Source organism: Dipodomys merriami, unplaced genomic scaffold, assembly GCF_024711535.1.
Source record: "Dipodomys merriami isolate MVZ:Mamm:240054 unplaced genomic scaffold, mDipMer1.0.p SCAF_1, whole genome shotgun sequence".
NCBI classification, from domain to species: domain Eukaryota; kingdom Metazoa; phylum Chordata; class Mammalia; order Rodentia; family Heteromyidae; genus Dipodomys; species Dipodomys merriami.
The window spans coordinates 90698852-90981959 of NW_027202270.1; the positions used below are offsets into that span (position 1 = coordinate 90698852).

Below are 283108 nucleotides of genomic sequence, written 5' to 3' on the forward strand. Positions count from 1 at the left end.
CTAAGGAATTTTCATTTCTGCAGATATCACTTGGACTTATAAAAGTCCAATTATGTTTTCTTCTTACTGATTGTGTGTGTGTGTATGTGTGTGTGTGTGTGTGTGTACATGCATGCTTGAACTCAAGGTCTTGAACTCTTGTTTGGCTTTTTCACACAAAGTTGGTGCTCTATCACGTTAGCCACAGCTTTACTTTGAATTTTTCACTGATTAATTATATCTAAGACTCTCACAGATGTTTGTACCCAAGGCTAGCTTTGAACCACAGTCCTCAGATCTTAGCCTCCTGAGTAGCTAGGATTACAGGAGTGAGCTGCTGGCACCTGCCTCATTTCTCTTTATTAATCCAAATACTAGTGAAAGGCATCCATGCTTTAAGCAATTTTTTTTATCATTAATTGATTGTCCTTTAAATTCTCCCTTTCAAATAATATTTTGAAGGGAAAGAACAAATAATAATCTTTCCGCTAATAATTTATAGTTATTTTTAGATCTAACATTGAAGAAAACATGAACACTTGATTTAAAGACAATAATGGAAAAAAAGGGCCAAACTCTAAATTCAACAGCTCTGTTGTATAGAAAACATAGCTTTTAGTAATATGACTCTGGAAGTCTTTGTTTCTTGAAATTTCAGATTTTTTCTCAGCATGATTTCATTGTTATGGAGAATATGATTTCAGTTCTTCATCTCATCAAGAAATAAATGCACTGAAAAGTTACATACATTATTCTACATAAAGTCTATAATTAAATACTTGGGTACTACAGGCACACATTAATTTCAAGGTTCATGACTGATAGTAATTATAGGTATGTTTTATTGAAGTATTTAAAGAACTCTGGGACTTTCTTTTTTTTAATTTTCTTTTGTCAGTTGTGGGGTTTAAACTCTGGGCTTGGATTCTGCATTCTTCAGCTCAAGGTGAGCACTCTACCACTTGAGCCATAGCGCCACTTCTGGTTTTCTTTTGGTTAATTGGAGACAAGAGTCTCACCAACTTTCCTGCCGGGGCTAGCTTTGAACTGTGATTCTCAGATCTCAGCCTCCTGAGTAGGTAGGATTACTTTTAATGTTTTGATATGAAAACTTAACTGAATACCAATAAACAAGTGCTTATTTAAAAAGAATTCTCCTAAAAAACACTCTTGAATGCAGTTTGTTTTTGTTTTGTATCAGTACTGGGGTTCAAACAAAGGGCATAGAACTCTTGTTTAAGTTTTTGCTGAAAGCTGGCCCTCTACTACTTAAGCCACACCTCAACTTCCAGCTTTTTGCTGGTTAATTGGAGATAAGAACCTCTTGGATTTTCCTACGAGGTGTCATTTGAACAGAGAGTCTCAGATCTCAGCCTCCTAAGTAGCTAGCGTTATAGGAATGAGTCACCAGTTCTTGGCTTCTGAATGCATTCTATTGTATTTTGTTTTTAGTGATGTAGTGTTATAGGATAGGAATGAGTGAATCTCCATCTTTTCTGTGAGATGCTTAGACCTCTGTCTCAGCATAAGATAGGGGAAGAAAATATATGTAATTGTTCTATGGAAGAAACAAAGTGTCAACATGTTTCAAAAAGAAAATTAAGCCAGGCACTAGTAACTCACACCTACAATTCTAGCTTCTTGGGAAGCTGAGATCTGAAAACTAGTTCAAAGCCAGCTTGGGCAGGAAAGTCTGTGAGACTCTTATCTCCATTTAACTACCAAGTAGCAGAGTGCCAGCCTTGAGCTGAAAAGCCAAGTAAGTACACAGGGCCTTAAGTTCAAGTCCCAATACTGTTTCACAAAAAAAATTAAGTCTGATCAGAAAGAGTGTGTAAAGGACATACAAGTTGGGGTGGTCCTTAAAGGTCTAGTGGAATTTCAATGAGTGGTTAAAGCATTCCTGGATGAGAGAATAGTGACAACAAAGGTACAAAAGAAAAGAAAAAAAAAAGAGACAGAGCTGTAAAGAACTTGGGGACTTGAAAGAGCAATAATGAAAAGATAGACTGAGGCTGAAGTTGGGCCCTAAGTCTTTTTTTTTTTTTTTTTTTTTGGTCCAGTCGTGGGCCTGAACTCTGGGCCTGGACACTGTCCCTCAGCTCTTCAGCTCAAGGCTAGCACTCTACCACTTGAGCCACAGCGCCACTTCCGGCTTTTTTCTTTTTTGCTTATGTGGTGCTGAGGAATCGAACTCAGGGCCTCAGGCATGCAAGGCAAGCGCTCTACCACTGAGCCACCTTCCCAGCCCCGGGCCCTAAGTCTTAAAGACTTTGGTTGACATTTGAAGCTTCACTGTTTTAGTGAATCTGTATTGTAATTTGGGTAATCTTGAAAGAGTAATACCCTCAAGAATGAGCTATTTATGGATAAGTCACAATATGACAGAAAAGATATATTGTTTAAAAAACAGTGTTGGGGGACTGGGAAGGTGGCTCAGTAGTAGAGTGCTTGCCTTGCATGCCTGAGGACCTGGGTTCAATTCCTCAGCACCACATAAGCAAAAAGAAAAAAGCCGGAAGTGGTGCTGTGGCTCAAGTGGTAGAGCACTAGCCTTGAGCTGAAGAGCTGAGGGACAGTGCCCAGGCCCAGAGTTCAAGCCCCATGACCGGACCAAAACAACAAAACAAAACAAAACAAAAAAAAAAACAGTGTTGAAGGCAGATTAGATTGCCAGGAACAAAAGGAATTTGTTGAAAAATAGGAATAAATATTTTAGCTCAGAAAAATAAGACAATTTTTTTTCTTAATCCTGAACCTTATTGTACCCTTTCCTTTAACATACAGATAGATACCAAACACAAAACTGGCATGCCCAAAGGCTCTGTAAATAATCTGAGTGGTCAGCAATGGGAAGTTAACTCCTTAGAAATAAAGAATTCTTCAGTACAAAGTGTGACTTTCATTCCTTTTTCCTTTCACCTCCAGGTTGTCCTCAAATGCTCAAAACTTCACAACTGCTGATGCTAAATACCTTTGTTCAGCCATGGCAGCCAAGATCAGAGAAGCCATGGGGAACCAGACCACTGTCACTGAGTTTGTCCTGCTGGGGCTCTCAGATGCCTGTGAGCTGCAGATGCTCATCTTCCTGGGGTTCCTCTTGACCTATCTCCTCACACTATTGGGGAACTTCCTTGTTGTGGTCATCACCCTCATGGACATCCGCTTCCATACCCCCATGTACTACTTCCTGCGCAACTTTGCCATCCTGGAGATCTGGTTCACCTCTGTCATCTTCCCCAAGACGCTAACCAACATCCTCACAGGATGTAAGACCATCTCCCTAGTAGGATGTTTCCTCCAGGTATTCCTCTATTTCTTTCTGGGTACCACAGAGTTCTTCCTGCTGGCAGTGATGTCCTTTGACAGATATGTAGCCATCTGTAAGCCTCTTCATTATGCCACCATCATGAGCAAACGGGTCTGTGTCCAACTTGTGCTCTGCTCATGGATGACAGGACTGCTTCTCATCTTTGTCCCAACCTTCATCACATTTCAGCAGCCATTCTGTGGTCCCAACATTGTGAACCATTTCTTCTGTGACAACTTTCCACTCCTGGAACTTATCTGTGCAGACACAAGTCTACTCGAGTTGCTGGGTTTTGTCATTGCCAACTTTAGCCTCCTGGGCACTCTGGCTGTGACAGCCACCTGCTATGGCAATATCCTCCACACAATCCTGCACATTCCCTCAGCCAAGGAGAGGAAGAAAGCCTTTTCAACCTGCTCCTCCCACATCATTGTTGTGTCTCTCTTCTATGGCAGCTGCATTTTCATGTATGTCCGGTCTGGAAAGAGTGGGCATGGGGAGGACCAGAACAAAGCAGTGTCATTACTCAACACTGTAGTGACACCGATGCTCAATCCCTTCATCTACACCCTGAGGAACAAACAAGTGAAACAGATATTTAGGGAGAAAATGAGCAAGTTTCTCTCATAAAGCTGTAGAATAAAAAGGCTGAGGCTTAGCCAGGTCCGGGTGGCTCATGCTTATAATCTGAGCTAATTAGGAGATAGATTTGAGGATTACAGTTCAAAGCCAGCCCAGGCAGACAAATTCATAAGACTCTTACTTCTATTTCTAAGCCAAAAGCCAGAAGTGGACCTATGGCTCAAGTGGTAGAGTTTACAAATACATTTAACCATTTATATGTACAATGTGTCTTGATCAACGCCACCCCTTCCATCATGTTCCTCCATTTCTTCCAGCCCAGCCCCTCAAGTTATCTGGTTTCACGTTCACATATGTAAATTGAATTTAATGGCTGTATTTTCCCCCTTCCAATCCTCTCTCCATTTGTCTGCCCTTCAAGCCCCACTCCCCAACAAAACATGATTCAACTTCCTGGTATTCATTTACACAATGAATTCGTGTCAGCCTTAAAAACAATGAAATTATGCCACATATTGGAAAACAAGAACCTCAAAGATACAATGCTACATGAAATAAGTCAGTCTCAGAAGGAATGCTAGATCCTGACTCCACTGTCATGAGGTACTAGGACAAGTCAATTTCACAAGATGGAATATAAAGTCATGGTTTCAGGAGCCAATGGAGATGTAATGAGGAATTATTTTTTAGTAGATCTTGTTTCAATTTAGGATGACTTTTTAAAAATGTAGAACCAAATAATGGTGGTAATTCCACAACAATACAAATCTACTTAGTGTTACTGAACTAAAAAAAAAACAAATTTAAATGATGTCTATGTTCTATGTATTTTACCACAATAAAAAGTACTGATCACCTGTGGCTCACTCCTATAATCCTATAATCTTCAAGAGGCTGATATCTGAGGATTAAGGTTCAAAACCAGCCGAACAGGAAAGTCCATGAGACTCTTATCTCCGATAATCACCAAAAAGCCAGAAGTAGAGCTGTGGCTCAAGTGGTACAGTGATAACCTTGAGCACAACAGCTTAGTGAACAGCTCTAGACCCTAAGTCCAAGCTCCAGGATTGGTACCAGAGAGAGAGAGAGAGAGAGAGAGAAAATAATTTGAATCCTAGAAAGAAATGTATCAGTTATCTATTGTTATATGACAAATTACATTAGCACCTTAAAATTCCAGGCATTTATTACCTAGATGTGACTAACTGGATGCTTTAGCCTCAGAGTCTCTCACAAAACTGTAATTAAGGAGTGAGGCTGGACTGTAGTCATCTCACTGATTATCTGCTTCCAAGCTCATTCATGTGGCTGTTGATGGGCCTCAGGTCCTCATTAGCTAATAAACAAGGGTATCTGTTCATAGCTTGTGAGCTTATCTATAAGTAAGCAAACATTGCAATAACTGGCATCCTCAAAATGAGAGATACATATATACATTGAGGGAAGGAAGTACATGGAAGCACTGGTACCAAAGGTGAGAACCACGGAGGCTTCTTACAAGAACTATGTTGGTCTGTGACACCAAATACAAATGACATTTGACAACCCATTAAATATTTCAGTTATTCTCTAATAGCACAAAGATTGTATTATAATTTGTTCATATCATTTTTTCTGTGCCAGTTCTGGGGCTTGAACTCAGAGCCTAGGAACTGTCCCTGAGCTTTTTTGTTCAAGGGTAGCATTCTATCACTTGATCCATACATGCACTTTCAATTCTTTGGGCTTGGGCTGGGAAGGTGGCTCAGTGGTAGAGTGCTTGCCTTGCATGCCTGAGGCCCTGGGTTCGATTCCTCAGCACCACATAAGCAAAAGGAAAAAAGCCAGAAGTGGCGCTATAGCTCAAATGGTAGAGCGCTAGCCTTGAGCTAAAGAGCTGAGGGACAGCGCCCAGGCCCAGAGTTCAGGCCCCACGCCGGACCCTCCCCCCCCCCAAAAAAAAATCAATTCTTTGGGCTTGGTGAGTTTTGGTGGAGGGGGGTAAGTGAACATAAAAGTTTCATATACTTTCTCGCCAAGTCTGGCTTCAAATCACAATCTTCAGATCTCAGCCTCCTGAGTAGGTAGGATTATAGGCATGAGCCACTGGTGCTCAGCTCATCTGTCCATATTTTGATGGCTAAAAACAAACATATTCTTACCTGTGTCCCAAAGAGACCACAGTATAATTTAACTATGTGATAATCATTTTCTTAGCTTTTCATTGCTGCAACAAAAGAACTAAGCTCAACAACTTAAAGGTGAGGTGTGGTACATATGCTCTAAGCTTACTATATACAATCCAACATATACTAGAGAGAAACTATAAATTCAATGATTGTGGGAAAACCTTCAATATTCTCTCATACATTACCAGACATAAGAGAGAAGAGAAATTAATTGAAGAAGAGAAATTAATTGAATGAAGCTACTGTGGAAAATTATTAAGTAATCAGAAATCTTTCTAAATGCACCTGAGAACCAGGCTCCAGTAAGATGATGCTTGTAATCAGGAAGCCAGTCTGGGCAGAAATGTCCATGAGATTCTTCACTTAACCACCAAAAATCTAGAAGTAGAGCTGTGACTCAAGTGGTAGAACACTAAACTTGAGCAGATAAAGCTGACAATGTCCAAACCTTGACTTCAAGCCTCAATACTGGCACGCGCACATGCGCGCGCGCACACACACACACCACAAAATGCACCTGAAAAATACATACTAGAAGAAAAGAATCTTTCAAGTGTGATTACTCTAGGAAAACTTTTAGAATAAACTCTAATGTTTTATGTGCACCAAAAAAAAAATCATACAGCAGAGGAAATGTCTAAACACAATCACTATGAGAAAGCCTTCAGGTACATTCAAGTCTTAAGTAACATTAGAGTTATTCATGATGGGGGGAAAGCCCCTTACATGTAAACAATGTGGGAAAGCCACCCAGTGTAAATATTCCCTCTTTTTTTTTTTTTTTTTTTTTTGCCAGTCCTGGGGCATGAACTCAGGGCCTGGGCACTGTCCCTGAGCTTCTTTTGCTCAAGGCTAGTACTCTACCACTGGAGCCACAATGTCACTTCTTGAGTTTTTCTGTTTATGTGGTACTGAGGAATTGAAGCCGGGACTTCATCAGGACTTCATGAATACTAGGAAAGCACTCTACCATTAAGCCACATTCCCAGCCAAATATTTGTGTTTTTTTGTTATTGGTCTTGTGGATTTTTTGCCAGGCCTGGCGCTTGAACTCAGGGCCTGGGCTCTTCCTTGAGGCTGTCTGTGCTCAAGGCTAGTGCTCTACCACTTGAGCCACTTCCAGCTTTTTCTGTTTATGTAGCACTGAGGAATTGAACCCAAGGCAACATGCATGCTAGGCAAGCACTCTGCCACTAAGCCACATTCCCAGCTCTAATTCCCTCAATTTTTACAGAAAAAAAAAAAAACATGCCAGAGAATGAAATAATATGAGTGTACTGAATGTGGGAGTCTTTGGGGATCTGTTAACTTTTGGGAAACATGCGAAATCTCACACCAGGGAAAAGAAGGCTTTTAAATGTAGTGAGTGTAGCAAAACCTTTATTAAGAGTGTACTCTTTATAGCATACATGTAAATTCATACTGGACAGAAACCAAATGAGAATAATCAGTGTGTGGAAATGTTCTGTGTACAGGGTACTCTTACTGCTGTGAGAAATCCTTCAAACTTTACCACAGTCTTAAAGATGCTTAAGAAATCACACAGGTGAAAAGCCCTTTAAGTGTGATTGATGTGGGAAAGCCTTCATAGTGAAATCTTACCTCATATCCTAATAAATTCCACAGAATAATGAAACAATGTGAATGTAAGAAATGTGGGAAAAAGCCGGGCGCTGGTGGCTCACGCCTGTAATCCTAGCTACTCAGGAGGCTGAGATCTGAGGATCGCGGTTCAAAGCCAGCCCGGGCAGGAGAGACGAGGCCGTGAGATTCCTATCTCAAATAAACCACCAGAAAACCGGAAGTGGTGCTGTAGCTCAAGTGGTAGAGCGCTCGCCTTGAGCTGAAGAGCTGAAGGACAGCGCCCAGGCCCAGAGTTCAAGCCCCACGACCGACAAAAAAAAAAAAAAAAAAAGAAATGTGGGAAAATTTTCCAATGGACTTTTAGGCAGTAGAAGACATATGAAAACTCATCTAACTCAAGCATCCTCTCAAATATAGTGAGTGTAACAAAGCTGTTAGTAAGGGTTCATACCTCACAGAAAACAAAAGAAATCAACCTGGAGAGAAGCCATGAATGTGATCAGTGTGGAAGTTGCAGTACAACTAGAATCATACTGGGCACCTGAGAACACATGTTACAGAGAAACATGCACAAAGTCTGTGTGAAAGGTTTTAGTAAACCCCTTTCCCTTAGGAATTATGAGGGTTTCTTTATTTGCTTGTTTGTCTGTTTTTGTGCTGGAACTGGGGCTTGAACTCAGGGCTTGGGCAATGCTGCTTGGCTTTTTTGCTAAAGGCTAGCATTCTAGCTATGGAGCCACACCTCCCCTATCAGAAGGAGAGTGATAATGGATAAAAGCCCTTTCTGGTGACATAACTTAACCTTCAGGGAATCCTTAATTTTCCTACCATGTACATGCAAATGCTAGCCAATAAGAAAAATAATATGTGAGGCCAGAGGCTGGTGGCTCACGCCTGTAATCTTAGCTATTCTGGAGGCTGAGATATGAGAATCATAGTTCAAAGCCAGCCTGAGCAGGAAAGTATGTGAGACTTTTATCTCCAATTAACCACCTGAAAACCAGAAGTGGCTCAAAATGGTAGAATGCCAGCCTTGAGCACAAAAGCTCAGGGACAGCACCCAGTCCTGAGTTTGAAAGAAAGGAAGAAAAGAAAGAAAGGGGGAGGGAGGGAGGAAGAAAGGAAGGAAGAGCAGGAAGAGAGGGAAGAAGGGAGGAAGGAAGGAAAAAAGGAAGGAAGGAAGGGAGAGGAGGAGGAGGGAGGGAGGAAAGGAGTGAGGGAAGGAAGGAAGGAAGGAGGGAAGGAAGAAATGATATGTGAAAAGAATATGAGGGACTGGGAATGTGGCTTAGTGGTAGAGTGCTTGCCTAACATGCATGAAGCCCTGGGTTCAATTCCTCAGTACCACATAAACAGAAAGGGCCAGAAGTGGATCAAGTGGTAGAATGTCAGCCTTGAGCAAAAGAAGCTCAGGGTTAGTGCCCAAGCCTTGAGTTCATGCCCCAGAACTGGCAAAAAAAAAAAAAAAAAGAATATGAAAGGATATTGGGATGAGAAATATACTTCTTTTTTTTTTTCTTTTTTTGTCGGTCATGGGGCTTGAACTCTGGGCCTGGGCGCTGTCCCTCAGCTCTTCAGCTCAAGGTGAGCGCTCTACCACTTGAGCTACAGCGCCACTTCCGGTTTTCTGGTGGTTTATTGGAGATAGGAGTCTCAAGGTCTCTCCTGCCCGGGCTGGCTTTGAACCGCGATCCTCAGATCTCAGCCTCCTGAGTAGCTAGGATTACAGGCGTGAGCCACCAGCGCCCGGCAAGAAATATACTTCTAAGAAAGAAACTCTATATAGTCTTCACTTCTGAGAAGATATGTGACAACTCACCTGACTACGCTAGAAAAGTAAGCACCTAGTTTTAAGTCACAAATGTTTTAATGTGTATGCTGAAGAAAGAGAAGTCTTTTTTTCTACAATGTACTGCAATCAATAGTCAATGTACTTCAGACAAGATCAGTTTTTTAAATTTTATATATGCTAGGTAAGTTGAATAAAAGTTGGATAATATACGTATGTAGAAAAAGCTTTTACAATATCATATTTTACTTATTCCAAGTGTGTTCTTCAGTATATATTTCAAGAATACCTACATGCCATATTTATTATGGTACTCACAATAGTTAAAATAAGGTGCCCATCATCAGAAAAGTGGTATGTAAATTCAATGGAGTGTTATTCAGTTGTTAAGAAGAATGAGATCTTCAGTAGAGCACTTACCTTGCAAGTATGAGGCTCTGAGTTCAAACCCCAATAGTGCCAAAAAAAATTGTCTTGTCATTTGTAGGAAAATGGATAGAACTGGAGGGCAGACATTATGGTCAACAAAATAAACAAGACACAGAAAGTCAAGCATAACATTCTGGCAATCATAGCAGAAATAAAACCAATAAAAAAGATGACTTTTTAAAAAATTATTGTTGGGCTGGGAAGGTGGCTCAGTGGTAGACTGCTTGCCTTGCATGCATGAGGCCCTGGGTTCGATTCCTTAGCACCACATAAGCAAAAAGAAAAACGCCTGAAATGGCGCTGTGGCTCAAGTGGTAGAGCTCTAGCCTTGAGCTGAAGAGCTGAGGGACAGTGCCCAGGCCTAGAGTTCAGGCCCATGACCAGACCCCCCCCAAAAAAATTATTGTTATTATAGGGGTAATGTACAGAGGGGTTACTGTTACTTAAGTCAGATAAAGAGGGCATTTCTTTTTATTAAAAAAGATGACTTAAGGAAGAAAAATGAACTCTGTTGATAGGTGGGGACTAGTGAGAAGTCTAGGCTAACAAGGAGGGTGAAAGAGATTGAATATGTTCAAAATACTTTTTACTTGACACTATGACAGTAGAATAGTGAAATCTGCTGAAATTGTTTTGGGGAGGAAAACAAACAGAATAATACAGGAAGGGAAGTTGTAACAATTAAACTCCTCATGTATGACTAGTATATGCTAGTTTTTAAACAGGGAGGAGTTGGAGGGATGGCTCAGGTGGTAGAGTACCAGCCAATGAGCAAAAGCATCAGATACTGAGTTTCAGTACATGTCTCAAACAAAAGAAGGGGGGAGGGAAAGGGAGAGGGGAAGGAAGGAAGGAAGGAAGGAAGGAAGGAAGGAAGGAAGGAAGGAAGGAAGGAAGGAAGGAAGGGAGAGAAGAAAAGAAGAAAGAAAGAATGACTGCCAGGCACCCATGGGTCATTCCTGTAATATAATCCTAACTACTCAGGCAGCTGAGATCTGAGGGTTACAGTTCAAAGCCAGCCCAGGAAGGAAAGTCAGGAGACTCATTTCTACTTAACTATCAAAAAAAAGAGCCAGAAATGGAGCTGTGGCTCAAGTGGTAGAGAACTAGCTTTAAGCACAAAATCTCAGGGACAGCACTCAGGCTTTGAGTTCAAGCCCCAGTTCCAACACCAAAAAATAAAAATAAAAAGAATGACTTAAAAGTAGAAGAGCAGAAGAGCTGGACATGAAAGTTTAAGTCTGTAATTCTAACTACTTGTGAGGCAACGATCGGGGAACCCAGGTTCAAGGTCTGGCAGAAGGGTTTATAATACTCTACTTCATTCAGTGGCTGGGCATGGTGATGTACTCCTGTTATCCTGACTACAGGGAAATCATAATGGCTTCTCAAGAGATAGAGATTTGGAGAAGCTTCCAGGCTTTCCCAGACAAAAAGTTAGCAAGACCCCATCATAACAAACAAGCTGGGTATGGTACTGTTCACCTTTGATCCCAGCTACCCGGGGAGGAGGCTGTAGTTAAGAGAATTGCTGATTGGGACCAGCCCTGGGCAAAACGTGAGATTCTACCTGAGAAATAAAGCAAGAAAGGAGCTGGCTCAAGTGGAAGAATGCCTGCCTAGCAAGTGTGAGGACCTGAGTTCAAACTCTAGTAACACCAAAATACCAAAGAAAACAGGAGGAGGAGGAAGAGGAGGAGGAGGAGGAGGAGGAGGAGGAGGAGGAGGAGGAGGAGGAGGAGGAGGAGGAGGAGGAGGAGGAGGAGGAGGAGGAGGAGGAGGAGGAGGAGGAGGAGGAGGGGGGGGGGGGGGGAGGAAGAAGAAGAAGAAGAAGGGAAAGTGGTATGTGCCTGTCATCCCCATTAACTCAGGGAAATAAAAGTAGTTGGAAGCCGGGCGCTGGTGGCTCACGCCTGTAATCCTAGCTACTCAGGAGGCTGAGATCTGAGGATCGCGGTTCAAAGCCAGCCCGGGCAGGAGAGACCGTGAGACTCTTATCTCCAATAAACCACCAGAAAACCGGAAGTGGCGCTGTAGCTCAAGTGGTTGAGCGCTCGCCTTGAGCTGAAGAGCTGAGGGACAGCGCTCAGGCCCAGAGTTCAAGGCCCATGACCGACCAAAAAAAAAAAAAAAAAAAGTAGTTGGATCCCAGCTCAAGCTCTGACCTGTACATAAAGCAAAACACTACTTTAAAAATAACCAAGGTTAAGCTAGGCGCCGGTGGCTCACATCTGTAATCCTAGCTGAGAGGCTAGGATCCTAGCTCAGGAGGCTGAGATCTGAGGATCATGGTTCAAAGCCAGCCTGGGCAGGAAAGTCTTATTTCCAATAAACTACCCCCCAAAAAAGCCAGAAATTGAGTGATAGAACACTAATCTTGAACAAAATAAGCACAGGGACAGTGCCCAGGCACTCAGTTCTAGCCCAGGACTGCCACAAAAATAAATAAATAAATACATAATCTAGAATAAATAAGCCAAACAATTTTTAGAAAGAACAGTTGAACATGAACTTTGAACATGATTTTAAAATTTTACTACCTTCTTTTTGGTGATGGTTTTACAGACATACGCTAAAACTTACTTTTTTTTGCCAGTCCTGGGGCTTGAATTCAGGGCCTGGGCACTGTCCCTGAGCCTCTCTGTGCTCAAGGTTAGCACTCTACCACTTGAGACACAGTACCACTTCTGGCCTTTTCTGTTTATGTGGTGCCCAGGACTTCATGCATGCTAGGCAAGCACTCTATCACTAAGCCACATTCCCAGTCCCAAAACATACATATTTTTTAGGTCCAAGACAATGACTTGAACTCAGTACCTGATGCTTTTGCTCATTGCCTAGCACTCTTCCAACTGAGCCATGCCTCCAACTCCAAACATATTTTTGATAAGTATATTTTATTTTAATCAATCATAACTCAACAAGGCTTTTAAAATTGTGTTTATTAAGTTTTAGTAAAGCCTTTTTAGAGATATATTTTCAGGTTGAAGTGTAGTTGGACACTGATCTCAAGAGAGTCTTTAGGTGGAGGACATCTCCAAAACACCAAACAGAACCAGGTGCCAGTGGCTTACATCTCTAATCCCAGTAACTCAGGAGACTGAGAGCTAAGGATTGCAGCTCAAAACCAGTGTGGGCAGAAAAGTTAGTGAGACTCCCATCTCCAATTGACCACCAAAAAGCCAGAAATGTAGATGTGGCTCAAGTGGTAGAGCACTAGCTTTGAGCAAAAGAGCTCAGGGACAGTGGCCAGTCCCTGTGTACAAGCCCCAGTGTCAGCACAAAAATAAATAAATAAAAGGAACAATCCATTAAGAGGAAATTTCAGTTATTAACCAAATAGCATCACACCCAAGTTCATTAAACAAATACTTCCAGACTTACAAGCACTGATAGACCATAGCACAATAATAGTGGGAGACTTTAATACCCCACTCTCAATGGACAAGTTAGACAAAGAAACATTAGAATTAAATGATACCAAACAGCATGGAATTCACAGACATCTACAGAACATTCCAGCTAGTAATTGCATAATACATGTTCCTCTCAGCATCCCTTGGAATTTTCTCCAAGATAGAATGCAGTCCAAGATATAAAGCAACTCCTAGGAAATACAAGACAATTGAAATAGAACATACAAAGGGCTCAGACAGGGAAAGAGCTGTGAGTGGGAAGGGGGAGGGCGAACAGAAGGTGAATAAGAAGGAATATGGTCCATGTGGTTTTGTTTGCATGTGTGAAATTAAAGCAATGAAACCTGTTGAAATTGTTTTAAGAAGAAATGGAATGAGGGAGTAATAGAGTGGGTGAGGTTGATCCAGATACATTGTGTACAAGTATGGAAATATCACAACAAAAGACTCCTTTGTATAAAAAAGAAAAAGAAAAAGAAATGTAGTTGGGTATAGTCCAACAGAGAATAAGTAAAAACAAAGATCAGTCTGAAGAAAATATCCAGAACAAAACTCAGATAGGTCTAGAAACAGAAAAGTCAGCTTAAGATATATGATCATTAAGATGAGATATTCTAATATAACTTAGACTTACAAAAGGATTAAGGGAAAGAATGAGTGATTCTATATTTAAAGATATTTAAAGATAACATCTGGTAAGTAAAAGACATTAATCTTCAAATTCAGAAGTCACAGCAAAGCCCAACGGCAGACAGATTTTTTTTTTTTGTCAGTTGTGGTGCTTGAACTCTGGGCCTGGGCGCTGTTCCCCTCAGCTCTTCAGCTCAAGGCTAGCACTCTACCACTTGAGCCACAGCACACTTCCAGTTTTCTTAGTGGCTTATTGGAGATAAGAGTCTCATGGACTTTCTTGCCCAGGCTGGCTTTGAACTGTGATCCTCAGATCTCAGCCTCCTGAGTAGCCAGGGTTACAGGTGTGAGCCACCAGCGTCCAGCTCAGATAGAAAAATTTTAAAGCAGCCAGGAAGGAAAAGTATAACACCTTCTTAAAAAAACAAACAACTGCTAACCACTCAGAAGTAACAATGAAAAAAATAAAAACAATTGAATATGTGGTCATATAGTAATTACTATCCTAGCAGCCCCAAACTCAACAAAAACATCTGCCAAGAACAAGAACAAGCCAGGCGCCTGTGGCTCATACCTGTAATCCTGGCTACTCAGGAGGCTGAGATTTGAAGATCCCGATTCAAAGCTAGCTTATGCAGGAAAGCCTGTGAGATTCTTATTTCCAATAAACTACCAGAAAACCGGAAGTAGTGCTGTGCTTCAGTGGTAGAGCACTAGCCTTGAGATGAAGAGCTCAGGGACAGGGCCCAGGCCCAGAGTTCAAGCCCCATGACTGCCAAAAAAAAAAAAAAGTACAAGAACATGGAGCTGGGAATGTGGCTTAGTGGTAGGGTGCTAGCCTAATATGTATGAAGCCCTGGATTCAATTCCTCAGTACCACATAAACAGAAAAAGCTGGGAGTGGCACTGTGGCTCAAGTGGTCAAGCAAAAGAAGCTCAGGGACAGTGTCCAGGCCCTGAGTTCAAGCCCCAAGGCTGGCAAAAAAAAGAACATATCAAAGATATTTTAAGTCAGGCAAAACTTGAGAGAATAGCTCATTAACAGGCCCTCTCTAAAATAAATTACTAAAGGGGAAAATATATAATCCAAGAAGAAAGAACTAAGATGAAAAAAAAAAAAAGCTAAACTAATGGCCAGTAAAATGTATCAGCTATGTAAATGTATAATAATGTTCAATTTGTATAAACTGAAACAAAACAGAACTAAAATAGTGCACAATAAAAGCATAAATGAGAACTAGGGATGTAGCTTAGTGTAGCGTGCTTGTCTAGCACTGGAAAAATACAAATACACAAAAAATTTAGTTCTTTAGAGGATGCTTTGGAGTTAAAATATTCTAAAAACAGGGCTAGTAAGGTGGCTCAGTGGTAGAGTGTTTGTCTTGCGTGCATGAGACCCTGGGTTCGATTCCTCAGCACCACATAAGCAAAAAGAAAAAAAAGCCAGAAGTGGTGCTCTGGCTCAAGTGGTACAGCGCTAGCCTTGAGCTGAAGAGCTGAGGGACAGCGCCCAGGCCCAGAGTTCAGGACCGGACCCCCCAAAAAAAACATTCTAAAAACATATGTGTGTGTGCATGTGTATGTGTGTAATTCATTAACAGGGTAGAGATTCAAATTTAGTCTTTTAAAATTAAATTCGTAATGCCAGGGGCAGGTAGCTCACACCTGTAATCCTAGCTACTCAGGAGGCTGAGATTTGAGGATCAGGTTGAAAGCCAGCCCGGGCAGGAAAGTCCATGAGATTCCTATCTCCAATAAATCACTCAGAAAACTGAAAGTGGTGCTGCGGCTCAAGTGGTAGAGTACTCACCTTGAACTGAAGAGCTCAGGTAAAGCCACCAGGCCCAGAGTTCAAGTTCCACAACCCCCCACCAAAAAAAAATTTCTAGAGAAACTACTGAAATAAAAGGAATAGAATACATAGTGTTAATACAGAGAGAAAAGAAAAGGAGAAGGGAAATTAAACACTCCAAAAAGCTAGGCCCGGGTGGCTCACAGCTGTAAGTAATCCTAGCTACTCTGGAGGCTGAGATCTGAGGATTGCAGTTTAAAGCCAGCTTGGGCAGGAAAGTCCATGAGACTCTTATCTCCAATTAACCATCAGAAAACTGGAAGTAGTGCTGTGGCTCAAGTGGTAGAGAGCTGAGAGACAGTCACAGGCTCAGAATTCAAGCCCCACAACCGAACAACAACAACCACAAAAAAAAAAAAAAAACTCTAAAAGAAGTCAAGAAGAGAATTAACACAAAAATAGTAAAATAGGATCACTAGTGTGAAATAAAGAGCTTGCAATGGTATTTGTTTTATGTGCGTGTGTGTGTATGTGTGTGTGTATGTATGCACATGTACACTCATCCTCAGATTACACACATACACATGCACACACACATATACACTCAAGGCCTAAGAGCTGACCTTGAGCTTTTTTTGCTCAAGGCTAGTGCTCTACCACTTGGACCACAGTTCTACTTCCAACTTCTTTGGTGCTTAATAGGAGATACAAGTCTCACAGACTTTCCTGCCCAGGTTGGCTTCAAACCTCATTACTCAGATCTCAGCCTCCTGAATAACTAGGATTATAGGCAGGGTTTCTAGTACCCAGCAAAAGATTGAAATACTTTATTAATATACAAAATAAATGTAAATTCATTAAACTAAGAATTTATTTATTTCTGTTGTGTGTGCTGGTATGGTGATGGCTTGAACTGAAGGCCACAAAGTTGCTTTACTTGCTTTGCTCTGGATGCTCTACCACTTAAGCCACACCTCCTACCCTGCTTTTTTGCTTGCTAATTGGAAATGGAGTCTCAGATTTTGCTGCTTAGGCTGACTTTAAGCCATGATCCTCTGGATCTCAACCTCCTTAGGGGCTATAATTGCAGACATGAGCCACCTGTGCTCAGCTTTTTTGTTTTTGTTTTTGTTTTTAGTATTTATTCATATTTTTATTATAACAAATAAGTGACCTTGTGAATTCACCAAAATATACAAAGTTAATCACATAAGTATATCAAGCATTAGGAAATATATTAGGATTACAAAATATTTTTACTTGGTATTAAGTATGCAAATGACTTTTGTAAAGGAAAATTGTTTATAGTCAAAATATTGACTAGTGGAGGAGTAAAAAGAATGCAAGAATATATAGCAGAACTTAACCCTTTAACACAAGGATTATTGTGTTTTTTAATTAGCATAAATTAACTGTACAAAAGGATTATGATATTTACAAATAAGATTCTTTGATCAAAATTATCCCCTCTATATGCTAAGACCTTTTAAATAAAATTTTTAACTCAAAACTGTGCTATAGCTGAGCACTAATAGCTTATGACTGTAATCCTAGCTACTTTAGAAGCTGAGACTTGAGGATCATGGCTCAGAGCCACCCAAGGCAGGAAAGCCCATGAAATTCTTATCTCCAATTAACCATCAAAAAGCCAAAAGTGAGACAGATGCCCATGGCTCACGTCTGTAATCCTAACTACTCAGGAGGCTGAGTTCTGAGGATCGCAGTTCAAAGCCAGCCCAGGCAGGAAAGGCTGTAAAACTAATCTTCAATAAGCCACCAGAAAACTGGAACAGGCACTGTAGCTCAAGTGGTAGAGCACTCACCTTGAGCTAAAGAGCTGAGGGACAGCACTCAGGCCCAGAGTTCAAACCCCACAACAACAACAAAACAACAACAAAAAAGCCAAAAGTGGGAGTGAGGCTCAAGTAGTAGAGCCATAGCCTTAAGCTCAGGGGCATCACCCAGGCTCCGGTTCAAGAAAAAAATCACTTAAAAAAACTATGCTATAAGCTACTTACACGAAGTATGTTAGTTTTCTGTTGCTGTGACAATAGCAACAGCAACTTACAAAGAAAGGTTTGCTTTGATTTACAACAACAAGAAGTAAAGGTTTCAGTCCATGGTCAGTTGTCCCACTGCTCTGGCCTGTGGTAAGTTAGCACATGCTCACCTCATGGTAGGGAAGAGAGGCAACAGAAAAGCCTAGGATTCCAGTTTCCAGGGTACAACCCCAATGACCTGAAGACCTCCTGTAGGTTCTGTCTCTTCAAGGATTCACCAGTCCCAATAGCACTGCCTTGATGAGCAAGACTTTTATCACATGGTTCTTTGGGTGATGCTCCAGATCCAAACTGTAGCAGGAGGAAACATCAAAACATTTTTTTAAAAAATGACAATAAAAGGATGAAGAAAAATACCCCAGAAAAATATTATCCAACTTGAGCCGAAGGCCTTTGGCTTACACTTTGGCTACTCAAGTCTGAGATCTGGAAGATTGAGGTTCAAGGCCAGGCCAGGAAGAAAAGTCCTTAAGACACCATCTCTAATTAACCAGCAAAAGAAAGCAGAGCTGGAGTGTGAATCAAGTGACAGCATCTGCAAGAAAGCCAAGTGACAGCATGAGACCCTGAATTCAAAAGCCAGTAGAGGTAGGGAGAGGGAAGAGGGGAAGGGAAGAAAGGAAGGGAAGAGGGAAGGGAGAGGAAAGGGGAGAGGAAAGGGAAAATGAGAACAAGAAAAAAAAATAAGAGAAAAGGTGAGCTCTATTCCATACCCCCACTCTTAAATCTAAGCTCTGTGATTGTCTAACCAATAGAATACAGCAAAGGTGACAATGTACTAGTGCCAGGCCTCAACCTAATAGCCTAACAGTTTCTACCCTGGGATTCTTAGGAATGCTTGCTCTTGGAACCCAGCCACCATTCTGAGGGTAAGGCAAAGCAGTTCCATGGAGAGAGAACATGTAATTATGCAGCCAACACCCCACTGAGCTTCCAGCCAACAGCCATCATCAGCTGCCAGACAAGCAAGTAAATAAGCTTTGACATGATTCCAGCTCCTCTTTCCTCCACCTCAGTCTATGAGCTGCCCAAGCTGTATCATGTGGAAGAAAATCAAGCTGGCCCATCAATTACAGATTACCCTGCTCAAATTACAGCTTCATGCACCAAGTAAATGACTACTGTTTTAAGGCACTCACTGTAGGGTGGTTGCTATACATTGAGAGCTAACTGAAACATTCTATTCTTACACACTATTCCAGAGAAGACAAAGAAACCAGAAGAACCAACATACAGGCACACTCCCTATCTTGGTCCACTCTGTGCTACTCTATCCCAATATCTGAGATTGGATTTTTTATAAACAATTCATAAAGCCAGTCTCACAAAGACAAGTATCTCAATGTTTCCTCTCACACACAGCAGGGAGAGGAAGACAGGAACAGAGGATAAAAAGGGTAAGAGAGGGGCTGGGAAGGTGGCTCAGTGGTAGAGCACTTGCCTTGCATGCATGAGGCTCTGGGTTCAATTCCTCAGCACCACATAAGCAAAAAGAATAAAAGCTGGAAATGGAGCTGTGGCTGAAGTTGTAGAATGGTCTTTGACTCTCTCTTGTCTTTTTCTGCTCACAGCTGGAACTGTTCCACTTGAACCAAGCATCTAGTTCTGGCTTTTTTGTTAGTTAACTGGAGTTAATTTACTAGTCTCTTGGATTTGTTTGCCCAAGCTGACTTCAAACTTCAATCCTCAGATCTCAGCCTCCAGAGTAAGAATTATAGGTGTGAGCTGCCAGCACCAGACACGTGCCTTTTTTTTTTGGGGGGGGGGTCTGGTCGTGGGGCCTGAACTCTGGGCCTGGGCGCTGTCCCTTAGCTCTTCAGCTCAAGGCTAGCGCTCACTTGAGCCACAGTGCCACTTCCGGGTTTTTTCTTTTTGCTTATGTGGTGCTGAGGAATCGAACCCAGGGCCTCAGGCATGCAAGGCAAGCGCTCTACCACTGAGCCACCTTCCCAGCCCACCTTTTTTTTTTTTTTTTTAGCATATATTAACTGTACATGGCTGTTTCCTTGTACATGATCAAGTTCACCCCCTCTAACGTATTAAACCCCCCAACCTCCTTACCCCTTTATAAACAGTATTTAGTGAGTTTCATGCTATTTTCATATGGGAACTTCAATCCTGGTCATCTCAAATACCATTCCAAATATTTCCTTTCTCCTCCTACCCCTCTCCTGCTAATTTTCCACCCCCAGACAGTACACCTTTATGCTCATGTATCATCATCATCATTATCATGATTTTAGGTGATATGGCTTGTCAAACCACACTCAATATACCAATCCTCAATTATCCCATTTTCCTTTAAACAGCATACTTGCATTCTTCTTTATTGTGTATAATATACATTTTCTTTATCCATTTGTCAATTGTTGAGCATCTTGGCTGCTTCCAAAGCTTGGCTATTGAGAATAGCAATAAATGTGGGTGTGCAGATATCTCTCGTATGTTGGTTTATATTCTTTAGGATATATGTCAAAATGTGCTTTATTAGGGTCATAAGGTGGATCTACTTTTAGCTTTTTAATGAACCTCCATATATTGATTTCCATTGTGGTTGCCTATTTTACATTCTCATCAACAGTGTATAAGGGTTTCTTCCCACAATCCCTGTATCCTCATCAGTATTTGTTGGTGGTAGGTTGTCATTCTGATTAGGGTGAGATGACATCTGTATCTTTTTGTTTGCATTCCTTTGAGACTAAGAATGTTAAACACTTCTTCATGTATCTATTAGCATATGTATTTCTTCTTCTGAGAGCTGTTTGTCACTTCTGTTGCCCAATTATTATTCATTGTATGCTTTGTTCTTTTGGTGATTTTTTTATTTGTTTACTTTTTTTTTTAGCTCTTTGTATATTCCATATACTAAGCGTTTATGTGATTAATAGCTAGCAACTATTTTTGGTCATGGAGCTTGAACTCTGGGCCTGGGCACTGTCCCTCAGCTCTTCAGCTCAAGGCTAGTGCTCTACCACTTTGAGCCACAGCGTCATTTCCAGTTTTCTGATAGTTAATTGGAAATGAGAGTCTCACGGACTTTCCTGCCTGGGCTGCCTTTGAACCTCAATGCTCATTTCTCAGCATCCGGAGTGGCTAGGATTACAGGTGTGACCCACTGGTACCGGGCTCAAAGCTTGTTTGTTTATTGTTTATTTTTTTGCTTTTGAATTTGATGTAATCCTGTTTTGTCAGTTCTTGCTCTTAGTTTCTGGGCAACTGGAATCTTATTCAGAAGCTGTTGCCTATATCCAACCTTAAAGGTTCTCTCTAAGCTTTCTTCTAGTTTGAAGTCTTACATTAAAATTCATGTTGAGGAGCCTGAGAAGATGGCTCAGTGGTAGAGCGCTTGCCTTGCATGTATGAGGCCCTGGGTTCGATTCTCAGCACCATATAAGCAGAAAAAAACAAAACAACAACAACAACAAAAAAAAAAGCCAGAAGTGGCACTGTGGCTCAAGTGGTAGAGTGCTAACCTTGAGCTGAAGAGCTGAGGGACAGCACCCAGGCCCAAGTTCAGGCCCCACGACCGGACCCAAAAATAAAAAATAAAATAAAATAAAATTCATGTTGATTTTTATACAGAGAGAAAGACAGGGGTCTAGTTTCATGTGGATATTCAATTTTTGCTGCACCATTTGTTAAAAGGCTGTCTTTCTTCCAATGTATACTTTTTTAGCTGCTTTATCAAAGATCAGGTGGATGATCTTTATTTCTGTTCTATTCCATAGGTCTTTGTACCTGTTTTTATGCCAGGACCAAGTTGTTTCATATAGCTCTGTCATGTAATTTGAAGTCCAGTATTGTAATAACTCTTAGCATTGTCTTTTTGCTCAGGATTGCTTTTGCTATTTAAGGTCTTTTGTGTGCTGTATGAATTTTTAGGGTTGATGTTTATATTTCGTTGAAGAATGACAAAAAACTAGCAAAAATGGGGGCAGCAACTGGTGCTGTGGTTCAAGTGGTAAATAATCTGGCTAGCAAGTACAAGACCTTGAGTTCAAATGCCAGTTTTGCCAAAAAAAAAAAAAAAAAGGAGGAGATATTTCACTGTACAGTGGGATAGAAGTAGCAAAAATTCACACTGAGTAAGTGGATAGGTAAATTCAGTATCACAAATTACTTTAAATACCCAATTAGTGAGGGTTACATAGAGCAGGAACATGCCTAGGAACTTGGTTTGGGTGGTTCTGTCATATCTCCCCCTTGAAGATGAAGGACTCATTTTAGAAGTAGTTTTCAATGTATATGAAAGGGAAGAGAAAAGCTAGGTTGGTTCTTCCCTCATTCCTATCACAGGATTTGGACAAGTTCCATGAAGTCATCTCATAACACTTAACATTTTCTCTTACTCATATCTTTCAATTTCAATTTACTGTCATTCTCTAGGGAAGTCTTCCCTAAACATTCAATTTATGTACCTTTCACCCTGTAACTTCCTATGTCAATATCTACTGTTATCCTGATCTCCTCCATCTGTACACATGGCCCTTCCCCAAAATTAGCTGACAGAGGGCCTTTCCAAGCAGGCAGCTCCAACCAATAACAGCAGCTCTTCCCTTGAAGCAATATCCTGCTCATGCAGCTGCAACCATAAATCTTAGCTCCGCCACAATGGAGCCCTCCCCGCCCCCATGTCCTTCAAGTCTCACATGAATCTGACCCTATATAACCACACTTATAGTCCCCTCTGGCTGCTACTCTTAGCCTTAGTGGCAGCCTGTCAGGTTTCTGACATTAAATTCCTTTCCTTTGGGGCGGGGAAGGTGGCTCAGTGGTAGAGTGCTTGCCTTGCATGCATGAGCCCTGGGTTCAATTCCTCAGTACCACATAAACAGAAAAAGCCAGAAGTGGCTGTGGCTCAAGTAGTGGAGTATTGGCTTGAGCTGAGGAGCTGAGGGCAGTGCCCAGGCCAAGAGTTCAGGTCCCATGACCAACCAAAAAAAAATTTTTTTTTCCTTCCTTTGTATGTGACCATGTGTCCCACTGATATTTCTTGAGGAAGCCTTTCATCTACTTTCTCACTTACTAATGGAATTGGTCCAAGACTAGCAGAAAGAAAGCTGGCATGGAGACCATTCATAGTCCACTCACTACAACAGATAGAACAAGGTCCCCCTCTGTCTATGTTTACCAGTGCCTCATTTGTCCCTTAAAGTTCTAGTCTCTGATAACAACTTCCCCAGAATTCTGCCAAGGACAACCACTGAGCTAATGGTCAACCATTTCTTTTCTTTCTTTCTTTTTTTTTTTTTTGGGGGGGTCCGGTCGTGGGGCCTGAACTCTGGGCCTGGGCGCTGTCCCTCAGCTCTTCAACTCAAGGCTAGCGCTCTACCACTTGAGCCACAGCGACACTTCTGGCTTTTTTTCTTTTTGCTTATGTGTTGCTGCGGAATCGAACCCACGGCCTCATGCATGCAAGGCATGCGCTCTACCACTAAGCCACCTTCCCAGCCCTGCTCAACCATTTCTATGGTTTGGAACTGTTCTAACTGTGCTTACCTTTCTCATCCTCTGCTCCCAACTCTCCCTATTTAAGCTGAGGCCAATCAATAATCTGCACCTCTGAAGATATACTAAAGTGCTGTCTTCCCATGACCACCATGTAATAAATCTCCTCTCTCTGCCCTTCACCATGTCACTTTATTTGGCATATGAAAGTGAGTGGACAGACCTAACTGGGACTCCTGGACTTTGGGCCTCAAATTTGGAGTCTAAAAATCTGGTTTCAATTACAGCCTGAAAAGCTGATTACAATTCATAACCAAGGTTATAAAATAATCCTCTTCCTCCTTGTTCTCCCAATGTCCAGGTCATTTATACTTTTGAAGGGTAAGGAGAAACAGAAGTAGATGGGGGAGGGGCCTAGCAGATTTCTAAGTAAACCCCAGCAAACAGCATTATAATGGTAATACTATGAGCTAGCATTTTCCACAGTGGCCTCATGATCACAATTTATTGGTATCTCCATACTATGCCTAACATGGAATCACTCATTAGTTCAACAAGCTTTCTGTTGCCAGGACCTGTGTTAAGCACTTGGATGGCAAATGACAAGGATACCTCAAAAGCTTGTTTCTGTAAAAACAGAGCTAGAGACACAAAGAAATGAGATACAGTCAGATCAACTATGCAATGCTAGCCATCAATGACCACACACAGTAGGGCTTAGAATAGGCTAAAGTAGAAGAAAAGAAAGGGAGAGAGGGAGGGAAAAGGAAAAAAAAAATCTTAAAGGAGGAAGTGTCAGAACAGAGGCACTTTGAATTGAATATCAGATAAGCAAAAGAAAGGAGAGAAGGCATCCTTGACTGTGGGAACAGCTTTGGCAAAGGCCAGAGACTGAAGTAAACGGAAGAGCTTAGGGAAAAGACAAAGTAGACCCTTCATTAGACCCACACACCAGTTTCAATCTCTTTCTAAAGGAATAGTGAAATTTTGTTCAGTGATTATGTGAGTTATGAGTCTTTAAACTGTGGTAGCTTATAATTAAGCCATTGTCCCTACTTATTGTTAGAAAGCTCCTGAGAAAAAGCCAGTTATCCCATGCTAATGTATAACTTCTTTGTTTTATGCAAAACAGCAAGCTCTAGTCCAAAAAAAGGAGCTCCATGCCTCTATTCAAGTGGAAATGAATACCTCCCTCTGGTTGGAGAAGAGAAACTCTCAGGCTTTAATAATCACTGAGCCTTTCCTGGACCAACAGAGCACCCTAACTTCTCTTTCCTTAACAGCTCTGAGAAAGGAAAATCTCTGCCTACAGGGAAGAAGGCCTAAGAATGAGCCTCGGCCTTGCCATTCCAGTGCAAGGAACTGAAACAACAGAGACCCATGCCACCCCTAACACCCAGAACAAGGAGATGCTTGAGAGATACCAGCTGGCACAAGAAGAGCAAAGGTTTTCCACGAGAGTCAAACTAAAGGGTAAGGGAAACTACCAGCAAATGGTTTTGTCTACTGACAAATTCACGGGGAAAGATTAAAAAGAAAAACAAAACAAAACAAAAAGGATGAATAAGAGAAACTTAATACACACAGATTTCAACAGGATAGCTCTCTACCATTTGAGCCACAGCTCTACTTCAGGCTTTTTGGTGGTTTAACTGGGCATAAGTCTCACTGATTTTCCTGTCCAAGCTGGCTTTGAGTCACAATCCTTAGAACTCAGCCTTCTAAGTAGCTAGGATTACAAGTGTGAGCCACTGGCATCTGGCCACACATAAAGGATTTTTTTTGGGGGGGGGGTCCGGTCGTGGGGCCTGAACTCTGGGCCTGGGCACTGTCCCTCAACTCTTCAGCTCAAGGCTAGCGCTCTACCACTTCAGCCACAGCGTCAATTCCAGCTTTTTTCTTTTTGCTTATGTGGTGCTGAGGAATCGAACCCACAGCCTCAGGCATGCAAGGCAAGCACTCTACCACTGAGATACCTTCTCAGCCCAAGGATTTTTTTTTTACAGCACTTGGTACATGATAAATTTCTAATCATAGTTACTGTAAGGTCTGCTCCTGGATGGCGAGCAGACTCCACCCTCCTCGCAGCAAAGTCTCTACCCAGTACCTGCATTACCTAGGCAAGTGGGACACCTGGAAGAGGTCACATCTGCATCCGCTGAGGTCACATCTGAATTTGATGTGGCCACACCTTTCTCCGCCCATACCCTAGATAAGGGCTAGCCCAGGCCCAGACTCTCTCTCGCTGCTCTTTTCTACCTCTCTCTGCTTTCTCACTGCTCTTTTCTAGCTCTCTCTGCTCTTTTCTAGCTCTTTTCTCTCTTTCCTCTCTCTCCTCTCTCTTTCCCAGCTCTCTCTCATTCCCAGGCCTTTCCCAGCCACGTGGAGTGCCAACCTTGCCTGGTCCCAGCAGGTCTACTGAATAAACCTACCCCTTACCTGAACACCACGTGCCAGCTGGTGCTGTTCTTACTCGGCTACCTCTTTTTAAAAGCCTAACAGTTACTATTGTAAGTTGCAGATTCCTCTTTGATTAAAAAAAACTATCATAAGAAGTGAGTCTGATCAAGATATATCATATGCGTATATGGATAAGTCATAATGAAATCCTCTGTATAACTAATAGAAACTAATAAAATATGTAGAGGAGGCTGAGAAGGGATGTGAAGGGTAAACAAAGGAGGAAGCTGCAATGCTTGGTAAGAAATGTACGCATTATCCTGTCCATGTAATTGTAACTCCTCTGTACAGTATGTTCACAAATAAAATAAAATAAAATTTTTAAAAAAGTTATCAAAGCAAACATAATCAACTGTTTCTTATCTTTGTTCTTCTATAGCCATTATTAGCGTATTATTTACTAATAAAAATGTATAGGAGTTCTGGAATTGTGGCTCAGTTTTATTTCTCCACTCTAGCAAGCTGAGTTCAAATCTCCAGTACTTCCAAAAAAGAAAGAAAAGGAAAAAAAAATTTGCAGAGCACTGGTGGCTCATGCTTATAATCCTAGCTACTCAGGAGGCTGAGATCTGAGGATCATGGTTCAAAGTTAGCCCAGGCAAGAAAGTCAGTGAGATTCATTCCCAATTAACCAGTAAAAATCTGGAAGTGGCACTGTGGCTCTAGTTGTAGAGCACTAGCCTTGAGCAGAAAAGCTAAGGGACAGTATCCAGACCCTGAGTTTAAGCTCCAGTACTATGTAGAGGGCAAAAGGGGGAAGGGGGGGGGGGGAGAAGGGAAGGAAAGTATTGAAAGCACTCTTGTACTCTTTGGTACTATTTTGAAATAGAGGAGATGGAGCTGATCCATTCTAGGTTCAGCTGAAGTTGTCTTTAGTCCCATTTATGTTCTTACCATAACTTAGTAGAAAGTTGAACTGCTCTTTATAGGAAAATGTCAACCAGTGTAACCCAGTCACTACAGAGAACTCTTCATACTTTATTGTCCATCCAATTCTTCTACAAATCCAAACCAAGCATTTTTCTCACATTTAAAAAATACCACTCCAGGGGCTGGGAAGGTGGCTCAGGTGCCTGGGGCCCTGGGTTCGATTCCCCAGCACGACACAAGCAAAAAGAAAAATCCGGAAGTGGCACTGTGGCTCAAGTGGTAGAGCGCTAGCCTTGAGCTGAAGAGCTGAGGGACAGCGCCCAGGCCCAGAGTTCAGACCCCACGAACGGACCCAAAAAAAAAAATTCCAGGGGCTGGGAAAGTGGCTCAGTGGTACAGTGCTTGCCTTGCATGCATGAGGCCCTGGGTTCGATTCCTCAGCACCACATAAACAGAAAAGGCCAGAAGTGGCTCTGTGGCTCAAGTGGTAGAGTGCTAGCCTTGAGCTGAAGAACTGAGGGACAGCGCTCAGGCCCAGAGTTCAAGCCCCACGATCAACCAAAAAAAAAAAAAAAATCTGAAAGTGAAACTATAGTTCAAGCAGTAGAGTAGTAGAGTGCTAGCCGTGAGCAAAAACTGCTGGGGCACAGCACTCAAGCCTTGAGTTCAAGCCCCAGGACCACCTCCAATGCTCCCCCATGCATACATGTGTTCACACACACACACACACACACACACACACACACACACACACACACACACACAAGAATTAATAGAATGATGCTAATTACAGAAAGAACATTGGATTTTTTTTTTTTTTTGTCGGTCATGGGGCTTGAACTCTGGGCCTGGGCGCTGTCCCTCAGCTCTTCAGCTCAAGGTGAGCGCTCTACCACTTGAGCTACAGCGCCACTTCCGGTTTTCTGGTGGTTTATTGGAGATAGGAGTCTCACGGTCTCTCCTGCCCGGGCTGGCTTTGAATCGCGATCCTCAGATCTCAGGCTCCTGGGTAGCTAGGATTACAGGCGTGAGCCACCGGCGCCCGGCTAGAACATTGGATTTTAAATGTCACCATATGGCAAACATCATAATGGTGGCTGAATAGTCAGGAGTAATTAATAAATAGTAAAGTGGGTATATCTTGTTAATAGAGAAGTAAGATATTGGCATAATCATGGACCATTTCCCCACAAAACATTGCTCTGATACAGCACCACATAAGCAGAAAAAGCTGGAAGTGGTGCTATGGCTCAAGTGGTAGAGCGCTGACAAAAAAAGAAAAGCGAGAATTTTAACATAATGTTATTTTTCTAAATAGTTTTGTTTAATCATAGCAGGAATTGAAAACTGTTCCTCGATTTTTTTTTTTTTTTTGGTTGGTCATGGGGCTTGAACTCTGGGGCCTGAGCAATCAATGTCTTGAGCTCTTCAGCTCAAACCCAGTGCTCTACCAATTGAGCCACAGCACCACTTCCAGTTTTCTGGTGATTAATTGGAGATAAAAGTCTCTTGGACTTTCCTGCCTGGGTTGGCTTTGAACTGTGATCCTCAGATCTCAGCCTCCTAAGTAGCTAGGATTACAGGCATGAGTCAACAGTGCCCAGCTTTTTTTTCATCTGATGTAATTGTGGAAGCCAAAGTCCTTACATTTCTTAAGGTAGTCCTAAATGTACTCTTGAACTTCTTACTGGAACAATGTTTGATACTCTAATATATAGGCTGTATTTGTTATATTTACAATACCATTAATGAAGTAATCTTAAGGCAAAAAAAAAAAAAAACAAACCCTCCCTATCTGAATAGTTTCTAATGGTTGCAAATTCAACATATCTAAAACCAAAGCTAGACACCAGTGGCTCATACCTCTTAACTACTCCATAGACTGAGATCTAAATGGTTGTGATTCAGGGATAACATGCAGATATCTGTGAGGCCCCATCTCAACTGAACAAGCTAGGTGTAATGGCATGTGCCTGTCATGGCAGGAAGCAAAAATAGGAGACTTATGGTCCAGGTACACACTTAGGTAGGAAGTGATATCTTATCTCAAAAATAACCAATGGGAAAGCAAGCTAGAGGTGTAGCTTAGCAATAAATCGCCTGTCTAGTAAGCATGAGGTCCTGAATTCAAACCCCAATACTGTCAAAATAAGAAAAGATATGCCACCAGGCACTGGTGGCTCACAGGGCTCAGGGACAGTGCCCAGGCCAAAAGTTCAAGCCCCATAACTGGAAAAGAAAAGATATGCCAACTAAATGCAACCTGGTACTAGATTAGATAAAGAGAATGAAGAAAGAATGAGACTGTCAGAAAACTTTGAATAATCAATGGGTTGGATTTTAGTATTATATCAATTTTGATTTCCTGATTTTTTTTATTTTTTTAAAAATTGTTACTACATAGGTGATATACACAGAGGGGTTACAGTCAGGTAATGAGTACATTTCTAGTGTCACCTCTTTCCTCGCTCTCTCCCAGTTTTTCCCTCCTGATCCCAAGCACAGGTTGTATAGTTCACTTTCAACATAGTAATTTCCTGATTTTTTTTTTTTTTTTTTTTTTTGTCGGTCGTGGGGCTTGAACTCTGGGCCTGGGCGTTGTCCCTTAGCTCTTCAGCTCAAGGCGAGCGCTCTACCACTTGAGCTACAGCGCCACTTCCGGTTTTCTGGTGGTTTTATTGGAGATAGGAGTCTCACGGTCTCTCCTGCCCGGGCTGGCTTTGAACCGCGATCCTCAGATCTCAGCCTCCTGAGTAGCTAGGATTACAGGCGTGAGCCACCAGCGCCCGGCAGTAATTTCCTGATTTTTAATGCTTGGATTATGACTATATAGGAAAATGTCCTTGTTCAGAAGAAATATATTACAGAATTAAGAGATGGGTCATCATATTTGCAACTTATTCTTCAAAGGTTCAGAAAAAGTATCAGTCCCTTTTGGCCATGCCTCTTCACCATACATGATATGGGGCAGCAGTTCAGAATAAACTTCTCTTCCTGCCTGGAAAAAAAAGAAAGAAAGAAAAAAGAAAAGAAAATGTACCAGGTATCAGTAACTCATGCTTATAATCCTAGCTATTTAGGAGGCTGAGATCTCAATCCGGGCAGAAACATCTATGAGACTCTGATCTCCAATTAACCACCAAAAAGTCAGAAGTGGAGCTATAGATCAAGTGGTAGAATGGCAGTCCAGACAGTAAAAGCTAAAGGACAGTGCCCAGGTCCTGAGTACAAGCCCTAGTACCAGAAAAAAAGTCATAAAAAGAATCATAAAATGTTAACAATTTTGATAGTCTGGTAGAAAATATGGAAATTTTGGGTGCTGTTTTTTGCAATTTTTCTCTTAAATTGAAGTTACTTTAAAATAAAATATTTTTACCACTTGAACCAAGTCTCTAGACCAATAATGAATGAAATAAAAAAGAATGATACATAAACAATTTTAAAGCTTGATAATATCTAATATCAAGAATATGAAAAAACAAGCCAAGCATTGGTGGTTCATACCCATAATCACAGCTACTCAGGGGGCTGAGATCTGAAGATCATGGTTCAAAAACCAGCCTGGGCAGGAAAGTCCATGAGACTCTTATCTCCAGTTAACCACCAAAAAACTGGAAGTGGAGCTGTGGCTCAAAGTGGTAGAGTACTAGCCTGGAGCAAAAGAGTTCAGGGACAGTGCCCAGGCCCCAAGTTCAAGCCCCACAACTGACAAAAAAAAAATTATATGTGTGTGTGTATGTGTGTGTGTGTGTGTGTGTATAAAAACATAAACTCATGTCTAATTAAATGATGAAAGTGGAAGGCACTACCTTCTAATGTTGAACATAAACACTATAATTAATTAAATTCCTTACCGATATCCCCAAAAAAAGTGCCAGGATATCTGTATATTCCAGGTGAGTGCTCTAACAACTTAAACCAAGGGTACCTGGTTGAAGTCAGGAAATGGAAGCAGGTTCCAGTGAAATGAGCTCTACCTGGGTCTCCCAGGGGCGGGATTTCAAGCAGAGCTGCACTGCAAGTCCCTGACTAAAGTTGGGAAGAGCAGGCTCCAGCAGCTGTTAGGGGATTGAGCCCTGCCTGGGTCCCCCTGGTGGGAGACCAAGCTGAGCTGCCAGTCCTTGTCTGAAGTCCGGAACTGGGCTCACAGGCTCCAGCAGCTGGGAGGAAGGAGCCCCACCTGTGTGTTCCAGGCCGGTACTACTAACCCAGGAACCAACTGAGAACCAAGCAAAGGCAGCCACCTATTGACCAAAACAGAGTTCAATTTGACTCCAATAATCCCTGAATCCTCATGCAATAATGACAGCAAAAAATCACAAGATTCATCAACAGCCAAGGCAGCAAATCATCCCCAAAGGCCAACAGCTATGCAAAGCATTCCAGTGAAAGCGAAAAAGAAATGGAAGACAAACACTACATCCAAGAGATGATACAGGCAATAACACAAGAATTAAAGCCAGAGGGCTGGGAAGGTGGCTCAGTGGTAGAGCGCTTGCCTTGCATGCCTGAGGCCCTAGGTTCGATTCCTCAGCACCACATAAGCAAAAAGAAAAAAGCCAGAAGTGGAGCTGTGGCTCAAGTGGTAGAGTGATAGCCTTGAGCTGAAGAGCTGAGGGACAGTGCGTAGCCCCAGAGTTCAGGCCCCACGACCGGACCCAAAAAAGAAAAAAAGAAAATTGAAGCCAGAAATAGATCAGAAATTTAAAGAACAAAGAAACGAATTATCAAAAGAGATCAAAGATTTCAAATAAGAGGTACACTCAAGAATGGATGCAAACCAACTAATTGGGAAAAAATATTTACCAGCAATATATCAGACAAGGGGTTAATATCCTGTATATACAGGGAGCTCAAGAAACTAATCCCTCCCAAACCTAACAAACCAATTACTAAATGGGCAAGGGAACTAAAGAGGGACTTCTCAAATGAAGAAATAAAAATGGCAAAGAAACACATGAGGAAATGTTCATCATCCCTGGTGGTGAAGGAAATGCAAATAAAGACAACCCTGAGATACCACCTTACCCCAGTCAGAATGTCCCACATCCACAAATCAGCCAACAACAAATACTGGAGGGGATGTGGAGAAAGAGGAACCCTATTACACTGCTGGTGGGAATGTACACTTATACAACCACTTTGGAAAGCAGTCTGGAGGGTCCTTAGAAAGCTAAAGATTGACCTCCCTTACGACCCAGTCATACCACTTCTAGGCATTTACCCTGAACAACAGGAACCAATATACAAGGACACATGCACCTCCATGTTTATTGCAGCACTGTTTGCAATAGCTAGGATATGGAAACAACCTAGATGCCCCACCACAGATGAATGGATCCAAAAATTGTGGTATCTATGCACAATGGAATATTATGCAGCCATTAGAAATGACAAAATAATGGCATTTGCAGGGAAATGGATGGAGCTAGAAGGAATCATGTTGAGCGAGGTAAGCCAAGAAAGAAGAGACAAACAGTACATGGCCTCCCTGATAAGCAGATGCTAAATCCAAAATGTTAGGCAATATGACAAAACTAACAGGGCTTAAGAAACAAAGAACTCCCACTCATCTGGTTGAACCACTACTAAATATCCCCATGCTGCTGATCACATATATGGTATATAACATGTGAACACCGTTATATGTTACAGACTGTGATAGACAATTTGCTCCAGGAAAGTTAGAATGAACTTGTGACTTTAAATGAACATCATTATTCCACAATACTGTGAAATTCCGGAAATTATGTAATCACTTAATCACAATTAAAAAAAAAAAAAAAAAGAACCTTGGGGAAGGGAGGGGGGGGATGGTAGGGGGAAAACAATGGAGGGGGTAACAATGTTCAAGAGGAAGTGTACTCAATACCTCACTCATGTAACTGTAACTCTCTGTACAGTATCTTTACAATAAAAAAAAAAGAAAGAAAAAAAAAGAATGGATGCAGGGCTGAAAGGTGACTCAATGGTGAAGTGCTTGCCTTGAATGAATGAGGCCCTGGGTTCGATTCCTCAGCACCACTTAAGCAGAAAAAGCTGGAAGTGGCACTGTGGCTCAAGTGGTAGAGCACTAGTCTTGAGCTGAAGAGCTGAGGGACAGCGCCCAGGCCCAGAGTTCAGGCCCCACAACCAACAACAATAATAATAATAATAATAATAACAGATGTAGGACACACCTCATTGAAAGACAAAATTAATACTTTGAGAACTGACATAGAAATCATAAATGGTTTGAATTTCCTCCATGCAAACCACAATGGAAGTCATAGTTAATAGAGTAAATGAAATGGAAAATAGAATATCAGGTGCTGAAGACAAAATGCAGCAACTGGAAAAAAGTCACATATGTAAAAAATACTCAAAATAGGGGCTGGGAAGGTGGCTCAGTAGTAGAGCGCTTGCCTTGCATGCCTGAGGCCCTGGGTTTGATTCCTCAGCACCACATAAGCAAAAAGAAAAAAGCTGGAAGTGGCGCTGTGGCTCAAGTGGTAGAGTGCTAGCCTTGAGCTGAAGAGCTGAGGGACAGTGCCCAGGTCCAGAGTTCAGGCCCCACGACTGGGAAAAAAAAAAAAAAAAAAAAACTCAAAATATGCCAAAGGGAAGCCCAAGAACAAGCAGACAATGCCAAAAAAATTAACCTTTGTATAATTGGAGTTGACAAAGGTGAGGAATAGAGGGATGCAACAGTTTTTTAATAAAATTATCGCTGAAAATTTCCCCAATCTTAAAAGAGAAAATCTTACCTACGTAACAAAAAGCATACAGAACACCTAGCAAACAGGATCCCAGGAGGAACACTTCGAGGCACATCATAGTAAAAACGCTATATCTGAACAATAAAGAAACGATCTTGCATCCAGCAAAAGCAAAGAAAGGGGAAAAAATCAGAATCACTGCAGATCTCTCCACACAGACACTGAATGCAAGGAAAGCCTGGGAAAGTACCATCCAAGCCCTGAGAACCAACCCCGACTGTTACATCCAGTGAAGCTAGCATTCACATTGGACAGAGAAACTAAAATTTTTAATAGGAAAAAAAACTAAATGAATTCATAAAAAAATAAGCCAGCACTATAAAGAATATTAAGAGGGGAAAACAATCAAGATCAGAGATCCACATCAGACAGATATCACTAGAAGACCAACTTAGTATGCAAAGGAGGAAAGGAAAGAAGAATAACTTAGGAAAGCAGTAAAATGACAGGAAACACAATGCACCTCTCCATAACAACCATAAATATTAATGGACTCACTCCACCAATCAAAAGAAAAAGAACTGCAGATTGAACCAGAAAACAAGAGCCATCCATTTGTTGTCTTCAAGAGACCCATCTCACAGCCAAAGATAAACACAAACTCTGAATGAAGGGATGAAGGAAGATCTACCATGCAAATATTCCCAGCAAGAAGGCAGGAGTTGCCATCCTGATATCTGACAAAATAAGCTTTTCATTAAAATCAATACAAAAAGACAAAGAAGGACACTACATATTAATACAGGGAACAATCCTAGAAGGATATAACCATTATCAATTTATACTCTTCAAACACTGGACCACCCAAATACATTAAGCAAATACTCTCAGACTTACAGGAAAAAATAGATCCAAATACAATGATACTAGGAAACTTTAATACTCCACTCTCACCAAAGGACAGGTCTACCAATCAGAGGATTGGCAAAGAAACCTCCAAATTAGATGATGTCATATCTCAAATAGACTTAATTGACATCTACAGAGTTTTCCACTCAACAACAACCCAGTACACATTCTTCTCAGCCGCCCATGGAACTTTCTCTAAAATAGATCATATCATAGTTAATACAAAGAATTTAAGCAAATACAAGAGGATCAACATAATACCTTGTATTCTGTCCGACCATACTGGAATCAAGCTAGTTCTCAATAACAAAGCATACCATACAAAGTACTCAAATACATGGAAATTGAAGAGCACACTTGAGTCACAGAAGAAATTAAAAATGAAAATGAATATATATCATAAAGAAATCTGTGGGACATGACAAAAGCAGTCCTGAAGGGCAAATTTATTGCTCTCAGTGCACACTTCAAGAAAATAGAAACAGACAAGTAAATACTGTCATGATGCAACTAAAACTGCTAGAAAAGAAAAAATTGAACCCAAAGTTACTAAATTGAGCAAGATAACCAAAATAAGAGCTGAAATGAACAAGATAGAGACTAAGGAAACTACAAATTAAACTAATAAAACAAAAGGCTTGTTTTTTTAAAAAAAAATTAATAAAATTAATGGACCTCTGGCAAGATTAATGAAAAAAATTAAGAGACGATACCCAAATGAATAAGATCAGGGATGCCACAGGAAAAATACAACAAACATATGAGCCATCCAAACAATTATAAGGAACTATTTCCAGAATCTATACTCACTAAGGAAGGAAAAACCTAGAAGTAGATGACTTTTTATAGAGATACAAATTGCCCAAACTGAACCAAGAAGAAATACATCAATTAAATAAGCCAATAACTTACAATGAGATAGAGTAAGCAATCAGAAATCTTCCAATAAGGAAAAGCCCAGGCCCAGAGAGATTCACTACAGAATTCTATAAAACCTTTAGAGAGGAACTAATACCCATACTCCTCAAGTGAAATAGAAGCAGAGGGAGAAATCCCAAACTCATTCTATGAGGCCAATACCACATTCATCCCCAAACAAGGCAAAGATCCAACAAAAAAAAGATAACTACAAACCAATCTCTTTGATGAACACTTAGCCAACCGAATCCAGAAACATATCAAAAATATCATACATTTTGGTCAAGTAGCTTCATCCCAGAAATGCAGGAATGGATTAACCTACATAAATCAATTAATGTAATCCATCACATCAACAGACCCAAGGTCAAGAATCACATGAAAAGGAAAAGGCTTTTGATAAAATACAACACCCATTCATGTTAAAAGCTCTGGAGAGGGGCTGAGAAGGTGGCTCAGTGGTAGAGCGCTTGCCTTGCATGCATGAGGCCCTGGGTTCGATTCCTCAGCACCACATAAGAAAAAAGCCAGAAGTGGCGCTGTGGCTCAAGTGGTAGAGCACTAGCCTTGAGCTGAAGAGCTCAAGGACAGTGCCCAGGCCCAGAGTTCAGGTCCCCGCCCCCCAAAAAAAAGCTGTGGAGAAAATAAGAATAGAAGGAACATTCCTTAAAACAATAAAATCCATATGTGACAGACCAATAGCCAATATTATACTAAACAGGAAAAAACTATAACCAATTGTCCTAAAATCAGGAACAAGGCAAGGATGCCCATTCTCTTCCCTTCTCTTCAATATAGATCTGGAATCCTTAGCCAGACCAGTAAGGCAAGAAAAGGACATTAAAGAGATCCATATAGGGAAGGAAGAAAGTAAACTATCCCTATTTGCAGATGACCTTAGTGACCCCAAAAACTTAGTGGCCCTTAGTGACCCCAAAAACTCTGCTCCCAAACTCACAGAACTTATAAACCACTTTGGCAAAGTAGCAGGATATAAAATTAACCCACAAAAATCAGTTGCCTTTCTGTATACCAACAATGTGCAAACAGAAAGGGAAATCAGATAAACAACCCCATTCACAATAACCCCTCCCCCAAAATAAAGTATCTAGGAATTAACCTAACCAAAGAGGTAAAGGACTGATTTAGTGAAAAACTACAAAAACCTAAAGGAAGAAATCAAAGAGAACACCAGGAAATGGAAAGACTTTCCATGTTCTTGGATAGGCAGAATCAATATTGTGAAAATGGCCATACTGCCAAAAAAAATACACAAATTCAACGCAATTTCCATCAAAATCATAATGATGTTCCTTACTGAAATAGAGAAAACAATCCAAAAATTCATATGGAACAACAAAAGCCCTAGAATAGCTAGTGATTCTAGGCAAGAAAAGCAATGCAGGAAGTATCACAATACCAGATTTCAAGCTCTACTACAAAAACATAATAACAAAAACTGCTTGGGATTGGCATATGAACAGACACAAAGACCCCATCGAACGTAGACGATCCAGAAATAGGGCTGGGAAGGTGGCTCAGTGGTAGAGCGCTTGCCTTGCATGCCTGAGGCCCTGGGTTCCATTCCTCAGCACCACATAAGCAGAAAAAAAAAAAAAAAAAAAGCTGGAAATGGCACTGTGGCTTAAGTGGTAGAGCGCTAGCTTTGAGCTGAAGAGCTGAGGGACAGTGCCCAGGCCCAGAGTTCAGGCCCACGACCAGACCCAAAAAAAAAAAGAAGATCCAGAAATAAAATCACATACTTACAGTCAGCTGATATTTGACAAAGGAGCCAAAGACATATAGTGGAAGTAAACATAGCCTCTTCAACTATAGTGCTGGGAAAACTAAGCAGCCACACTCAGAAAACTAAAAGTGGACCCCAGTCTGTCACCATGCACTAACATCAACTCAAAACGGATTAAAGACCTTAACATCAAACCTGAAACTCTGAAACTCCTGCAAGACAGAGTAGGAGAGACACTTGAACTTATAGGCACAGGCAGGAACTTCCTGAACAGAGTCCCAGGGTCACAACAAATTGGACAGAGACTCAACAAATGGGACTACCTTAAAATAAAAAGGTTTTGCACAGCTAAAGATATAGCTGCCAAACTAGAAATACAACCAACCAATGGGAAAAAAATATTTACCAACAACATATCAGACTAATATCCATTATATACAGGGAACTCAAGAAACTAATCCCTCCCAAATCTAACAAACCAATCATTAAATTGGCAAGGGAACTAAAGAGAGACTTCTCAGAAGAGATCAGAGAAGTGCGTGCCAGTCGCACGGATCTGTGTCTTGCTTCAACAGTGTTTGGACGGAACAGACCCCAGGACTACTCCTTTCCACCACCAACTGCCTCTCCACTCACCACCTCTGACCCTGATCTTCTCGACCGTCGCCTGCTTCCAGGACCAACCAACGCCAGTTTTTTCTGTGGTTAGCTCTGTATTGACGACCAGCCATGACCTCCCAGATTGGTCAGAATTGTTCCACCAAGGTGGAGGCTGCCGACAACCACCTGGTCAACTTGCATCTGCGGGCCTCCTACACCTACCTCTCTCTGGGCTACTATTTCGATCGCGACTACGTGGCTCTGGAGGGCGTGGGCCATTTCTTCCGCGAGTTGGCTGAGGAGAAGCTGAGGGTGCTCAGCGCCTCCTGAAGATGCAGAACCAGGATGTGCAGAAACCTTCTCAGGATGAGTGGGGCAAAACTGTGGAAGCCATGCAAGCCACCCTGGTCCTGGAGAAGAGCCTGAACCAAGCCATTGTGGATCTTCATGGTTCTGCTCGCACAGACGCCCATCTCTGTGACTTCCTAGAGAACCACTTCCTGGATGAAGAGGTGAAGCTCATCAAGAAGATGGGCGACGGCTGGGAAGGTGGCTCAGTGGTAGAGCGCTTGCCTTGCATGCCTGAGGCCCTGGGTTCGATTCCTCAGCACCACATAAACAAAAAAAAAAGCTGGAAGTGGCGCTGTGGCTCAAGTGGTAGAGCTCTAGCCTTGATCTGAAGAGCTGAGGGACAGTGCCCAGGCCCAGAGTTCAGGCCCCACTACCGGACCCAAAAAAAAGAAGAAGATGGGCGACCACTTAACCAACCTTTGCAGGCTGGGGGCCGCCCCTCAGGCCCAGCTGGGCGAGTATCTTTTCAAATGCCTCACACTCAAACACGACTAGAAAACTCCAGAGTCCAGCAGCCTTTGAGGGGCCATCTCTGCCTCGCCAGATACCAGGGTTTCCGCCCAAGCTTCTGTCTCTAGCCATTGGGAAACTTCCTAACTAACCATCCTGGAGCCCTTCCCAAGCCTTGGACCAAATGAAAATAAAGCTTTTTGCAGCAAAAAATAAAAAAATAAATAAATAAAAGAAGAGATCAAAATGGTAAAGAAACGCATGAGGAAATGTTCATCAACCCTGGCCTAAAGGAAATGCAAATGAAAACAACCCTGAGATACCACCTTACCCCAGTCAGAATGGCCCACATCCTAAATTCACCCAACGACAAATGCTAGTGGAGATGCAGAGAAAGAGGAACCCTATTGCATTGCTGGTAGGAATGTACACTAATACAACCAATTTGGAGGTAACTCAGAAAGCTAAATATAAACCTCCCCTATGACCCAGCCATATAACTCCTAGGCATCTACCCTAAGCAACAGGAACCAGGATACAAAGACACATGCACCTCCATGTTCACTGCAGCAAGATATGGAAACAACCCATAGCCAAGATATGGCAACAACCTACTACAGATGAACAGAACCAAAAACTGTGGTACCTATATACAATGGAATATCATGCAGCCATTAGAAAGGCCAAAATAATGGCATTTGCAGGGAAATGTATAGAACTAGAACAAATCATTTTGAGCGAGGTGAGCCAAGAGCAAAGAGACTAATGGTACATGGTCTCCTTGATATGTAGATGTTAATTCCAAAATGCAAGGAGATATAACAAAGTAAACAAGACTCGAGAAACAAAGACCTCCACTCAATTTGTCATATCATTTCTTTTTTTTTTCGGGGGGTGGGGTTCCGGTCGTGGGGCCTGTACTCTGGGCCTGGGCGCTGTCCCTCAGCTCTTCAGCTCAAGGCTAGCGCTCTACCACTTGAGCCACAGCACCACTTCCGGCTTTTTTCTTTTTGCTTATGTGGTGCTGAGGAATTGAACCCAGGGCCTCATGCATGCAAGGCAAGTGCTCTACCACTGAGCCACCTTCCCAGCCCCTTGTCATATCATTTCTAAATGACTTCATGTCCTTTTTTTTCCGGTCGGTTGTGGGACTTGAACTCTGGGCTTGGGCATTCCCTCAGCTCTTCAGCCCAAGGCGAGCACTCTACCACTTGAGCCACAGTGCCACTTCGGTTTTCTAGTTGTTTATTGGAGATAAGAGTCTCATGAACTTTCCTGCCTGGGCTGGCTTTGAACCGTGATCCTCAGATCTCAGCCTCCTGAGTAGTTAGGATTACAGGCGAGAGCCACTGGCGCCCGGCGACTTCATGTTCTTGACCACATATATGGTATGTATATGTACACTTATGAGGGAAGCTAGGAGAAAGACACAGAAGAATCAGAGGGAAACAGGAAAATATACAATAGAGAGGGCCATCAGCAGCACTACTGGACTTTGATGGAAACAAACTAAGCAACTCAAGGAATCGATGGGAAGGAAGGAATGAAAGGGAAAGAGGAAACAGCTTACACTAAGCAAAAGGAAAGAAATGTACATATCACGGGATATGGAAGAAATAATTGTCAAAGTTCATAGAATTCACAGACATTATAGACTATAATAATGACAATTGCCTTATGAAAATTAAAATGTGTTTGTGACTTTAAGTATCACTATCCTATAATATTGTGCAATTTGTGAAATTTATGTAATCACTTAATCTCAATAAAAAATTATTTTAAAAATTATATGTGTGTGTGTAAAAACATAAATTCATGGGCTGGGAAGGTGGCTCAGTGGTAGAGCGTTTGCCTTGCATGCATGAGGCCCTGGGTTCGATTCCTCAGCACCACATAAGCAAAAAGAAAAATGCTATGGCTCAAGTGATAGAGCACTAGCCTTGAGCTGAAGAGCTGAGGGACAGCGCCCAGGCCCAGAGTTCAGGCCCCACGACCAGACCCCCCCAAAAAACAAACAAACAAAAATAAATAAATAAATTACAACTTGGTAGCTGGAAACAAACAATTATTTTTCTCTTTTTTTTGGGGGGGTACAGTCGTGGGGCCTGATCTCTGGGCCTGGGCACTGTCCCTCAGCTCTTCAGCTCAAGACTAGCCCTCTACCACTTGAGCCATAGCGCCATTTCTGGCTTTTTTCTTTTTTCTGAGCTACCTTCCAGCCCCAGAAACAAACAATTTTTATCTTACAGTTTCTTTCTTTAAGCCTGGAATCCAACGTGACTTAACTTCATGACTGATCAAGGTCTATGGTGAGTTGTGGTACATTGGTCAGCCTGGGCTTCAGCTACCTCCACGCTGTGACCGGAAAACTTGCTTCCAAGCTCATTCCGGGGTTTGTTCCTGCTGATGAACCTCTCCAGAAAGCTGCTCTGTCCATGGCATTGACTTCCCCCAGGTAAGCAGTCTAAGGAAAGCAAGAGAAAGTACCACTTAGCTCATTGGTAATCCAAGCACTTAGGAAGTAGAGATAGGAAGATCATAGTTCTATGTCAGCCAGGCATAAAAACTCAAAAGACTCCCTCTAAATTATTGGCTTGGTATTGTGACACACGCCTGTCCTCCACAGTAACATGGGGAGACCTAAGTAGGAGGACTGGAAGCAGGAGAGCGCTCACCTTGAGCTGAAAAGCCGGGAACAGCACCCACGCCCGGAGTTCAAGCCCCACGACTGACCAAAAACAAAAAAATCTCTTAAGAAAATCCCTTAAGAAGGAGAATTATAGCCGAAGAAAGATGCTACCTTGAAAATAATCATACAACCAGACACTGGGGATAGAGGTAGAGCTGACCTGGGCTTCAGTCCTCTCCTTATTCTTCTCCAGTATCTGGGATGACAGGCATATACTATCAAGTCCAGTAGCCACCATTGGTTGAGTCTCATGAACTTTTTTTTGTTGTTTGGGCTGACCTAGAACTTCAACCCCACCCTACCCCACACCCTCCCCCCACACACATATTTCCAACTCTTAAATAGCTAGGATTGCATACTTGAGCCACTAGGCCCACCACTCCAGGTAGCCACTGTTGGCCTCCTAAGCCTGAAGTTCAGGCATACTTGCTTTTTATTACCCCTACTCATGTGAGAGCTCTGTGCCTCCCTGCCTTCAGAATGGGGCATCTGACTACAAAGCCCATGGCATAAACTATCCCTGAAGTAGTCTGGCCAACACCAGCATTGCACTCAGTAGAACCACATAGCATCTTCTGGTAGTAAGCCCTTCCTGCTGGCTCTTCCCTCTGCCTGGACCTCTTAACTCTGCCTCTACCTTGCCACACCCTGGCATTCTTCTGTTGTCTAATTCCCATTTGGTCAAGAGCCTTTTTCTCACTTTTTTTTTTTTTTTTTGGTCATTCTTGATCATCAGCATTTAGTGGTTTCTTTTTTTCTTTTTTTTGGGGGGGGGGTGGTCATGGGGCTTGAACTCTGGGCCTGGGCGCTGTCCCTCAGCTCTTCAGCTCAAGGTGAGCACTCTACCAATTGAGCCACAGCACCTCTTCTGGTTTTCTGAGTGGTTATTGGAAATAAAGAGTCTCACAGACTTTCCTGCACAGGCTGGATTTGAACCTCTATCCTCAGATCTCAGCCTCCTGAATAGCTAGGATTACAGGCATGAGCTACCGGCACCCAGCTTGCATTTAGTGGTTTGTAGCACATACATATGATTTACATTTTCTACCTCTTTATCCTCTTCATTTCCTACAGGAAATGAACCATAAGAAGCATCTGGTTGGGCAGGTACCGGTGGCTTATGCCTATAATCCTAGCTACTCAGGAGGCTGAGATCTGAGGATCACGGTTTGAAGCCAGCCCAGGCAGAAAAGTCCCATTGAAACTCTTATCTCCAATTAACCACTCAAAAACCAGAAGTGGCGGGCTGGGAAGGTGGCTCAGTGGTAGAGCCCTTGCCTTGCATGCATGAGGCCCTGGGTTCGATTCCTTAGCACCACATAAGCAAAAAGAAAAAAGCTGGAAGTAGAATTGTGGCTCAAGTGGTAGAGTGTTAGCCTTGAGCTGAAGAGCTGAGGGATAGCACCCAGGCCCAGAGTTCAGGCCCCACAACCAGACCCCCCCCCAAAAAAAAAAAACAGAAGTGGCACAGTGGCTCAAGTGGTAGAGCATTAACCTTCGACACAAAACAGCTCAAGACAGTGACCAGGCCCTGAGTTCAATCCACACAACCAACAGAAAAAAGAGACAAAGAAACATCTGTCTGGCTCCATCTGCCCAAGTTAGGTTTTAATGAGGGAATAGAGTAATTTGAACCAGCTTCTGGTTTACTTGGGCTATTGTTACTGATTTTGTTTTGTTCAGTTCATGATCAAAACTAGGAAATTTTACTTCAGTACAAAACCACAGTTGGGTGCCAATAGGTCATGCCTATAATCCTAGCTACTCAGGAGGAATAGCCATGCAGGAAAATTCATGAGACTCATATCTCTAGTTAGTCACCAGAAAGTCAGAACTGGAGCTGTGGTTCAAGTGGTAGAGTACCAGCCTTGACGGAAAAAGCTTAGGGACAGTGCCCAGGCCTTGAGAAGTTCAGGCTCCAGCACCAGAGCACACACACCTTCACACAGATACATATACAAATTCCTTTCTACACTTTGGACAGCATTCTAGAAGTTCCTCAAAAACTAAACATAGCCAGGTGCTGGAGGTTCATGCCTGAAATCCTACCTACTCAGGAGGCTGAGATCTGAGGATTGTGGTTCAAACCCAGCCTGGGCAGGAAAGGCCATGAAACACTTATCCCCAATAAACCAGCAGAAATCTGGAAGTGGCACTATGGCTCAAGTGGTAGAGCACTAGCCTTGAGCTAAAGAGCTGAGAAACAGTGCTCAGGCCCAGAGCTTAGGCCCATGACCAAAAAAAAAAAAAAAACTAAACTAAACATAGATCTTCCCCATGACCCAGCCATACCACTCCCAGACATCTATCCAGAACATCACAAGCCAGGATACCATAAAGACATTTGTACATACATGTTCATTGCTGCACTATTCACAACAGCCAAGCTATGGAAACAGCCTACATGCCCTTTAACAGATGAATGGATCCAAAAAAATGTGCTACTTCTACACAATGGAATTTTACACAGCCATTAGAATGAATAATATTATGTCATTTGCAGGAAAATGGATGGACTTAGAAAAAAATCATGCTGGGCTGGGATGGTGGCTCGGTGGTAGAGCGCTTGCTTTGCATGCATGAGGCCTTGGGTTCGATTCCTCAGCACCACATAAGCCGGAAGTGGCACTGTGGCTCAAGTGGTAGAGCACTCACCTTGAGCTGAAGAGTTACGGGACAGTGCCCAGGCCCAGAGTTCAGGCCCCACAACTGAACCCAAAAAGAAAAAAAAAGAAAAAAATCATGCTAAGTGAGGTAGCCTAACTCAGAGAAACAAACGTTTTCTCTTACACAAAGGCTAGATCTAAAATACACCAGAACATAATAAATTATACAGGACTTTAGCTATTTACTAAACACCATGAAACCAAAGGAGGATACTCTTAGGGGAGGAACACAAAGGCACAATGCCTATGTACCTCTGATCATACAAAATAATATTTATTAAAATGAACTCCAGAAAATGGAAATGAGGTTTTTTCTTTCTTGTTTTTGTTTTCTTTTCTTTTTGTCTTGTTTGCTCATTTATCTGTATTTGGGAGAGTAAGGGGACAGGGTGAACAAATGCAGCAGTGGGACTCACTAGATACTATGGGGGAAATGAACTATACAACTTGTGAGTAAGGACCAGAGGGAAAAACTGGGAGAGCCGGGCACGGGTGGCTCACACCTGTAATCCTAGCTACTCAGGCAGCTGAGATCTGATCATTCCTCATTAGTAGATTCAGCACATGCAGTTTTTGGTAAGAAATGCCAGAAAATGAGGTGTCTTTGCTAATACAACACATTAGGAGTGCATAATAATACTTGGTGCCGTTATTAGTGATGATAACTTTGATTCTTCTCTTTGTAATCATTAACTAATCTTGAGAGCACATAAATATGTTCCACTAATTCTAGCATCCATTGACAAGCCAGTATTAGTATGCTAGTTGTCACGTGGTGATTTCTAATTCCATTGTTCTTTTTTTTCCCCCTTTCTTTGTGACAGTACTGGGGCTTGAACTCAGGGCCTGGGCACTGTCCCCTAGCTTTTTTGCTCAAAGTGGGCATTCTACCACTTGAGCCACTACTCTATTTCTGGCCTTTTGGTGGTTCATTGGAAGTAAGTCTCACAGACATTTCTGCCCAAATTGGCTTCAAACCATGATCTTCAGATCTAGGCCTGAGTAGCTAGGATTACATGAGTGAGCCACCAGCACTCACCCCACTGTTCCTTCTACACTCATCACATTTATTAACATTTTACTCTATGGAGAAGCTTTTACCTTCTCTGCCTTTTATATTTGTTTTCATTCACTCAAGCACATCACTATGGACGTGTGGGTTCTTTTTTAGGCAGTGGGTTATTATATATTGACTTTTCTTTTTTCGGTTCCAGGGTTCAAACACAGGGCCTTCCACATGCTAGGTAAGCATTCTTCCTAGCTTAGCTACAACTCTAGTCCAGTTCTCTATTTGGCCTGAAGCTCCATGATAAATATCCACTAACAAAAACAAGAGAGCTGGGAAGGTGGCTCAGTGGTAGAGCGCTTGCCTTGCATGCCTGAGGCCCTGGGTTCAATTCTCAGCACCACATAAGCAAAAAGAAAAAAGCTGGAAGTGGGGCTGTGGCTCAAGTGGTAGAGTGCTAGCCTTGAGCTGAAGAGCTGAGGGACAGCGCCCAGGCCCAGAGTTCAGGCCCCACGACCAGACCCCCCCCCAAAAAAAAGATATTGTTTGAACTAGGCGCCAATGGCTTATGACTGTAATCCTAGCTAATATATGAGGATCTTGGTTCAAAGCCAGCCTAGGACAGAAAGTCCGTGAGACTCTTATCTCCAATTAACCACAAGAAAACTGGAAGTGGTGTTCTGAAGAGCTGAGGAACAGCACCCAGGCCCAGAGTTCAAGCCCCAGGGCCAACAACAAAAAAAAAAAAAAAAAAAAAAAGAGGGAAGAAAAAGCAGCAAAATAAAAAACAAAAAAAATCTTCCTCCTGCCCTTGTTCTTAGAAGTGTATAACACTTGATATTACTCTGGTGGCCATTGAGATGCTGAATAATTTTTCAGTCTTTTTTCTCTGTGCATTAGTTTATATGGTTCCTACTGAGGTTTCTCCAAATTCACAGATCTTTCCTTTTTTAATTGTATTTTTATTATCTGTAAGTAGTTTACAAGGAGTTACCATTCAACAAATCAGTATACTGCATCTTATCAATGTCACCCATTTCATCATTCTCCTCCATGTCTTCCAATCCAACTGCTCCCCTCAATTTTCCTAGGTTCCTAAGGTATACATTGAATATTATGACTGCATTCTCTCCCTCCCTCTTCACTTTTCTACCTCCCTCCCCTTGACCTCCCTACCACACCTTTCAAGGAACAGTTTCAAGGTATTCTTTTTGTTGGACTGTGAATTTTTCTAAGGAATTACACCATTTGAATTCTCCCTTGCAAATACCATGCTTCAGTTAATATATCTGTATACACATGCATACAACCCTGTTTACTTGTACATTTACACAGACATTTTCTTCTATAATATCTAATATTCTGTGATCCAGTGAGTTTATTTTAAAATAGCTTTTGTTTTTCCATCTCTACATGTGCTACTTAGGTCCTATTTAAATTTTAAATCAATTCCCTTTTTTAAGTGCTAGAGATTAAACTCAGGGTCTCCCACATATAAGCATATGTTGTAGCAATTTAAACTCTCAGCTACAGCAATTTTAACATCCATATCTGGTATTTCATCCTTTCTATCACTTCTAAGTTTCTATGGACTTTGCTGTGCTCCCATTCGTTTTCTACTGTTTTGCACGTCTAATTCTTTTCAGATGTTTCACAATGTGAATGTTACATTGTCTGTTGTCTACACTGGACTGTCTTCTTTTAAAGGAGTGTTCAATTTTGTTTCACTCCTTTCAGATGAATCAGCTTGGTCCTCTCAAAGCTTGATTTCAGGGGCTGGGAATGTGGCTCAGTGGTAGAGTGCTTGCCTTGCATGCATGAGCTCTGGGTTCAACTCCTCGGTACCACATAAGTAGAAAAAGCTAGAAGTGGTGCTGTGTCTCAAGTGGTAGAGCACTAGCCTTGAGCTGAAGAGCTGAGGGACAGTACCTAGGTCCCACGACCAACAAAATAAAAATAAAAAAGCTTGATTTCAAACAGTTATAATGGGTATTGTGTAGTCTTCATTACAGGGCCATTTAGTCCTACTATTAAGATAGTCCTTCTGAGGTCTCTACTTAATTAAGATCACAGGTATTCAAGAACATCTTTCTTGTTGGAATGGACAGAGCTGATTATTTCTCAACCCCATGTGAACTTTACTAATTTGTTAGCATTTAGATATTTAGTAGTCCTTTCTCTTCCCTTGTGCAATTTCAACCTACTGTATATAGACTGGCATTTAAGTAAATCCTCAGCAATAGCACGGGCATTACCTAACTCCCCTCAATTCCACCACTTGGAACCAAACATCCCAGCTGCTCCAGTTGCCCCCAACTGTGATGGCTACCCTTTCTAGGCAAAAGAAAGCTAGAACAATCCTGAAGCTCATTGTGCTTGCTCACTTCTCGCACAGATCCTAGTACTGTCCTGTCTTTCATGAAATGCCTGAAAACTACCACTTCATATATTTTTCCAGTTTTCTTTTTTTTTTTTTTGGGGGGGGGGTCCGGTCGTGGGGCTTGAACTCTGGGCCTGGGCGCTGTCCCTCAGCTCTTCAGCTCAAGGCTAGTGCTCTACCACTTGAGCCACAGCGCCACTTCCGGCTTTTATTCTTTTTACTTATGTGGTGCTAAGGAATTGAACCCAGGGCCTTAGGCATGCAAGGCAAGCACTCTACCACTGAGCCACCTTCCCAGCCCCATTTTTCCAGTTTTCTAGTTGTGTTCTACCATACCAGAAAAAGGTACCAAATTATTTTTCATGTATTTATGAACTTTTGGTACTTATATTTATTCTGTAATCTTAAAATATTAAGTCCCCATGGTTTCAGGTTATTTATTCTAAAGTATAAATGAGACTGGGAAAGCCCAGCAGATAAAAAATGTCTTAAAAATCAATTGTGTGCCGGGCACAGGTGGCTCATGCCTGTAATCCTAACTACTGAGGAGGCTGAGATCTGAGGATCACGGTTCAAAGCCAGGCCGGTCAGGAAAGTCCGTGAAACTCTTATCTCCAATAAACTACCAGGAAACAGGAAGTGGTGCTGTAGCACAAGTGGTAGCGTGCTAGCCTTGAGCTGAAGAGCTGAGGGACAGCGCTCAGGCCCAGAGTTCAAGCCCCACGATCGACAAAAAAAAAAAAAATCAATTGTGGCTAAGTGCCAGCATCGCATATCTGAAATCTTAGCTACTCAGAAGGCTGAGATCTAAGGACTGCAGCTCATAACCAGCACAGCAGGAAAGTCCATGAGACTCTTATCTCCAATTAATTAGCAAAAAGAAAAAAAAAAGCCAGAGGTGGAAGTGTGGCTCAAATGATAGCGCACTAGCAGCCAGAGCATGAAAGTCAGTGAGACTCTAATCTCCAATTAACTACCAAAGGAAGAAAAATAAAAGCCAAAGGTGGAGCTGTGGCTCAAATGGTAGAGCATTAGCCTTAATCTCATAAATTCAGGGATAGTATCTAGGTCCTGAGTTCCAGCCCCAGAAACAGCACAAAAACATTTTCTCAGAGTATCAGACTCAATGTTTTCTATCTGTAGCATGTGAAGAACTATAAATTCCAATAAACAGAAAGCATCCGATGCTCCAAGGCAAGCCTGAACTGTGAAGTCTGTAGGTTCCTCTGCTCAGTACCAGTTATTATAGATTCCATGTTCCCAAAGTTGCTGCCCAGACAGCTTCTCTCAGAAATGTCAGTTGGGGGGCTGGGAAGGTGGCTCAGTGGTAGAGCGCTTGCCTTGCATGCATGAGGCCCTGGGTTTGATTCCTCAGCACCACATAAGCAAAAAGAAACAAGCCAAAAGTGGTGCTGTGGCTCAAGTAGGTAGAGTGCTAGCCTTGAGCTGAAGAGCTGAGGGACAGCACCCAGGCCCAGAGTTCAGGCCCCATGACTGGACAATTAAAAAAAAAAAAAAAAGAAAAGAAATGTCAGTTGGGTTGCCCTATACAGACTGAAGACTCTAACAACAACAACAAAAAAAATTCTTTAAAAAAATCTTGTTGGCTGCCTCTCCAATTTTTTTCACGTGGCAGCTTGTGAAAGGAAGAAAGAAATTAACTCAGCATAACTGTACTGTTCCAGCTCTCCTCTTCTCCCTCTGCCTTAAATCTAAAGTTCTGTGGCATTGTTTTTTTTCTTTGTGGGGTTTTGGGTTGGTACTAGGGTTTGAACTCAGGACTTCATACTTCCTGTTTGTTGTTATTATTATTATTATTATTATTTGAGGCCTGAACTCTAGGCCTCCTTGCTGTCCCTCAACTCTTCACTCAAGGTTAGAACTCTACCACTTGAGCCATAGCACCACTTCTGGCTTTTTCTGTTTATATGGTGCTGAGGAATCGAACCTAGGGCCTCATACATGCAAGGCAAGTACTCTACTACTAAGCCACCTTTCCAGCCAGTACTTTGTACTTTCTAGGCAGGTGCTCTACCACTTAAACCATACTCCCAGCCCTCTATATCAGTGTTAATATACCTCTCCACTCCTACAACCCCTTACAATACACACACACACACACACACACACACACACACACACACACACACACACACACACACACGAGGTAAATCAATGAACACACAGTCAATTGACACTGATTTTTTTTTTTTTTGTCAGTCATGGGGCTTGAACTTTGGGCCTTGACACTGTCCCTGAGCTCTTCAGATCAAGGCAAGAGCTCTACCATTTGACCCACAGAACCACTTCTGGTTTTCTGGTATTTAAGTGGAGATAAGAGTCTCACAAATTTTCCTTGCCTGGGCAGGCTTTGAGCCATGATCCTCAGATTTCAGCCTCCTGAGTAGCTAGGATTACAGGCGTGAGCCATCGGTGCCCAGAGACACTGATTTTCTTTTTTTTTTTTTTTTTGGGGGGGGGTCCGGTTGTGGGGCCTGAACTCTGGGCCTGGGCGCTGTCCCTCAGCTCTTCAGCCCAAGGCTAGCGCTCTACCACTTGAGCCACAGTGCCACTTCCAACTTTTTTTTTTTTTTGCTTATGTGGTACTGAGGAATCGAACTCAGGGCCTCAGGCATGCAAGGCAAGCGCTCTACCACTGAGCCACCTTCCCAGCCCTGACACTGATATTTTTTAAGTAAAGTGACCTTAAAAGTCAGTTTTCATAATTTGTTACCCTCTGCCTTTTGACAAATGAAAATCACCAGGTCAGTCACTTTTGAAAATTAATTTTCATACTGCAAATTTTAAAAGGTTACAAAAGCCAAAAGACACAGTCCCTAACTTTAGAATTTACAATCTAAGATGATATTACAAATTATCCTACCTATCCAGGAGGCAGAGACAGGAAGATTGTGGTTCAAGTTTAGACCATGCAAAATTCTCCAACACCCTGTCTCAAAAATTAGGGGAAGCAGGTACCAGTGGCTTACAACTATAATCCTAGCTACTAAGAAGGCTGAGATCTAAGGATTACAGTTTCGAACTGTAAAGTACATGAGATTCTTATCTCCAATTAACCACCAGAAAACCAGAAATGGCACTGAGATTCAAAGTGGTAGAACACTAACCTTGAGCAAAAAGCTCAGGAACAGCATGCAGGCCTTGAGTTCAAATCCCACAACTGACAAAAGAATAAACAACTAGGGGCAGGTATGGTGGCTCACACCTATAGTTGCATATACTCCAAAAAAAGAATCAGGAGTGTCATGATTTGAGGTGAGCCAAAAGGTTAGTGAAACCTCATCTCAACAAATACATTGGGTAGGGTGGGTGGGTCATACCTGTAATCTAAGCTACACAGGAGACTTAGGTAGAGGATGGAGATCTAAGGTCTCCACTCAAAAGCCCAAGATCTTATCTGCAAAATAAATAAAGGAAAAAAAGGATTGTAGATGTCACTGAAATGGTAGAACACCTCATAGTATGCATGAGAGTTCAAACCCCAGTATCACAAAACAAAATAAGACAAGTGCTGTGATACATACCTGTAATCCTAGCATTGATGGAGGAATAGGCTAAAAGGTAAGTACAAGAATCTTGATTTAAGGTCAGTCTGAACATAAAAGTTTGCTAGACTCTATTTCCAACATAATCAACAAAAAGCAGGGCTGGATACTTGGCTCAAGTAATAGAGTGTAAGCCTGGCAAGTGTAAGACCCCAGTATTGTGTCCAAATCCCAGTATTGGAAAAAAAAAAAAAAAAGGAATGTACAATCTAAAGGAAAAATAATACACACTCCCATAGAAAGCAAATGTACATCATACCTCAATTAGCTGTAAGAGTATAGATAAAAAGATAAGCTCTTCTCCCTAATACAAATACTCGTTTACTTAATATTGAAGTACGTTTCAGTTACCTATTTTTACATAGCAAAGTACCTTGAAATTTAGTTGCTTAAAAACAATTGGATTAACTCTAGGAAATTGTAACAAGAGGTTTTTTTTATTTCTGCTGCCTTTGTTTTCATTTCTTCGGTCTTTGGGAGAGTAGGGAAATGAAGGGACAAAAAGAAGAAATGAAGCAGTGATACTCACTAGACACTATGTTGAAAATGAATTATACAATTTGTGGGTGAGAACAAGAGGGGAAAACTTGGGGAGAATGAAGGAAGGGGTGACAATGTTCAGAAAGAAAATGTTCCCTTTACCTGACTTATGTAACTGTAACTCCTTTGTATATCACCTTTATAGCAATAACAAAACTACAATTATTGCATGCATGTGTGTATGTGTATGTGTGTGTACATGTGCCAGTTCTACAGCTTGAACTCAGGGACTGGACACTGTCCTTTAGCTTTTTGGTTCTACTACCTGAGCCATACTTCCACTTCCAGCTTTACCTCCACTTCCAGCTTTGTAGTGGTTAACTGGAAATAAGACTCTCACAGACATTGGGTGGGGTGGTCGGAGGGAGGATGGGAAGGGATGGGAAGGGGAAACAAAGGAGGCTACAATTGTAATTGTAACCCCTCTGTACAGTATTTTCACAATTAAAAAAAAAAATCTCACAGACAAGACAGCTGGTGGCTCACACCTGTAATCCTAGCTACTCAGGAGGCTGAGATCTGAGGATCATGGTTCAAAGCCAGCCCAGGCAGGAAAGTCCATGAGACTCTTACCTCCAATAAACCACTAGAAAATCAGAAGTGGCACTGTGGCTCAAGTGGTAGAGTGCTTGCCCTGAGCTGAAGAGCTCAGGGACAGTGCCCAAGCCCAGAGTTCAAGCCCCATGACCAACAAAACAACAAAAAATCTCACAGACTATCCTGCCTGGGTTGGCTTCACACCTCGAACCTCAGATCTCAGACTTGTTAGTTGTTAGGATTATAGGCACAAGCCACAGGCATCCAACTAAAATTACAACTATGTTATTCCTTTGTAAGTTTGCAACTTGAGCAAGGTTAAATGGAAGCAACCTTTCTTGTTCCACATACGGTTATCTAGAATGGATCCAATAGGCTGAAGAATCCATCTCCAAAGTGGCCTTCTTCACATTACTGGTGATTTGATGCTAATTGTTGGCGGTATATTCAACTAAGGCAGTCTAGACCTCAGTGATTCCCCTCTCTCTCTCTCTCTCTCTCTCTCTCTCTCTCTCTCTCTCTCTCTCTCTCTCTCTCTCTCTCCCTGGTTAGGTGGGCTCTAGACCTCAGTGATTCCTCTCTCTCTCTCTCTCTCTCTCTCTCTCTCTCTCTCTCTCTCTCTCTCTCTCTCTCTCTCTCTCTCTCTCTCTCTCTCTCCCTGGTTAGGTGGGCTTTTCACACCATGCAAATTTGAGAACTAAAACTCCTAACACAACAGCTACCTTCCCCCATGAATCCAAAAGTTGAATCTAAAGGACCTTCTTACAGTCTAGGCCCCAAACTAGCACAGCATCATTTTAGATGCATTTTATACATTAACGCAAGTCACAGAAAGCAAACTTTATACCTGGAATCAGGAATGAGGCAGAATTGAGAATTTGAGGCCAGCATTGCTATGTAGCTATGGTGTCGCTACATAGTAAAATCCTTTTTGAAATAATCAAAACAAAAATAAGTCAATTCATAGGGCTGGTGTAGATTGAAGATGAGGGAACTACCAACAATACAAATACTGAGAGTCAGGTTTCCTTTGAGACCACCAAAGTCTACATAGGAAACTTTATAGTCCCCCACAAAGTATTCATGTCATCACCTCCAGCTATATTTTTAAAGAAATCTGTGAAAAGCCTACTTGCCTGCACTCAATTCTGTGTTATACTCTGTTGCTAATTATGACTAATTCTATATTACATTTTTACCATTTCTGTCAATATATTCATAATCATCCCAAACTAGCAATGATGAAACATTCCAGATTATTGGATCTTTCCTGACCTATACTTTATTGTCCAAAAAAGCATGAGGGTTTGACCATAATCAACTCCCACTTCCTTAAGAGACAATTTATTTTTCACTTTACATATGCTTAAGATACTATCAACTAGTTGGGCATCGGTGGTACACGCCTGTAATCCTAGCTACTCAGGAGGCTGAGATCTGAGGATCATGGTTCAAAGGCAGCCCAGGCAGGAAACTCCAGGAGACTTACCTCCAATAAACCACTCCAAAAACTGGAAGTGGCACTGTGGCTCAAGTGATAGAGAACTCAGCTGAAGAGCTGAGGGACAGCACCCATTGAAAGAAGGGGAGGGGCTGAGGATATGGCTCAGTGGTAGAGTGCTTGCCTAGTATGCATAAAGCCCTGAGTTCTACTCCTCGGTACCACATAAACAGAAAAGGCTGGAAGTGGCACTGTGGCTCAAGTGGTAGAGTCTAGCCTTGAGAAAAAGAACTTCAAGGACAGTGCCCAGGCCCTGAGTTAAGCCCCAGGACTGGGGGGGGGAAAAAAAGGAGAGAACGAGAGAATGAGAGAGAGAAGGAAGGAAGGAAGGAAGGAAGGAAGGAAGGAAGGAAGGAAGGAGAAAAGGAGGGGAAATAGGGCAGTTTATTTTTTTTGTTCATCTGGGAGGAAAATAATTGCTAGGATCTGCCTTCCTTTCATTTTTGTTAAACTCTAGGGCAACCCCCAAGTTTCACTGGCTCTATCTAGTGATAAGAATTGAATGTCACTGGGGGGGAGGGGTGTCCTCAAGCACTCACCAGGCACAACCAAGGTATTTGAAGTCTCTCTAACTCTACAAATCAGAAGACAATCCAGGCTTTAGAAAATAGATGTAAAAATAAAATAAAATAAAAAATGGATGTAAACAAACGAGGGTTTTTTTCCTTGTTGTTGTTGTTGTTTTCTTTTCTTCAGTCTTGTTCATTTACCTATCTTTGGGAGGATAAGGGGGACATAGGAGTAGAGGGAGAAAGGGTGAACAAATACGGCACAAATCCACACTCACTGTGTGGATAATGAACTATGCAACTTGTGGGTAAGGACAGGAGGGAAACACTGGGAGAAAGGGAGGGAAGGGGTGCCATTGTCCAAAAAGAAATGAACTATTTACCTGACTTATGTAAGTGCAACCCCTCTGCATGTCACCTTTATAATAGCAATTTTTTTAAAAATGTATGTACAGTCCCACCTTCACACCTGTCGCTAACAGCGACCACTGACGCGGTATGTTTTTAACTTTGTAAAAGTCATGTATAGAGAGGTTGCATGGACGTAAGTAAGGTAATGAGTGTTACCCCCTCCCTCCCTTTCCCCCACTTTCCTCCCCCACTGCCACCTCTCCTCTCCCTCCCCAAGTGATAAAGTTCATTTCCAACAACGGGATATATCACTTCAACAGTGATACTCACGCGGCACTTTTTTAAGCACTTTATTTAAAGTTCTATGTTCGCGCTATTCGCTGGGCTGTTCGCGGCGACCCTTCCACGCACTAACACAAACCAAGTCACGTGGCGCTTCAGCCGCCTCCCAGTCCGGAAGACACCTCCGAGCGAGCGAGTTCATGTGAGCCTTTGTGGCTTCTTAACCATTTCAAATATGGCCGCCAGGGTCCACGCTCCATTACCGCCGTCTCAGTGGCGACCATTCTGGCTTCATGCCCACTTCCAAAATGGCCTCCTCCCGCGGGACTGCGTCTCTGTGCGCACGCGCAGGAGCGAGGTCCTTTTTTTTTTTTTTTTTTTTTTCCGGGCAAAATGGCGATGGGCTGGATGTGTGGACGCCGGGAACTTTTGCGCCTACTGCAGCCCCAGCAGCGGGTAAGACTACGCCGGGGTCGAACGCCGGACGCTGCCCTTGTCTCTGTAACCTGAGTTGGGGATTGGGAGCAGATGTTGACCTGTGCACTGGAGCTTGCATGTCATGACCTCGTGTCGCCGGAGGACACCGGCTCTCCGGAGTCAGTGGCCCGGTTTCCATGTCCGTTTCCTGGGCATTTGCCAGGACTCGCGTGTACCTCGATCTAGGCCTCTGAGCCCCGTGGTGCGTTTGCAGTAACTCAGAGGCTGAGCCCGGGTTCGAGCTCTACCTGCACTAACAGTTTGAGCCCGGAGGCCTCCAGGGATGGTAGGCTGCGTGCGGGCCTCTCGTACAGTTCGCCGTGAGGGGCCGTGCCCGCCCCGTTTCACTTTCCCCCAGTAACGGACCGACCTCCCTGTGCTTCTGCCTCACCAGTTCCGCAGCGTCTTGAGAGCTGCTTTATGGTCCCAGAAAGCACTGACAGCCGAGTTCCTGGTCCCTGCTGGCCCGGGCTGCGGGCGATCACACTATGTCCTCCTCTCTGCCTCCAGCCCCCGCTGCCTCAGTACTTCTGCCATCTCGTGTGCAGAAGCCCAGGTGAGAGATGTTTTGTTGCTGCAGCTTGATCAGTTTCTTTGCGTTCTGTTTTGTCTCTGATTTCGCATTTTACAAGGACAAGGTGCATGCGTAGCACAATTCTTTTCAACTCTCTACACAACTGTCCAAAATATCTCTATTGGAATCGATTTGCAAATCAATGAGAAAAATGGTTGCTGAAGTAGTGGCAAACCCATGATGGAAATGTGAGCTGTGAATCATGTATTAGAAAACAGTGTAGCTAGGGTCTCCTGGCTCCGGCCTGTAATCCTAGCTGCTCAGGATGCTGGGATCCGGTAGATCAAGGCCCCTAGGCAGGCCCAGCAGAAAAGTCTGAGATTCCATCTCCAAAATAACCAGTAAAAAAAGCGGGCTAGCGGTGTGGCTTAAGTGGTAGAGTGCCCACAGAGCAAGCAAGCTGAATGAATGTGAGGCCCTGAGTTCTAATCACTGGACTGGAAAAAATAAAAGTAAAAACGGAATTTATTTAAAGAGAAATTGTGGCCTGAGATAGCTCATTGCCTAACCTGTACAAGGTCCTGGATTCAGTTCCCAGCATCAAAATAAACATCTTGGGCTGGGAATGTGGCTTAGTGGTAGAGTGCTTGCCTAACATGCATGAAGCTCTGGGTTCAATTCCTCAGTACCACATAAGCAGAAAAAGCCAGAAGTGGTGCTGTGGCTCAGTGGTAGAATGCTAGTCTTGAGCAAAAGAAACTCAGGGACAGTGCCCACTCTGAGTTCAGCCCCAGAACTGGCAAAATAAATAAACATCTTAAGTTTAATAATTTCAATATGTGGCAGAAATCGTAGCAATGATATTTACACTGCTGACTGGGTAACAGCATTGTGAGAATGCTGGGAGTTAACCTGGGAGAGAGCAAGAAATATAATCCAAACCGGGCTCCCATAGCTCATGTCTGTAATCTTACCTACTCTGGAGGCTGAGACTTGAGGATTACAGTTCAGCTAACCTAGGCAAGAAAGTCTGAGAAGCCGGGCGCTGGTGGCTCACGCCTGTAATCCTAGCTACTCAGGAGGCTGAGATCTGAGGATCTCGGTTCAAAGCCAGCCCGGGCAGGAGAGACCACCGTGAGACTCCTATCTCCAATAAACCACCAGAAAACCAGAAGTGGCGCTGTAGCTCAAGTGGTAGAGTGCTAGCCTTGAGCTGAAGAGCTGAGGGACAGCGCTCAGGCCCAGAGTTCAAGCCCCACGACCGACAAAAAAAAAAAAAAAAAAAAAAAAAAGAAAGTCTGAGATTCTTACCTCCAGTTAAACACCAAAAAGCCAGAAGTGAAGCTGTGGCTCAAGTGATAGATAGCCAGCTTTGAGTGAAAAAGTGCCCAGGCCATAAAAGTCAAGCCCCAGGACCAGCACACAAAATCATAGAGAGACTTCACTGAGTGTCCTAATTACTGAATATGACATATGCTTCCTTTCACACAGATCCAGACTCCTGCTGTTCCTGCTGCTACCTCACCCACAGCAACACCTGATGTGGCTCTTGGAGAAACTGCAGATGCAGTCCAAGCTACTGTAGAACAGAGTTTTGCTGAAATGGGGCTTGGGTCATACACTCCAGTGGGACTGATCCAGAACCTCCTGGAATTTATGCATGTTGAAGTGGGCCTACCTTGGTGGGGGGCCATTGCTACATGTAAGGAGACTATATCCTGGATAAGAGTAGAGGAATACAGACTTAGAAATAGCAATTCAGGGGGCTGGGAATATGGCTCAGTGGTAAGAGTGCTTGCCTAAGCTGGGCTCACACCTATAATCCTAGCTACTCAGGAGACTGAGATCTGAGGATCACAGTTCAAAGCCAACCCAGGCAGGAAAGTCCATGAGACACTTATCACCAATAAGCCACTCAGAAAACCAGAAGTGGCATTGTGGCTCAAGTGATAGAGCGCTATCCTTGAGATAAAGAGCTGAGGGACAGCACCCAGGCCCAGAATTCAAGCCCCACAACCACCAAAAAAAAAAGTGCTTGCCTAGCATGCATGAAGCCCTGGATTCGAGTCCTCAGTACCACATACACAGAAAAAGCCGGAAGTGGCGCTATGGCTCAAGTGGTAGAGTGTAACCTTGAGCAAAAGCAGCTGAAGGATAGTGCCCAGGCCCTGGCAAAAAGCCCCAGAACTGGCAAAAAAAAAAAAAAGGAGAAATAGCAATACAACCAGACATAGTTGCATGTGCCTATCATACCAGCTACTAGAAGGAAGAGCACAAGTTCTAGACATAGTAATAGAACTCTGTAACAAAATCAAAACACAGCCAGGTGCTAGTGACTCACCTGTAATCCTGGCTACAGAGGAAGCTTAGACCTGAAGATTGAGGTTTGAAGCCAGCCCTGGTAGGAAAGTCCATGAGACACTTGTCTCCAATTAATTACCAAAAGCCAGTAGTGGAGCTATGGCCAAGTGGTAGCAAACTAGCCTTAAGCTCAGGGGCAACACCCAGGCCCTTAATTCAATCCCCAGTATCAGCACACACACACACACGCACACACACGCACACACACACACACGCACGCAGGCATGCACGCACACCTTGAGTTCAAGCCCCATGACCAGCCCCCCCCCCAAAAAACAATGGGGTGGGAAGAAAGGGTTAGATACGGTTAGAAACTGAAAGTTGACAGTTGTATGAATGGGTCAAGAAAATTTAGGAATCAGAAAAGTAGATGATTTAAATAAAGGCATTGAAGCTCATCATACTTAAATGCATTCTGTTTCCTAAAGGGATTGAAAAAGCATAGATACTTAAATGTAAGCAGGGAATTGGGAGTTAATGGTCCTCATTGTATGTGTGTACCAGTCCTAGGACTTGAACTCAGGGCCTGGGCGCTGAACTTTTGTGCTCAAAGCTAGCACTCAACCACTTGAACCACAGCTCCACATGTGGCTTTTTGTGGTTAATTGGAAATAAAGAATCTCAGACTGTTCCTACCCAGGCTGGCTTCAAACCTTGATCCTCAGGTCTCAATCTTCTGAGTATCTAGGATTACAGGCATGAGCCACCATTCCCAGCTTAATGGGCCTTATAAATGAAAAACTGCCTGTCTAGATCAAGCACTTAAATTGGAAACCACTCACCTTCCCTCCCCCCTTCCCCCAGTTGTGGGGGCTTGAGCTTCAGTGCCACTTCAGGTTTTTGAGTGATTAATTGGAGATAAGAATTGTACCCAGCGGCTTCAACTGCAATACTCAGATCTCACCCTCCTGAGTAGCTAGGATTATAGGCATGAGCCACTGCAGATGTCCGTCTTACACTTATTTTTTAATTGTTTGTGTATTATAAGTGTATGTGTGTGTATTGTGTGTACAATTCCCTTAGGGGTTGAAAAGAAGTTTCCATTAGTAATAAAAACAAAGTTTAGAGTCCAGAACATAGAAAAGGAGTATCTATCACCTTTTTGTTCAAGAAAACCAAAGGATCCCTTACCTGCTTAGAGAAGTTAATGCTAAGCTTTTGTGATGCCAAAGCAGAGAACTGATTTGAGGGACTGCATAACCCTGTGCTTACTTCTGAGCCTTAAGCATGAATCAAATGTGAGAAGGGCTAGGATAACAGTATTACTTCAGTGAGAACCAAAACCTTCTACCACCTAACTGCAGAGCTGCTTTCCTTTCACTCCAATCCTAGTTTGTGTTTTCAGGTACAATCCTTGCCCGATGCCTGGTTTTTCCTCTCATTGTGAAGGGCCAGCGAGAGGCAGCCAAGATCCACAACCACTTGCCAGAGATCCAGAAGTTTTCCACTCGAATCAGAGAAGCCAAGTTGGCAGGAGACTACACTGAGTGTGAGTCAGGTGCAGGGTGAACACTGGTGAAGATCACATTTGCATTTCTTTTGGCATTCTGCTGGGGGAAAGGAATAACCTAACCTGGACTTGCTACAGTTAAGCAAGTTCTAAACATTGGTCTGTTTCTTGAACCTAATGTTTTCAGGGACTGTTCACAGCAGATTAGAAATATCAAGAGCCAGGTGATCAGGATATTCACTAACTACATTTAATTTCCCCTCACTTCACAGTTTACAAGGCTTCCACGGAGATGACACTTTACCAGAAAAAGCATGATGTTAAGCTTTTTAGACCTCTCATTCTACCTCTGACTCAGGCAAGTGAAAACATTGCTCTTTTCAAAATTTTTATTTATATTTTTCTGTGCTGGTACTAATGTTTAAACTCAGGGCCTAGCACTCTCCCTTAGGGTTTTTGCTCAAGGCTAGCACTCTATGACTTAAGCTTTTTGCAGGTTAATTGGAGATTAGATCTCATAGATTTCTTGCTCAACCTGGTACCCAAATAGGATTTTCAAATCTTAGCCTCCTGGGTAGGTAGGTTTACAGGCATGAACCACCAGCGCTCCACAGGTTTCCCTTTTGTTGTTGTTGTTGTTGGTCATGGGACTTAAACTCTGGGCCTAGGTGCTGTCCCTAAGTTCTTCAGCTCAAGGCCAGCGTTGTACCACTTGAGCCACAGAGCCACTACTGGTTTTCTTGTGGTTAATTGAGCTAAGAGTCTTACAGACTTTCCTGCCGGGCTGGCTTTGAACTGTGATCCTCAGATCTCAGCCTCCTGAGTAGCTAGGATTACAGGTGTGAGCCACAGGCACCTGGCCACATTTCCCTTATTTCATCTTTTTTTTTTTTTGGCCAGTCCTGGGGCTTGAACTCTGGGCCTGGGCGTTGTCCCTCAGCTCTTGGGCTCAAGGCCTGCATTCTACCGCTTGAACCACAGTACCACTTCCAGTTTTCTTGTGGTTTATTGGAGATAAGAGTCTCACAGACTGCCCAAGCTGGCTTTGAACCATGATCCTCAGATCTCAGCCTCCTGAGTAGCTAGGATTACAGGCATGAGCCACCAGCACCCAGCTATCCTTCTTTCATCTTGAACCTATCAAATTACCTCCTGTTTCCCATGCCCCAGATCTCCAAAAAGCATGTGGTTATATGTGTGACTCTCAGTAAAGGGCTAATGAAAGCCTCCCCCAGCCAGGTGCTGGTGGCTCAGGCCCATAATCTTAGCTACTCAGGAGGCTGAGATCTGAGGGACATAGTTTGAAGCCACATCAGGCAAGAAAGTCTGTTAAGACTCATCTCTAATGAACAGCTCCCAAAAAAGCCAGAATTAGAGCTGTGTCTTAAGTGGTAAAGCACTAGCCTGAGACTGGTACAGTGCTTAGGCCCTGAATTCAACCCCTAGAACCAGTACAAAAAAAACAACTACTGTGCTAAAGTGTGCTGACACTGACAATGTTTATCCTCTGTAATAGGCTCCAATCTTCATCTCCTTCTTCATTGCCTTGAGAGAAATGGCGAACCTCCCTGTGCCCAGCCTACAGACAGGTGGCCTCTTGTGGTTCCAGGATCTCACAATATGTGATCCCATCTACGTATTACCACTAGTAGTTACTGCTACAATGTGGGGAGTCCTTGAGGTAAGCCCGGCATGTCCTGCATGGTGAACAGGAAGTAGGGACTAGAGTACAGTATAGTCTTCCTTCATTCCCAGGAGAAACAGAGTTGCTAGGCAAAAGATAAGAGCCAGATTCACTAAAACTGACACTCAACTCACTGTTTTCCTTTGCCCTTTTCCCTTTTTGGCAGCTAGGTGCTGAGACAGGTATGCAAAGTTCTGATCTTCAGTGGATGAGAAATATTATCAGAGTGATGCCCTTGGCAGTCCTGCCCATCACCATCCACTTTCCCTCGGTTGGTAACAGCTTTTGGGCTGGCTCCAAGTCCTACCTCGGTACCTCCTGGCAAGCTGACTGAGGATGCAGGTTCTAAATACCTTCTCTATTCTCATGCAGGCAGTGTTCATGTACTGGCTCTCCTCCAATGTGTTTTCCCTGGCCCAGGTGTCCTGCCTCCGAATTCCAGCTGTACGCACTGTTCTTAAAATCCCCCAGCGTATTGTGCATGACCCTGACAAACTACTCCCACAGGAAGGCTTCATAAAGAGCTTCAAAAAAGGTAAGGATAAGACTCAGGGAAAATAGTTTTAAGAGTGGGGAGGGGACTCATGCATGACCCTGACAAACTACTCCCACAGGAAGGCTTCATAAAGAGCTTCAAAAAAGGTAAGGATAAGACTCAGGGAAAATAGTTTTAAGAGTGGGGAGGGGACTCATAGTCTTACCCCTTCTTTACCCAGGCTGGAAGAATGCGCAAATTGCACATGAGCTCCAAGAGCGGCAACACCGCATGCAGAATCACTTGGATCTAGCAGCCAGGGGTAAATATCCTGTCATGCTAACTTGTCTTTTTGTTTCTTCTTTTCCTTGTTCATTGAGATTTGTTTTCTCTTCCTCTCAGGTCCCTTAAGGCAGACCTTTACCCACAACCCTCTGCTACAGCATGAAAAGAGTCACCCTTCCAATACCGCTAGCAGCAGCAGCAGCAGCAGCAGCAGCAGCAGCAGCAACAGCAGCAAGAAACCAAAGTCAACACAGCCCTGGCGTGACACACTGGGCTGACTTATGTTCCCTACTCATTGGGACAGGAATGCTTGTCTCTCCAAAGACTCATTCTCAAAGCAGACTTGACTCTGTCCTGGCCTCAGTCATAGAAACTGTGGCATATAGAGATGTTCTTTTTAAAAATGGATTCACTATAGACTCTTAGGCCTGTGTGTCCAAAGAGAGCACTGAGGAGCTAAGTGATCTTCCCATCCACAGACTTAGTAAACCTCTGTACTACATGCTGTTCCTGGTGTTTATTACCTAGGAAAAGGAAATTATATGCTTTAAAAAAGTGAACAGGCTGGGTCATAATTTCTCTTGATGACTTACGCGCTCAGGAAATTTTGTGCCAGTCTTAGGACTTGAACTCGGGGCCCGGATGCTGTCTCTTAGCTTTTTCCACTCAAGACTGGTACTCTACCACTTTAGTCATAGCTCCATTTCCAGCCCTTTTTTTTTTTTGTCAGTGGTGGGGCTTGAACTCAGGGCCTGGGCACTGTCCCTGTGCTCTGTACATTGTCACTACCGGTTTTCTGGTGGTTTTGTTGGAGGTGAAAGATCCTGTCCTGTCATGGCTGGCTGCGGACCATAATTCTCAGATCTGAGCATAAGCACAAGCGCTCAGCTAATGTCCAGCTTTTTGACGGTTAGGTGAAGAGTCTCATGGACTTTTCCTGTCTTGGCTGGCTTTGAACTGTGATCCTCAGATCTCAGCCTCCTGAGTAACTTGGATTACAGGCATGAACCACTGGCACCTGGCTCTTGGGAAATATTTTAATGTTTTAACCTGGCATTAAGTGCTTATATACTGCTATTCACAAATGTATTCTACCCACATTTTCATTGTAATCACAGACGTATAACTGGTAAGACTGTATAGTAATCATTTCTGTTTTCTTTATTCTTGTGAGGCTAAGGATCACACACTCTTAAGCAAGGTCTCTGCCACCATCAGTTTCCATTCCCCAACCAAATAGCCACTTTGTTTTTGTTTAAAGAGCTTAAACTCGGGGCCTGGGCACTGTCCCTGAGGTGTTTTTTTGTTTGTTTGTTTTTTGTCAGTCATGGGGCTTGAACTCTGGGCCTGGGCACTGTCCCTGAGTTCTTCATCTCAAGACTAGTGCTCTAGCACTTTGAGCCACAGCACCACTTCCAGTTTTCCGGTGGTTAATTGGAGGTAAGAGTCTCACTGGACTTTCCTGCCTGGGCTGACTTTGAAGCACAATCCTCAGATCTCAGCCTCCTGAGTAACTAGGATTATAGGTGTGAGCCACTGGCACCTGGCTGTCCTAAGCTTTTTTGTTCAAGTCTGGCTAGCTAGCATCGTAACAACTTGAGCTACAGCTCCATCTTGCTTTTTGGTTTTTTAATTGGAGATAAGAGTCTCACAAGCTTTCCTGCCTGTGCTGACTTCGAACTGTGATCCTCAGATCTCAGCCTCCTGAATAGCTAGAATTACAGACAGCCACTAGCGCCCAGCTCAATAACCACATTTCTTTTTTTTTTTTTTTTTTGTCGGTCGTGGGGCTTGAACTCTGGGCCTGAGCGCTGTCCCTCAGCTCTTCAGCTCAAGGCGAGCACTCTACCACTTGAGCTACAGCGCCACTTCCAGTTTTCTGGTGGTTTATTGGAGATAGGAGTCTCACGGTCTCTCCTGCCCGGGCTGGCTTTGAACCGCGATCCTCAGATCTCAGCCTCCTGAGTAGCTAGGATTACAGGCGTGAGCCACCAGCGCCCGGCAATAACCACATTTCTTTACCCAAGATGACTGAGTAAAAATTTGTTTCAAAAACTGGACTTGCTCAGAATTTTTAATGTTGGAGACGAAAAATGAGCAGTAAAACTTTTATGCAGTATGTAACATTGTAGTGCAAATGTCCTGTCCATAAAGATGGCCTTATGCTTTTCAGCAGCTCGCCTGAAAATCAAAAATGGATTGCTTTTCAACTGTTTTCTAAGCTAATGGGAGCCATCCAGTAAGCCACTTATACCATAGGAACATAACCCTTTTATTGTCCAGCATCTGTGACAGTTCCACATCTCTAAAGGAGACAAGTTTGGAGCAGTGTTGGCCCTTGTAAAGGAAAAGAATGGGTAGGCCCATCAGAGGTGCGATCGAACCAAGCCTGCCCATGACAAGCTCACCCAGCAGTCTGTGTTATCATCCCTTTACAAAGTCTGGATCGATATGTAGAAAAATAAATAAATTACTTTTCATCTCTAAAGAGCAAGTTCAAAGGCTGAAGCTGCCTAAACCAGGCTTCTGGACAAGTCTCCAAAGAAGTGAGCTTTCCTTGTTTTCTCCCTTGACTCCAGCCAAGAAGTCCCAGCTTTCCACATGTCAGGATTCCAGATGGTATTTAATTAGACTTGGGATCTTGTTGCTTGGGCATCTCTCCATCTTCCAAATCCATTTCTGCAGCAACTGACATACATAGGATCTGGAGGTACTTTGTGGTAGATGCTACAAAGAGAGGTTTGAGTCAAAACAGAGATGAGGTCAGCTAGGCTGAGTTAAGTGGCACTGAATGGGACTTGGCCTGAAGGATAGGATTCAGTTAAGCCATAGGGTCAACAAGAATGGGTAAGGGCAGAGGTGACTGGGGAGCCTAGATTTGCATACAACAGGCTTTCTGTGTAGCTGAGCTGACTGGAGGATCAGGGCTTACCCACAATCTTTCGGAGGCAAACAGGTCGTTTGTGTTCTGGCACTCTGATGATGAGGAAGTAGAAGGGCAAGCCTGAGAGGGCAATGCCAATGCCGATGAGGGAGTTGATGGTGTCACTATAAAGTGGAACAGCTACCAGGAAGATGGTACAGAGACAGAAGACAATGGGGAAGAAGAGGCTGAGCTAAGGGCACAGAGGAAATAACAGTTAGCTTAGGATCCTCAACACAGTAACTCCACCTCCCATAAAGATCAGAGGTCTGAAGAGCTGGGGGAGTCGTTCATTGGTAGAACACCCCATCCACTTAGCATACAACCATTATCTAGTCCCAAAGGTTTCTGTGGTGCTAGGATCACACATGGCCTAACACAGAGCTGAATGCCCAACATGGCTATTGTCATTTGTTTGCTTTGGAGCTGGTATTGGGGCTTGAACTCAGAGCCTCCCACTCCCTCTTGCCTCTTTTGCTCAAGGCTAGTGCTCTACCACTTCATCCACACCTCCACTTCCAGCTTTTTGTTGGTTAACTGAAAAGTCTCAGAGTTTTCTCCCTGGGCTAGGGTTCAGACCAGGATCCTCAGATCTCAGACTCCTGAGTAGGATTATAGGCATGAACGAACCACCCGTACCTGCTCACTTTGTTTTTTTTCCAGATAAGGTCTTGTAGCTCAGGCTGGCCTCAAACTCGAAAGCCCAAGGTGGCCTCAAATTCATGATCCTCCTGCCTCAGCCTCCCAAGTGCTGGGATTACAGGCATGGACCACCATGTCTTTGTCTGGGCCAGGCAAAGATTTCTGCATAAACTATTTTGTAAGATCTGTAGCAGCAGCCCTAGCTGTCCCACATAGAATGGTAAGATACCTTGAGGGGGCGAGGTCGATCAGGCTCCTTCCAGCGCAGGTAAAGCTGACCCACAATAGAAAGCCCCACAAAGAACCAATAGCTGAAGCTGTAATAGTTGATGAGCTGGAAGATGTCCTCCACACACAAGTAGATCAATGCCATGATACCCTGTAGGCACAGGCCCAAGTCAGCCACAGGACCTCTGTTACTCAAGGTGCTTTTTAGTTCCCTTTATTCCCCACAAGCCATTGACCAGCCCTCCCTGGTCAAGTCCTGAATCTCCTTTTCAGTCCATTCTTCAAAACTTTACCAAGCTAACCCTCTGTAACACAACCCAAAACATTCCCTAAAAAAGTCTTCAGCAGGGGCTGGAAATATGGCTTAGTGGTAGAGTGCTCACCTAGCATGCATAAATCCCTAGATTCAATTCCTCAGCACCATATAAACAAAAAGTGGGAAGTGGTGCTGTGGCTCAAATGGTAGAGCGCCTTGAGCAAAAGAAGCTCAAGGACAGTGCCTAGGCCCTGAGTTCAAACCCCAAGACTGGCAAAAAAAAAAAAAAAAAGTATTCAGCAGGGGCTAGAAAGGTGGCTTAATGGTAGAGTGCTTGCCTAGCATGCACAAAACCCTGGGTTCAATTCCTCAATACCACATAAACAAAAAACCAGAAGTGGTACTGTGGCTCAAGTGGTAGAGTTCTTTTTTATTTTTTTAGGGGGGTTCCGGTCATGGGGCCTGAACTCTGGGCCTGGGCGCTGTCCCTCAGCTCTTTAGCTCAAGGCTAGCGCTCTACCACTTGAGCCACAGCACCACTTCTGGCTTTTTTCTTTTTTTGCTTATGTGGTGCTAAGGAATCGAACCCAGGACCCCAGGCATGCAAGGCAAGCACTCTACCACTGAGCCACCTTCCCACTTTTTTTTTCTTTTTTTTAAGTGGTAGAGTTCTAACCTTGAGCAAAAAGAAACTTGGGGATGGTGCTCAGGCCTTGAGTTCAAGCCCCAGGACTGACAGAAACAAAAACCAAAACCAAAAGTCTTCAGCAGCTAGGTGTTGGTGGCTAATGACTAATCCTAGCTAAGGAGGCTAAGATCTGAAGATCAAAGTTCAAAACCAGCTTAGCAGACAAATTCCAGAGACATCTCCAATTCACTAGTAAAGCTAAAGGTGAAGGCATGGTTCAGGCAGGAGAATGCCAGCCTTGGGAGGGGGGGTTGGGCGGGGAGGGATGGACAAGAGACTGACTGAGACCCTGAGTACCAAAAACAAATCTTTGGGCTGGGAAGGTGGCTCAGTGGTAGAGTGCTTGGCTTGCATGCATGAGGCCCTGGGTTCAATTCCTCAGTACCACATAAGCAAAAAGAAAAAAGCCAGAAGTGGTGCTGTGGCTCAAGTGGTAGAGTGCTAGCCTTGAGCTGAAGAGCTAAGGGACAGCGCCCAGGCCCAGAGTTCAGGCCCCATGACTGGACCCAAAAATAAATAAATAAACAAAAACAAATCTTTTGTATATCGTCTCCATAATGACTCCAGTTGAAATTTTGAGCACTTTTCTCCAACTTAACTCCACATACTTTGCTACAAGATGTTGTGATGCTATTCATCTTAGGCCCCTATCTTTACAATCTTAACCTTCAAAATCTCTTTCAAGCCGGCGCTGGTGGCTCACGCCTGTAATTCTAGCTACTCAGGAGGCTGAGATCTAAGGATCGCGGTTCAAAGCCAGCCTGGGCAGGAAAGACCATGAGACTCCTATCTCCAATAAACCACCAGAAAACCAGAAGTGGCACTGTAGCTCAAGGTAGAGCGCTTGCCTTGAGTGAAGAGCTGAGGGACAGCACCCAGGCCCAGAGTTCAAGGCCCACAACCGACCAAAAAAAAAAAAAAAATCTCTTTCAAGTACACTCCCTCCATGAGTCTTTCAGTCACCCTGTGTCCCTACAAGAAATGATCGTGTCTTGTACTTAAGGCACAATTAGTCAGTCTTAACAATTCATCATTCCCATGTCTTCCGTGCACTTTATACCTTGGCACTCCTTAGAAAAGTTACATTCTGTCAGGAACACTGCAGCATGCAGCACAGTGCCATGTACATTGTGGGTATTCCATCATTCCATCAATAGTTTTGCTTTGTTCCAGTACTAGGCCTTGGACGCAGGGCTTGGATGCTGTCCCTGAGCTAGTGCTCTACCATTTGAGCCACAGCTCCACTTCTGGCTTTTTTGCTGGAGATGATCTCATGGACTTCCTGCCCAGGCTGGGCTTCTAACCATGGTCCTCAGATCTCTGAGTAGTTAGGATTAAGGTGTGAGCCATCAGAACCCAGCTCCTCCCCCCCCCCTTTTTTTTTGGAGGGGGTAGGGGTCAGTCATGGGGCTTGAGCTCCGGCTGGATGCTGTTCTTGAACTTTTCTGCTCAAGGTTAGCACTCTTCCACTTTACACCACAGCTCCAATTCTGTCTTTTTGGTGGTTAACTGGAGATAAGAGTATCCACTTGGGTTGGCTTAGAATCTTGATCCTCAGATCTCAGCCTCCTGAGGAGCTAGGATTACAGACATGAGCTACCTGCATCCAGCTTATTCCAGCCATTTTTGGGGGGAATGTCAGTCGTGGAGCTTGAACTCTGGGCCTGGGCACTGTTCCTCAGCTCTTCAGCTCAAGACAAGCGTTCTACCACTTGAGCCACAGTGCCACTTCGGTTTTCTGGTGGTTAATTGGAGATAAGAGTCTCAGGGACCTTCCTGCCCAGGCTGGCTTTGAGCCGGAATCCTCAGATGTCAGCCTCCTCAGTAGCTAGGATTATAGGTGTGAGCCACCAGTGCCTGGCCACCCAGCCATTTCTAACAATAGTTTTTCTATCAGAATCCTCCCTAGAGCTTTCAGGAAGCAAAAACAGCCACATATACTACTGCTACTAAAGTTCCTCCGCATCTGGCTTTCTAGCTTGGCCTTGAGATCACTCACATTGAAGAGCAGAGAAGGAACAGGTGTGAACCGCTGGACATGTATCATGCAGATGGCATCAGGAAGATGGCCTTCTCTCGAGCCCACAAAGAAAAGCCTATTTAGATAAGATAAGAAATGCTGAGTAAACTGGGAGGCATGGTTCACTTGCCACAATTCCCTCCCTCTCTGTCATCCCTTCTGCATAAGCCTGTGGAATACAGAATGGAATTCTGTATTGAGTACAGTCGTGACAACTACATGCTACTCATGGGAACAATAAAAGAAATCTTAGGGTAGCACAGGTGAATTCCACCATCTCCTAATGTAGCTCTTCATACAACCCACCCTGCCAACAAAAGATGAAAATCTTACCTAGAAGCAGCCACAATGGAGGCATTGAGGCCACCAAAGCAAGATAATGCAACTGCCAGTGGAATTGTCCAATTGAATATTCCAAAAATCTGGTCTGCAAAAGTCTACAGAAAAGGTAGAGAAATCATTAGCAGGGCCTAAAAGGGGTGAAAGGCATGAATAGATACTTATCTATTCAAGTTCTCCCTCTCTCGTAGTAAAGGTAACAGAACTTCCTTGCAAACTCGGTATGCTAGGTGTACTCAAGGCTATCTACCTCCTTTCTGGAACTGGGAAGAGCTAGGATTATTCCCAGAAGCCCACAGTGTGCCCTCAAGCTCCTCCTGCTAGTGAAAATCTTTTACCACAGCAACAGCATCACTGGCCAAGATGTCCTTCATCTCTAGCACGGTGTAATAGGCCACATTGGTCAAGAGGTAGATAATGGTGACAACAGGCATGGAAATGCCAATGGAGAGAGGCAGATTCCTAAGCCAAACAGAACAAAGGATGCATTAGTCTTACAGTTACATCCCTGCCTTACTCAGGTCATGGGGCTTGAACTCTGGGCCTGGGCGCTGTCCCTCAGCTCTTCAGCTCAAGGCTAGCGCTCTAACACTTGAGCCACAGTGCCCACTTCCAGCTTTTTCTGGTTATGTGGTTATGTGGTGCTGAGGGATCGAACCCAGGGCCTCATGCATGCGAGGCAAGCACTCTACCACTGAGCCACCTTCCCAGCCCCCTACCGAAATGCTGATGCATTTTCCCAGTTCCTTTGTCTCTGAGTTTGTGTTGGCTAAGGCTCTGAACTCTTAGGAACTAAAGAGCATGAGGGACAAAGGCCAATCAAAAAAAGAGAAAGGATTCCAGACACCAGTAGTTCATACCTATAATCCTCGCTAGTCAAGAGGCTGAGATCTGAGGATTGCAGTTTTCAAAGCCAGTCTGGGCAGGAAAATCCATGAGACTCTAACCTCCAATTAATTACCAAAAAGCTGGAAGTGGAACTGTGGCTCAAATGGTAGAGTACTAGCCTTGAGCGGAAAGGCTCAGAGACACTGTCCAGGCCCTATAAGCCTCAAGACTGGCACCAAGGGCTGGGAAGGTGGCTTAGTGGTGGAGTGCTTGCCTAGCATGCATGAAGCCCTAGGTTCAATTCTTCAGTACCACATAAACAGAAAAAGCTGAAAGTAGTTCTGTGGCTCAAATGGTAGAGTACTAGCCTTGAGCAAAAGAAGCTCAGGACAGTGCCCAGGCCCTGAGTTCAAGCCCCAACATTGGCAAAAAAAAAAAAAAAAAAAGACAACACACACAAAAAAAATTTTTTGGTAGGTTGTAAGGCTTGAATTCTGGGCCTGGGCACTGTCTCTGAGCTCTTCAGATCAAGACTAACGCTCTACCACTTGAGCCACAGTGCCACTTCCAGTTTTCTAGTGGTTCATTGGAGATAAGAGTCTCAAGGACTTTCCTGCCTGGGTTGGCTTTGAACTGAAATCCTCAGATCTCAGCCTCCTGAGTAGCTAGGATTACAGGTGTGAGCCACTGGCACCTGGCAAAAAAAAAAATTTTTTTTAAGAAAGGGTCAGACACTTTAAACCTATAATCCTAACTACTGAAGTAGCTAAGATCTGGGGATTCTGGTTTGAATCCAGCCAGGGCAGGAAAGTCTGTAAGACTGTTATCTCTAATTAACTAGCAAAAAAAAATTTTTTAAGTGAAGGTATGATTCAAATGGTAGAGTACCAGCTTCGAGTAAGAAAGATAAAAGACAGCACCCAGGCCCTGGCCTTAGTTCAACCCTCAGTACTGCTGAGGAGGGAAGAGAGAGAGGAGAAAGGAGAGGGAGGTGGGAGAGGGAGGAAAAGAGAGAGAGAGAGAGAGAGAGAGAGAGGGAGAGGGGATCACAGCATGAAAACAGCCTGGGAGATTAGATGAGACTGGTTTTATTTTTACATCCAAAGGTCTCTTAGTATCAGAACTACTCTAAGATCATCAATCCTGGAAATTTTGTCTTAAGACTAGAAATAATAGATAGGGGACAGAAAGAACAATGGAAGGGGTGACACTGATCAAGATGTATTAAACTCATAAATTGACATGCTGAATTGAAACCCCTTTAACTAAAGATAATTTTTTTAAAAGAGACTAAGAAACATAATAAGAAATAACAAAAGCAAGTTGTGAAATCTAAAAGCTTCAGAGAGTAAACTAGACCTTCAGTAGGAAGAGCAGTATGTATTGAGTCATGTCCCGTGTGTGTGGGGAGGGGAGGGGTGTACAAGCAACCTGGGAGGTGATTCCACCCACCCCTTGATCAGTTTTAGAACATCAGATGTCATTCTAAATAGTGGCCAAGAGAAAGAACTCTCAAGGTCCCTCTAGCCTAAAAGCATCATGAACTTTAAAAACAACCTGCAGAGAGATTTCAAGAGAGGTGAAGGGGGAAGGCCCTCGTCTATTATTCACCTTCTGTCCAGTAGGTGGAAGCAGCATTCAGACCTGGGCCTGCCTCTACTATCCCAGCACTCATTGATGCAACACCAACTGTTTTTGGTGTACGAAGAGTGCTCTTTGGTTCTTAAAGCCAAAAGGAGTTGATTGGAATATAGTTGTTATTCTCTTAAAAATTCTTAAAATTAAGGGAGGGAGGGAGGGGATGGTAGGGGGAAAACAATGGAGGGGGTAACAATGTTCAAGAGGAAGTGTACTCATTACCTCACTCATGTAACTGTAACCCTCTGTATAGTATCTTTACAATAAAAAAATTAAAAAAAAATTCTTAAAATTGTGGTCCCTGTCAAATCTTAGTTTCAGAATCATGATATTTTGGAGCCAGGAAAAGAGCCCTAGAGATCCTATAACTGAGTATCCTCAATTTCAAGAAAAGATAAAAGGCATTGCAAAAAAAGGCAGGGCAATTCCCTCAAGGTCATCCAACAAATCAGTGGAAAGACAAACTCCAGGCACCTTGTCTTTCCACAGGACAAGGCAAAGCAGAGTAACTGAAGAGTGATGCACTTGAATGACTAAAGCTGTACCACACAGTCAGAAGGAATTAAGTTAGCAAGGTATCCTAATGGAAACCTAGGAAGGTTTCTGAAAGTCTGTGACCTAACCTTTTTTTTTTTTTTTTTTGGGGGGGGGGGTCCGGTCGTGGGGCCTGAACTCTGGGCCTGGGCGCTGTCCCTCAGCTCTTCAGCTCAAGGCTAGGGCTCTACCACTTGAGTCACAGCGCCACTTCTGGCTTTTTTCTTTTTGCTTATGTGCTGCTGAGGAATCGAACCCAGGGCCTCATGCATGCAAGGCAAGTACTCTACCACTGAGCCAACTTCCCAGCCCCTGTGACCTAACCTTATTGTCAATTGGCTAGGATGGGTGAAAGATTTATCAAGGAAAAAAAATAATCTATGTGTGTGCTAGTACTGAGGCTTGACTCAGGATCTTGAGCTCATTTGACCTTTTCATTCAAGCCTGGCATTCTATCATTTGAGCCACACTTCCACTTCTGACTTTTGGTGGTTAACTGGAGATAAAAATCATGAACTTTTCTTCCCAGGCTGGCTTCAAACCACAGTCCTCAGATTTTAGCCTCTTAAGTAGCTAGGATTATAGGGATAAGCCATCAGTGCCCAGCAGGAAAAGAATTTAATTTTGCTTTGTTTTTCTGTTTTTTGGTTGGTCATCGGGCTTGAACTCTGGGCCTGGGCACTGTCCCTCCACTCTTCAGCTCAAGGCTAGCACCCTGCCACTTGAACCACAGGGCCACTTCCAGTTTTCTGGTGGTTAAATGGAGGTAAGAGTTTCACGGACATTCCTGCCTGAGCTGGTTTTGAACCAAGATCCTCAAGTCTCAGCCTCCTGAGTAGCTAGGATTACAGATGTGAGCTACCAGTGCCTGGCTTTTTTAATTTTTTTATTGTTATTATAAAGGTGATATACAGAGGGGTTACAGTTACATAAGTCAGGTAAGGAGTACATTTCTTTTTGCACAATGTCTCTCCCCACCCTCCCCCCCCAGTGAAAAAAACAAATTTGAAATTATACATCAACATGATTGATATACTTTACTTGCATGGATAAAAAAAGAACAATGAAACCTGCTGGAATTGCTTTAAAAAGGAAAAGTAGAATGGGTGAGAGAGATCAAAAGGCAAGGTTGATCAACATTGTTTACACATATGGAAATGTCACAATGAAACCCTCCTTGTACAACTAATGCAAGGTAAAAATAAAACATGCAGAAGCATATACAACCTGCTTTAATTAATGCATGCAGGCATTCATGCATGCATGAAAGAATATTTGAAAATTCCTTTTAATGAAGAATTCATAGCCAGTTACCCATTGCTCATACCTGTAATCCAACTCAGACTGAGAGCAAGATCACAGTTTTAAGACAGTCTTATGAGGGGCTGGGAAGGTGACTCAGTGGTAGAGTGCTTGCCTTGCATGCATGAGGCCCTGGGTTTGATTCCTCAGCACCACATAAGCAAAAAGAAAAAAGCCGGAAGTGGCGCTGTGGCTCAAGAGGTACAGCGCTAGCCTTGAGCTGAAGAGCTGAGGGACAGCACCCAGGCCCAGAGTTCAGGCCCCACGACCGGGCCCAAAAAAAAAAAAAGACAGTCTTATGAGGAGAAAGTCTAAGAGACTCCACCTCCAATTAACCAGCAAAAAGCAGAACTGATAGACACTGATGGTTGATATCTGTAATCCTAGCTACTCAGGAGGCTGAGATCTGAGGATCAAAGTTTGAAGCCAGCTCAGACAGAAAATTCTATGAGATTCCTCTTTTTTTTTTTTTTTCCTTTTGCCAGTCCTGAAGCTTGAACTCAGGGCCTATGGACTGTCCCTGAGCTTCTTTTGCTCATGGTTAGAACTCTACCACTGAGCCACAGTGCCACTTCTGACTTTTTCTGTTTATGTGATCAGTACTGAGGAATCAAACCCAGGTCCTCATGCTTGCTAAGCAAGTACTCTACCACTAAGTCACATTCTCCCCCCATGAAATTCTTATCTCCAATATAACCAGCAAAAAGCTGGAAGCAAAGCTGCAGCTCAAATGGTAGCACACTAGCCTTAAGCAAAGAAGTTGAGGGACAGTACCTAATCTCTGAGTTCAAGCCCAAGAAATGGCATACACCACACACACACACACACACACACACACACACACACACACACACACACACACACACACACACACACACACACACACACACACACACACACACACACACACAAAGCAACAACAACAAATGCGGGCACTGGTGACTCACACCTATAATCCTAGCTACTGAGATCTAAGGATCCCAGTTCAAAGCCAGCCCAGGTAGGAAAGTCCTTGAGACTCTTGTTTCTAATAAAACACCAGAAAAACCAGAGGTGGCACTGTGCCTCAAGTGGTAGAGTGCTAGCCTTGAGCTGAAGAGCTGAGGGACAGTGCCCAGACCCAGAGTTCAAGCCCCAGGAACGACAAAAAAAAAAAAAAAAGAAGACATACATCAACTAATAGAGTGCTAACTGAACAAGGAAGCTGAGCAAGTTCAGAGGTATGAATTCAAACTCCAGTACTAGCATACACAAAAAAAGGACTTTGCAAGACAGGCCCAAGAAAGCTCAGTTCGCTGGGCACGGTGGCTCACTCCTGTAATCCTAGCTATTCAGAAGGCTGAGATATGAGGATCGCTGTTCAAAGCCAGCCCGGGCAGGAAAGTCTTTTTTGTTTTTTTTTTTGGGGGGGGGGAGGGTCTGGTTGTGGGGCCTGAACTCTGGGCCTAGGCACTGTCCCTCAGCTCTTCAGCTCAAGGCTAGCGCTCTACAACTTGAGACACACCTCCACCTCCAGGTTTCTGGTAGTTAACTGGAGATAATAGTGTCATAGACTTTTTTTTTCTGCTTATGTGATCCTGAGGAATTGAACCCAGGGCCTCATGCATGCAAGGCAAGTGCTCTACCACTGAGCCACCTTCCCAGCCCTCTGTGAAACTCTTATCTCCAATAAACCATTAGAAAACCACAAGTGGCGCTGTGACTTAAGGGTAGAGTGCTCGCCTTGAGCTGAAGAGCACAAGGACAGCACCCAAGCCCAGAGTTCAAGCCTCAGTTCAGTTCCTGAGATACTGGGCAAATTCAATCTGGGCCTTAGCCCTCCCATTTATGGAAATTATGCTGATGAAATTATACCAGAGGCAGCAGCCACACAGTAGGAGTTTAACTTAATGGATAGCGTTGCTATGAGAAATCAGCAGTGAGGTACCTACCTCTCAGGGTTCTTGATCTCTTCAGTGACATAGTTGAGGGTGTCCCAGCCAGAGTAGGAGAACAGAGCTGAATACAATGCCAGGGCAATGTCACCCATTGCAAATGATGAACCCTCAAAGGAGTTCTCAAAGTTAGCTGAGGCTCCTAGAACCCAAGAACAATGGAAAGCAGAGGATTAGTGGCCTGCTCCCCCAACCCTGAGATGATCCAATAGAGAAATAGAATACAGGGCTGGGAAGGTGGCTCAGTGGTAGAGCGCTTGCCTTGCATGCATGAGGCCCTGGGTTCGATTCCTCAGCACCACATAAGCAGAAAAAAAAAGCCAGAAGTGGCACTGTGGCTCAAGTGGTAGAGCGCTAGCCTTGAGCTGAAGAGCTGAGAGACAGCACCCAGGCCAAGATTTCAGGCCCCACGACCATACCCAAAAAACAAAGAAAGAGAGAGAGAGAGAGAGAGAGAGAGAGAGAGAAAGAAAAAAGGAAAGAGAGAGAGAGAAAGAAAGAAAGTAGAATACAGTGATGAAACAGATAAATGGCTTAGAACACCTCTAATAGGAGAGTACAGTGAAAGAAAGGAACAGAAGACAGGCCAGGATGGAATAATGGGATCCCAACAGGAAAACCCAGGTAGCACGCATATGAGTGCATGCTTTCCCATGGGGGGCGGGGGGGGAAGGGAGGGAGTGTATTGGGCTTGAACTCAGGGCCTGGGCACTGTCCTTTAGCTTTTTTGTTCAAGGCTAGCACTCTACAACTTGAGCCATACCTCCACCTCCAGGTTTCTGGTAGTTAACTGGAGATAATAGTGTCACAGACTTTCCTGCCTGGGCTAGCTTCAAACCGGGATCCTCAGATGTCAGAGTCCTAAGTAGCTAGAATTATAGACCCACACCAAACTCCTAGTGGCTTTCCAAGATAATTAACAACCACAGAACAGAAGGGCCAGAGAACAGGAGCAGTATTCTGTCTGCTCTCCAGGATGCCTGGGTCCTGTTCCCCTTTACACTAGCCAGGGGTAGACACAGGGTAGAGGAAAGTTAGGCCTCAGTATGCCCATCCAAGTCAACAGAGTGATTGTAGGGTAAATTCATAGCTGGAAACTAGCAAGGAGTGAATACAAGGAGGTCATTTCTGACCTTACCCACTTCCAAGGGCAGAAAGGTCAAACTAATATCACTGACAGCAATCTCTAACAGCCAATTCCCTGAACATGTCTGGCAGCCTCTTTGCTAAGACACCTCTTAGCTAAAGGACAGACTGCCTTGGTATAAATTTCAGCCTCCCTACACTAGGAACTTAGCCAAGAGACTTGATTCTGTAGCCAATTTCCTGGCTGGTAAAAAAAGGGAAAAATAAGGTCAGGTGTTCAGTGGCCCATGCCTGTAATCCTAGTTACTCAGGAGGTTGAGATCTGAGAACAGCAGTTCAAAGCCAGCTGGGACAGACAGGTATCTAAGACTCTTATTTCCAAATAGCCAGTAAAAGCTCAGAAGTGGGGGTGACTCAAGTGGTAGAGCACCAGCCTTCAGTGGGAAAAGCTTAGCACAAGACCTTCAGTTCATGCCCCAATACCAGCACACACACAAAAAGGGAATAATGGTAATAATAATAATAATAATAAGGCCTACTAAATAAGGATCTTGGGACACCCAGATTAAATAAGGGACAAAGTATGTATGAATGGGATCCACCAAAAAAAATGCATAACAAATGTTATTTCTTACCCTGGCCAAGTTTAACAATGCCTGCAATGATAACAGCAATCAGCGCCACTACTTTAGCATATGTGAAGAAATCTTGCACCATGGTTCCCCACTTGACATAGGCACAGTTAACGAAGGTTAAAAGACCTGAAAGGAAAGTAATATCAGTTGGTGCCTGACACTTCCCACTCAGAGAGCCTCAGACTCCCAAGCAATTTTTTTTTTGGGTCGGTCATGGGGCTTGAACTCTGGGCCTGGGCACTGTCCCTCAGCTCTTCAGCTCAAGGCAAGTGCTCTACCAATTGAGCCACAGCACCACTTCCAGTTCTCTGGTGGCTTATTGGAGTCTCATGATCATGCCTGGGCTAGCATTGAACCATGATCCTCAGATCTCAGCCTCCTGAGTAGCTAGGATTATAGGAATGAGCCACCAGCATCCAGCTCCCAAGCAATTTTTAAATCCAAGATCACTCACCAACATAGACCCTTCAGCCTAAATCAGCTTATGTATTTGGTCTCTGCCCTGCTCTGCCCCACAGTATCTTCACCATTTCCATTCACAGGGCACTTGCTGGACACACAACCTCATCCCAGCCCAAGCCCCCAACTCTTTATATGGGAAGACACAAAAGAGCAATAATCTTAGGTACTCAGGAAGATAAGATCTGAGGATCATGGTTGGAAGCCAGTCTGGGCAGGAAAGTTCATGGGGCTGTTATCTCCAATTAACCATCAAAAAAGCCTGAAGTGGAGCTGTAGCTCAAATGGTAAGAGTGCAAAAGAAAAAAAGCTTAGGGACAGTACCCAGTCCCTGAGTTCAAGGCCCAGGACTGGCACAATAAAAATAAAATACAGGCACTAGGAGTTTGGGCTCCATGATATTACTATTGACCTTGAGGAGTCCTGTTGTGATTTATCCAGGGTCTGGACCAGCAGATCAGGGAAGAAGGTCAAGGACTAGGATGGAGGCCACTGCCTGCCAACTTAGATGCTTGTTTTGAGCCTGCAAAAATTCTTACAGCTAAGAGCAGTTCTTGTAGAATGAAAACAAAGCATTTCTCCTGATTTGAACAATACACATTCCTCACATCCTTGTACTCTGGAGTACAGTCAATCCCTTTACCTGGGTGAGCTGCAGTAAAATTCATGGTTCACCTTTAGAGCCAGGTTCTTAACAAGGCCTGAAATTTTCTAGCCAATTGTTAATATGTCTGAGTATATACACTTGTCTATTAAAAGAGTCTCGGGGGCTGGGAAGGTGGCTCAGTGGTAGAGCGCTTGCCTTGCATGCTTGAGGCCCTGGGTTCGATTCCTCAGCACCACATAAGCAAAAAGAAAAAAGCCGGAAGTGGCGCTGTGGCTCAAGTGGTAGAGCGCTAGCCTTGAGCTGAAGAGCTGAGGGACAGCGCCCAGGCCCAGAGTTCAGGCCCCACGACTGGACCCAAAAAAAAAATAAATAAATAAAAATAAAAGAGTCTCTATCTTTCATCAAAATCTCAAAAGAAAGCCGAGTGCCAGTGGCTCACACTTGTAATCCTAGCTGAGGCTGAGATCTGAGGATCGTGGTTCAAAGCCAGCCTGGGCAGGAAAAGTCTGTGAGACTCTTATCTCCAATTAACTACCAGAAGTGGGGCTGTGGCTCAAGTCGCAGAGGGCTTGCTCATCTTGAGATGAAGAGCATAGGGACAGTGCCCAGAATTCAAGCCCCACAACTGACCAAAGAAAGCATGAAGGGAAAAACAAAATCTCAGAGAAGGGACTAAAGTGTAGCTCTGCGGTAGATCATATGCTTAGCAAGTCTGAGGTCCTGGGTTCAAACCCTAACACCAAAAACTAAAAATCATCTCCAAGAAATCCATTAACTTCATTATTCCTTTCCCCCAGAAAAGTTATACTCCATTATTTTAGAAGTTCAAGAAGGGAAGCCCATAGATGGAAGCCAGTCAGAAGAAAAACTTTTATGTTCATTCCAAGTCTCTCAGCCCCTTTGTCAACTGTAGGGAAGTCCATGCACACAGCTACCCCAGGCGGCATGGTAAGCCACTTCATGGCTCCTCCCTCAGTTCAGCAACTGAAACACCATGCATAGTGGTACCAACCTGGAATCGCAATTCAAAGCCAACCAGAGCAAAGTGTTAACAAGATACCCCTCTCCCATCTCAACTACAAAGCCAGGTAAGCTGATATGTGCCTGCAATCCTAGCTATGGATGAAGATGATTATGGTCTCAGGCCCACATAGGGCAAAAGCAAGAGATCCTATCTAGTCTACTTCGTTGTGAAAAGCAGGAAAAACTGGCCTCTGGGAACAGCTACTCTGCCTTCCACCCCCATTCTATTCCCTCCTACATTCTTTCCAGCTCTTCCTGAGAAGGGCACTCCAGTCCTATTCAAACACCTGCCATTCTGCCTAATAAACAAGACAATAAACAACTAAACCTTATCACAAGGCTTGGCAAAAATGCACCCACTGCTCTAGGCCATCCAGGTGCTAAGTTAATAATTAAAGACACAAGTGTACAGTCTCCTCAGGAATCCTACATGTCCAAAGGGCCTGTATCTTGCCCTCCACAAATCTGTCAGATATGTTGATTTTCCTCAGCTGAGGCTCAGCCAGTCATCCCTCCCTTACTACCTGGACTTCCACCTCCAGCAATTCAACAGTCTGCACTCCCCTTCTCCCCATATGTAACCTCTGCCCCTTAATTCCAGCCTTGGCTGGTGGCTTGTGATAGCAATGCAAGCCAACCTTCCCACTCAAACATCTGGTGCAAGTGACATTGCTGTGTGCATCAACCCCTCATATGCATTCCAGCTTAGCCTGTGTGGTAACTGTGTGTCCCAACACTCAACTGGAATAGAACAGAAGGGACTAATGCTAGTTCACCAACATAGACACTTCAGCCTAAATCAGCTTATGTATTTGGTCTCTGCCCTGCTCTGCCCCACAGTATCTTCACCATTTCCATTCACAGGGCACTTGCTGGACACACAACCTCACCCCAGCCCAAGCCCCCAACTCTTTATATGGGAAGACACAAAAGAGCAATAATCTTAGATACTGAGCCAACCCAGTGCTGGTGGCTCACGCCTGTAATCCTAGCTACTCAGAAGGCTGAATTCTGAGGATGATGTTCAAAGCCAAATCAAGCAGCAAAGTTCAGGAGATTCTTACCTGCAATTAAGCACACAAAAGGCCAGAAGTGGAGCTTTGGCTTAACTGATAAGAGTGCTAGCCTAGCCGGGCGCTGGTGGCTCACGCCTGTAATCCTAGCTACTCAGGAGGCTGAGATCTGAGGATCGCGGTTCAAAGCCAGCCCGGGCAGGAAAGACTGTGAGACTCCTATCTCCAATAAACCACCAGAAAACCGGAAGTGGCGCTGTAGCTCAAGTGGTAGAGCACTGGCCTTGAGCTGAAGAGCTGAGGGACAGCGCCCAGGCCCAGAGTTCAAGCCCCACGACCGACAAAAAAAAAAAAAAAAGAGTGCTAGCCTAGAGCGAAAAAACTCAGGGACAATGCCCAGGCCCCCAGGACATACACACAAAGACACGTGGACTGACTGACACACAGACGGACACACACACACACACACACACACACACACACACACGCATGAATGCACAGGTATAAACAAGTCTGAACCAGACACCAGTGGCTCACTCCTATAATCCTAGTTACTCAAGAGGCTGAGATCTGTGGATCACAGTTCCAAGCCAGCCAGGGCAGCAAAGTCAGTGAGACTCTTATCTCCAATTAACCAGCAAAAACTGGAAGTGGAGGTATGACACAAGTAACAGCCAGCCAGCCTTGGGTGAAGAAGGGACAAAGCCTAAGCCCTGAGTTCAAACCCCAGTATTGACACACACGAAAAAAAGTCTGAAGCTAACAACCATAGCATTCTCTTCTTAGATCTGCCCAAAGAAGAACTGGACAGAGAAAAGTAGGAACAACCGATTAATTTATTACCCTTTACTACAGCAATTTCTGCAATGAGGATATATATAGGAGTTCTGTTTTTTCTTTGGTGTCAGTACTTTGGGCTTAAACTGAGGGCTTGGATGCTGTCTCTGAGCTCTTTTTACTCATGGCTAGCACTCTACCACTTAAGCCACAGCTCCACTTCTGTTTTTTGGTCTCCTAAGTAGCTATGACTATAGAGGTTTTTTTTCTGTTTTAATCCCTCCTGCTTCTCTCCTTCCATACTCATCGATAAGAATCCCTTCTCTAACCTCTAGGATTCTCCCTCCCCGCCCCCCCATCACCCTACCCTGATCTGTTCTTGGTATTGAGTAGTACAGGGGCACAGTGTGAATGCAGCAGGAAATCCTACAGAAAGAAGCCAGGGAACAGAAGGAACTGCCTAAAGAGAGCTAGCCCTCACTCCCCAGAGCCCTGCTTCCTCCATAACCTACTGGCCACAGAATCAGGAAATGAGTATCAGTGCTGACCAAGCTGTTTATCCTCAGGCCAGCCAATACAGCTGACCAGGCACCAGTCAGCCAAGTGTACAGTTCTTCAAGAGGAGTCTAATCTCCTGCTTCAAAACAGGAGGGGACCATAGGCTCAGAATAATAGAGACTGATGCAAATTAATCTCAAAGATAGAGATGCTGGGCCGGGCGCTGGTGGCTCACGCCTGTAATCCTAGCTACTCAGGAGGCTGAGATCTGAGGATCGCGGTTCAAAGCCAGCCCAGGCAGGAGAGACCGTGAGACTCCTATCTCCAATAAACCACCAGAAAACCGGAAGTGGCGCTGTAGCTCAAGTGGTAGAGCACTGGCCTTGAGCTGAAGAGCTGAGGGACAGCGCCCAGGCCCAGAGTTCAAGCCCCACGACCGACAAAAAAAAAAAAAAAAATAGAGATGCTGTACCCCACAAAAACATACAGAGACAGAGATACCTCCAGGGGCCATTTAATCCCTATCCAACACTAGGCCAAATCCTTAAGTGACCTTTAACCCTTGACCCAAATGCAGCTTCATTCCCGCTATAATCCCAGGAGGAAGAGGAGGAAGATAAAGACATCTTAAGAGCTAAAAAGATGCTGCTAAATTGGATCATCAGACCAGATCCAGCCTATGAGTCCTACTCCCAGAAACTATCAGATGCATTTGATCCAGAAAGAAACAATGCTAGCAGGTCCTCTGTGGATTGGTGCCCAGGTTTAGTTTAGATAACAAAGTAAACTAAACAGTTTCTGAAAAGAACATGAAATATACAATCCTCCCTGCACTGATAGCTTTAAACATGTAACACTGTAACACACAAAATTTAAATACGGCTACTATTTAATCCATTTTCTACCTCAAATTCCCGGGGTCTATCTACAAACTCACAATACTGTATTAGACAACTTATCTTCTTTTTTTTTTAGTGACAGTCCTGGGGCTTGAACTCTGGTCCTGGGCACTGTCCCTAAGCTTTTTGTGCTCAAGGCTAACCCTCTACCACTGGAGTCATAGCTCCACATTCAGCTTTGTGTGTGTGTGTGTGTGTGTGTTTAATTGGAGATAGTGTGTGTGTGTGTGTGTGTGTGTGTGTGTGTGTGTGTGTTTAATTGGAGATAAGAGCACAGTGCTGCTGGTGGCTCACACTTATAATCCTAGCTACTCAGGAGGCTGAAATCTGAAGATCACAGTTCAAAGTCAGCCCGAGCAGGAATCTCCGTGAGACTCTTATCTCCAATAAAACCACCAGAAAACTGAAAGTGGAGCTGTGGCTAAAGTGGTAGAGCACCAGCCTTGAGCTGAATTGCTGAGGGAAGCACCCAGGCCCAGAGTTTAAGCCCCACACCAACAAAAAAATAAATATTTTTTTAAAAAATACATACACATACATATTAATTGGAGATAAGAGTCTCATGGACTTTCCTGCCTGGGTTGGTTTCAAACTGTGATCCTCAGATTTCAGCCTCCTGAGTAGCTAGGATTACAGATATGAGCCACCAACGGTACCTGGCTAACTTATGCCTTTTTTATTTTTTATTTTTTTGCCAGTCATGGGGCTTGAACTCTGGGCCTGGGTGCTGTCCTTGAACTCTTCAGCTCAAGGCTAGCACTTCTACCACCTGAGCCACAGCGCCACTTTCGGCTTTTTTCTTTTTGCTTATGTGGTGCTGAGGAATCGAACCCAGTGCCTCAGGCATGCAAGGCAAGCGCTCTACCACTGAGCTATCTTCCCAGCCCACTTTTTTTTTTTTAAGGAGACTTTAACTCTTCTTTCCACTAATCCAAAGCTTCTGCCCATAACTTCTAGCTAACAGTCTTGGGCTTCTCTTGGCTTCTCTAGGGCTGCAGATACTCAAGCCCCCTTCCAGCTGGTGCTCCTTCTTAGCACAGATTATTTTCTCTGCCTCCTTTAAGATGCAAGCTCACTTTCTTCAACCCTTTGTGAGGCGAATATGACTTCTCCACCACTGACTCCCCTCTGCATTCACCCCTAACCCCAATCAGAGTTTCCCTGGAGATGGAAGAATCTACACAGAAAACGTCAATGCTGTAGACAGCAGTCTCATTCTGAGCTCATTAACTACCACTCCTTTTCTTCCCACCTCAAACTGATGTGCTATTCCTTCCTTCCTCACTTCCTTCTGAGTCAGCCTAACCTCAAACTCTCAATCCTCCTACCTTAAGTCTTTAGACTGCTGAGATTACAAGACCAGTTCCCAGTGCCAATTTCTTCCTTTCTTTTTTCTTATTTTCTTTTTAATTTTTTTTTCTAGTACTGGGGCTTAAACTCAGGGCCTTGCACTCTCACTTGGCTTTTCTGCTCAAGATTAGTATTCTACCACTTGAGCCATATCTCCACTTTTGGCATTTTGCTGATTTATTGGAGATAAGAGTCTAGCTTCAAACTTGGATCCTCAGATCTCAGCCTCTTGAGGAATATAGGAGTGAGTCACCAGCATCCAACTCCAATGCCAATTTCTTGATATGGGTTTTGGTGACCCACCCCCCCATGTGTGTTCACTTGGAAAAAATTCACTGAATCATACTAGAGATTTGTGCATGAATCTTTCTGTACATTATGCTATGGGTAGCAGAGATCAGGAGGATTGTCATTCAAGGCCAGCTTACATAAGAAGAAAAGATGGGCATAGTGTGTCCCCAATATCCCAACTATGTAGGATGAATCCAGTCTAGGCCAGCAAAAAAGCAGGACCCTGAGGTTTTTGCCAGTGGCTCAGGCCTGTAATCCTAACTACTCAGAAGGCTGAGATCTGAGGATTACAGTTCAAAGTGAGCCTGAGCTGGAAAGCCTGTGAGATTCTTCTCTTCCATTAACTACTCAAAAAAATCTGGAAGTGGAGCTGTGGCCCAAGTGGTAGAGCATCAGTTTTAAGCAGAAAAGCTCAGGGACAGCACCTAAGCCCTGAATTCAAGCCCTAGAACTGTCACAAAAAAAAAAAAAAAAAAGCAAGACTCTATCTCAGAAATATCCAGTCAGGGCTAGGAAGGTGGCTCAGTAGTAGAGTGCTTGCCTTGCATGCATGAGGCCCTGGGTTCAATTCTTCAGCACCACATAAGCAGAAAAAGCCAGAAGTGGAGCTATGGCTCAAGTGGTAGAGCACTAGCCTTGAGCTGAATTGCTGAGGGACAGCGCCCAGGCCCAGAGTTCAGGCCCACGACCAACCAAAAAAAAAATAAAAATAATTTAAAAATCCAGATCAAAGAGTGTTAAAAGCATAGGTCAAATAGGAGAACACATGTTTAGCAAACACAAGAACTTGAGTCCAACCTCCAGTACCACCAAAAAAAAGAAATTTTCATTACTGAACCCCAAAATGAGGTTAAGTTAGTATGGCTTGATTTAGTGGCTATATACAGTGATCTCCCTTTCTTTTCCTCATATTTTGCTAACTAGATGAAGATGATGATGATGATGATGATGATGATGATGATGATATTAGTTATATAGGCTAATCAGTCTTCCCCCCTTCTGTCCCCATCATTACTGAGGCTTGAACTGAGGGCCTCACACTCTCACTTGCCTTTTTTGTTCAAAACTGGTACTCTACCTCTTGAGTCACTGTTCCACTTCCAGTATTTGTGGGTTAATTGGAGATAACAGTCTCATGGACATTTCTTCCCAGGCTGGCTTCAAACAATAATCCTCATATCTCAGCCTTCACAGTATCCAGGATTAAGGGTATGAGCCTATGGATTAACTAGTCTTAACCAATAAGTCTAGAATTTAGGCAAGAATCAACTCTAATTTATCAGTCCAGCCTGTTTAGAAACCACCTTTTTCAGAAAGCTATCAGTTGTAATTGGCAGAACAATCCTCCCCACTCCCACAAAATGTCCACATCCAAATGCCTGAAATGTGTGAGCCATTCACCAGGGAGAATGAAGGCTGCAGACAGAATGGAGGTTGCTAGTCACCTGTCCTTAAACTAGAGAGGGTCAGATGTAATCACAAAAGTCCTTCAAAGACAGAAGACAAGTTGGGTGCTAGTGGCTCACTTCTGTAATCCTAGCTAAATTTCAGGAGGCTGAAATCTAAGGATTACAGTTTGAAGTCAGCCTGGGCAGGAAGAAACTCTTATCTCCAATTAATCACCAAAGAGTCAGAAATAGGGCTGGGAATGTGGCTTAGTGGTGGAGTGCTTGACTCACATGCATGAAACCCTGGGCTTGATTCCTCAGAACCACATACACAGAAAAAGCTGGAAGTAACGCTGTGGCTTAAGTGGTAGAGCACTAGCCTTGAGCAAAAGAAGCTCAGGGGCAGTGTCCAGGCCCTGAGTTCAAGCCGCAGGACTGGCAAAAAAAATTTTTTTTACTAATAAACATCATCATCATCATCATCATCATCATCATCATCATCATCATCATCATCATCATCATCATCATCATCATCTCTCTCACTGCAATCAAAAGGATCCAAGTAAGTGAGGTGCAGATAGTTCACATCTATAATCCTTGCTATTCAGGAGGTTGAGGATCATGGCTCAAAGCCAGCCAAGAAAAGTCCATGAGACTCTTATCTTCAATTAACCACTAGAAAACCAGAAGTGGTAGAGTGCTAGCCTTGAGCAATAAAGCTCAGAGACACTACCCAAGCCCCTGAGTTCAAACCCCATGTCTGACAAATAAAAAAAATCCAAAATAGAATCAAAATAGAACTCCAAAAAAAAAAAGAATCCAAATAGATCTGGGTACCAGTGACTCATGCCTATAATCCTACCTACTCAGGAAGCTGAGATTTGGAGAACCCAGTTTAAAAACAGCTAAAGCAGGAAAATCAGTGAGACCAATTAGCACATCCATCACTTTTGAACCAAGTATAAGCTTCCACTATCACTAGTCCTATCACTGGTAGCTGAGAAATTATTTCATAAAAGGTAAAATATACCATCAGCTTTGTTGAAGTGTTTTAGATACATATCCAGAAATACTGAGCAACTCTGTGCCTTTATTCTTCCTGCTATGTAATATCTAATAGTCTCTGAAGTACTCTAATTGTTCCTTTATCTTTGCATTTTTCTCCCTGCCTCTAAAATTTCTATATAAAGTCTTACTGTTTGGCTTCTTTCTCTTTTTTTTTTTTTTTTTAGTTAGTCATGGGACTTGAACTCTGGACCTGGGTGCTGTCCCTGAGTTATTTTGCTGAAGGCTAGTGCTCTACCACCTTCAGCCACAGCATCACTTCTGCTTTTCTGGTGATTAATTGGAGATAAAATTCTCACCGGAGCCAGGTGACAGTAGCTCACGTCTGTAATCCTAGCTACTCAGGAGGCTGAGATCTGAGGATCTCAGTTCAAAGCCAGCTCGGGCAGGAAAGACTGTGAAACTCTTGTCTCCAATAAAAACAGAAAACTGGAAGTGGTGCTGTGGCTCAAGTGGTAGAGTGCTTGCCTTGAGCCAAAGAGCTGAGGGACAGACCCCAGGCCCAGAGTTCAAGCGCCTGACTGATCAGAAAAAGACAAAACAAAATAAAACAAAACAAACCCTGAGAGCCTATCACATGTTAGGGAAGTAGCATTAAATACCACTCTCAATCACTCTCAATCACCTGCTCTGTCCCTTGCCCCAGGCCATCTTTCTGGCATTTTATAATTTACAAGTTACTGAGTTCTACCTCTTTTATTCCCCCACATATTGAGTGACAGAGATGAAAAATATATCTGAGGGGCTGGGAAGGTGGCTCAGTGGTAGACCGCTTGCCTTGCATGCTTGAGGCCCTGGGTTTGATTCCTCAGCACACATAAGCAGAAAACGAAAAGCTGGAAGTGGCGCTGTGGCTCAAGTGGTAGAGTGCTAGCCTGAGCTGAAGAGCTGAGGGACAGTGCCCAGGCCCAGAGTTCAGGCCCCACGGCCGGACCCCCCCACCACCACCCCCAAAAAAAGAAAAAAAAATATATCTGAAATTCAGCTTGCTACCTTGAATTTCAACAGCAAGTAACATATCTCAGGAGTCTTCATTCATTCATCATCCCACAGCAATCAGAAGGGCAGCAGTCTATAGGCGTAATTGGTGTGGGCAAGCTCTTAGTCCTATGTGGCTCAGAAAACTGGAATATCTGGCCAGATGTTAGTGGTTCATACATGTAATCCCAGCTACTCAGGAAGGCTCAGATCTAAGAATCATGATTTGAAGCCAGCCTAGGCAGAAAAGTCTATAGGACTCTTCTAATAAACCATCAAAAAGCCAGACATGGAGGTATAGCTCAAGTGGTAGGGCCTTGAGCAATAAAGCTAAGGGACAGTGCTCAGGCTCTGAGTTCAAGTTCTAGTATGCACACACACACACACACACACACACACACACACACACACACACACACATGGGGGGGGAGGAAGAGGAGGAGGAAAGCAAAAAAAGGAAAGGAAGGAAGGAAGGAAGGAAGGAAGGAAGGAAGGAAGGAATGAGAGAAAAGAGGAGAAGGAAGGAGGAGGAGGAGAAGGGGAGGGGGAGGAGTGGGAGGAGAAAGGGAGGAGCACGAGGAGAAGGAGGAAGAGGATGAGAGAGAGAAGGAGGAAGAGGAGGAAGAGAAGAAGGAAAAGGAGGAGGAGGACAAGAAGGAGGAAGAGTGGGAGGAGAAGAGGAAGGAGGGAAAGGAGGAAGAGGAGGGAGGAGGGGAGAGAGGAGGAAGGGAAGAAGAGGAGTGGTTTTCTCTGCACTCAGCTAGAGAGAGTGGAGTGATGAGGATTTGGGAGTCTTGTTTTAAAACTCCCTAGGTGATTCCAATGTACCACCAGATCTTTCTCCAACCTCTGTCTTCTTCTGAAGCACAGAGAAAGAAAACAGAGGAAAAAAGAGATCAAGAGTGATTCCCCAAGAGCCATCTTTTTCTGTGAGAGTACTAGACTTGAACTCAGGGCCTTACACTATTCCTGAGCTTTTTCACTCAAGGCTGGTGCTCTTATCATTTGAGCAACATCTCCACTTTTTGGTGGTTAACTGGATATGAGTTTCTCAGATTTGTCTGCCCTAACTAGCTTCGACCTGAGATCCTCAGACCTCAGCCTCTGGGGTAGCTTGGATTAAGGTGTAAGCCACCAGTGCCCATCCTCAAGGGTCTTGAGGCTCAAATCAGAACACAGTTCTACCTGCCTTACTGCTGGTAAAAAAAAAAATCTATCTCAAGTTCACACTGACCCCACAAAAGAAAGAAACAAAGCAGGGGGGCTGGGAAGGTGGCTCAGTGGTAGAGCGCTTGCCTTGAATGCATGAGGTCCTGGGTTCCATTCCTCAGCACCACATAAGCAAAAAGAAAAAAGCCGGAAGTGGCACTGTGGCTCAAGTGGTAGAGTGCTAGCCTTGAGCTGAAGAGCTGAGGGACAGCGCCCAGGCCCAGAGTTCAGGCCCCACAACCGGACCCAAAAAAAGAAAGAAAGAAAGAAAGAAAGAAAGAAAGAAAGAAAGAAAGAAAGAAAGAAAGAAAGAAAGAAAGAAAGAAAGAAAGAAAGAAAGAAAGAAAGAAAGAAAGAAAGAAAGAAAGAAAGAAAGAAAGAAAGAAAGAAAGAAAGAAAGAAAGGAAAGAAAGAAAGAAAGAAGGAAAGAAAGAAGGAAAGAAAGCAAGCATCTGATGCTAAGATAATCATGGGAAATTACCTCCAACTTGGCTCCATGATGGCTCTTAGGAAAACCTTTCCGAGAGAAGTAACTGACTTCCAAGTAGAAGGTTCAAAGAGCAAAAGTCAGGTGGAGGCCCAGCATAAGGCTGTTCTACCTAAGTAGCCCTGAGTATATGAGGTCAGTTGTTCTGGTCAGGAAAAGTTGCCTGAGGACACGTGGTCAAAGCTTCAGACAGATCCATACAGATCCGAAGTTCTTTCCAGTCTTTCTAGCCAACTCAGGGTATGTTGCCCTCCCCTCAGCCATCCATAACTACCCTATGATCTGGAAGTATAAAATACTCCTTCCAGCCAAGCAAATCTGGAACCTTGGGTTGGAAAGAAAGGACTGTCAGTTAGAGCTGGGCTTGAGGATACTATCCCCGACTGCCAAGAGAAAAGTTCCATCTTCTTAAAAATAGGAAGAAAAATCTTTACTTTTCTTCCTAATCTCTGAGCTATTGTAAAATCAAAATGGCTTGTATATTTATGTTTGTGTGTGCCTGTGTCTGCATCTGTGTGTGTGTGTTTTGTGTGTATGAGAGACAGAAAGACAGACAGACAGACAGAGACAGAGACAGCACTGTCCCTGAGCTTTTTTTTTTTTTTTTTTTTTTTTTTTTTTGTCTGTCATGGGGCTTGAACTCTGGGTCTGGGGCTTGAACTCTGGGTCTGAGCATTGTCCCTCAGCTCTTCAGCTCAAGGCGAGCGCTCTACCACTTTAGCTACAGCGCCACTTCTGGTTTTCTGGTGGTTTATTGGAGATAAGAGTCTCATGGACTTTCCTGCCTTGGCTGGCTTTGAACCTCAATCCTCAGATCTCAGCCTCCTGAGTAGCTAGGATTACAGGCGTGAGCCACCGGCGCCCGGCTGTCCCTGAGCTTTTTCACTCAAGGTTCCTGCTGTACCACTTGAGCCACATTACTACTTCTGGCTTTTTATTGGAGATAACAATCTCATAGACTTTCCTGCCAGGGTTAGCTTCAAACCATGCCTTCAGATCTTAGCTGCCTGAGTAACTAGTATTATAGTCATGACTCTTTTTAATTGTCCAAAGATAAAATTTGAAAAGTAAAATAAATAAATTGATGGTACTGGTACTGGGGTATGAACTCAGGGCCTCACACTTGCTAGCTAGGTACTTTATACCCTTGTCTTTGTTTGCTTGTAGTCATTTTTCAGGCAGGGTCTCTTTTTTTCCCCAGAGCCAACCTCAGACCTAGATTATCCTACCTGTAGCCTCCTGACAGCTGGAATGAAAGACATAAACCAATGTTCCTGGCCAAGGAAAGTGATAAAATATATATGACTGTGAATATCACTTGCATTAGTAGATATCATTTTTAATTTTTCTTTATATTTAAGTTTATCAATATTTAATAATTTCCAAAAATATCTATATTTAAATTTGACACATTGATTACATCAAATAAAGCCCCTTTTCAACTAGTAGATAGCATTTTTGACTGACAGTTATGTGCCAGGACACTTACATATTTATATGCATCTTCTAATTTAATCTGACAGAGTAGACTTCATCATCTTGATCCTTCAACTGAGAAAACTGAAGTCACTGGGCCAACTCCATAACTTACATCCACTTTTCCATACCACTTACCACATACCTACCTAATTGTAAAGAATGTGATTATCTATCTCCTTTCAGTCATAATAACAATTCTACCTGCAGTGACCTGGAGCAACCCACTAGGCTCTAAGAAGTCTTTGGGAGAAGAGCAATCATTTCTAACACCCTGCACTCGGACAGAACAGCAAGGTTCCTTAAGAACTCAGAATTAATTCTTCCATTTATTTAACAAGCATGTATCAAGTACTCATTGTTTTCAGATCCTGTTCAGATCTGAGATTAAGATTCAGACCTCAACATTCATAGAAAAATAAATCATTATAAGAACTGGTATTGAGCTGGGAAGGTGGTTGAGTGGTAGAGTGCTTGCCTCGCATGCATGAGGGTTCTATACCTCAGCACCACATAAACAAAAAAAAGCCAGAAATGGTGCTATAGCTCAAGTGGTAGAGCGCTAGCCTTGAGCTGAAGAGCTGAGGGACAGCGCCCAGGCCCAGAGTTCAAGCCTCACGACTGACACACACACACACACACACACACACACACACACTCACACACACCACACACACACACACACACACACACACACACACACACACACACAAAAGAACTGGTATTATGAAAGTACGTGAGAACTACTCATCCAGTCTGGGGGAATAAAGAGGGTTCAAGTAAACAGCAGAACAACTGTAACCTAGATTATATAGAGGCCAGTGCTAGAGTGGAGTGGGGGGGGGGGGGGGGGAGAGGCAGAATTCCCAGCTGAGAAGGCAACATGTGATGACCCTAATAGTGAAATCAGCAGTGAGTGAAGTCATCCACTCATACAAAAAAAACAAAAAAAAATCTCAACTAAGCAGAATCTTCTGAATGATTTCAAGGTTAGCAATACCAACTAGTTCAATTCTAAACAGAGATAAGGGCACCAGTAGATCATGCCTGTAATCCTAGCTACTCAAGAGGCTGAGACCTGAGGTTTGAAGCCAGCATGGGCAGACAAATAAACCTCAGAGATTCTTATCTCAAATAAACCAGCCAGAAGTAGAGAGGTATAGCTCAAGTGGTAAAGCACCAGCCTTATTCACCCTGAGTTTAAGCCCCAGTACCAACACACAAAAATAAGTAAATAAATAAAATCTAATTCTACCCTCACTGTCTTAAAATTTCATTGTTTGAGAAGAAAGTCCACATAAAAAGTCCTAATGTCTCCCTGGTGATAATGGGAAATACTATACAAACTATATTCAGTCCACATATAGCTTGGCTTCTTACCAGATTAAACACTTGCTTGTTCATTTTTTCTTTTTTTTTTCTTTTTTTTTGGGTCCGGTCGTGGGGCCTGCACTCTGGGCCTGGGCACTGTCCCTCAGCTCTTCAGCTCAAGGCTAGTGCTCTACCACTTGAGCCACAGCGCCACTTCCAGCTTTTTTTTTTCTTTTTGCTTATGTGGTGCTGAGGAATCGAACTCAAGGCCTCTGGCATGCAAGGCAAGCGCTCCACCACTGAACCACCTTCCCAGCCCTGTTCATTCTTTCTCAAGTCACTTTTCCACTGATAATTCCCAAAACTATATTACCAACTGATGATCATGATTCCAGAATATATGAATATACAAACTCCACATGGATGTCACCAGGCATATCAAACTCAACACATCCCAAGCTGACCCCATCAATTTCTCTCAACCATGCTGATCCTCCAGCTTTCCCCTAGGTCACCATCATAATAACTTATTTACCTAAGCATCTATCATCATCAGCCTTAGCCCATATCTAATCATGACTACTCCAAGCCACCACCATCTTTCTAATTCACATCTCTAAATATCACAAATTATTTTTTTATTTGTTTGTTTTTGTTGGTCATGGGGCTTGAACTCTGGGCCTAGATGCTGTCCTTCAGCTCTTCAGCTCAAGGCTAGAACTCTACCACTTGAGCCACAGCACCACTTCCAGTTTTCTGAGTTGTTTATTGGAGGTAAGGGTCTCATGGAGTTTCTTGCCCAGGCTAGCTTTGAACCATGATCCTCAGGATCTCAGCCTCCTGAGTAGCTAGGATTATAGGAAGAAGCCACCAGCGCCCAGCTACAAATTCTAAATTCTAAATCACAAATATCTCTCTTCTGACTTAAAATTCTTAAGGAGACCAAGCACTGGCAGCTCATGTCTATAATTGTAGCTATTCAGGGAGGCTATGATCTGAGGATCAAGGTTCAAAGCCAGGCAAGGCAGAAAAGAAGTTCAAGAGACTCCTGTTTTGCTTGTTTTGCACCAGCATGAACTCAGGGACTGGGTGCTGTCCCTTAACTTTTCCATACAAGGATGGTGCTCTATCATTTGAATCACACCTCTACTTCTGGTTTTTTGGTGGTTAATTGAAGAGCCTCAGACTTCCTTGCCCTAGCTGGCTTTGAACCTTGGTCTCAGATCTCAGCCTCCTGAAGTAGGTGGGATTATAGTCATGAGAAACTGTCACCCAGTACAAGTAATCTTGAGTGCTATGTTTTATAGAACCCTTATTCAGTGAAATTTTTTCTCAGACTATACAAACTGTCCTCCTTTTCTCTGATTCCATGTCCAAATGACTTAAGTTTCCCAGTTGCTATGGTATCAGAGAGTATATGCTTTGATAGTGAGCAAGTATATTTTGGTCATTAGAAATTTACAAATGTAAGCCAGGTGCCAGTGGCTCCTGCCTGTAATCTTAGCTATTCAGGAGGCTGAGACCTGGAGAACACAATTCAAAGCCAGAAAAGTCTTTGGAACTCCATCTCCAAAGTAACCACAAGACGCAGCACTGGAAGAGTGGCTCAAGTGACAAAATGTCAGCTGTGAGCATACAAGTCAAGTGAGAGTAAAAAGCTCTGAGTTCAAGCCCTGGTACTTGCAGAAAAAAAAAGAACATGCCTACTGTTATACACTACTAAACTGTTACTATCATTCACACATCAATTTCTTTGTGTGTATGTACCAGAACTGGGGCTTGAACTCAGAGCCTAGGTATTAGGCCTTCATTTTTTTTTAACTTAACTCACCCTCTATCACCTGAGCCACAGTTCTACTTCTGACTTTTTGCTTATTAACTAGAGATAAGAGTTTCACAGATTTTCCTGTCCAAACTAGCTTTGAATTGCAAGCCTTGGATCTCAGGCTCCTGAGTAGCTATAAGTCACAACATCCAGCCTCTCAATTTCTAATTTTATAAGTGTGACTCAACTGCTAGGAAAATGACCTAACTCTAGGTCATGATGACCTAAGAAGGTACTGTATATGGAAATGTCACATGAGCAGCGTAGGACAAGCCCAGATGTTGCCTCTCATTCAGCCCACACACCCTATTTGAGGTATTTTGGATAGTAGTCTCATACACACACACACCCTTCCACAGCTATCTAAGTTTAGAGCCTTAGTTTCACCTCTGAGAACTCCCATACCTCCATATAGAGAATTTCCTAGAAATTCCACTTTGTAACTATTACCCATCCTCATCACTGTCCCTAAGGCCTCCCCACAGATCTTCTCTACCACTTGAGCCAAAGCACCACTTCCAGCCTTTTCTATTTATTTGGTACTGAAGAATCAAAACCAAGGCTTCATGCATGCTAGGCAAGCACTCTACTACTAAGACACATTCCCAGCGCTGTACCGTCTTCCTAAGCTAGCTTTCTCACTAAAATAGTGTGTCAGGTATGGTAGAGGCTTGAAGCAGGAGGATCATAAGCTTAAAGCCAGACTCAAGTACATGTTTTATCTCAAAAATCAAAAAAAATAATCACTCAGCATGGGTGGCTCACATCTGTAATTCTAGCTACTCAAGAGGCTGACATCTGAAGATCAAGGTAGACAAATCACATTACTTTTATCTCCAATTAACCACCAAAAATCCAGAAGTGGAGGGCTCAAGCGGTAGACAGCTGGGCTGGGAAGGTGGCTCAGTGGTAGAGTGCTTGCCTCGCATGCATGAGGCCCTGGGTTCAATTCCTCAGCACCATATAAGCAGGAAAAAAAAAGCCAGAAGTGGTGATGTGGCTCAAGTGGTAGAGCACTAGCCTTAAACTGAAGGGCTGAGGAACAGCGCCCAGACCCAGAGTTCAGGCCCCACAAGTAATAAATAAATAAATAAATAAAATCCAGAAGTGTAGGTATAGCTCAAGTGGTAGAGCCCCACCACTGAGAGGAAAAAAAATGCCAAGTGAAAGCTTGAGACCCAGAGTTCAAGCCCTAGTACTGGCACATGATAGAAGAGAAGGAGGAAGGAAGGGAGGGAGGGAAGGAAGGGAAGGAAGGAAGGAAGGTCTCTAGTCACTCCTGATTCCTCTGTCACCATACTTACTATGTTGTGTGATAATTGTTAACATATCCATCACTCTCCTGGACTATGGTTCCTTGGATGGAAAAGACCACACATTATTCTTTGTTTGCCAGCACAAAGTAAAATATGTACTGTGGCCAGGTGTCAGTGGCTCATGCCTGTAATCCTAACTACTCTGTAATCCTAGCTGAGATCTGAGGATCATGGTTCAAAGCCAGCCCTGGAAGGAAAAGTCCGTGAGACTCTTATCTCCAATAAACAACCAGAAAACCGGAAGTTGTGCTGTGGCTCCAGTGGTAGAATGCTACACTTGAGCTGAAGAGCTGAAGGACAGCACCCAGGCCCAGAGTTCAAGCCCCATGACAGACAAAAAAAAAAAGTATTGTGTCCTAAGTAAGTATTTCCTGCTAATTCTAAGTCTTCACTCTCACTTAGGCTAAGCAGAAAGTCCTCATAGGTCAGTACCTGACTTTGCTTAGGGCTTGTTAAAGAGCAACTGAAGCCATGAATCATGTCACTAAATTTTCACAATCTGAATTGCCCTTCTGAACCTTCTTCTAGATCTCTACATCCATCAGATATTACTATAGACAGAACAAAGTCCAAATATTACCTATTCATTGGTATCTCATTTATCTAACCATGACTACTCAGGAGAAAGCTAAGCAACAGGAAAATGAGAAGGCTTACAAGTAGTGAAGAATGAGAAAAAAAATTGGGGGGGAGTCAGTCGTAGAGCTGGAACTCAGAGCCTGGGTGCTGTCCCTGTCCTTCTTCCCTCAAAGCTAGCACTCTACCACTTTGAACCACAGCTCTACTTTGGTTTTCTGGTGGTTAATTGGAGTTAAGAGTCTCCTTGAGCCGAGCGCTGGTGGCTCATGCCTGTAATCCTAGCTACTCAGGAGGCTGAGATCTGAGGATCACGGTTCAAAGCCAGCCCGGGCAGGAAAGACTGTGAGACTCCTATCTCCAATAAACCACCAGAAAACCGGAAGTGGCGCTATAGCTCAAGTGGTAGAGTGCTCCCCTTGAGCTGAAGAGCTGAGGGACAGTGCCCAGGCCCAGAGTTCAAGCCCCACGACCGACAAAAAAAAAAAAAAAAAAAGAGTCTCCTTGACTTTCCTACCTGGGCTGGCTTTGATACTCAGATACTCTGATACTCAGATCTCAGCCTCCTGAGTAGCTAGGCTTTCAGGCAAGAGCCACCAGTGGCCAGTGAATGAGAGCAATTTTAAACACATAGTTATCCATACCAAGCTGGGCAATCTTGGTCAGAAGACCAAGATCTGAGGATCACGATTTAAAGCCAGCCCAGGCAGAAAAGTCCAGCAAATGATACTCTTATCTCCAATTAACCAGCAAAAAGCCAGAGCAGAGCTGTGGCTCAAGTGGTAGAGTGCCAGAGTTGAACAAAAAAGCCAAGCAAGAGTGCAAAGCCCTGAGTTCAAGCCCCATTACTAGCACCAAAATAATAATAATAATTAAATACCACACAGTTGGATGAAGATTTATGGTTTCTGAATCTTTGAGATCAAGTCTTCCTTTGTTAACCAGGCTGGTCTCAAGTTTATGGACTCTAGAGATCCTTCTGTCCTAACCTCCAAAGTACCAGGAACTATAGGTACAAATCATGGCACTTGGCTTCACTGAATTCTCACAGTAATATCTTGGAAAAGTCAGTGCATCATGCACATAAAATTACACGGCTATTGGGGTCAGTCTTAGACAGAGTCTGGTGGACTTTTCACTCTTTAAGAGTTATTGAAAATGTATGCAAGTTATCTCAAATATACACCCTAAGTCCACCTGCTAAACCTGGAGAAGCTCTTCATACCAATCATAGTTAGGCTGCTTTGCTTGTGCTCTTGCAAGGGTCTATATTGTATGTGTATGTATACTTGGCACTTAAGGGCTTGAGTACATTTCCAAAATTAGAAGCAGGAAACTAAAAGGGGTGACTAGTAGAGGTAGACACAGCTGTCAGAGATGACACAAATAGAAATCAGAAAAGAAGAAAACCTAAGAAACTAAGTCAAGCCAGCAGTCTGAGGTGACTGAGGAAGGAAATATTCATGCCTACAAGAAACTCCCTTAGTGGCCTGAGAAGACCTCAGAGTCATACAATAATTAAAATGTACCATGGTAACACTGAGTCACTAAAAGAAATGTCAGATTTCAAGGCAAGAAAACATACTGTTGGTCTCAAAGAGATGTCAGGCCAAGATGGTTAAAATAACAGAATTCTGGTACTTATGATGATGATTGTCAAAACTATTAAATGGAATGATCCTTCTTTCCACCAGATATGTATCTGGTGAAGGGGCCTCAAAACTAACAGATCCTAAAACTAGTTCCAAAAGTGAGCCATCTACCAATTCATCCACAAGTGATACAAGAGAAATTAGAAGTCACATGTAAGACTGTGGGGAAAAACCCCCATGTTTCATCACAAGCTGGTGCTTTCCACCCTTCCCTTATTGTTGCCATGCATGACAAACATCCCACACACAGAAATTAGTCTGAGCTGGGAACCTGTGGCTCACACTTCTAATCCTAGCTACTCAGGAGGCTGATATCTGAGGATCATAGTTCAAAACAGTCCAGGAAAGTCCATAAGACTCTCATCTCCAATAAACCACTATAAACCGAAAGTGGCTCTGTGGCTCAACTGGTAGAACACTTGCCTTGAGCTGAAGAGCTCAGGGATAGTACTCAGGCCCAGAGTTCAAGCTTCACAGCAAATATTCATAAACAGCAAGTTGAAGGATGGAAAAAGATATATCATGCAAATGGAAACCAAAATTGATCAGGAGAAGCTATATTTAGATAAAATACATTTCAATTTTAAAAATTACTGATTGGGCACTGGTGGCTCATGCCTGTCATCCTAGTTACTCAGGAGGCTAAGATCCGAGGATCATAGTTCAAAGCCAGCCCAGTCAGGAAAGTCTGAGACTCTTATCTCCAATAAACCACTCAGAAAACCAGAAGTGGTGCTGTGGCTCAAGTGGTAGAGCTCTAGCCTTAAGCTGAAGAGCTGAGGGATAGCACCCAGACCCAGAGTTCAAGCCCTATGACTGACAAGAGTTCAAGCCCTATGACCAAAGAAAAAGAATTTAGTCTGAGCCATACTAGGGACACAGAAAACACAGGAGCACTCACAGAAGACAACCATTTCTCTGTATAACAGTATACACACCGAAGAAGTTGAGTACATGGAGCAATGGAGGCTTGAAAAAGAAAATGACACAAGGTTGATTGAAAAGGGTAAATCCAATGAGCAACTGATGCAAAATTCCTGTACACCCCACTGCATCTGCTGTTGCTCCTTACACTGGCAGAAAGTCTGTACTTTTTCACCGCTGGAGGATGAGAAGCATCTCTAAGGCCCTATAATCTCTTTGGCTGGGGAGGATAAATAAAGGCAATTTTTTTTTTCAAGAACTGAGACAACTGAGAAATGAAGACTAATCCTCTCAGCACCTCCATTATGGCTTTACATAGATTTTATTTATGAGATGGAGAAAAGGTCAAGATGTAGCTTTCAAAGCCTAGCCCATAGAAATTCCCAGTGAGAGGCTGGGAAGGTGGTTCAGTGGTAGAGTGCTTGCCTTGCTTGCATGCCTGATGCCCTGGGTTCAATTCCTCAGCACCACATAAGCAAAAAGAAAAAAGCCAGAAGTGGCACTGTGGCTCAAGTGGTAGAGCACTAGCCTTGAGCTGAAGAGCTGAGAGACAGCACCCAGGCCCAGAGTTCAGTCCCCATGACCGGACCCCAAAATAAAAAAAAGAAATTTTCATGCAAACTGCCTACAAGAAACTCACTTCAGCAAATATTCATAAACAGCAAGTTGAAGGATGGAAAAAGATATATCATGCAAATGGAAACCAAAATTGATCAGGAGAAGCTATATTTAGATAAAATACATTCCAATTTTAAAAATTATTGATTGGGCACTGGTGGCTCATGCCTGTCATCCTAGCTACTCAGAAGGCTGAGATCTGAGGATCATAGTTCAAAGCCAGCCCAGGCAGGAAAGTCTGAGACTCTTATCTCCAATAAACCACTCAGAAAACCAGAAGTGGTGCTGTGGCTCAAGTAGTAGAGCGCTAGCCTTGAGCTAAAGAGCTGAGGGACAGCACCCAGGCCCAGAGTTCAAGCCCCATGACCAACAAAAAAAAAAGTTTGAAGCCATATCAGACAGACACATCCAAAAGACTTTACAATTAACCACCAAAAAGACAGAAGTGGAAGTGGAGGCATGAAAGTGGAAGTGGAGAGCACCAGCCTTGAGCAAAGAATCTAGGGAAAATCGAGAGGCCCTTAGTTCAAGCACCAACACTAGCACACACAAAAAGAAAGGAAGGAAGGAAGGAAGGAGGGAGGGAGAGAGGCAGGGAGGGAGGGAGGGAGGGAGGGAAGGAAGGAAGGAAGGAAGGAAAGCAGGCAGGCAGGTAGGGAGGGAGGAAGGGAGGAAGGGAGGAAGGGAGGAAGGGAGGGGGGAGGGGGAAAGGACCAAAGAAGACAGGAAAGAATTAAAAAGCCAGGTACAGTGGCACTTTATAGTATCAACTACTTGAGAGGCTGAAGCAGAAAGATTGCTTGAGCTCAGGAATTAAATGCCAGCTTGGGCAACATAGAAAACTGAATAAAAGCAGGGCATTGGTGGCTAACATCTATAATCCCAAATACTTAGGAGATTGAAATCTGAGAATCTGTGTTCAAAGCAAGCTCTGCTAGGAAAAGCCATGAGGTTCTTTGCTCCAATTAACCACCAAAAAGCTGGAAATGGAGCTATGACTCAAGAAACAACAAGCCTTGAGCAAAAACAGCTAAAAGAGCCCAGGCCCTGGGTTCAAACCCTAGGACTGGCACCAAAATAAAAAGAGGGGGGCAGGGCTGGGAAGGTGGCTCAGTGGTAGAGTGCTTGCCTTGCATGCATGAGGCCCTGGGTTTGATTCCTCAGCACCACATAAGCAGAAAAAGCTGGAAGTGGTGCTTTGGCTCAAGTGATAGAGCGCTAGCCTTGAGCTGAATGAAGAGCTGAGGGACAGCGCCCAGGCCCAGAGTTCAAGCCCCAGGACAGACAAAAAAAAAAAAAAAAAAAAGATAAAGGAATCAATTTGACAAGAGGATGAAGGAGAAACATTAATATAACAATAGTTGAGGATTCCAACATCCCAACTTCAACACCAATGGACTGATCTTCCAAACCAAAACAAAAAAAGCAATGAAACAACAAAAGCCATCAGAGTTCAACTATATTATACACCAAATGAACCTAACACATAATAACATTTCATCCAACAACTAGAGAAATATTCTTCTCAGTACATGGAACATTCTCCAGTGCATGGAACATTCTCCAAGACTAACCATCTACTAGTCCATAAAACAAGTAACACATTTTTTTAAATAAAATCTTGGCTGGGCACCAGTGGCTTATACCGGTAATCCTAGCTACTCGGGAGGCTGAGATCTAAGGATCTCAGTTCAAAGCCAGCCTAGGCAGGAATCCCTATCAAAATCTTATCTCCAATTAACGATCAAAAAAGGGGGGAATCAGGGGGAGGGGGCTGGGAATGTGGCTTAGTGGTAGAGTGCTTGCCTCCCACACATCAATTCCTCAATGCCACATACACAGAAAAAGATAGAAGTCGGACTGTGGCTCAAATGGTAGAGTGCTAGCCTTGAGCAAAAGAAGCTCAAGGAGAGCTGGGAAGGTGGCTCAGTGGTAGTGCACTTGCCTTGCATGCATGAGGCCCTGGGTTCGATTCCTCAGCACCACATAAGCAGAAAAAAAAGCCGGAAGTGGCACGGTGGCTCAAGTAGTAGAGTGCTAGCCTTGAGCTGAAGAGCTGAGGGACAGCGCCCAGGCCCAGAGTTCAGGCCCCACGACCAGACCTCCCCAAAAAAAGAAGCTCAAGGACAATGACCAGAGCTTAAGTCCCAGGACTGGGGGGGGGGAGGGGGGAAGGGGGGCAGAAGTGAAGTTGTGGCCTAAGTAAAAGTGCTAGACTTGAGCAAAACAGCTCAGACAGTGCCCAGGGCCTGAGTTCAAGCCCCAAATTCCCATGAAGATAGATAGATAGATAGATAGATAGATAGATAGATAGATAGATAGATAGATAGATAGATAGATAGATAGATAAAAGAAAAGAAAAAAAACCTAAAAATTAGGTACTGAATGAGTTACCTCAATACAATCAGGCCTATCTACATACTGACTGAGAGACAGCTGAAATATTTTCTCTAAGAACAAGACAAAGATGTCCTCTTTCACTATTCTTATTCCACATGGGACTAGAAGTTGTAGATGCAGCAATTAAGGTAAGAGAAGAAATAAATAATATTGTATAATTACTCAATAAAAATAAATATTTTTAAAATGCATTGTACTCAAACTGACACATTGACTCAAAACTTCTCTGTTTAACTACTTAAAGATTAAATAGAGAAACAGGAAGGCAGGAAGGCAGGAAGGCAGGAAGGAAGAAAGAAAGGAAAAGGAGAAAGAATTGTAGATAGAATTATATCATCTCATTTTTAGAAAAGACAGAACAAAACTAAGTTCTCTCTTTTTTTTTTTTTTTTTTTTGGTCGGTCATGGGGCCTGAATTCTGGGCCTGGGTGCTATCCCTCAGCTCTTCAGCTCAAGACTAGCTCAAGACCACTTGAGCCACAATGCCACTTCTGACTTCTGCTTATGTCGTGCTAAGGAATCGAACCCAGGGCCTCATGCATGCAAAGCAAGCACTCTACCACTGAGCCACCTTCCCAGCCCAAAATTAAGTTCTCTTGATGGAAGAAAATAAGGAAGCACATACCAGCTGTTCATGATACATAGTATGGGAAGTTGGAAGGAAGGTAAGTTGCTTCTTTCTGCTTTTTTGATTCTGAGGATGGAATGCAATAGTCTTGTGTATGCAAACACACTACTACTTAACCCTATCCTCAGCCATTTTAGTTTTTTGCTTTTTCTCTCTCCCCTCAATCCTGTAGATTCAAGGCATGAGGCTTGACATTCTACTACTTAAGCCATGCCTTTTTTTTTTTTTTTTTTTTTGCCAGTCCTGGGGCTTGAACTCAGAGCCTGGGCACTGTCCCTGAGCTTCTTTTGCTCAAAGCTAGCACTCCACCACTTGAGCCACAGCACCACTCCCAGCTTTTTCTGTTTATATGGTACTGAGGAATTGAACCCAGGGCTTCATGCATGCTTGGCAAACATCTACCACTAAGCCACATTCCCAGTACACCTTTTGCGGTTATTTCATTTTTTACAAAAAGTGGATTCTATATCCACTTTTAGAATAGCTGGGATTACAGTTATGCACCACCACTCTCAGCTTTACTTCTCTTTAACACTGTGATTCTAATTTCAACACTGGGATACATGGCATTAGGATAACATACACTAATTCTACAACAACAAAAAATGAGGCATTGTCAAAAGCATTCTTTACCCAATCCTTATTTCCTGACTGAACTCACATCCCCATCTCATTCCCCATCCACCTGCTCCCCAACCCCTTTCCAGCCCCAGCCCTACTTACAAATGCAGGCAGCAGCCAGCAGGCGGCCAGCAGCATAGGGAGCACCACAGCTGGGGAAGATGGGCTGCACCATGTAGTTGGCAAAGGTGATGGCAATGATGGCCTGGCTGGTGGGTTCGATGATGAGCAGGGAGGTCCAGAGGCGGATGAAGGCAAGAAATCCCCCGAAGGCTTCCAGGATGTAGGCATAGCTGGCCCCCGATTTCTTAATGGTAGTGCCCAGTTCCGCATAACAGAGGGCCCCAAAGACAGAAAAGAGGCCCCCGATAGCCCACACAACCAGAGAGAGGCCAAAGGAGGCACTGTATCTAAGCACCCCTTTGGGAGAGACAAAGATGCCTGACCCAATCATGTTCCCCACTATCAGGCACACGCCATTGAGCAGCGAGATCTCCTTCTTCAGCTTTACCTGCTCAGCTTCTGGCTTGGCCTCATCACCCAGAGGGGAGGCACTGGCCTCATGCTGGGAGGCCACTTCATACTTGGTGCTGTCAACCATGGTAGAAAAGGAAAGTCGTCACCAGCTTCCTGGCATCACCCTCTAAGGAAGCAAGATGAGATATGTTAGGTAGTTTGTAATCACAGAGCAGCTCCCCCTTCACTCTACAGGAGCCAGCATGGGCAGCCCACCCTTCACTTCAGAGACCTCTTCTTTCTACCTCCAAATAACATCTTCTCCAAGTGACTCAATTTAACTTGAGCACCCATGGCTCATACCCGTAATCCTAGCAACTCAGGAGGATTAAGGTTTGAACCCAGCTGGGGCAGGAAAATTCCAGTAATGAACAAAGCAAAAAGCTGGAAGTAGAGGTATGGCTAAAGTGGTAGGGGGCCAGCCCTGAGCACAAAAGCTAAGGGACAGCATCAAAGTCCTGAGTTCAAGCAGTAATACTAGCACAAAATTAAAAAAAAAAAAACCCACACCTGAATCTTAGGATAAGGTACTTACTCTCCAGAGACAGTATCCACCTCTCATCTTTAGGCTGATGTATCCCACCTGATTCACCAACCAGACAGCTAAATCCTAGCTTTACATGACAGGCAGGGAGGTAGTTTGGCAGCTCCCAGGTGTCATTATAGGGGGTTGAGCCCCATTTTTCAGCCTGTCTCCCCACCAAAAAGAAAAAGTCTCAAATTTTTAAGTCTCAAATTTCACTTGTGCTGAGATGTAATATGAAGACCCAATTTGCAAGCAGCTAATTTGTGAAATCCCTTCCCAGTGCTGTCTTTTTTTATCTCCCTAATGGCTTAAGCTTTGAAAAACCTAAAGGCTTTCAGAAAGTTCCTGCTAGAATCACAGCCATCTCCCTACTCAGAAAATCCATTAACAGCAGCTGGCATCTTCAACCCTGGCAAAACCCAAGTAGCCCCATCCCATCCTGGAAGACACAGGCTCTTTTCTTTTTCTTTTTTTTTTTTTCTTTCCCTAGATACCCATCCTAGTATCTAGGATTGCAGACTTCACACCAGCACAATTCCCCCAGAAAAGGGTGAGTAAGAGAAAGATAACTTAAATAAGCAGTGGAACCCAGACATGCCTAGAGGCAGCTGATGATGCCTTTCCATCCCAGATGATGCTGAAGAGAGATCACCCAAAACCAAGGAAAGGAAATAGCTGAAAGCCAGGCTGAGCAGCAGAGAGCTGAGAAATGCAAGTCAGGCAAATGGAGAGATTCCAGAGCAAGAACAGCAGAGGTGCTGTGGACACTGCATAACAGCACTGCAAACACTGCAGGACAGCAGAGGGAGGTTAACAAGGAACATAGGACAAGGAGACGGTGGGACACACACTCACTCCCTGGCCCTGGATCTGAGCAGGTTTCTACTGCAGTTGTCAACAGCAGTCAGATGAGGCTTCCCAGAACAGTGGTCAGACTGTTCCTCCTTTCAGCTGGCAGTAAAAGGGAAGGCCAGACAAGGGCCTACAGATTTAAGTTAAGAAGGGTGGAGAGCTAAAGTGGACAAAGGAAGGAGTGAGGGAAAGGGAGAGGAAGGTTAAGTAACCGTCTGGGTCCAAAGTTCATGGTTCTTTGCATCAGCCAAGGGGGGAGAACTTGGCTCAGCACTTTATGTGATAAGAAGGCACTCTTAGGAATCTCCTTTGTCAGCTCTGCTCCTGGACCTGGGGCCCAGCAACAAAGCCAGGAGCTGGGTGGCCATCTCTGCAGCCCTTGGGGGAGTTGTGCCCACGTAAGTTAGCTAAGGACAAGGTGGTGGCACCAACCCCGAGACTTGACTCTCACAATCTAAACAATTAAGAAAGGCAGGAAGATTGCAGAATGTGACCCAAAGGATTGTTCACATGCTGAGATTAGAGGAAGTGTAACTGCAGTTCTTATACCACATGGTTGGGTGTTCTGAAACAAGAACTGGGTACACTTCCTTATGCAGAGAGATGGGTGGCTGCTGGTAAACGTGCTGTCACCCCAAATTCTTTTTTTTCTTTTTTCTTTTTTTTTTTTTTTTTTGCCAGTCCTGGGGCCTGAACTCAGGGCCTAGGACTGTTCCTGAGCTTCTTTAGCTCAAGGCTATTGCTTTACCACTTGAGCCACAGCACCACTTCTGACTTTTTTTCTGTTTATGTGGTACTGAGGACTTGAACCCAGGGCTTCATGCATGCACGCACTCTACCACTAAGCTACCTTCCCAGACCTGTCACCCTAAATTCTTTATTTTTTTGCAAGTCCTAGGGCCTGAGTGCTGTCCCTGAGCTTCTTTTGCTCAAGGCTAGCACTCTACTACTTGAGCCACAGTGCCACTTCTGACTTTTTCTGTGTATGTAGTAATGAGGAATTGAACTCAGGGCTTCATGCATGCTAGGCAAGCACTCTCCCACTACATAACCTTCCCAGCCCTGTCACCCCAAATTCTAAGCCTCAAGCTACTCCAAAAAAAAACAAGATTAGGAAATGAAGACAGCTAGTCATTAGTGGCTCACACCTATAATCCTAGCTAGTCAGGAGGCTAAGATATGAGGATCCCAGTTCAAAGCCAACCCAGGCAGAAAAATATGAGACTCTTATCTCCAATTAATCAGCAGAAAAGCCAGAAGTAGAGCTGTGGCTTAAGTGGTAGAGCACTAGCTTTGAGCAAAAAAGCTCAGGGACAGAGCCTTGAGTTCAAGCCCTAGGACTGGCACTTGTGCATACGTGCACACACACACATACACATGTATATATAAATACACATATCTGGGAAGTGGAGCTGTGCCTCAAAGTAGTAGGGTGTTGGCTTTGAGCAAAAAGGCTCAGATATAGCACCCAGGCTGAATGAGTTCAAGCCCCATAACTGACAAAATAAAATATACAGAGAGAAGATATAGAGAAGGATAAAATATAGAAAGGATATAGAGAATGGATATAGAAAGAAACAGCCAGGGATGAGGCTTATTAGTAGAGTGCTTGCCTGGAATTTTTTTTGGGGGGGGTCAGTTGTGGGGCTTGAACTCTGGGCCTGGGCACTGTCCCTGAGCTCTCCAGCTCAAGGCTAGTGCTCTACCACTTGAGCCACAGTGCCACTTCCAGTTTTCTGGTGGTTTATTGGAGATAAGAGTCACAGATTTTCCTGCCTTGGCAGGTTTTGAACCATGATTTTCAGATCTCAGCCTACTGAGTTAGCTAGTATTACAGGCGTGAGCCCCCAGTCCTGGGGCTTGAACTCAGGGTCTGGGCACTGTCCCTGAGCTTCCCCCGCCCCCCCCTCAAGGCTAACACTCTACTACTTGAGCCACAGCACCACTTCTTTTTTTTTTTTTTTTTAATTTACACAGCACCACTTCTGGCTTTTTCTGTTTGTATGTGGTACTGAGGATTCAAACCCAGGGCTTCATGCATTCTAGGCAAGCACTCTATCACTAAGTCACATTCCCAGCCCTGGATTTTTTTTTTTTTTTTTTTTTGGTCCGGTCGTGGGACCTGAACTCTGGGCCTGGGCGATGTCTCTCAGCTCTTCAGCTCAAGGCAAGCGCTCTACCACTTGAGCCACAGCACCACTTCTGGCTTTTTTCTTTTTGCTTATGTGGTGCTGAAGAATCAAACCCAGGGCCTCATGCATACAAGGCAAGCACTCTACCACTGAGCCACCTTCCCAGCCCTGGAATTTTTTTTAACATGGCAATAACATTTCACTCAGCTAGCCTAGACAGGCTCAGAATAACAGAAGGAATTGACCACTCTTTGGAAATTGAACCTTACTCTGTCTTTTTAGTTTACTTTAAATCTGTTTGGTTGTTTTGTAGTTTTATTTTTTTTCCAACAGAAAACACTGTCTCCATCTGAAATCCTGTCTGTCTTTCTTAGATCTCCTCCTAACCCTCACTAATCATTCTACAAGAGAATAGAGATCTAAATTCCTTAGGGAAGATGATTCTCGTCATTCCATCACTGTAATTTTTTTAAATTTTTTTTTAGTGAATTTTATTTTGTTGTAAAGATGCTGTACAGAGGGGTTACAGTTACATAAGTAAGGTAATGAGTACATTTCTCTTTTCTTTTTTTTTTTTTTTTGGTTGGTCGTGGGGCCTGAACTCTGGGCCTGGGCGCTGTCCCAGAGCTCTTCAGCTCTACCACTTCAGCTACAGCACCACTTCCAGCTTTTTCTGCTTATGTGGTGCTGAGGAATGGAAACCAAGGCCTCATGCATGCAAGGCAAGCACTCTACCACTGAGCCACCTTCCCAGCTCATGAGTACATTTCTTGTCGAACACTGTTACCCACTCCTTCATTTCTTTTCTCCCACTATCCCTCCCCCCACCAATCCCTTCTCCCACCCCCGCAATTCTTAATTTTTTATTTTTTTATTTTTTGCCAGACCAGTGCCCGACTTGTCCTTGAGCTTCTTTTGCTCCAGGCTAGCACTGCCATAGCACCACTTCTGGCTTTTTCTGTGTATATGGTACTGAGGAATTGAACCCAGGGCTTTATACATGCTAGGCAAGCACTCTACCACTAAGTCACATCCCAAGCCATTTCTTAAATGTATTTAAATTAGGTAGTGAAAACAAGGGAAGGGGAAGGGGAAAAGGAAAAATAAAACAGAAAGAGACCCTAACCTGGAGTTAGCCTTACCAGTAACTATGCTTCTCCCAAGACAGCCACATAAACATTTCATATCCATACAGACGTACCCCCACAGGGCTGGGAATGTGGCTTAGTGATAGAGTGTTTGCCTAGCATGCATGATGCCCTAGGTTCAATTCCTCAGTACCACATAAGCAAAAAAAGCCAGAAGTGGTGCTGTGGCTCAAATGGTAGAATGCTAGCCTTGCGAAAAAGAAGCTCAGGGACAGTGCCCAAGCCCTGAGTTCAAGCCCCAGGACTGCAAAAAAAAAAAAAAAATGTTACTGTTACAGGAGTAACAGTAATAGCATGTGTGCAACAATGGCCCATACCAGACAAATGCAAAGCATTTAAGCATATTATTTCATTGAACCCTCCCAGCAAGCCAGTCCAGGAGGCAGAAACTAACCATGTGCAAGGTGCATTAAACTAGAGGGAGAGATCCCACAGCTAAGACCCAAAGCTCACACAACTAAGTTATCTCTCTATCTCCCCACCCCCTTACCAGGTCTAGTCTCCAGTCCTTAGATAGGAAAGCAAAGCTCTTCTCAGGGGTCCCTAATGAGTTACCTGAGGGAGGACATGATTAGATTAAAAAGAATGCCCTGCAATCCTTCTGTTAAAAGTTTGTTCTTTGCCTTCCTGGTTGCTCTTCCCTTCCTCTTCCTGGGCCAGCAAGAGAAGTGATTCCAAGTCTGCTTAGCAGGCTGTGATTGCTAGTGAGCCCACTTAGAAAGCAAACAATAGCCCAAACACACTATCACACCTGCCCTTCTAAGACCAAATTAATTGACACTGAGGATTTGTATCTAAATGTAACACAAATGTGTACATGAAAGGCACCAGTACTCATATGTGTAATTCTAGTCACTCAGGAGGGTGAGATCTGGAAATTGCAGTTAAAAGCCAGCCCCAGGAAGAAAAGTCCAGTGGTAGAGAGCCAGCCTAGAATGAAAAAAGCTAAGGGAGTATGCTCTGCCTCAGAGTTCAAGCTCCTGTACCAACACCAAAAAGGAAGGAAAAAAGGAAGGAAAAAAGGAAGGAAGGAAGGAAGGAAGGAAGGAAGGAAGGAAGGAAGGAAGAAAGGAAGGAGGGGGGAGGGAGGGAGGGAGGGAGGGAGGGAGGGAGGGGAGGGAGGGAGAGAAAAGAGAAAGGGGAAGAAAAGGAACAAAAGACAAAGGAATAGAAATGGTGAGGGAGTCTAGGAAAGAAGTCTGCAAGGCCAAACACCTGACTTGGTGTTTAAAAGAAAAGAAAAAAGACCTCTGTTGCCAGACACCAGTGCCTGCCTTATAATCCTAACTACTCAAGAGGCTGAGATATGAGGATCAAGGTTCAATATCAGCCTATGCAGGAAAGTCTGAGAGACTCATCTCCAATTACCCAGCAAAAAGCCAGAAGTGGAGCTATGGCTCAAGTGGTAGACCACTTGAGGGAAAATAAAAATCTCTCAAAGAATCCTGAGACAAGTCAGGCAAACAGCATGCCCTAGTGGCCTGCCCAGGAAATCCTGGGAGACCAGTAGGTCATAGAAAATCCCCCACCCCTCTTTTCTCAACCACTGCCTAGCACTATGGGCAAGAAGGAACCAACTTTGGGAGCTTACATTCCTCCCTGAGACTCTGGAGCAGCCATTCAGCGCCCCCCCCCCGCCCTCCCCCCTCGCTTCCCCTCTCCCCCCCACCCCCACAAACAAGCAACATTCCATTCCCACCAGGCCCTCCTGAAGGTTTGACCAACCAAGGTTTTACAGAGGTCTCATGGGGACCTCCACAGACCTCCCAGAATCTTCCCATGTGCCATCATCTTCCCATGAATATAAGAGATTCCAGACCAACACTCATCTAATACCCTGTAGAAGAAGGTTCAGATTGGGAGACTCAGGGAAGCAAGAAATATAATGTGCCTGGCAGAGCAGCCAGTGGAAGCCCTCATGCCCTGACTCCACCCTCCAATGACAACACCAAACTACAAGTCCTCTGGAACCAGCTCACAGATCTGGGTCTTCACAGTGAGCTGTACGGTGAGAACACACTTTCTCCTTTCCTTCAAGACCCCATGGCTTTGCCTTCCTTGCTCCAACTGATCTGGGCAGCCTCCCCTAACAACAGAAACAAAACAGACACACGCGGGTAATGGCAGGCTTCCCCATCACTCCAAGCTCAGCCGCTCAACCTCTCCCTCCAGTTCTCCTTTTGTTTTTCTATGTTCCTCTTTGGTTAACACCATCCCCTTTAAAAAAAGAAAGTGAAATAAAAAGAGAACTGTTCACTTTTATAGACAGGGCTCCCATTAATAAGGGGCCAAAGTTTCTAGACAGAAGGTTCTGCCTAAGGAGGGCTGGGACCAGGAAATAAGGCTCTTGAGTCCCTCTTTCAGCCAATTGATTTTTGGGGACTCATTCCATCTTCCTCCTAGGCTTTCCCTCTCACCCATTGTCCCTCTTCTCCCACCTCTTACCTGTCCTGAGACTTGGGGCAAGTGCAGGGAGAAAGCTGTGCACACGCTGGGAGCAGCTACTTAGGGGAACTGGAGTATAAGGCTCAGGCTGCAGCAGCTGTTGACTGAGGAGCAGAAAAGGCAGAGGGTGCCGGGACGAAGTGGAAAACAGGAAAACACATGTGTGAGTCTGGCCGGCAGCGGGGAGGGGCCACGGGGACGGGCTTGGGCTAAGACTGCCCGGTCAGACCCAGAAGACCTGACCATCTCTAGCCTGCAGGCATCTTCTGGACTCCTAAGTCTCAGGTTCCTCCCCCTATCAGTCCCTGATCTTTATTATTGCTCTGAGTTAACGAAGCCCTTAAGCTTTGCCTGCAATTTACAATGCCTTACTGAGCTCTCCTGCAACTCTCTGCCTTCCCACTTCCCTTTACTACATCACCTCACCTCCAACATACTTATGCTTAATCCAGTATCTTATCGCATGCTCCCGTGGTTAGTTGGCTTTGAAACACTTCAGCCCCATCTCAACTTTCCTTGTCATTTCAGCCCCTAAAGCAAGCCAAGGAAGATACTACATACAAGGAAAGAAAGCACAGCCATCCTGTGCCCAGACATCAAGCATGCCCACACACATCTCAGAGCTCCAATTGGTTTAGGGCAATGTGAACACGTGAGTCTAAGTTGCCAGGAAAGAACCAACTAGGCCCTTGGCATCCTGGGCAGATTCATGAGTTGGCACCCCTTCAAACCACTGTTCTTTTAAATATCTTTATATTTACTTAGCAGAGGTGGGGAAATACCAATCTTCTTGGAATAAAACTGTGTAGACCTTTTTTAGTACTCAGAATTAAACAACTGATTGTTACATAAATATATCACACGCAATTGTCTGAGGCATATTTTTGGTTTGGATTGCTTTTGTCTGGGGCTTAACTCAGGTCCTGGGCACTGTACCTTACTTTTTTCCTTAAGGCTAGTACTCTTATCACTTAAGCCACAGCTTTATTTCTGGTTAATTGGAGATAATAGCCTCCCGGGCTTTCCTACTCTGGTTGGCTTCAAACCTCTATCCTCGGCTCTTAAGTCTCCTTAGGCATGAGCCACAGGCACCTGGCTCCTGAGTAGTCATACTAAGCCACAGAAAATGTAGATAATATCAGGCATCTAGTCCTTGCTTAGATTTTCAGAACTCCATCCTTTAGGGGATTGTCCACTTGATAGTCTTCAAGCTACACTCTGCACTTGTCCCTGGGAGCAAATCACTCCAAAGGCAGGTGGTACTGATAAGGAGTAGTTAAGGATTCTGTGGCAGTGCACAGAAGCCAAGTTACACTTCACTAAGAGACAAACACCTATCAGAGCTTACTGTCACCAATATATAAATTATTCCAAGGATAATCTGGTGCTCTTTTAGATTTTCCCAGCAGTCCCATCCCTTAATCTAACTCTGAGTCCAAGTTGTAAGTAAAGTCCTACGAGGAACACAGTACTGTTTTCCCTAGCTGCATTCTGGTCACACTGGCCTTTCTGCAAAGTCCCATGTCAGAGCTTTTCCAGTACCTGTTTGCCTTTTCTCCCTGCTGCCGCCTGGAACATTCTTCCCTCTGACATTTTTCATTCCTGGTGTTATTTGTCCGCAGTCACCTGCCCTCTAGAAAACAAGCATCACAAGAGCTTTGGTCACCAGTGTTTCCTCCAGTATGGGGCTCATATAAACTGTCAACAAATGTCTATAAATGAATAAGAGGGCTGTGGATATAGCTGTAGGGTGGAGTTGCAAACATGTGCAAGGTTCTGAGTTCAATTCCTCACTACCACCAAAAGAAAAGTTTCCTGGATGTACAGATGAGTGAATGAATGTATGAACCATGTCTTCCTCCTTAACAATTGATTTCCCAGCTGGTTGTGCTCCTGAATGAGTCCTTGAATTTGCCACCTGGTGTGACTACTCCTCTGACTTCTCTGAGCAAGGAGAATTTCCAAGTACTTATTTTAATAATACTGTCATGAGTTTACAGTGGGAGACCCAAAATGGCTTGAAATCAACTTTTGTTTCACTAGTGAAAAGAAAACAAAGAGGCCTTCATCTAGTTTTTTTCCTCAAATCCAGGAAGTTTTTATCTGCTCTAGCTCACACACTCAGGCTCAGGTGCCAGTCTACGTGTGCGTGGGCATGGAGGTGGCAAAGCCAGTTGCCACAACAAGGTGAAAGGGCAGAGAGAAGACAAGGGGACCGAACCTTCTGTGGTCCCCAAACCTGACTGAGTACTAGAACAGCAAAACTTGTGACCCCCCCCGAGCAGAAATTCTTCCAGGACCTCCCACGCGACCCGCTCCCGCAGGCAGAATTCAGAACTGGCCACAGGCGACCCTCGCCCCTTCCCATCCCCCGCAGCCAGCAGCGCTCACCTTTGCCCCTTTCTCTCTCCCAAGCGCGCTGCCCAGCCACCCTCATTTTCTGGGGCCCCTGCAGTCTCCCTTCATTCAGTTCCCGTTCTCTCACGCTCCCTACCCACCCCAGTTCTGTGTCTACAGCCCTACGATCTCTCCCTCTGCAGACCCGACCCAGCCACCCTGGCCCTCAGCGCCCCTCGTTTGGGGGCGCCGATTCGGTCTCTTTCCTGGAGGACCAGGAGCCGGCCCATCGGAGGTCCTTGCCGTCCCCTACACCTGGCCGTCAGCTCTTGCCCTTCCTCGGCTCTAGGAAACGCTAGAAGAGGGACTCAAGATGCATATAGACGACGGGAGCAGGGGTCTGAGCACCGAGGCCCCCAGCCCTGGGCTCTTCCCGGCACAGCGACAGCGCCCGATACCCTTAGAGACGCGTCCTCCGCCCCGGAGCGCTCGCGTCCTCTTCCCTCCCTCCCAATCCAGCTAGAGCTGAGGCTACGGGGTCCGGGCCAAAGCCCCAAACCCTTGCGGCCCCCGCCTCCAGCCCGGGGACGCACGGCTGGAATGCTGAAGGGACCGGGGACTCGGAATGCCCCCAGGGGCGGTGGGGAGAGGGGGCGGCGCCTGCCCGGCGCCGGGGGAGGGGTCTCCGGGAAAGCGGGCCCTGCCATCCCCGTTCTCAGCTCCCCGCCCCCTCGGGGGAGCTGTTGCATCAGCTTTGAGATTCCCAAATACAGCAGTGGTCTCCGACGCGAGGGCAAGGTACCGGCAGCACACCGCCGCCAGGAGGCAGCACTCAACCAAAAAATTCTGTGCCGGTGTGACCGGGAGGCTGGAGTTCCTCAGTCCCTGCTCAGTCTCAAGTCTCCCTCCCACAGGATGCCGCTTCATTTGAAGAGCTTTAATAGCATGGACCTAGAGGGTAAGAAAGGGAGTGGCTGGGCTAGCTCTTGAAAAAGGGATCTGGGGCTAGGCATCTAACTCTGTAGCCGAGTAGTACTGCCACCACACACACACACACACACACACACACACACACACACACACACACACACACACACACACACACACACACACACACACACACAGGGCGCTGGTGGCTCACACCTGTCATCCTAGGTACTCAGGAGGTCGAGATACAAACGATCAGGTTCCAAGCCGGGTCTGGCAGAAAAATTTGCTAGATTCTATCTCCAAAATCAGAATAAAAAAGCAGAGCTGGAAGCATGACTCTGATGGTACAGTACCAACCTAATCAACTGGAGAGGCCTTAAGTTCAAACCTCAATCCTGCAAAAAAAAAAAAAAAAAAAAAAAGGAGGGAAGGGGGTGGGGAAATGAGAGAATGAGAAACAGAGAAAGAGAAGGAGAGACAGAGAAAGTAGAACTGTGGCTCAAGTGGTAGAGCACTAGCCTTAAGCAAGAAGTTCAGGGACAGCAGCCAGGCCCTGAGTTCAAGGACTAGGACAGCAGCCAAGCCCTGAGTTCAAGGACTACCAAAAAGAAAAGGGGGGGGGGGTTGAAGGGTGGGGAATGTAGCTCAGTAAGCAAGCATTTAGTGTGCGTAAAGACCTGATGTTCCATCCCCACATGTGGTGGAGTGTACTTAAAGTGACAGCCAAAATGTGGCTTGTAAATATCATTTCTGCAAATCTACCTTTGGCTTCTGTACGTGTGTGTGTGTGTGTGTGTGTGTAGTACAGAGCTTGAACTCAGGGTCTCTGCTCTTCATTTTTGCTCATGGCTAGCACTGTACCACTTAAACCATGCTTCCAGCCCAGCTCTTTGCTGGTTAACTGGAGATTGAGTCTCAAGGTATTTATTCTCTGCTCAAGTTGGCAGAACTTGGATCCTCCAGGTCTCCGTCCACTGTTATAGCGCCAGCACTTGGCTACCTTTGGCATTTTTTTTACGATTTTTTAAATTGTTATTATAAACCTTGGGCATTTTTTAAAGCCAACATTGAAGTCTAGAAAGATCTACCTGCCTTCAAGACCAATCAAGTGGAAAGTCACACAGCTCAAGGGTTTCCAGGCAAGAAGGAAGAGTACAGCCCAAGATCATAATTGATTCATCTTGAAGCCAAGTCATTTAACAAAACTTGAGCCGGTAGTAATTTAACAGGAACTTGACAGCTCTTGAAAAGAAGAAGCATGTATTACAATAAAACATGTAAGTAATAAGAAAAGCAAGTAATAAGAAAAGCAAAGCAAGACAGATGCTGGTGGCTCACATCTATAATCCTAGCTATTCAGGAGGCTGAGATCTGAAGATTGTGGTTCAAAGCCAGCCTGGGCAGGAAAGTTCATGAGACTTTTTTTTTTTTTTTTGTCGGTCGTGGGGCTTGAACTCTGGGCCTGGGCGCTGTCCCTCAGCTCTTCAGCTCAAGGCAAGCGCTCTACCACTTGAGCTACAGCGCCACTTCCGGTTTTCGGGTGGTTTATTGGAGATAGGAGTCTCATGGTCTCTCCTGCCCGGGCTGGCTTTGAACCGCGATCCTCAGATCTCAGCCTCCTGAGTAGCTAGGATTACAGGCGTGAGCCACCAGCGCCCGGCTTCAGTTCATGAGACTCTTATCTCTAATAAACCACTAGAAAAACAGAAGTGGCACTGTGGCTCAAGTGGTAGAGCACTTGCCTTGAGCTGAAGAGTGCAGGGACAGCGCCCAAGCCCAGAGTTCAATCCCCACGACCGGGAAAAAAAAAAAAAAAAGAATCAAAGCCAGCCCAGGCAGGAAAGTCCATGAGATTCTTTATGAACTCTGGGCCTGGGCGTTGTCCCTCAGCTCTTCAGCTCAAGGCGAGCGCTCTACCACTTGAGCTACAGCGCCACTTCCGGTTTTCTGGTGGTTTTATTGGAGATAAGAGTCTCTCGGTCTCTCCTGCCCGGGCTGGCTTTGAACCGCGATCCTCAGATCTCAGCCTCCTGAGTAGCTAGGATTACAGGCGTGAGCCACCAGCGCCCGGCTCATGAGATTCTTTTCTTCAATTAAATACCAAAAAAAGCCAGAAGAGGAGGTGTGGCTCAGGTAATAAAATGCCAGTAAAGTGAAGGGAGGGTGCTCAGGCCCTGAGTTCAAGCCTCAGTTATTGGCACACATACAAAAACAAAAAAGAAAACAAAAAAAAGCCCCCTAAGTCCACAGAGCAATGTACTTGATGTACTTAGACAAAATTAACTCTACAGGCTATACAGAATCATAGAGATTTGGGAATAACATGTTATACAAAAATATGAGTGGAGGACTGGGAAGGTGGCTCAGTGGTAGAGCACTTGCCTTGCATTCATGAGGCCCTGGGTTCGATTCCTCAGCACCACATAAGCAAAAAGAAAAAAGCCAGAAGTGGCACTGTGGCTCAAGTGGTAGAGCGCTAGCCTTGAGCTGAAGAGCTGAGGGACAGCACCCAGGCCCAGAGTTCAGTCCCATGACCAGACCCAAAAAAAAAAAAAAAAGTGGATAACAAAATACTAAAGCCAAATATGGACCATTATATCCTTAAAAGGCAAAAAAGTTTAAAAAGAGAGAAAGAGGAAACAAAAGACACTGTATGAAAGGAAATGTACTTATTACCTGACTCATTTAATTGTAATCTCACTGTACATCACCTCTACAGCAACAATAAAGTAATTTTGGGTTTTTTTGGTCAGTTATGGGGCCTAAACTCTGGGCCTGGGCGCTGTCCCTCAGCTCTTCAGCTCAAGGCTAGAACTCTACCACTTCAGCCACAGTGCTACTTCCAGCTTTTTCTGCTTATATGGTGCTGAGGAATTGAACCCAGGGTCTCATGCATGTGAGGCAAGCACTCTACCACTGAGCCACCTTCCCTAAAATAAATTTTTTTTTTAAGTTTAAAAAAGGAGCTGGGAAGGTGGCTCAGTGGTAGAGTCCTTGCCTAGCATTCATGAAGCCTTAAGTTCAATTCCTCATTATCACATAAACAGAAAAAGCCAGAACTGGTGCTGTGGCTCAAGTGGTAGAGTGTTAACCTTGGGCTACGGAAGCTCAGGGACAGTGCCCAGGCCCTGAGTTCAAGCCTCAGGACTGGCCAAAAAAAAAAAAAAAAAGTTTAAAAAGAAGCCAGGTGCTGGTGGTTTACTCCTGTAATCCTAGCTGCTTAGGAGGCTGAGATTGGAGATCCTATCTCAAAGCCAATCCAGTCAGGAAAGTCCATAAAGATGCTTATCTCAGAAAAGGCTGGAAATGGCCCTGTGGCTCAAATGCTAAAAGCACTAGTTGAGTAAAAGAAGTTAAGAAGTGTCCAGGCCCTGAGTTCAAGCCCCAGGACTGGCACAATAAAACAAAAACAAAAACATCCTGTGTGGGATGACAAAGCTGTTTTCCCATGTTTGATGAAGCTGATGAAGTCATTGTCTCATGCAGTCCAGGTGTCAAATCCCTCCCTCAGTAGTTCCCTAAGTGGTGATGATGTTAGCTATCAGTATTGTGTTCTCTTCCTCTTTCTCAAAATCTTAACCCATATTTCCCATGTATTGGCCCCGTAACCCCATTTTAACCACGTCAAAGGATGAACTTGTCTTCCTTACAAGGATTCTTCCCTCCTCAGATTTCCCAGTTCTAATCAAACTTCCCATCTTGCTCCCAGAGTCCTCTCACTTTGGTTTCTTGATTCCCACAGCTACTGAATTATTGCACATGTCCATTTTGCATGGAGCATTCCTATTGTCCACATTATCATCTAAATTCATTTGCCCTTTTCTACAATTCTGCAAGCTAATCATGTATTCCTCATGTGTGAGATACTTAGAAATGCTAGTTCCATTCCTTTGTATAGGATAGCAGGTGGTGTGAACCTGTCATTTTATAACCAATTCCTGAACATTGACTCTTAGGCTAGTCTTCAAGCCAAAGAGTGCTGGTGCTGAGGCTTGAGCTAAGATACTAGGTGCTGTACCTCAGACATTTACTGTACCTCAGACTAATACTCTTAGCACTTGAGCCACTGGAAATAAAGAGTTTCACAGTCCTTAAATCTCAGCCTCCTGAATAGTTAAGATTATAGGTTTGATCCACCAGCACCTAGCTTGTTTTCAAGCCTTGGCTACTATTTGATGCCCCAACTATAAATTCTGGGATTCTGCTCTCTATCTTAGGTCCAGACAAAGAATCAGGAAGCCAAACTCGGAATCAGTGTCACTCAGTCTAATTGTCAAACAGTAAATCTATGGTCACTCTGTGTGTATGTGTGTGAGACAGACAGACAGACAGACGAACAGAGACAGAGAGAATGTATTTGTGCTTGAGATCAAACCCAGAGCTTCATACATTCTTTTTTTTTTTTTTTGGTCGGTTGTGAGGCTTGAACTCTGGGCCTGGGTGCTGTCCCTCAGCTCTTCAGCTCATGACTAACCCTCTAACCCTCTAACACTTGAGCCACAGCATCACTTCTGGCTTTTTCTGCATATGTGGTATTGAGGAATCGAACCCAAGGCCTCTTGGATGCAAGGCAACACTCTACCACTAAGCCACCTTCCCAGCCCAGGCCTCACACATTCTAAGCACACACTCTACCAACAGCCACATTTTGGTTGATTTTCTGATCCCAGAAAGCTACCAAAAAAAAAAAAAAAAATCTGTATAGTGGTCAGGCACCAATGTAATCCTAGCTGCTCAGGAGGTTGAAATCCAGGGTACTGAAATTCAAAGCCAGCTTGGACAGAAAAGCCCTCAAGACTGCCTTTCCAAATGACAGGCTGGGGTAGAGCACTAGATATGAGCAAAAAACTGAGCAAGAGTGAGAGGCCTTAAGTCAAGCCTTGGTACCACAAACACACAAAGACGTGTATAATGATTGCTTCCAGGACACTGTTATCTACTTTACAGATTTATTATGAAAAGCATATTCCATCATTTATGTAGAAGTGTTTTGAAGAGTAAATGCAAGTGTACTGGGCCAGGAATACAGATCTTAATATGTGTAAGGACTACTAAAGAAAGAAACAAATGTCTATAATTCCATCACTCGAAGAGGCCAAAGCAGTAAGATCTCAAATTTGAGGTCAGCTTAATCTACATAGCCATAGACTGGGGGGGTGGGGGGGGAGCCAGGTGCTAGAGGTTCATGGCTGAAATCCTCACTACTCAGAAGGCTAAGATTTGAGGACTTGGTTCAAAGCCAGCCTGGGCAGGAAAATCCATGAGACTCTTACCTCCAATTAAACACCAAAAAGCAAGTAGTAGAGCCTTGGCTCAAGTGGGAGAGTGCTAGCCTTGAGCAAAAAAGCTCAGAGACAGCACCTAGGCCCTAAGTTCAAGCCATAGGACCAGCAAAAAAGAAAAGAAAAGAAAAAAGCTGGGGCTGGGAAGGTGGCTCAGTGGTAGAGTGCTTGCCTTGCATGCATAAGACCCTGGGTTCAATTCCTCAGCACCACATAAGCAGAAAAAGCCAGAAGTGGTGCTGTGGCTCAAGTGGTAGAGCTCCCTTGAGCTGAAGAGCTGAGGGACAGCGCGTAGGCCCAGAGTTCAGGATCTATGACCCCCCCAAAAAAAGCTAGATACTGGTGACTCACACTTATAATCCTAGCTACTTGAGAGGTTGAGATCTGAGGATCACAGTTTGAAGCCAGCCTGAGCAAACAATTCTACTCTTGTTTCTAGCAAAAAACTGGAAGTAGAATGCTAGCTTTAAATGAAAATGCTAAGTGAGAGTGCAGGGCCCTGAGTTCAAACCCCAGTACTAGAAAAAGAGAGAAAGAAGGAAGGAAGGAGGGTGGGAGAGGGGGGAGGGAGGGAAAGACAGAAAGAGGAGAGAGAAAGGGGGAGGGGGAGGGAGAAATGATGGAAGGAAGGAAGGAAGGAAGAAAGGGAGAGGAAAGAAGAGGAGGAGGAGGAAAAGGAGGAGAATAAGAAATAATATAAGAATGTAAGGGGGCTGGGAAGGTGGCTCAGTGGTAGAGCACTTGCCTTGCATGCACCCTGGGTTTGATTCCTCAGCACCACATAAGCCAGAAAGAAAAAAGAAAAAAGCCGGAAGTGGCGCTGTGGTTCATGTGGTAGAGTGCTAGCCTTGAGCTGAAGAGCTGAGGGACAGCACCCAGGCCTAGAATTCAGGCCCCACAACCGGACCCCACACCACACCAAAAAAAAAAAAAAAAAGAATGTAAGATGGTAAGAGTATTATTCTATTTACTTTGCTTGAATTTCACAGGTCCAAGTGGTAGCTTGTAGCCAAGTTACTTTTGTTTTCCATCACCTCTATTTCAGCTCTACCCTATACCATTTTTATTGTTATCCAAACAGCTTGTTTTTATTAATTTACTTACTTACTTACTTACTTATTGCCAGTCCTGGGGCTTGAACTCAGGGCCTGGGCACTGTTTCTGAGCTTTTTTTTTGCACAAGGCTAGCACTCTACCACTTGAGCCACAGCACCACTTCCAGCTTTTTCTGTTTTATGTGGTACTGAGGACTGGAACCCAGGGTTTCATGCATGCTACATTCCTAGCCCTTGCTTTTTCTACTTAAGCCAGGATCCACCCTTCCTCTCTTTCAAAGCACAAATGAGCTACCTCCTGAGGAAAAACTTCCCAGTCTTGCAAAAGGAAATGATAAATTTCCAGATATAGACCATTTTACCTCAGGTTCCCCAGTCAACATGTGTTTACATGTCTAGCCCAGCAATACAGTAATGAATACTTTTGCAAGAGTTTCATCATAAAGCACTTTCACTACATTATCATCCTTAAAATATTTTCACAAAATGTACAAAAATAATTTTCACAAATTTGTTTTTGTTTTTGTTTTAATTAAGGAATCGAGCCAGGCACCAGTGGCTCATGCCTATAATCCTAGATATTCAGGAGGCTGAGATCTGAGGATCATGGTTCAACGAAATCAGAGTCAGAAAAGTCTGTGAGAGGAAAAAAAAGAGAGAGAGGGAAAAAAAGAAAAGAAAAGTCTGTGAGACTCTTATCTCCAAAAAACTATTCAGAAAAAGCCAGAAGTGGCATGGTAGCTAAAGTATATCACTAGCACAAAGAGGCTCAGGAACAACACCCAGGCCCTGAGTTCAAGCCCCAGGACTGGTAAAAATTAATTAATTAAGAAAAAATTAATTAATTAAGGAATCAAGTATAAAGCTATGGCTGAGACATATGTAGGGAAACCCTGTAGAAGGAAAGAAGGGAGGGAGAGAGGGATAGTGAAAAAAAGGGGAAAGAGGAAGGGAGGAAGACGAGAAGGAGGGAGGAAGAAAGGAAGGAAGGAGCCTCACAATGTTGTATTAAGTAGCAACTGATTTTAAAACATCAAAAATCACAGACTACCAGGCACCAGTGGCTCATGTCTATAATCATACCTACTCAGGATGGTGAGGTCTGAGGATCTCAGTTCAAAGCCAGCCTGGGCAGGAAAGTCCATGAGACTCTTATTGCCAATTAACCACCAGAAAATTGGAAGTGGCACTGTGGCTCCAGTGGTAGAGCGCTAGCCTTCAGCTGAAGAGCTGAGGGACAGCGCCCAGACCCAGAGAGTCCCCCCCCTCCAAGAAAAAATTCAGACTTTACCACTTACTTGACAGATTTTCTGTGTGTGTGTGTGTGTGTGTGCGCGCGCGCGTGCACCAGTTCTGGAGCTTGAACTCAGGACCTGGGCACTGTCCCTGAGCTTCTTATGCTCAAGGCTAGCACTCTACCTCATGAGGCCACAGTGCCACTTCTGGCTTTTTCTGTGTGTTTGGTATTCAGAAATCAGACCCAGGGCTTCATACATGCTAGGCAAGCACTCTAGTACTAAGCCATATTCCCAGGCAGATTGAGTATTCTTTATTTGAAATTCTTGTTATCAGAGGTATCTCCATTTTTTTTCAAATTTTGAAACACTTGAGTATACATATATAATTAGGTATCTTAAGGAGAGGACCTAATTTTGTGTGTGTGTGTGTGTGTGTGTGTGTGTGTGTGTGTGTGTGTGTGTGTGTGTGTGTGTGTGTGTGTGTGTGTGTGTGTGTGTGTGTGTGTGTGTGTCTGCGTACGCGCACACCAGTACTGGAATTTAAACTCAGGGCTTTGTTTTCTCTTTTTTTTTTTTTTTAATTTTTATTGTAAAGATGATTAGGGAAGCATTACAGTTACACAGGTCTGGTAGTGAATACATTTTTTTTTTTTTTGGGTCCGGTCGTGGGGCCTGAACTCTGGGCCTGGGCGCTGTCTCTCAGCTCTTCAGCTCAAGGCTAGCGCTCTACCACTTGAGCCACAGTGCCACTCCTGGCTTTTTTCTTTTTGCTTATGTAGTGCTGGGGAATCGAACCCAGGGCCTCATGCATGCAAGGTAAGCTCTCTACCACTGAACCACCTTCCCAGCCCGTGAATACATTTCTTTTCCCTCCTTTTCTCTCTTGCTTAGCTTTTTTGCTCAAGGTGGTGCTCTACCACTTGAGCCACACTCTCACTTCCAGCTCTATGCTGGCTACTTTTTTTTTTTTTAGGTCCGATGGTGGGCCCTGAACTCTGGGCCTGGGCGCTGTCCCTCAGCCCTTCAGCTCAAGGCTAGCGCTCTACCACTTGAGCCACAGCACCACTTCCAGCTTTTTTCTTTTTGCTTATGTGGTGCTGAGGAATCAAACCCAGGGCCTTATGCATGAAGGCAAGCGCTCTACCACTGAGCCACCTTCCCAGCCCTATGCTGGCTACTTTGAGATAAAAAGTCTCTAGGAATTGTCTGCCTGGGCTGTCTTCAAACCACAATTATCAAATCCCAGCCACTTGAGTAGCTATGATTCTAAGAGTGAGCCACCAACGCCCAGTAAGGACTCAATACTAAACATTAAAAATATTGTATATATCTTATGCATATAGCCTGAAGGTGCTTTGTTTTGTTTCACTGTATTGAGGATGAACCTAGGGCTTGAGCATGGTAGGGAAGAGCTCTACCAGTGAGTTATAATTACCAGTCCCTTAAGGTAATTTCATACACTATTTTTAGTTCACCTGTTTGTTGAGAGCAATCATTCACACAAGATTAGATACAGAATTTTCTGTTTGTGGCATATCTGTGCTCAAAAGGGTTGATTTTGAAGCTTTTCAGATTAAGGTTGCTTAACTTGTACTTACCTCATAGGGTCCTGCAAGGATTGTTAGGGAATGTGGGATGGTAGCTGTTATAAAAAGGAAATCAGCTCTTAGCTTCAATATAACTTGTTCTTCACAGTTCTCGACAGCATACTCTAGGTCATATTCCCATTATATACATATATATGCTCAGAAATAACACATGCTTTTCTTCCCAGCACTCAGCTGGGATATTAAATTCATGTGTAGATTGTCTTCTTTCTCCCTCTAGAGAACTCTATCAGGATGGTGATGAAATCTGTTTTTATTCTCCATAAAAGCTTTTGCACCTACTACAGCACTTGTCATATGAAACTTCAATTTTGTTGTATAAATGAGATCTCAGAAGTCAAAATCCTCTGATTCGCTCCACATTTGATCAGTTCTCTTAATCTGGGGAAAATATCAGAAGTGCAGGAGGCGGTAGAATGAGGCAAAGGGGATGTTACTCCTCGGATCTGAAAGTCACTGTAAGTTTCAAGAGTAGAGGGGAGGTTGTGGGAACACTTCAGAACAGTTCATTCAGCCCGGGATTTCACAACTGTAAAAGCCCTCCATTGAGAAGCCCCACCGAGGACGCATGCGCAGGACGACAGTTCCTTCTCACCCCAAAACCCTGGCTGGCAATTTCTCCTCACTTCCGCAAGATGACCCAAGATGGCGGGGCCCGTCATTGAAAACCAGATTCAAGATGGCGGCTTCCTGTTTGTCCCCTCCCTCCCTCCTCCCCCCCCCCTTCGGCGCGGCGGGCGCAAACCCGCCCACTTCCGGTCTCGCTGTTTCAGCATGGCTACTTTGGGGACTCTGCTTTCCAGTGAGTGGGTGGGGGGCTCAGGGTTCTCCCGCGGACGGCACCGCCAGCCTGGGCTGCGTGGCCTCTCCTCTAATTAGGCCTTGTTTCCCCAGTAGGTGTCCGGAGGCTGCATTGCGGCGTGTGGGCCCGGGCGGGCAGCCTGTGGCGACTCCAGTGAGTGTCTTCGCTGGAGAGCCCGGGGCCGGGGGCGGGGCGGGGCCCGGGAGCCGGGCAGGGGCCGGGAGCCGCTCGTGCCTTCACTCGGCTGTTTTCCTCCCCCAGGCAAGGGCTGGCTGCCAACCCTTCGGGATACGGACCCCTCACGGAGCTCCCGGATTGGTCTTTCGCAGGTGAGCGTTGATCAGTTGACCTAGGAGATTTTTGCCCCTGGACGGGACGGGATTCCAGCCTGGTGGGGAGTGTGTCTTGCGTGCAAAACGCGTCGAACTTTTTATTTCAAAAACGGGAGTTTGAGGAAAGAAGTTTATTCTTGTTTATTTTGTCAGTGAAACTAAGGCCACAGAAGGTAAAGAGCTGTACAGAATCTTCTTGACTTACGGAGAATAAGCTGAAAAGAACTAATTTGGAGTGCCCAGGAGAAAGTGACTTCTTGGGCCCAGTCGGTCTAGAGCTCCAGCTAGTGAACCAAAGCATCTAGTACAAAGCTGAGCCCCGTCTCTGACAAAAAATAAAGGAGGACATGATGTTTAAGTAATTACCACGAACTGCTTTTCTGTGTAGTGAACGCATTTGGGGGGGCGTGCCCGGTTGTGGGGCCTGACCTCTGGGCCTGGGTGCTGTCCCTCAGCTCAAGGCTAGCACTCTACCACTGAGCCACCTTCCCAGCCCTGAATGCATATTTTTATAACAACTGCAGGAGGAATTCTTTGAAAGGAGCACTTCAAAGAGGTGGAATATGGAGGATGGCAAACTTCCTCTAGTAAAGTCTTTTCCCTTTATTTAAAAAAAAAGAAAAGGGTGGCTGGGAAGGTGGCTCAGTGGTAGAGCGCTTGCCTTGCATGCCAGAGGCCCTGGGTTCGATTCCTCAGCACCACATAAGCAAAAAGAAAAAAGCCAGAAGTGGCGTGTGGTAGAGCGCCAGCCTTGAGCTGAAGAGCTGAGGGACAGTGCCCAGGCCCAGAGTTCAGGCCCCAAGACGGGACCCAAAAAAGAAAAGAAAAGGGCTGGGCACTGGTGGCTCATGCCTGTAATCCTAGCTACTCAGGAGGCTGAGATCTGAGGATCATGTTTCAAAGCTAGGCTGGGCAGGAAAGCCCCTAACACTCTTTCCCCTGGTAGTTAAGCCTGAACTCTGGGCCAGGGCACTCTTCCTCAGCTATTCAGCTCAAGGCCAGAGCTCTACCACTTGAGCCACAGCACCACTTCTGTCTGGCTTTTTCTGCTTATGTGATGCTGAGGAATCAAACCCAGGGCCTCAGGTATGCAAGGTAAGCGCTCTACCACTGAGCCACCTTCCCAGCCCTCCCCCAACACTCTTATCTCCAGTTACCTACCAGAAAACTGGAAGTGGCACTGTGGCTCAAAGTGGTAGAGCACAGGCTTAGAGTTCAAACCCCACAACTGACAGAAAAAAGAAAATCCTATCGTGGTGATGCACACCTGTAAACCCAGCACTGGTACTTGGGAGGCTGAGGCAGGAGGATTGTGAGTTCCAGTCTAGCCTGGGCTGCATAAGGCACTGTCTCAACTCCCCTACCTTCTGAAACAGAATGACAAATAGATTATTAGCCCTAAAAGAGTGGGACCTCAGAGAAGTTGAAGCCACTCTGAACACTCTGAGAGATTACAGTTTACAGGGAGGAAAATGGAGTCCTACAGAAGTGAAATGCCTGTGATATAGCAAGTAGCAAATCCCAGATTACAACTGGTCAGGGGTGGGGATTCTCCAGGACAATCATTCTGCTGATTCAGATATTTGGTGACTGAGGAGGCTAAAGGAGATTGTTTTCATCTGTTCTTTTTTTTGTTGTTGTTGTTTGTTTTTTTTTTTTTGCCAGTCTTAGAGCTTGAACTCAGGGCCTGGGCACTGTCCCTGAGCTTCTTTAGCTCAAGATTAGCACTCTACCACTTGAGCCATAGCACTGCTTCCAGCTTTTTCTGTTTATATGATTCTGAGGAATTGAACCCAGGGCTTCATGCATGCTAGGCAAGCACTCTACCACTAAGCCACCGTCCCTTCATCTGCTATTTTCTTTTTTTTTTTTTTTTTGGGTCCGGTCATGGGGCCTGAACTCTGGGCCTGGGCACTGTCCCTCAGCTCTTCAGCTCAAGGCTAGTGCTCTACCACTTGAGCCACAGCGCCACTTCCGGCTTTTTTCTTTTTGCTTATGTGGTGCTGAGGAATCAAACCCAGGGCCTCAGGCATGCAAGGCAAGTGCTTTAACCACTGAGCCACCTTCTCAGTCCCATCATCTGCTATTTTCTGTAGGCATCCTAGGATCTCTTTGTCATATGAAATTCCAGAAAAGACTGGGTACCTGAAGTGAGGTGCTTGGAATTGACCTAGGTCCTCTTGCATAATAAGCATGTGTCGTACCACTGAGCTACACCCACCTAGTGCCCCTGTTTTTGTTGTTAATGGTGGTGGTGGTGGTGGTGGTGTGTGTGTGTACCAGGGCTTGGGCTTGGGCTTGAACTCCAGGCTTAATTGCCCATGGCAGTCCTGGGGCTTGAACTCAAGGCCTGGGCTCTGTCTGACTTTTTTGTTCAAGGCTAGCACTCTACCACTTGAGCTACTGCTTTACTTCCAACTTTTTGGTAACTTAGTGGAGATAAAAGTCTCACAGACTTTACTGCCAGTGCTCACTTCAAACTATGATCCTCAGGTGTCAGTCTCCTGAGTAGCTAAGATTACAGGTGTGAACCACTGTGCCCAACTCCCCATGTTTAATTCTTTTTTTTTTTTTGCATTTGTGGGGCTTGAATCCTGGGCCTGGGCACTACCCTGAGTTGCTTAGGCATAGCACTCTACCACTTTGAGCCACAGCTCCATTTAAAGGTTTTTGAGTGGTTAATTCATGATAAAAAGTCTCATAGGGACTTTCTGCCTGGCTGGCTTTGAACCATGATTCTCAGATCTCACTACTGTGTTTAATTCTTTTTTTTTTTTTTTGGTCCAGTTGTGGGGCCTGAACTCGGCCTGAGCACTGTCCCTCAGCTCTTCAGCTCAAGACTAGTGCCCTACCACTTGAGCCACAGCGCCACTTCCGGCTTTTTTCTTTTTGCTTATGTGGTGCTGAGGAATCAAACCCAGGGCCTCAGGCATGCAAGGCAAGCGCTCTACCACTGAGCCAACTTCCCAGCCCCTGTGTGTTTAATTCTTAATTTAGACTTTCTTATTTGCTAACTTCTTGATTTGTAACTCTCCAGGGCTTTACCTTTGTAATTAAAGGGATAAAATAAAACAATGTAAAGCACATGGCATAAACAATACTGATTCCCTTTTTAGGGAGTGGGAGTTAAGATTCCATCTCGCCATGTAGCTTTGGCTGGCCTCATTATATAGCCCTGACTGGCTCAAAATCATCAGCCTCCTTGGCCTTCTAGTATTGGGATTATGGGTATCTCTTTCTTCATAAATAATACCTCTGAAGTCAGGCACCAATGTCTCACACATGTATTCTGGCTACTGGGGACACTGAGATCTGAGGTTTGTAGTTTGAAGCCAGTGTGAGGAAGGAAAGATTCTAATCTCCAATTAACTACCAAAAAGCTGGAAGTGGGGCTGTGATTCAAGTGGTAGAACCCAGCCTGTAAGGGACAGTACCCAGCCCCTGAGCTCAAGTCCTAGTACTAGGACAAAAGAAAATAAAATAATACCTATTTTCTTGCCTTCAAACTTTTAGACAATATTTTCTTTCTCCCTTCTGATTTTTTGTCTTGTTTTGCTTTATTTATTTTTTTTAATTTTTATTTTCTTTGTCGGTCGTGGGGCTTGAACTCTGGGCCTGGGCGCTGTCCCTCAGCTCTTCAGCTCAAGGCTAGCGCTCTACCACTTAAGCCATAGCACCACTTGCGGTTTTCTGGGTGGTTTATTGGAGATAAGAGTCTCATAGCGGGGGCTGGGAAGGTGGCTCAGTGGTAGAGTGCTTGCCGTGCATGCATGAGGCCCTAGGTTCAATTCCTCAGCACCACATAAGCAGAAAAAGCAGGAAGTGGCGCTGTAGCTCAAGTGGTAGAGCATTCACCTTGAGCTGAAGAGCTGAGGGACAGTGGCCAGGCCCAGAGTTCAGGCACCATGACTGGCAAAAAAAAAAAAGAGTTTCATAGGGCCGGGCATTGGTGGCTCATGCCTATAATCCTTGCTACTCTGGAGCCTGAGATCTGAGGATCATGGTTCAAAGTCAGCCTAGGCAGGAAAGTCTGTGAGACCCTTATCTCCAATAAACCACCAGAAAACCGGAAGTGGCACTGTGGCTCAAGCGGTAGAGCGCTAACCTTGAGCTGAAGAGCTGAAGGACAGCACCCAAGCCCAGACTTCAAGCCCTACAAGCAACCAAAAAAAAAAAAAAAAAAAAAGAATGTGATAGACTTTTCTGCTAGGGCTGACCTCCAACCAGGATGCTTGCATCTCAGCCTCCTGAGTAGCTAGGATTACAAGCGTGAGCCACCACCTAGCCCATCTTTTTTTTAGTGTGTTTGTGTATGTGTATGTGTGAGTGTGTATGTGATTTCTTGAGATTGAATCTTGTAGTGTGGCCTAGGATTCAGTCCTCCTGCCTCAGCCTCCTGAGTATACCAGTGTATAAGTATCTTTTGGGGGGGGGAGGGGGGTCCGGTCGTGGGGCCTGAGCTCTGGGCCTGGGCGCTGTTCCTCAGCTCTTCAGCTCAAGGCTAATGTACTACCATTTGAGCCATAGCACCACTTCCGGCTTTTTTTTTTCTGCTTATGTGGTGCTGAGGAATTGAACCCAGGGCCTCATGCATGCAAGGCAAGTGCTCTACCACTGAGCCACCTTCCCAGCCCTTCTGTTTTTTTCTAACTGAGCAACTATCCTTTCTCTTGATCTGTTATAAAATTATTGTGGTCACATACTGAATAATTTCAGCAAATCAACCAAAATTTTCAGAATCTTTATTATAGTACAGACAGTAAAACCTTGTAATATAGTACCTGATTTCCATGAACTTAGTCTGGGTGGGAAAACAAACCATAAGCCTTTTAAAAGTTAAGTAATATTTCAAGCCTGGCTCTGGTGGGGTCACACCTGTAATTCTAGCTGCTCAGGAGGCTGAAATCTCAGGATCACGGTTCGAAGCCAGCTCAGGTAGAAAAGTCTCCAGGAAACTTTTTTTTTTTTGGGGGGGGGGGGTGAGGGTCTGGTCGTGGGGCCTGAACTCTGGGCCTAGGCGCTGTCCCTCAGCTCTTCAGCTCAAGGCTAGCGCTCTACCACTTGAGCCACAGCGCCACTTCCAGCTTTTTTTTTTTTTCTGCTTATGTGATGCTGAGGAATCGAACCCAGGGCTTCATGCATGCAAGGCAAGCACTCTACCACTGAGCCACCTTCCCAGCCCCTCCAGGAAACTCTTTTTTTTTTTTTTTTTTTGGTCGGTCGTGGGGCTTGAACTCTGGGCCTGAGTGCTGTCCCTCAGCTCTTCAGCTCAAGGTGAGCGCTCTACCACTTGAGCTACAGCGCTGCTTCCGGTTTTCTGGTGGTTTATTGGAGATAGGAGTCTCACGGTCTTTCCTGCCCGGCCTGGCTTTGAACCACGATCCTCAGATCTCAGCCTCCTGAGTAGCTAGGATTACAGGCGTGAGCCACCAGCGCCCAGCTTCCAGGAAACTCTTATCTCCAACTAAAAATTAAGAAACGAAAGTGGAGCTGTGGCTCAAACTGGTAGAACGCTAGCCTTGAGCAGAAAAGCTCAGGGACAGCACCCTGGCCCTAAATTCAAGCCCACAACCAACAGAAAATAATAATATTTCAATACTTTGCCAGGATCCAGGAGGATGGAAGATAGCTAAATAATGCTAAGAAAAATAGTACAATGAGTGTCTCCAGTTTTAAATATAAGCACTTTCTTCACAAGAGAGAGAGAGCAAGAATGCTTGAAGCTTTGGGTTGGATCCCCAGCACCACAAAAAGTGATCTGGAGTTGTAGTTAAAGTTTCTGGGGAAACCCTGCATGAGTCTTCAGTAGGTGAAGATGAAGACTTGGCTGGAGGAGAAAAGGGCATTTCACACACCTATAATCCCAGCATTTGAGAGGCTGAGGCAGGAAGGTTGCTAGTTAAAGACCAACTTGTACTACCTAAGTAATTCCTAAACAAGCCTGGTTTAGTGAGACCAGACCAAGAAACAAAGAAAGAAAGAGAGAGAGGGAGGGAGGGTGGGAAGGAAAAGAAAGGAAGAGAAAGAGAGAGAGATCTAGTCATAAAACAACAACAAAGCTGGGCACTGGTGGCCCACTCCTGTAATCCTAGCTACTCAGGTGGCTGAGATCTGAGGATCGCTGTTTGAAGCTGACCTGGGTAGAAAAATCTGTGAGACTTTTTATCTCCAACTAACCACCAGAAAACTGGAAGTAGCTCTGAGGCTCAAAGTGGTAGAGCACTAGCCTTGAGCAAAAAAGCTCTCAGGGACAGCACCCAAGCTCCTGAGTTCAAGCCCCACAACTTAAAAAGAAAAAAAAAAACAAAAAAAAACTGGAGCTGTGGCTAAAATGGTAGCCTTGAACAAAAGAGCTCAAGGACAGTTCCCATACTGAGTTCAAGCCCCCAGTGTGAGAAGAAAAACAACAACAACAAAAAAAAAAACCTGGGTACAGTGGGTCATGCCTAAAATCCCAGCTATTGAGAGCAGAGATTGAGAAAATAGATTCAAGATCACCTGGGCAAAAAAGTTAGCAAGACTCCATCACAATAAGCTGTCATTCCAACAATGCATAAAGTCATAGATGGGCAGAGTGGAGGTCTGAGTCCAGCCTGGGCAAATACTGTCCTGAAAATAACCACAGTGATGAGATCCTGAGTCCAAACACTCACTAGTTCTGCCCAAAAAAGAGGGATAGGAAAATATTCCATTGTACAGTGGAATGAAATTTAGAAAAGACACTGACTTAATGAAGAGCAGTTAATTTGTTCTTTGTTTTTAAAGTGAAGAAATTTTGAAGATAAAACAATGAATTTGATATTGCAGACTACTTTAAATTCTAGGCTAATAAAAGAATTGGTGTTGAGTACAGGTAGCTTATGCCTATAATCCTATCTATGCAAGAAGCTGAGATCAGAGGACTTCAGTTTGAAGCAAATCTTGGTAGGGAAAGTGTGAGATTCTTTTTGTTGTTGTTAGTGGTTGTGGGGCTTGAACTCTGGGCGTGAGCACTGTCCCTCAGCTCTTAGCTCAAGGCTAGCATTCTACCACTTGAGCCACAGCACCACTTCCATTTTCTGGTGGTTTATTGGAAATGAGTCTCATGGACTTTTCCTGTCCAGGCTGGCTTTAAACTGTGATCCTCAGATCTCAGCCTCCTGAGTAGCTAGGATTATAGGAACAAGCCACCAGGACCCCGAGAGATTCTTCTCTCTAATTAACCACAAAGATCAGGAAGAGGCCAGGTGTTGGTTATTCACACCTGTAATCCTAGCTACTCGGGGCTGAGATCTGAGGATCATGGTTTGAAGCCACGACTCTTACCTCCAGTTAACCACCAGAAAACTGCAAGTGGAGCTGTGGCTTACAGTGGTAGAGCACTAGCCTTGAGCAAAAAAATCTCAGAGATAGAACCCATGCCTTAAGTTCAAGCCCCCAGTACCAGAAGAGGGAAAAAAAAGAAAAAAAGCAGAGCCTTTCCCAGCTATGGTCCCTGGAGGCTGAGAAAAGACAGCAAGAGAATTAATGGTTAGAGAGATAGAATGTATTGACTTTGATGATGAAGTAAAGGAGTGTGGGCTGAGAGGAGGAATGTAGATACCTGAAAATCTGGAAAAGGGAAACATTCACCCAGAGAGTACTAGAAAAGAGCAAACTGTGACAAGTGAGACCCATATATTAGACTTCTCCAGAATTGTAAGATAATAATAGAGTAGAAACATGCCTAGGAATTTACTTTGGTGGTTCTGTCATATCTCTTCCTTGAAGTTGAAGGATTCATTTTAGGAGAATTATGCTTCAATGGATGTGAAGGGAAAGAAAGGAGCTAGATTGATTCTTCCCTCATTTTCTTTTGGTCAGTCCTGGAGCTTGAACACAGGGCCCCAACACTGTCCCTGAGCTCTTTTGCTCAAGGCTAGCACTCTACCACTTTGAGCCACAGTGCCACTTCCAGTTTTCTGGGGGTTAATTAGTCTCACAGACTTTCCTGCCCCACCTGGCTTTGAACCTCAGTCCTCAGATCTCAGCCTCTCCAGTAGCTAGGATTACAGGCATGAGCCACCATCACCTGGCTCTTTCCTCATTTTTGTTTTTGCTTTTGGTGGTTTTTTTGGGGGGAGGGGGCCATGGGGTTTTTTTTGCTTTTTTTTTTTTCCCAGTCATGGGGCTTGAACCCAGGGCCTGGAAGCTAACCCTGAGGTTTTTTGCCCAAGGCTTGAGCCACAGCTTCACCTCCATCTTCCCTCATTCTGTTCTTTTTTTTTTTTTTTTTTTTGGTCAGTCATGGTGTTTGAACTCTGGGCCTGTGTGCTGTCCCTGAGCTCTTCAGCTCAAGGCTAGAACTCTACCACTTGAGCCACAGTGCCACTTCCGGTTTTCTGATGATTAAGTGGAGATAAGAGTCTCATGGACTTTTCTGCACAGGTTGGCTTTGAACTACGGTCCTCAGATCTCAGCCTCTTGACTAGCTAGGATTACAGGCATGAGCCACTGGCGCCAGGCTTCCCTCATTCTTATCACAGGGTTTGTACAAGTTTCTCTAAAACCATCTCTTACACTTTTCTACCTGCAGATGGCCGCCCTGCTCCTCCAATGAAAGGCCAGCTTCGAAGAAAAGCCCAAAGAGAAAAGTTTGCAGTGAGTGGCTAGGTTATTTGTGTGTGATTGGAGGGAAAAAATTTTTTAAATCGTGATTGGTACTGCTCATGCCTTAAATCCTAACTACTCAGGAGGCTGACATCTGAGAATGGAGTTTCAAAACTAGCCCTGACAGAAAAGTGTCTGAGACTCCTATCTCTAATTAACCACCAGAAACCAGAACCAGCCTTGAGCAAAAAAGCTAAGGGGCAGCATCTAGGCCCCGAATTCAAGTCCGAGTACTTGTGTACACACACACACACACACACACACACACACACACACACACACACACACACACACACACACACACACACACACACACACACACACACACACACACACACACACACACACACACACACACACAAAATTAAACCATAATGTGTTTTAAGCTGTGTTGCTAACATCTACTCTGCTTGTCAAAATTTTAACAGCCAAATGTTTAACAGTACTGGGGTCAACACTAGGGTTTCCATGCATGTTAGGCAAGTTCTCCATCCCTGAACTATAGCCCCAGTCCTAATAGCCAGGTGTTTTAATGGCCTTGTAAGAGGAAGGAATTCTCCGAGGGCAGAAACTCATATTAGGCATTCTGCCTCACTTTTTGTTACCTCCTCCTGCTTCCTAACTTGTTCCCCTGTCAGCAGTATCAATGTCCAGCTGAAACCTCTGACTTCATGAAAGGATATGTGGGACAGTGCTCAAGCCCCACATGTAATCCAGTTTTCCTGTCTGTTTCAGAGACGAGTTGTATTGCTGTCACAGGAAATGGATGCAGGATTACAGGCATGGCACCTGAGGCAGCAAGAGAAGTTACAGGAAGAAGAAAAGAAGCAGAAAAATGCTCTTAAAGCCAAAGGAGCTTCACTGCAGGGTCCACTTCCCAGATCAATAAAATACAACTCGTGACACTTTTTTCCAGCCTCTCTCTGATGTTTTTTTGTATCAGACTAGATAGATTTCTTTTCTGCCTCAGCCTAGCAGAAGAGAGCCCATCTGTCCTCAGAGCAAAAGAGCTCAGATACCAGAAAGAACAGTCTGTAAGAAGCCAGGCTGTAGTGGCTCATGCCTGCAGTTGTAACCACTCAGGAGGCTGAAATCTGAGGATAAGTGTTCAGAGCCAGCCTGGATAGATAAATCCCCAAAACTCTTAGTTCCAGTAAACCAGCACAAAAACCAGAAGTGGGGATGTGGCTCAAATGATAGAGCACCACTCTTGAACAAAAAGCTAAGCAAGATGCATGGTCCTTGAGTTCAAGCCCTGGTAGTGGCCAAAAAAAGAAAGAAAAGAAACTAGCAAAGAAAACTAAGCACACTGCTTGGAAAGCTTGGCTCAGTGCCTCATCCCTGGCTCATTTCCAGTTCAGCCAAATTTGCTCTGGGTTTTTGTTTTTTCCTAGTGCTGGAGAATGAACCCAGGACCTTGTGCAAGCTAAACAAACACTGTATCACCAAACCAAAACTCCAGCCTTGCTTTGGGATTTTTATCCCAGACTGACCAGGCTATGAGTCTGCTGCTTCATGGACATGAAAAGGAGAGTACCTGGTTTACTAGATATTAAGATTATAACAGCATATACACAGCCCTGTCACCACCTGCAGTTCAGTAAAAGTTTTGATGAAAAAAGACTTTCCAGCTGAGGTCCCCATTGGCAAGCAACCAATGTCAGTTTGCCCAAGGTTCAGATTCATTGTCTAGGAGGCCCTCCCCTGGGAAGGCTGATGGGAAATACCAAACTTCAGATGGTTCATATTCTGCCTAAGGAGTTGGGTTCTGAGGTCTCCATGGTGCTGACTGAATGTAAGATTGAAGAGAAGGGCCTTCACTTTCCCACCCTTCTACACAAGTGCTCAACCACTATTCACCATAAACTGGAAGGTGCCCGGGACTTGGGAAGCCTTTCATTTTATTGATCATTACCTTCCCATAGGACCTTTGTTCCTGTTCCAGGACAGAACAGTGGATTTCTATCTTTCTGCCCCAAATGTGATCATTCCTATCTGGAGCATTGTATCTAACCTGACCTAATTCCTGTCCAGCCTCCTTTATTGCTTCCCCTGCTAGCCTTCCCTCCCTTCCTCCCCCCACTACACCTCTTTCCTCTCTCGCTGACCAAATGCAATTCTTGGATCTTAGATTTCGCTGATGGTCAAGTTTTGTCTCCCACACTTTTCCTGCTTCTGTTGTGCTGCTTTTCCAGATCTCATTCTCAAGCCCTTATCTGTCTCCCTTTCTCACTGGCAGCTTCAGCCAGTCCCCCCCCCCTTCCCTACATATCTCTTTTGTTCAGGGTCCAGTCAGTCCCAAAAGATTTACTTTTTAAGGAATTGCCTCCCGTTTTTTCTAGTGTAGAGGCAGAACATTCTGCAACTCCAAAGTTTTAACTCCCAACCCTTCCCTCTATCTTAACATGTTGTTTCACAAAGCTGGTTTTCTTTTCCCCAGTCCCATGGCCTTGAACCCCTAGAACTAGTCAATTCTAATTTAGGGGGAACTCAATTGCAAAGGACATTCCCTAAGACTGGATCTCCAGAAGCAGTGTAGTGGGATTTGTTGTGAACTGAGTTTTGTTAAGAGTTTGGAATTCAAGAAGGGGGGAGGGGAGGACGCCAGGAGAAGTTGTCAACAGATCCCAGCTGACAACCCCCTCAGTAAAGTGCCCCTTCTCTCAGCCTTCCACACAAGGCACACCACTCCCCACCACCATCCCTAGCCACCAACCTCCCAGTACTTCCCACTGAGGTGAGACAAATGCTGAATATCACCGGAATCAAGCCACCCAAAATATGCTAGGGAAGAGAAAGTCTCCCACACATCCCGTCCCCAGGGTCCCCTACTCTCTCTTCTCTCTCTCTCTCTCTCTCTCTCTCTCTCTCTCTCTCTCTCTCTCTCTCTCTCTCTCTCTGTGTGTGTGTGTGTGTGTGTGTGTGTGTGTGTGTGTGTGTGTGTGTGTGTGTGCCCTCCAGCGCTCTGCTGTAATTGGATTCAGGCTGAAATAACCACGTCCCCACCAGGAAAGGAGGGCATTGGGGGCGGGGGTGGAGGAAAGGCTGCGGGGAGAAGGGAGGGACCAAAAGAAAGACGAGGGCTTCCAACCCAGTTCGCCGACTAAGCAGAAGAAAGATAAAAACGGGAAAGAGAAGCACAAACGGACATTTTCAAGAACAATCCCCTCTCCGGCCGACTGGGCTCCAGGACTTCAACTTTGCTACCTGCCCAGGACAAAGACGCGCCGCAGCAGCAGCGGGCGCGATCCCAGGGCTTGGGCCCCGCCACGGAGCCCCCCACGGCTCGGCTGGCCCGGCTGCCCGGACTTCTCAGACCATGTCTCCCGCCCCTCGGCCCTCCCGCTGCCTCCTGCTGCCCTTGCTCACTCTCGGCACGGCGCTCGCCTCTCTGGGCTCGGCCCAGAGTAGCAACTTCAGCCCCGAAGTAAGTGAGCTCTTCTGGCCCGCTGGGGACGCGATCCCAGGGGTCTCCAATGGGACCGACACCTCCTCGCGGATGAGGACTCTGGGGGTCTCTGCGGCTCCGGCCTGCAGGATCCCCTCCCTTTCTTTTCCCTTCTCATCCTCAAACTTCCAAGTTGATCCAACTTTTTGCCTGCCTCCCACCAACCCCCACTCTGCCACTGACTCCTTCCTGTTCCTTCCTTTTCTCAGAAGAACTGTTCAGCCCCTGCCCCCAGGGCTCGGGGCTTCGCTCCTCAGCTAGTTGGGCTCTCCATCTAAGACATTTGGACCGCGCTCGCTCAAACCCTGCGTGTCCCGGTCCCTTGTCATGCGCGACTTTGTTGTTTGTGAACTTCGCTGCGCCCTCGCGCTCCCCGCGAGTGGAGCCAGCGCGCCCTCCGCGGACGATCTGCGGCCAGGTGCGGCCGCCCGCAGACCGCCCAGCGCCCCGGCCTGGCCGAGATGACCCTCGGCCCCCGCCCGGAGCCCGGCGTGGGGAGACGGCGCTGGCGCGCTGGCAGCCGCTCCTTGTGCACAAAGCTCTTCTTGTGAACCGGGGGCGCAGCCCAGCCTCTGCCTCCCCTTCCCCACCCCTGCCGGCGCCTTCAGGCCCTTTTTGTTGTAGTTAATTGTTTTTCTGCGGTAATTGCACGCAGACTGGGGGCGTCGCTCCGGGAGTGGGGAGAAGGCCGGACCAGGCACCCTCGCGCGTCCTCTTGCCTCCCCCCACTCCTGTCCCTAGCCGCTCCCAGACCGTTGCCCACCGGGCCCTAGAAGAAGCCGCGTGGGAGTGATCGGAGGAAGTTTTTCCTCTCTCACTCTTTTATTTTAGGGTGAAGGTGGGAGACTGACTTAATCGCCTTCTTATTTTGGGCCATTCCAACCCACTCAGCCCGGCAAGGGCCTGGGTGCGGTCGGGAGGGGCTGAGAAAGGCCCAGGATTGGGGAGGGGGGGGGGAATGGGATCTGGATTTGGCTGTGTCTGCCCTGGTCCCAGTCCTGGTCCCACCCCCAGAAAAAAACCTCTCCAGAAAGAACACACTCTCTGTGTCCTTAAAGGGATCTGGGGCTGAAGGGGAAAGGATGGTCCTTGGAATGGAATTGTGGTGTTCCCAGACCCCTCCCCCAGGGGCTGGAGACTAAGATCAGGGAAAAAGGCACCCCTTTACCAGGCCTGGAATCTCAACCTGAGCCAGAAAAAAAGTTCCTAACAAAAGGATCCTAGGAATTGGGGGGGGAGGGGGCGGCACTGCCCACTGCCAACTTCACTGCCCTGCCTTTTCCCCTCCCATGCCCCACTAGGCCCTGTGGGGATGGGCGGCAGCCCTTGGCCCAGCTGTAAGTGGGTCATGGATGTCCCAGTGCCAGAACCACCATTTGCTTCTGGGCCGTAGAAGGGTGGGAAGCAAAGAGAGGGAGGGGCAGGCTCAAGAGGCTAGAAGCCAGGGCCTACTTGAGAGCAGAAGATCCCCCAGGCTCTCCAGGACACCTGAGATGAGAAGTGTTCCTTCTATTTTCTCCAGGGGAGTGCCTGACTTTTCTCATTCATCGGGGCTTTGCTGCATTCTGTGGCTCATAGTTGCTCCTTCTCCAGGCCAATCTAAAGGAAAAGCTGGTATGGCCTTAGGCCTTAGGCATCTGTGTCCCTTCCACCAGGCCTCTACAGCCCTGAATTAGCTCCAGCTGAGCCCTCTCCTGCCCTCTGCCTGTTGGGCATCTGCCCTTCCCCCCACCCAGCCGCAGACAGAAGAGTCCTCTCTTCTGTGGTTCAGACCTCATAGTTTCTGTGGTTCTTGCTTTGCTCAGAGCCTTCCCTGTAAGACAGAAGAAAGAATCTTGTCCAGGAAAAGGATGGTGACACTTCTTTTCCAGGCCTATGGCTCACTTGAATCAAGGGAAGTCCCTTTCTGGCTAAGCCTCCATGTTCCTCTATAGAATACAGAACAGGAATTGTGTGCGTGATTAGTTCAACTTGCTTACCTCCTGAGCAACTCACAGGAGAGGAACTGCGCCCATGGAGGCAACTCTCCCCTCTTCACTGCCCTCCCTTCTATCATCCTGCCTTGGGAGCATTCATCTTAGCTTGGCTTAAGAGGGTTGAGGTTTCTGACTTCATTCCTCTTGACTTCCACTCCCATCCTCCAAGTCCTAAAGCAGCTGCGCTCCCAGCAGGGATCAGAAGCCCGGGGTGTGTCTGTCCTGCAGGTGAGGCTAGGGGCAAAGAGAGTTTCCTACATAGTTGGGCACAGGCCACAGCAGGCCTTGTCAGGACACTGGCTGTGGCATCAGCCAGCACAGGTCAGGGCAAGCCTGCAGCTCAGGAAGAACACCTCTACAGTTGGAGCATACTGCTTGGCTCCCCTTTTTATTTTATTTTTTGTCGGTTGTGGGGCTTGAACTCTGGGCTTAAGTGCTTTCCCTGCACTCTTCAGCTCAAAGCAAGCACTCTATCACTTGAGCCACAACACCACTTCTGGTTTTCTAGTAGTTTATTGGAGATAAGAGTCTCACCGACTTTCCTGCCCGGGCTGCCTTTGAACCATGATCCTCATATCTCAGCCTCCTGAGTAGCTAGGATTACAGGCATGAGCCACCGGCCCCCGGCTTGGGCTCCCCTCCTGTATACACCAGGTTTGTGGAGACCAAACCTTGTTGACTAGGAAAAGACTGGGCTGTTTACAGCTCAGGTCCTAATTCCCATCAGTCTCAGGGGAATACTTCCCGGAACTGTGTTGCAATTCTTCCCCATGTGGGCACAGGTCCCCAGTCAGCTGCTCTTGAATCACCCCCAGACCCTGCGCAAGAGTATTGTTCCATCATTAGTGCCTGGGCCTAGGAGGGAAGGGCTGTATGGAAATAGATGCATGCTATGAATAGAGGATGCAACACACAACAGCAGCCTATTTCCCTCTCTCCTCAAAGTCCCTGCCCTTTACAACCTGCAGCGCATTCTAGACTCCTTTTTTTTTTTTCGGGGGGGGGGGGGGGTCCCGTCGTGGGACTTCAACTCTGGGTCTGGGCGCTGTCCCTCGGCTCTTCAGCTCAAGGCTAGCACTCTACCACTTGAGCCACAGCACCACTTCTGGCTTTTTTTTTCTGCTTATGTGGTGCTGAGGAATTGAACCCATAGTCCATGCATGCAAGGCAAGCACTCTACCACTGAGCCACCTTCCCAGCCCTCTAGACTCATTAAAAACAGCTGGAGCAGGGACCAGAGCTAGCTCTCTTGGTCATATCTCCCCATTAAAGAACCTAAACATTGGGCTGGGAAGGTGGCTCAGTGGTAGAGCACTTTCCTTGCATGCCTGAGGCCCTGGGTTTGATTCCTCAGCACCACATTAGCAAAAAGAAAAAAGCCAGAAGTGGCGCTGTGGCTCAAGTGGTAGAGCGCTAGCCTTGAGCTGAAGAGCTGAGGGACAGCGCCCAGGCCCAGAGTTCAGGCCCCATGACCGGACCCAAAAAAAAAAAAAAAAAAAAAGAATCTAAACATCTTCATTTTCCATATATCAATTGAACTAATTTTACTTTCAAGAATTAGGAAAACACTCCATCCATTGTTCTTGCAAGAAAGGCTGACCATTTCCTTTGGATACCTTCACAGAGTGTGTACCTCTTAGTCAAACACTAAAAACCCAACTTTAAGACAATTTTCCAGCCTTTATAATTGGACAATTCACAACATACCTGAAGTGAAATATACTCACCAAGTCTCTACCACCTCCTGCATCTCCCACTAAACTGAGAATCTTGAATAGATTTTTATGTCCCAGCCGTAGGTCAGATAGTGTGTTGGGCCAACTGCCAGTGGCTCATGCCTATTATTTTTAGCTACTAAAAAGGCTGAGATCTGAGGATCTTGGTTTGGGGGAAAAAAAAAAAAAAGATAGTGTTTGGATGGGGATAATGGCTGTTGCAGACTTCTAAGGCCTCAGATTCTCTGCTTTTGTCAGCAGCCAGTGTCAACTCCACCTCTTTTTTTTTTTTTTTTTTTTGTGCTGGTCCTGACACTTGAACTTGGGCCTAGAGGTTTTCCCTCAGCTCTTTTTGTTCATGGCTAGTGCTCTACCACTTAAGCCACAGCTATATTTCCAACTTTTTGGTAGTTAGCTGGTGATAAGAATCTCATGGACTTGCCTGCCGGGGCTGGCTTTGGCCTGCAATCCTCAGATCTCAGCCTCCCGAGAAGCTAGGATTACAGATGTGAGCCACTGGTGCTCAGCTCTCACCCCTTTTAGGTCCTTTTTCCTAAACAAACAATCTCAGCTCTGAGGGTCCTAGAGGTGTGGCACCTCTGTTCTAGGACAGCCTCGACTCAGGTCCAAAAGCAGAGCCCCTCCGCCTGACACCACCTCTCATCGTGGGCCCAACCCATTACCAGATGGGACTTGCCACATTTGCAGGAACACTGACAAATATTGGAAGGAATCACAGCTCTGATATAACATCCTGGAACTCTTTGTTAAGCCACCAGCCTTCAGATTTTCAAGAAGGGTACAGCAGTCTGTAGTCTGTGTGGGCTCACGGGCAGCCCCCAAAGAGACAAGCCATTCTGGAGTCTAGGCCAGCAGTCAGTCTGGGAATCCCTCCATACCTGCTGCTAGAGTAAGTCTGGGAATCTAATGCTTTCCTCACAAAGCCATGGGCAGATGTCAGGTACTGTGGGGGCTGGTGGGAATGTTCTAAGCCATACTCTTCTTCCTGACAGGCCTGGCTACAGCAGTATGGCTACCTGCCTCCTGGGGACCTACGTACTCACACACAGCGCTCACCCCAGTCATTCTCAGCTGCCATTGCTGCCATGCAGAAGTTCTATGGTTTGCAAGTGACAGGCAAGGCTGATTCAGACACCCTGAAGTAAGTGCTTGGCCCTGGCAGGAATCCTGCCCAGTACCCATGACAACACTGAACACCATAAATGTTACCACTTGAATGCCTGACTCCTTCCCCATACCCCTTCCTTATAAGCTGATCCAAACCCTAACCTCATAACCTTGGCCTTTCCCCACATTGACATCTACAGCCTCACCCAACACTGATGCTGGGGCCAGAGGCCAGGATCCAGGGCCTTCTGTAGAACCCCACCCTCTCCCTTTGGAGATCTTTCTCTTTCCTATTCTGTACTGACCCCGTCCTCCTACCCAGGGCCATGAAGCGTCCCCGCTGTGGAGTTCCAGATAAGTTTGGGGCTGAGATCAAGGCCAATGTACGAAGGAAGCGCTATGCCATCCAGGGCCTCAAATGGCAGCATAATGAGATCACTTTCTGGTAAGTTCAACAGGCCTATGACTTTTCTCACTTTAGGGAGAAAAGTCAGTTGTGTTATGCAGAGACTCAGACCTCCTGAACTTGTCCCCTTCCTTCCTGGGAAGCATCCTGGACATTGGGAGGAAAATGGCTGTAATCCTTGAAAGAGGTGGCAGCCATCAGTAGATGTGCCCAGTGCCAGAGAGTCAAAGCTCAAAGATCCCCTATACTGTCAGTTCTTGGTGCTGAAGTATCATACATGAGGCAGCAAGAAGACTGGATCTGGCAAAGATGGCTGGACAGTTCAGAGTAGAAGAGCAGAGGGAAAGAGAATCTTACCCCCGTTATACTAACACACCTCATCTTTTCCCCTAATGCCTGTACCTCAGCATACAGAATTACACCCCCAAGGTGGGAGAATATGCCACATTTGAGGCCATCCGCAAGGCATTCCGTGTGTGGGAGAGTGCCACACCCCTGCGCTTCCGTGAAATACCCTATGCCTACATCCGAGAGGGCCATGAAAAACAGGCGGACATCATGATCTTGTTTGCCGAGGGTTTCCATGGTGACAGCACACCTTTTGATGGTGAGGGTGGCTTCCTGGCCCATGCCTATTTCCCAGGCCCCAACATTGGAGGAGACACTCACTTTGACTCTGCTGAACCTTGGACTGTCCGGAATGAAGATCTAAATGGTGAGTGAAGCAGCCCTGGGTCCAACTCTGGGAGAGTTGGAAGTTGTTTGGGAAGAAGAGTTCCTCCTCTTTCCAGAATCCTTAAGTTCTACCAACTGAGGAGGCATATACCTATAATCCTAGCATTTAGGGCCTTGGACAGATCTCAAGTTCAAGGCCAGCCTGGCTATGGAGACCACCATAGACTACCTGGATTTAGGCCAACCTACATAGGGAACCTTGTCTCCATATAAAGGAAATTCTAAGCTCTAGAAAGGGACTGATATGTAGCTCAGTAGCAAAACACTTGCCTAGCAAGTGCAACACCCTGGGTTCGATCCCTGAGCTACAGAAAAAGAAGATAACAAAAACAAACAAACAACCAAAGAAAGAAACCCACCTAAGTGTTAGAAAGGACCACAATGACCTCCTAGTGTAACTTCTAACAAAAGCAAGAATCTGATTTTTTTTTTTTTTTTGGTCAGTCCTGGGGCTTGAATTTAGAGCCTAGGCACTGTCCCTGAGCTTCTTTTGCTCAAAGCTAGTACTCTACCACTTGAGCCACAGAGCCACTTCCGGCTTTTTCTGTCCTTTTTTTTTTGCCGGTCGTGGGGCCTGAACTCTGGGCCTGGGCGCTGTCCCTCAGCTCTTTAGCTCAAGGCTAGAACTCTACCACTTGAGCCAGAGCGCCACTTCCAGCTTTTTCAGCTTATATGGTGCTGAGGAATCAAACCAAGGACTTCACGCATGCAAGGCAAACACTCTACCACTGAGCCACCTTCCCAGCTTTTTCTGTTTATATGGTACTAAGGAATCAAACCTAGGACTTCATGCATGCTAGGCAAGCACTCTACCAATAAGCCATATTTCCTAGCCCAAGAATCTGATTTTAACTATTTAAGTCTAGTCCCGTCTCACTCCTTGGATGAAGTCTTTGACTTCACTTTTCCAGGCAAACATCATGTCTAGCTCCTGGAAAAAAGCCGGCTCCCGGAGGGTCTTTGCTTCTACATCCCATGTCTGCTGCAATTGTGATGCTACCCTCAGCATCGCACTCCCATTCCGGCCAGAGGAGGTTACTGACTGGCTGTGTGCCTCACATATCAAATAGGAAATTGACCCTACAGATTTGGTAGCTTGGGTGGGAAACAGACTGACAGTGTGGAAACAGAAACCTCCTGTGAGGATGAAAGAGCCTGAGAGAAGGCACTCAGACTGCCATCTCACCATCCTCAATCCTCCAGGGAACGACCTCTTCTTGGTGGCTGTGCACGAGCTGGGCCATGCATTGGGCCTAGAGCATTCCAATGATCCCTCAGCCATTATGGCACCCTTTTACCAGTGGATGGATACAGAGAACTTTGTGTTGCCTGATGATGATCGGCGAGGCATCCAGCAGCTTTATGGTAAGTAATCCATACCCACACCTGCTTGCTTGTCCCTCCTGGTCCTTCTGGTCTGTGCATGTTCCTTCTCTCATGTGCTACAGGTCAGGTCTCTCTCTCTCTCTCTCTCTCTCTCTCTCTCTCTCTCTCTCTCTCTCTCTCTCTTTCCCCCCTCTCACTTTCTCTCTCTCTCTCTCTCTCTCTCTCTCTCTCTCTCTCTCTCTCTCTCTCTCTCTCTCTCTCTCTCTCTCTATTTCACTCTGCCTCTAAACTGATTGCTTCCTCCTCCCCAAAGGCCTATTCATACCTTGAGAGCTACCTGCCCATCTGTCTGTTATTCTATCTATACTCTCTCCAAGTCTGAAGTTTCCCCCTCTATTGTCTCCCCCAGGGAGTGAGTCAGGATCACCTACCAAGATACCCTCTCAACCCAGGACTACCTCCTGGCCCTCTGTCCCTGATAAGCCCAAAAACCCCACCTATGGGCCCAACATCTGTGATGGGAACTTTGATACTGTTGCCATGCTTCGAGGGGAGATGTTTGTTTTCAAGGTGAGAGGAAGAAGTGCCCTGGTGTGGGGGATGGGCAAAAGGACTCCCTGCAGGGAGGCAACTGAAGGACTACAAATTAAAATCAAGAGACAGGGGCTGGGAAGGTGGCTCCGTGGTAGAGCACTTGCCTTGCATGCATGAGGCCCTGGGTTCGATTCCTCAGCACCACATAAGCAAAAAGAAAAAAAAGCCGGAAGTGGCGCTGTGGCTCAAGTGGTAGAGCACTAGCCTTGAGCTGAAGAGCTGAGGGACAGCGCCCAGGCCTAGAGTTCAGGCCCCACGACTGGACCCAAAAAATAATAATAATAATAAAATAAAATCAAGGGACAAAGGGCAACAGGGGAATAACAGAAGAGGACTAGGCCACAAGTCATAATGTGCTCTTCGTACCTTACCTGGCTTCCAGGAGCGTTGGTTCTGGAGGGTGAGGAATAACCAAGTGATGGATGGATACCCAATGCCCATTGGCCAGTTCTGGAGGGGCCTGCCTCCATCCATCAATACTGCCTATGAGAGGAAGGATGGCAAGTTTGTCTTCTTCAAAGGTAACTAGGCATTCCTCTTTAGTCTTTGGGAGTTGGGAGTGTCTCTTTGGAGGAACTGATTCTAGTTAATTCCCAATAACCTCAGAGCCAGTTTCAACTCCGATTTTGCCTTTCGGTCTTTGCCAGGAGATAAGCATTGGGTGTTTGATGAGGCCTCGCTAGAACCTGGCTACCCTAAGCACATTAAGGAGTTGGGCCGAGGACTGCCTACTGACAAGATTGATGCTGCTCTCTTCTGGATGCCCAATGGAAAGACCTACTTCTTCCGAGGAAACAAGTAAGACCTCAAGCCCTTACCCCAGGCCTCTAACCTCAAAAGCTACTGTCATTCCACCCTCATATTCTCTCACCCAGCCTCGTGCCTATGACTCATGCCTGTAAAGCTAGACACTCAGGAGGCTGAGATCTGAGAATCAACGTTCAAAGTCAGGCTAGACAGAAAAGTCTGTGCAACTCTAAGCTCCAACTAACCACCAAAAACCCAATGGCTTGAGTAGTACACAGCCTTGAATGAAAAAGCTATGGAACAATGTCCATGCCCAAATTTAAGTCCTGGTGCTGGCACACAAAAAAAATTCCTTGCCTAATGCTGGTGGCTCACACCTATAATCCTAGCTACTCAGGTAGCTAGCTGAGATCAGAAGATCTGCTTCCAAGCCAGCCCAGACAGGAAAGCCTGTGGGACTCTTATCTCTAATCACCTAAAACAAAAACAAAAACACTTGAAGTGGAGCTATGGCTCAAAGTGGTAGATGTTAGCCTTGAGCACCTAAAAAGCTCAGGACAGCACCCAGGTCCTGAGTTCAAACCAAAAAAGAAAATTCCTTCTTCCTAAATTCTGGAGCAAGGACCACTCTCCGGTCAACATGTTTCCCTGGAGAAGGGGTGGGCTGAACCCTCATTGTTGCCTAGCAATGAACAGCCTCCACTGGGTGCTGCATGAGTGGGACGTGACCGGGTCACTATTTCAAACCTGGTCATTTGATGCCGCCTGCCCCCAGCACTGTGCCTCCACCCCAGCAGCCAGGCACTGTCATTAAGGGCTGCTGGTGGCTCCTTGTAGCCTGGATCCTCCCTTCCACCTCCTCCTTCTACCACTTTCAGCTGAAAGCTCTCATTACTCAAAATCCCTGTCCCCCACAGCTACCCTTTGCTCACTGGTGCACTCTGTCTTGCATCCTGCTACCCTCTGAGATCATGCCTAGTGGCTAGTCACTATCTTCATTCTCCATTCCCCCAGGTACTACCGTTTCAATGAAGAGTTCAGAGCAGTGGACAGCGAGTACCCCAAAAACATCAAAGTCTGGGAAGGAATCCCTGAGTCTCCCAGAGGGTCATTCATGGGCAGTGATGAAGGTGAGTACTACGACAAAAAAAAAAAAAAGCTGAGAGGAGTTTAGGAATAAGGAGTTCAGGAAGAGCAGAAAGAGAGCAGCAGCATGTGGAAGGCAGTTGATAGTGATAATCATGGAGTGCTGTTAGGTGCCAGTGGCTCACACCTGTAATCCTAACTGTTCAGGAAGCTAAGATTTGAGGATCGAGGTTTAAAGCTAGCTGGGGAAAGAAAGTCCATGATTGGGCTGGGAAGGTGGCTCAGTGGTAGAGTGCTTACTTGGCATGCATGAGGCCCTGGGTTCAATTCCTCACCACCACATAAACAGAAAAATCCAGAAGTGGCGCTGTGACTCAAGTGGTAGAGCGCTAGCCTTGAGCTGAAGAGCTGAGGGACAGCACCCAGGCCCAGAGTTCAAGCCCCATGACCAACGGAAAAAAAAAAAAAAAGTCCATGAAACTCTTATTTCCAATTAACCATCAAAAAGCCAGAAGTGGAGCTGTGGCTCAATTAGAGTGGAAGCTGAGATCTGAGGTTGTGGTTAGAAGTCAGACTGGGCAGAAAAGTCCATAAAACTCGTCTCCAATAAACCACTCAGAAAATTTGGAAGCAGTGATGTGGTTCAAATGGTAGAACACTAGCCTTGAGCAAAAGAAGCTCAGGGACAGTGCCCAGACCCTGAGTTCAAGCTCCCGTACCACCACCAGGAAAAAAAAAAATTAGTGACATGCTTACCAGGTAAAGACACTGACCTACCTAATTACTTTCATGAATCCCCACTCTTCCGATCTTTCCATAATTGATCCCATTTTACAGTAGAGAAAACATACTCAGAAAGACTGAAATGAGCTTAGCTGAATGGCACACTAACCAATCATCCTTCTGCTCTTCTTTTTGGGATTTTTCCGGCCCCCATCTCTTCCACCCCTTATCCTCCTTACCATCGTCCAGTCTTCACTTACTTCTACAAGGGAAACAAATACTGGAAGTTCAATAACCAGAAGCTGAAGGTAGAGCCAGGCTACCCCAAGTCAGCCCTTCGGGATTGGATGGGCTGCCCATCAGGGGGCCGGCCAGATGAGGCTGCAGAGGAGACAGAAGAGGCAGAGGTGATCATCATCGAGGTGGATGAGGAAGGCAGCGGGGCTGTGAATGCAGCTGCCATTGTTCTGCCTGTGCTGTTGCTACTCTTGGTGCTGGCAGTGGGCCTTGCTGTCTTCTTCTTCCGACGCCATGGGACCCCCAAGCGACTGCTCTACTGCCAGCGTTCCCTGCTGGACAAGGTCTGACCCCCACCGCTGGCTCACCCACTGCTACCTTGAGGACTTTGCTTGTGAAGGCAGTAGCAGCAGGTGGTAGTGGGTGGGCTGTTCCCACTCATCCTGAGCCCCTTCCCTCCAGCCTCCCTTCTGTATTCCCTGTCTGGCCTTTCCCACCCCTCACTCCTGACATCACTTCTTCCCTAGGCCTTCCCTGAGGACTCAGTTGGGGTCCCTTCCAGCCTCAGGGGAGCCTTGTAGCTTGGTATGTGTTCAGCCTCTTTGTGAATGTCATGGGGGTTCTACGCTTGAAGGCAGGACCCTCAGACCTCACTGGCAAAGGTCAAATGGGGTCATCTGCTCCTTTTCCATCCCTGGACATACCTTAAACCTCTGAACTCTGACCTCAGGAGGCTCTGGGGACTCCAGTCCAGGAAGCCTCAGGTGTCCTCAATTGGCAGTCTCCAGCCATTCTTTGGCTGATTGGAATCAGATCTTCTTGTGGGGAGGGTGAAGGTCCCTGAGAACGTGAGGGGGTGAGGATTGCTCCATCACCTTAAGACCTTGGCAGGTAAATTCAAAGAGGTGTTTGGTGGCTTGCTCAGTCAAGATCCACAAAGAGCTCTCTCTGTCTTTCCTTCCCAGGAAAACTTCCAAAGCAAGTGCCTTAGCCATTAAGGACTAAACTGGGGCTGAAGGAGTCTCTGGCAGCCCTAACCCCTCTCGAATGTTAGCCTTGGGTGGGAATCTCAAGATTGGAAGAGCTGAGGAGTGTAGCCTAAGGTAGAGTGGGACCAAAGAGAGATGCTTGTGTCTAGAGCCCCAGAGATGGGCCTGGAGAGCCTTGTTCAAATGCAGGCACCTGGGGCTGGGACCCAAGGGCAGAGTAACCAAAGGAGACAGGAAGTGAAGTGTGGCAGCAGTGTATGGTTAGGGGCTGGGCAGGCCACAAGGGCACTACCAGGTGGATTGTGGTACCCAGGGGAGGGTACATTTTGTTGGAGCTCTCAGGACAGGAGACTCGGGACCTTACTGAGAGAAGTAACGTATTTGTGGGACCAGAGAAGGCCTCAGAGACCTGGAAATGCTCAGTCAGTCTCACTACCCCAGTGAGGGGCAGGTGCCTGGCTATGTCTTGATGAGGTGGTCCCTTTCCTAGGTACCCACATGCCTCAGCCCATCTTACCCGTGGTGTACTGTCCTCCTCCTTCCCACCCAGCCCATCCATCTGAAGTCTCCTTCGGCCACCAAAGGTGGTCATGGTACTGGGGACTTAAGAGTGAGAGACCCTGTGGAGGGAGTGAGAGAAGAGGGATGTCAGGGGGGGAGGGCATGGGGGAGGGGAAATGGGATGAACGGTGCTGGCAGTTCAGCTAAATTTGTTTTGTTTGTTGTTTTTTTTGTTTAATGTATATTTTTATTATAATTATTATATATGAACTCCATTCAAATTGTTCCTTTTTGTTAATGAGGGGGAGGGGTGGGGGTGGGGGGCAGAGGCATCTGACCCCAGGAACCTGCGGGGCGGGGCTGGGTCAGTGCCCTCTAAGGACATTTTTGACCTTGTTCAACCTTTCCACAAAGAATAAACTGTTTCACGATCTATGTTTGGTTGTAATTCTGTGTCGGAGTACCAGGGTGAGGGCACGTGGTTGAGAAGGGCTGGAAAGGAAGTGAGTAGACATCCTAAGCATTGCTTTCCAAGAGGTGGGGTTTGGTATTTTGCAGGGAAGAACACATTTATTCTTGGTGGATTAACCAGGGATTTAGGAGCCAGAGTTGGGGAGTGGGGCACACCTCCTTGGGGGCAGAGGAGCAGATGAGAGATGCCAGCTGTTCGTCCCCCAACCTGCCTTAAAAGGCTGCCTTTGAGACTGAGGAAGTGGTCAAGACACAGCCAGTGGGAAAAATCTTCCTAATTTGCATTACCCTGCTGTGTGAGCTGGCCACAGACCCTCAGCTTTCTCACATCTCTTCCTATAGCAGGGTTGTGACCCACAATTGTGAACCATGACTGATTGTGCTCAATCTGGGGCTCAGTGGCAGCCTGGACTCTGCTGTAGGGGCAGAAGGCAACCACAGGAACAGACCCTGGCTTCTGGCAACAAAGTGACCCTCAAAGTGCCCCTAAGGAGCCAGGATGGTCAGATTGGAAGGGCAGAATAATTAGGCTTTGTGTCCTCTTTCTTTAGAAACTTCTGCCCCAGACAAGGTTCTCAGGCTGTAGGCCCACACTTCCTCCAAAACCAGCCCGAAGGGCGGGATCAGCTCAGTTGCTGAGTCAGCTCCACTGGAGGAGAGCAGCCCTTTTCCTTTACCGCCTTCCCTTCCTGCCTCAGCCCAGCCCGCTGGGCTCCAGCCCAGGTCCCTCCACAGCCCACTTCCAAGAGCCCTGGCCCCACCCATGCCAGGCATCCACACAGCTGCCCTTCAAGGGGGTTAGTGTGATTGCTTTGGCAGAAGGGGTTACCCCCACCATCCTACCAGCCAAGAACCCTGACCCTGGCACCTACCCTGCCAACAGCTGTTTGGCAGGGCCTATGTGTTCTAGTGTAGTTGGACAGTGTCTCCCCCAAACACCTCCAGCAGAGGGGATGGGTACTGACAAGATAACTCAAGGAAGTCAAGGGCATCTGGGGGTGGTAGGACCCAATTGTGGCAAGAAACTCCAAAGATGAGCTCATGGCCCCTTTGTGTTTTTTGTGGTCCACATCTGGAGACAATTACAGATGTTATCCAGTGGGAGTTCTGCAAAACACAGCTGGAGCCAGTGAAGAGCCCGGGGAGAGGGGCTGCCAGAGGGAAGGAGAGGGGGAGCCTAAGGCTCCTGTGGCTGGAGTGCGGTTTCCCCATCACGAGGAAATTATTTGGCCATGATTCTGGAATCACAAGATGCTCTCTGAAGCCAAGGGGGAGAGATGGGAGGGGAGGACTAGAGACAAAGGGAGAAGAGGTAAAAGCCTGACTTCACACTCAGAACTGTGGGGGCTACAGGGGATCCTGTGCCTCTGACAGGCTGGGGGCTGCCTGTTCCATCCCAGAGAAGCTGCCCTGTGACCCTGGGAGGGGTCTCAGTGATCACAAGGCCCCACTTGCAAGAACTCTGGGATCAGGCCGAGGTGACAGGAGGCAGAGGGCCGTGTGGCTCCTGAAGATCTGCAAAATGCTTTCTCTGGCCTGGCCTGGTTTGTCCATTGGGCCTGACCCAATTCCTTGGTTCCAAGTTCCTTTATTCGAAAGCAGTGCTTGTGAGTCTCAGCGGCCAGGAGAAAGCCAACGGGAATCTTCAAGGCGATTTCCTGGGCAGAGCCCAGGAAAATAGGTCTGAGAAATTGCTGGACTGAGAACAAGGGTCAAGGAGGAGCAGTGCTCTGCTCACCAGTGCACCCCACACATTTGGAGGGGGCCAAGCACTTCCCTCTCATCATCTCCCCTTCTCCAAGGTTCCTGCCACCAGCTGGGCCTAAGTGTCAGGGTTGCCAGCCAGGCATTGGGTCAGTGGGCTGGGAAGGGAAGATGGAAGAGGAGTCTTGCTCATTGGAGGGGAACACCCTCAGCCACAGAAGATCTGGGTAACCCCCCTGCAAATTTCCCCCAGGACTCTTCTCCCTGCCGTCTGACAGACTTCCCAGTCCTCTCTATCCCTGTGTGTCTTCCCTTCCCAGGAAAGGAACTAGCGCCTGCTGAGGTCCTCACAGTCCACAGCCAAGCAGGCAATAACATGGCCCCCATTTCATCCAGGAAGGAAGGGAGACCTAAAATAAAAAAGACAAATGACCTGCTTAGGACCACAGCTGAAAATCCTGACATGACTGATTTTCTGACAAGATCTCATTTTTTCTCTCTCTCTAGGTAGGGCTTGAACTCAAGACCTGGCTGCTGTCCCTTAGCTTTTTGCTCAAGACTGGCACTCTACTACTTGAGCCACACCTCTACTTCTGGCTTTTGGGGGTTAATTGGAGAGAAGAGCCTCACCAACTTGAGTGCTCTGGCTGGTTTTGCATTGAGATCCTCAGATCTCAGCCTCCTTCATAAATAGGGTTTGATAAGGTGGGTGAGGTATCTCATAGTGTGGCTCCTGTGTCGCTGAGTGGACACATGCTAGTGTGTGCTGAGGATGTATCAGCACAGGCAGCCTGCTGGTCGCGTCATACAGCACTATAGTACAGGGACAGGAGGGCAACAGGGAGCAGAGAGAAAGGGTCTTCCTCAGGAAGGCACCTTGAAGTTCTTCACTTCCCTTTTTTGGGGGAAGAAAAACAGGCATTCTGAAAGGAAGAAGAGGTAGAGTCCCAGCCTTGAGTGAAAAAAACTAAGGGATAGCACCCAGGCCCTGAATTTAAGCTCCAATACTGATACCAAAAGGCCAGAGAGAGAAGGCACCAAAGGGACGGTGGACTGTGACAGCAGCTAGGGAAAGGGAAAAGGGGTAGTGAGCAGCTATGCTCAGAAGCCTACGGGGAGGCAGATGCTCTCTGGGTTGGTACCAAGCTCCTAAGGTCCCCAAGGAACTCTAGCCAGGGTCTCCTGCGGCCCTTGTATCCCCTTCTGACCACACCAAATCTCAGTTCACATCCTTGAAGAGACCAGTATTATACATCTACCCTACCCCTGGGGGTTTCTTTATTCTCTCTCTCTCTCTCTCTCTCTCTCTCTCTCTCTCTCTCTCTCTCTCTCTCTCTCTCTCTCTCTCTCTCTCTCTCTCTCTCTCTTCCCTCTTTCTCTCTCCCTTTCTCTGCCTGTCCTGGGGCTTGAATTCAGGGCCTGGGCACTGTCCCTGAACTTCTTTTTCTCAAGGCTAGCAGTCTACTACTTGAGCCACAGTGCCACTTCCAGCCTTTTCTGTTTATGTGGTACTGAGGAATGGAACCCAGGGCTTCATGCATGCTAGGCAAGCACTCTACCACTAAGCACATTCCCAGCCCACCCCTGGGGTTTCTACCCTTGTCCTTCAGTGTTGGGGGACTGGGGAACCCTAGAAAAGCCCATGAGGGGCTAGGCAGCCAGGGCCTGGAAGGGAGGCTAGCCTGACTGGCCTAAAGCCACCTTCCAAGTGAGCTCACACACATACTTTCCACCCTGGCCCAGCGCCGAGGCTCAGCTCCTTCCAGGCCAGCCTTCCCAGCCAGGCCCAGCCTCCCTCTCCTGTCCTTTTCTGCCATCAGTCCTGGCCCAGGGTTTCCACAGCAGTATCCTCTAACCAGGGCTGCCATCCTACCCCCAGGGAGCAGCTTTCTCTGCCTCCATGATGAGCCCAGCTTTTTTTTTTTTTTTTTTTTTTTGTCGGTTGTGGGGCTTAAACTCTTGGCTTGGGCACTGTCCCTATGTTCTTCAACTCAAGGTGAGCACTCTACCGCTTGAGCCACAGCACCACTTCCGGTTTTCTAGTGGTTTATTGGAAAGAAGAGTCTCAGGGACTTTCCTGGCCGGGCTGGCTTCAAACCCTGATCCTCAGATCTCAGTCTCTTGAGTAGGTAGGATTACGGGCTTGAGCCACCAGCTCCTGGGCAAGCCTGGCATTTCTTGAAGCCCCTTATTCCCTGCTCCCAAAGACCCACATCAGAGTACAAAAGAGCAGCAGAGCCAGGCTCAGGGTGCTGGTGGCTCACGCCTGTAATCCTAGCTACTCAGGAGCCTGAGATTTGAGGATCATGGTTCAAAGCTGGCCAGGGTAGGAATGTCCATGAGACTTTTATCTACACACACACACACACACACACACAAGGTAGAACTAGAGCTGTGGCTCAAGAACACTAGACTTGAGCACAAAAGCTCAGGGATAGTACCCAGGCCCAGAGTTTAAGCCCCAGGACCAGAAGGAAAAAAAAAGGCAGAACAGACCTAGTGAATAGACGGAAGGACTTCCTTCAAAAAAGTGCCTGAAGTAGCTCATTGAGTCAGAGAGCAGGCCGGGTCTGGGAGCTGCCTCACTATAGCTCACATCCTGAATACTCAGTTGACTTCCCACTTTGCACTTCCTTGACTTGGGCAGCATGGGGGTCTACATGAGGCAAGGCTGGATTTCCCATGTAGGAGCTCCAGCGGGTGCCTCAGAAGGCCTACCAGGAAGCAGGAGCCAGGCACCAGTGGCTCAAGTCTGTAATCCTAACTCAGGAAGTAAGATCTGAAGATCATAGCTCAAAGCCAGGAAAGTCCATTATACTGTGTGTGCATGTGTGTGTGTGTGTGTGTGTGCACACGTGCATGCACCAGTGCTAAGGCTTGAACTCAGGGCCTGGGCTCTATCCCTTAGTTGGTTGGGTTTTTTTTTTTTTAGTTGTTGTTTGTTCAAGGCTGGTGCTCAACCACTTGCGCCACATCTCCACTTCTGACTTTTTGGTAGTTCATTGGAGATAAGAGGTTTAACAAATTTTGATGACTATAATAATGAGTTAGTATGCTCAGACATGGCAGACAATTCTTCATATGTTAAATTTTCAAATTAGGGATGCTGAGAGTGGAGCCCACAGCTGTGGCCCTCCTTCTGATTTATTTATTTGTTTTGTATGTGTATAGGTACTAGGGCTTGAATTCAAGGCCTTGAGTTCTTACTTGGCTTTTTCTTTTTTCTCCCCCTTTCCCTCCTCCTCCTCCTCCTCCTCCTCTTCCTCCTCCTCCTCCTCCTTCTTCTTCTTCCCAGTTCAGGGGCTTGAACTCAGGGCCTGGGCACTGTCCCTGACCTTCTTTTGCTCAAGGCTAGCACTCTACCACTTGAGCCACAGCTGCTTCTGGCTTTTTCTGTTTATGTGGTGCTGAGGAATGGAACCCAGGGCTTCATGCAAGCTAAGCAAGCACTCTACCACTGAGCCATATCCCCAGCCCCCACTCACTTAGCTTTTTCACTCAAGACTAGTGCTTTACCACATGAGCCACACTTCCCACTTCCAGTGTTTTGCTGTTTAACTGGAGATAAGAATTTCACAGACTAATTTTGCCTGGGCTGGCTTTGAACCTCCCTCCTTGGGTCTTAGACTCCTGAGTAGCTAGGGTTACAGACATGAGCCCTGCTCTTGCCCTCCTTTACCAGACATTGATGGTAGAATACTGCTAAGAATTTCCTATGCTGCATAATACCAAACCAACCTGGGCCATGGCAAACATCTTCTATCCTCATTTTTCTTACATATAGGTAACATGGTTCTAGGCATACAACAGGCACTTAAGTTGGTTGAATTGAATTGCCAGTGACCGTTGTGATATATACAGGGGATAGTTGTGATTTTATTGTGATTAGTATTATAAACAAATGTAAACTTATGGGGCTGGGAAGGTGGCTTAGTGGTAGAACTCTTGCCTTGCATGCATGAGGCCCTGGGTTCGATTCCTCAGCATCACATAAGCAAAAAGAAAAAAGCCGGAGGTGGCGCTGTGGCTCAAGTGGTAGAGTGCTAGCCTTGAGCTGAAGAGCTGAGGGACAGCGCCCAGGCCCAGAGTTCAGGCCCCACGACCGGACCCCCCCCAAAAAACCAACCTTATATTTGTATATACATGGTGATTAGATGACTAAAGAATCATTACCATATTTTGTGAACTTCATTTTATATTTTACTTCAATCATTTATTTATTTTTGGTGGTGGTACTAGGGTTTGAAGTCAGGTCCTCATGCTTACTAGGCTGGTGATTTACCACTTGAGCCATGCCTCCAGCACTGTCTTTTGCTGGTTACTTTTATTTGGGGGGGGGGGGTCTAGTCATGGGGCCTCAACTCTGGGCCTGGGCGCTCTACCACTAGAGCCACAGTGCCACTTCTGGCTTTTTTCTTTATGTGGTGCTGAGGAATTGAACCCAGGGCCTACAGGCATGCAAGGCAAGCGCTCTACCACTGAGCCACCTTCCCAGCCCCTGCTGGTTACTTTAGAGATAGAGTCTAGTGAACTTTCCTGCCCAAACATGTGATCCTCCAAGTCACAACTTCAGTCTTCCAAAATTGTTTGGTGGTTGTTTTGTTTTGTAATAGTATTTTCTATGCCACTTTTGACCTGGAAACTGGAGAGTCTATTGTCTCAGGCTCCCAAATGATGGGTTACAGGCATGTACCACCAAGACTGAGGCTTTCTAAAAATGCTAGGGAAGTCAAGCATAATGGCTCACACTTGTAATCCTAGCTACCCAGGAGGTAAGGTATGAGGATCATGAATTCAATGCTAATCATAGCGCTTAATGAGAACCTAGCTCAGAAACAATAGCTTAAGTACTGGGCCCTTGGGCTCAATCCCCAGTACCAGAGAGTTTGTGTTTTTGTGGGTTGGTTTTTTGTTTTTTTTTTTTCTGGTCCTGCGGCCTGAACTCTGGGCCTGGGTGCTGTCCCTCAGCTTTTGGCTCAACCTTAGCACTCTACCACCTGAGCCACAGTACCACTTCCTGCTTTTTCTGCTTATGTGGTGCTGAGGAATCAAATGGGGCCTCATGCATGCAAGGTAAGCACTCTACCACTGAGCCATCTTCCCAGCCCCTGTGTTTGTTTGTTTTAATTAAAATATAAATATGAACCGGGCACCAGGGGCTCATGCCTATAATCATAGCTACTCAGGAAGCTGAGATCTGAGGATCATCGTTCAAAGCCAGCCTGGGCAGGAAAGTCCATGAGACTCATCTCCAATAAACTACTCAGAAAAGGCCAGAACTGGTGCTGTGGCTCAAGTGGTAGAGCACAAGCCTTGAGCACATAGAGGCTCAGGGACAGTGAACAGGACCAGCAAAAAAGAAAGAAAGAAAGAAGGAAGGAAGGAAGGAAGGAAGGAAAAAATTTTAAGTGTGTATGTGTGTATATGTGGTGTGTGTATGTGGTGTGTGTGTGCCAAGGTGAAGTAGTTCATACATCAAAACCTCTTCTTTGTTACTATAGGGCCTACCTGCCACTCCCCACAATGCTACCTAGCCTGCCCTTAATCTGGGAGTGCTATTAGGTAGTGTCACCCCAACTCTTTGGGAAGTGCTAACCTCCCTGCTCCCTACCCCACTGCAGCCTTTCTGCAACTCTCTACTTCCCACCCTACTGCTGCCCTTTTGTGGCCCATCCAGTACTCTGACCTGGAGAGTATAGCAAGGAAGGCTAGATCATCCCCACACTTCTAAACTCAAAGCCAGATGTCGCCACGTGCTTCCCCATTCCTAACCCATCCCTCTCAAAACTGCACGTGAGCTCTACATGGAGAAAAGCAGTGGGGTGGGGGTGTGGGGAGACCTAGAGAAACACCCATCCCACTCTGGCTCTCCCGCCCCAGCAGTCCCCTGGGCAGTTTGCTAGGTGGTGGCACCCCCTTGTGCTGCGCATTGGAACTGCAGATTGGACTCAGGATAGTGAAGAGGGGAAAAGGAGAAGCCAGAGCCATCCAGGCCAAGGATGCCACCAGCCCTCCCTTCCCTCTTCCCCCTTCCCCGATTTCCACTCTGGACACCTGTACTTAAAGGGGTGGGACTCTGGACTAGACAGGCAGACTAGCTGTTCTTAGCCTTCCAGCTGCAGAGAGGGAAACGTCAGAGTTTCCGTCCCAGTGAGGAGGTTGCTCTGCAGCCCTTCCTGACTCCTGGGAGGAGAGGCAGTAGAGGGGCTTCTTGATGGAGGGGCTGCCGGAGGGAAGGGCTGAGACTTCACGGTACCCTCAGAGCCCCCACGAATTGTCCACACTGTCTTCCTGTGGACGCCTCCAGGCATTGATCAGGGGAGGATACCAGCCTCTGACCCCAGGCAGGGTCAGGAGTCCTAGCGAGGTTGTTCCTGCACTGCAGAGTATCTTGGAGTTCTCTCTGTACAAGGCCTGCTGTCCTCTTTATTAGTTCAGCGTGACTTTTTCACTGGCGCTCTACCACTTCAGCCACATCTCCAGTTGTAGCTTTTTGGTGGTTAATTGGAGAAAAGAGACTTTTCTGCCCCAGCTGGCTTCAAACTTCGATCCTCAGATCCCAGCCTCGTGAATAGCTAGTATTTCAAGTATAAACCAGTGCACCACAGTTTTTTGGTTTTTTTTTTTTTAAACTGGGGTTTGAACTCCAGGCTTTACACTTACTTGGTTAGCACTCTACCACTTGAACCATGCTTCTGGCCCTGAGTTTTGCTGGGGTTTTTGGAGATGGAGTCTCGTAGACTTTTCTACACTTTTCTTGACTAACTTTCAATGGTCACCCTCAAGATCTCAGCCTTCTGAGCATCTAGGAATGACAGGTGTGAGTTTCTAACATCCAGCATGCACCCATCATCTTATCTTCCTCTCCACCCCATGACAAGAATTCCTTAGTCCCAGTTTCACAATTATGAACATCCTTTAAAAAATTCCTGTTGCTATCTTGTACGAAGTACTATATTATTGCATTTTTTGTGCTACAGTTTTTCATTTTAAATGTATGGTTGTGCTAGTGCTGCAGTTTAAACTCAGGGCCTTGTACTCTCACCTTTTTTTTTTTTTTCTGTCAGTCATGGGGCCTGAACTTTGGGCCTGGGCACTGTCCCTCAGCTCTTTAGCTCAAGGCTAGCACTCAACTTCTTGAACCACAGTGCCACTTCTGGCCTTTTCTGCCTTTTTTTATTTTTTTTTCTGTCAGTCATGGGGCCTGAACTCTGAGCCTGGACACTGCCCCTCAGCTCTTCAGGTCAAGGCTAGCGCTATTCCACTTGAGCCACAGTGCCACATCCAGCTTTTTCTGCTTATGTGGTGCTGAGGAATTGAACCTGGGGCCTCATGCATGCAAGGCAAGCACTCTACCACTGAGCCATCTTCCCAGCCCCTCACTTAGCTTTTTCAATCAAGGCTGGTGCTTTAACCACTTTAGCCCATACTTGTACTTCCAGCTTTTTGGTTATTAATTGGAGATGAGTCTCAGGGACTTTCTTTCCCTGGGCTGGCTTCAAATTTCAATTCCCCATCCTCCATCTGAGTAGTTCTCAGTTTTGTGATAGAGGTTCCAAAACATGGGCATATTGAGGTCATTACCCTGGGAAAGGTATCCATACACCATGTAAGAAACTAACTTGTATCTCATTTTCTTTCCAAGCATGGATTCACTCTTCATAAACATATGGTAGGATCTTCAATTCTGCCTCCCCTTCAAACAGAGAGGTTTCCCATGGAAAAACTCTCTCCTGGATTCTACATAATTTCCAGATGTGCCCCACCCCTGTTTTTTCCTTTTTCCCAGCCAAAGTTTCTCTCCCCCTCTCTCTTCACTCATCCCCAGGGTGTACAAGGTGTGTGTGTGTGTGTGTGTGTGTGTGTGTGTGTGTGTGTGTGTGTGTGTGTGTGTGTGTGTGTGTGTGTGTGTGTGTGTGTGTGTGTGTGTGTGATAGAATCTTCATTATGTAGCCCAGGCTAGCTCCAACTCATGATCCTCCAGCCTTAGCCTCCCAAGTGCTGGGATTACAGGCATGTACTACCATCTCTGCCTTCTTTTCAACCCAACCTGTGTATCTGCATCACATTTGTCAAAACTACTTCCTAAAAGGCCTTCCTGACTCTGTCTTCTCACTGCAGGGACTTTTTCTCACCCCTAACTTCTCTGGCTTTATTTTAGCATCTAGTATAATATGACTCACCTCCAGCTCCAGTCAGGCCTCCTGACCACTACTGCATGGTTAAAACCTTAACCACAGTTAAATGGGAGACCTTGAGCCAGGGTCATCAGGGCAAGTTAGCCTCAAATTCCCAGCACAAACAAATGGAGATAATAAAACGTTGTTTCTTTCTTTCCTTTTGTCGGTTGTGGGGCTTGAACTCTGGGCCTGGTCGTTGTCCCCCAACTCTTCAGCTCAAGGTGAGCATTCTACCACTTGAGAGCCACAGTGCCCTTCTGGTTTTCTGGTGGTTTATTGGAAATAAGAGTCTCACGTCCTTTCCTGCCCAGGCTGGCTTTGAACTGTGATCCTCAGATCTCAGCCTCCTGAGTAGCTAGGATTACAGGCGTGAGCCACCAGCACCTGGCACTGTTTATTTCTTTAAAAAAATTTTTTTTGGGGGGTCTGGTCGTGGGGCCTGAACTCTGGGTCTGGGCGCTGTCCCTCAGCTCTTCAGCTCAAGGCTAGTGCTCTACCACTTGAGCCACAGTGCCACTTCTGGCTCTTTTTTTCTTTTTGCTTATGTGGTGCTGAGGAATCGAACCCAGGGCCTCATGCATGCAAGGCAAGCACTCTACCACTGAGCCACCTTCCCAGCCCCCTATTTCTTTAAATTTTTAACACTTGGGGTAATTTATCATTCAGCAACCAATGCAGATTTAGATATCAGAGAGAGAACTTCTATGAAAAATATCTAAAATGTAGGTTACTTTGCAATTAGGCAATGGGCAGAAACTTAAGGGACTGAGGTGTCAGTAAGATTTACATGCCTTAAAGCAACTATGAATGTCACCACAATGGCCTATAAGAGGCAATGAGTAAAGGCTTGAAGAAAAGTGAGGAAGTATTTTTGTTTGCTTATTTTTGGAAAGGGGAGAATTTGAACCCAAGGCCTGCCTGCTCATGGCTGGCACTCAATCACTTGAGCCCTATTCCTCCACTTCTGGCTGTTTTTTTTTTGTTTGTTTGTTTTTGCTACTCAACTGGAGATAGAAGTTTCTCAGATTTGTCTGCCTCAGCTTGTCCAAACTGGGATCTTCAGATCTCAGCTTCCTGAGTAGCTAGGACTTCAGGTATGAGGCATGGCACCAAATGAGGAGATGTTTTTGAAACTGAAAGCAAGAGGATCCTTAATATCTAGCAAGTTTAGCATCATGAATCAGCCTGTAATGATATGGAACATAAAAAAAATGTAGCTAATGAGGGCTAGGAATGTGGGTTAGTAATAAGAGTGCTTGCCTAGCATGCATGAAGCCCTGGGTTCCATTCCTCAGTACCACATAAACGTAAAAAGCCAGAAGTGGCTGTGGCTCAAGTGGTAGAGTGCTAGCCTTGAGCAAAAGAAGCTCCGGGACAGTGTCCAATCCCTGAGTTCAAGCCCGAGGCAGGACTGACAAGAAAAGGAAAGAAAAATGAAACAAAAAACAAAAAAGAAGGGCTGGGAAGGTGGCTCAGTGGCAGAGTGCTTGCCTTGCATGAATAAGGCCCTGGGTTCAATTCCTCAGCACCATGTAAACAGAAAAGGCTGGAAGTGGCGCTGTGGCTCAAGTGGTAGAGCTGAAGAGCTGAGGGACAGCACCTAGACCCAGACTTCAAGCCCCACGATGTACTAAAAAAAATTTTTTTTTTAAAGAAATATACTAAGCCGGGCGCTGGTGGCTCACGCCTGTAATCCTAGCTACTCAGGAGGCTGAGATCAGAGGATCGCAGTTCAAAGCCAGCCCGGGCAGGAGAGACCGTGAGACTCCTATCTCCAATAAACCACCAGAAAACTGGAAGTGGCGCTGTAGCTCAAGTGGTAGAGCACTCACCTTGAGCTGAAGAGCTGAGGGACAGTGCTCAGGCCCAGAGTTCAAGACCCACGACCAAAAAAAAAAAAAAAAAAAAAAAGAAATATACTAGCTGGGCACTGGTGGCTTATGCCTTTAATCTTAGCTACTCAGGAGGCTGAGATCTGAGGATCATGGTTCAAAGCCAGCCCAGGCAGAAAAGTCCATGAGACCCTTATCTCCAATAAACCACCAGAAAACTGTAAGTGGCGCTGTGGCTCAAATGGTAGAGTGCTCGCCTTGAGCTGAAAAGCTGAGGGACAGAGCCCAGGCCCAGAGTTCAAGCCCCATGACTGACTGAAAAAAAGAAAATGTAGTGATGAATAGGAACTCTATCAAGATTTTTAAGCCAGAGTACTGAAGGTGACACCTGGTTTCTTTCCTTTTTTTCCCTCCGTAAGAAGAGTGAGATAGTTGAAAGAAAATGTTACTTAAAAAGAAGCCAGGGGGCTGGGAAGGTGGCTCAGTGGTAGAGCGCTTGCCTTGCATGCATGAGGCCCTGGGTTCCATTCCTCAGCACCACATAAGCAAAAAGAAAAAAGCCGGAAGTAGCGCTGTGGCTCAAGTGGTAGAGCGCTTGCCTTGAGCTGAAGAGCTGAGGGACAGCGCCCAGACCCAGAGTTCAGGCCCCAGGACCGGACCCAAAAAAAAAAAAGAAGAAGAAGAAGAAGCCAGGAGCCGGGTGTCGGTGGTTTACACCTATAATCCTAGCTACTCAGGAGGCTGAGATCTGAGGATCATCGTTCAAAGCCAGCCAGGGTAGGAAAGACTGTGAGACTCTAAGCTCCAATTAACCACCAGAAAACCTTAGGTGGTGCTGTGGCTCAAGTGGTAGAATGCTTGCCTTGAGCTGAAGAGCTCAGGGAAAGCTCCCAGGCCCAGAATTCAAGCCCCAAGACAAAAAATAAAGATATGCTAAAGCTTAAAACATCAAATCCAGCTACTCTAGCGAAGCATCAGTGGCTCATGCCTATAATCCTAGCTACTCAGGAGACTGAAATCTGAGGATTTTGGTTCAAAAGCCAGCCTAGGCAGGAAAGTCCATAAGATTCTTATCCAAGGGGCTGGGAAGGTGGCTCAGTGGTAGAGCGCTTGCCTTGCATGCATGAGGCCCTGGGTTCGATTCCTCGGCACCACATAAGCAAAAAGAAAAAAGCCGGAAGTGGCGCTGTGACTCAAGTGGTAGAGCGCTAGCCTTGAGCTGAAGAGCTGAGGGACAGTGCCCAGGCCCAGAGTTCAGGTCCCACGACCGGAAAAAAAATAAAAATAAAAATATAAAGATTCTTATCCAATAAACTACTCAGGGGCTGGGAAGGTGGCTCAGTAGTAGAGCACTTGCCTTGCATGCCTGAGGCCCTGGGTTTGATTCCTCAGTACCACATAAGCAAAAAGAAAAAAGCCAGAAGTGGCGCTGTGGCTCAAGTGGTAGAGCGCTAGCCTTGAGCTGAAGAGCTGAGGGACAGCGCCCAGGCCCAGAGTTCAGGCCCCATGACAGACCCAAAAAAAAACAAAAAAACAAACCAAAACTACTCAGAAAACGACGCCAAAAATGGCATTGTGGTTCAAGTGGTAGAGTACTAGTCTTGAGCAAAAAAAGCTCAGGGACAGTGCCCAGGCCCTGAGTTCAAGCCCCACAACCAGGGGGAAACAATCCAGCTACTCTCAGGGAACATAGTATAAGATAAAGTCAAAGTTGACTATTCATCTTACAATCTCTCAAGTATTTAAGGTAATGGTCAGGAAACCATTTGGATAGTTGAGTGTTGTGTACTCATATGTAATCCCAGCTATTTAGGAGGCTGATATAGAAAGATTGCAAATTCAAGGCCAGCTTGGGACACTGTAGTGAGTTCAAGGTCAGACTGGGCAACTTAGAGAGACCCTGTCTCAAAAGAAAAAAGAAAAGAGTCAGAGTTGGGTGCTGGTGGCTCATGCCTGTAATCCTAGCTACTCAGGAGAGTAAGATCTAAGAATTGCAGTTCGAAGCCAGCCAGAGCAGGAAAGTCCATGAGACTTTTATCTCCAATAAACTACTCAGAAAAAGCCAGAAGTGGAGCAGTAGTTCAAGTGTTAAAGTGATAGCCTTGAGCAAAAGAAACTCAGGAACAGCACCTCAGGACTAGCAAGAAAAAGAGAGAGAGAGAGAGAGAGAGAGAGAGAGAGAGAGAGAGAGAGAGAGAGAGAGGGAGAGAGAGAGAGAGAGAGAGAGAGAGAGAGAGAGAGAGAGAGAGAGAGAGAGAGAGAGAGAGAGAGAGAATAAAAAAAGTCATTTCTAGATACTCAGGAGGCTAAGATCTAAGGATCTCAATTCTAAACCATCCAGACAGACAAATCTATGAGGAGGAGTTGGTCATGGGGCTTGAACTCTAGGCTGGAGCGCTATCCCTCAGCTCTTCAGCTCAAGGCTAGCACTCTACCATGTGAGCCACAGCACCACTTCCTGTGAGATTCTGATATCCAATTAACCAACAAAAACTCAGATCTAGAGGTATGGCTCAAATGGTTAGAGGACCACTTGAAAAAGCTGAGCAAGAGCTCAAGGCTAAGTTCAAGACCAACCAAGTACAGGCATAAAAAGAAAAAGAAGCCAGGCAATGGGAGCCCACACCTGTAACCCTAGCTACAACGTGGCTGAGATCCGAGGATCATGGTTCAAAGCCAGCCCAAGAAGTCCCTAAAACTATTATCTCCAATAAACTAGTTAGTCTGCTCCTGACACAGTGAGAGGAAACCAGTGGCTGAAGCACCAACAGCTGATGCTTATAATCCTAACTACTCAGGAGGCTGAAGTCTGGAGAATCACTGCTTGAAGCCAGCCTGGGTGCTGTCCTTAAGCTTTTCTTAAGCTACAGTTCCACTAGTGGTTTCTTGGTGATTAGTTGGAGATAAGAGTTTCAAAGACTTTCCTGCCTAGGCTGCCTTTAAACTATAGTCCTCTAATCTCAGCCTCTTAACAGCTAAGGTTACAAGCAAGAGCCACCACACCCAATTTAGAGACAGGTTCTGCTTTTGTTGCTCAGACTGGTTTCCTGGGCCTTTCTGCTAATGCTGGTACTAGAGATGAGTACCACCATGCCTAGCAGGTTAGTTTTCATGCAACTGCACCATGATGACATGTATATGTATTTAAATTCAACTGAAATTTTGAATTCCACTTTACACAAACAACAGCTAGTTTCCTTTTTGAAATGTGTTTTTTTATTCTTGTTTTGCCTTCATTTTTGTTTTGCCAGTCCTGGGGCTTAAACTCAGGGTTTAGAGCCAGGCAAGGGTGGCTCACGACAATAATCCTAGCTACTCAAGAGGCTGAGATCTAAGGATCAAGGTTTAAAGCCAGCCTTTGCTGGAAAGTCCTCCAGACTCTAATCTTCAATAATCCACTCAGAAAACCAGAAGTGGTACCGTGGCTCAAGTGGTAGAGTGCTAGCCTTGAGCTTAAGAGCTGAGGGATAGCACCCAGGCCCAGACTGAAAAAAAACAAAAAAACAAAAACCCCTCAGGGTTTAGGCACCATCCCTAAGCTTCTTTTGCTTAAAGCTAGCACTCTACCACTTGAGCCACAGTGCCACTTCTAGCTTTTTATGTTTATGGGGTACTGAGGAATGGCTTCATGCATGCTAGGCAAGTACTCTACCATCGAGCTACATTCCCAGCCTGAAATTTGTTATTGTTAACCTAAAAGTAGTATTTTGCTTTATCTGTCTATCTATCTATCTATCTATCTATCTATCTATCTATCTATCTATCTATCTATCTAGTCAGTCTTGGGGCCTGAACTTTGGGCCTGAGCATTGTCCCTCAGCTCAAGGCTAATGCTCTATTACTTGAGCCACAGCACCACTTCTGACGTTTTCTGCTTATGTGGTGCTGAAGAATCAAAGCCAGGACCTCATGCATGCAAGGCAAGCACTCTATCACTGAGACACCTTCCCAGCCCTATAATGTATTTTTAAACTAAAAGTATTTTACATTTTTATCATTGTCACTACAGATATCTCAGATCCATTGAATTCATCATTTTAGGTTATCAAAAAAATTTTTGAGGGGGATGTAAGTCCTGGGACTTGAACTTGGGGCCAAGGCATTGTCCCTGGGCTTTTGTGCTTAATGCTAGTGCTCTACTATTTGAGCTACAGCTCCAGGTCTGTCTTTTTGGTAGCTAATTTGAGGCAAGAATCTCTAGGGTTTGTCTTCTCAATCTGGCTTCAAACCTTGAGCCTCAGATCTCATTTTCCTAAGTAGCTAGGAATACAGATATGAGTGGCCAGTGCCCAGCTGTCAAAATATTTTTCACTTTTTTTTATTGTGTTAAAATCTTTATAGACTTTATTGTCTCCTCCCTTTGATTCCAAGTCACATCATCTTAAAACCTGATGAACTCATGATCTACACTAATGGTTTTTCACTTTTTGCATCAAGTATCGGGGCTTTAACTGAGTGCCTTGAGCCCTTCGTTGGCTTTTCACTGGCACTCTACCAGTGATGTCAGGTTTGTTATGTATACCACAAATGTATAGTACTGCTAGTTTTATTATCATTTAGTCCATATTGTGCCATTGGCTTGAATCCAGATACTCTAAGCTTATGATATTGCCTACGTAATGCTTCTGAAAAGAGAATGTTTTCAGAACAATGTGTCTAGTTGTGCCAGCTACTAGGGATGATCATCTCAAGGGCTAGCATCTGGTCAGAAAAACAGTCTATGCCATGCCAGAGAGTTCAACAGAAGAAGAGGAATAGTCCAGCTTGCTCACACCTGTAATCCTAGCTATCAGGAGGCTGAAATCTGAGGATAGCAGTTCGAAGCCAGCCCAGGCAGGAAAGTCCAGGAGACTCAGAAAAAGACAGAAGTGGTACTGTGGCTCAAGTGGAAGAGCACTAGCCTTAAGCATAAAGATGCTCAGTGACAGCACCTATACTCTGAGTTCAAGCCCCAGGACCGGCAAATTTTAAATAAATAAATACATAAAAAGAAGAGGAGGGGCTGGGAAGGTAGCTCAGCGGTAGAGTGCATGCCTTGCAAGCATGAGGCCCTGGGTTCGATTCCTCAGCACCAAATAAACAGAAAAAGCCGGAAGCGGTGCTGTGGCTCCAGTGGTAGAGCGCTAGCCTTGAGCTGAAGAGCTGAGGGACAGCGCCCAGGCCCAGAGTTCAGGCCCCACGACCGGCAAAAAATAAATAAATAAATAAAAATAAAAAGAAGAGGAATAGTCACAAATATGATTAAATTGCTGAAGTGTCAAAAGGGAGATAATGAGATAGCCCATGTATTAGAAACAAAGGAAGGTGGAGGAACAAAGGGAGGAGGTGGTAGTTCCAGAACCTAGAGGTCAGGCTGCCCAGGAGAGCTGGAACTTTGGACGCAGCACGACTCCTACTGGACACAGAGCTGAAGTAGGGGAATAGGGCACATCCTGAGTCCTTCCCTCCCACCAATCTCCTACTAGTGCCTCTCCAGAGCAAAACCTAAAGCAAAGTCACGCCGCAAGGGATTGTGGAGAACGTAGTTCAAAAGATAGAAGGCAGAAGACTAAACCTAAAAACAGACAAATGAATGTCTGACTGACACATTACCTCTTCCCTCTTCACATATTTACAAACGATCTGTTTTAGAATCTATATTAGAACTTATCCAGGTGTTAAATAATTCCTTGCTCTGAAGGTTCTAGAATCAATCATATTTAACAGTAAGGACTGTGATCCAGACAGCTCAAGTCTGGGCTTTTTTCTTTTCTTTCCTTCCTTCCTTCCTTTTTTTTTTTTTTTTTCTTTTCGGTGCTAGTACTGGGGCTTGAACTCAGGGCCTGAGCACTGTCCCTGAGCTTCTTTTGGTTAAGGCTAGCACTCTACCACTTGAGCCACAGAGCCACTTCTGGCTTTTTCTATTTATGTGGTACTAAGGAACAGAACCCACGGCTTTATGCATGCTAGCAAGCACTCTACCACTATACCCCATTCTCAGACCTGTCCATGAGTTTTTTTTTTTTTTTTTGGTGGGTCGTGGGGCTTGAACTCTGGGCCTGGGCGCTGTCCCTCAGCTCTTCAGCTCAAGGCGAGCGCTCTACCACTTGAGCTACAGCGCCACTTCCGGTTTTCTGGTGGTTTATTGGAGATAGGAGTCTCGCGGTCTTTCCTGCCCGGGTTGGCTTTGAACCGCGATCCTCAGATCTCAGCCTCCTGAGTAGCTAGGATTACAGGCGTGAGCCACCAGCGCCCGGCTATGTCCATGAGTTTTTGTGCTCAAGGTTAGAACTCTACAAGTTGAGCCACAGCTCCACTTCTGGCTTTTTTTTTTTTTTTTTTTTATGGCTAATTGGAGATAAGAATCCAATGGAGCCGGGCGCTGGTGGCTCACGGCTGTAATCCTAGCTACTCAGGAGGCTGAGATCTGAGGATCGCGGTTCAAAGCCAGCCCAGGCAGGAGAAACCGTAAGACTCCTATCTCCAATAAACCACCAGAAAACCGGAAGTGGCGCTGTAGCTCAAGTGGTAGAGCACTCGCCTTGAGCTGAAGAGCTGAGGGACAGCGCCGAGGCCCAGAGTTCAAGCCCCACGACCGACAAAAAAAAAAAAAAAGAATCCAATGGACTTACCTTCCCCAGGATGGCTTTGAACTGTAATCCTCAGCTTACTGAATAGCTAAGATTACAGGTGTGAGTCACTGGCACCTGACAAGTCTGGGTTCTTATACATGCTAGTAGTTTGATATTGAGCAATGTAGTTAAAATGTACATGACTCAGTTTCCTCAATTATAAAGTTAGTATTAAAAATAACATCTACTCCCTAGGGGTGTGGTCAGCATTCCACAGTGCCTATGAGTACAGTATAAAAGCCTTGAATAAAAATTTGAAGCTGAACTGTTCACAATAGCCAAGATATAGAAACAACCCAGATGCCCCACTACAGATGAACAGATGCAAAAATTGTGGTACCTATATACAATGGAATATTATGCAGCCATTAGAAAGGACAAAATAATGGCATTTGCAGGGAAATGGATGGGACTAGAAAAAAATAATTTTGAGTGAGGTAAGCCAAGAGCAAAGAGACAAACAGCACATGGTCTCACTGGTATGTGGATATTAAATCCAAAACATAAGGAGATAGGACAAAGTAAACAAGACTTGGGAAACAAAGGACCTCCACTAATCTGGTCATATCATTACTAAATCACCCCATGCTGCTGACCACATATATGGCACATATGTGCACATGTGAGGGAAACTAGGAGGAAGACACAGAAACAGAGGGAAACGGGAAAACATACACAGCAGGACCCATCAGCTGCACTACATTGATCAAAACGAACTAAGCAATTCAATGGCAGTGATGGGAGGGAGGGAATGAGAGGGAAAGAGGCCAACACTAAGCAAAAGGAAAGAAATGTACATGTCACCCGATGTGGAAGAACAGCTATATTGTCAAAGCTCATAGAATTCACAAACTTTATAGACTATGATAAAGACAATTTTCCCCATGAAGGTTAGAATGTGTTTGTGACTTTAACTAAGTATCTCTATCTCACAAGACTATGAAATATTTTTAATTTATGTAATCACTTAAGCACAATAAAAAAAAAGGAGTTAAAACTATAAAAAAAATTTTTTTTGAAGCTGAGCACCAGTGGCTCACACCTGTAACCCTAGCTACTCAGGAGGCTGAGATCTGAGGATCACTGTTTGAAGGCAGCCCAGACAGAAAAGTCCATGAGACTCTTATCTCCAATAACCTACTCAGGAAAAGCTGGAAGTGGCACTGTGGCTCAAGCACTAAAGGGTTAGCTTTGAGCACAAAGAAACTCAGGAACAGTGTCCAGACTCTGAGATCAAGCCCCAGGATTGAAGGGGGGGGGGGGGGGGAGAGGAGAGAGAAAGACAGAGACAGAGAGAGAGAGAGAAAGACCGAGAAACCGAGAGACCAAGAGACCGAGAGAGAGGAGGGGGGAATAGAGGGGGGGGAGAGAGAGGAAAAAGAGAGAAGAGAGCGAGAGAGAGGAGAGCGAGAGAGTGAGAACAAGAGAGAGAGAGAGAGAGAAAAGAAAGTAAATTAAGCCAAACAGGCACCAGTTGCTGATGCCTGTAATCCTAGCTACTCTGGAAGCTGATATCTGAGGGTCATGGTCCAAAGCCAGCCCAGGCAGAAAAATCCATGAGACTCTTTTTTTTTTTTTTTTTTGGGGGGGGGGGTCTGGTCGTGGGGCCTGAACTCTGGGCCTGGGTGCTGTCCCTCAGCTCTTCAGCTCAAGGCTAGTGCTCAAACACTTGAGCCATGGTGCCACTTCCGGCTTTTGTCTTTTTGCTTATGTGATGCTGGGGAATCGAACCAGGGCCTCAGGCATGCAAGCCAAGCGCTCTACCACTGAGCCACCTTCCCAGCCCCTCCATGAGACTCTTATTTCCAATAAACTAACCCCCCAAAAAGCCAGCAGTGGAGCACTGGTTCGAACCAGTGACAGAATGCTAGACTTGAGCAAAAAGAAGCTCAGAGACAGTGTCCAGGACCTGAGTTCAAGCTCCAGGATTGGCAGACATCTAAGAACCATGGTTCAAAGCCAGCCTTGAGGCTCTTATCTCCAATTAAGCATCATAAAAACTCTGGAAGGGTGACTCAAATGATAGAGCTCTAGCCTTGAGCACAAAAGCTCAGAGACAGTGCCCAGGCCTGAGTTCAAGCTCCAGGACACAAACATACACATACACACACACACACACACACACACACACACACACACACACACACACACAAATATTGGTGTGGGCTGGGTGCTGATGGCTCATGCCTGTAATCCTACTCAGGAGGCTGAGATCTGAGTATCATAGTTCAAAGCCAACCTGGGGAGGAAAGTCTGTGAGATTCTTTTTTTTTTTTTTTCTGGTTGTGCACTGTCCTGCAGCTCTTCAGCTCAAGGCTAGCATTCTACCACTTGAGCTACAGTGCCACTTGCAGCTTTTTCTGATTATGTGGTGCTGAGGAATCAAACCCAGGGCCTCATGCATACAAGGCCAGCACTCCACCACTGAACTATCTTCCCAGCCCAGATTCTTTTTTTTTTTTTTGGTCCAGTCGTGGGGCCTGAACTCTGGGCCTGGGCGCTGTTCCTCAGCTCTTCAGCTCAAGGCTAGCACTCTACCACTTGAGCCACAGCGCCACTTCTGGCTTTTTTCTTTTTGCTTATGAGGTGCTGAGGAATCGAACCCAGGTCCTCAGGCATGCAAGGCAAGCGCTCTACCACTGAGCCACCTTCCCAGCCCTAGCTTTTTTCTTTTTGCTTATGTGGTGCTGAGGAATTGAACCCAGGGCCTCAAGCATGCAAGGCAAGTGCTCTACCACTGAGCCACCTTCCCAGCCCCCCAGCCCAAACTCTTATCTCCAACTAACCACTAGGAAACCAGAAGTAGAGCTGTGGCTCAAAGTGGTAGAGCACTAGCCTTGAGAGAACAGTGCCCAGGCCCTGAATTCAAGCCCCAGGACCAATCAAACCAAACCAAACCAAAATGTTGGTGTGGCTCAAGTGATAAAGCACTAACCTTGAATGAAAAGCTAAGGGAGAGTACAAGATCCTGAGTTTAACCCCTAGTATCGACACATATACCAATATTTAAATTAGATATAATTTTTTGTTGTTGGTTGTGGTTGTGGGGCTTGAACTCAGGGCCTGGGTGCTGTCCCTGACCTCTCAGCTCCTGAGTAGCTAGGACAACAGGCGTGAGCCACTAGCCCCTGGCTGATATTATTGTTTTTTTGTTTTTTGTTTTGTCGATCATGGGGCCTGAATTCTGGGCCTGAGCACTGTCCCTCAGCTCTTCAGCTCAAGGCTGAGCCACAGCACAGCACCACTTCCAGCTTTTTCTGCTTATGTGGTGCTGAGGAATAGAACCCAGGGCCTAATGCATGCAAGGCAAGCGCTCTACCACTGACCCACCTTCCCAGCACGATATTATCATTTTTGAAAACAAACTATTTTTTCATATTCCATTATTTCACCATTTACAGGTTGCATAGAACTATAGTAATTTTTTAAATTTATTATTAGAAGTGATATACAACAGGGTTACATTTAGGTAATAAGTACATTTTCTTTTGTACAGTGTCATGTTCCCTCACATGGTAAGTATTTGGGGAATATTTGCATATACCAATGTGCTCTGAGGATGGGACCTAAGTCTAAAGATGAAATTTCATATATACTTACACACTGTAGGTGTATATTACCTGAAGGTAATGCTATACAATATTTTAAATAATTCATGGTATGGAATTTTCCACTTATGGCATCATGTTATTGCTCAAAAACATTTAGGATTGTGGGAACATTTCAGACTTCAATTTTCAGATTGTGGCTGCTTATCCTATACTAGATTTTGAGGAAAATAACTTCTCCAAATGTGCATTTCCCTATCTTATCTACTTCATAGAGTTGTTGCTTGGATTAAATGAGTAAAGAAACACTGGTATTTCTATGTATATAATAAATGCTTGCTTAGTTACAAGCCTGAAATGGGGGGGGGGAACCACTCAAAAAGTATTTGCAATTAGTTGTTTATTAACATTATCTGTGTCACAGGAAATCGGTAATCCCAAGGACCACCAAAATTTAAAATGTCTGCTGTAACTGATGGTGAGTTAGGATTTTCTATGCCTGGCTGTGTGCTTAGCGTTCAACTTGCCTTATTTCCCTAAATGTTCATAACAACCTCAAGTCAGTCACTCCATTTATAATTGAGAGGCACAGAGAGGTTGAATAATTTCTCAAGGGCACACAGCCAGCAAGCGAGGAAAGCATATGTATGTATTTGTTATTTATTGAGTTCATACCACGCCTCAGCAGGAGAAGCTCAGTTCCGACTATGATAAACAGTGTAGGCCGTAGCTTAGCCTACCAGGAAGGGGCGGGGCGGGGGCGGGGGCGGGAAGGATGAACAAACACGTACAGTAATAAATAGTTGCCACACCGGGCGAAGATCGCTTACAGTAAAGGCTCACTACCAAGAGTGAGACCGGATCTCAGACAACTGGGACCACGAAATGGGCCACAGTTATGGAACGAGCCCATGTACGTAGCAACCTATTACAAATGCGTCCCGTCCCCAAAATCGAGTAACACCCAAACGCAAAGCTGGGATGAGAGCGGAAGCCCGAGCCGCCAGGAAGCGCCCGTCGGACCCGAACGCCGCCTCCGCCGCCGCGAAGGGTTAAAGCGAGCCGGTGGGCGGGGCCGCGCGCTGATTGGCAGGGGTGGGGCCGGGCTCTGCTCCCGCCCCCGCCCTGGGCCGGGCGGCTCCAGCGCTTGGCCAGGCCGGGGACAGCCGGGGCGAGGGGCCGGGCCGGGGCGAGGGGCCGGGCCGCGGCGCCGCGCGCAGCCGCTTCCGCCTCCCCAGCCTCCGGGTCGCGTTCGGCCGGCTGGACGCGCAGGGAAGCCGAGCGGCGCCGGGCCGGCCCACGGTGGTGGGGACGAGTGACAGTCCACAAAGTTTGGCCGCGGGAGGAAGTGGCCTCCGGCCCCAGCAGGTGGCGGCCGGGCCTGGGCTGGGACGCTCGGGGTCTGCGGGCCGGTGCGGGGGCGAGCGCTCGGCCGGAGCAAACAAGTCCGAAGTTGGCGCGAGGCCCCGTCCTTGCCCCGGGCTGCTGCCCGGCCCCCGCCCTGGCGCCCGGAGCCCGGGGCGCGCCGGAGCCATGCAGCCCCCGCGGGGCGCCGCCGCCGGGGAGCCCGCACGCCAGGAGCGCCGCGGCCGCCCGGCTCCGTAGACGGCGGGAGCCCAGGGACCCTCCCCGCACCTCCGGACCGCGGTTCAGGATGCTGCCAGCCGCCCTTCTCCTCCTCGTCGTCGGTAAGAGCCGCCCCCAGGGCCCTCCCTGCCCGGGTCCCTGTGCGACCCCGAGCCCGCAGCCCCGCTCCCCTTCCCGGCCCGTCCCACACCGCTCTGGCCAGCCCCACGGGCCCTGCTGGTGGACCTTGCTTCGAGGTCACAAGGTGTACCTTCCTCGTAGCTCCTCTGCCCTTCCTAGTGAACTTCCCGGAAGTCCCCGCTGGGCTTCCTTAGTGGTTCAAGTGAGAAAACTTAGGGACTCACTCTCCTGCCCTTTCTCTCTTTCACTCCAGGAGGCGCTGTGGCTCACTCAGACCGGATCATCTCCCCAAATCCTGGTGAGAGAGTACTGGGAGCCCCCTGGGACTCTGAGCTTGGGCTTGAGGAGACAGACCTACCATAGTTTTAAGAGTCAAGAATATCCATCTTTTCCTAATGGGGAAATTGAGGTCCAGTGAGGGAAGGTGATTTTGGTTGTCTTTGTGTTTGCCTCTTCCAGGGCTTGAACTGTGGGCCTCGCTCTCTCATTCAGTGGCTCATTTTTTCGCTCAGGAACGGTGTTCTACCATTTGAGTCATGACTCCAAGTCAGGCATTTGTGCTGGTTAAGTGGAAATAGAATCTTGCAGACTTTTCTACCTAGGCTGGATTCCAGATCTCAGTATGTTGTATAGCTAGGATTACAGGGTATGAACCATTGGTTCACAGTCCTTTGGTTTTTGGTGTTTTCATTGTTTTGTGCCAGCATTGGGGTTTGGGGCTCAGTCTCAGTGCTCTATCACTTGAGCCACACCTTCATTTCCAGCTTTTTGCTAAGGTAATTGAAGACAATAAGAATCTTCAAGATTTATCTGCAGGGGCTGACTCCCAACCTCAAGATTTTAGCTTCTGTAGCTAGGATTACAGGCATGAGCCACCTCTATCCAGCCTTTCATTGTTTTTGTTTGTGCCAGAACCAGGGCTTGAATTCAAGAGTCTCAAGCTCTGGTAATTGGAGATGAAGTCTCATACATTTTTCTGCCTGGCCTGGTTTCAAATCATGATCCTTCGGTTCACAGCCTCTGGAGTAGTAAGGATTACAGGTGTGTGCACCAGCACCTGGCCTACCTAGTAGTTGTGTCACATTTTTCCAATGGAACATCCTTTCTTGTTCTCCACAGCTGAAAATAATAGTCTTCCTGAGAGTAGAAGCAGTATTTTCTGCTCTTCTTGGCCCAGCCAACCTCAAAAGCAGTGCTAATATTTAAGGTTTATGAAGAGCATAGAGGGGAAGAGAGGGACCAGCAACACTCTGCTCCTTCTTAAAGAACAGAGGCTCTTGGAGGCCACAGTACTGGGGAGGAATGGGATATTGAGGAGCTCTCCACAAGTATCATTTCCTCCTTCCAGCTTGTGAGGCTCCACCAGCCGTGCTTTTGGAAGTGCAGGGCACCTTACAGAGGCCCCTGAGCCGGGAGAGCCGCAGCTCTCCTGCCAACTGCACCTGGCTCATCCTGGGCAGCAAAGAGCAGACTGTGACCATCAGGTGAGAAGCAAGATCCCTGCACCTTCCCTCTCCTCTGTGGAAATCAGAGGTCACTTCTCCTTGGAATGTTCATCCTTGCCAAGACAAGAGTAGAATTTCATTTGACCTGCTCTACCTTAAAACATTAGCTCACTGGGCCAGATGTGTCAAGTTGCAACTACTTTGAGGTGGACATCTATCTCAGGTCCCGGGCATCTCCAAAAGACCACAGTCACTCTAGAAATAAGATGTTCTGAGGAGTCCTTCAATCCATTGCATGGCTCTGTTTGGGATTTAATCAGTGTAGAACGTTCCTTAGGGGTAGAAGTGTAATAGCTCAGAGGTAAAGCACTTGCCTACTTCGGTACCAAAAAAAGACTTACTGCTGAGTTTTCATTTGGCTTTTTAAAAACCAGTAAGAGATGTTTGTGCTTCTTGGATAGAAGGGACCTGGAGGGTTGGAGGAAGAGGAAGACAGCATTAATCCAGAATATCTCATGTCCTGCTCTCCTCTACCTTGTAGGTTCCAGAAGCTGCACCTGGCCTGTAGCTCTGAGCGTTTAACTCTGCACTCCCCACTCCAGCCACTGATCTCCCTGTGTGAGGCACCAGCCAGTCCTCTGCAGCTGCCAGGGGGCAATGTTACCATCACCTACAGCTATGCTGGGGCCAAGAAATCCATGGGCCAGGGCTTCTTACTGTCTTATAGCCAAGGTAGGCTGGAAGCGGTATGGAAGCAGCCATTAAAACAGGAAGTGGAAGTCCCCAGGGAAGAGGTAAGAACCCTAAGGGCTCCTCTGGTGCTTCACAGTTCCTCTTGTGTTGCCTCTCCAGATTGGCTGATGTGCCTGCAGGAAGAGTTCCAGTGCCTGAACCACCGCTGTATACCTGCTGCCCAGCGCTGTGATGGCATCAATGCCTGTGGTGATGGCTCTGATGAAGCAGGTTGCAACTCAGACCCATTCCCTAGCCTGACCCTGGCTCCTGGACCCACCCTGCCTTGCAATCTTACCTTAGAGGACTTCTATGGAGTCTTCTCCTCCCCTGGATATTCACACCTGGCCTCAGTTTCCCATCCCCAGTCATGCCTGTGGCTGCTGGATCCCCATGATGGCCGGCGACTGGCAGTGCGGTTCACAGCACTAGACTTGGGCTATGGAGATGCAGTGCATGTATATGATGGCGCTGGGCCCCCTGAAACCCCTCGCCTGTTACGCAGTCTCACCCACTTCAGCAATGGCAAAGCCGTGACTGTGGAGACACTGTCTGGTCAGGCTGTTGTGGCCTACCACACAGTTGCTTGGAGCAATGGTCGAGGCTTCAATGCTACCTACCACGTGCGTGGCTACTGTTTGCCTTGGGACCGACCCTGTGGCTTGGGATTGGGCCTAGAGGCTGGGGAAAGCCTGGGAGAGCGCTGCTACAGTGAGGCACAGCGTTGTGACGGCTCATGGGACTGTGCCGATGGCACAGATGAGCAAGACTGCCCTGGCTGCCCGCCTGGGCACTTCCCCTGTGGAGCTGCAGGCACCCCTGGTGCCACAGCCTGCTACCTGCCTGCCGATCGCTGCAACTACCAGACGTTCTGTGCTGATGGAGCCGATGAGAGACGCTGCCGACACTGCCAGCCTGGCAACTTTCGATGCCGGGACGAGAAGTGTGTGTATGAGACCTGGGTTTGTGATGGGCAGCCAGACTGTGCCGATGGCAGTGACGAATGGGATTGCTCCTATTCCCTGCCCCGCAAGGTCATCACTGCTGCAGTCATTGGCAGCCTTGTGTGCGGCCTGCTTCTGGTCATCGCCCTGGGCTGCACCTGCAAGCTCTATGCCATTCGCACCCAGGAGTACAGGTCAGTGGGAGAAAGGGCGGGGGGGGGGGGGGGGAAGTCTGAGGGAGGAATGAGATCTATGTAGCTGCAGGAGGGTGGCCTTGGGAAGAGTTCCTATGTTGCCTGGCTCTTGGAGGACAGGTCTAACTCCTAAAGCAATCTCAAAGGAGGGAACTAGTTGACCTTTAGGCAAGCCACAACATGGCTTAGCCCTCATGGCTTGGGTGTGAACAAAAGAGGCCACTGCAGACTGGGCAAATTGTCCTGTGGGTGCCACCAGCAACTGAGCAGCCCTCATTCTTTCTAGCATCTTTGCCCCTCTATCACGGATGGAGGCTGAGATTGTGCAGCAGCAAGCGCCCCCCTCCTATGGGCAGCTCATTGCCCAGGGTGCCATCCCACCTGTGGAAGACTTCCCTACAGAGAACCCTAATGATGTAAGTCATTCCCCAAAACCCTTGTACCTCCTAGGCCTAACCCCATTGCGGCTCCACCACTCAATCTTCTGGCTCTGATGTCTGCCGCTTGTCCTTGCAGAACTCAGTACTGGGCAACCTGCGGTCTCTGCTACAGATCTTGCGCCAGGATATGACTCCAGGAGGAGCCTCAAGTGGTCGCCGTCGACAGCGGGGTCGTTCAGTGCGTCGCCTGGTTCGTAGGCTTCGCCGCTGGGGCCTGCTTCCTCGAGCTAACCCCCCAGCCAGGGCCTCTGACACCAGGCCCCAGGTCACACCTGCTCCTCCCCTTGAGGTCCAGGATGGAAGCACAAGTCCAGCCCATGAGGGTGGGGCAGTAGGTGGGCAGGATGGGGAGCAGGCCCCCCCACTCCCCATCAAGTCACCCCTCCCACCTGCCAACACATCTCCAGTAGTCCCCCTTGCTGTCTCTGAAGCTCAGGGGACACTGCCCTCAGTGCCCCTAGAGCCATCGCTACTGTCTGGAGTCGTACAGGCCCTGCGAGGCCATCTCTTACCCAGCCTTTGGCCCCCAGGCCCGGCATGGACACCCCCAGGACCCCACACAGCAGTCCTGGCCCCAGAGGATGAGGATGATGTTCTGCTAATGCCTCTGGCTGAACCAGCGGTGTGGGTGGTTGAAGCTGAGGATGAGCCATTGCTTGCTTGAGGGGGCCTGACTCTAGTCACAGTGGCACAACTCTGTGGAGGTGTCTCAGCTTCCCCATTAACCTGTGTAGCAGCTGCAAAGTTAGGTGTCCCTCGGGTCGGGAGAGAGCTTACTTACTATCAGCCCCCTCTCTATGTGGCCAGAACAACAGTCTCTTGCTTCTGCCCACCCCGTGTCCCATCACTGTCTAAGTGGCTGTTTTATAAAAGTAAAGCTTGTAAAGCATTATAAGCCTGGACACTCCATCCTTGCCAAAGCCCCACCCAAAAGTGACCTTAAGCACCCAATGCCAGTTGACTGGAGATTCTCCAGCCCCTAAGTGGAGGATTTGCACAGGGCTTAAAAATTTCCAACCTCCATCTCTGTAAACCCTAGCAAAAAAAAAACCAAAATACAAACAAGAGTATTTGTCCCATAGTTTGCTCATTGCCCGGGGGAAAAAAATCAGACTTGGGAGTATGCTCACTTCTAGCATGTATGAGGCCCTGAGTTTGACCACAGCACCACAAATATATAAAATAAAGCAATTGTAAGTTTTAACATTTGGCAAACTAGTTATGAGTCTGAGCTCTGTTTCTCTGCTCCTCTGAGTGAGCTCACCTTGTCTTGCTCCTCCTTGTTAGAGGCCTTAGCTCAATCCTCTCCCTGCTTCCTATTTGTCTTCCAGCCACCCACCCTGGGTTTTTTTTGTTTTGTTTTGTTTTGTTTTTGGTCGGTCATGGGGCTTGAACTCTGGGCTTGGGCGCTATCCCTGAGCTCTTCAGCTTAAGCCACAGCGCCACTTCCAGTTTTCTGGTGACTTATTGGAGATAAGAGTCTTACGGACTTTCCTGCCCGGGCTGGCTTTGAACCTCGATCCTCAGATCTCAGCCTCCTGAGTAGTTAGGATTACAGGTGTGAGCCACCAGTGCCCAGCTCTGGCTTTGAACCTCCATCCTCAGATTTCAGTCTCCTGAGTAGTTAGGATTACAGGTGTGAGCCACCAGTGCCCAGCTACCCTGGTGTGTGTGTGTGTGTGTGTGTGTGTGTGTGTGTGTGTGTGTGTGTGTGTGTGTGTGTGTGTGTGTGTGTGTGTGTGTGTGTGTGTGCAGGTGTGTGTGCAGGTGTGTGTGTGTGTGTGTGTGTGCAGGTGTGTGTGTGTGTGTGTGTGTGTGTGTGTGTGTGTGCAGGTGTGAGCCACCAGTGCCCAGCTACCCTGGTGTGTGTGTGTGTGTGTGTGTTTTGTCGGTCGTGGGGCTTGAACTAGGGGCTTGGGTGCTGTCCCTGCGCTCTTTAGCTCAAAGTGAGCACTCTACCACTTGAGCCACAGCACCACTTCTGGTTTTTCTAGTGGTTTATTGGAGATAAGAGTCTCATGGACTTTCCTGCCCAGGCTGGCTTTGAACCATGATCCTCAGATCTCAGCCTCCTGAGTAGGATTACAGGTGTGAGCCACCACACTGGCCAGGGAACTCCCTAGAACCCAGCCGCATAGTGAGGGACAGCAGTGGTGAATACCAAGCTTCTTTGTTCACTGCAGGCAGGAATTTAGGGAGCCAGCTGGGCCCTGAAGCTGAGAAGGTTCCCATTTATGGAGTAAAGTCAGAACCACAAATCACAGGAGCAAACTTCGCTTGGTGGAACAGAGGAGCTCTGACTCCTGCCCTGCACCCACATCAGGCACGTAAAGCTCTCTCCTACACAAAACAGATGAGGTCTAAGCCTGGATCTTCCACAGCTAGCAAAGATTAGTTGAGGGAAAGATAGAATTTGGGAAAAGTACCTATCACTGAAAGTAACATCACTGCAGACAAATTGGAGCGGTCTTCCTGGAAGAGGGCACAATCTGAGCTGTGAAGAATGCTCTCAGCAATTGGATTCGGATTATGAATCCTACAAAGGAAAAGCAAAATAAAGTCACATGAGGGCTAGACTCATGGGCCCCCTAAGAAAAGTCAGCAGAGGGCAAGCAGTGCTCAGAGCCAAGGAACTAGGAAGGGTGAGGCAGGAGGGATGATGGAGTGAAGGGACAGGAGCTGCCTCAGTTTCCAAGGAAAATAGGAAGGGAAGGAGTCTAGGCTGGGAGAGATACTTCAGCCACAAAGTGGAAGCACTCCCCCTGGGAATTGGCCCCTCCTTTCCCTTCTGCCTGGGTTGTCTGCCCCAACCTCTGTGGTGGAGGGGCTCTGTTTTTTGCACCTAGTGAGCATTCTCACACCAGGCAGTAATTATTCCCTCCTCCCAAAGGGGATGTGAACAGTCCTAGGACCTGGGCGCAGTCCTGGGACCGGGGCACCTTGACTGAGCTCCTTTAACTCCATACCCTCTTCCAAAGATTGAAGAAGGGCCTCCAGATTGCTGGTTGTTGCTCACAGTTCACACAATCCCAGAATTCTGGCACCAGACCAGTGCCGAACAGTGAAGCAGGACTGTGGTTCCTCTTCTCCAATCTCTCCATTGCCTGGCCTTTGCTCTTTTCCCTGCTGCCCCAACCCTCCTCAGCCACCTGGAAAGCCTGCAGCTTGATACTTTTACCCTTTGACCTGTTCTAGACCTTCTCCCTCCCAGGAGTATTTGCTAGAGAATGTTAGGGTAGAGTTTCCTTAAAAGACTATGCTTATATTAGAAGTTTTATGCCAATGGTGCTTACATTAGAAGTTTTTGTTTGTTTGTTTGTTTGTTTTTGGTTGGTTGTGGGCTTGAACTCTGGGCATGGGCACTGACCCTGAGCTCTTCAGCTCAAAGCAAGCACTCTACCACTTGTGCCACAGCACCACTTCCAGTTTTCTGGTGGTTAATTAGATAAGAGTCTCACAGACTTTGTTGCCTGGGCTGGCTTTGAACTGTGATCCTCAAATCTCAGCCTCCAGAGGAGCTAGGATTACAGGCATGGGCCACTGGAGCCCAACACATTAGAAGTTCTTTAGGTGCTGGCTGCATGCTGTCAGAGGTGCAAGCAGTAACACCACTAATCAGCCCAGGGAAGCCACATTGGTTGGGAATAGCATTGCCTTGTACAGATAGCATAGGGAAATGAAGAGTATTCTCACAAACAGGGTAGGGCATTAAGCAGTCACCCAGTCTACTTTCACCAGGGCCCAAGAAAAAGCAACAAGGTGTGTAGTCATTCTAACATATCTGTTACTCTAACAAATATCTGAGACAATCAACTTACAGAGAGAAAAAGGTTGTTTTGGCTTACAGTTCTGGAAGTTTCAGTTTGAAATAGGCCCCATTGTTTTGCTGGGGAGAGGGGACATAGCACATTGTGAGGGGAAATCAAAGCACAACAAAACTGTAATACAGAGCAAGGGTGGTATGGAAGAAATCAGGGTCCCACAGTCCCTTTTTGGAGGGAACACTAAGATTTGAATTCAAGGCTTTGATACTGTCCCTTAGTTACACTTAAGTCACAACCCTACCTCCAGCTTTTTGGAGGTTAACTGGAGAATCTCATGGGCTTTACTGCCTGCCAGAATTCCCAAATCTCAGCTTCTTTTTTTTTTTTTTTGTTTGGTCGGTCGTGGGGCTTGAACTCTGGGCTTGGGCGCTGTCCCTCAGCTCTTCAGCTCAAGGCGAGCACTCTACCACTTGAGCTACAGCGCCACTTCCGGTTTCCTGGTGGTTTATTGGAGATAGGAATCTCATGGTCTCTCCTGCCCGGGCTGGCTTTGAACCACGATCCTCAGATCTCAGCCTCCTGAGTAGCTAGGATTACAGGCGTGAGCCACCAGCGCCCGGCAAATTCTCAGCTTCTTGAGTAGCTAGAAGGCTTGCATCACAAGCACCTGACTTACAATCCCTTTTGAGGTCCCAGTGACCTAAAACTTCCCACCCCAGAGTGCTAAGGGGCTATGTACCAAACTTGTAACCTACAGTCCAGATATTTTCTTTTTGTTGTTGTTGGTCGTGGGGCTTGAACTCTGGGCCTGGGTGCTATCCCTCAGCTCTTTAGCTCAAGGCTAGCAATCTACCACTTGAGCCACAGTGCCACTTCCGGTTTTCTGGTGGTTTATTGGAGATGAGAGTCTCATGGACTTTACTGCCCAGGCTGGCTTTGAACTATGATCCTCAGAGCTCAGCTTCCTGAGTTGCTAGGATTACAGGTGTAAACCACCAGCTCCCAGCTACATTCCAGATTTTCAACTAGGACATGGTCATCTTAAAATTTAATAAAGAGGGCTGGGAATGTGGCTTAGTGGTAGAGTGCTTGCCTGGCATGCATGAAGCTCTGGGTTGTTTTCCTCAGTACCACATGAACAGAAAAAGCCAGAAGTGGCACTGTTGCTCAAGCAGTAGAGTGTTACCTTGAGTAAAAGAAGCTCAGGGACAGTGCCCAGACCTTGATTTCAAGCCCCAGGACTGGCAAAAAAAAAAAAAAAAGAAGAGGTAGAGTACCTGCTTAGTAAATGCAAGATTCTTGCATTTAAACCCCAGTCACTTTCCCCCAATTTTTAAAAAGAAAATCTTGCCAAAATAGAAAGCACTGTCTAGGATGTCATCAGTGTGAATGGTGGGAATCCATCAATGTTCTCTTTGGGAGGAAGTGCCCTGATATAAGATGGGGATCAGTCTTTGACTCAGTCTGAGATAAAAGCCTAGAAATTTAGTCCTTAAGAAATAAAAATCTAAAGCTAGGTGCCGGTGGCTCACGCCTGTAATCCTAGCTACTCAGGAGACTGAGATCTGAGGATCGAGGTTCAAACCCAGCCTGGGCAGAAAAGTCCATGAGACTCTTACCTCCAATAAACCAGTAAAAAACCGGAAGTGGTGCTGTGGCTCAAGGGTAGAGCACTCGCCTTGAGCTGAAGAGCACAGGGATAGTGCCCAGGCCCAGAGTTCAAGCTCAACAACCGACAAAAGAAAAAAAAAAAATTCTGGGGCTGGGAAGGTGGCTCAGTGGTAGAGTGCTTGTCTTGCATGCATGAGACCCTGGGTTCGATTCCTCAGTACCTCATAAGCAGAAAAAGGCAGAAGTGGCACTATGGCTCAAGTGGTAGAGCGCTAGCCTTTTGAGCTCAAGAGCTGAGGGACAGCGCTCAGGCCCAGACTTTAGGCTCCACAACCAACAAAAAAGAAAAGAAAATTAAATTCTGAGCTGGGCAATGGGAGGATCATGGTGCAAAGCCAGCCCAGGCAGAGAAGTCTGTGAGACCCTTATCTCCAATAAAACCATTAGAAAACTAGAAGTGGTGCTGTGGCTCAAGTGGTAGAGCACTTGCTTTGAGCTGAAGAGCTGAGGCACAGCACCAAGGCCCAGAGTTCAAGCCCCATGACCGACAAAATAAAATTCTGGGGCTGGGGATGTGCCTTCGTGGTAGAGTGCTTGCCTAACGTGCATGAAGTCCTGGGTTCAATTCCTCAGTACTACATAAAAAGAAAAGGCCTGAAGTGGCACTGTGGCTCAGGTACAGTGCCCAGGCCCTGAGTCCAAGCACCAGGACTGGCAAAAATTTGTTTTTTAATTCTGGTGGGGTGCTGGTAGCTCACACCTGTAATCCTAGCTACTCAGGAGGCTGAGATCTGAGGATCTCAGCCCAGGGAAAAAAGTCCCCATGAGACTCTTCTCTCCAATTAACCACTCAAAAACTGGAAGTGGATCTGTGGCTCAAGTGGTAGAGTTCTAGCCTTGAGAAAAATTGCCTAGGGACAGTGCTCGGGCCCTGAGTTCAATCCCCACAAGCAACCCCCCTCCCCAAGAATCTGGGCCTGAATTAGGTTTCAGGCTCTGTTAGGAAGGGAAAGAGACCCCAGCCACGTAGCCAGACTCTTAGGAGCAACTAGGGTGGGCTCCAGTTGGGCTCCGGTTGAGTGCCAGGTCCTTTCTCACATGTACTTAACCCTGAAAACAAAGCTTGCCCTAGGGCTTGTCAACACTATTTCATAGATTCAAGATTTAGGTCCAGCTTGGTCCCATTCCAAATCGTGTATGTGAGTGTGTGTCTGTGTCTGTGTGTGTCAGTATTGGGGCATGACTTGGGGCCTTGTAGTCTGACTTGGCTTTTTCACTCAAGACTAGCACTTTACCACATAGCTACACTTCTATTTCATTCCGAATCCATGTGTATGTATGTATATGTGGTGGGCCTGGGGGCTTGAACTCAGAGCCTAGACACTGCCCCTGAGTGTCTGCTCAAAGCAAGCGCTCTACCATTGAGCTGTATTGCTAGCTTTTTTGGCAGTTTATTGGAGATAGTCTCATGGACTTTTCTACCAGGGCTTCAAACTGCCATCTACAAATCTTAGCTTTCTGAGTAGCTAGAATTATAAGTGTGAACCAGTGGCATGTGCTAAATCCCAAATTTTATGGGAGTACCCCATAACACCTCCCATTGCTGAGTGCTGGTCAGGTAAAAGTACTGCCTCCTTTCAGCAGGAGGGGAATGTTGTTCAAAGGAAAATCCTAGCTACTTCCATGACTCATGAATGGACCAAGGGAGACAAAAATTGTGGAAGAGAACTGGTGCTAGGGTTTACTGCTTCTCACTCTTACGTAGTATCACAGAAATGAATCCAGCCCAAGTGAGTTTTCAGAAAGGTAAGGTGCATTCCTTTAGGGATGTGTGTGTGTGTGTGTGTTTATTTTGAGACAGGTTCTTACTATGTAGCCATGATAGGCCTTAAACTTATGATCTTTTTGCCTCAGCTGCGTGCTGGGATTACAGTAGTATGCCATTATGACTGGACCTTTACAATTTAAAACAATCCCACAGTAACATATGGTTTGGAAGGAAATTTTCTAAAATATGAAACTGATACATTTGGTATCACTCAGGAGGCTGAGGCAAGAGGATTACAAATTCAAGCCTAGCTTGGACTACACAGAAAATCCTGTCTCAAAAAAAAAAAAAAAAAGCTGGGTGCCTGTGGCTCACACCTGTAATCCTAGAGATCTGAAGATCATGGCTCAAAGCTAGTCCGGGCAGGAAAGTCCATGAGACTTGTCTCCAATTAACCAACAGAAAACTGGAAGTGGCACTGTGGCCCAAAGTGGTAGAGCATTAGCCATCAGCTAAAGAGCTCAGGAACAATGCCCAGGCCCAGAGTTCAAGCCCCATAACTGACAAAAAGAAAAAAAAAGTTGTATCTTCAGGAGAGCTGGAAAATTTTCTAAACAGTGGACCATTCATGGTAACTAATGCCTCTTATGTCTTTAGAAGTGATACCCATGGGGAATTTTTTTTTGCCTTAATACTAAGTAATCTTGGAGCATGACCTTAGACCCCTTTGTAAATGTTTATGAGTGCTTTAAGAGGTGTGAGATCAACTCCCTTCTTATTAGGTTATCAGGGATAACTTGCTGCCCTAAATGTGCTTCTAATGCACCACTACCAGAACACACATGGACATACAAAATTGTGATTAAAATCAAGATAAGTGTGCTGTCATTGAGGACTGTTAGCTGCTGGTGGAGACCTTTCTGGTCATTCAAACCCTGCCCTGTAGTTGATCTCTAGATAAACGAATTGCCACTGCACATTATCCCCCAAGATTACCACCCACCTCTTCCATCAGAAAAGTCTACTTAGGGGGCTGGGAAGGTGGTTCAGTGGTAGAGTGCTTGCCTTGCATGCATGAGGCCCTGGGTTCAATTCCTCAGCACCACATAAGCAAAAAGAAAAAAGCCGGAAGTGGCGCTGTGTCTCAAGTGGTAGAGCGCTAGCCTTGAGCTGAAGAGCTGAAGGACAGTGCTCAGGCTCAGAGTTCAGGCCCCACAACCGGACCCAAAAAAAAAAAAAAAAATAGGGCTTCTCAGAGCTAAATGGATAGGATTACAGGCTGAACCACTGCTCCCTCCCCCTCTTCTCTTTCTGCCTGTACTGGGGTTTGAACTCAAGGCCATACTCACATACTTACTTGGCCTTTCAAGTCAAGGCTGGCACTCTACCAATTCAGCCACACTTTACTTCCAGCTTTTTGGTTGGTGAACTGGGCTTTGTGAACTTTTTTGCCCAGGCTGGCTTTAACCATGACCCTCTCAAGTTTACTGAGTAGCTAGGATTACAGGTGTGGTGCTTCTCTGATGCTCTTAGGTAGCCAGCACACATTCTGATCTCCTCTTCCCACCTGGTTTGCCAATACTTTGCTGAATTCTTTCCTTTCTGTGACCCCAAGGCTCAAAGAGTAGCTGAGCAGCCTGTCTCTAAAGCAATTATGTGGGGTGTCACTAGGTTCCCACTTAAGAGTTTCCTAAAGCTGTGCATTGTTTTTCATTTCTTCACCATACTGCTTTCCTTGTCTTAAATATCAAGACTGCCTCTTAGTATTGGGAACAATAGTTGGCTCTACCTCTGAGCCAACTTCCCAGCTTCCCGAGAAGCACTATTTGAAGCCAGCCCAGGAAGGAAAGTTCGAGAGACTTTTTCTCCCATTAACCAGCAAAAAGATATAAATGCAACTGTGAAGCATTTTTTTTTTCTTGGTGTGGGACACCATACTGGGGTTTAAACTCATGGCCTCACACTTGCAAGGCAGGTACTTCATTTAAGCCACACCCCCATCATAAAGGTATTTGGAAAGCCAATGGTGGGAATCTGAAGGGCAAAGGAACTGGGCAGAAAAGGGACTGTAAAGGGGCCACCTGCCCTGGCTACACACAGGGGTAAACATCCACTGTGAGTCAGCTTTGTCTCTCTCCTTTCTCTTGATTAACTGATGGACCTAGTGGTGAAGGAGAGAAGGTGGAGGAGCCCACACTTACCTAAACTCAGTTGCAGAATGAAGCTTCCCAAACAAAGCAGCTGCCTAGGGGACAGACTGGGCAAGGGTACTTATGTGGCTCCTAGCCCAGAAGAGGCAAAATGGAGGTGACAGTGTGGTAGGTTGGCTGTCCCTCTGTCTCATCTTTCAGATCAGCTTTCAGTCTTTATGTCCCTCATCCCTTTTTAGCCACTGAACAGTGCTCTGGGCTGGAAGCGGAAAGAAGCTGGAAACAGACAAATGACACATAGTCCTGTATCCTGACCAAAATACCTGTCCCTTGGATCTCTGCCTCTTGCCATCCTCAGCCTCCTTACTCATGGGAACACACACCACACACAGCTCAACCCTCTAACCTGCCTCTTCAACCCCTCCGACTTTGTTCTGTCTTGCTCTGCCTCCAGTTTGCTCCCAGCGGGAAATGACACAAAGAAAAGGGAGGGGGGCCGAAGGAGGGAATCCCGCTGACATCACTGCTTATTAGCATATGTGACCTCATCAGGGGGCGGGACAATTTCCCCAGGTGTCTGCGGGGAGGGCTGGGGGGGGGGGTGGTATTTAAAGGGGAAAGCTGACAGAGCTGCTGAGGGAGCTGGTGCCACAAGCTGCTGGTCTGCACTCCTGTGTGGATGCACACGCACACTGATGCACACGGACCACGATATGGATATGGACATGGACACAGAAACCACAGCACTTTGTCCCTCCGGCAGCCAGCAGGCCTCCCCACCAGGGACACCCACACCAGGTAAGGACTAACCTGAGCAGGTTCTGGCTAAAACCATAGTGGTGGGAGTTGAAGCTTTGGTGGGGATGTCAGCAATAGGGGTTCAATCAGCAAGAGGGATGAAGCAAGTAAGGAAGTGGAGAAGACTCCATTCATATATGGGCTGGGTGGGACAGGGTGGAGGGGAAAAATAATTATCCAAACGCCCCCTTCCCCCATCACTCCCAGGGCTCTGCTTTGAGAAACTGGTTCGTGGCTCCTGGGTCAGTCTAATTCCAAACAGGCCTGGGCTGACCAAAGGAAAGAGAAGAAAGAAAACGACAGTCCTCAAGCCTGGGAATCACCCATGGGGTGGGGGTGGGGGCCTTCCCTGGGGACCTGTTGTAAGGGTTTCTTCTGGCTCCTGGAGTCCCTGGCTGCCAGCCAAGTATTGATCCTGTGCTATTTACAGCCTCTCTCCATCCCCCTTTGTTATGTCTGTTGTTCCTCCTCCAGTTACCCTGACCCTTGCATTGTCACCCTCACTCTCATGCACACGAACATACATTCTCCACCTCACCTCTCTACCAACACAAAAGTCTCTCTCTTCCAGGGACAGCTAGGGACGCAGGGTTCTCACACATAGCAGTGTACCGGAGGGTACTCACCTATGGGGCCACAGGAAGCAGCCACCCCCCCACACACATACACTCACACAGACTAACATACACATTATCTTACAAAGCTCTGGAAACAGATTCCCTACAAAGTTTTTTTGACTGCCCCTACCTACTCCCTAGGATCCGGGTGATTGTTTCAGCTTCTCATCCCTTCTGTCCCTCCTCAGTTTGGGGTTCACGGGTGCAGGAAGCAATGGAAGGCAAGGCTCTGGGTGGGTAGAAGGAGCTACCCCCAGGGGCAGAGGCCTAGTCTAGGGGTGTGACTGTCAGTGTAAAGTGTGAGTGGGTGTGAGCCTGCACACAGGTGCCTCCCTGCACGAGGCATGTTTTGAACAGGTTATGGCTGAGGCCATGGTGGGGAAGATCTATCTCATGTTAATTCTCTGGAAGGAAGTTCTGGGGGACTTTAGTGTTCAGGATTGGGCCAGAGAGCTCAGTTTTCCGTGGGTCATGGTCATTGACTGGGTGTGGCTAGGCCTCTGAAGCTGGAAAGACCTGAGTTAAGCTCTCTGCAGATGGCTGGGTATATCCCACTCATGGCTTTCCTTTGCTCCTCCAGAAGCAGATGCTTCACTTCTCAAGAAGCAGGAGAAACTGTTGGCAGGGTTGGACCGGAATGGGCCACCCTCTGCCCTGGGAGCCCCCAGACGAAGAGGCAGCATGCCTGTGCCTTACAAGCACCAGCTGCGGCGGGCCCAGGCTGTGGATGAACTTGACTGGCCACCTCAGGCCTCATCCTCTGGCTCCTCTGATTCCTTGGGCTCAGGAGAGGCAGCTCCTGCCCAAAAGGATGGCATCTTCAAGGTGATGCTAGTCGGGGAAGGTGGCGTGGGCAAGAGCACCCTAGCAGGCACTTTCGGCGGTCTCCAAGGGGACACAGCTCATGACCCTGAGAACTCAGGTATTTAGGGGAGGTTTCATGGGCTGAGGGGACCCTGGGGGCCCTAATCAGGGATGAATACTCTTGGCATAAGCAACCCCTGAAAGACAGAAGTGCTTTCTGTGGCAGTCTCCCCAGAGGAGGTCCCCTGGTGCTAAAATCTGAGGTGCTCCTGGTTATCAGGCCTCACAAGTGATGGAAAACCTAATTGGCTTTACTCACGCTATTTCTCAACAGAGGACACCTATGAGAGACGCATCATGGTGGATAAAGAGGAAGTGACCTTAGTTGTTTATGACATCTGGGAACAGGTGAGGACTAAAGTGTGGCTCCAAGCAGCTGACAAAACTGGAAGGAATGGGGAATGACATTCTGGCCAAGGGCTAGTGGGACTGAAGTCCCATTTTCTCTATGAAACACTACTTTTCATTTGTATCCCCTCAGACGGCAAAGGTCCATATTAGTTTGCACACTATGGCCAATGGCCATAAAACCTGATTCTGGAGAAAGTTAAGGTCTAACTTTGACAAATCCTGCAACTTCAGTTCAGGCTGGACACCCAGAAATTAACCCCATCCATAAATTATTCTGCCTAGGAGTGTCACAAAACAGGACAACAGCTCAGGGCTCTGGGGTACCAGGCAAGGGGAGGGGATGAGGGCTTCTCAATATTTGAACATAGTTACTGTATAAATGAGATACTCTTCAATTTTATACTTCTTTTGTGGTTGTTGTTGGTCATGGGGGCTGAACTCTGGGCCTGGATACTGTCTCTCAGCTCTTCAGCTCAAGGCTACCACTTGAGCCACAGCGCCACTTCTGGCTTTTTCTGATTATGTGGTGCTGAGGAATGGAACCCAGGGCCTCGTGTACAAGAGGCAAGCACTCTACCACTGAGCCACCTTCCCAGGCCAATTATATACTCTTGAATAGCATTCTTTTCTGACTCAAGAGCTTAATCATAAGAAAGCAGGTGGAGCCAAGACAATCCTAGCTTCTCAGAAGGCTGAGATCTGAGTATCTTGGTTCAAAGCCAGCCCAGATAGACAAATACAAGAGACTCTTACCAACAATTAACTAGCAAAAACCTGGAAGTGGAAGAAATGACTTATGTGGTAGAGTGCCAGCCTTTTGGGGATAGAGGACAAGGAGGACCTGAGTTCATGCCCCAGTACTGGCATACATGCACACACATACACACAGTAGAATGGCTTAGTCTATGATCCTAGGTCCCCAGGTCTCCCAGGTGGGGCTCACATTACTAACAAATATACAGTGGGTGTGGAGATTCTGCTGTTCCTTAGCTTGCTGTCCTAAGCAAGTGGCTTCTCCTTCACAGTCTGATTCCTCATCTTGAAGTGCTGGGTAGAATCCTCTATGACCACAGCCCTAACATTCTCTGCTCATCTGCAGGGGGACTCTGGAGGGTGGCTGCAGGACCACTGTCTTCAGACCGGGGATGCCTTTCTCATCGTCTTCTCAGTCACTGATCGACGAAGCTTTTCCAAAGTTCCAGAGACTTTACTTCGGCTTCGGGCTGGGAGGCCCCACCACGACCTTCCTGTCATCCTTGTTGGAAACAAGAGTGACCTGGCCCGTTCCCGGGAGGTGTCACTGGAGGGTGTGTATCCTAAACCAATTCCATGCTTCCAACCTCAAAAGAATGCTCTTCCCTCTGGGTCACCTCTTCTCCCCAGGGCCTGGTTTTATCCTCCTTGGTGTGCAAACACTTGTCATTAGCCCCAGGCTATCAATACAGCCCCAAACAGCTATCCTACAGCTCTAGGGATCCCTTCTCCTCCCTCACTCTTGCGCCCTCCCCTTCGCATCTCCATCACCCTACCACCAGATGGGTTCTCCGGGTTGGAATCGGTAGTCCCTCCCTTTTTCCACCTCATGCCCCGACCTCGGCTGGCTCCACCCTGGCCGGGTGCACCGCGAAGCCCGGCGGGCGCCTGAGACAAGTCCCTTCCTACAGAGGGCCGCCACCTGGCCGGGACGCTGAGCTGCAAGCACATCGAGACGTCGGCGGCGCTGCACCACAACACGCAGGAGCTCTTCGAGGGCGTCGTGCGACAGATCCGGCTGCGGCGGGGCCGGGGCCGCACTGGGGCGCCGCGCCCCGAGTCTGGCAGCCCCGAAGGCCCCGCGCCGCCCGCGCGCCGCGAGAGCCTCACCAAGAAAGCCAAGCGCTTCCTCGCCAACCTGGTGCCGCGCAACGCCAAGTTCTTCAAGCAGCGCTCCAGGTCGTGCCACGACCTCTCAGTGCTCTGAGCCCTGGTCGCTATGACCACGGCAGTCGCCATAGCCACCGCTCCTTTGCCCCCGCCCCTTCGCCCCGCCCCCGTCTGGCTTCCTTTAAGGAGGCCGTCTAGGAAACCAAAAACTCCCAGGATGCCCTGGTGTGACCCGGGGGAGGGGCCCGCGGGCGTTGCCCTCCCCCCACCACGCTGTCATTGGACAGCTAGCGGCAGGGAGCGCTTAGAAGGCGCGGACAGGACCTCGGCGTGGAGCGGAGTGGGCGGGGCGAGGCGGGGCGGGGCGGGGCAGGACTGGGGGAAAGAGTTCTGCCAGGGGTTTTGCTTTATTATTAACTCACGCTAGGCCACCTTTCCTGTGTAGAGACTGTAAAAACTAGAACTGGAAAGTGCTTTGTAGACTCCTGGACGGAGTTGACCTCCTTTCTACTCTGAACATGCCTCACCTTAAAGAATCTTAAAGGTAAAAACTCGGACACTTCTTCCAGAGACTTCTGAAATTTTTCTGGCTCTTACCTGCTGCAACCGGTCCACTTTGCCCTTAAGAACTTAGTTCTTAAAGGCAAGGGCTTGGAAGTGCTATTCTTGAGTTTAGATTCTGTTTTTACGAGTCCACCGTGGCACTTCCCCTTTAAGGTTATTAAAGGTGAGGTGGAACAGACTTTCTGCCTTTAGATTGCCAGGATGTAGAGATGAGTGGTGGCAATCCCTTTGGCCAGGGCCCAGGAGGCACCAGCAAGGGACCACCCCTTTCCCTTCCAATAAAGAATTTTTTCTATTGCCATCTGTTCATGTTGGCTTTTTGTCTTTGGATCCCCCGAAGAAGGAATGGCTGTGGATGGAAACTTCTGTTTTAGACAAGAAAACTCAGGAGGCCCAGAGGAGCAAAGGACCTAAATTTATAGGGAGGCTGTGGTTGTAGGGTAGTCCATTTCAAAGGGTAACAGGCCTTTAAAGATAATAGGGTCAGTGGCGCACCCATGGCTCAGACCTGTAACCTTTGCTACTCAGATCTGAGGATTGCAGTTCGAAGCCAGCCAAGGCAGGAAAGTCTGTGAGACCTTTATTTCCAATTTAAAAAAAAAAAAAGCCAGAAGTGGAGAACAGTAGCGTGCTAGCCTTGAGCACGAAAGCCCAGGAACAGTGCCCAGAGACTGAGTTCAGACCCCAGGATTGGCACATATACACAAACAACAAAAGATAATTGAGAAGTTGTGGGCTGGTGGCTCATGCCTGTAATCTTACCTACTCTGGAGATCTGAGGATATTGTTCGAAGACAGACCAGGCTGGAAAGTTCATGAGCTGTGGCTCAAGTGGTAGATCACTGGCCTCAAAAGCTCAGAGTCAGCATGCAGACCCTGAGTTCAAGCCCCAGGATTCACACATGCATGCACGTATGCATGCATGGGTGCACGCATACACACACACACACACACACACACAAATACGTATAACAGAGTCAGGTTGGAGCCTTTAACTGCCATTTCTTGGGAGCAAACAATGTTTTTCTCTTTTCCTATGTCTCTTTCTCTCTCGTTTATTCTCTGCTTTAACTCTGTTATGCTAAAAATAAATCCTTGCTAAAACTTAAGAAAAAAAAGATAATTGAAAAAAAAAGATAACTGAAAAATGGACATATAAAGAGGCTGGAATCTTTTAGTACTAATTTAGTAACAGTGAGACAATGGGACCAAGTCTCCAAACTGAAGGCCGCATCTCTCTCTCTCTTTTTTTTTTTTTTTTTTTTTTTTTTGTCGGTCGTGGGGCTTGAACTCTGGGCCTGGGCGTTGTCCCTCAGCTCTTCAGCTCAAGGCGAGCGCTCTACCACTTGAGCTACAGCGCCACTTCCGGTTTTCTGGTGGTTTATTGGAGATAGGAGTCTCACGGTCTTTCTTGCCCGGGCTGGCTTTGAACCGCGATCCTCAGATCTCAGCCTCCTGAGTAGCTAGGATTACAGGCGTGAGCCACCAGCGCCCGGCTTCTTTTTTTTTTTTTTTTTTTTTGTCATAAGGCCTGAACTTCGGACCTCTGTGCTATCCCTGTTTTTCTGTTCAAGGCTAATGCTCTACTATTTTGAGCTACAGCTCCACTTCTGTTTTTCTGGTGGTTAATTAGAGATGAATCTCATGGACTTTCCTCCCCAGGCTGGGTTTAAACTGCGATCTTTAGATGTTAGCTTCTTAACTAACTAGGATTCTAGGTGTGAGCCACTATTGTCTGGCTGAAGGTCCCATTTTTGTCCTATCCTACTCTGCAGGAAGCAGGCTGGGAGCTACCATTACCTTCCAGAGCTGCTCAGCTTTGACTTGGGCTCCGTTAAAGTAGAGGCATATCCACCAAGGTTGCCCATTAGCTGAAGCATGATGGGGTCTGCCTGCGTCTCCTCTGACAGAACCCCACAGCCCCAGCTGTCACCTGCAAAGCCCGTGTGAGTACTGAAGCTGTCACTGCCTCCCCTGGGGACGCCCACGCCTGCTGCTGCCTGAGCCGTGAGTTTGAACAAAGGGAGCAGAGGCAGCAGTTCTGCTCACCCCTAGACACACAATATAACTACCTGAGTACCTGAGGGCCAGGCTTTTCCCCACCACATGCAGTCTCCCAGAACCTGATGGAGAGATGACATGTTTTCGAAATCCTTGCAGCTGAGGAAGAGCTAAGGGGGACTGTCTCAGCTGAGTGGTCATGTGACAGCAATAATACCACTCTCCTATATAAGATATTCTACCTCGTGAGAGTGGGATAAACAATTTAAGTAACTTGCTTCAGGTTACCAGTAAGAAACAGGACTAAGAATTCCACTGGATGCTTGATACTATATGGCAGTTTTATTTAGCTTTGAATCTGAGATTTCTACCTTCCAATGAGGAAGGGAGGAAGAGATGGAAATACAGAAGAAGCAATGCAGGGACACTATGGTCAGAGCCATATGCAATAGTTGTGGTGAAAAGGTCAGAGAAATTACATGGCTATGGCAGAATTAGCAAGCTTTAAACTCTAGGACTATGCAAAGAAGCAGTTCAAAATTTAAAAGCAGGAAAACACATGGGGCCAATAAGGGACCAGATGGTTGTACAGTTGGGTTGAAACCTCAGGGACATGAAGAGGAGGGGTAGAAGATGAGCATGGAAAAGAAGATTTGGAGTCCCACCACAGAGAGTCTGGCTTTTAGCCAAGGCAAAAGAGTTTGTGCCTAACTTGGTAGGAAGTTAGCCCATGAAAGACTCCAAATATGGAAGTGACATGGTTGGGATATTGGGGAGAGGTAGATGGACTGTAGCAACAGAGACAAGGTGGAGCCAAGGTCAGGGGCCAGTAACAGTGACACACTGGGAGAGTGATGAAGGGCCATTCTAAGGAAAATAGCAAAAAAAAAAAAAAAAAAAAAAAAAAAGAAGCATGTATTTGAAGGTCAGAATTGCTCAGGAGGCTGAGATAGGAAAATTATGAGTTTGAGGCCAAGTTGGGCTATATAGTGAGACTATCTCAAAACAAAAAGCAGGGCTGGGAATGTGGCTTGGTGGTAGAGTGCTTACCTAGCATGCATGAAGTCCTGGGTTGGATTCTTCAGTACCACATAAACAGAAAAAGCTGAAAGTGGTGTTGTGACTCAAGTGGTAGAGTGCTAGCCTTGAGCACCGAGAGGCTCAGGACAGTGCCCAGCCCTTGATTTCAAGCTCCAGGACTGGCAAAAATAAAAATAAAAAAAACAAAACATTTATGGGATGTAACAAGTGTATGAGACACAAATGGTAGGAGTAAGGTGAGCAACTAGGAGTTGAAGGCAGTGACAGTGAGGAGGGTAAGTGAACACTATTTTGGAGATGCTAAGCTTGAAATGTTCATATGGAATTTCAGTCTCTCTCTCTCTCTCTCTCTCTCTCTCTCTCTCTCTCTCTCTCTCTCTCTCTCTCTCTCTCTCTCTCGGTGCTGGTCTTGGGGCTTGAACTCAGGGCCTGAGCGCTGGTGCTCAAGGCAAGCATTCTAACCACTTGAGCCACAGCTCTGCTTCTGGCTTTTTTGGTGGGTAATTGGACATAAGAATCTAATGGAATTTCCTGCCTGGGCTGACTTTGAATCTCAGTCCTCAGATGTCAGCCTCCTGAGTAGCCAGGATTATAGGCATGAGCCACCAGCACCTGGCTCTCAGCAGTTTTTTGAATAGATGAATCTGAAATCCAGAACAAGTTGAGACATGAGAAGAATCATCATAAAGATGGTAGTGCAATTGTTGCATGCTGGTGGCTCATGCTTGTAATCCTAGTTACTCAGGAGATGTGATCAGAGGATCATAATTGGAAGCCAGCCTTGTTAAGAAAGTCACGTGAAGGACTCTTCTCCAATTAACTACCAAAAAGCCAGAAGTGGAGGTGTGGCCTATCTAGTAGAACACCAACCTTGAGGGAAACAGCAAAGCAAGTGAGGCCCTGAGTTCAAGCTCCATTAACAGCATACATTCACATTCACATACAGAGAGAAAGAGGGGAGGGAGGGGGGAGGGAGGGAGAGAAAAGTACAAGAATCAGAAAAAAAGAGGAGCTGCAGGGCTAGCTTTATGGACATGTGGCCACACTTAGTTCAATGGTTCAATGGTCTGGCCTGTTTCTGCCCTGAAATTCTTTGACTAGAGTCCTGCATTTCAGTTTGCACAGAGATCTGAAATCTTTAATACAAGACAACAGATGGAGTTCTGGGATTCTTACAAAATGGCAGATAAAACCTGATGTGTTTGTACAGTAATGCATCTGAGGACAGAGTTCACAGATTTCATCAGATTAACATGTATCTACACTCAGTCATTTACACAACACTGGTAGTACTGATTGTACATGGGCGGGAAGAACACAGGGATAGGTTTACTTTTTTTTTATTGTGTTTCTTCTACCCTTTGAGTTTTCAACTATGCCATTTATTGGTGCTTAAAATTAAGTAAACTAATTTACAATAAACCCTCAGTGTTCCATAGAAAGGACCAAAAAAAGTTGTGGGGACAGAGATGAATAATGCTGAGAAGCAGCTGTCAGAAAGGTAGTGAAGAAACTAGAATGGAGCCTGTAGTGGCTACTGCCAAAGGGGGAAGGGCAGGTTCTAGAAGGAAAAAAATTATCTATAGCCAAATGTGGCAAAAGAAAAGAAGGAGGATCCAGAAAGGACCAGTGCCTTCCATGTGACAGAAGTTTCGAGCATGTGTACTGTACAATAGAGGTGTCAATGAAGGCAGGTCCTCCCCCAGGAAGGGGAGCTACACACCAAGAATCTCCCTTCCCCCAGCTCAGCCAGTCCCATCAGCCGACCCATCTGTGTGTTCCCTTCAGACGCCTACAGGGAAGAGTGCAGAACAGACGGAAGCTGAAGCCAGGCTCATGCCAGACTTGGAGAGGTGGGGTCTTCTCTGAGAGCCAGGCCACTCTTCTCCCTCTCTCTAATCAAGGCAATAGAGGTAATGGTCTGAGCGGGGATGAGAGATTGGTAAAAGGCCCTGAAGCCTGAGCTGCCCATGCCAGCTTCTTAAACCTTCTCAAGTGCTCCTCTTAACCATTGTAAGAGGCCTATGCTCTCTTAGCATCTCCTATTGCTCCCACAACTGCACCTCCTTGTCCAGAACATAGATTGCATGCTCTGCTCTGAGTGACCAAAGGAGAGCATGTTCCTATGGAGGGGAAGGAATCCCTCTACTCTGGGCCTTTGCTACAGTTGTGCATTTAGGCCCTGCTACATCTAACTGCTTTAGAGAGATTGGAGCAAGGGTCTCCTCTTCTGAGAGGGTGCTAGGATTGTGGATAGAATCCTTTGGGACTCATGGGATCCACATGTTTGTTTATTATTCTCACATATTTTTATTTTCAATCTACACCAATGTAAGTAAAATTTTCTAGGATATTTTATCTTTCATCCACAAGTACTTGAAGACATTTTGTTTTTCTCATGTACCAAACATATGCCAAATACTGTTCTGGGATAACAAATGCATATATGTTATGGTCCTTGGTCCTCAAGTAGCTTGCAGTTAAGCTGGGGAGGTGGATGAGGTAATGATAACGCTAAAACAGATCTAAAAAGGTCACAAAATAGGCCACATCACAAGCTCTAGCAACTCTGATTGGAATAAACAATACATCTGGAAGACATATGTTAGGAATTGGACCTTGAAAGATATGTAGCCTATAGACAGATGGGGGAAGAGGGAAAGTATTTTCTGTGATGACATCACCTGAGCAAATGCATGGACGAGAAATGGTGACCAACTCACTACATTATGAGGAAAAAATAGAAGTAACAGAATGTGAGTAGATGATGGAGACAAGTTCACTAGAGACCCTAAATAGGCAAGAAGGACCTTCCTTCCTGTCCTTTCTTTCTTCTTTCTTTTCTTCTTCTTCCTCCTTCTCCTTCTTCTCTTCTTCCTCCTCTACCACTTCAGCCACAGCTTCACTTCTACCTTTTTGCTTGTTAATTGAAGATAAGAGTCTCACAGAATTTTCTGCCTGGAGTGACTTGGAAAATGATCCTCAGATCTCAGCCTCCTAAGTAGCTAGGATTACAGGCATGAGCCACTACTTTTCACTTTTTTCTCACCTTGCTAGCTCCAAGGTCGTGTGTGTGTGTGTGTGTGTGTGTGTGTGTGTGTGTGTGTTGATCTTGGGGCTTGAACCAAAGGCTTGGATGCTGTCCCTGACCTTTTGCACACCAGACTAGCTAGCACTCCACCACAAGCCCCACTTCTGGCTTACAGATAAGTGTCTCATACTTTCTTCCCTGGGCTGGCTTCAAACTGCAGTCCTAAAATCTCAGCCTCCCGAGTAGCTAGGACTGCAGGTATGAGCCACCAATGTCTGACTAAGGTCCCTTTTTATCTATTTTAATACTGTCACACTCCACAGGCTGGTGACATTGTAAACTCAAGCTTTGTATACAAATTCAGTGGAGCTTTGCAGCCTTTTCAGTCAGCATTCAGCATGTTTTTCTGATAGGAGTCAGTGGATGAAGTCACTCTGAACCTTTCCCCTTTTCTGAATCTTGGATATGCTACCCATCTACAATGAGACTATAGTAAGAAACCTATGCTGAGTAGCTCAAGCTACTCAGGAGTAATCCTAGCTACTCAGGAGTCTGAGATCCGAGGATTGCGATTCAAAGTCAGCACAGGCAGGAAAGTCTGTGAAACTCTCATCTCCAATTAACCATATAAAAAAAGAGCTCAGGGACAGAGCCCAGACCCTGAATTCAATCCCCAGTACTGGCACAAGAGAAAGACAGAAAAAAAGAAGAAAAGAAGGAAAGAAGGAAGGAAGAGAGAAAGAAAAGAAAGGAAGAGAGAAAAGGAGAAACCTGTCTTGTAGGTTTGTTAAGGGCAAAGACCTCCTCAACGTTATCAATATGTACATGCATTATACATACACACATATCAATACATGCATCACACAAAGAAGTAATGCTTATTTGGAGCGGGGGGATCGGTTGTGGGGCCTGAATTCTGGGCCTTGATACTGTCCCTCAGCTCTTCAGCTCAAGGCTAGTGCTCTACCACTTGAGCCAAAGCACCACTTCTGGCTTTTTCTGCTTATGTGGTACTGAGGAATTGAACCCAGGGCCTCAGGTGTGCAAGGCAAGCACTCTACCACTGAGCCACCTTCCCAGCCCCTGAAGTAATGCTTTTTGCAACGTGTATCCTGTTCTCTTATTTAGGGACCCAGGCAGATTAAGAAATTCAAAGCAAGCCAGGCGCTGGTGGCTCACGCCTGTAATCCTAGCTACTCAGGAGGCTGAGATCTGAGGATCGCAGTTCAAAGCCAGCCCGGGCAGGAGAGACCGTGAGACTCCTATCTCCAATAAACCACCAGAAAACCGGAAGTGGCGCTGTAGCTCAAGTGGTAGAGCACTCGCCTTGAGCTGAAGAGCTGAGGGACAGCGCCCAGGCCCAGAGTTCAAGCCCCACGACCGACAAAAAAAAAAAAAAAAAAGAAATTCAAAGCAAGGGCTGAGAAGGTGGTTCAGGGGTAGAGTGCTTGCCTTGTATGCATGAGGTCCTGGGTTCCATTCCTCAGCACCACATTAAGTAGAAAAAGCTGGAAATGGAGCTATGGCTCAAGTGGTAGAGCACTAGCCTTGAGCTGAAGAGCTGAGGGACAGCACTCAAGCCCAGAGTTCAGGCCCCATGACTTAAAAAAAAAAAAAAAAAAAAAAAAGGAGAAGAAAACAAAGCAAACCACCACCCTGATGTGTAAATATGTTATGGACAATAAGGTCCAACCAATGTGTCTCTATAAGACTCACAATTAGAATTCATTATTGAAGTGATTGTTTTGGGAGTGAGTGGTGAAAGACTGGCAATTCATGCCTAGGTATTATACTCAGTTTTTTATTGTTCAAATTGTAACTTGTCTTTAGGCATTGCCACAGTAGGGATAGGCTCTGGGGTCCAACAAAGATAGAAATGCTTGGGAAGGTTAAGAGGGATTTTGACTGCAGGGCTTTGACATTCTTCCTTCATGGCTAGACAATGCAAAGGTGCCTTAAAGGTACTTAGGTGGGACTCACCTTAAATTTTCAAAATCATCTGGTTCTATCTGACTGTACAGACAGTGCCTCTGTGTAAAGGTCACAGATTTTTGGCATCTCTGACAAAGCATTTGATGGGCATACACACAAGTGACAAAGCAAGTTGAGTAGACAAAGCGCGCTCCTAAGGGCAGGCTCAAGCTAGGTGGCTCAAGAACAAGCATGTGATTCAATTTTTCAGTCTTCTAGGGTCTGAGGAGTAGAAGAGTTCATAGTAGTAATAGTGAGCTGATCTTAGGGAAATGAGGATTTTTTTTTCTTGTTGGTCATGGGGCTTGAATTCAAGGCCTTGTCTCTGTCCCTGAGCTCTTTTGCTAAAGGTGAGTGCTCTACCTCTTTGAGCCACAGCTCCACTTTCAGTTTTCTGGTGGCTAATTGGAGATGAGTCTCATGGACTTTCCTGCCTGGGCTGGCTTTGAACCACAATCCTCAGATCTCAGCCTTCTGCGTGGATAGGGTTACAGGTATGAGCCACCAGCACCTGGCTTGGTAGATTTTTTTTCAAAAAGGGATCTGCACATGTATGAGCTTGCCATCCCATAGTTTTAAGCATATATGTATATTAGATGCAACCCACATATGTGAAGCCTTAAGAATTTATTGTAAAAAGGTTAAGCTAGGGACACACACATTCCTACTGTGTTGCCTCCATTTGGCTAGAACTGGCCTGGAGTTTTTCTAACCCTAGAGGAAAGTTTTAACTGCAAACTGACCACTAATTACCCATAAAGAGTGGCCACAGAGGCACTGGGGCAGAGGATAGGAGCAGGGGTTGAGACTAGGAGAGGGGTTGGTTTCAGCATTCTTTCTCTATAGTTAACCTGCTGCAGAGAGAGATTTGGCTAGTGAGCTTTGTTTTTTCTGAAAAAGCAACTGGTTGTTTGTGATACAGGACCATGTGAGCCTAAGAACTGAGGTTTATTTTCACAGTGCCCCCTCCCTTGATTCTGACAACTTTGAACATTTCTTAAAGTTGGGAAAAGAGAAAGAGGTCAGGTAGGAAATCAAGAGAGTAGACATTCACAGGAAGGGAATAATGACAATAACAAGCCAACAAGTTCCAAGCTCTTCACACTGTGTCCTTACCTGAGCTAGGCATCATATCTCGTGTGTGTGTGTGTGTGTGTGTGTGTGTGTGTGTGTGTGTGTGTGTGTGTGTGTGTGTGTGTGTGTGTGTGTGTGTGTGTGTGTGTGTGTGTGTGTGTGTGTGTGTGTGTGTGTGTGTGTGTGTGTGTGTGTGTGTGTGTGTGTGTGTGTGTGTGTGTGTGTACACTGATATCCTAGGCTTAAATTTAGGGTCTTGTATTTTTTTTTTTGTCAGTCGTGGGGCTTGAATTCTGGGCCTGGGCACTGTCCCTCGACTCTACCACTTGAGCACAGCACCACTTCTGGTTTTCTGGTGGTTTATTAAAGAATCTCATGGACTTTGCTGCCTGGGCTGACTTTGAACTGTGATCCTCGGATCTCAGCCTCCTGAGTTGCTAGGATTATAGGCAAGAGCCATCAGTGCTTGTCTTGTGTTTTTCCTTTTTGCCAATCCTGGGGCTTGAACTCAGGGCCTCGGCTCTGTCCCTGCGCAGATTTTTGCTCAAGGCTAGCATGCTACCATTTGAGCTACAGTGCTACTTCTTGCTTTTTCTGAGTAGTTTACTGGAGATAAGAATCTCCCACCTGGGCATCGGTGGCTCATGCCTGTAATCCTAGCTTGTCAGGAGGCTGAGATCTGAGGATCGTGGTTCAAAACCAGCCCGGGCAGGAAACTCCATGAGACTCTTATCTCTACCAGAAAATTGGAAGTGGCGCTGTGGTTCAAGTGGTAGAGCACTGGCCTTGAGCTGAAGAGTTGAGAGAGAGCACCCAAGCCCACCCAGAGTTCAAGTTCCACAACTAACCAAAAAATAAAATAAAATAAAAAATCCCAGACTTTCCTGCCTGAGCTAGCTTTGAACCACCATCCTCAGATCTCAGCTTCTTAAATAGCTAGGATTATGGATGTGGGCCACTAGTGCCTGGCTTCTTTTTTTTCTTACTTGTCTTTGTTGTTGTTGTTGTTATTCAGAGCTAGCACTCTACCACAGGGGCCATGCTTACAGTCCAGTACTTTTCTGGTTAATTGGAGATGTAATCTTAGGATCCTCCAAGTATTAGCCTACTGAGCAGCTAGGATTACAAGTGTAAGATGCCAGTGCCCAGCTATCATTTCCTTTTTACGGATGAGAAGTTTCAGTTAGATAAGTGAAATACCCATGCTTATTCAACTTTGGGACAGAAGAGGGTTCTGAACCATCTGTGGCTCCATAGCGACCCTTCTGCCACCAGAGGGACTTCCACTAGCTTTCTTGTGTCCAGAATTGGGGAAGAGGCTAACCGTCAGCACCCTTATTCCAAACAAGTAGGCCTCCTGATGCTTAAAAGTTGATTGAAGCTCTCAAAAACTTTCTGGAACACTGGCAAGTTTGACAACTCTCTGATTTCCAAAGTCATTGTTTCCCCTTTCTTAAAACCCAACACTGACTGGCTCCTTTCCAGTGTTCAGGCACCTCATCCATCTACCCATTGCTCTCAAAAATAACTGCCTAATGGCTCTCCAGTAACTCCAGCCAACTTCTTAAGGGCTCTGGAGAACAGATCATCTGGAATGGCTAACAGAACTCATCCAACTTTTTTTTTTTTGGATGCTTGTGGGGGCTGAACTCTGGGCCTGGGCGCTGTCCCTCAGCTCTTCAGCTCAAGGATAGCACCCAACCACTTGAGCCACAATGCCACTTCCAGCTTTTTTCTGCTTATGTGGTGCTGAGGAATGGAACCCAGGGCCTCATGCATGCGAGGCAAGCACTCTACCACTTCCCAGTCTCATCCAACTTTTTAAAGTAGTTGTTGATCAGGTTTTCCTTGCTCCTTTTCTGCATGATTTAACTTGGTTAGTTGGCTTCACCTCACATTCAGAGTTCTCAACCAGGTACCAACTAGTTGTGGATATATTAGAATACAAAAGTTGGGAGGGATGAAGGACATCTGAAGGTAGAAAGATTTAGAGGCACATCTTCTTAGACCAAAATTCATTTCTTGTATCCAGCTCATGTCTATTGCCTTCACCTGGTTGCCATGGAAACAGTCTCTGGTGGATGGCAGACACAAAGTATCACAGGCTACCATGGTAACACCAAAAAGAGTAAAGATGCATCCTCTCTCTTGGAGGAGAGAGAAAGGAATAGATCAAAGTGCTTGGGAAAGCAAACTAGATGGGACACTGCTTGAAATGTCTGTCTCTGACCTTAATAGAAGGGAATTAATTCAATACTTTTAGTGTATGCAAAGCAAAGCATAATGAAAAAGACTTGTATAGTGGCCTCATCAGGACATAACCATCTAATATGGTTTGCAAAGACCTTTCAATGTAGGAGACCCACAATAGGACAGAGAATATTGAAAGGGGAGATTAACTCCAACCAGGGAAGTTTTAGCATTTTACAAGTCAGGATTTCAACCATCAAAAGGGGGAGAAGGAAGTAGAAACAAGATTAACAAAAATAAGAGAACTGGAAAAATTCAGGATCAGGGATGGTGTATAGCTTAATGGTAGAATGCCTTTTATGTATGAGGCTCTGGTTCAATACCCAGCGTTTTCCAACATCCCATTCCCCCCACTCCTGCCAACACACACACACACACACACACACACACACACACACACACACACACACACACACACACACACACACACGAATTCATGGTTTTTGAGAGGAATGGCTGGTGTATAGCTTAATGGTAGAATGCCTTTTATGTATGAGGCTCTGGTTCAATACCCAGCGTTTTCCAACATCCCATTCCCCCCACTCCTGCCAACACACACACACACACACACACACACACACACACACACACACACACACACACACACACACACACACACACACACACACACACACACACACGAATTCATGGTTTTTGAGAGGAATGGCTATAGTTAGGAACAATGCTATTTGCCCGTTGACTCCAAGGCCTTGGCTTCTGTGGAGTGCTGAAGCAGGTAAGTAAGATCAGAGGATCTGAAGCAAGACTTCTTAGACTAGAATTTTGAGCTTCTTGAGACTGAGGTGCAAGTTACTTAATTTCTATGGGTATCAATTTCCTTGTTTATAAACTAGACAACAAAAACAAAGTATCTTACCTAGACATTATTTAAGGACTAAATACGTGTAAAGTGTAACTGTTAACAATTACCATTGTGCTATCACCTACTGTTTTCAGAGTTCTAATAGCTTTTTTTTGGTCATGTTGATCGCACCTCCCCGCCCCCACTGGTCCTGGGGCTTGAACTCAGGGCCTGGGTACTTTCCCTGAGCTTCTTTGTACTCAAGGATATTTACCATTTGAGTCATAGCACCACTTCTGACTTTTTTGAGTAGTTTATTGGAGGTTAAGAGTTTCATGGGGACTTTTTGCCCAGACTGGCTTCAAACCTCAATTCTTAGATCTCAGCCTTCTGAGTAGTATTTCAGGCATGAGCTACCAGTGCCCAGCCCATGTTGATTTTTTTTAATAGCCTTATTTTCACTATCCAAGAATTACTGATTCTCACTATACTCTTCCCTTCAGAGACATATAATTTTTCTATTTTTTTTCCAGTCATGGGGCTTAAACTCTGGGCTTGGGTGCTGTCCCTGAGCTCTTTAGCTCAAGGCAAGTACCCTAACATTTGAGCCATAGCACCACTTCCAGTTTTCTAGAGGTTAATTGGAGATAAGAGTCTCATGGACTTTCCTGCCTGGGCTGGCTTTGAACTGTGATCCTCTGATCTCAGCCTCCTGAATAGCTAGGATTTACAGGCATGAGCCACCAGTGCCCAGCTAATTTTTTTTTTTTTGGTGGTAGTACTAGGACTTGAACTCAGGGCCTCCTGCTCATTCACTTTTTGTTCACAGCTAGAGCTCTACCACTTCAGCTATGCCTCCACTTCTAGCACTTTGCTAGTTAATTTGGAAATAAAGAGTTCTTGCAGTTTTGCCTTCTCCAGGCTGACTGAACCTTGATGCTCAGATCTCTGCTGCCTGAATAGTTTATATTATAGGCCTGAGTCATTAGTGCCAGGTTTAAGGTCTTTTTAAATTTTTGAGGTACTTGGAGTCAAATTTAGGGCCTTCCAATTATGAAACAAATACTCTACCACTGAACTATCACTCCTTTCAATTTTTATTTTATTTTTTTTGGCCAGTCATGGGGCTTGAACTCTGGGCCTGGGCACTGTCCCTCAGCTCTTCAGCGCAAGGCTAGCACTCTACCACTTGAGCCACAGTGCTACTTGAGGCTTTTTCTGTTTATGTGGTGCTGAGGAATCAAACCCAGGGCCTCATGCATGCAAGGCAAGTTCTCTACCACTGAGCTACCTTCCCAGCCCTTTTTTTGTTTTGTTGTTAATGCCAGTTCTGGGGCTTGAACTCAGGGCTTGGGCACTGTACCTGAGCTTTTATGTTCAAGGATAGTATTCTACCATTTGAGTTACAGCTCCACTTTGGATTTTTGAGGTTAATTAGATAAGTCTCATGGCTTGTACAGCCCAGGCTGGCTTCAAACCACAATCCTCAGATCTCAGCCTTCTGAGTAGCTAGAATTATAGGCATAAGCCATCAGCACCCATCCTCAAGTAGTTTTTGAGTGATGGACTTGCTGTGCTGGTTCCAACATTCTTAGCTTTCTTGCTTCTGCCTCCCAGAAGCAAGTAGGGGTTTGGACTCTACAGGAGGCAGGCAGAATCCCTATGACAAGAACCAGAAGTTTAAAGGAAGGAAATGACACTTAAAGAAGACAGACATATAAGCCCAAAGACAGATGAAAATCCTATTTAGAATTGAGGACTGGTGGGGCTGGGAAGGTGGCTCAGTGGTAGAGTGCTTGTCTTGCATGCATGAGGCCCTGGGTTCGATTCCTCAGCACCACATAAGCAGAAAAAGCCGGAAGTGGCGCTGTAGCTCCAGTGGTAGAGCACTAGCCTTGAACTGAAGAGCTGAGGGACAGCGCCCAGGCCCAGAGTTCAGGCCCCATGACCAGCAAAAAAAAAAAAAAAAAAAAAAAAGAATTGAGGTCTGTTTGTAGGGAAATTCTAAATGCTGAAAGAGGATTTGGGTCACAGTCTCACTTGTGTCCCACCCATACTCAAGTAGGAGTGCTGGAGGGAGGTTTCTCTTCCATTAGACTGACAGAGGCTGTTCACTGCCCCCTTCTTTCTACTCTAACCACCCCCTATAGAGGGATGAGTAACAAGGCTGCACTGAATCATACACCATGACACCAGCCGTCACCTACTAGATGCCATCACCTTATATGGGGTAAGACTAGAGCTGATGTCCTGGATGTTTCTTTGTTTCCACTACAGTTTCCCTCCTAACAGAAGCAAGGCTGAAGTAGCTAAAAATGTAAATATAAGGAAACTATGCAGAAGTGGGGGCACAGGTGAGGAGGCAGTCATGGAGAGAAGGCCTGTAGATATTAACAGTCTGGAGGAGGCCAAGTGAGCAATCAGGAGGCTCAATTCAAGACTTCAGGATGACTAACAAAAAACAGTCCCCTATGCTTCTCAAGATGCATTAGCAGCCAAATCAATAACCATAGGGGGACTGGGCCATAGCCAGCAGTTCCTACCTAAAAATAGTGCATCTCCCTTCTCTTACCCCAGGTCCAGAAAGCAAATTAGGGTAGGAATGGGAAAGGGTGAGAATGGCAATGAAGAGGCTACTGGCCAGCAAAATTAGGAGTCCATCCAAAGTCCCAGTGGTCTATGTCACAAACAGGCCTTTCGTGCTTCATTATTAGTATAGAAAGCAACCCAAGGCTAAGAGCTCCACAAAACCATCATTCCCTTAGACGTCTGAAAGCTGACAAATTAAAACCTAACAGCAATTATCCATATTTTTAGCATGATAAAGTCTTAACATTCTGTTGCCATAGAGATCAGTAAAGAATGGAGGAGCCCCATAGAGCCCAGCCCTTGAATCCAGGCCTTCTTGGGTTGGTTCCTAGGTTAAAGAGCTAGGCTCTTTTCCACTCGGTTACACAAAGCAGGCATGGGAAGATACACCTCTTCCTGTTCCTCACTGAGGTCTACTGCATCTACTGTTCCTATGCCGTTTCTGCCCCAGGCATAAAAACAAAGTTTTGAGGGAACTGATCAATAAAGAGCAGCAGATATTGTGTCCTGATTATATAGTGCCCATGCCCATGCATTTAGGACTAGGATTTCTGCTACATCAGGTCAAAGGCAGACACAAAGGTCAACAAGAGAGTGAGCTTATGAGGTTTCTTTGATACTTAAGCAACTCAAGCTCACAGAACACCCCTAGAGGAAGGTGCAGAATGTTCTACTGTCACACTGCCATCTGGTGGAAAGACTGGTCTTTAGATAAAGGAGATGAAGTCTGTCCAGTGGGCAGGTAGGTATGGACAGATAGGGGCTGGGCTCAGTGGTACAGTGCTTGCCTCTCATGCATGAGGACCTGGGTTGGATTCCTCAGTACCACATAAACAGAAAAAGCCAAAAGTGGTGCTATGTCTCAAGTGCTAGAACACTAGACTAGAGCTGAAGAGCTGAGGGACAGTGTCTAAACCCAGAGTTAAAGCCCCATGACTGACCAAAAAAAAAAAGATGACAGATGGTAGCTGGGTGCTGGTGGCTCACTACTGTAATCCTAACTACTCAGGAGGCTGAGATCTGAGCCCAGGCAGCCCAATTAATCACAGAAAAAGCCAGAAGTGGCTCAAGTAAAAGGAGCTCAGAGACACAACTCAGGTCCAGAGTTTAAACCCCAGGGCAAGCAAAAAAAAAAAAAAAGATGGGCTGGGAAGGTGGCTCAATGGTAGAGCGTTTGCCTTGCATGCACGAGGCCCTGGGTTCGATTCAGCACCACATAAGCAAAAAGAAAAAAGCCAGAAGTGTTGCTATGGCTCAACTTGTACAGGGCTAGCCTTGAACTGAAGAGCTGAGGGACAGTATCCAGGCCCAGAGTTCAGGCCCCACGACCGGACCCAAAAAAAAAAAAAAAAAAAGATGATAGATGGATAAGACTATGTGGCTGACAGTATGAATGCAGATACAAATGGGGAACTCTACCCAGGTGGAGTTCTTTTAATTGTTTTTTTCCCCTAAAGGTAAATAAGACACAATAAAGAGAAAACAATGGCATTACCAATGGCATTACAAATGTTTTATATCCTTAGAACCACTATGGCTTTGGCTCAGAAATTAACATCAGACACTCAACTGAGACCACACACATATGGACAGCAAACATCTTAACAAGGAGCTTGCCTTTTGTACAAAGTTTGTGTGTGTGTGTGTGTGTGTACACAAAACACAAGGGTATAAAATCCAGTGACAAGGGCTCACATATGCCCAGGCAGGGGATAGGAGTGGCTTTAAATGACAAGATTGAGGACACAATAGGCACACAAAAGTGGTAGAGAATGGCAGCCTCCCCTCCATCTTCCCATCTTGGGTCAAAAGAAAGACCTGAGAAGGACAAATACGCCAAAGAAGATGGAAAATATTAGAAATGTACCCCCTTTTTACTAAATTCCTGAAAGCCCCTAAGGCATCTCAATTGCCTGGCAAGGTAGACCACTCCCGTGTCTCCTAGCAAGATGCTGAGCCTATAAGTAGCAGTTCTGGCCTTAAGCCTACCAGAGACCTAAGACAAGCTTTACAACACACAGGTGGGTGGTGTCTTCCAGAGCCTTTACAATGGAAAGCCAGCACCTTTAAGAAGCCCCCTTCCCCTTAATTCTACAATGTCCTCTAGATTCAGAAGTCCTACAGGTTTTCCTTAATAGGTTATAGAGTAAAGGTAAAGGAAAAAGAGAGGTTAGCTCCTGTAGTTAATGCCCTAAAGCCTTCCCAGTGGGGGAGGTATCAAGCACTAAGGTGGTAGGAAAAGGGCAAGATGGACATCTTGGCAGCCATTACACAAGGACAAATGTAGGTATAGATTCTATTCTCTTCAACTGAGGGCTCTGTTCCGCAGAATTCATTCCCAGTAGGACAAGGGTAGGAACTCTTTCTTCTTGGTGTCTCCAAGTGGCCCCAATTCTTCCAGAATTAATGTCTATGCCCTCAGGATGGCTTGGTCCACAATTAGCAGATGGAACAGAGGAAGAGTACATGTGGAAAAAGAACTGGTAGGACCCAGAGGCACAGGGACATAGTGGGCTGTGCCACTGATTTACCTGTAACGAGAAAGAGGTAAATGAAAAGCAAAAAAGGAGAGAGAGAGAGAGAGAGAGAGAGAGAAAGAGAGAATAACCAGAGCTAGGGATGTAGGGTGGTAAGAGCATTTGCCTAACATGCAGAAGGCTATGAGTTCAATAACCAAACACATGTACATGCATGAAAGAAAGACAGAGAGAGAGATACAGACAGACAGACAGACAGACAAAACCAAATAAAACGATCTGGGCCTAAAACTCACATGGTCTGAGGTGTAAAAAGGCTGGAGAGCTGGAAGCACTGGGAAGCAATTGCTTGAGAGGCAAGATTCAGGGCTGGGCTCAGAGCTATAACAAAGAAAGACAGAACAGCTGAATGAGCACAGAGCCCAACTCTTCTTTCCCTTTCCCCAGTTAAGTAAATATACCAGTTAGAGCTGCTGGATTCAGAGTCCCCAAAGGAACTGTTCCATTTAGGTGCAAGGCAGCAGCCTGGGCAGCAGCAGCAGCAGCAGCAGCTGTAGTGGGCAGCTGGATTCCAGAGCCTACATAAAGACAGGGTGGTTCAGGTTTCAATTCTTAATCTACAATTCACCAAGGTCTTCACCCAGCAGAAACTTTACCTTCTGCCAGTTTGGCCATAAGCTGCAAATGTCCACCTGCTGATCCCAGATCCAGCTCTTGGTCTCCATCAGGAAAAGTGATGTCTGTACCACCATCCAGTCGCTCAGTAACATGGCCAACTCTCATTGGTCTACCAGCAAGCTCAAAGCCATTTAACTGCTCCAGGGCCCGCCGGGCACACTCGGAGTCAGAGAACTATGAAAAAGTCAGACCGTGAGTCACCAGACATGTTCTGAAAGCCCCACTTAAGATTCCTTAATGCTAATATCCTAGGAAAACTGCATGCCCAATAGTAAAAAAAAAACCTTTCCTTGCCCTGGAAATGTGACCAAAGATCCCCATTTCCTCAAAATGGTTATCTGAAAAGGACCTTTCCCAACTGACTCAGTGGCAATCACTTTTTAATCTTCCAGTTCCACTAAAAATCTAATAAGGCAAAAAGTATGTATCATCTACAGGGAACAGCCTGTTTTAAGAACAAGAATATAGGGCTGGGAAGGTGGCTCAGTGGTAGAGCGCATGCCTTGCATGCCAGAGGCCCTGGGTTCGATTCCTCAGCACCACATAAGCAAAAAGAAAAAAGCCGGAAGTGGTGCTGTGGCTCAAGTGGTAGAGCGCTCGCCTTGAGCTGAAGAGCTGAGGGACAGCGCCCAGGCCCAGAGTTCAGGCCCCATGACCGGACCCAAAAAAAAAAAAAAAAAAAAAAAAGAACAAGAATATAATAAATGGAAAACAGTCTAAGAATCAAGGTTCCTATCTGTTAGTGCTCAATCAAGTACTAATAATCTGAAACTCCATCCCCATGCTTAAAAAGAAAGACACTCACTCTGATATTAAGAGCTGATACAATCCCCACCCCACAGGCACACCAGTGCAGATAAGTGACTGGCATGGAGATTCTGTTCTTTAGTTCCTTTCATCAGTACCACTAGCAGCATGCTGATATGAAGATTTACAGTGGGCTGTTTGTGTGTCAAAAGCTGCTGACCTACAAGGCAACAGAAGCCTTTCCCCATTGAGTCGCAAAGAACATCCAAGTGCTTGCTACTATGGAATCACCAACACAACAGCTGGCCTTGTTTACTCTGGTTCTACCTGCCCTAGAGTCAGGCATGTGGAATTGATGGTTCCTTGGTAGGTGATATAAACAGTGTAATATAAACACCCTTTTAATGGATACTTCTGAGATGAGCAATTCTCATTATAGAACACATGGCCCACCCCTGCTGAGGGCAACTATAGGGGCAAAAGCTGCCTGCATTAATCCCAGAAAGTATCAGATTCTGTCACTTTGTGGCTGGCAGAACCAATTAAACGAAATGGAAACCATTTGTTGGAGTGTCAGGAAAAGGTTAAAACTTGTCTACCACCAGATACCTACATTAGTCTTTTCAATGAAGAAATTGTTTCAAATGGGGTAGTTTTGGAAGAAAGTTTATCTTTCTATTCTTTCTTCTACCCGTTAAGAATACACCAATCTTAAAAACATGTCTCAAAAGCACATACTTAGCCTCCCTCATGCCCCCAACCTTTTGGCTACAACCTGGAATCATTACTATTACCCACAGACACCCCCATACCAGGGCCACTGACAGAATGAAGAAGCAAAGCCAAGATCTCAAGTAATGCACTCATCTCAAGGGGCAGAAGGCTAGTCCAAGCTTCCAGCACCAGGGTTTATGGGTCATTTAGACAGTTCCTAAAGGAGGAGGATGAAGCTGAGCTGCAAAATCAGACAAGTGGACAAACCCAAAGTAAAATAAAAAAATTAAGAATAAATACTCACTGAAATGAAACCATAACCTTTCGAGCGGCCTGTATCTGAGTCCTTCATCAGGACGATATTATCAATCTGCAGTAGAACAGGAAAAAATGATTAAGAATCTCCTGGCTACTCTATTATTCTAAATACCTCTAACATTCTAGCCAACAAACTACATTTATTCAACCCTTACCCCTTTTTCTACCTTTTTTCTTTTGTGATCCAGGAATTGAGCTCGCACTTTGTGCATATCAGGCAAGTGCTCTACTACTGAAGTGATATCCTTAACCCTCCAAACCTTCTTTAAGAAGAAATAAAGTGGAGTCGGAGAGTTGGCTCAGTTGGTAGAGTGCTAGCCAACAAGTGAAAGCATTAGGTACTGAGATCCAATCCTGGTCTCAGACCAAAAAAAGAAAAAGAAAAGAAATGAAGCTAGGTACCTGGCCTCATACCTGCAATCCTTGCTACCTGGAATATGGACATTGGAAGATCAGGAATTGAGACTAGGCTAGCTAGGGCAAGATTACATCTTTGTGTGCGTGTGTACTTGGGCTTGAATTCAGGGCCTATGCACTATACCTTAGCTTTCCCCCTCAAGACTGTTACTCTAACAAAGCTCTACTTCTGGCTTTTTGGTAGTTAATTGGAGATAAGAATTTCCCTGACTTTTCTGCCCAGGCTGGCTTCAAATTACAATCCTCATGTCACAGCCTCCTAAGTAGCTAGGATTACAAGTACGAGCCACCAGCACCTAAGATCCTATCTTAACAAATAAGCTGTGTGTAGATGACATATGCTTGTCATCCCAACTATGCAGAAAGCTTAAGAAGGAGGGTAACAGGCCAGGCTAGCCCTAGGTAAAACATGAGATCCTATTATAAAAATAATATCGGGGGGCTGGGAAGGTGGCTCAGTGGTAGAGTGCTTGCCTTGCATGCATGAGGCCCTGGGTTCAATTCCTCAGCACCACATAAGCAGAAAAAGCTGGAAGTGGGGCTGATGCTCAAATGATAGAGTGCTAGCCTTCAGCTGAAGAGCTGAGGGACAGAGCCCAGGCCCACTTCAGGCCCCACCACTGACCAAAAAAAAATAAAAAAAAATAAAAAATAAATAATAATAATATCAGGGCCAGGCACTGGTGGCTCATGCCTGGAATCCTAGCTACTAGGGAGGCTGAGATCTAAGGATCGAGGTTCAAAGCCAACCTTGGGCAGGAAAAGTCCATGAGACTTTTTTTTTTTTGGGTCCAGTTGTGGGGCCTGAACTCTGGGCCTGGGCACTGTCCCTGAGCTCTTCAGCTCAAGGCTAGCGCTCTACCACTTGAGCCACAGCACCACTTCCCGCTTTTTTCTTTTTGCTTATGTGGTGCTGAGGAATCGAACCCAGGGCCTCAGGCATACAAGGCAAGCGCTCTACCACTGAGCCACCTTCTCAGCCCCTGTCCATGAGACTCTTATCCCCGCTTAACTACCAGAAAACTGGAAATGGTGCTGTTGCTCAAGTGTAGAGTGCTGGCCTTGGGCTGAAGAGCTCAGGGACAGAGCCTAGGCCCAGAGTCAAGCCCCATGACCAACCCCGCCCCCCCCCAAAAAAAAATTAGTAATAATAACAGACATAGTGGCTCACTAGTCAATGTGGAGGCTGACTACAGAAGCATTGCTGTTCAAGACTAGCCCAAGCAAAAAAGTTTGTGAAAGCCCCTCCTCAACTAATGGCTGGATGCAATGACATGTACCTATCACCCTAGCTATAATGCAAAGTTTAATACAGGAGGGTTATGGTCCAGGCTCGCTTAAGCATAAAGTGGGACTCTATCTCAAAAAAAGGGGGTGAGGGATGGCTAGCAGCATCTCTTAGTGATAAGAGTACCAACCTAGCAAGTGTAAAGTCAAGTCCAAACCCCAGTACCACAAAAATAAATAAATAAATAAGCCAACAAAGGTTAGACCAACTTCCAAAACACTTTTTCTACCTTAATTTATTAACTTTTTTAGTTAACTTATTTTAATTTACTTAACATTTTGGCCTAATCTGGACCCTCTTATTTGGTTTCATTTTGTCTATCTTTGTGTCTACTAAGCAACACAGAGATGGAACCATGAAATATACAGAGCAGGCCAGACAGAACAGAGAAGTACATTTATTTATTGCCCCACTTTTTTCAGTTCCCTTCAGAGGTTTTCTTCATTTTCTACTCACTTTGCCAAAGGGCTCAAAGATACCCCGGAGCATGTCCTCGGTGATATTGAAGTGCAGGGAGCCAACATAGAGACGCATTGGTCCACCACTACCTTTCTGCAAGTTGTTGGCCATGGCTGCCAGTCTGTTTTTCTCAGCCTGTGGAAGGAGAAAATAAGTGATGGATCATGTTTACATTCCTCTCTACTTCACAATCTTGTGTTGGTTTTTTAACCTGCTCACCTGTGAGGCCTGTACAATGATGGGCACTCCCAGCAGCCGTTGCCCAGTCAATCCAATGGCCAGTGGTACAGACTGGATTTCACAGAATTCTACATAGGCAATACCCTTAGAACGCCGTGAGTTCCGATCTGAGATGATGCGCACATCACGAACCTATCCCAGGGCACAAAGAAAATTCTGAGTTGGACATAAAAAAAGATAGAAGACAGGCTACTCAGAAGACAATTAAAGTGGGAAAGTTACCTTGCCAACAGCAGAAAAAAAGTCCTCTAAGTCTCGAGGCCGGATACGGGCAGCTAACTGCATACAGAAAACTGTGCGGGCATCACGCTCCTCAGGACTCAGATTATCAACTGGCTCCCTAAATAGTAAAATGTGTAAGCTGGGCACCGGTGGTTCACACCTGTAATCCTAGCCACTCAGGAGGCTGAGATCTGAGGATTGCAGATTGAAGCCAGCATGCACAGGAAAGCCAGTGAGACTCTTATCTCCAAAAAGACTCTTAACTACCAAAAAGCCAGAAGTGGAGCTGTGGCTCAAGTGGTACAGCACTAGCTTTGAGCAAAAAGCTAAGGCACAGTACCTAGACCCTGAGTTCAAGCCCTACTACTGGCACCAAAAAAGTAAAATGTGTGAGACCACCTTTTCTTAATACTTGGCAACTGTTCTTCACCCAGCCTTCAAGTAACAGACATTTCTATAGTTTGGATCGCCAACTTTTTTTTTTCTTCCCCTGCTGTGGGCTAGAACTCAGGGCTTGGGTGCTGTCCCCCTGAGCCCTTTTGTTCAAGACTACTGCTCTACAACTTTGGCCACAGTGCCACTTCTGGTTTTCTGGTGGTAATTGGAGATAAGAATCATATAGACTATCCTGCCCAGGCTGACTTTGAACTGCAACTCTCAGATCTCAGCCTCCTGAGTAGCTAGGATTATAGGCATGAGCAACCAATGCCCAGCCCAACTTTGTATCCACACTTCAGAAACCCTAAAAAAGTACACATCATCAACTTACCTGATTGGACTCTTTTCTCTGAACTGAGGACTCTTACTGTGTCCAGGCCTACGCCTAAGGGAGAGAAAAAACAAAAGTGAAACTATTCACACTGGATTTTTTATCATAAAAAAAGCAGATTCTGACACTTCATCTCACATGTAAATTTTTGCTTTGGCCGGTACTAGGGTTTAAACTTGTGGCCCTGGAATTGCTTGGCTCTAACACTTGAGCCATTTCTTCAGCCTGGTTTTTTTTTTTTTTTGGCGGTTGTGGGGCTTGAACTCTGGGCCTGGGCGCTTGTCCCTCAGCTCTTCAGCTCAAGGCGAGCGCTCTACCACTTGAGCTACAGCGCCACTTCCGGTTTTCTAGTGGTTTATTGGAGATAGGAGTCTCATGGTCTCTCCTGCCCGGGCTGGCTTTGAACCGCGATCCTCAGATCTCAGCCTCCTGAGTAGCTAGGATTACAGGCGTGAGCCACCAGTGCCTGGCTTCAGCCTGGTTTTTTGTTGGTTGTTTTTTTGGAGATGAAGTCCTGAAGACTCTTTGGATTGGGCTGATTTTGAACTGCAATCCTCCAGATCTCAGTCTATTGAGTAGCTAGGATTATAAGCATGAAGCACTGGAGTCCAGCATCACTTGTGAATTCTTAACCCAAGTCAACAATCTCTAATCTAAAGATTCAAAATACTTCAAAATCCAATAACAAGTAAATATGGTATCACAATGAAAAAGTCTACACCCGACCTCTACTAGGAGTTATAATCAAAATATAGTCATCCTAAAAATGCGTAAAATTACCTTCAGATTACATGTATAAGGTAAATGTGTAACATAAATAATTCTGTGCTTAGATTTGGGTCCCATGTCCAAGGTATCTCATAAATGTGCAAATCCTATAAAATCTGAAAAAAATCCCAAACATTTTTCAAAATAAGCGTTTTCAGATCAAGAATACTATATACCAGCCTTCCAGTGACTGAGCATCTTGTCTACCACAATGGGTTATAAGCGCTTTCAGGTAAGTCAGGGTACATAGTATACTTGTCCTAGCCTAGATGAAGATTCAGGGTAAGGATTAGGGATATAGCTCAGTGGTAAAACATTTGTCTGGACGGTTTAAGGCTCTGTCTAGGTTCCCCAGGACTGTCAGCAGGGGGATAGTAATACCAAGAGGTGATACCCAGTGAGCAATGGAGGACTCCTATAGTGTACACGATCCTCACGACGCCAGTCTCGACTTCGTGACTCACTACTACGTCGTCGATCCCAGCTCCGGCTACGGTGACGACGCTGCCGATCACGGCTCCGGCTTCGGCTGGTTCTTCTTCTATGACGATCACGATCTCGACTACGACTACAGACAAAACAACCTTTTTGGCATTTAAAGTGTAGCCTTCAGGAGTTCTATTCCCATCTTCATTCATCCCCAAACCCAGCAGCCTCCAGAATTACTGACCTGCGCTTTCTATCCTTGCTCCTACTATGGCTCTGACTCTTCTTCCTGTGAGAGAACATCAATTCTTACCATTGGGAAAGTTTCATCATCTCTCCCAAGGAAGAAGACCGAGAAGGCCAGGGTAAAAACAGAAGACCAAAGACTAGAAGGTCATCTGGCAGTATGTCACAGTGACTGCATTATACCAACTTACAACCCCAAATGCTGTCAAACAACTGAAGTGGCCATTTCCCCCTCAAAAGCCAAGCAAAAGCTAATGTTTCCAAATCATGATTTGTCTATTTTCTGTTTTATTAAAATGAACTACATGGCTGTTAGGACTGATCCACAAACCTACACTGGAAAGCATAGACTAGATTAAATCTTCACCATTATTCCCAAGACCCAGTGGAACCATTAGTAAGTTAGCAGTCTCAAGAGCAACCACTAACCTGCTCTGGCTATTTCTCCAATGGATGCGGCTGTATCCCTTCCCAAGGTACCAACCCACTTATTCACCCCACACTCACTTGCTTGTCTCCCCAGTGGTGGTGCTCCCACTGGTACTACTGCCACTGTTGCCGGTGCTGCTGGTGGTATTGCTAGGACTGTCCTTCTTAACCTCTTTGCTTTGCTGCTCATCCTGAGGAATTCACCAGGAAAATGTCACAAGGTATAAGGCAGACACACAGATCCCATTGGGTAAAAAAGAATGAAGGTGGACAAGAAATCAAAGCTCTAAATTAGCCAGTCAGTTTTTGGATACCGGGTCTCCTAACAAAGGGAGTAACAGAGGAAGCAAGGAAACTACTCAAAAGGAAGAGAATTAGGGTGACAGACTTTGATGTCAAACATCAGCTACCTGTCATCTGTTCCACTGAATTTTCTTCCAGGAAAGAAAGAAAGGAAGGCTGTCTGAGGTAAACTTTCTACTATCCCTGAGAGTTATTAGCAAACCACATGTTATCCACCATATTTTGCCCACCCTTGGTTGTCAGGTCCTTGTTAAAATTATGGTCCTTGAATACAGGCTCCTCAATGAAACTTAGTAAATCTTTTAGGAATAATCACTGAACATAAAAGAAACAAACACGGAAAAAGGATTCACAAAGTGTTTAAACTGATGACCCACAACTGCTTTCTTATTAACCCAATTCCAGTAGTGAGGTGGGGAAAATTACCTCCTCTTTTTTATAGGGAGCTTCCAGCATGGCCTCAATCACTATATCAAAGTCATCAGATGCCATCGTGTCAGATCTGAGGAAAGGATATTGATACATAAGAACCTGATTTTTATTTTTCCTCCCCTTCCAGTACCACACTCCCTCCCCTCTCCAAGAAACAAATGGTTCTGTTTTTTGAACTAGGATTTTGCCAGCAGTTGTTTATACTAGCTTTACTTTTGTACCTTAGAGATCTGAGCTAGTTTTGCTTTGTGACTGAATTGGTCAGGGGTCTAGAATGAAACTTAATACCTAAGAAGAGAGAAAATATAGTACACACCCTTATCCTATAAAGAGAAAATGTTGGTACTCAAAACTTGGTACTACTATTCACTTTACAAGGGAACACTAGACACACATTCTACTGTTGAAAATTCTGAGTAAGTTGCTTAAATAATATTTGCAGTAAAAAGATAAAGATGCAAGACTATCAGAAATCAGACAAAGCCAACAACAGAATGATGCAAATTGCCTTAAATTCTTCCCTCACATAGTCCCAACACCAATAATTAGTGCCTCACCACTTAGGCCTTAATGCTCTATTTTTTGTCCAGTACCAACTAGAATTTAGGTAACTCAGAAGTAGTACATTAAGACAGGCTTAACTGTTTGGCAGACAGGGTACAACTATTCTCCTTTCTCAAGCCTTTGCATCTAGCAATTACATTCCCTCAGGCTGCCAGTCACAGGTCTGTCAAATAAGAATATCAAAAGATACTAAACAAGACCATTAATATTAAAGAAAGAAACAAACAAAAAAATGGGTAGAGAGCCAGGCACTTGTTTTTTGGGTCTATAATCCTAGCTACTCAGGAAGCTGAGATCTGAGGATCAAGGTTCAAAGCCAACCGGAGCAGGAAAGGTTGTGAGACAATTATCTCTAATTTTTTTTTTTTTTGTCAGTGTGGGGCCTGAACTCTGGGCATGGGTACTGTCCCTCAGCTCTTCAGCTCAAGGCAAACACTCTACCACTTGAGCCACAGCACCACTTCTGGCTTTTTCTGCTTATGTGGTGCTGAGGAATAGAACCCAGGGCCTCATGCATGCAAGGCAAGCGCTCTACCACTGAGCCACCTTCCCAGCCCCTCTTATCTCCAATTAACCACCACAAAACCAGAAGTGTTGCTATGGATCAAAATGATATTAGTACTTTGAACATAAAAGCTAAGGGACAGCATCCAGTCCCTGAGTTCAAGTCCCACAACTGACAAAAACAAAAAACAAAAAAAAATTGTTGGGGTAGAATTATCAATACAACATGGACGAATCCCAAAATAATTATACTGAATTAAAGAAACCAGACCAACATGCATCATGGGCACGCACCTATTATCCTAGCAATCAGGAGACAAAGACAGGAATTTGAGGCTAATTTGGATCTCAAAATAAATGAGAGCGAGAGCCAGAGCCAGAGCGAGAGCGAGAGTGAGAGAAAGAGAAAGAGAAAGAGTGAGAGGAGAGAGGGAGAGGGGGCACTGGTAGCTCACATCTATAATCCTAGCTATTCAGAAGGCTAGGATCTAAGAATTGAGGTTCAAAGCCAGCCCAGGAAGGAAAGTCTGTAACTCTTATCTCCAATTAATCACAAAAAAGTCAGAAGTAGGGGCTGGGAAGGTGGCTCAGTGGTGGAGTGCTTGCCTCACATACCTGAGGCCCTGGGTTCCATTCCTCAGCACCACATAAGCAGAAAAAGCAGGAAGTGGCTCTACTGGTAGAGCGATAGTCTTGAGCTGAAGAGCTGAGGGACAGCGTCCAGGCCCAGAGTTCAGGCCCCATGACTGACAAAAAAAAAAAGTCAGAAGTAGAGAGAAAGGCAGAGAGAGTGTGAGGGAAGGGGTGACATTGTCCAAAAAGAAATGCACTCTTTATCTGACTTATGTAACTGTAATCCCTCTGTACATCCTTTTATAACAACAACAAAGCCAGAAATCAAGGTATGGCTCAAGTGGTAGAGTACTAGCCTCAACCAGAAAAAGCTAAACGATGATGCCCAAGCCCCAAGTTCAAGTCTTCAGTACCAGTAGAAAGAAAGAGAAAGAAAAAAAGAAAGGAAGGAAGGAAGAGAAAGAAAGAAAGAAAGAAAGAAAGAAAGAAAGAAAGAAAGAAAGAAAGAAAGAAAGAAGGAAGGAGGGGCTGGGAATGTGTCTTAGTGGTAGAGAGCTTGCCTAGCATGCATGAAGCCCTGAGTTTGATTCTTCAGTACCACATAAACAAAACAAAAAACAAAAAAAAGAAAGAAAGGAAAAGAAAAGAGGAAAGGAAAGAAAAAAATAATGCTAGGTTAACATAAAATTCTAGAAGACCCAAACTAATCTATTGTTACAAAAAGCAGATCAAGCTAGGTTCTGGTGGCTCATGGCTATAATACACATAAGAGGCTAAGATATGAGAATCAAACCAGCCAGGGCAGAAACTATCTCCAATTATCCAGAAAAAAAACTGGGCTAGAAGCATGGTTCAAGTGGTAAAGCATAAGCCATGAGTGTAAAAAGCCAAGTGAGAACGACAGGCTCTGAGTTCAAGTCCCAGTATGAGCACACACAAAAAAAATAAAAAACACACTAGATCATGGGTATGGAGATTATAGTAGCTGGTAGGAGCTAGGATAAAAGGATTTTAAGGGGCTGGGAAGGTGGCTCAGTGGTAGAGTACTTGCCTTGAATGCATGAGGCCCTCGGTTCAATTCCTCAGCACCACATAAGCAGAAAAAGCCGGAAGTGGGGCTGAGGCTCAAGTGCTAGTCTACAACTGAAGAGCTGAGAAACAGTGTCCAGGCCCAGAGTTCAGGACCCACGACCGACACAGACACACACACACACACACACACACACACACACACACACACACACACACACACACACACACACACACACACACACACACACACACACACACACACGATTTTAAGAGAGTACAAAATCCTTTGAAAGTAATCATTTTGTGGGTGACACATATCAAAACACTTCAAATTGCACTCCTTATAGTTTTTTTTTGTGTGTGTGTTGGTCGTGGGGCTTGAACTCTGGGCCTGGGCGCTGTCCCTCAGCTCTTCAGCTCAAGGCGAGTGCTCTACCACTTGAGCTACAGCGCCACTTCCGGTTTTCTGGTGGTTTATTGGAGATAGGAGTCTCACGGTCTCTCCTGCCCGGGCTGGCTTTGAACCGCGATCCTCAGATCTCAGCCTCCTGAGTAGCTAGGATTACAGGCATGAGCCACCAGTGCCCGGCTCCTTATAGTTTTATACCAATTACAAATAACTCAAAAATGCTAGAAAATATACAAAGTAGGCTGCATGTAATAGCGTACATCTGTAATAACAGTAAATACCAATAAAAGACTGAGGCAGGAGGATCACAAGTTCAAGGCAAGTTTGGGCTATATAGCAACTCTGTCTCAAAAACCATAAATAAATAAAAATTTAAAAATAATTATGTCAGGGCTGGAAATGTGGCTTAGTGGTAGAGTGTTTGCCTAGTATTCATGAAACCCTGGGTTCGATTCCTCAGTACCACATAAACAGATAAAGCCAGAAGTGGTGTTGTGGCTCAAGTGATAGAGAGCTAGCCTTGAGCACAGAAAGGCTCAGTGCCCAGGCCCTGAGTTCAAGCCCCAGGACTGAAAAAAATTAATAATGATTATGACGATGAAGATAATGCCAAGTGCCAGTAGCTCATAACTGTAATCCTAGCTATTCAGGAAGCTGAGATCTGAGGAACAGGATTAGCATCCAGCTGGGGCAAGAAAGTCTGTGAGACTTTTTTTTTTTTTTGGGTCCGGTCGTGGGGCCTGAACTCTGGGCCTGGGTGCCGTCCCTCAGCTCTTCAGTTCAAGGCTAGTGCTCTACCACTTGAGCCACAGCGCCACTTCCGGCTTCTTTTTACTTACATGGTGCTGAGGAATGGAACCCAGGGCCTCATGCGTGCAAGGCAAGCGCTCTACCAGAGCTACCTTCCCAGCCCCTCTGTGAGACTCTTCAATTAACTAGCAAAAAAAGCTGGAAGTGGAGCTGGGCTCAAGTGGTAGACCACTTTTGAGCAAAAAAAAAAAAAAAAAAAAAAGCCAAAAGCCAAAATCCAAAGATCAGTACCCAGGCCCTGAGTTCAAGCCCTAGTATCAACACAAAAAAAGACAAATTATCCAGGTGCTGGTGGCCTATAATTCTGTCTATTCAGGAGGCTGAGATCTGAGGATCACAGTTCCAAGCCAGCCGGGGGTAAAAAGTCCCTTGAAATTGCGCACGCTCTCTCTCTCTCTGTATGTATGTATGTATGTATATGTATATATTACACACATATAAATACATGTCTATATACACATATATAGACATGTATATATGTGTATATATACATATACATATATGTACACACATATATATATATATTCTCTCAAGAATTTCTCCTTGCTGCACACACACACTGAGAACTTTCACTTAAGAAGCTGGGGGGGGGGGGGAGATGGGAAGGGATGGGAATGGGAAACAAAGGAGGAGGCAACAATGCTTGAAAAGAAATGTACTCGGGCTGGGAAGGTGGCTCAGTGGTAGAGCACTTGCCTTGCATGCATGAGGCCCTGGGTTCGATTCCTCAGCACCACATAAGCAAAAAGAAAAAAGCCAGAAGTGGCGCTGTGGCTCAAGTGGTAGAGCGCTAGCCTTGAGCTGAAGAGCTGAGGGACAGCGCCCAGGCCCAGAGTTCAGGCCCCACTACCAGACCCCAAAAACAAACAAACAAACAAACAAAAAGAAATGTACTCATTACCTTGCCCATGTAATTGTACAGTATTTTCACAATAAAAAAAAAAAAAGGAGCTACAGAGTAATTTAGTGTGCTTGTAGTATGCCACGAGGTCCTGGTTTAATCCCCAACACCAAAACAGAGAGCTCTGTGTGGTGGTTCATGCCTATACTCCTAGCTACTGGGAGGTGAAGACTGGGAAGACAGCTGTTGAAAGCCAGGCCAGGGAAAAATAACATCTCAACCAACAAGCTGAATGTGGTGGTATAAGCCTATAAACCCAGTAAGAAGCATGGGTGGGAGCACTATAATCTGAGAGCAGCTTCAAAAAAGAAAAGAAAAGTTAAGACCTTATCAGAAAAAAAAATAACTAAAGCCAGACACTGGTGGTTCATACCTATAATCCTAGCTACTCAGAAGGCTGAGATCTGAGGATTGCAGTTCAGAGCCAGCCTAGGCAGGAAAGTCTGTGAAGTTCTTATCTCCAGTTAACCACCAGAAAACTAGAAGTAGAGAAGTGACTCAAAGTGGTAGAACAAAATAGCTCAGGGACAGTGCTCAGGCCCTGAGTTCAAGCCCCATGACCAACAAAAATAAAAACTAAAGCAAGCAAGCAAGCAAACAAAAAAACTTCTATTGAAGCCAACAACCCTCTAAAAATGAATTCTATATATGAAATTTTCACTCAATCATGAACAAACCTATTAAAGCACAAAGTTAGGCAACACATGACAGTTCTGTCAACTATGGACAACATATAACAGTGATCCTATGAGACTGTCATTTATCTGGACTGTAATCCTAGCTACTCAGGAGGTTGATACCTGAGGATTGAGGTTCAAAGCCAGCCCAGGAAGGAAAGGCTGTGAGACTCTTCCTCCCCGCTCCCCCAGTCATGGCCTGGGCACTGTCTGAGCTTCTTTGGCTCAAGGCTAGCACTCTACCACTTGAGCCACAGCACTTCTGGCTTTTCCTGTGTATGTGATACTGAGGAATCGAACCAAGTGCTTCATGCATGCTAGACAAGCACTGTACCACTAAGCCACATTCCTAGTCTTTTTTTTGTCGGTCGTGGGGCTTGAACTCTGAGCCTAGGCGCTGTTCCTGAGCTCTTCAGCTCAAGGTGAACACTCTACCACTTGAGCCACAGTGCCATTTCTGAAACTCTGATCTCTAATAACAACCAGAAAACCGAAGTAGAGCTGTGGCTCAAAATGGTAGTGCTAGCCTTGAGCTGAAAAGCTCAGGGACATCACCCAGGTCCTGAGTTCAAACCCCATAACCAATTAAAAAAAAAAAAGATTGTCACTTAGTGATATAGTAGCTATTTTAAGCACACTATAATGTTCCAAAAATGAGGAAACTGGCAAATACATTTCTAAGAACATCATTAGGCAATGTGTGACCATTTGTAACTGGTAATTTCACTGGGTTTAATTGCATCTTTCTAGTGTCCTAAAAAGCAGTAGTTCATTTTCATGTTTGTGTGTGTGGCCCTGAACTCAGAGCTTCCTGCTTTCTAGGTAGACACTCTATCACACCTCCAGTCTTTCTTGCTTTATTTTTCATATAGGGTCTCCTGTTTCTTGCCTAGGTAAGTCTGAAAGGTTGATACTTTCCAAGTTCTTTGTGCGCACTAAGTCAACTCTATTCAACTCCATCAACATACACACTATAGTATATTCTTCCATCTCTGCTCTGAAAACTACAGAACCAAAGTCATGATGAACAGACAAAACACAAACAACAACACAGATCTCATTGCTAAAGGGTCAGAGGAGTGCTTTAAAACCATTATTAAAACAGTTCAGAAGGAATTCACAAAGTGCTAGAATCCATAGGTGATGGTAGGCCCATCAGATAAAGTCACTGAGCTAAGCAAAACACCTCCAAAATGTAGGCAGCTTGATTAAAAACTGAAACCATAAAGAAGGGGGAAACATTGAGCCATGGGCTGCCTCAAGTGGTAGAATGCTTACTTATCATGTAGGAGATCCTGGGTTCGGTCCCCAATACCTCCTCCTGTCTCCAAAAAAAACACCCTACAAACTGGGCACTGGTGGCTCCCTCCTGTAATCCTAGCTACTCAAGAGGCTGAGATCTGAGGCTTTCAGTTCAAAGCCAGCCTGGGCTGGAAAGTTCATAAGACTTTTACCTCCAATTAACCACCAGGAAATTGGAAGTGGAGCTATGGCTCAAAGTGGTAGAGCACTTGCCAAATAGAAATGCTCAGGGACAGTGCCCCAGCCTAGAGTTCAAGCCCCATGACAAAAACAATAACAAAAATACCCACAACATTTACCAATACTGTGTAATGAGCCAATGATGATCATTACATACCCAGAGTGCTGGCTCAGGCCACACTATGCATTCCAGACTGTTATGGAGCAGCTATGTAGCCCAAGGCTAGAACTCTCCTCCTGCCTCAACCTCTTGGCTGGCTCTAGGACAGTCTAGGATATATAGTGAGACCTTTATCCCAAAAACAAAAACAAGTCTTACAAGTAACTAATTGGCATAATCTCTACAAAATCTACAACCCTGGTATTCAATCCTCCCATCTGAACTAACCATATGCCTACAGGACCTGTGGTCAAAAAGTTTAAAGCTGCTGGGCACCGGTGGCTCATGCTTATAATACCAGCTATTCAGGAGGCTGAGATCTGAGGATTATGGTTCAAAGCCAGCCCAGGCAGGAAACTCCATGAGACTCTTTATCTCCAATAAAATGCTCAAAAAAGCCTAAGTGGGCTGGGAACGTGGCTCAGTGGTAGAGTGCTCGCCTTGCATGCAGGAAGCCCTGGGTTCAATTCCTCAGCACCACATAAACAGAAAAGGCTGGAAGTAGCGCTGTGGCTCAAGTGGTAAAGTGCTAGCTTTGAGCTGAAGAGCTGAGGGACAGTGCCCAGGCCGAGTTCAGGATCCACGACCGACAAAAAAAAAAAAAAAAAAAAGCCGTAAATGCGGCTGTAGCTCAAGTGGTAGAGCGCTCAGGAACAGGGTCCAGGCTCAGAGTTCAGCCTCAGGACTAGGGGGGTGGGGGGGGGGCAGGGAGGGAGGGAGTTAAAAACTCTAACCCTAGCCAGACGCTGGTGGCTCACACCTGTAATCTTAGCTACTCAGGAGGCTGAGATCTGAGGATCCCGGTTCAGAGCCAGCTCAGGCAGTAAAGTCCGTTAGACTATCTCCAATTAACCACCAGAACATCAGATGTGGTGCTGTGACTCAAGTGGTAGAGCACTCGCCTTGAGCTCAGAGGCAGTGCCCAGGTCCAGGGTTTAAGCCCCACGACAGACCAAAAAACAAAAACAAAAGAACAAAAACAAAAACAAAAAAAACTCTAACCCGGCTTGGGTGGCTCATGCCTGTAATCCTAGCTACGCAGAAGGCTGAAATCTGAGGTTCCTGGTTCAAAGCCAATCCAGGCATTTAAGTCCATGAGGCTCTTATCTCCAATTCAGAAGCAAAAAGCTGCAAGTGGAGCTGTGGCTCAAGTGGTAGAGCACTGGCTTAAGAGAAAGAGCCCAAGACCTGAATTGAAACCCCAAAACCAGCACCAAAAAAAAAAAAAAGTTAGCCCCTATCAGCAAACACATAGTGAACTTGAGTTTCCAACGACTGGGAACGGAGGAAAGGGTCTCAATTCCTTCACCGCTCTCCGAGTGGTGGCACGAATCGCTAAAAAAAACAAAAACAAAACAAAAAACTCCGTATCTTCCCTGAATGCGGAGGCCGCAGCGCCCTCGCCGGCGCCGGCTGCCCGGAAGTTCCGGAGGCCCCGGCACGCAGCTCAGTCAGGACGTTTGAAGCCGTCTCTTAGTTAAGGGTATAAACACCACTATGCCGACACCATCTGAGTAGTGAACACTTCCAGGACGAAATAGATTTTTTTTTTTTTTAAGTTTCTTTTTTGTTTAATTGTAAGAACTTGCCCGCTTCCGCTCTGACGCCAAGGTCTACCTGTGACGTCAGGGGGAGGCGCCGAGAAGAAACGTCACATAGGTGACGTACCAGGGGGACCAAGTTTCGGGGTTTCTCACCAGTTCCGGGTCCCCGTAGGGGGTCCCGGTTCTCTCCGTTCCTTTGAGTGTTTGGGGACGCGAAGCTTGGTTAGTTCCTGTAATTTCAGCAGGAAAAGCAGCTCTGCAGCCAGACCTTCCTCTCTTCCCGCAAAATGGCGGCCCCTCCGCTATCTTCCAAAACCTTCCGCTATCTGCGCATGCGTCAGAACACTTAAACGCTTGATCTCACTGCTTTCGCCGCAGCAGTCCAAAATACAGGTTCTCATTGGATAAAATGCCAAGTATGGGCGGAGTCAATCTCCTGTTTCTTAGCAACCATCAACTGGCAAGCGATTGGTTAATTTCTCAGAGACTCCAGGAAAGTGATAGTGTCTTTTGGCAGCGGCCGGCCACTCGCAGAAGGCGGGAGAAACTGGCTCAAGAACAAGTGGCGGGCTCACGGGTCCCCTAGGAGCTTTACCTGGCTGAAGAGATGGGCGGAGCCAACAAGGAAGGCCCAACAATGTCCTTGGCTCTCCCTACTCGGGTTTGCTGAGCGGGGCAACTCTTCTCTGGCCCAGCTTTGCGGAAAGCAGCGGCACTGATTCGCGCCTAGGAAGCGCGCTACCTCTCCAACAGTGCCCACCACCTCCTGTCCTCACTATTAGAGCCGAGAAATGCAGTCTTGCCGCTGATGTCTGCCACCCTACCCGGTCCCACAGGTTCCGTTCCAATTCATGTCTCCCATCCAAGCATAAAGTTCAGTTTCTCAGGTGATTTTTATGTTACAGAGTACTTTGCTCTCTAACCCAAAATAACTAGTATCCATCCTCTTTTCCTTAGGGCTTCCAAGACCCCAGAGATTTGTTGCCTAGTATAGCTACCCCAAATGTAGCAGATTATAACCAGGCACAGGTGGCTCATGCCTGTAATTCTAGCCACTCAGGAGGCTAGGATCTGAGGATCATGATTCAAAGCCAGCCTGGTCAGGAAAGTCCGGGAGACTATCTCCAATAAATCATTTGAAACCCGGAAGTGGCGCTGTGGCTCAAGCAGTAGACTGCTCGCCTTGAGCCTGAAGAGCGCCCAGGCTGAGTTCAAGCCCCATGACCGACCAAAAAAAAAAAAAAAAAAAAGATTATAACTTTGCAGACCTGAGTTCATTCTGAGTTGCATACATACACATTGTACAGATTTCAAATTCCCTTTCTGTAAAATGGAAAATGACTTATCTTAGGACCGCAAACTATAACACTGATCTTTCTGTGTGTACCAGTACTGGGACTTGAACTTAGGGCCTGGGCACTGTCCCTTATCCACTCAGGGCTGGTGATCTACCACTTGAGCCACATCTCCGCTTATCTTTCTACTAGTTAATTGAAGATTGAGTTTCAGCTGTTTCTGTCAGGGCTGGCTTCCAACTGAGTTATTTAGATCTCTGCCTCCTGAGTGGCTAGGATTATAAGCCTGAGCAACTGGCACATAGCTTACCCTGTGATTTGATCAAAAATTGATAGCTTAGCCGGGCGCTGGTGGCTCACGCCTGTAATCCTAGCTACTCAGGAGGCTGAGATCTGAGGATTGCGGTTCAAAGCCAGCCCGGGCAGGAGAGACCGTGAGACTCCTATCTCCAATAAACCACCAGAATGATATGACAAAACTAACAGGACTTAAGAAACAAAGAACTCCCACTCATCTGGTTGAACCACTACTAAATATCCCCATGCTGCTGATCACGTGTATGGTATATAACATATGAACACCGTTATATATTACAGACTGTGATAGACAATTTGCTCCAGGAAAGTTAGAATGAACGTGTGACTTTAAATGAGCATCATTATTCCACAATACTGTGAATTTCCGGAAATTAAGTAATCACTTAATCACAATCAAAAAAAAAAAAAAAAAAAAAAAAGAACCTTGGGGAAGGGAGGGAGGGAGGGGATGGTAGGGAGAAAACAATGGAGGGGGTAACAATGTTCAAGAGGAAGTGTACTCATTACCCCACTCATGTAACTGTAACCCTCTGTATAGAATCTTTACAATAAAAAAATTAAAAAAAAAAAAAAAAAAAAAAAAAAAAACCACCAGAAAACCGGTGGCGCTGTAGCTCAAGTGGTAGAGCGCTCACCTTGAGCTGAAGAGCCGAGGGACAGCGCCCAGGCCGAGTTCAAGCCATACCACCGACCAAAAAAAAAAAAAAAAATTGATAGCTTCTTATCAAAGATGCCTAGATGGCTTTCTCTCCTATGAGGAAATAAATGGAAGTGTCAGTGCAGTATCTTAGGAAATGAAGCTTCATTTTCTTCAGGGTGAAGTCTACTCATGGGGCTGGGAAGGTGGCTCAGTGGTAGAGTGCTTGCTGCCTTGCATGCATGAGGCCCTGGGTTCCATTCCTCAGCACCACATAAGTAGAAAAAGCCGGAAGTGGCGCTATGGCTCAAGCGGTAGAGCACTAGCCTTGAGCTATAGAGCTGAGGAGGGATGGTGCCCAGGGCCAGAGTTCAGGTCCCACAACCAATTAAAAAAAAAAAAAAGTCTACTCATAAGTGGTAGTGGGCTGATCAGAAAAACCATAAAGTTGTTCAAGAGTTACAATTCAACTTTTATGTGTGTATGGCACTGGGGTTGGGAGCAAGGGCTTCATGCATAGTTGGGAGGCTTGTGCTCTACCACTGGGCTTCAACTTTCAGGGTGGTTTCCCTGCCCCCCTCTAGTACTGGGGCTTGAACTCAATGTCTATTGCTCTCACTCAGCTTTTCTAGCCTTTTTTTGCCTAAGGATGGCACTCTGACAACTTGAGTTACATCTCCACTTATGGCTATTTGGTAGTTAACTGAAGACGATGCTTAGATTTGTCTGCTCAGATTGGATTTGCTGTGATCCACAGATCTCAGCTTCTAGAATAGCAAGGATTATAGGTATAACCCACTAGTACCATCATTCACTGAAGAATTAGAGTTCAGCCCTTTTTAATTTTTGATAGGATAAGGGCACAGACCTGAATATACCCGAATCTAAGGGAGGTATAGGAAAACAATCAGTTAACAGGGCTGGGAAGGTGGCTCAATGGTAGAGTGCTTGCCTTGCATGCATGAGGCCCTGGGTTCCATTCCTCAGCACCACATAAGCACCACTGGAAGTGGCGCTGTGGCTCAAGTGGTAGAGTGCTAGCCTTGAGCTGAAGAGCTGAGGGACAGTGCCCAGGCCTAGAGTTCAGGCCCCATGACCGACGAAAACACAAACAAAACAGTCAGGTAACAGAAAAGGAGAGCAATAAAGGGCTACAACTTCATTTTATTTGTTTCCTTCTTACACAAATCCATCAAAACAAGCACAGAGAAGGAAAAGGCCAAAAGTTTGCTCAATCACATGTTCTGAGGGCTATTCCACAGAGCTCTTGAGGCTGAACTCCCAATGATGTAGATTCAGATCCAGCACTAAGTCCTTGTCCTCTGGGCCTGAGGACTTCACAGATTAGTGGGCTGAGCCCTGCAATTAATTTTTATCCCTTGAATACCTTGATGTAAGGTAGGAATTCAGACTGAAATGTTCCTCTCTGAAGAGTGAAGAAATCACAAATGTACTGCACCAAGAGACACATGGCACTTTCTGTGCTATAGGACCAGAACCTGAAGCTGCTTCCAAGGCTCTAGATATTCACTGTGGGAAGTACTAGAGGCCAATGGTGTAAGAGCGGCCTGTGGGGTTGTGAATAGCAGAACAGACTGGTGCTGTCACTGCCCACTCATACCACACCTTCTTGGAATTGCTGCATCGCCAGAAACGCACACAGATGGTCTGGCCTTCCCGCACAGTAATGGGCTGCTATAGGAAGAAAAAGAGGTAGGTTCAGTATATGAATATATTAGGGTAGGCGTGGAGTTGTTTTTGGATTTTACAGTACTATGGTTTGAATTATGGCCTTCAGCTTAATAGGCAGGCACTTTATTACTTGATGCATGCCTCTGGCCCTTTTTGCTTATTTTGCAAATAGAGTTTTGCTTTTTACTGGGGCTTGCCTGGACAGTGATCCTCCTTATCTGCCCTTTCTGTGTAGTTGGATGACAGCAACATAGTGCCCAGCTTTTTACTGGTTGAGATGGAGGTCTCTTGAATTTTTTTCCTGGCTTGGCCTTCAATGATCTTCCTGGTCTCTGCCTCCCAAGTACAGAATTATAGGAATAAGCCACAATGCTTGGCTTTAGTTATGAAGATTAAATGACAAACACAAGACTGTTCTAGTCCCCATAAAACTATCAAGTCACAGAATAAGGCATAATCAGACAGATATTGAACAAACAAGGTTAAATGAATGCTGTGAAGGTGTACAGGGTGCTATGAAGGCACCCATAGAAGAGAAAGCTGACTAAACTTAGGGGAGGTCAAGTAAAGTTTATCTGACAATAGAAATGGTTCAAAAAGATCTGTTACTAGGAGAAATGAGGATTAATATGGCTTAAATAGGTTATTTACAACTATGAAAATATGAAACCTGTTGAAATTGTTTTGGGAAGGGGAAACAGGGAAAAGAATGGGGTAGGGTGAGACTGACTAGAATATATTTAAACATAGGTGGGAATATATTAACAAAATCCCCTGTAAATAATTCATATAAGCTCATAAATAACTTTTTTTTTTTTAAACAAAAGCTCTAGGCACTGGTGGCTCACACCTGTAACCCTGTAATCAGGAGGCTGAGATCTAAAGATTATGGCTCAAAGCCAGCCTGGGCAGATATCTGTGAGACACTCCAATTAACCACCAAAAAGTCACAAGTAGATGTATGGCTCAAGTATGCTCAAGTATAGCATTGAGCTGTGAAACCCTGAATTCAAGTCTTAGTTCCCTGGTCCCTGACCATATACCCAAAAAGGATCTGCAGGTAGAAGAGATAAGAATAAAAGACTGAAGCCGCCGCCGCCAGCGGTAGCTCACGCCTGTGATCCTAGCTACTCAGGAGCTGAGATCTGAGGGTTGCAGTTCAAAGCCAGCTCAGGCAGGAAAGTCTGTGAAATTCTTTTTTTTTTTTTTGTCGGTTGTGGGTCTGAACTCTCGGCCTGGGCACTGTCCCTCAGCTCTTCAGCTCAAGATTAGCCCTCTACCACTTGAGCCACAGCACCACTTCCAGCTTTTTCTGCTTATGTGGTGCTGAAGAATCGATCCCAGGTTCTCATGCATGCAAGGCAAGCACTCTACCACTGAGCCACCTTCCCAGCCCAAGTCTGTGAAACTCTTATTTCCAATAAACCACCAGAAAACTGAAAGTGGTGCTGTAGCTCAAGTGGTAGAACGTTAGCCTTGAGCTGAAGAGCTGAGGGACAGCGCCCAGGCCCAGAGTTCAAGCCCACGACCGACAAGAAAAAAAAGGCAATGGAAGCCACCGAACAGCAGCTGAAAAAAACGGGAAAATCAGATCATACTATCTCTAATAAGCAGTGTTCTGGATTCTGATGTAAAAAGGCAGAGGGAGCTGGGCACCAGTGGCTCATGCCTGTTATCCTAGCTACTCAGGAGGCTGAGATCTGAGGATCGCGGTTCAAAAACAGCCTGGGCAAGAAAGTCCATGAGACTCTTATTTCCAATTAACCACCAGAAAACCGGAAGTGGTGCTGCAGCTCAAGTGGTAGAGCGCTCACTTTGAGCTGAAGAGCTCAGGGACAGCATCTAAGCCCAGAGTTCAAGCCACATGACCAAAGGGAAAAAAAAAAAGTAAAAAGCCATAGGAAAGCACTCAATGAGTTTTAAACAGTAAAGTGCTGTGTTCAGTTTCGTTTCTAAAAGATCGTTCTTGCTCTAGGAAGACAAAGGGCATAGGGGTTAAGCCACAGATGTGGGAAGGCGAAATACAAGGCCACTACAGCTAATCCCAACACCTACAACCAGATCCAAAGCCATGTGAGAGCAGCAGAATGTTAGTCCTAGCCAGCAATCCTGGGAGAGGGAAAAGGCTAAAACACTAATGGCACAGGTTATTTTGTGTGTGCTAAAATTAAGGTTTGAATTTAAGGCCTTTTGCTGTCACTCAGCTTTTCACTCATGGCTGGTATGCTACCATTTGAGTCATGCCTCTAGTTCCAGCTTTTTGCTGGTTAATTATAGCTAACAGCCATGAGGATTTGTCTGCATGCTGGCTCTAATCCTCAATTCTCAGATCTTACCTTCCAGAGTAGGAAGGGTTACAGGAGTGAGCTATCAGCATCCAGCTTTAACCTACAATCTTAAAAGTGACTTCTGCTGGGCGCTGGTGGCTCACGCCTGTAATCCTAGCTACTCAGGAGGCTGAGATCTGAGGATCGCGGTTCAAAGCGGGCAGGAGAGACTGTGAGACTCCTATCTCCACTAAACCACCAGAAAACCGGAAGTGGAGCTGTAGCTCAAGTGGTAGAGCGCTCGCTTTGAGCTGAAGAGCTGAGGGACAGCGCCCAGGCCCAGAGTTCAAGCCCCATGACCGACAAAAAAAAAAAAAAAAAAAAAGTGACTCCTACCTTAATAGGGAAGAGGATAGGAAACCATGAAAACATTCCAGGGGAGTGAGTCTCTGGACGGATACCTGTGTAGAAAAAAATAATTTAAGAAATCAAAGTCTTGCCTTGGTTGACAAAGGTCTCTTCTATGATCATAGAAAAAAGTAATCAAAGGCCTTCATTCATCCTGGGGCTCTCCATGCATTTAAATGAGACATGTATACAGACTGTCAAGGGAGCACACTCTCCACCATCACCATACACTAACCCAGATACTCACTCAAAGTGATGTCCTGATAAAGCACAGTCTCAAAGTAGCCTGCAAAGCCATGCAGCACTGTGTTCACCTCCACAGGAAATTCCAAGGTACAGTAGCGGTTGTTGTCAATCACAGGATCTGTCAGTAAAGAATCAGTTGGGTGATGAGAGGCCAGATATGCCCTAGATAACTTGGTAAACCACAAACAAGATCCAAAAGGTAAAGACCCTTCCAGTCAGAGGACAAGTACGCAGGAACCTACCTCTGTTGGGATGGCTGAAGGTAAAGCAAGGCTGGGGTGCAGACAGCTGGTGGAAGTTGTGCAGACGAACCACATAAGGCATTTCAAACTGGGCCTGTCCAGATTGAGAAAGCAAGAGCTGGAGAAGGCAGACAGGAGATACCTATTTCCCCAAGTAAAGTTCAAATCTTAGGGACACATAAAAACATTGTTTCAAGCCAGGCACTGGTGGCTCACATCTGTAATCCTTGCTACTCAGGAGGCTGAGATCTGAGGATCGCGGTTCAAAGCCAGCCTGGGCAGGAAAGGCCATGCAACTCTTATCTCCAATAAACTGCTCAGAAAACTGGAAGTGGCACTATGGCTCAAGTATAGAGTGCTAGCCTTGAGCTGAAGAGCTGAGGGACAGTACCCAGGCCCAGAGTTCAAGCCCCATGACCAACAACAAAAAAAAAAGTTTCATGTCAGCCACTTTCCCCAACTTCCCCTTCACTTCTTCACCTTCTCTAGTGGAAGAAAACAACAAGAAGTAAAGAGCATCAATTCCTTCCAGAAGACAAGTTATCACTTTACCTCAGGATCACGGTCCTTTTCCCGACAAGCTCGGACCTCATTGTACAACTTGGAAGAAGAGATTGGAGCCAGGAAGGAGGTATACTCTCCAGGGATGCTCACACCATCATCTGAACAACAGGAAAGTCAAATTAGTTCCCAGAGGAGAGAAAGTGGCCTGTTTGCAATCACCAAAGGCTTGAACCTTCCACCACAAAACAGGCCACAGTTGGCATGGGCATGGCAGGAAGAGGCAGGTCAATGGTATATTCCTAGGCTGGCCTGCTTCCAACTGTGGCCATGGGGGATCCACTTCTAAGTTAATTTAGTCACAGAGATTAAGACTGAAGGAACCTAACACACAGTCATGTGCTGCTTAATGACAGAACAAGTTTCAAGATGTATGTTGTTTAATGATTTTGTTATTATATGAACATGGTATGATGTCCTCAACACTAACATGGCTATGATGTCATTAGGAGACATAATCTTATGAGACTACCTGATATATGCAGTCCACTGTCGATGGAAACAGCATTATGCACTGCATGATTGTATTCTACTCTGATGGTCCTGGGTCACCGCCAGGCGCTGGTGGCTCACGCCTGTAATCCTAGCTACTCAGGAGGCTGAGATCTGAGGATCGCGGTGCAAAGCCAGCCTGGGCAGAAAAGTCTGTGAGACTCTTATCTCCAATTAACAAGCAAAAATCTGGAAGTGGAGCTGTGGCTCAAGTGATAGAGCACCAGACTTGAGTGAAAAAAGACAAGTGAAAGAGCAAGGCCCTGAGTTCAAGTTCCAGTACCAGCACACACACATATACACACACATACACACACACAAATCTCTACTCTAGTTCATTCCTTTTAGTCTACAGATTGTTTGGAAATCTGACTTTATTTGCTACTGCAATAAGCAGTAGCTCTCAATCATTTCATCTGCTCCAAGTCTAACCACTTCCCACAAACCCACCCACAATCACCCATCAAGCTAGAGGCACCTTTCAGGAAGTGCTGTGCTCCATCCAGGCACTCAGGTGACAGTTCATTGTCAGCAAAGGAGCCCAGAAGCTCACTGACAATGATGTCTGCTTTTTCTGGAGCTACCCATTCCCGCATGTCTGATGAGACTACTGTCACTTGGCTTCCCCATTCTTCAAACTGCCAGTTCTCCAGCCTGAAACAAAGATGGCAGAGGTAAGAGGTTAAAGAAAACTGACAAAAGGAACAAACTTCCCAGCAAGCAGGCTGCTACTCACGTCACCACAGCATTTGGATTTTTTTCCACAGCATACAGTTTTATTCGTCGGTCAGCTTGCTTGGCTGCTCGAAGGGAAGCATTTACTAAGGGTCCCCGGCCTGCTCCTAGCACCATCAGTACCCTACGAAAGGGAAAGAAGTTGCCAGTGCATGAGGCTTACGCTTGAAATCCTAGTTACTTAGGAGACCAAGATCTGAGGATCACCCTTCAAAGCTAGGCTAGGCAGGAAAGTCTCCAGTTAACCACCAAAAGGCTGGAAGTGGAGCTTTAGCTCAAATAGTAGAGCACTAGCCTTGAATGAAAAAGCCAAGGGACAGCCCCCATATCCTGAGTTCAAGCCCAGTACTGGCATAAAAACAAGGAGGGAGTGGTAAAGCAGATGTGGTATATAGAGAAGTAGGTATCCAAGTTCCAAGTTCCTGGGATTGTAGGGAAAGCACTCACTGAACATTGGTGTCCTTTTCTTCTTCTGCCACCCGGTCTAGCAGACATTTATAGATAGCCTGATAGAAGGAGAGAAGATCTCATTGATTCTAATCCCTTCCTTTTAGGGGTCATCCTGGCCTTGTGCTTTCCCAACCTGGGTTGAACACTGTACCTGCTGGTACTGAGAGTATTTGATGGGGTCCTTTTCAAACACTTCATATGTCTGAGATTCTAGATTGTCCATCAGTGGCTGGTGAATGAGAGAAAAGGACAATTAGTTTGCCAGTTTCTGGCAAGAGGGAATGTACCACATCAAAAACTTCCCACTGCCTCCTGAGCTTTGGCTGGATTTTAGGCCACCCATTTTCCAGGGACATTTCCAACTCTGCCTCCTGCCTGTTTGTATATTCCAAACTTACCTGCAGTGGGGACTGCAGATAGTCTTCATAGCCCTTGGCAAAGAGTTCATAGGCATTGGGTGGAGGGCGGTTCTGGCTTAAGTATTCCAGATACTGGAGATAGGAGCAGAACTCCTTCTCCGAATGGTGGTTGGTACCAGTGATGATGAACTGCACTTCTAGCTGGGAGAGAAATTAAGCCATTAGACACAGCCTTCAAATGAAGATTCTGGAATATTATGATTTATGGTCAAAAGCCCTAAACCAACAATTCTCAAGTTGTTTAAGACCAACCAAAAAAGGCAGCATGAGGCTTCACTAAATCTATAAAGGCCTCTTATGCTAATAGGTATCATCCTGGCTCAACTGGCCACATGGATCCCCTTTACGGTATTTTTTGTTGGTCACGGGCTTGAACTCTGGGCTTGGGTGCTGTCCCTGAGCTCTTCAGCTCAAGGCTAGCACTGTACCACTTGAGCCAGAGTGCCACTTCCAGTTTTCTGGTGGTTAATTGTAGATAAGGGTCTCACAGTGGGGCTGGGAATGTGGCTTAGTGGTAGAGTGCTTGGCTAGCATGCATGAAGTCCTGGGTTCAATTCCTTAGTACCATATAAACAGAAAAGGCCAGAAGTGGCACTGTGACTCAAGTGGTAGAGTACTAGACTAGCCTTGAGCAAAAGCTCAGGGACAGTACCCAGGCTCTGAGTTCAAGCCCTAGGACTGGCAAAAAAAAAAAAGTCTCACAGACTTTCCTGCCCAGGCTGGCTTTCAGCCTCCTGAGTAGATAGGATTACAGGCGTGAGCCACTAAGGCCCGGCACAATATTTTCCTATATGAGGTAAGTTCTTAGTAGATCTAGTTCCTTTTGAAAGGTTTCTGGAGAGGTGGCACTGGTGGCTCACACCTGTAATCCTAGCTACTCAGGAGGCTGAGATCTGAGGATCACAGTTCAAAGCCAGCCCAGGCAGGAAAGTCAGTGAGATTCTTCTCTTCAATAAACCACTAAAAAACTGGAAATGGAGCCGTGGCTCAAGCAGTAGGGTGCTCGCCTTGACCTGAAGAGCACAGGGACAGAGCCCAGGCCCCCGACCAACTGAAATAAAAAGAAAGGTTTCTGGAGCTTCTACGAACATTTCCTTTTGTTCCCAAGACTCCTAATTCTACTGAAGTTGATCTCCAGAAACTAAAGAAGGCTATCACTGCTATAGGAAAAATAACATATATGTGAATATGTCAAGAAGTATAGCTGAACTACCCTTTACCACTTACCTTGAGGAGTCGGAAGATCAGCCTCTGATGCATCTTAGAAAGAACAGGAAATCCTTTCTTGTTGGTCAAGAAAATGCTGGTGGGGAGAATGGCTGCTTTAATGGGCTCCCCAAGCCAACGATCAATAACATGATTAGAAGGGAGGTCAGCCCCAATTTCAAGAGCTACATAAAAAAAAAAGATTTGTCAGCCTCTGATAGGCAAGAAGCTCTTCCTTGCTCTTTTATGCAAGATCTGTTTCCTCTTCTATCTTTTTTTTTTCTTTTTTGGTCAGTCATGGGCCTGTGTGTGGGCCTGGGCACTGTCCCTGAGCTCTTCAGCTCAAGGCAAGCTCTCTACCACTTGAGCTACAGCATCACTTCTGGTTTTCTGGTGGTTAATTGGAGATAAGAGTCTCACAGGGATTATAGGCATGAGCCACTAGTGTCTACCTTCCTCTTCTCTTAAAACAGGGCAGTATGCCTATAATCCTAGCTATTCAAGAGGCTGATATCTAAGGATCTTATCTCAAAGGCAGAAAGGTAGAAAGTCCAAGAGACTCATCTCCAGTTCATCACCAAAAAATTTGGAAGTAGCCAGGCACTGGTGGCTCATACCTGTAATGCTAGCTACTCAGGCTGAGATCTGAGAATCATAGTTCAAAGCCAGCTGGACAGAAAAATCCATGAGACTCATCTCTAATTAACTACCAAAAACTGGAAGTAAAGCTGTGGCTCAAAGTGGTAGAGTGCTGGTCTTGAGCATGAAAACTCAAGGACAGCACCCAAATCCTGAGTTCAAGTCCCAGGAAGAGCACAAAAGAAAAAATTGGAAGTGGAGCTATAGCTCAATTGGTTAAACATCAGCTTTGAGCAGAAAAAGCTAAGAAACAATGTCCAGGCTATAAGTTCAAGTTCTTATACTGGTACAAAAAAAAAAAGAGAAAGAGGGAGAAAGGGAGGGAGAAAGGGGAACAGAACAAGGCAGCTAGTGGCTCATGCCTATAATACTAGCTACTCAGGAGGCTGAGATATGAGGATCTTCATTCAAAGCCAATACAGGCAGACAAATCTGAGACAAATCTCTCATCTTCAGTTAATCAGCAAAAAGTTGGTACTGGAGTTGTAGCTCAAGTGATCACTAGCCATAGTCAGAAAAGGGCAAGGGAGAGCAAAAGCCCTGGTACAAGTGCTGTATCCATCCACTCCAAAAAGAATAAGGAGCCAGGTGCCAGTGGCTCACGCCAGTAATCCCAGCTACTCAGGATGCTGAGCTCTGAAGATTGAGGTTCAAAGCCAGCCCAGCAGGAACATCCATAAGACTCTTATCTCAGGCTGGGAAGATGGCTCAGTGGTAGAATGCTTGCCTTGCATGTATGAGGCCCTGGGTTCCATTCCTCGGTACCACATAAGCAGAAAAGCTGGAAGTGGTGCTATGGCTCATGTGGTAGAACACTAGCTGAAGAGCTAAGGGACAGTGCCAAGGCCCAGAGTTCAGGCCCCATGATTGACAAACAACAACAACAACAACAACAACAAAAAACTCATCTCCAATTAAGCACCAGAAAACTGGAAGTGGTACTATGGCTCAAATGGTAGCAGGGTTGCCTTTAGCTGAAGAGCCCAGGGCCAGAGTACCAACCCTACCACCGATGAAAAAAAAAAAGGGGGGGGGGGGTTGGGAAGGAAAAACTGGGAGAGAGTAAGGGAAGGGGTGACATTGTCCAAAAGAAATGGACTCTTAGCTGGACATTTGTGGCTCACATCTGTAATACTAGCTACTTAGGAGGCTAAGATCTGAGGTGGTTCAAAGCCTTCTTGGACAGAAAAATCCATGAGACTCTTATCTCCAATAAACCACCAGAAAACCAGAAGTGGAGCTGTGGCTCAAAGTGGTAAAGCACTAGCCTTGAGCTGAGGGACAGCACCCAGGCCCAGAGTTAAGTACCACTACCAACCCCAAAAAATAAAGAAATGGGCTCTTTATTTGATTTATGTAAGTCCTCTGTATATTACCTTTATAATAACAAAAACATTTTTTAAAAAAGAGAAGCCATCTGAAATGTCAAATGCTCAGTATATACAGTTGATTTGTATTCCGAGGAGGTCATGCCTATCCCAGGACCCTCATAGACTTACCTACTGCAATTCTCTTGCTATAGTCACACAGAGTCCGGAAGTTGTGCCACCTATCCAGAGTCAAACACAGAAAAATACTGTCAAATACATATGGCTCACCAATCAGCATAACTGAAGATCTCCCTACTAGTTCCACCCTATATTCCTTCACCTATCCCTTTGCCCTAAGATAACAGCAAAAAGAAACTTACCACATCCATGTCTTCTCTTCCCCACTGTAATCTTCTGTGTGTACAGTTGGTATATTCTCAATTATATCATCTCTCAGGTCCTCTGGTGCCACCAAAGGGATCCGCATCCAGAACTGAGTATGAATAGATACCCTCTTAGAATGCCATTCACTGGGTCCAGAAAGCTTCCCCTAAAGCTTCCCCCAACTAAGAGTATCTGGATCCATACCTCTAGTTAATTCTTTTATAGGCCTTTTCCAATTTATGATTATGTCTGTATTCAAATACCTTATAAATTTCCTTATGCAACTATCTGCCTTGTCTTTCAACTGGAAATAATTATACATTCTCTAGGTATTTATTTTGTTTGTGGTGCTGAGTATCAAACCCAAGTCCTCCTTATCCAAGACAAGTGATCTACTATTGCCTTTATATTGTTTTGAAACTCTCAATATACTATTTTAGATGGAGTATGATACTGACACTTCATGTCTACCATATATACCCAGAGTGAAATGACCCAGTACTTAACAAAGCCTGACTATCTCCATATACAACAGGAAAGGAGTCCCTCTGTCATACCATGGAGGAGTGGTGGCCAGTATGAATGTGGTTGGTCAAAACTCTGGCTAGATTTGTGTTATCTTCCTGATTAAGTGGCAGCAGAAAAGCTGGAAGACCCAGATAGGCCCCAAAATTCAGCTCCTGTAACATGGCCTGAAACAGAAAGAAATCAAAAGGAAAAGGTTAAGATCAAATATTTTAAATTCCATATCTGTTGATTTACATCAATATATGAAGTTATTGGAAGTATGTGTATGTGGGGTACTGCTCTACCCACCAGCTCAGTCACAATACCTAATCTTGGGTCTCACTATGTAGAGCCAAAACTGGCCTTTAACTTGATGGAGCCTCAACCTCCAGGAGTGGATTATCACAGTGTGCTTAGACCTAACCTTTAGAAAGACTCCCCCAACCCCCCCCCACCTCCCACAAAAAAAAGATCAACAGGCTTACCGCCTCGGAGTTCCTTCGAATCTTCTCCACTTTTGAGTCTGGATGAATCCATGGGGAAAGCTTCCCCACAATAAGAGTATTCCAATCTGCATTCCCCCACACAAGAAAGACAAAGATTGAATGAGATTCAGCACTTTACTTGTTCATTTTCTAGTTCTTAGTAGGGCATAAAGAGTAGAGATGAAAGACAAAGACTTTTTCTATTACAGATATGGGGATAGCCTGATATAGAATAGGGAACTAAGGCTTTTAGCAAGTAAGCAGCAAGGAGCAAAAGAAGAGTTATCTATATGCCAGATACTAACCAATATCCAAGTTAGAAAAGGAAGAGATGAGGGTCCTAATAAAAGCATTAGTTGTTTCTGCCTCTAATAATTAAGGGCATATGGTATAGTCCCTACCCCTTCCTGACAGCAGTAGGTCTGATCGTGTCTGGGGACCAGGCCGATTCTTAGCAGGTTCCTGAGTGAACTCCCTCTTGAAACGCGGGTGGAAGACAGGCATGCAGAGGAAATCAAACCTACAACCGTGACAGACCCAGAGTCATCATGAGCATCAATGCCCAAGCAATTGGGTTTAGGCCATCTTGATTTTGCACAGCCATTTTAGCTGCCATCAATCACCCCAATAGTCTGCTTAACTCAGTCCATCTTGGGACATAATCTTTTCTACTACATTGTGCCTCAATTTCCCCCAAAAACATAGCCATGGAAAAGATGAGTAAGGAGAAAAGATGGAAACCCAAACCAAGTAACATTCTTTCTTTCCTGGTGTTTTTGGCTTTTCAAGACTGTCAACATTCAGATTTGGGCCAGTACTATCCATGCCTCCCCCCAAAAGATTAATAACTCCCCTTTGCCTCCCAAGACTTCCTCCCTCACCCAGACAATAATCTCTATCTCCACGGCACTACAAGATTGGCTGTCCGTCCCTTTTCTTAAAAAGAAAAAAAAAAGTTTACCCAACAACTCCCCTGACTTTTGGGTTCAGTGATCATATGTCCCCCAAGTTTCTTCCCTCGAGTTCTCTGGGCCGAGATTTCCCCCTTCAAGGAGTGAAGGTTTCTCAAGCCCTCATCCTCTGCCGGGGATGACTAGTCTGCCCTTCTCTCCCGAGTTCAGGCCCCGCATTTCGCTGGTGGCAGTCCGGCCCTCACCCCTGCTTGGCCACAGCCCCCAGTGTGTCAGCTATTTCGGGGACGCAATTCAGGTCCCTCCCGCTGGACACGCGGCTCCCACCGGCACCTCCGACCGCCATCGCCGCCATCTTTTCCCTCGCGCTGTCCACGCCGGGATTCCTTGGTACTAGCAGCCAATAACCAAGCTGAAAAAGGTCCTCAGGAGGCGGGACAAGTCGCCTTAACAACCATAGCGTCTCCACAGCTCCAGAGTAGGAGGCGGAGGGGTGGGGAGTGTCTCCTATCGCCAATCCGCGGGCAGCACAGTGACGTACGGCGTCCCCCTCGGGTCCGCCAATCTCTGGGTCCCATTCGTGACGATCTTCATTCTCCCAGAATGCTTCAGATGCATGTGGAACTCTAATGAAGGACTACAGGTCCCAAGAAACACTGCTGCATAAGCTTGAAATATCGTGGCTGAGAGAAACGGGAGTGTCTCAGGGCCAGTGGCGCAATGGATAACGCGTCTGACTACGGATCAGAAGATTCCAGGTTCGACTCCTGGCTGGCTCGTTGGGACTGGTACTCCTTTATTGCATCAAATACACCTCAGCGGGTATTCAAATATCTTCAATATCGTGGGTTGTTTTTTGTTGTCGGGCTCCCCCCCCCCTTCTTTTCAATGTTTAAAGTTCCCTCATTGTTTCTACCTGCTTTTTATTCTCAGGTCTTAAATTAATCGGATTATACAGCCGTTCTTTATTACCTTTTCGCGTCACTCTCTTCGAAGATGTTTTGTGGATCATTACTTCCATCTCTCCGGGTACAGAAAACTTGTGAATGGCTGAGTCTGTATCAATGGGGTTTGTCTCCTTATGATGCATTTATAAATAGATCGTAGTAACTACTAATTACTAGTGATTCTGTCTCGAACACAGATGTAACTAACACTCCCCCCCCCCCCCCACACACACACCTCAAGATAAAGGATTTTTGAGGGATTTCATTGCACAGGAATCTTGGCCTGCCTGGCGGAGGGCCCAGAGAATATACATTTTCCGATGTTAATACCTTCTAGAGGCCCGAGAGAAACGGACAGGAATGAAGCAAGGAAAGGCATAGTGAGAGAAATGGGGGACACCTGAGAGCAGAGAGCCCCCACCTAAAAATGTATCTACCCGGCAGGCAGCAGGCTGGGGATGGACCCCAGAACGAGAGGCCCTATGCAGGAAGCATTGACAGAATTCAGGGACTCGCTGACTAGCAGGAGCTACGAGACTAGGAAGACAGGTTGGTGAAGCTCAGGTTCTGGGGCCGCGAGAGGAAAAACTGGGGAGAGGTGAGGAGAATCGGGCTTTGGGTTTGGACTTGCTGAATTGGACGTCTAGGGGGCGCTGTATAACAGAGGGTTGCTTGAACCAGACGAGCTTTGGAAAGTCTTCAGAAGTCGTCACTGAAACCCTGAGAATGAATGAGGTCATCGTGGGCCCAGAAGGCACAGAGCCCTGAGCAACACAGAAGGGGTTTGGATAGGATACGCTCCAGGGAGTCAGAATGTAATGTAAGTGCCCCCACCTCACCCCCACCCCCACCAAAGATGATAGCCAAAAACTGAGAGAACCAAGAAAACGTACTGTGAGAGGGTGCTCTTTGCCTTTTCTTTCTGAATTTTGAGCATGGTCTCCATAAATAGCCTAGGCTGGCCTTGAACTTTCAATCCTCCTGCCTCAGTCTCCTGAGCAGCTAGGATTACAAGGTGTGAGATACAACACCCTGCACTATCCTATTATTATTATTATTATTTATTACCAGTCCTTTTATTATAGTTACTACCAGACCTTTACTTTCTGCTTCTCTTTGTGCTCCCAATTTTCATATTGTAGTTAGCTGTAATGTCTTCTTAGGCTCATCTTGGCTGAGGCAATTTCTCACATGGTTCTTGAAGGTGTGTTTTTTGTTGTTGTTTTTCTGTTTTTGTTTTCTTTTTATCTGTTTGGTTTCATTTGTGCTTATTTCCTTTTTTTACTGAATGGTGGGGCCTAGAGTTTGAACTCTTAGTCCTCAGATTCCTAAGTACTAAGATTATAGGTTTGCTCCATCATTCAAGTGGCTTTTGCATGCATGTGTATTGGTACTAGGGCTTGAACTCTCTAGTTTTTAGTGGTTTATTGGTGATAAGAGTCTCACAAACATTCTTGCTCAATCTGACTTGGAATCAGGATCCTTAGTTCTCAGCCTCCATAGTAGCTAAGATTATAGTCATGAGCTGCTCACATCTGGCTTCAAATGACTTTTTAATCTGTCTGGTTCTCTCTTTTGGTAATGCTGATGATCGAACTCAGCAGCTCCAACAAGCTAGATAAGCACCTACCACCCCCTTGTTTTTGAGGATTGATAGTTTTATTTATTTATTTTTATTTATTTATTTTTGTCAGTATTGGGACCTGAATTCTGGGCCTGAGCACGGCCCTCAGCTCTTCAGCTCAAGGCTAGAGCTCTACCACTTGAGCCACAGCACTGCTTCTGGCTTTTTCTGCTTATGTGGTACTGAGGAATCAAACCCAGGGTCTCATGCATGCAAGGCAAACACTCTACCACTGAGCCACCTTCCCAGCCCCTATTTTTATTTATTTTTTAACCAGTTCTATGGCTTCAACTCAGGGCCTGGGCATTGTCTCTAAGTTTCATTTGCTCAAGGCTAACGTTCTACCACTTGAGCCACAGTGCCACTTCTGGCTTTTTTCTGTTTATGTAGTAGTATTGAGGAATGGAACCCAGGGCTTGATTCATGCTAAGCAAGCACTCTACCACTATGCCACATTCCCATCCCTGATGTTGACTTTTATCATCTAGCAGGAGTAACCGTGGCTCAGGTTTCTCCCCCAAAAGGTGCCTTTCACCAGGTTCTCTGGTGTATAGTTGTAGTGCCAGCTACTTGGAAGACTAAGTCAGGATAGCTTCAGCCTAGGAGTTTGAGATCAGCCTTGATAACATTGTAAGATGGGGCTGGGAAGGTGGCTCAGTGGTAGTGCGCTTGCCTTGCATGCATGAGGCCCTGGGTTCAATTCCTCAGCGTCACATAAGCAAAAAGAAAAAAGCCGGAAATGGCTCTGTGGCTCAAGTGGTATAGCGGTAAAGCCTTGATCTGAAGAGCTGAGGAACAGTGCCCTGGCCCAGAGTTCAGGCCCCACGACCAGACCCAAAAAACAAAACAAAACAAACAAACAAAAAAAAAACATTGTAAGACCAATACACTCACCCCTCCCCACCCACACACAGAGTAAGAAATTCTCTCTTGGTATGGGAATATGGCTAAGTGTAGAGTGCTTGCCTAGCATGAATGAAGCCCTGGGTTCTATTCCTGAGTACCATATAAACAGAAAAAGCTGGAAGTGGCACTGTGGCTCAAGTGGTAGAGTGCCAGCCTTGAGCAAAAAAAGCTCAGGGACAGTGACCAGACCCTGATTGAAAGCCCCAGGACTGGCAAAAAATAAATAAATAAATAAATTCTCTCCTCTTTGCCCTAAGCCCACTTTTTGGAAAAAAGTCACTATGTGAAGCCCATCACCAATGGCTCACACATGAAATCCTGAGGCTGAGATCTGAGGGTCATAGCTCCAAGCCAGTCCAGGCAAGAAAATCTCTGCTACTCATTTCCAGTTAACCACTAAAAAGGCAGAAGTGGAGCTGTGGCTAAGTAGTAGAGTACCAACCTCGAGGATAAAAGCTTAGAGACAGTGCCCAGGCCCTGAGTTCAAACCCCAGGACTTACCTGGAGAGAGAGAGAGAGAAGAGAGGAGGAGAGGGGTAGGGAAGAGGAGAGAGAGGAGAGGAGACATGGAGAGATACTATGTATTATGTCTGGCCCATACCTAAGGAACTGAGAGTATCTACAGAATTTATTTGGAACTCTTCCTTGCAAGTCTTTTCAGTAGATCATTGTCCCCAGGAAATGGATGAGTGCTCTGCTGACATTTTAAGAGGTAAAAGAAGAGTTGTTGAAGAAATTTGCTTATTCTCTGCTCCAGTTGTGCCCAACTAAACCCTACACCCAGAGAAGACATATTAGATGTTGCTTCTTCAGAAGTTAATTATCTGGGTTGTGGACCATCTGTGCTCCTGGCATCTCACTCCTAATGTCAAGCTGGTATCTGCTCTGTTGGTTGTTAACTAACCCATCTATGGGTGCGAGAAAAAAGGGAGGGAGGAATCTATGAAAAACTCAGGGAAATTTTTCCACCAGTTAAAATAATTTTCCAAAGATTTGAGTAAAAAGAGCCCAGAATTGCTTTAATAGAAGTTTACATGGGCTGAATTTTATTTGTGTATGTTGTTTGAACTCAGGGCCTGGGCACTGTCCCTGAGCTTCTTTTGCTCAGAGCTAGCACTCTATCACTTGAGCCACAATGCCACTTCCGGCTTTTTCTGTTTATGTGGTACTAAGGAAAGGAACCTAGGGCTTCATGCATGCTAGGCAAGCATTCTATCATAGAGCCACCTTCCCAGCCCCTCGTCCTTGTTTCTTCATTCAAAATTACCTTGGCCATGTGACAAGTATGATGTGCAACAGTTCCCAGGATTCCCTATCACATTGCTTCTGGTCTGTTTTATAGCATTTTCCTACCCATGAAAAACATCATGTCACTGTGAGTGCCAATGGCAGATGTTGGAGAGAAAGAAGGGAAGGACTGAAAAAGAAATGATGAACCTTGTCTAGGGCTTTATGCCATGTGCTAGACATTCAGTCAAAGTTGGTTAGCCCAGTGCCAGTGGTTCATACATATAATCCTAGCTACCCAGGAACCTGAAATCTGAGGATTGCTCTTTGAGGCTGGCCTACGCAGGAAAATCCATGAGACTCTTATCTCCAATTAACCACCAAAAAGCCATAAATGGAGGTATGACTCAAATGGTAGAGTGCCAGCATTGAGTGGAAAAGCTAAGGGACAGCATGAGGCCTTGAGTTTAAGGACCACTACTAGAACCATCTACATTATACTCTGCTTCTTTCTGTTCTGTCTTCTGTGCTGCCTTCTCATAAATACACAGGTCACTGTAGACTGTGGTGTGAGCGATGATAAGGACAGAAGATGAACAAATACCCTAAGTGGGAAATCATGTGACTTTTTCCTAGAGCAGATAGAGACAAGAGCAATGGAAGGGAAGGGAAGGAGGACTAACTCCCAGATAATCCCCCCACCCAGCCTGCCAGCATTCTCTCACCTTTAGGCTTAGTTCTTCTATTTCATCTGGATTCTTCTTTTCCTTGTGCCAGTCCTGGGGCTTGAACTCAGAGTCTCTTATTGTTGTTTAGCTTTTGTGCTCAAGGCTGACACTTTAACACTTGAGACACTACTCCAGTTCTGGAATTTTACTGTTTAATTGGAGATAAGAATCTATTGGTTCTGTCTTCCTGTACTGATTTCAAACCTGAATCCTTATAACTCAGCCTCCTGAGTAGCTTGGATTCCAGGCTTTTTGATCCTGATCTAAAAAACAAAACAAAACAACAACAACAAAAAAAAACTTTTGCTGGGTATCAGTGGTACATGCCTGTAATCTTAGCTACTCAGGAAGTTGAGATTTGAGGATCACAATTCAAAGCCAGCCCAGGCAGAAAAGTCTGTGAGACTCTTATTTCCAATTAACCACCAGAAAACCAGAAGTGGCACTGTGGTAGAGAGCTTGTCTTGAGTTGAAGAGCAGAGGTACAACACCCAGGCCCAGAGTTCAAGCCCCACGACTGACAAAAACAAACAAACAAACAAAAAGTTTTATTGTTATTATAAAGGTGATGTACAGAGGGGTTACAGTTATATAAGACAGGTAGAGTACATTTCTTCTTTCCTTCCCTCTTCTCCCAGTCAGTTGTATAGCTCATTTTCAACATAGTCTCCAGTGAGACTGATTTTTGTTTTTGTCTTTGTCTTTGTTTAAACAGCTCTACTCTGATAAATTCTCTCTTCATCATTTGCTGTTCTTGTCTTCTCCTTCTACCCTGATCTCCCTCTCCTGACCTACCTTCACTCACCCTGGGCCTGCCTGGCCAGCAGCACTCTTCAACACAAAATAATGGTGTTGGCCCTCCCACCGCTCCAAATTGCTTCTTCACAATCAAAGCTGTCCTCTAGCTACAAAAGTGGCAGAGTTACTGAGGCAAAATAATCTGTGCCAATTTGCATTTTCTTCCTTGTCATCTCTATTATATGGTTTTTATCTGTCAAAATGAATTGAAAGCTGGAACTGTTCTGAAGAATGAAAAAGCTGGAAAACTACTGGACTTATTTATGAAGCCAAAACATATTGAACATCAAAACCTGTCAGAAACAGCACCCCCAAAAAGTTAGAGAGCAGACATATTTTGGGGAGTAGAAATATAAAAAAATCGGGCTGGGGTACAGCTCAGTAGCAAAGCACATGCCTAGCGAGTGCAATGTCCTGGGTTCGATACCCAGTACCAAAAAAGAAAAGACAAAAAAATACAGTTAAAAAGAGAAATATAAAAAATCCTGGTATATTTAGAATTAATAAAAATTGTAGCTGGGTGCTAGTGGCTTACACCTATAATTCTAGCTACTCAAGAGGCTGAGGTCTGAGGATCACAGTTCAAAATCAACCTAGGAAGAAAAGTCCCTGTGAGACTCTTATCTCCAATTAATCACTCAAAAACTGGAGTTGGGGGCTAGGCATATGGTAGAATGCTTACCAAGCATGCATGAAGCCCTGGGTTCAATTCCTCAGTACCAAACAAACAGAAAAGGCCAGAAGTGGAGCCGTGGCTCAGTGGTGGAGTGCTAGCCTTGAACAAAAGAAACTCAGGGACAGTGCTCAGGCCCTGAGTTCAAGCCCTTGGACTGGCAAAATAATAATAATAATAAAACATTTTCAAAAAGAAACATATTCCTGTAATGAATTAAAAATAAACCAAACAGCCGGCACCAGTGGCTCACGCCTGTAATCCTAGCTACTCAGGAGGCTGAGGTCTGCGGATCAGGGTTCAAAGCCAGCCTGGAGAGGAAAGTCCATGAGATTCTTAACTCCAATTAACCACCAGAAAACCGGAAGTAGCTCTGTGGCTCAAGTGGTAGAGCCCTAGCCCTGAGCTAAAGCACTGAGGGACAGCGCCCAGGCCCAGAGTTCAGGTCCCATGACCAAATAATAATAATAATAATAATAATAATTAGAAAAAATAAACCAAACATGGCTAAACATGCTGGCACACTTTTCTTCCCCTGCTGTTTCTAGGGTTTGAAGTCAGGGCCTACACTCTTCCTTGGCTTTTCTTCTGAAGGCTGGTGCTCTGCCACTTGAGCCACAACTCCACTGCTAGCTTTGCTGATTAATTGGACATAGGAGTCGCTTGGATTTGTCTCTTCAGGCTGTTTTTTGTTGTTGTTGTTGTTGTTGTTTTCTTGTCAGTCGATCATGGTACTTGAACTCTGGGCTTGGGCGCTGTCCCTCAGCTCTTCAGCTCAAGGCTAGCACACTACCACTTGAGCCACAGTGCCACTATTGGTTTTCTGGTGGTTAATTGGAGATAAGAGTCTCACAGACTTTGCCTGGACTGGCTTTGAACTGAGATCCTCAGATCTCAACCTCCTGAGTAGCTAGAATTACAGGCATGAGCTACCAGTGCCTAGTTGCATACTTTTTTGTGTGAGCCAGTCCTGGAGCTTGAATTCTAGGTCTTGGTGCTGTCCTTGAATTTCTTTTGCTTAAGGCTAGTACTCTATCACTTGAGCCACTGCTCCACTTCCAGCTTTTGGGTGGTTATTTGGGGATAAGACTTTCATGGGTTTTCTTGCCTGGGCTGGCTTTGATCCATGATCCTCAGATCTCAGTCTATTGAATAGCTAGGATTACAGACATGAGCCACCAGCACCCAGATGAATAGTAGAATACTCACTCTTAATTCTAGTTTCAGAAGACTGAGGCAGAAGGATCATGAGTTTGATAGCAAGTTCCAGGACAGCCTGGACATAGTAGCACCCTGACTCAGAAATACATAACATATAAAGATGCACACATGCACAGGCACTCACGCATACACGTGCACATATACACACACATATTTGACTATTTTTAACAAAGAATCTAGTATGGCCAGATATGGTGACACATGATCATAATCCCAGTGTTTAGGATACTGAGGCAGAAAAATCAGAAGTTCAAGGCTAGCCTGGGCTCTATAATGAGACATTGTCTAAAAAAGAAGAAGAAAACATGGTAAATCAATTCTACTTTTTTAAAATTTCTTAAACATCTTACAAGTATTCATATATGAATATATATGCATATACGCACAAAATCAACAATTTAAAAGACATGGAATAAGGTCGGGAGTGGTGGTGCCTACCTGGAATCCCAACTACTTAGGAAGCCAAGACAGGAAGATCTTTAATTCCAGGCCAGCCTGGGAAACCTACAGAAATCCAGTCTCAATTTTTTTTTGGGGGGGTCCAGTTGTAGGGCCTGAACTCTGGGCCTGGGCGCTGTCCCTTAGCTCTTCAGCTCAAGGCTATCGCTGTACCACTTGAGCTACAGCGCCACTTCCGGCTTTTTTCTTTTTGCTTATGTGGTGCTGAGGAATCGAACCCAGGGCCTCGAGCATACAAGGCAAGCGCTCTACCACTGAGCCATCTTCCCAGCCCCCAGTCTCAGTTTTTAATATAAGCTGGGCACTGGTGGCTCATGCTTATAATCCTAGCTACTCAGGTGGCTGAGATCTGAGGTCAAGGTTCAAAGCCAGCCCAGGTAGGAAAGTCTGTTAGACCCTTAGCTCCAATAAACCACCAGAAAACTGGAAGTTGGCACTGTGGCTCAAGTGGTAGAGTGCTAGCCTTGAGTTAAACAGCTGAGAGACCGTGCCCAGGCCGAGTTCAGGCCCCATGACTGACAATAATAATAATAATAATAATAATAATAATAATAATAATAATATGAGAGATTAGAATTGGAGACCAGAGCACTTGTTTAGCATACCCATGGCCCTGGGCCAGCAGCACTCTTCAATATCAAAATAATGGTGTTTGGCCTCCCACATGCCTATAATCCTAGCTACTCAGGAAGCTGAGATCTGAGGATCAAGGTTTAAAGCCAGCCCAGTCAGGAAAGTCCATGAGACTCTTCATCTCCAATTAACTGCCAGAAAACTGCAAGTGGTGCTGTGCTCAAAGTGGTAGAGCACTAGCCTTGAGCTGAAGTGCCCAGACCCAGAGTTCAAGCCCCATGAGCAACAAAAAAAAAAAAAAAAAAAAAAAGAAAAAAGAGAAAAAGAAAGAAGGAAGGAAGAAGAAAAAAAACAGAAGGAAACAAAAATGTCTAATCTCATCCCTGAGTGATTTAATATGACTCTGAAAAATCCAATATGAGACTAGAAATAGAAAAAAGAGTTTATAACTTTTTTGGAGAGAGGCAAATTTATCATAGTTTGTAGATGACATGATTAAATACAAAGAAAACCCATGAGAATTGATTTTAAAATGATGACAATAGCAGAATGCAGAGATATAAGACAAATACAAATCCATCAGCCTTCTTATATATTAAGAAGCAGTTACAAAATACAATTAATTTTTTAAAAAATACTCACTTTGGGGATGTAACTCAGTGGAGTAGTAATTGACTAGTATTGATAAAGCCCTGGATTCAGTCCCCAGCATTGTAAGAAAATAGTCAGACACTGATGGCTCACACCTATAATTCTAGCTACTCAGGAGACTAAGACCTTGAAGATCTCAATTTGAAGCTACCCCAGACCTAAAAGTCTCTCAGGCTCTTATCTCTCTTTTTTTTTTTTTCTTGGGGGGGGGGGTCCGGTCGTGGACCCTGAACTCTGAGCCTGGGCTCTGTCCCTCAGCTCTTCAGCTCAAGGCTAGCACTCTACCACTTGAGCCACAGCGCCACTTCTGGCTTTTTTCTTTTTGCTTATGTGGTACTGAGGAATCGAACCCAGGGCTTCAGGCATGCAAGGCAAGCGCTCTACCACTGAGCAACCTTCCCAGCCCCTCAGGCTCTTATCTCTAATTGCCAGCAAAAAAAAAATAATAAACCACCCAACAGTTTGAAAGTGTGGCTCAAGTAGTACAATGTCAACCATGGTCAAGGCCCTGAGTTCCCAGTACTGGAAAAAGAAAGAAAGAAAGAAGGGTTACAGAAATAGAAGGACAAAGGGTGAACAAATGCAGCAGTGGTGCTCACTAGACACTATATTGAAAATGAACTATACAACTTTGTGGGTGGGATGGAAGGGAAAAACTGGGAAAGAGCGAGGGAAGGAGTGACAGTGTCCAAAAAGAAATGTACTTATTACCTGTCTTATGTAACTGTTACCCCTCAGTATATCACTTTCATAATAACAATAACAAAAATTAAAAAAGAAAGAGCTGGGCACCAGTGGCTCATGCCTGTAATCCTAGCTACCCAGGAGGCTGAGATCTGAGGATCACGGTTCAAAGCCAGCCCAAGCAGGAAAGTCCATGAGACTCTCATTTTTTTTTTTCTTTTTGTCCATCATGGGGCTGAACTCTGGGCTTGGGCACTGTCCCTCAGCTCTTCAGCTCAAGGCTAGTGCCCTACCACTTGAGCCACAGTGCCACTTCTGGCTTTTTTCTTCTTTTGTGGTGCTGAGGAATTGAACCCAAGGCCTCATGCATGTGAGGCAAGCACTCTGCCACTGAGCCAACTTCCCAGCCCCTCCCTGAGACTCTTATCTCCAGTTAACCACCAGAAAACTGGAAATGGTGCTGTGTGGCTCAAATGGTAGAGCACTAGCCTTGAGCTAAAGGGCTGAGGGACAGTGCCTAGGCCCAGAGTTCAAGCACCACAACTAACCAAAAAGAAAAAAGAAAGAAGGAGAGAAAGAAAGAAAGAGAGAAAGAGAGAGAGAGAGGGAGGGAGGGTAGGATGGAGGAAAGGAAGCAGGGAGATGGGGGGAATACAAAAATATCCTAGTTCAAGCCCCAGTACTGGCACAAAAACAAAACAAAACAAAATAATAATTATATTCTATTGAAAAATATGAGGTGCCTATATACAATGAATTACAAAATTTTGCTGAAACATATAATAGAAGTCTGAAAAAATGGAAACAAGCTATGTTCTTAGAAAAAAATTGAATCCTATAACGATATCTATTCTTGGGCTGGGAATATGGTTCAGTGGTAGAATGCTTGCCTATCATGCATGAAATCCTGGGTTCGATTCCTCAGTACGACATAAAGAGAAAAATCTGGAAGTGGCACTGTGGCTCAAGTGATAGAGTGCTAGCCTTGAGCAAAAGAAGCTCAGGTATAGTGTCCAGGCCTTGAGTTCAAGCCTCAGGACTGTCCAAAAAGAAAAAAGATATCAATTCTTACTTCATTGATTTTCACTCTTCCAACATTTAGTCACAATCTTAAGGGAATATTCTGTTATTTGATTTTTAAAAAATATTTTACTGTTCATCTGCAGTAAAAATCAGGAGAAAAGTAAAAAAGAAAATTCAAAAAATGGGAAAAGAGAGATGAAACTTTAAAAAGAATATTGTTTATGGAGGGGTTACTATTTCATTAGTCAAGTAATGAGTACATTTCTTTTTTGGGCAATGTCATCCCCTCTTTCACTTTCTCTATTTCCCCTGCCTGTCCCTACCCATAAGTTACATAGTTCATTTTCCATATAGTATATACTGAATAGTATGATTGCATTTACTAGTATGATTACTAGTATGATTGCCCCCTCCTTTGCCCTTCAATTCTAAAAAGTTGAAATTTTTTTTTTGGGGGGGGGGTCCAGTCATGGAGCCTGAACTCTGGGCCTGGATGCTTTCCCTCAGCCCTTCAGCTCAAGGCTAGCGCTCTACTACTTGAGCCACAGTGCTACTTCCAGCTTTTTTTTTTTTTTTGCTTATGTGGTACTGAGGAATCGAACCAAGGGCCTCAGGCATGCAAGGCAAGTGCTCTACCACTGAGCCACCTTCCCAGCCCAGTTGAAATGTTTTATGTTTCAGCTCATTACCTCAAACCCAATACATGAATAGTTATAATTGTAGTTGCTATACGAATGGGTAGAAAGCAGGGCGCCGGTGGCTCACACCTGTAATCCTAGCTACTCAGGAGGCTGAGATCTGAGGATCATGCAGGAAAGTCCTTGAGACTCTTACCTCCAATAAACCACTAGAAAACTGGAAGTGGCGCTGTGGCTCAAGCGGTAGAGCGCTTGCCTTGGGCTAAAGAGCACAGGGACAACGCCCAAGCACAGAGTTTCAAAGCCCCAAGACCGACCAAAAAAAAAAAAAAAGAATGGGTAGAATAAAAAAAGCCAAACCAACAGCTCCAAAATAGACCAGTTGTATGTATATACATATGTATAATTAAATATATGAATTTAATTTGTGATAATAATAGCAACTCATTTTTATTCTTTGTGTCAAGTTCTATGAAAAACAATTATTATTCACAGGAAACCTAACTTTTCATTAGAATTCTGTGAAATTGGAAGTATGTGCTATTCTTTTTTTCTGTTGTTGTTGGTCATGGGGCTTGAACTCTGGGCCTGGGTACTGTCCTTCATTTCTACAGCTCAAGGCAAGCACTCTACCACTTAAGCCACAGTGCTACTTCCAGTTTTCTGGTGGTTAACTGGAGATGAGTCTTATGGACTTTGCTGCCTTGAGTTGGATTTGAACAGTGATCCTTAGATCTCAGCCTCCTGAGTAACTAGGATTACAGGCATGAGCCACTAGGGCTATGTGCTATTCTTAACATAGGTGAAGGAACTAAGGCCTACAACAGGGTGACTGCAGACCTAGGCCGACATAGGGTAACCTAGGGCCTTTGGTTTTAACTTTAACACATGTTATCTACAAATTTCTTTCTAGAACACTACCCTATACAGTCTTCACAAACTAAGACAAAGATTAATGAAAAGAAATCTTAGGGCTGGAAAGGTGGCTCAGTGGTAGAGTACTTGCCTTGCATGCATGAGGCCCTGGGTTTGATTCCTCAGTACCACGTAAGCAGAAAAGGCTGGAAGTGGCACTGTGGCTCAAGTGGTAGAGTGCTTACCTTGAGCTGAAGAGTTGAGGGACAATGCCCAGGCTCAGAGTTCAGGCCCCACGATCAACCAAAAAAAGAAAAAAAGAAAAAGAAATGCTTAGTATAGCCTCATTTATAATTACAAACCGTATAAAATGTCATATAGGAATATGGTAATAAGCAGGGCGCTGGTGGCTCACGCTAATCCTAGCTACTCATAGCTGATATCTAAGGATCCAATTCAAGCCAGCCCAGGCAGGAAAAATCCAGAGACTCTTACCTCTAATTAACCATAAAAGGCTGGAAGTAAGCTGGTGCTGGTGGCTCAAGCCTATTATCCTAGTTACTCAAGATGCTGAGATCCATAGATCACTGTTCAAAGCCAGTCCAGGCATCAAAGTCCATGAGACTCTTACCTCTAATAAACCACCAGAAAACTGAAAGTGGTGCTGTGGCTCAAGTGGTAGAGCACTAGCCTTGAGCTGAAGAGCTGAAGGACAGTGTCCAGTCCCAGAGTTCAAGCCCCATGACTGACAAAATAAAAGTGTATAAACTTTGTACTCTCAGCTAGGCACTGGTAGCTCACACCTGTAATCCTAGCTACTCAGGAGGGTAAGATCTGAGGATTGTAGTTTGAAGCCAACCTGAGCAGAAAAGTCTGAGACTCTTGTCTTCAATTAATCACCAAAGCCAGAAGTGGAACTGTAGCTTAAGTGGTATCGTGTTAATTTTAAGCAGAACAGCTCAAGGACAGTGCCCAGGCCCTGAATTCAAGCCTCAGAACTGGTGCGCACACGTGCGCATACACACGTGCGCATACACGCGCGCGCGCGCGCACACACACACACACACACACACACACACACACACACACACTCTTTTGCTCTCTTCCTGTTCTTTCTGCGTGTTTCCATTCTTTCTGTCCAATCTTTTAAGGGGGATGGTCTTGAATTTAGGTCCTTATGCTCTGGTTGATTGCTAGTATCCTACAACTTGAGCCATGCCTCCAGTTCCAGGGTTGTTTTTGTTGGTGTTAGTTAATGGAGATAAGAGTCTCTTGGATTTAGCTACATTGGTTGGCTTTGAACTGAGATTTTTTTTTTTTTGGTCGGTCCTGGGGCTTGAACTCTGGGCTTAGGCACTGTCCTTGCGCTCTTCAGCTCAAGGCGAGCGCTCTACCTCTTGAGCCACAGCGCCACTTCCGGTTTTCTAGTGGTTTATTGGAGATAAGAGTCTCACGGACTTTCCTGCCCGGGCTGGCTTTGAACCACGATCCTCAGATCTCAGCCTCCTGAGTAGCTAGTATTACAGGCATGAGCCACCAGCGCCCTGCTGAACTGAGATTCTTAGACCTCAGCTTCCTGAGTAACTAGCCCGGCTAACTGTATACTCTTTAGGAGTTATTCCCTCCTCATAGTAATATGATAATCCTCCTAGCCAGACCAATATTTATTTTTTTATTTTCTATTTTTTATTGTGAAAATACTGTACAGAGGGGTTACAATTACATGAGCAAGATAATGAGTACATTTCTTATCAAGCATTGTAGACTCCTCCCAGACTAATATTTATTAAGCTTTACCAAATACTATCTCACTGAAGCAAGGGAACTCCCTACTTTTTGCAGTTGAGGGTCAAACTATGAACTTCCAATCTCTGCTTCCTGAGAAGCAGAGATTACAGGTATGAGCCACCCTGCCCAGCAGGAATTATGATGTACCCATTTTGTAGGCAAGGAAACTGGAGTTAAGTGTGTCTTCAACAAAGTTTTGCTTCAGGTAAGTGTCAGATAGTTCTGATAAATATGATCCAATTACCAAAACGTACATCACGACCCTCTATATGAATGAACTTGAAGGGTCAAGGCGAACTTGGACTATATAGGGAGACAACAAACAAACAAACCCCAAATCAAGGTCTAGGGGGATAGTTCAATGGTATAGTACTTGCCTTACATGCACAAGGTCCAGGGTTCTATGCCCAGCACCCCCCCCCCAAAAAAAAAGACAGGAAAAGAAGTAACAGTCACATGAAAAGGTGGGTAAAGTTACCAGGGGTCCTTAGGCTGAGTACAGTTGTCCCTTGCTATATCATGGTTCATTTATTGTGGCTTCATGGTATCACAGATTTTTTTTAATACATAATGATCCCTCACCTGTCGCAGGAGTTACATTCTAGAGACCCCCTGTGATAGGTGAAAATCCTCCTACGTAAGTAGCAATATATGAACCTCAATATAGCAAGGGACGACTATCTAACACTGCTACTTCATGATTTTCACCTATCATGGGGGTCCCTGTTTCGTAATTCCTGTGATAGGTGAGGGATCACTGTATAGGGTGGAAGGGGTGTGTTGGAATGAAGAGCTGCACCTCCAAGCCTTGCATCCACAACTAAACCATGTGGACAAATGTGGTAGGATAGACTTGAAGTGTCCCAGTATTGGAGCTTGAACTCAGGAACTGAGTGCTGTTCCTTAGTATGTTTTGTTCAAGTCTGGGCATTCTACCACTTGAGCCACACCTCCACTTCCAGCTTCTCACAGACTTTTCTGCCTGGGCTGGCTTCAAACCATGATCCTCAGATTTCAGCCTCCTGAGTAGCTAGGATTACATGCGTGAATTACGAGTGCCCAGTACCTGAAGTATTTTCATCAGACAAATGACACACACAATGAACTTAAAATTACAAAATTCTGAAAAGTACATCAGAATGATCATGCAAATTGATTTGGCAGTGCTGTGTGTATGAGAGGAGGAGCTGGGTGGGTGGGCAGTGGCAGGGAAAGATGCCCACTGGCTGTGGTGGTAGGTCTCACTGTGGAGTCTTCTGGTGTGGGGTCTGACACTATCTCTGAGGGTCCAGGGCCTCCATTTGTTAGCAGATTTCATACTGCCTCTAAATCCCTGGAAGATGTCCACAGGACAAGTGTCTAATGTTGGAGCACCTTTCTAGGGAGGTCAAATTCCTAGTATGATGTTGCTTGAAGGGTATATGTTTAGGTCTAGGGCAGCTGAGGGTCATAAGAAGCTAGACTTTCTGAGCTCTTCCATTCACCATTTTGTGACATTGTGTAAGTTACATGACCTATCTATACCTTACGTAGTTTCAACATTCAAAATATGGAGCCAGTAATACTCTTTACTCTCAGACATTTACAAAAATATTTCAATAGCTTACTGTATACAAAGTGCTTAAAAATCATATAAAATTTTAAAGCCTTTGCTTTGTGAAAAGGGGTTACAATCAAGGCTCTATTCCAGCCTCCCAAGTAACTAACCTCTCTCTCCAGTGACCTTATAACTCCTAATTTAGTGTCCCTTTCAAGAAGGTTAAGGCTGGATAAAACCCACAAAACCCTGTATGACAGCAAATTCAACATGTTGACTAGGTCAGTATAGTTCCTAGATTGTTGGATTTGGCTTGATAGGATTGCAGTCTGTGTGTGTATATGTGTGTGTGTGTGTGTGTGTGTGTGTGTGTGTGTGATTTTTTTAAAAACTAGAATCTCCTTATGTAGGCTAAGCTGGCCTAGAATTCACTATGTAGCCCAAGCTGTCATGAAGCTCAAGCTGTCATGAAGCTCCCTCAGACTCGTAGGTGCTAGAATTACAGGTATGGAACTACCAGGCCTGGCAACTGTAACTTACTTACCCACCTTGATTCCCAACTGTGATGATGGGCTATTTTTCCTTCAGTTTCCCAGAAAAATATAGATAGACAAAGCTATTAGAATGCTATTTAGTGGGCTGGGAAGGTGGCTCAGTGGTAGAGTGCTTGCCTTGCATGCATGAGGCCCCAGGTTTGATTCCTCAGCACTATATAAGCAAAAAAAGCCAGAAGTGGAGCTGTGGCTCAAATCGTAGAGCACTAGCCTTGTGCTGAAGAGCTGAGGGACAGTGCCCAGACCCAAAGTTCAAGCCCCATTACCAACAAAAAAAAAAAAGAAAAAGAATGCTATTTAGAACTTCATTTATAACCAGATCCTGGATCCCGGAATGTGCCTGACTCTTCCATACTACTTAACCAGGTATTTTCTATCTAGGATGAAATCTTTTTGCCTAATCCATACATAGTAAGTATATTTTACTCACGGGTTTATTATACATTACTTTGACAATAGTACTTTTTTTTTTGCCAGTCCTGGGCTTGAACTCAGGGCCTTGAGCTTCTTTTGCTCAAGGCTAGCACTCTATCACTTGAGCCACAGCACCACTTCCAGCTTTTTTTGTTTATGAAGTACTGAGGAATTCAACTCAGAGCTTTGTGAATGCTAGGCAAGAAATCTAAGCTGCTTCCCCAGCCCTAACAATACATTTTTAAAACCAAAAGAAATTTCCAAAAGGAAAGATTTAAATCACTGTGTGCATCACACAGCTCAGCTGTTGCAGACATTCTTAGTCAGTACTGTCAGCTTAAATTGGTTGTGTAATGGACTGTGTATTTCCCTGCCCTTCATTTTGTGAAAATCAGCCTCCCAAAAAGCAAATAGTGACCATTAAAGAAAAAATTACAGTAATCCTCCAAAGCCCAAAAGGGCACACAATGTGTTTAATTGATATGATCATATGAAAAATAAATTTTTTTGGTCTTCATGGATGTTGGGTGACATTATGGGAAAAAAATGAATGAAGTATTTATACTATTTGAGATAAAAAGCATGGACTAGATAGTACTCAATATTAATATATGCAAAAGCCAATTTTGTGACAGTAATGTAGCGTACTTCATGTTGGCTCAAGTTATGGATGCTCAGAATGGATGGTAGGTAAATTTAAGTATTTTCATAGTACTGAACTGTATGCATCCTGATCCTAGAGGATTTTCCTCAGTGGAAGTTTCCTAGGAACCATATATACCTTTTGATACCGAGCGCCTACTGTGTACCTCACTCATTCTAATTCAAATAATGGGGATCCAGTTGGTCTTGCTGCTACCCAGGAAGTCCTCAAATAAATTACACTTCACATAATCTTAGATCTGTCTCTCTCACTTTGAAGCAGGTTCTCAAACAATAGGACTAGATTGTTCTAGACTGTGGGTATTTCATCAAATACAAATCCAGATATTGCAATGACAATATAACAATTGGAGTAGTTAACATCTATAATTAGCTTAGATTGCTATAGGTAGGTCTCATCCAATCAGTTAAGAGAAACAATAAAAACACCCTACGGTTTCCTGGGGAAATTTTGCCTGAAGATCCTAGCATCATTTCTGCCAGTTTGGCAGCCTCCTGTATAGATTTCAGAATTAGTGGGGCACAGGTGGCTCATACCTATAATCCTAGCTACTCAGGAACTGAGGATCTCAGTTCAAAGCCAGCCCAGGGAGGAAAGTCTATGAGTCTCTTATTTCCAATTAACCACCAAAGAGCAGAAGTGGAGCTCTAGTGGAGCTCAAGTGGTAAACTGTTAGCTTTTTTTTTTTTTTTTTTTAGACCTTGGACTTGAACTCTGGGCCTGGGTACTGTCCCTGAGCTCTTCAGCTCAAGGCTAGTACTGTACCACTTGAGCCACATCACTACTTCCATTTTTCTGAGTGGTTTACTGGAGATAAGAGTCTCATGGACATGGGCTGGGAAGGTGGCTCAGTGGTAGAGCGCTTGCCTTGCATGCCTGAGGCCCTGGGTTCGATTCCTCAGCACCACATAAGCAAAAAGAAAAAAGCCAGAATGGCACTGTGGCTCAAGTGGTAGAGCACTAGCCTTGAGCTGAAGAGCTGAGGGACAGTGCCCAGGCCCAGAGTTCAGGCCCCACAACCGGACCCCCCAAAAAAAACCAGAGTCTCATGGACTTTCCTGCCTGAGCTGGCTTTGAACCATGATCCTCGTATCTCAGCCTCCTGAGTAGCTACGATTACAGGTGTGAGCCACCGGCGCCCAGCAAACTGCTAGCTTTGAGTGATAACATTAAGGGACATACAGTACCCAGACCCTGAGTTCAAGCCACATTACTTACACACACACACACACACACACACACACACACAGAGGAATGATTTCAGATTTGTCAGCCCTCACACCAGTTCTTTACCATACATAAGCATAATATCAATCAGGTCCTGTTTCTCAATGGACATTCTGTTTCTCCTGACATTCTTCTTTAGTTAGTTTTTTTTTTCTTTTGGCTAATCCTGGGGCTTGAACTCGGGCCTGGGCACTGTCCCTGAGCCTCTCTGGGCTCAAGGCTATCACTCTACCACTTGAGCCACAGTGCCACTTCTGGCTTTTTCTGTTTATGTGGTACTGAGGAATCAAACCCAAGGTTTGATGCATGTTAGGCAAGCACTCTACTACTAAGTCATATTCCCAACCCGTACTTAGCTTTTTCTAAACTCTAGGTAGATCCTCTGCGTTTGGTTAACAGTTTTTCTTTAGCCAAGATTTATATATTTAGGTCTTTCTAAACTTCGGTTGTATTTTCTTGACTTTAGCCCATTTTAGCTAAATCTAAGTCAGTCAAATACAAACTATCTTTTAGGGCACAATATTTCTACATCTTATTATATGTTACTTCCTATATTGTCAGTCTCAAAGTATAAAGAAATTTAGTTCCTTAAATAAAACGTAGCCCAGATCCTTCAAAATAGGTAATATATAGAGTCATCACTGGTTGAGAGGCAGTACATAACTGGACCCTAAGAATTCCCCTCTCCTTGGAGGTAATCAAGATGGCTTCTAAGGGGCTCTGCTTTCCTATTTGTGGCAGCTGGAGACTAATGCAATGTTGTTCTCCATGGTTGTATTCATTCAGAATATCCTTACCCAGAATCATCCAAATCAAAAGTTCTGGAGGGAAAAATCAGCAATACTTATAAGAAGTCAAAGAAGCTGGCCGCCCGTGGCTCACGCCTGTAATCCTAGCTACTCGGGAGGCTGAGATCTGAGGATCACGGTTCAAAGCTAGCCTGAGGAAGGAAAGTCCGTGAGACTCTTCAAGCAGTAGAGCGCTTGCCTTAGCTGAAGAGCACAGGGACAGTGCCCAAGCCGAGTTCAAGCCCCATGACCAACCAAAAAAAAGAAGAGGCTAGTGAAGAGAGTTATGACTTGAAAGAATAAGGGCTGGGAAGATGGCTCAGTGGTAGAGTGCTTACTTTGCATGCATGAGGCCCTGAGTTCAATTCCTCAGCACCACATAAACAGAAAAAAGCCGGAAATGGTGCTGTGGCTCCTCAGCACCACATAAACAGAAAAAAGCCGGAAATGGTGCTGTGGCTCAAGTGGTAGAGCGCTAGCCTTGAGCTGAAAAGCTGAGGGACAGTGCCCAGGCCCAGAGTTCAGGCCCATGACAAAAAAAAAAAAAAAAAAAAAATGAATGAATGAATGAAAGGGAAGCTGGTGCTGGTGGCTCATACCTATAATCCTATTTAGAAGGAAGAAATCTGAAGATTGAGGCCTGAAGCCAGCTGGGGCAAGAAAATCCATGAGACTATTATCTCCAATTAACCACTAAAAAGATGGAGGTGTGGCTCAAGTAGTAGAGAGCTAGCCTTGAATGAAAAGGCTAAGGGATAGCATCCAGACCCTGAGTTCAAGCCCCAGTAAGGAGGAGGAGGAGGAAGAAGAGGAGGAGGAGGATGTAAGGAGGAGGAGAAGAAAGAAAGAAAAGGAAAGCAAGCGAGTAAGCAAGAAAGAAAAGGATCTGGTGGATCACACCTGTAATCTTAGCTACTCAGGAGGCTGAGATCTAAGGACTGTAGTTCGAAGCCAGCCCAGGCAGTAAAGTCCCTCAGACTCTTCTTTCCAATAAATTAATCAAAAAAAAGCCAGAAGTGGAACTGTGGCTCAAGTGGTAGAGTGCTAGCCTTGAGCACAGAGAGGCTGAGGGACAGCACCCAAACCCAGAGTTCAAACCCCAGGACTGGCAAAAAAAAAAGGAGTAGGAGGAAGGAAGAAGGAAGGAAGAAAAGAAGGAGGAGGAGGAGGAGGGGGAGGAAGAGAAGGAAGAGGAGGAGGAAGAGGAGGAGGAAAAAGAGAAAGAAACAGCAACTGGGAATGTGGCTTGGTGGTAGAGAGCTTGTCTATCATGCATGAAGCTCTGGATTCAATTCCACAGTACCACATACACAGAAAAAACTGGAAGTGGCACTGTAGCTCAAGTGATAGAGCACTACTAGTCTTGAGCAAAAAGAAGCTCAGGGACAGTACTCAGGCCCTGAGTTCAAGCCTCAGGACTGGCAAAAAAATATTAAGGTTTGGCATGGCTCAAATGGTAGAGCACTAGCCTTGAATGAAAAGACTAAGGGACAGCAGTGGGGCACAAAAAGAGAAGAAAGGAAGAAAGAGAAAGAAAGAAAGAAGAAGAAAGAAAACTGAACATGGGCTGGTGCTGGTGGCTCATATCTACAATCCTAGGAACTCAGGGGGCTGTGGTGTTAGTATTGGCCTTGAGCAAAAAAGAAGCTCAGCGACGGTGCTGAGGCCCAGAGTTCAAACCTCAAGCCTGGCACACACACAAGAAAAAAGGAGACTAAACATAGGATGAGCACCTGTAAAACTTCTACATCTAATTGGAGTGAGAAATGAAAGGACCAAGAAAAAGTGTCCTAGTGCTTCCTACAGGTGGCCCTGGATATGCTTTTGTTTTCCCCTCCCATGAACTTCTTTGAAAGACTTACTGCCAAACTACATTCATAAACTCAGTGATTTATTTTTCGATGAAATTACTAACATAGTAATTAAAAGCCTGACTAACTATATAATATCAGCAAAAAGCAAAGACATAAACAGGTGCCAGTGGTTCACACCTGTAATCCTAGCTACTCAGGAAGCTGAAATTTGAGGATGACAGTTTGAAGCCAGTCCAGGTAGGAAAGCTATGAGACTCTAAAAGCCAGAAATAGAGCTGTGGCCCAAGACGTAGAGTGCCACCTCAAGCATAAAAGCTTAGGGACAGTACCCAGGTTCTGAGTTCAAGCCCCAGGACTGGCCAAAAAAGAAAAAAGCAAGGGCAATTTTTATAGCAGGATATATATGGAATGATATTCAATGAAGCGTTTTTTCTAATAGAGCAAACTGGAAACAATCTAAATTATCTATCTTGGTTGGAATGGTGAAACTCTGATGCAACCATAATCTGAAAAGAACACAAAGTAGTGTTTGTACACATGGTTGCATATTTATAGAAAAGTATGACACTATACAAACCAAATCAGTCTAATTACTTGGGGAAATGGACTGGGGTAGTGGGGTATATGGTAGGGGCCAGTGTGGTAAGCTTGGTTCAATCTTTTTTACAACATATATTTTTGAGGGGTTTGGTTTTAAGCCAATATAAAAGAAGTTTTTGCAGGTTGGTGGCATGACTCAAGTGGTAGAGCAGACAAATAGGAAACCTTGAGTTCAATCCCCAGTACCACAAAAACAAAACAACAAAATGTTCATACAGACTGTTGCAGGTAAATGCTCAATTTTTTTTCTTCCTTTCTTCTCATTTCTTTCCTCTCATTCTTTCTCTCTTTCTTTCTTTTTACTAATATTGAAGTTGAACACATAGCCAATGTGCTGTCCCTGAGTCAGTCTGCTCAAGGCTGGCACTCTACCACTTGAGTCACAGCTCTACTTATGGTTTTTACTGGTTAATTAGAAATAAGAATCACATGGAGGGGCTGGGGATGTGGCTTAGTGGTAGAATGATTGCCTAGCATGCATGAATCCCTGGATTTGATTCCTCTGTACCACATAACAGAAAGAACCAGAAAGGGCGCTCTGGCTCAAGTAGAGTGCTAGCTAGCCTTGAGCACAGAGTTCAGGGACAGAGTCTATGCCCTGAGTTCAAGCCCCTGTACTGGCTTTAAAAAAAAAGAAAGTCTCGGGGCTGGGAAGTTGGCTCAGTGGTAGAGCGCTTGCCTTGCATGCCTGAGGCCCTGGGTTCGATTCCTCAGCACCACATAAGCAAAAAGAAAAAAGCTGGAAGTGGCGCTGTGGCTCAAGTGGTAGAGCACTACCCTTGAGCTGAAGAGCTGAGGGACAGTGCTCAGGCCCAGAGTTCAGGCCCCACAACCGGACCAAAAAAAAAAAAAAAAAGAAAGTCTCATGAACTTTCTTGTCCAGGCTGGCATATCTCAGCCTCCTGAGTAGCTAGCATTACAGATGTGAGCCACTGGTGCCTAGCTCAGTTTTCTTTATGATTTTTGAAATAGGAAAAAATAGCATGACATCCAGCCCCTTACTGTTAAGAGAGCCAGAGTGAGAATTACTATCTTGGAAGCAATTTTGGTTTGTTCGGGCAGTTAGAAATCTAATTTAACTCCCAGATCCCTAGAGTCTCCATTGAAGTAATAGGAGATTTTGATCACTTGTGAAAGCTTTCCTTGTCCATTTCTTTCCTTTCCTTTTTTTTTTTGGGGGGGGGAGGGGCTCCAGTTGTGGGGCTGAACTCTGGGCCTGGGCACTGTCCCTCAGCTCTTCAGCTCAAGGCTAGCACGCTACCACTTGAGCCACAGCGCCACTTCTGGCTTTTTTTTTTTTTTTTTTTTTTCCTGCTTATGTGGTGCTGAGGAATCCATCCCAGGGCCTCATGCATGCAAGGCAAGCGCTCTACCACTGAGCCACCTTCCCAGCCCTTCCTTGCCCATTTCTAACTCTGGGTTTTTATATACCCGCCCTTTTTCTTTCTGTTGGTTGCCTTTTCTAATTCTATTCTCAGATTACCTCTACAAACCCTGAATTAAATCTACCTACCTACTAAGGCTGTGCTACATAAATTCTAATTCACAACAGCAATGGTGGCTCACACCTATAATCCTAGCTGCTTGGAAGGTTGAGATTGGGAGGATTGTGATTCCAGGCCAGACCTAGCAAAACAGTTTGCCAGACCACATATGAGCATAAAAAGCTGGGCATGGTGGTGTGGGCCTGCTAGCCCAGGTGCAGTGGAAATGTAAAATAGGCAGACTGTGGTCTTAGCTGGCCAAGGCAAAAAGTTAGGTCCTATCCCAAAAATCACTAGAGCAAAGCCAAGTACTGGTGGCTCATGCCCATAATCCTAGCTATTTAGGAGGATGAGATTTGAAGATCACAATTTGAAGCGAGCCCAGGTAGAAAATTATGTGAGACTCTTATCTCCTATTAACAACCAAAAAAAGAAGTGGAGCTGTGGCTCAATGTGGTATTATAATGCTAACCTTGAGCACAAAATCTAATGGACAAAAAAAAAAAAAAAAAGCTAATGTACAGTGTCCAGGCCCCACATTGACATGAGGTAGAATACCTGCCTAACAAGCATGAAGCCTAGAGTTCAAACCCCAGTATCATCAAGACACAATACTCATCCACTTGTCTTGGTTTGAAATCACATTTATTAGCTCTTTTTACATTTTTTATTGTTTTTGAGGGTCTACAAAATGTATATGTTTGGCCATTAAGGACAAATTCTAGTTTTTTTTTTTTGTTTTGTTTTTTAGGTGCTAAGGATGGGACCCACAGCCTTGCACATGCTCGCCAAGTGATCGACCTACATCTTTTTTTTTTTTCTTTTTTGGGTCCGGTCGTGGGGCCTGAACTCTGGGCCTGGGCACTGTCCCTGAGCTCTTCAGCTCAAGGCTAGTGCTCTACCACTTGAGCCACAGTGCCACTTCTGGCTTTTTTTTTTTTTTTCTGCTTATGTGGTGCTGAGGAATTGAACCCAGGGCCTCATGCATGCAAGGCAATCGCTCTACCACTGAGCCACCTTCCCAGGCCTCTTCCTACATCTTTACTCCTTGTTTCTTTGTTATTGTTTTGTTGTTTCCTCTGTGTGTGTGTGTGTTTGTGTGTGTGTGTGTGTGTGTGTATGCCAGTACTACAGCTTGAACTCAGGGCTTCACATTCCTGCTTTTTTTTTTTTGTCGGCCATGGGGCTTGAACTTTGGGCCTAGGCATTGCCCCTCGGCTCTTCAGCTCAAGGCGAGCACTCTACCACTTGAGCCACAGAGCTTCTTCCAGTTTTCTGGTGGTTAATTGGAGATAAGAGTCTCATAGACTTTCCTGTCTGGGCTGGCTTTGAACCATGATCCTCAGCTCTCAGCCTCCTGAGTAGTTACAATAACAGGAGTGAGCCCAGCTTTATTTCTTCTTATATTATTTCAAATACTCTAGTTTGGTTCGAGATGAGTTCTTAATTAAAGAGCAAGTATTGAGTACCATAATAAATATCAGGAAGGGTTTTAAAATATTTGAAGTTTATTTCCAGAAGCTACTAACTACCAAGAGAAAATGAAGCTTTATATGCAAGAAAAAGCCCATTCATGGTAATCTGGCAGTTTACACCATAACCAAGCAATCAAATTCAGCACAGTTAAAGTAGTGATGTATTGTAGCCTGATGTAGCCAGAGGATGAGGTATTCAATCTCTTTTTTTTTTTTTGGTCAGTCATGGGGCTTGAACTCTGGGCCTGGGCACTGTCCTTCAGCTCTTCAGCTCAAGGCTAGTGCTCTACCACTTGAGCCACAGCACCACTTCCAGTTTTCTGGTGGTTAATTGGAGATAGAGTCTGGTGGACTTTCTGCTTGGGCTGGCTTTGAATCCCAATCCTCATATTTCAGCCTCCTGAGTAGCTAGGATTATGGGTGTGAGCCACCAGTGTCCAGCTATATCTAAATTTTTACAGAGAGAAAAGGAAAAGGGAAAAAGGAAAGAAAGGGGAGATGGAGAAAAACAACTAAATGCTAATTGCTGAATATAGTTTAAGAATATATTGCCAGGTACCAGTGGCTCACACCTGTAATCCTAGCTACTCAGGAGGCTGACATCAGAGGATTGCAGTTCAAAGCCAGCCCAGGCAGGAAAGTCTCTGAGACTCTTGTCTTCAGTTAACCACCAGAAAACTGGAAATGGCGCTGTGGCTCAAGTGGTAGACTGCTTGCCTTGAGCTGAAGAGCTGAGAGACAATGCCCAGGCCCAGATTTCCTACTAGTCTTTTTTTTTTTTTTTTTAATTGTGAAAATACTGTACAGAGGTTACAATTACATGGGCAAGATAATGAGTACATTTCTTATCAAGCATTGTAGCCTCCTACTTTGTTTCCCCTTCCCATCCTTTCCCTCCCCCCACCCCATCCTCCCCCTGCACCAAAGTTGTAAAGTTCATTTTTCCACATAACGACTTGTACATCTCATTGTTGCAATGGATCCACCTGTATCCCTATTTAAACAATTTGTTTTTTCCCTTCCCCTCCACAAATTATACCAACATCAAATACAGTGAAAGTAGGGGTTATACCATGGGGGAGGGATATACAAAGCAACAAAGAAATAATCTTATAAATGTGTTAGAAACAATCACCTGAAAGAAAAAAAAACACATTTGAATACATATCTTAGGGTTCATTTCTCTAACATCAACTTATCTGACCTTCCTACTAGTCTTTTAACTTTCCTATAGGTTTGAAAAAAACCAAACACAATAAATCTAAGCAGTATTGACTATACATTTTTTTCCAAAGTTTATTGGTTTATTTGAGGGGGTCAGCATTTGAATACAAAAATAGAGTGACCGCTGGGTGCTGGTAGCTCATGCCTGTAATCCTACCTATCAGCACAATTTACAGATTGAATGTCAAGATTAAGACCTTAATTTTTCCCATGTGAATCCAGACCGTCATTTGACCCTAGCTGAAGAATGTCTCTGTAGAAAGTAGTCAGGAGTCCCACATCCACAAATCAGCCAACGACAAATGCTGGAGGGGATGTGGAGAAAGAGGAACCCTACTACACTGCTGGTAGGAATGTACACTTATACAACCACTTTGGAAAGCAGTCTGGAGGGTCCTTAGAAAGCTAAAGATTGACCTCCCTTACGACCCAGTCATACCACTTCTAGGCATCTACCCTGAACAACAGGAACCAATATACAAGGACACGTGCACCTCCATGTTTATTGCAGCACTGTTCGCAATAGCTAGGATATGGAAACAACCCAGATGCCCCACCACAGATGAATGGATCCAAAAATTGTGGTATCTATACACAATGGAATATTATGCAGCCATTAGAAATGACAAAATAATGGCATTTGCAGGGAAATGGGTGGAGCTAGAAGGAATCATGTTGAGCGAGGTAAGCCAAGAGCGAAGAGACAAACGGTACATGGTCTACTTGATAAGTGGATGCTAAATCCAAAATGTTAGGTGATACGACAAAACAGGACTTAAGAAACAAAGAACTCCCACTCATCTGGTCGAACCACTACTAAATATCCCCAATGCTGCTGATCACATGTATGGTGTATAACATGTGAACACCGTTATATGTTATAGACTGTGATAGACAATTTGCTCCAGGAAAGTTAGAATGAACTTGTGACTTTAAATGAGCATCATTATTCCACAATACTGTGAAATTCCGGAAATTATGTAATCACTTAATCACAATTAAAAAAAAAAAAAGAACCTCGGGGAAGGTAGGGAGGGAAGGGATGGTAGGGGGAAAACAATGGAGGGGGTAACAATTTTCAAGAGGAAGTATACTCATTACCTCACTCATGTAACTGTAACCCTCTGTATAGTATCTTTACAATAAAAAAATAAAAAAAAGAAAGTAGTCAGGAAGCTGAATGGGTTCTTCTGAATAAAGATAAGAGGACTTCTATGTTCTCAGTCCTCAGTTCCAAAACCAGCCAGACACTGCCCTATTCTCAGCAAAGCAGCCTGTGGGGGTTGGCACCTCAGGGTGATTTCTTTGCACCCTCTGCTTTTGGAGGGATGTAATCCTCTTAAACCACAGGAGCATAAGTGGTTGTGTGCTTTACTACAACTGAGCTATGTGCATGCTTTTTTTCAGCACCTAGAACTTCTCTGGCAATTCAAGTTCTTCTAGACAAATTCAGCCTTAATCCACTTCTGCCCTCCCAGAACAGAGCTCTAGAACTAGATGAGGGCAGTCTGGCACTTCTATATCCCACTTTCTGTGTAAGTACTGTAGATCTGGCTCTTCTCCTTCTTCTCCTTGTTCTTCTTCTCTTTCTTCTTCTTCTTTTGCTGGTCCTGGAGCTTGAACTCTGGGCTTGATCCCTGTCCCTGAGCTTTTTTACTCAAAGCTAACACTCTACCACTTGAGCCACAGCTCCACTTGTGGGTTTTTTCTTTTGTGTGTGTGTCTGTGTGGTTAATTGGAGATAAGAGTCTCATGGACTTTTCTGCCTGGGCTGGTGTCAAACCATATTCCTCAGATCTCAGCCTCCTAAGTAGCTAGGATTACAGGTGTGAGCCACCAGCACTCAGCTCTGTCTTTATTTCTGAGTTCTCCCTCCTTAACCATCAGTCACATAGACTTCAATGTTCTATTTCTATCATTGCCCAAGAAAATGACTCAAGTGGGCTGGGAAGGTGGCTCAGTGGTAGAGCGCTTCCCTTGCATGCATGAGGCCCTGGGTTCAATTCCTCAGCACCACATAAGCAAAAAGAAAAAAAGCTGGAAGTGGTGCTGTGGCTCAAGTGGTAGAGCGCTAGCCTTGAGCTGAAGAGCTAAGGGACAGTGCCCAGGCCCAGAGTTCAGGCCCCGTGACCGGACCCAAAAAAAAAATTTAAAAAAAAAAAAAAAGAAAATGACTCAAATCCTAAGAAATAATATTATCATTTTATTTAGGAGTTAATCCAATATAATACAGGGCTGACATAGACAAGCAGCTATGGTATGCAGATAGCTATATTCCCAGGAGAAATCCAGTTGTTGTAAACAAGGTAGAGAAACCAAGAGGGTGCCTAAATTACAGCAGATGTTTTAAGCAAGTGTTCTCACATCCTGCTGTAATGGAGGCAGCCTCAGTGTGGTGGTTCTTAGCAAGGAGAGAAGGCAGTAGTGACTGTGTAGGAGCCATACTTCCTGGCTTGACTTGGCTGGACTCAGCTTAGCTCAGCTCAGCTGCAGGCCTTGTTGAACTCTTGGAGGGCCCAGCGCTTGTTCTCCATTGCCTGTTTGAGCTGGGTATACTCTTTTACCAGCCTGTCAAACTCCTCCCCAAGGATCTCATAGGTGCTCAGGACCTGTTGTGACTTTTCCATGTCCTGTTCTTGTAAGCGAATAGCTCCTTCTAAACGGTCTCTAGAAGCCCAGAAAAAGAAGGTTCAGCTGGGCGCCGGTGGCTCACACCTATAATCTAGCTACTCAGGAGGCTGAGATATGAGGACTGTGGTTCAAAGACAGCCTGGGCAGGAAAGTACAGTTACCACCAGAAACCTTGAAGTGGTACTGTGGCTCTAGTGGTAGAGCAATTGCCTTGAGCTGAAGAGTCAGCAACAGCACCCAGGCCCAGAGTTCAAGTACCCTGACACCCCTCAAAAAAAAGAAGAAATAAAAAAAGAAGGTTCAATGTAAAGATGCTAAGTGAGCATGCCTGTATTCCTAGCTACTCAGAAAGCTAAGATCGGAGGGTTGCAGTCTGAAGCCAGCCTAAGCAGGAGGAGTACATGAGACGCTTATTTCCAATCAATCTCTAAAAAGCAAAAAGTGGGGCTGGGAAGATGGCTCAGTGGTAGAGTGCTTGCCTTGCATATATGAGGCCCTGGGTTCAATTCCTCAGTACCACATAAGCAGAAAAAGCTGGAAGTGGAGCTATGGCTCAAGTGGTAGAGCACTAGCCTTGAGCTGAAAAGCTGAGGAGTAGCGCCCAGGCCCAGAGTTCAGGCCTTATGACCGACAAAAAAAAAAAAAAAAAAAAAAGCAAAAAGTGGAACTGGCCAGGCACTGGTGTCTCACACTGTAATCCTAGCTACTGAGGAGGCTGAGATCTGAGGATCGTGGTTCAAAGCCAGCTCTGGCAGGAAAGTCCGTGAAACTCTTATCTCCAATAAACCACCAGAAAATCGGAAGTGGTGCTGTAGCTCAAGTGGTAGAGCGCTCACCTTGAACTGAAGAGCTGAGGGACAGCGCCCAGGCCCAGAGTTTAAGCCCCATGACCACCAAAAAAAAAAAGTGGGACTGTGGCTTAAGTGGTAGATAACCAGCCTTGAGCAAAAAGAAAGCTAAAGGACAGTACCCAGGCCCTGAGCTCAAGCCCTAGTACTGGCATGTTAAATAAATAAAGATGTTGGCCCTCAGAAAATAAACAGACGCCGGGCGCTGGTGGCTCACGCCTGTAATCCTAGCTACTCAGGAGGCTGAGATCTGAGGATCGCGGTTCAAAGCCAACCCGGGCAGGAAAGACCGCGAGACTCCTATCTCCAATAAACCACCAGAAAACTGGAAGTGGCGCTGTAGCTCAAGTGGTAGAGCGCTTGCCTTGAGCTGAAGAGCTGAGGGACAGCGCTCAGGCCCAGAGTTCAAGCCCCACGACCGACAAAAAAAAAAAAAAAAAGAAAATAAACAGAATGGGGGGCTGGGAAGGTGGCTTAGTGGTAGAGCGCTTGCCTTACATGCCTGAGGCCCTGGGCTTGATTCCTCAGCACCACATAAGCAAAAAGAAAAAAGCCGGAAGTGGCACTGTGGCTCAAGTGGTAGAGCACTAGCCTTGAGCTGAAGAGCTGAGGGACGGCGCCCAGGCCCAGAGTTCAGGCCCCATGACTGGACCCCCCCCCAAAAAAAAAAAGAAAATAAACAGAATGGGAACATATTATGATGAACAAGTCTAGAGGGTGTGCAAACCAGCTGGGACAGCTATACTAGGCTCTTGGGAGATCTTACCTAATGAGACGATGAACTTCTACTTTCTCAGCAGTGTAAGTATCAGACAAAATCTTTAATTCCTCCATCCTGGCAGAGGAAAGAAAAAAAAAGGGTCATGTGAAAGATCATTGACTGAAGCAGAGTGAGTAATGGACACAGTACTTGTCCATGGGCAGAGTATAGACTCTTCAGGGATGGGGTAATCAAGGTCACTCTGAATCCCTGAGTAATGGATCTCCCAGGAAACCACCTATTTCAAGCCTGTGGCTCACATCTATAAGCCTAGCTACTCAGGGGGCTGAAATTTGAGGATGGTGATTCAAAGCCAGCTCAGACAGAGAAGTTCATGAGACTCTTATCTCCAATTACCTATCAAAAAGCTGAAAGTGGAACTGTGGTTCAAGTGGTAGAGCTCTCCCCTTGAGCACAAAAGCTCAGAGCGCAAAAGCTCAGGGACAGCACCTTGGCCCTGAGTTCAAGCCCCAGGACCAGCACTAAAACAAAACAAAAAATAAATAACTATTTCGGGCTGGGGAGGTGGCTCAGTGGTAAAGCGCTTGCCTTGCATGCCTGAGGCCCTGGGTTCGATTCCTCAGCACCACATAAGAAAAAAGAAAAAAGCCGGAAGTGGTGCTGTGGCTCAAGTGGTAGAGCACTAGCTTTGAGCTGAAGAGCTGAAGGACAGCGCCCAGGCCCAGAGTTCAGGCCCACGACCGGACCCAAAAAAAAAAAAAAAAAAAAAAAACTATTTCAAAAAGCAGAAACTAAGACTCAAGAATGCTAAAAGCTTTCAGGTAATCTAAAGGCTAACATTACTGTGTGCCATTTACTGAGTATTTACAAGGTGCTAGGCATGATGGAAAGAGTTGGGGGAGGGGGTGAGACAGAATCTGTGGGATCCACAGGGCTCATAGCTCACCTCAGCTTAAGGATCATGGCACTGCATTTGACTTCCAGGTACTGGGCGTTGATGCGGTGGAGCGCAGACTGAGTTTTCAGCCGGTGCTCCTGAAGAAGCCTCTGCAGCAAGGTGAGGCAGCGTAGAAGCACCTGATCCCCCAGAGGAAAGACGAAGAGGCCAAAGAAAACACAGGAGGAAGGAGAGCAAATGAGACCCCTTAGCTTCCCTACAGGTGGCCCTGGGGTCAGAGGAAGGAAGCACCCAGTGGTCCTCCCAAACCTGGGAGTAGGTGGCACTCTTCTTCTCCAGAAGCACCAGCTGCTCCTTCTGCTGACTTTTGGCATCCTGGCAATGCTGCTTCTCATTCACCAGGACCTCTGCCAGTTTCCATACCTTTGTGGCCTTCAGAGTTTCACGGTCAGCATCTAGGCAAAGACACAGAGGACTGACAGGAAAACCCTAATTGCTACTGCCCTTCAGGATCTTTGTATAGTACCCCACTCCTATATCTAGCCCTCCAAGTTCTGTCTTCTAGGTTTTCTTCTGATGTCTGCGTCTCATAATTAGGTTCAGTCTCATGTTTGATTCCAGATTTGGACCTGAATTCTTTTTATTTATTTTTGTGCCAATACTAGGGCTTAAACTCAGGATTCCATGCTCTCTCACTTAGCTTTTTTTTTTTTTTTTTTTGCTGGTCGTGGAGCTTGAACTCTGTGCCGGGGCACTGTTCTGAGCTCTTCAGCTCAAGGCTAGTGCTCTACCACTTGAGTCATAGCACCCACTTCCAGCTTTTTCTGTGTATGTGGTGCTGAGGAATCAAACCCAGGGCCTCATGCATGCAAGGCAATCACTCTACCATTGAGCCACCTCCAGCCCCTCACTTAGTTTTTTTGCTCAAGGCTGGTGCTGTTCTACTTGAACCACACTCCTACTCTGGCTTGTTTCTGCTAGTTAACTGGAGATAAAAGTCTCTCAGAGTCAGGTACTGATGGCTCACACCTGTAATCCTGAGGATTGTGGTTCAAAGCCAGTCCAGACAGTAAAGTCTGTGAGACTCTTTTTGTTGTTGTTGTTGGTAGTAGGGCTTGAGGGGCTGGGAAGTTGGCTCAGTGGTAGAGTGCTTGCCTTGCATGCCTGAGGCCCTGGGTTTGATTCCTCAACACCACATAAGCAAAAAGAAAAAAGCCGAAGTGGTGCTGTGGCTCAAGTGGTAGAGCACTAGCCTTGAGCTGAAGAGCTGAGGGACAGCGCCCAGGCCCAGAGTTCAGGCCCCACGACCGGACCCCCCCCCCAAAAAAAAAAGATTAAGGTAGTAGGGCTTGAACTCTGGGCTTAGGCACTGTCCCTCTGCTCTTCAGTTCAAGGTGAGCACTCTACCACTTGAGCCATAGCACCCCTTCCAGTTTCCTAGTGGTTTACTGGAGATAAGAGTCTCAGGGGCCGGGTGCTGGTGGCTCAGGCCTGTAATCCTAGCTACTCAGGAGGCTGAGATTGAAGGATCATGGTTCAAAGCCAGCCCAAGCAGAAAAAGCTGTGAGACTCTTTATCTCCAATAAACCACCAGAAAACCAAAAGGGCATTGTGGTTCAAGTGGTAGAGTGCTGGCCTTGAGCTTAAGAGCTGAGGGACAGCATCCAGGCCCAGAGTTCAAGCCCCACAACCGACAAAAAAAAAAAAAAAAAGTCCACAGATTTTACTGCCCAGGCTGGCTTTGAACCACAATCCTCAGATCTCAGCCTCCTAAGTAGCTAGGATTATAGGCGTTAGCCATTGACACCTGGCTCTGTAAGACTCTTATCGCCAGTTAACCACTACAATACCAGAAGTAATACTCTGGCTCAAAGTGGTAGAGTAGTAGAATTGAACAAAAGAGCTCAGGGACAGTATCCAGACCCCATGAATGACCCCCCCCCCCAAAAAAAAAAGTCTCTTAGCTATGTCTACCTGGACTGACTTAGACTTACAACGGTGATCCTTAGATCTCACTCTACTGGATAGACTTCTGAGTAGCTAGGGTAACAGGCATGAATCACCAGTGCCAGGCCAACCTGAGTTCTTTTTTTTTTTTTCACGGCTATAGGGCTTGGACTCAGAGCCTGGGCACTGTCCCTGGCCCTCTACCACTTTGAGCCACAACACCACCTCGTTTTCTGGTGAATAGTTGGAGATAAAAATCTCATGGCTTTTTCTACCTGGGCTGGTTTTGAATTGTGACCCTCAGAGCTCAGCCTTCTGAGTAGCTAGGGTTACAGGCATAAGCCAGTACTGGGGATTGATGAGTTCAAGCCTGAGCACTGTCCCTGAGCTTCTTTTGCTCAAGACTAGTGCTCTACCACTTGAGCCACAGCACCACATCTGACTTTTTCTATTTATGTGGTACTGAGGAATTGAACCCAGGGCTTCAAACATGCTAGCAAGCACTCCACCACTAAGCCACATTCCCAGTCAGTCACTCAATTCTTTTTTTTTTTTTGTCGGTCGTGGGGCTTGAACTCTAGGCCTGGGCACTGTCCTTCAGCTCTTCAGCTCAAGGTTAGCGCTCTACCACTTGAGCTACAGCGCCACTTCCGGTTTTCTGGTGGTTTATTGGAGATAGGAGTCTCACAGTCTTTCCTGCCCAGGCTGGCTTTGAACTGTGATCCTCAGATCTCAGCCTCCTGAGTAGCTAGGATTACAGGCATGAGCCACCAGCGCCCGGCTCACTCAACTCTTTTATCTCTTTCTTTTTTTGGGGGGGGGAGGGGGGTCCAGTCATGGGGCCTGAACTCTGGACCTGGGCGCTGTCCCTCAGCTCTTCAGCTCAAGACTATCGCTCTACCACTTGAGCCACAGCACCACTTCCAGCTTTTTTTTCTTTTTGCTTATGTGGTGCTGAGGAATCAAACCCAGGGCCTCAGGCATGCAAGGCAAGTGCTCTACCACTGAGCCACCTTCCCAGCCCCCAGTCACTCAATTCTTATGTCTCCTCTATCTGCTAGGAAACCTTGAAGGGTTATGAGATAAAACATGAACTACCTTTTACCCTGGGTTGGAACTATAGGTCAATCCAAATCCATCCACCACAAACTCACTCTTCTATACACCAAACACATCTCTAACCTCCACTTCCCCTATGTAAATCCTATTCCTCAGCATCTGGTATAAGTATCAGAGATCTGAATGTCCTTCCCAGGTATAGGCTGAGAAGGGAAAGCCTATGTGATTGTGTTTTGTTTTTTAATTGATTTTTATTTTCTTTGTTCTTTTTTTTTCCCTTCAATATTGAGATTTGAATTTATACTTGCTAGATAGGTATTCTACCACTGCAGCCATATTCTCAGTCTTCATTTTATTTTATGTTGTTATTTTATTTTTGATAGGTTCTGAGTCAGGGCTGGGTACTGACTGTCCCTGAGCTTATATGCTCAAGGCCAGCATTCTACCACCTTGAGTCACAGCCCCACTTCCAGTTTTTTGGTAGTTAATTGAGGATAAGAGTCTCACAGACTTTCCTGCGTGGGCTGGCTTTGAACTGTGATCCTAAGATATCAGCCTTTGGGGTAGCCTTTAGGATTACAGGCGAAAGCCACCAGTGCCCAGCTTTTTAATTTATTTTTTTATAATTATCTTTAAGCAGTTTTACAAAGGAGTTTCAATTCAACATCCTGTTTGTTTTTGTGCTGGTACTGAGCCTTGACCTTAGGGTCTAGGTGCTGTCCCTTAGCTTATTCCCTTAAGACCCCCTCCAGCTTTCTCTGTTTATGTGGTACTGAGGAATCAAACATGCTAGCCCCCAAATATGAATTCCTTTTTATTTTGGAGGGGGGGTCTGTTGTGGGGCTTGAACTCTGGGCCTGGGCACTGTCCCTGGGCTCTTCAGCTCAAAGTGAGCACTCTACCACTTGAGCCCCAGAGCCACCACTAGCATCCAGCCAAACATGAATTCTTAAGTCACAGAAATAAACTTTCTTCCCTTTGCCATTTTGATCCTCCTAAGGACTCTTCTCTGCAGCAGGAAGACACTCCACTTAGCACTTTGCTGAATATTATTTTACCACCAATGAAATAAACAAATAAGCATTCCGTATTTTACCTCCCCTCCCCTTTTTTCTTTTTTCAACAGTAGTAGAGTTTGAACTCAAGGTCTCACACTCTAGCACTATATTCTTAACCCAAGCATTTTTGACTCCAAAGTTCAAATATTTTATTCTCAAAAGAGCAACCCAGCTGGGTGCCAGTGGCTCACGCCTGTAATCCTAGGTACTCAGGAGGCTGTTATCTGAGGATCATGGTTCAAAACCAGCCTAGGGAAGGAAAGTCCATGAGACTCTTATTGCCAATTAATGACCAGAAAACCAGAAGTGGCACTGTGGCTCAAGTGATAGAGGGTTAGCCTTGAGCAAAAGAGCTTAGGAACAGTGCCCAGGCCCTGAATTCAAGCCCTACAACCAACCAACCAAAAACAAAAACAATAAAGCCCAGAAACCCTGAGGTCACCTGTGAGGAGGACAGCCAGCACTCACCTGAGTTGGGATCATGGTAACACAGCAGAGTGAAACATTTCCTCTTGAGCTGCTCCTCCACTTCCATCTGGAGCCGAGCTCTCATCCATGCAAAGTCCTGCAGCCATAGCAGCAAACAGACCATGACAACTAGAAGACTTGCCAGTGAATACATGCCCATACAGCCTCACTAATAACCAAGAAGATGCATTCATTTCAGTTTATACAATTAGCAAAAAGAGGGACTGTAGGCTCAGTTCACTTGCCTACCATGTGCCCTGAATCTGATCCCTAAGCCCACAAAAATAAGACGAAAATCAGCAAAAAGTAAAACAACTGGCAAGATTCCATGATGATGGAAACACAGGGACACAGGGGCACTGGAAACCCCTATATGTACCATGGTATATGTGCTACCCAAAGATCACACCCTTGGCATCAATACTGGGGAAGTAATTGTACAAAGGCAAAGGCACATGTGGACTGTCATGTTCATCACAGTGTGGTTTCTAATAGAAAAATGTGAGAATAAATTTAATATCCATCGATAAGGCTAAGCACACTGCTAGGATCCACATAATGGATTCATTATGTGGATCCTAGCAGCAATTTAACTTATTTTATGTAAGGGCACTAACTATCATGTGCCTAGACACTGATATTGGGGGGGCGGGGGTATCATCTTATTTATATCTATTTATGGACTTGAAAAAAAAAATATCACAAAATATCTTTTTTTTTTTTTTTTTTTGGTCGGTCATGGGGCTTGAACTCTGGGCCTGGGCACTGTCTCTTAGCTCTTTAGCTCAAGGCAAGCATTCTACCACTTGAGCTGCAGTACCACTTCCGGCTTTTGAGTGGTTTATTGGAGATAGTTTCAGACTTTTCCTGCCTAGGCTGGCTACAAAATATATTACACCAAGCCGGGCACCGGTGGCTCACGCCTGTAATCCTAGCTACTCAGGAGGCTGAGATCTGAGGATCACAGATCAAAGCCAACCCCAGGCAGGAAAGTCTGTGAGACTCTTATAGAAAACCACTAGTGGCGCTGTGGCTCAAGCGGTAGAGCACTCGCCTTGAGCTGAAGAGTGCAGGGACAGCGCCCAAGCCCAGAGTTCAAGCCCCATGACTGACAAAAACAAAAAAAACAAAAAATATATTACACCAAAACAAACTATGCACTTAGTATACTGAGGCAGCAGGATCTTGAGTTCAAGGCAAGCCTGAGCTATACAAAATGAGATCTTGTCTCAAAAGAACAAAAAAAGCCAGGCAGGGGCTGGGAAGGTGGCTCAGTGGTAGAGTGCTTGCCTTGCATACATGAGACCCTGAGTTCCATTCCTCAGCACCACATAAGCAGAAAAAGCTGGAAGTGGCACTGTGGCTTAGGTGGTAGAGTGCTAATCTTGAGCTCTTTGAAGAGCTGAGGGACAGCATCCAAGCCCAGAATTCAGGCCCCATGACCAGCAAAACAAACACCAGGCACTAGTGGCTTACACCTCTAATCCTAGTTACTCAGGAGGCTGAGGATAAGGTTCAAAGCCAGCATGGACAGCAAAGTCTTATCTCCAATGAACCACCAGAAATCCAGAAATGGATCTCAAGTAAGAGAGGGCTAACTTTGAGCAAAAAAAAACAAATGAGAGAATGAAATCATGAGTTGAAGTCCCAGTACTGGTGGTTGCATATGCACAACACTCCCTTCTCCCCCCACATAATTAGACTAAACAACATATAAGTTTGGAGAGTGTCAAGCTATTTATAATAACACCGTATTTCTTTTCTTTTTGCTAGTCCTGGGGCTTGAACTCAGGGTCTTGGCACTGTCCCTGAGCTGCTTTTGCTCAAAGCTAGCTAGCATTCTACAACTTGAGTCACGGCACCACTTCCAACTGTAGTAGTGAGGAATTGAACCCAGGGCCTCATGCATGCTAGGCAAGCACTCTACCACTAAGCCATATTCCCAGCCCCCTGTATTTTTCTTTTCTTTCTTTCTTTTCTTGTGCCCATCCTGGGGCTTGAACTTAGGGCCTAGGATCTGTCCCTGACCTTTCCTGGCTCAAGGCTAATGCTCTATCACTTGAGCCACAGCTCCACTTCCAGCTTTTAGTTTAGTGGCAATTAAGTCTCACAGGTTTTCCTGTCCAGGCTGGCTTCAAACCATAATCCTCATATCTCAGCCTCCTGAGTAGTTAGGATTACAAGCGTGAGAAACTGGCACCCAGCTACATAATACTGTATTTTTGGAGGTAGTATTTCAGCTTTACTTTCTTTTTTGGGTCCGGTCATGGGGCCTGAACTCTGGGCCTAGGCACTGTCCTTCAGCTCTTCAGCTCAAGGCTAGCACTCTACCACTTGAGTCACAGCGCCACTTCCGGGTTTTTTCTTTTTGCTTATGTGGTGCTGAGGAATCGAACCCAGGGCCTCATGCATGCAAGGCAAGCACTCTACCACTGAGCCAACTTCCCAGCCCTCAGCTTTGCTTTCTTCTGTGAAATGTTTTCTTACATATTTGAGTTTAACCACAATAGGTATATACAATTTTTACAAAATAATAATGTTTAACAAGAAAAATTAAGCCATTTCCCTCTTTGACCACCTCCCCCAGCTGCCCACCCCCAACCTCAGGGGGCGGCATGAGTTCTAGGAGATCTGCCTTCTCTAGCCCGAGCAGTGAAGGTGTCTCTCTCTCCTGGCTGGAACCCAAAAGCTGTGTCAGTTCAGTAACAAGTAGTCGTTGTTCAAGGGTCTCATGAAACTGAGAGAGAAAATCAACAAGAAAGAGTGACAATAAAACTCCTCCCACTCCACTCCTGCCATCCCCACAAATCAGTTCTCATACATCTTCAGAGTCATCAAAGCTGTCCCCTCCTTCAGAAAACTTCACTTCTTCCTTACCTTTTCCTTCCTTCTTACCTTTTCTCCTTCCTTTGTTTTCCTTACTTTTTCCCCTCCTTTCCTTCTTCCTTCTTTCCCTCCCTCTCTCCTTTCCTCCCTTCTTTCCAGTGAAGTCTTACTTTCAAATTGTTATTTCAAATTGCTGCACTCTAGATCCTCCTGCCTAAGGCTGAAATTACAGGTGTACACTGCCACACCTGGCTAGCCTGGTCATTCTCATGGTTGGTAACTGACACCTCATCTCTTTTTTTTTTTTTTTTTAATTTATTTATTTACTTTTTTTTTTTTTTTTGGGTCCGGTCGTGGGGCCTGAACTCTGGGCCTGGGCACTGTCCCTCAGCTCTTCAGCTCAAGGCTAGTGCTCTACCACTTGAGCCACAGCGCCACTTCCAGCTTTTTTCGTTTTGCTTATGTGGTGCTGAGGAACCGAACCCAGGACCTCATGCATGCAAGGCAAGCGCTCTACCACTGAGCCACCTTCCCAGCCCCGACACCTCATCTCTTTAGCCTCACCTTTTTGTCCTCTGTTAAATTTGTGCCTTGTGTCTTCACATAGTATTCCACAAGCAGCTCTTGAATGATTCGCTGTAAAACCTCAGACCTCAACCATGTTGTCTTATGTAGTCGAACTTTCTTCCATACCTAGAAAACCGTTAAGTTTCTAGCTAGAAACCTTTTTCTCTCAGAAGGATTTTCCCTACCTCCTGTTACCCAAGGCTCTTACCTGAGCCTGTTCCTTTGCTAGGTTAAGGCTTAAGCCACTCTCATCCACATGCTGTGAGAGACTCAGCAGAAGCTTGCTGAAGTAAGGGTTCTGTAACAGGTCCTCTTCACTCAGGTTACAAGGAGGTAACTGTTTGCTGCATACTTCATAGCACAGGGACAAAAAACCAAAAAGGTATGGGGCACTGGTGGCTCACACCTGTTTTTAGTCTATAGCACTAATTTATTTTGAATCAACCATAACAGGAACATATATAATCTGTTTCCCATTAAAGGAGTATTCAAGAAGCCCCATGAAACATAGGCTTCTGTAAGAAAAACTACTCGGGTAGATATTATTGATCCTTTTCATTATAGAAGGCAAAAACATTATGAATAAAACCTCTCTAAATGTTATCAACCCTTTTGCAAATGTCTACCCTTACCTTGTTGTGATATTTCCATCCCTTCTCCAGGTGAGCAGAAATCTCCGGATGCCATTTTATTTTCTTAGGAGTCTTATCTCTGTGGAAACAAATGGATGAACATAAAAGATAAATAACACATGAAACTATCTTGAGTTGGGGTTTCTGTTATCCATAATCTAGGAGAGAACCTCAGAGATAATTCTTACAGAGAACAATATCATGTACCTTAGGCTCCAAAGCTCTTAGACAAAGAGTTGGGTTGTTTTTGTTTTTTTGTGCCAGTCCTAGGCTTGAACTCAGGGCCTGGGCACTGTCCCTGAGCTTCTTTTGCTCAAGGTTAGCACTCTACCACTGGAGCTACAGCGTCACTTCCCACTTTTTCTGTTTTACTGAGGAATCAAACACAGGGTTTCATACACACTAGGCAAGCACTCTACCACCAAGCCACATTCCCAGCCCTAGGTTTTTTCATTCAGGCTGATGTTCTACCACTTGGGCCACATCTACACTTCAGAGGACTTCCATAATTGCTGCTGGTCAACTGAAGATAAGAATCTCAGATTTGCCTGCTCTGGCTGGCTCTGAAACAAGATTCTCCAATCTCAGCTTCCTGAGTACTAGGATTATAGGCATGAGCTACGAATCCTTGGTGATCATATATGTTTTTTGGGTTTTTTTGCCAGTCGTGGGACCTGAACTCTGGGCCTGGGCATTGTCTCAGCTCTTCAGCTCAAGGCTAGCACTTTACCACTTGAGCCACAGCATCACTTCCGGCTTTTTCTGCTTATGTGGTGCTGAGGAATCAAACCCAGGGCCTCATATATGCAAGGCAAGCACTCTACCACTGAACCACCTTCCCAGCCCCATTATGGACACACAAGCATACATACCAAGCACCTAAGTGTTTCCACTTGTTCCAAGATGTCCAAAAGGAGTCTCTTTCTAAAAAGAAAGAAAAAAATTCCAGTTCACTAGGGTAGGAGGATTCCTCCTATCACAGTACTACTATATTAATAAGCTATTGCTTTCCTGTTAAGAATAAACTGAAGAAAGGGTGGGGAGACCAAAGTCTTGTTTTTTCCCCTATTCAAAGAACTCAGCCATCAAATTCTACAAGTTCTTTTTTTTTTTTTTTTTGTCGGTCGTGGGGCTTGAACTCTGGGCCTGGGCGCTGTCCCTCAGCTCTTCAGCTCAAGGCGAGCACTCTACCACTTAAGCTACAGCGCCACTTCCGGTTTTCTAGTGGTTTATTGGAGATAGGAGTCTCACGGTCTTTCCTGCCCGGGCTGGCTTTGAACCATGATCCTCAGATCTCAGCCTCCTGAGTAGCTAGGATTACAGGCGTGAGCCACCAGCGCCCGGCTCTACAAGTTCTTATTTGTTGATTTTCTTGGTGCTTTTTTTTTTTACTTGCCTTTTATTAATCTGTTGGTAGTTTTTTTTTTTTTAGTATCATTGTTGGTCATTTTTAAAAAATTTTATTGTAAAGGTGAGGTACAGAAGGGTTACAGTGAACACGGTACCTCCTCTCTCATTCTCTCCCAATTTTTCCCCTCTCAACTTCCTTCCCCCACAGCCCATTGGTAGTTTTGGATCATTAACTCTAGTCATCATCCTTCTATAGTGAGAAATCTTATTCCACATTTGAACAAAAAAAAAAAATTTTTTTTTTGGTCCAGTCGTGGGGCCTGAACTCTGGGCCTGGGTGCTGTCCCTCAGCTCTTCAGCTCAAGGCTAGCGCTCTACCACTTGAGCCACAGGGCCACTTCCAGCTTTTTCTGCTTATATGGTGCTGAGGAATCGAACTCAGGGCTTCATGTATGCAAGGCAAGCACTCTACCACTGAGCCACCTTCCCAGCCCCTTGAACAAAATTTTTTAAAAATTCTCAGTGTTTGCACAGGGGCTTGAACTCAGAGCACTATTCTTTCAAGGCACTTTCACTCAAGGCAGGTGCTCTACCACTTGAATCAAAGCTGCACTTCCAGCTTTTGGGTGGTAAATAGGAAATAAGAGTCTCGTGGACTTTCCTGCCCAGGCTGGCTTCAAAATGTGATCCTCAAATCTCAACCTCCTGCAAGCCACAGTATTTCTTTACTAATGCTGTTTTGTACATAACAGCATTAGTGAAGAGCACCTGGAGGAAACAGCATAACAAAAATATGGACAGAAGTTAATGCCATGAGACTAATAGCAAGATACAGGGCTGAGGGCTGGGAATGTGACTTAGTGGTAGAGTGCTTGCCTAACATGCATCAAGCCTTGGGTTTGATTCCTCAGTACCACATAAACAGAAAAGGCCAGAAGTGGAGCTGTGGCTCAAATGGTAGAGTGTTAGCCTTGAGTAGTAGAGTGCTAACCTTGAGCAAAAAAAGCTCAGTGACCTGAGTTCAAGTCCCAGGACTAGCAAAAAAAAAAAAAAAAAAAAGATACAGGTCTGAGGTGAGAATGTGAGCTAGGGATGTTTTTGCCAGAACATGGAATACAATAAATAGACATGGACACAGAGGGGCAGCAAAGAGCACAGTTTTGACTAAGGAGACAACATTTTCTCCTTGGCAATATTTCCCATGTTTTTCCTCCACCCTCCCCTTTGTAAGGCATTAAACTCCAAAGGGCAGCTGAAGAGACATCGAAGGTTATTATGATTTAAAACCGTGTTCACAGAACATTCAGCTTTGCTCCCTCATTTTATGAGTTAACATCAAAGTAACTACTCATTTGTTTTGTAACTTTGTCTAAAGGAGGACGCAGCTGAGGAGGTACAAAGCTAGGACTTAATTTGCAGCTCGGCTGTTATTTCGGTGTGAATTTTCAAGGGAAATGTTTGTGGGTTTTTGTTGTTGTTGTTTTTTAATGACAAACTTTTTTTTCACACCTACAAAACCAAGATAACGATTTCTGCTTGGTTTTTAAGGAAGAATAACACAATCGACTTGTCAACCAAGGCCCTTATTTAGTTAAGGCCTGTGTGTTAACAGTTCAATTCACTGTGGATCTTAGCCTGCAAATAATCTTAAAAAAAAAAAAAAAGTTTTGCTGACAAATCCCACACACGGAAACGAGGATCAACCCAAATTTCAACCAGTCAGCTGTTCCCTCCCTGCCCACTCAGGAATGTTCCCGGGTGCTTTTCCTTAGCCTTTTAAGCTGTGCCAGGCGTGAACGACGGTGGCACTCAGCCTCGATTCTCCACCCTCTGCACTCAGACGTGTTAAAAGGCTGCCAGGGGGACCCAGACATTTAAACGTTGACTCAGGCGTCGTTTAAAATCAGAGTTGTCTTCACACGCTGCACTGAACGTTAAATGGATTTTACAGGTATTTTCACAAGATGTGACCCTCGCCGGGCCTGAGATGAATCAAGATGCAGAGCGCGCTCTCGGCGCAGGCTTCCCTTCCGTCCCGGCGGCCGAGGGTTCCCAAGGACGAGGAGGAGCTCCGCGTCCCCGCGCGGGACGGCCGGTCCTGCCCGCATCCGCCGCCCCTCCCCGCACCCGCTGCCCCGCGGCCAGCCCCCCGCCCGCCGGAAGCAAACCTGCACTCCTGGGGCCGCCGGCGAGAGTGGGGTGGGCGGGCCCGCGGCCGCCCCCGCTGCGCCCCGGCTCCGGAACCTCCCACTCGGGCCTTGCGCAGAGCTCGGGGGACCAGGCCCGGGAGGACAGCGCGGGAAGGCCGGGGACTGGGCGGAAAGCACACCGTAGGCCCCGGAGAGGGAGGGGGCGGGGACATGATGTGGCGGGAACGGCAGGCCCCGCCCCTGCCTTACACATCCCGCACCTCGCCCGGCGCGCGCCCTGGAGCTCTTAACCGCTGGGACAGGGTGCTCATGGGAGTGT

The 283108-nt window shown here is 45.4% G+C and overlaps 10 protein-coding genes, 1 non-coding gene and 1 pseudogene across 32 annotated transcripts; 8 read left to right on the forward strand and 4 right to left on the reverse strand.

Annotated features, from left to right (window-relative positions):
- Window positions 1-2989: 2989 nt before the first annotated feature.
- Window positions 2990-3919, forward strand: Or6j1 (olfactory receptor family 6 subfamily J member 1). The gene has a single exon (XM_070015298.1). The coding sequence runs from the start codon at window positions 2990-2992 to the stop codon at window positions 3917-3919; it is 930 nt and encodes a 309-aa protein (XP_069871399.1).
- Window positions 3920-37490: 33571 nt separating this feature from the next.
- LOC138841154 (ferritin light chain-like) lies at window positions 37491-38235 on the forward strand (annotated as a pseudogene).
- Window positions 38236-54585: 16350 nt separating this feature from the next.
- On the forward strand, window positions 54586-61965 carry Oxa1l (OXA1L mitochondrial inner membrane protein). The gene is made up of 10 exons (XM_070024949.1): window positions 54586-54673; window positions 55089-55250; window positions 56700-56910; window positions 58915-59058; window positions 59292-59377; window positions 60536-60700; window positions 60870-60974; window positions 61076-61238; window positions 61420-61500; window positions 61581-61965. The coding sequence occupies exons 1-10, from the start codon at window positions 54611-54613 to the stop codon at window positions 61739-61741; spliced, it is 1341 nt and encodes a 446-aa protein (XP_069881050.1). The 5' UTR covers window positions 54586-54610; the 3' UTR covers window positions 61742-61965.
- A 219-nt stretch (window positions 61966-62184) lies between these two features.
- Slc7a7 (solute carrier family 7 member 7) lies at window positions 62185-122611 on the reverse strand. Of its 15 annotated transcripts, XM_070024896.1 has the most exons (14): window positions 121967-122611; window positions 111069-111159; window positions 109527-109630; window positions 109061-109167; window positions 107572-107636; window positions 102010-102550; window positions 76517-76642; window positions 74793-74937; window positions 68898-69021; window positions 68554-68657; window positions 68200-68296; window positions 65258-65407; window positions 64396-64579; window positions 62185-64190 (listed from the first exon to the last, which is right to left on the reverse strand). In XM_070024896.1, exons 6-14 carry the CDS (start codon window positions 102506-102508, stop codon window positions 64087-64089), a joined length of 1533 nt encoding a protein of 510 aa, XP_069880997.1. In that variant the 5' UTR covers window positions 102509-102550; window positions 107572-107636; window positions 109061-109167; window positions 109527-109630; window positions 111069-111159; window positions 121967-122611; the 3' UTR covers window positions 62185-64086. The 15 variants fall into 15 exon arrangements, with proteins under 15 accessions (XP_069880997.1, XP_069881041.1, XP_069881019.1 ...); XM_070024940.1 differs by lacking the exons at window positions 107572-107636; window positions 109061-109167 and having other exon boundaries at window positions 102010-102214; window positions 102419-102550; XM_070024918.1 differs by lacking the exon at window positions 109061-109167.
- Window positions 122605-132647, forward strand: Mrpl52 (mitochondrial ribosomal protein L52). 4 transcript variants are annotated; one of them, XM_070024948.1, is made up of 5 exons: window positions 122612-122777; window positions 122873-122930; window positions 123039-123106; window positions 131664-131735; window positions 132473-132647. In XM_070024948.1, the coding sequence occupies exons 1-5, from the start codon at window positions 122621-122623 to the stop codon at window positions 132580-132582; spliced, it is 465 nt and encodes a 154-aa protein (XP_069881049.1). In that variant the 5' UTR covers window positions 122612-122620; the 3' UTR covers window positions 132583-132647. The 4 variants fall into 4 exon arrangements, with proteins under 4 accessions (XP_069881048.1, XP_069881049.1, XP_069881043.1 ...); XM_070024942.1 differs by having other exon boundaries at window positions 122648-122777; window positions 122870-122930; window positions 131664-131728; XM_070024944.1 differs by having other exon boundaries at window positions 122648-122777; window positions 131664-131728.
- Window positions 132648-134777: 2130 nt separating this feature from the next.
- Window positions 134778-147771, forward strand: Mmp14 (matrix metallopeptidase 14). Its single transcript, XM_070024950.1, has 10 exons — window positions 134778-135164; window positions 139890-140038; window positions 140327-140449; window positions 140818-141125; window positions 142349-142510; window positions 142881-143041; window positions 143448-143586; window positions 143713-143863; window positions 144827-144942; window positions 145871-147771. Exons 1-10 carry the CDS (start codon window positions 135057-135059, stop codon window positions 146206-146208), a joined length of 1755 nt encoding a protein of 584 aa, XP_069881051.1. The 5' UTR covers window positions 134778-135056; the 3' UTR covers window positions 146209-147771.
- Window positions 147772-170853: 23082 nt separating this feature from the next.
- Window positions 170854-176374, forward strand: Lrp10 (LDL receptor related protein 10). The gene is made up of 7 exons (XM_070024962.1): window positions 170854-171382; window positions 171655-171699; window positions 172750-172885; window positions 173388-173578; window positions 173699-174716; window positions 175003-175132; window positions 175233-176374. Exons 1-7 carry the CDS (start codon window positions 171349-171351, stop codon window positions 175818-175820), a joined length of 2142 nt encoding a protein of 713 aa, XP_069881063.1. The 5' UTR covers window positions 170854-171348; the 3' UTR covers window positions 175821-176374.
- Window positions 176375-185087: 8713 nt separating this feature from the next.
- On the forward strand, window positions 185088-189258 carry Rem2 (RRAD and GEM like GTPase 2). The gene is made up of 5 exons (XM_070041940.1): window positions 185088-185247; window positions 186445-186786; window positions 187003-187076; window positions 188179-188386; window positions 188744-189258. The coding sequence occupies exons 1-5, from the start codon at window positions 185145-185147 to the stop codon at window positions 189037-189039; spliced, it is 1023 nt and encodes a 340-aa protein (XP_069898041.1). The 5' UTR covers window positions 185088-185144; the 3' UTR covers window positions 189040-189258.
- A 16505-nt stretch (window positions 189259-205763) lies between these two features.
- Window positions 205764-224187, reverse strand: Rbm23 (RNA binding motif protein 23). 3 transcript variants are annotated; one of them, XM_070024972.1, is made up of 14 exons: window positions 224008-224187; window positions 215193-215268; window positions 214542-214654; window positions 214033-214077; window positions 213757-213930; window positions 212595-212648; window positions 211826-211943; window positions 211583-211735; window positions 211361-211498; window positions 209186-209251; window positions 207399-207594; window positions 207204-207320; window positions 207039-207123; window positions 205764-206796 (listed from the first exon to the last, which is right to left on the reverse strand). In XM_070024972.1, the coding sequence occupies exons 2-14, from the start codon at window positions 215256-215258 to the stop codon at window positions 206793-206795; spliced, it is 1329 nt and encodes a 442-aa protein (XP_069881073.1). In that variant the 5' UTR covers window positions 215259-215268; window positions 224008-224187; the 3' UTR covers window positions 205764-206792. The 3 variants fall into 3 exon arrangements, with proteins under 3 accessions (XP_069881073.1, XP_069881075.1, XP_069881076.1); XM_070024974.1 differs by having other exon boundaries at window positions 223979-224187; XM_070024975.1 differs by lacking the exon at window positions 205764-206796 and having other exon boundaries at window positions 207035-207123.
- A 3063-nt stretch (window positions 224188-227250) lies between these two features.
- On the reverse strand, window positions 227251-239457 carry Prmt5 (protein arginine methyltransferase 5). 2 transcript variants are annotated; one of them, XM_070024976.1, is made up of 17 exons: window positions 239304-239457; window positions 238549-238667; window positions 238148-238233; window positions 237713-237847; window positions 237152-237264; window positions 236961-237010; window positions 234844-235007; window positions 233596-233757; window positions 233349-233426; window positions 233195-233253; window positions 232749-232871; window positions 232491-232666; window positions 231512-231621; window positions 230960-231053; window positions 230719-230835; window positions 230460-230524; window positions 227251-227799 (listed from the first exon to the last, which is right to left on the reverse strand). In XM_070024976.1, the coding sequence occupies exons 1-17, from the start codon at window positions 239411-239413 to the stop codon at window positions 227647-227649; spliced, it is 1914 nt and encodes a 637-aa protein (XP_069881077.1). In that variant the 5' UTR covers window positions 239414-239457; the 3' UTR covers window positions 227251-227646. The 2 variants fall into 2 exon arrangements, with proteins under 2 accessions (XP_069881077.1, XP_069881078.1); XM_070024977.1 differs by lacking the exon at window positions 239304-239457 and adding an exon at window positions 239109-239239.
- A 307-nt stretch (window positions 239458-239764) lies between these two features.
- On the forward strand, window positions 239765-239837 carry Trnar-acg (transfer RNA arginine (anticodon ACG)). Its single transcript has one exon. It is a non-coding gene; the product is annotated as a tRNA-Arg (tRNA).
- Window positions 239838-267817: 27980 nt separating this feature from the next.
- Window positions 267818-282959, reverse strand: Haus4 (HAUS augmin like complex subunit 4). Of its 2 annotated transcripts, XM_070024978.1 has the most exons (11): window positions 282808-282957; window positions 280162-280213; window positions 279290-279368; window positions 278866-279008; window positions 278655-278783; window positions 277867-278001; window positions 275265-275361; window positions 271042-271187; window positions 270781-270911; window positions 269880-269948; window positions 267818-268301 (listed from the first exon to the last, which is right to left on the reverse strand). In XM_070024978.1, the coding sequence occupies exons 3-11, from the start codon at window positions 279342-279344 to the stop codon at window positions 268118-268120; spliced, it is 1089 nt and encodes a 362-aa protein (XP_069881079.1). In that variant the 5' UTR covers window positions 279345-279368; window positions 280162-280213; window positions 282808-282957; the 3' UTR covers window positions 267818-268117. The 2 variants fall into 2 exon arrangements, with proteins under 2 accessions (XP_069881079.1, XP_069881082.1); XM_070024981.1 differs by lacking the exon at window positions 277867-278001 and having other exon boundaries at window positions 282808-282959.
- Window positions 282960-283108: the final 149 nt, after the last annotated feature.

Coding starts and splice junctions, on each gene's coding strand:
- Oxa1l (XM_070024949.1), top strand. CDS start 54,611: ATGGCGATGGGCTGGATGTGTGGACGCCGGGAACTTTTGCGCCTACTG. Junction 56,911..58,914: donor GTGGGGGGCCATTGCTACAT/GTAAGGAGACTA, acceptor TTGTGTTTTCAG/GTACAATCCTTGCCCGATGC. Junction 60,701..60,869: donor CAATGTGGGGAGTCCTTGAG/GTAAGCCCGGCA, acceptor CCTTTTTGGCAG/CTAGGTGCTGAGACAGGTAT.
- Lrp10 (XM_070024962.1), top strand. CDS start 171,349: ATGCTGCCAGCCGCCCTTCTCCTCCTCGTCGTCG. Junction 171,700..172,749: donor GATCATCTCCCCAAATCCTG/GTGAGAGAGTAC, acceptor TCCTCCTTCCAG/CTTGTGAGGCTCCACCAGCC. Junction 173,579..173,698: donor CTTACTGTCTTATAGCCAAG/GTAGGCTGGAAG, acceptor TTGCCTCTCCAG/ATTGGCTGATGTGCCTGCAG.
- Rbm23 (XM_070024972.1), bottom strand. CDS start 215,258: ATGGCATCTGATGACTTTGATATAGTGATTGAGGCCATGCTGGAAGCT. Junction 209,252..211,360: donor TCTTTGAGCCCTTTGGCAAA/GTGAGTAGAAAA, acceptor GTTCTACTGCAG/ATTGATAATATCGTCCTGAT. Junction 207,124..207,203: donor GAATCCAGCAGCTCTAACTG/GTATATTTACTT, acceptor TCTTTGTTATAG/CTCTGAGCCCAGCCCTGAAT.
- Prmt5 (XM_070024976.1), bottom strand. CDS start 239,413: ATGGCGGCGATGGCGGTCGGAGGTGCCGGTGGGAGCCGCGTGTCCAGC. Junction 233,758..234,843: donor TGATCTTCCGACTCCTCAAG/GTAAGTGGTAAA, acceptor TTTCTCTCCCAG/CTAGAAGTGCAGTTCATCAT. Junction 230,525..230,718: donor TTATCAGGACATCACTTTGA/GTGAGTATCTGG, acceptor TTTTCTACACAG/GTATCCGTCCAGAGACTCAC.
- Mrpl52 (XM_070024948.1), top strand. CDS start 122,621: ATGGCGGGGCCCGTCATTGAAAACCAGATTCAAGATGGCGGCTTCCTG. Junction 122,931..123,038: donor GGCAGCCTGTGGCGACTCCA/GTGAGTGTCTTC, acceptor TTCCTCCCCCAG/GCAAGGGCTGGCTGCCAACC. Junction 123,107..131,663: donor CCCGGATTGGTCTTTCGCAG/GTGAGCGTTGAT, acceptor TTCTACCTGCAG/ATGGCCGCCCTGCTCCTCCA.
- Haus4 (XM_070024978.1), bottom strand. CDS start 279,344: ATGGCATCCGGAGATTTCTGCTCACCTGGAGAAGGGATGGAAATATCA. Junction 278,784..278,865: donor TAGCAAAGGAACAGGCTCAG/GTAAGAGCCTTG, acceptor ACGGTTTTCTAG/GTATGGAAGAAAGTTCGACT. Junction 270,912..271,041: donor AGAGTGCCACCTACTCCCAG/GTTTGGGAGGAC, acceptor CTGGGGGATCAG/GTGCTTCTACGCTGCCTCAC.
- Rem2 (XM_070041940.1), top strand. CDS start 185,145: ATGCACACGGACCACGATATGGATATGGACATGGACACAGAAACCACA. Junction 186,787..187,002: donor TCATGACCCTGAGAACTCAG/GTATTTAGGGGA, acceptor ATTTCTCAACAG/AGGACACCTATGAGAGACGC. Junction 188,387..188,743: donor CCGGGAGGTGTCACTGGAGG/GTGTGTATCCTA, acceptor CCCTTCCTACAG/AGGGCCGCCACCTGGCCGGG.
- Or6j1 (XM_070015298.1), top strand. CDS start 2,990: ATGGGGAACCAGACCACTGTCACTGAGTTTGTCCTGCTGGGGCTCTCA.
- Mmp14 (XM_070024950.1), top strand. CDS start 135,057: ATGTCTCCCGCCCCTCGGCCCTCCCGCTGCCTCCTGCTGCCCTTGCTC. Junction 140,450..140,817: donor CATAATGAGATCACTTTCTG/GTAAGTTCAACA, acceptor CCTGTACCTCAG/CATACAGAATTACACCCCCA. Junction 144,943..145,870: donor ATTCATGGGCAGTGATGAAG/GTGAGTACTACG, acceptor ACCATCGTCCAG/TCTTCACTTACTTCTACAAG.
- Slc7a7 (XM_070024922.1), bottom strand. CDS start 102,508: ATGGTTGACAGCACCAAGTATGAAGTGGCCTCCCAGCATGAGGCCAGT. Junction 69,022..74,792: donor GAGATCAAGAACCCTGAGAG/GTAGGTACCTCA, acceptor TGTTTGGCTTAG/GAATCTGCCTCTCTCCATTG. Junction 68,297..68,553: donor TCCATTGTGGCTGCTTCTAG/GTAAGATTTTCA, acceptor TTATCTAAATAG/GCTTTTCTTTGTGGGCTCGA.